Below are 288,358 nucleotides of genomic sequence, written 5' to 3'. Positions count from 1 at the left end.
GCTTTGGAAAGTTTGCCTTGTTTCTAGTCATAGTCTTATAGGTTTTGAGTCATCTCATCTCAACAAGTGTCATTCTCTTTTCCAAAACGTTTCATAGCCTCATTCCATGTCCTAAAAGCCTCACCATGTGTTTTGACATCAGTTAGATTCCAAAGGATTCATGCTAGTCTTGGTCTAGTCTTTCCATGGTTGTTTTCGTGTCTAAGATCTATAAAAGAGTCTTGTTGGTATGGTCAAATTGGGTCAACACTCAGTTCTTGCCCATCACTAGTCCCACATCACCTAAAATTCCATGTGTCAAACTTGTGTCAAGGTTTTCATAGTGAAAAACTCACTCTAGGTGTTTTCGTAGCGCAAACAGTGTAAAAAACCAGTTTTGCGCTATGAAATCACTGAACTAGGAGTTTTCGTAGCGCGCTACGAAACCCATGAAGCAGCGTGTTTCAGCAGAAAAACTGTTTTTACTAGTTAATTTCCAGAAGGTTTCCTGAGCAGCTGAGAACTCAATTTTGAAAACTGAAAGAGGCTTTTCTTCCTAACATTTTTAGCTAAAAAAACATCTTTCAGTTTCTTCAAATTCATTCTGAGGTGGGAGAAATTTATGGTTAAACTTGCGCTACGAAACTGCTGAAAGTCAAGCTTGGTCTTTTGGTTTTAGCAGTCTTTTTCAAGATCATTTTCTAGTCACATGAAAATTTATTTTGGAATTATGAAGGAGGTTTCTCTTCGTCAACTCTCCAGCTAAAATAACCTATCTCACTTTCTTCATAAGTGTTTTCAGTTGGGAGATAATAAGCTTTCTTTGAAACCCAAAATTCAGAGAACGGATTTTTCCTGTTTGACACGTGTTTTTCAAGGATAGATTTGGGACAGCTAGAGAAATATTTTAAAAAAACAAGAAAGGTTTTTGTTCTAGACATCATGGAATAAAAATCCTCCTTCAGTTTCAAAAAATGTGTCATGGATGAGGAGATAAAGGCTCTGTCCCACGTGCCATTTTCAGGGATCCTAAACCTAAAAACAGGGAAACATGTTCCTTAATTTCTAGGGTTTGTCTTCAGCAGTCAGATGACCACGTGGGAGGCTTCATCAAATTCAACTTCTTGAGGTTGCAAGTCGTCAAATAATGCTTTAAATGCTTAGATAAGGTTGTTGTAATCATGATAAGGAGTTACACTCCTAGTTGTATTAGGTCACTAGCACTCCTAGTTAACAGCTAGTTCTAATTAATGGTTTGTTTTATGGTTAGAATAGGTGTCACTGATGGAAAATTTGAATTCTCTTGATGAGGGATGATGGAATCCTAATTGTAAATGCTTTATATAGAGCAATAGGTCGAATTAGCAAAGGGTTGGAGACTTTTTGGCTCATCTGCTACTCTATGTGCACACTGTGTATATTTCTAACCTAATGCAGATTTCTACTTAGACAACTCAAGATTCATGAAGAGTTCTTGTATGTTCTTGTTATGATGGCATCTTCCAATACTTACATTGCAGTGGTGTTTAGTTATGATACTCATAACTCATCAATGATGCTCTGACTTCCTTCATAGATAAAATAACTATGTTTCACTGTTTTGTATTTTCATTTCTGCACTTGAACTCTATAATGCCTTGACTTCCATGCTAGGTAGAATGCTTTGGCTTCACTATTCAGGATTCAAAAAGAGTTTTTAATGTCATATTGTCTCGTGGCTTTCCTCTTTCACTTACTTGCAGTGGTATGAATACATGTTACTTAGAACTCATCAATCATGCTCTAACTTCCTTCATGTATTTATAAACTGTGTTTCCTTGCATTGTATATTTGTTTTGTTGATGCATAAAAACTCTCTATGCCCCGACTTCATGTTAAGCTGATCTTGATGTGGTACTGAAACATACTTTGACTCCATAGCCCAATGGTAGCCAGCCTTCATCTTTCAACCTATAAACATATACAATTACAAACCATAGAGTTAGCCATCTATTCATATCTTTAATCTAAATCATTAACCCTTTGAGAGAGCCCTCTCAGGTTGAGGAGGCTAAGCCTTAGCTAAAAGATTGGTTTGAAATAGTTACACCGAGATAGTTTGATCAGCAGCCTATCAGGGTCCTATTTTGGTGATAACATTTTGGTGCGTCTGCCGGGAGCCTGAAGTCTATTCATTCCCGAAATTAAGAGGCTGAACTTCTGAAGGTAGCAGGAGCTCAGACATCTTTTTGAGGTTGCAAAACTACCTTGGCGACTCCACACATCAAATAAGAAATTGGAAGGTGACTCCACTGCTAGAAGATCAGTAGCTTGATGAAGTTTCAAGATGAGTTCCACTGCAAGAATGAATGCCAGGTATTCTCCTATGAATCGGTCTCATATCCCTGGTTTTCCAAATCCTATGCCAAAGGTTGATTGGTTAGGGGATATTCCGATATTCAAAGATGAAAAGAAAGACAATGCTGCTCTTCATTTGGTTAGGTTTCATATGCATGTACGCAATCTTAAAGTTTAGTTTCCTGAAGATTGTCTCATGAGGATGTTTATGACCACTTTAGAAGGAAAAACATGGTCTTGGTATAAAAGTTTGGAAAATGGTTCAATATATTCGCTTGCTAATTTTCATGATGAATTCTATGAGATGTATAAAGAATGTCATCCTTCCTTATTGTTGCTCAAAGATTGCTATAAACATTCTTTAAGTCTTATTCAGTATTTGGAGGATTGTTATGATGATGATGAATTTATGGATGAAGAAATTTTAGAGGCTCTTCATAACAATACATTTCAACACCAAGAAGAAAGTATAACATCCCATGAAATGCAACATGAAGGTCAACAGGGGTTTACTTATGAAAATCATATTACATCCTCTGAGATTGATGTAGAGATGCAACAGACTTGTCAGTCTTCGGATCATTATCAAGATGAACATGATTACAAACACCAAGAAGAAATGTTGGAAGAAACTTTTTATAACCCTCAGGCAGAGGAAAAGGTTGTTCATTTTTGTAATTCCTTGCAACAACTTACACCAAAGAATGATGATAATAATGAGGAAAATTACATTGTTTGTTGGAATCATTCAGAAAAGCAGTTGGATATCTTGTCAAATAAATGTTGTGTAGGTGAGGATCAGTTGTTTGAAGATACAGAATGTTATGGGAATCATCAAACTAACCATGTGTTTTTTGACCCTATAGCTGAATACATGGAAAAGATTTATTGTTCAGGCTTCCAGTTATATTTTCATCTTGAAGAACAGTTACACCTCATGCTGCCTTGGTTATTTCAGTATCTTGCTTATTTTTGCTTCAACCACAGTCAAGAGATTCAAGTGTCAGATCAGATCGACGACTGGCTTCATTGGAAGTTTCATGTTCCTTGAGCTACAAGTGGAGATTGCAGCTGATAGGGTAGGTAGGAATGTGCAAATAAGCTCAAGGTAGGTTGATTGAGCATCTGTTTCAGTAGGTGCAGTTTGAATTCTTCTTTCAGAAATCATTAAAGGCTTGAGGAGCAGATTGGGCAGAAGTTCAGAGTTTTATTCTAGAGGATGGATAGCGGCACTGGAGCTACAAGTTCTTATTATACCACAAGGGCATACTATCCCTAGTGGAGCCACTGTTATCACCCTAAAATTTTTGTTTCTAAGCTTTGGAAAGTTTGCCTTGTTTCTAGTCATAGTCTTATAGGTTTTGAGTCATCTCATCTCAACAAGTGTCATTCTCTTTTCCAAAACATTTCATAGCCTCATTCCATGTCCTAAAAGCCTCACCATGTGTTTTGACATCAGTTAGATTCCAAAGGATTCATGCTAGTCTTGGTCTAGTCTTTCCATGGTTGTTTTCGTGTCTAAGATCTATAAAAGAGTCTTGTTGGTATGGTCAAATTGGGTCAACACTCAGTTCTTGCCCATCACTAGTCCCACATCACCTAAAATTCCATGTGTCAAACTTGTGTCAAGGTTTTCATAGTGAAAAACTCACTCTAGGTGTTTTCGTAGCGCACACAGTGTAAAAAACCAGTTTTGCGCTATGAAATCACTGAACTAGGAGTTTTCGTAGCGCGCTACGAAACCCATGAAGCAGCGTGTTTCAGCAGAAAAACTGTTTTTACTAGTTAATTTCCAGAAGGTTTCCTGAGTAGCTGAGAACTCAATTTTGAAAACTGAAAGAGGCTTTTCTTCCTAACATGCTGAACTACAAAAACCTCTTTCAGTTTCTTCAAATTCATTCTGAGGTGGGAGGAATTTATGGTTAAACTTGCGCTACGAAACTGCTGAAAGTCAAGCTTGGTCTTTTGGTTTTAGCAGTCTTTTTCAAGATCAGTTTTTGTTCACATGAAAAGGTATTTTGGAATTATGAAGGAGGTTCTCTTCATAAACTCTCCAGCTAAAATAAACTATCTCACTTTCTTCATAAGTGTTTTCAGTTGGGAGATAATAAGCTTTCTTTGAAACCCAAAATTCAGAGAACGGATTTTTCCTGTTTGACACGTGTTTGTCAAGGATAGATTTGGGACAGCTGGAGAAATATTTAAAAAAAAAAAGAAAGAAACGTTTTTGTTCTAGAAATCGTGGACTACAAAAACCTCCTTTAGTTTCAAAAAATGTGTCATGGATGAGGAGATAAAGGCTCTGTCGCACGTGCCATTTTCAGGGATCCTAAACCTAAAAACAGGGAAACATGTTCCCTAATTTCTAGGGTTTGTCTTCAGCAGTCAGATGACCACGTGGGAGGTTTCATCAAATTCGACTTCTTGAGGTTGCAAGTTGTCAAATAATGCTTTAAATTCTTAGATAAGGTTGTTGTAATCATGATAAGGAGTTACACTCCTAGTTGTATTAGGTCACTAGCACTCCTAGTTAATAGCTAGTTCTAATTAATGGTTTGTTTTATGGTTAGAATAGGTGTCACTGATGGAAAATTCGAATTCTCTTGATGAGGGATGATGGAATCCTAATTGTAAATGCCTTATATAGAGCAAGAGGTTGAATTAGCAAAGGGTTGGAGACTTTTTGGCTCAGCTGCTGCTCTATGTGCAGACTGTGTATATTTTTAACCTAATGCAGATTTCTACTTAGACAACTCAAGATTCATGAAGAGTTCTTGTTATGATGGAATCTTCCAATACTTACATTGCAGTGGTGTTTAGTTATGATACTCAGAACTCATCAATGATGCTCTGACTTCCTTCATAGATAAAATAACTATGTTTCACTGTTTTGTATTTTCATTTCTGCACTTGAACTCTATAATGCCTTGACTTCCATGCTAGGTAGAATGCTTTGGCTTCACTATTCAAGATTCAAAGAGAGTTTTTAATGTCATATTGTCTCATGGCTTTCCTCTTTCACTTACTTGCAGTGGTATGAATACATGTTACTTAGAACTCATCAATCATGCTCTAACTTCCTTCATGTATTTATAAACTGTGTTTCCTTGCATTGTATCTTTGTTTTGTTGATGCATGAAAACTCTCTATGCCCTGACTTCATGTTAAGCTGATCTTGATGTGGTACTAAAACATACTTTGACTCCATAGCCCAATGGTAGCCAGCCTTCATCTTTCAACATATAAACATATACAATTACAAACCATAGAGTTAGCCATCTATTCATATCTTTAATCTAAATCATTAACCCTTTGAGAGAGCCCTCTTAGGCTGAGGAGGCTAAGCCTTAGCTAAAAGATTGGTTTGAAATAGTTACACCTAGATAGTCTGATCAGCAGCCTATCAGGTACCTATTTTGGTGATAACATAGTGAGACACATCCTCATCTAGACTCTGGAACCTTTTCCAAGTTTGTTGTATAAGTGTGAAGTTGGTTGGGCATGGTGATCTAGGTGCATCATTCTCATCCAAATGGTGGAACACAAGCAATCATTGAACAATGTTGGGGAGCCATGAAGTACTCTATGCTATGGTGGAGGCCTATGGATCTCTGTTAGAAAATTATATATTACGAATCAATGGAACACATAAAATATTGCAGAAATATAAACATAGAAAATGCATAAAACAAGAGAGACACATATATACGTGATTCACCCAGTTTGGGCTACGTCCACAGAGAAACAGCCAGTCCTTCTTTTATTATATTATCTAGCAAATTGAAGAGATACAACCTACAACAGATCCGCTGTAACACCCTCTTCGCTCTCAATCTCCTTTCTCTTTCTCACTCAGAATACAGATCTACATAGACACAATAAAATTCCCTCATATATAGTGAGGGGTTGCCTTCTAGGGCAAAAAAACCCTAAATTAAACATAACTTCTACCGTCAGATCGCCTGCCTAATGAACAGCCGAGATTGACTAGAAATTACTAGACTTTTACAAGGCAATTTTACATCTATTTTTAGCTTCGGGGGCGCTGCCCCCGAACCTCCACTAGGGGATCGCTGGCCTCCAGACCCCCACAGCTCCCCACGTGGAGGGGTGTATAGTCTTCCTGGGGTATGCATCCGGCTGAAACCTTTGAATACAGAAGATAATCAGGCTCCACACCCAACAATCTCCCACTTGGAGACTGATTATAGCAACTCTACTGCTGCTTCATTTGCTAGACAGTAACTCCACTTTGGACCTGGCTGTTTCTCATCTTCTTCATCATACTTGAAGACCAATTGAAACTAAGTTGATTCTCAGTTTCTCCCTGGTTACAACTTTTGTTAACATATCTGCAGGATTCTGGCTAGTGTGTATCTTTTCGAACTTCAATTGTCCATCTTCCAATGCTGACTGTATGAAATGGTACTTGAGCTGTATATGTTTAGTCATGGAATGGAATGCTGAGTTATTTGCAAGAAGTATGGCACTCTGGCTGTCACTGTATAACCTTCCCAACTCCTGCTTCTTACCCAATTCATCCAGAAACCTTTGTAACCAAATCATTTATTTACTAGTCTCTGTAGCAGCAACATACTCTGCTTCTGTTGTTGAAAGTGCAACAACACTTTGGATTTTTGAAATCCAACTGACAGCTGTTCCACCTACAGTAAACACATACCCTGTTGTGCTCCTCCTGTTATCTCTATCACCTGCCATATTTGCATCAACATATCTCTGTAGAGTAATGTTTGAACCACCAAAGCATAATGCTTGATTTGTGGTACCTCTCAAATACCTGAGAATCCACTTCACTGCCATCCAATGTTCTTTACGTGGATTGTTCATGTACCTGCTTACAACTCCCACTGCATGTGCAATATCAGACCTTGTGCAGACCATTGCATACATTAAGCTTATAACTGCTAATGCATATGGAACTTTAGAAATATGAGCCATTTCTTCCTATGTCTTGGGACACGCCTCCTTACTTAATTTTAAATGGCTAGCCAAAGGTATACTAACTGGTTTTTCATTCTGCATATTAAACCTTTTCAACACCTTTTCTATGTACTCACTTTGAGACAATGTTAATTTGCGATTCTTCATGTCTCTAGTTATTCTCATACCAAGGATTTGTTTTGTAGCACCCAAATCCTTCATTGCAAATGAGTTTGCCAATTTCCTTTTGAGCACATTTATTTCTTGCATGTTAGAACCTGCGACAAGCATGTCATCTACATACAATAACAATATAATATAGCTGCTGTCATTTTGCCTTTTGAGATAAACACAATGATCAGAGTGACATCTGGTATAACCTTGTTCAGACATAAACCTGTTAAATTTTAGATACCACTGCCTTGGAGCCTATTTTAAGCCATACAAGCTTTTCTTCAACCTGCACACTAGTTTCTCCTTCCCTTTTACCTAATATCCTTGTGGTTGTTGCATATATATATCTTCCTCCAAATCCCCATGGAGAAAGGTTGTCTTTACATCTAACTGCTCAAGATGTAAATCTTCAGTAGCTACTAGACTTAGAATAGTTCTGATTGAAGTCATTGTCACAACAGGAGAAAATATCCCATCAAAGTCTATACCCTTTTTTTATGCAAACCCTTTCACCACAAGTCTAGCTTTATACCTTTTTCTACCTCCATCTTCTTCCTTCAACTTGTAAACCCATTTATTCTGCAATGTTGTTTTACCTACAGGCAACCTGACTAAGTCCCAAGTCTGGTTATGTGCTAAGGAGTCCATCTCTTCTTTCATGGTTTGCTCCCACTTCTTCTTGGTTTCTACGTGCACTACTTCTTCATAACATTCTGGTTCACCAGAATCAATCAACAATAATAATATAATGAAGGAGAGTATCGTTCAAGGGGTCTACTTATCCTGGTAGATCTTCTAACACCACTTTTAGGTGTTTGAAGTGCTTTTTGTTGTTGTGATTGTTTTTCTGGCTGTTGATCATTATGATTTTTAGGCACCATCACTTTTCCTATGATATTGTCAAGCACTGTGTATTCTCTGTTTTCTTTTTCTTGTTTCTTTTCCTGCAACTGATTCTTATTTTTTTTTTCCAAGGAAAAAATCGGTAACTTTTTATTTAAAAAATGAAAAGTTACACTAGCAGATGCATTGAAGCATTTCCGTAAGATGCCCATTGGGCTCAAGTGCTTTCGCACCCCATGCAACGTTACAAAAACTAACTTGCATTAGAAGAAGAAAAAGAGAAAGAGAGAAGAAAGGAGAAAGAGGCAGAAAAACTGGAATCTGGTAGTGAGTAAAGGACTCACCCTTCAAGTTTTTCTCCCCTTTTTCTTTTCGACCTTGCGCCACTCTCCTTGAGTGGGCTCAATCGAAGCTATGACTAACTGTGTTTCTGCTTTCTGTGAGGTTGTTTCCTTGTCTGAGTCTGAAGTGTCTGAGTGGTGATGCCTTTTGATCCCTCCCATATTCAAATCCTCGCTTGCCTTCTCTGCCTTATTTGAGTGAAACTGTGAAGCCTTGTTGTCTGATGTGGTTCCCTTCTGAGTCTCCATTTCTTGAGAAACCTCAGCATTCTCTGCGGGGGTCTCTTCTTCCTCTGCTTCTGATTCTTCGTCCTCTGAGTCTGGTGGGGGAAATTTCCATCCTTTCCTCTGCTTCCCTTTCTGCTTCTTTTTACTGTTTACTTTCTTGTCTTCTGGACATGTACTTTGCAAGTGTCCTGTCTACCTACAGAGCCTACATCTGAAAGCAGTGTTTTCATAGTCTAGTGCTTGCAACCAATTTTGTTGTTTGTAGATCAGCCTTATGTTGTCTGGCAGCCCTTTACTTAGATCTACTTCCACACAAATGCGTGCGAAAGTGTAGACCCTTTCATCAATCCTTTCCAGATATGTTTTGATATATTTCCCTATGTTGTTCCCAATGCCTTCCAGTACTCGTTCACTCCAAAAGTGAAGGGGAAGGTTGTATAGGCGGACCCAGACCGGCACTTTGGATACAGTCATTTTGTTTGGATCGAAATCTGGAAACCATGGGGTCATAAATAGCCCCGATGTTCCCCAAAACCAAGGCCCAACACTGATGATTGTATCTCTGACTTCCTTGGAAGCAAATCTTACTATAAAAAACCCCTTGGAGCATAGATGTATATCACATTCCATGGTCCAACTGGTGAAGATCCAGTGGAATAGATCCATTGGTTTTGGCCAAAAACTGTTAAAACGGCAGATTAGGGCCTGCGTTTCATAGGACTTAACGAAATCATCAAGCCCTGTAGAATCAAAGTTAAGGGCTGGGGTTTGCCCTAGCTGATCTACTATGTATGGCCTAGGTGTATATCCGCCTTGATCTGGAGAGGACCCTGAGTCTCTGTTGCCCTGTAAAATGTTTTTGTAGAAGGAACCTCCCTTGGGTTGGTGCTGAGGCGCTGTCTTTTTCCCCTTGTCTCCCCCTGAGGAGCTTGGCTGTCCCTGAGGCAGAGCTCCTCCTCTCAGCCTAAGGTTTAAAGCAATGATTGTTCCTGGACTAATCTCATAGCTTTTCAGCGTTCTACTATCCTGGAGGGACCACCTACCACTGACCAAATGTTGGATCTGAACTGGGTATCTCGTCTCTGCCCATATTTGCTGTTTCAACTACAAGATGGTGCTTCCTGCATGAACCCACACTAAACGGGTTTTCCCCTCAGGGGATTTAATAAAAATCTGAAAACGAGTTGTTGTTACCTGCTCTGGCTGTAAACAATCTTCTAGATCTGGCCTTGTATTGGGTCGTTTTTCTTTGTGAATGTCTAGATCTACAAACCCTCTGCTTGATCTACGCTTGTTGCCACCGATCTGTTGCCTGGGATCTGGCTATTCTCGAATATTGGCTAGATCAGGTAGATCCAGGCTGGATCTGATGTGCTCTCCGCATTTCTCATCGAACACAGGTTTTAGGCTACCGCACTTCAGATCTGCCGCCGCTGGAAACCTCGAAACCTCGCAGCCAAATGAAATGGGGAGATCATGCAGTCTACTGATCCACTTCAACAAGGGGGACCCGACCATGACGAAAGAGATCGAAACAGCAGCAAAATTACTAACCCCTGCCATGCATTTTGCTCGAATCTGCCTGCCGTCTGTTGACCTCTCCACTAAGAAGAGCGATGCTCCATTCATCGCCATCAGCGACGCGTTTACAGCGGCCATGGTCACAATCCCTCTCTCTTAGTCTTCACCCAACTTACCTACAACTGATTCTTATACAAGACCTTTTCATTGAATATTACATCTCTGCTCCTAATGATTTTGTGATTTTCATAATCATATAAGCGATAACCAAAATCATTAACACCATATCCAATAAAGGTACATTTCTTCGATTTTGCCTCAAGCGTTGTTCTATTTTCTTTGTTAATGTGGACAAAGGCTTCACAACCAAAAGTCTTTAAAAATGAGTAGTTTACCTTTTTACCTGTCCATGCCTCCTCCGGAATACCACCATCCAAGGAACTTGAAGGTCCTCTGTTTATTAGATAAACAACAGTATCTACAACATCTTCCCAAAATTGTAAAGGCAATCCCGCATGCAATCTCATGCACCTTGCACGCTCCATGATTGTCCTGTTCATCCTTTTTGACACACCATTTTCTTGTGGTGCTCCTGGAACTATCTTCTCTCTGTGAATTCCATTCTCTAAACAGTACCTATCAAACTCTTTGCTGCAATATTCACCTCCATTATCTGATCTGAGACACTTCAACCTTTTCCCTGTCTCATTTTCAACCAAAGCTTTCAATTTCTTCAAAGTATCAAATACATCAGATTTATTTCGAATACAATAAATCCAAGTTTTTCTGGTTGCATCATCAATAAAAGTAACATAATAACGAGAGCCACCAAGAGATGATACCTGAGTAGGTCCCCATACATTTGTATGCACAAGCTCTAATTTTTCGCTTTTCTTTTCTTTCCCAACTCTAAGGAATCTGACTCTCTTCTGTTTTCCATAAACATAATTCTCACAGAATTTTAAATCAACATGCTTCAAACTTGGCAACAAATTTCTTGAGTGAAGAATCTACATTCCCTTCTCACTCATGTGCTCGAGCCTATGATGCCATAATGCCGTATCTTCTCCTGCAAAGGTTAAAGCATTAACAAAATTAGAAATACCATTGCATAAATACAATGTACCAACCTTTTCTCCTTTCGCTATTACCAGGGATCCTTTAGTGACCTTCCAGGTTTTATCTGTGAAGGTAGTTATGCAACCTTCACCTCCCAACCGCCCTGTTGAAATCAGATTTTTCTTCAGATCTGGAACATGCCTTACCTTCTTCAATAGCCACTGATTTCCATTTTGTTGTTTTATGAAAACTGTACCCATTCCAACAATTTTACAGGGTTTATCATCACCCAATCAAACTTGTCCAAAATCTCCTTGAACATAATCATGAAAATGTTTCTTATCAGGTGTGGCATGGAATGAGGCCCTTGAATCTATCACCCAGGCATCAACAATATTTTCTAATGAAAAAATTAAAGCATCTTGCAACACATCGCCTGTTACATTCGCTTCATGATTAGTTTCTTGCTTCGCATCTCCTTCTTTTCCCTTCCGAGACTTGCAGTTTTTCTTCAGGTGTCCTTTCTTCCCGCATTTCCAGCACACTATCCCCGATCTGGACTTGGATCTACCTTTTATTGACTTACTGTGATATCCTGGGCTCTTTCCTCTTTCCATTTTTCTTCCCCTAGTCTCTGCAGTCAAAGCATTACCTGATGTCTCATTGGAGCTTTTCTGTCACATTTCCTCGCTAAGGAGTGCATCGACAACATCATCAAACTTTAAAGCACTAGATCTAGAGACAGAGTTACTAACATCCATAACTTAACCATTCCAACTTTTTGGCAATGAGCATAGAAATAATAGAACCCTAACTTCATCATCAAATTTTACCCCGACAGAACTTAACTGACTTGTAACTGTATTAAAATCATTTAAATGATCTGCAACAGATCCACCTTCTGACATCTTCATATTAAATAAACGCTTCATAAGAAATACCTTATTTGAGGCCGAGGGTTTTTCATACAGTTGGGTCAATGCTGACATTAAACCCTGTGTTGTCGTTTCCTTTGAAATATTAAACGCTACTGACGCTGCTAGGCACAGTCGTATTGTTCCAAGTGCCTTTCTGTCTAGAATATCCCATTCTGTGTCTGTCACACTCGTCGGCTTCTTTGTCTTTCCGCTCAATGGTAGGTACAGATCTCTCTGATATAGATAATCTTCCATCTGCATCTTCCACAGCTAGTAGTTTTGGCCGTTGAATTTTTTGACCCTAAACCTACCATCTTCTGCCATTGCTCCCACTCGAACCAGGAACCCTTCTCTCCTACGAGTTTATCAACCAAATAGACCTTCGGCTCTGATACCAGTTGTTAGAAAATTATATATTACGAAGCAATGGAACACATAAAATATTGCAGAAATATAAACACAGAAAACACATAAAACAATAGAGACACAGATATACGTGGTTCACTCAGTTTGGGCTACGTCCATGAAGAAACAACCAGTCCTTCTTTTATTATATTATCCAGCAAACTGAAGAGATACAAGCTATAGCACTCTGCTGTAACACCCTCTTCGCTCTCAATCTCCTCTCTCTTTCTCACTCAGAATACAGATCTACATAGACACAATATAATTCCCTCATATATAGTGAGGGGTTGCCTTATAGGGCAAAAAAAACCCTAAATTAAATATTACTTCTACCGTCAGATCATCCGCCTAATGGACGACCTAGATTGACTAGAAATTACTAGACTTTTACAAGGCAATTTTACATCTATTTTTAGCTTCGGGGGCGCTGCCTCGAAATTCCCGCCGGGGGACTGCTGGCCCGCGGAGCCCCCAGCCGGTGGGGATTAGCCCCCTAGACCCTCGCGGGGGGGGACAAGTCCCCCCCGCACCCCCTCCGCGTGGAGGGGTGTACAGTCTTCCTGGGGTATACATCTGGCTGAAACCTTCAAATACAGAAGATAATCAGGCTCCACACCCAACAATCTCAACACTGACCTTGTAAGTGCCAATGTGGCCCTATGGAGGTCTTAGACCCTTTATAGGGAGACCAAACTCTAAATGGAGACCCGCCTGCAATCGTGCATAATATCCAATGAGTCCCCTTGCCCTCCAATACAACAAATCATTAGAATAATCAAGTAAACGAGCTTACAAATCTTGGAATCAATGGGGCACTTCATGGTGGCATGCCCTTCCATAGTGGGATTTGGCATGTAAAAGTGTCTCCAAGATTAATAAAGGGGGTAACAAAGGACCCTATTAGGTGGTTTCAACCTTTGAAGGGGGTGACATATCCATGGTACATCGATCAAGTGGTAGGTGGTGAGTGATATAGTGATGGAACATAGTGGGGATTGAGGAAAGGATCCATGCCACATGTCATGGTACAAGGGTAGCTATAATGAGGGAAGCCAACACTGGGTATATGAGTGTAGGAGGGAGAAAATCATGGTACATGAGTTACCCCGGCCTTTTTTTCTCCACCCTTATTTATATGCCTTTTTCCTTTGATTAATTTTTCTTTATAACCATTCGGGGCTCCAGGGGATGAAAGCATGATGTTTATGATATAGCATTAGGTACCCCCTTTAAAGGTGGTTCATTTCATTTCCCATCAGGGGTTGGGACAATCGTGGGTCCCTTAATGTGGAGGGGGATCATCTAGGGCCCATAAGAACGAGGGTGATAACCATAAATAAGGGGTAGAGCTCATGTTTGGCTTTTCCCTAGGTGCTAAATTTGTATGTCCTAACCATTGTTTGCATTTTGTGGTACATTTCCTATTGATAGTTGCTCAATTATGATTTTTTCTTTTATTTTTTGTTGCATCAACCTCCAGGGCATTGTTTCAGGCCTGAACCAAGGCGTGGACAAGGGGAGGGGGAGGCTAACCCTATGTGAACCCGTGGATTCATCTAGACTTGGATGGGAAAAATGATGAATGAGGTTAGAATGAGTGGAAGGGAGTGATGTATATGGTTTTTGTTAGTATCAATCTTGTTAGCCTTGTTAGTATTAATCTTGTTAGCCTATCATCTGTTTCAAAAATGCTTTTACTATGTTTTTCCAGGCTTTCAAAATCAATTTTTTTTGTTACTAGGTTTACACAACAAATTTGGTCATTGTCTGGTCAGTCTAAAGATGAACTCATTGTTTGGAAATTCAATCATGTTGGTCGCCTATCACACTTCATGAAGGTGTCACAATGAAAATAGGTCAGTCATCATCATCATTCCATTAGGTCTTAAGTCATCCATTAGGTTGCTAGGATTTCCAACGTCATGAATAAAACTAGCAGTGAGTAAAACATGACACAACAACTTTTGGAGAATTGATCTTGATTTTCCACACGCTCCTCATACTCTCATGTGATCAAAGGTTCCAGAAAAAGAAGCTCTAACACTCAGGAAAGAAAAGGACATCTCAGGTTTGCAATGGTAAAGGTAACTCTATTTTCATAGAGTGAAAATCAGTTTCTAACGGAGGGCAAGTCCATTTCTTTTTGAAAAAGTGAGGAAACTTTCCGTATATAAACTCAAAAGCCCCAAAATGCCTTCATTCACATCCTATTCACTCTTTTTCATCAAGCTATCTCGTCCAAAAAAAGCAAAAAAGTTGTTTTCCTAGGAGAAATTAGCAAAAAATTGCAGGCATTGCGCGTAGAAGCACTGCACTGCACTTAGGAGACCAACACTGCGCTTAGAAGAACTACGTTGCGCTTTGGCGTTGCGCGTAGGAACACTGCACTGCGTAGGACAGAGTGACCCGAAATCCATCAAAACTCTCCCAGACTTTATTTTTTCACTTGCAAGCATGATTTTGCTGATTTCGAAGCTAAGGAACAAGTAAGTAAACCATCATCCTCCATCTTTTACTTTCCCAATTTCATCTCATGTCAATGATTCTTCAAGTGGTTTGTAACAAAATTTGCATGGGAAATGTTAGGGTGAAAATGGCCATCATTATTTTTAATTTCCAAAACATGTAAAATGACATCCTACACTTGCATACATGTTTAATGAGTCATTTTAATCATTTTACCCACCTCAAAACAAAGTTTAAACACTCAGAAAGAAAAACTCTAGCTCATTCCTAGAGGTTTTTGGGAAAGTTTCATCGTAAAACCTGTTGTTCCCACCTGCAAGAAAATCATCTTTCCACTATTCCTCCACTCATTTTCATTAGCTTTCAAAGTCCTCTCACCTTTCCCAAGACCCCTCCCATCATTTTGTCAAAAATCACCTACATATCACTTCATTGCCATTCACACCTCACATCTTATTTTCGCTTCCTATTGCTAGGGCTTTGTGTCATCATGGAGGAAAAATCTTCGCCAAAAAGAAAGAGACAACATAAAGGAGGGAGGATCCTCAGATATGAACCATTAGATTGCAACATAATCAACTCCTATCCTTTCATCAAACAATGCTTTGAAGATGTCCACTGCTTGGAATTTTGCAAAAGGGTGAGCGAGGTGGGATTTCATGAGCAACTAACAAATTGGGTACCAACACAACTGAAAGGAGAAACTGTTGTCATTGATGGTGTTGAGTTTAGTTTCTTAGTGGCCTCTATCTCAATTGCAACTAGGTTACCGGACAATGGCGAATATTGGTTCAAAGGAATGAGCCTAGATCTTGAAAACTACAAGCCTTTCTTGAAGACACCATACAAAGATACACATACTCACCTCATGCCTTTCAGATATTTATTGGAGAAATATGCCCCTTTGATGAAAACTGTCATGAGGTTCTTCACCTGTGAAGGTAGATGCTCCAGGTTGTATGCCTATCATATTTGCCTCCTGATGCATTTCTCCTCTCAAAAGCCACTCAACATGTGTAATTATCTATTTAGAAGCATTTCCAAAATGTCTGAAAAAATACAATTAAAGGACAAAGAGCACTCCCCAAGCTTGTTCCATCACAGTCTCATCAAAACCATTGTCCTTCACCAGCTGGCAGAGAGAGGTATGGCTTGGGAAGCCTTTTTCGAAGTAGCCTTGAAATGGCATGAGAAGAATGCAGCATTTCAGTCTCCTAGTGCGCCAAAAGAACAAACAGAGGCGCCAAAACAACAAACAGAGGTGGGGTCATCTAGAAAAATAGTGGAGAAGACTTAGCTATCCAAACCTAAGGTGACTAAAGTGTATAAGAAGGGGTAGAGGCTTGTGTTTTCTTCTCACACAGAGAAAGGGCCAAACCTTCTTCATCGACAAGGCAAGAATCGACAACAAAAGATAAAGACACAGTTGAGCATGATTTTGAACTAATTGATCTAGAGAATGAGGATCAAACCACCAACATGAGACAGACTATCAGGGATAAGGACTACCAAATCAAGAAGCTAGCAATCAATATGGAAAGGGAAAAGAATGTTATATCATTCCTTGAATAGGAAAATAGTCAACTCAAAGCAAAGGAGTTGATCCTAGAAAAGGAAAAATCAAAGTTAATGCATCAAGTTGGCAAAGGTAAGGAGAACATGAAATCAAGTGAGCCTAAAGCATCAGAGATGAGAGGAAAAAGGAAAAGACCAAGAAAAAGAGGCCTCAAGAAAGCTTTGCAAGAGGAGCAAGAACAAATTCTGCTGAATGAGGACCTTGACCTAAAATATAGGATTGCCTTAGAGGTTCCTCAAGGTAAGGAATATTGGCTCAATAGTGTGAACGAAAATTTGTAGAAGCTCCTTGAGAAGGCAAACAAAGACAATCAGTTGCTCAGAAACATGGCGCACCACTACCAAGCTCAAAACATGATCACCAATGTCAAGGTAAAGCAACTTGAAAACAAGCTCAAGGAATCCAAAAAAGACCAAAAGGATGAGGGAAACTTGAAGATGCTTGCTGAAGAATCCATGAAGCTATAACAAACATATTTTTACACCTTCCCTCCAATTTTGAGCAAATTCTGAGCATTTTGAGTTTTTTGAGAATTTTTGGTCTAAGTTCAGAAATTCAGCTGCGTTGTGCTTTTTCCTCAGGTCTCCATTTGAGGAAAGGTGTACATTTTTGGAAAGGTCTTGCCATCCTCTAAAAACCCATTTTTCCCATATTTTGTAGAGGTGGATTATTTTTGGAGAAAAATGCAAAAAAGTGGAAAAAAACTAGCATTCTGGACCATTTTTTAACAGGCGCTGCGCTTCTAGAGCGACCTTGGGAGAATGGATTTTTGAAGGTCTTTCCATACTCAAAATTCAGAAATTCAAACTGTTCTAGAAACTAGACGTGAAGGTCTAGTTGACCATTCTCTCATATTTTCATTTTGACCCCTAGAAGGCACCTAAATATCAGCTCAAATTCGGCATTGCGCTTCTGCACTTTTCTGTGTTTTAATTTGTAAATTTCATTGTGTAAAATTTCTGGTTTCTAGTTTGACCCAGTCAAAGTCAAGATTCTCTATGTAATGGCACTATTTACAAGGTTAGGTGATGTAGGCATGAATAAATTTACATCATAGGTAGTTTTTTTATGTTTATTAGGCCTCATAAAAGAAGCAAACTCCTAAACAAACTCTCCATGAAGTGTTTGAGTTTCACCTTCTCACTCTCACCTGTTGGTTGAGAGAATCTTGGAGTCAGTTCCTCCACTAAGGAATTCAACTCCTGAAGTTGGGAAAGTTGTCTAGGAGAGTCTATATGTATGATTTCACTTCAGGAGAAGAAGGTTGAACTTTATGTGAAGGAGGTGTTAGCCTCCTATTGCAATAGGTTTCATATTTCATGATTGACACTGGAAGTGCCAAAAATGTTCATCTTTTCCATGCTGCAAAAGTTCCATTTTTGAAAGATTTCTCAGTTAAGGGAAGGCCAAACAGCTTAATCTTGGCTTCCCTAGGTTTAAATTTCTTGTTTTTAGAGATAGAGAATAAAGATCTGACCAAACTGTTTAATCTTGGCAGATTATTAGATAGGTAGAGAATCAAGGGCGCTCAACAGCTTAATCTGAGCCCTTGGCAGAAATAAGGATAGATTTAGATAGGAGGATAGCTAAAAGAAAAGATGAAAAGCTGGGTTTGCTAGTTCAAGTGCACCCAAACCAAAAAGAAGATAAAATGCTAGGTAAGTAGGCCGGGTAGGTAGTTTTGTGGTGACTGAATGATTATTTGTGATCCTTTTCATGTTCTCAAGTGTCAAATCTATTCAGATCACAAGTATGAGGTAGTTTTCCATTTGGAGCAGCTCAAGCAAGGCATGTCTAACTTCCCTTTCTTCCTCTTCCCTCAAATCATTCACTAATTTCCCCAAAGGATATTGAGATCTGCTCAATAGTCCTAGATTTCTCCATTAAGCTCCTTTCTTCCTTTTAAAAGCCTAAGTTGCTCATACTTAGCGCTTTCTCCACAGTTTCACACTAACTTCTAACTCTATTATGTAAATCCATATGTTTTCCCCCTTCCCATATTATATATGTTATAAATCTTTTTTATATACATATCCCCTCCCCTGGTTGAAATATAACCATAAATATTCCCTTGGGAATTACTAAGTTTATTTGAAACTTAGTAAGAACCCTCATTTTCCTCCTTAAACCCTCTCCCAATGCATTTGGACTCCTTCCGATTGCATAAAATCCCTCCTTCGATGTATAAAATCCCTTCATTAACCATGTTGTTACCTTTTTCAAGGCAAAAACCCTCCTCCGATCGGAGAGGCTTTCCCCCGATCGCAATATCCCTTGTCCGATTACATATGCATTCTTCTGATCCCTTTGGGTCCCCCTCCGACGCGATATCACAGTCGAAGGTCTCAATGGTAGTGCTCAACCCCTTTGTTAATGCCCCGATATCAATCCTGCCGATGCGATTTCGCAATCGGCATATCGCAATGTTGTGCCATATGTGCCCCTTCCCCTTTTCGTCGACACGATATCGCTGACCTATCGACAGCTGTCCATCGCCCCCGCCCATCCAACGGCTCTGATCATTTCAGCGATCGCCCATTTCGGCGATTGCATATGTATAAACCCTCCGCCCCGCCGATTACCGAAATGTCGAGTTAATCTCAGCCACCCATTCGGGCCTGCAGATCAACGGCCCATGTTTAATCGCATCTTTCCCATATATAGCGCCGACTGGCCGGAGCCGAAATAATATAGAGTGCAGCATATAAGGAGTTCGGCTCCGCTTATCCATTTTCATCAAATCCGCCGATTGGGTTTTGCCGATGGGCCGGACCCGATTTCAATAAAGAAGGAGCCTATAAGCATTTCGGGTCCGCGACATTTCAGAGGTTTTGTGTTTTGGGACCGCCGATCTGCCGATCGCCAATTTAGCACCAGCCGTTGGATCTGCCCACGCTAGATCTAACGGCCAGGATTTAATCTTTGCTACAGTGTCGCTCCCGCTCCAAATTTTCGCGATTTTTGCATAGAAATGGGTCTTTTTGTGTAAAAGGAAAAGGCGGCATTTTTTCATATTTTCATATATATGCCTGTACGCGCTCCCGATAAGGGAAATCATGCATTCTTAAGCCATTTTTGATCGCTCCAAGCCCAGATTTTGCTCCGGACAACGAGCACGGCCCAAGCACAATTATCTTTTTGCAGATCTCCGCCATTTTTGCAGCATTTCTTCATTTTGGTTGATATTTTGATCGGCCAGCGCCGAAACACCTCCAAAGCCTGTAGAAAGCCACGGAAAACACAGCAGCAGTCAAATCTCACCATAAAGGGGCAGACAAGGGCGATTTTGCAATTAAAGAGTATCAGAGTAGCGACAAAGAGTATCAGTGGGGCAAAAGAGTCCCAATTCAGTGAAAGAGTATCAGTTCGGCTGAGAATTCAAAGAATATCAATGCAGCAGTAAAGCCACAGCAAAAGAGCATTAAAGAGGATCCATTTAAGTCAAAGAGTATCAGTGATGGAATTTAAAGCTATTAAGGCTCACCAGATCGAAATTAATGCATATTAAAGCCACTTAACAGCAGCAGAACCGCCTAAATGGAGCAGATAGGAGATTTAAGGCCCAAATTTTGCAGAGACAATGTATAAAGACACATAGGAGCAGTGCTGCAAGTCCCAAGGCGCAGGTATGGAAAAATTGCCAGCGCATTGCAGCAAAGGACCAATATTTATTCATTCTTGAGGCTGCTGCCCCAGCGCAGCTGTTAGATAGACATTTTTTCATTTATTTTCAACAGATGTTAGGTTAGAAGCATTTATTTCTTCAGATCTGTCTCAGATCTGCTGTTGTAGATATTTTTTAGATATTTTCTCTATAAAGACCTCCCTCTGTATTATGAAAAGGGTTGGTTGGTTGTATTTATCATTCTAGACTTGCGCTGTATATGTTGAGAGTTTCTATAATCAAAGATTGCTGGAATGTTTGCTTCTAAACTGGCTGGTTGTGCTTTCAATGGCTGAAGAGCTTGATATGGAATTCTCGTGCTTGCTCATGGTCCAATAAGTCTTTCCTCCCTCTGTTTATCAGTTTATATGTATCTGTATCATCTATATATCATAATCTAAGTTGCAGGAAGAAGGAATAGTTCAGAACTGGCTTTCATGCCCTCTGTGCTCAATTCTTGTAACTTTTCTATGTTTTCCTCTGAATTAGTGATGAATATGCATACTTAATTGATCATGTTTAAGCTATTTCTCTCATTTCTGAATGCTGTCTAGGAATTCTTCATTGCTCCTATTTAGCCTTCATCCACTTTCCCTCTTTGGCTGGATGAGAGATCCTTAATTGCCTCTCATCCCCTAACCTCCATTTCATCCTTGTTCCAGCATTTAATATTGTGCCATGTGTAGCTATCCTGCTCTGTATTCCCCTCTTCTACCAAAGAAAACACAACCTTCAGTTCACATTCAAGGACTCCATGCCCAATGGTTTTAACTTCTTACACTTTGCATTCCAACTCTGCTTGAATAAATCAACCATCCCACCAAACTCAAACAAAACTCATGCACTCATATCTAGCCTAATATCACCCCTAAACAAAGCTAAATCATAAAGAGAGAGCCCTCTCTGACTGCTGGTAGGCTAGGACCTGCAGTCCAAAGATTGGTTTGTGGTTACCTCGGCCGTATTCCCTTAGGAGTCAAAGGGAAAAACCTGAGTGATAACAGGAGGCTTGCATGTAATCATCTTTTAAGCTAATACAGAGATAGGTTGCGGCTATTTTCAAGGAACTCTAGCCCAGTGAGTTCATGGTGCTTGTACTTCATTATTTTTTTTCTCATGGTCTAAACATCTTTATCTACATTATATATCTTCTTTCTATGAATTTCTTGTGATAAAATACTCAAATTCTTGTTTTTCAAGCTCTGTTATATGGTTTTCATAGTTATGTGTTTTGTCTTCCTAAGCTAATGAAATCATGTTTATTTATGCTCATTAGTTTCTTCCACACTATATCCTCTATACTACACTGACAAATACTCAAATTACACCATGGCTTATGATATCTAGCTCCTTCTTATGTTTTCTCCTACACTCCCACAACCTAGACCTATTTGTGGCTCCAAACCCTAAGTTCAACAAATCCTAAAAACCAATTTTTCACAAACAAACAAACAAATACACATACCTAGCCTAAAATTCATTTGCTTTAAAGTCATATCACTGATAAGAAACTTAGAGAGATCCCTCTCATGCTCAGTAGGGCTAGCTATTGAGTTGAAGTGGTTTGAGGTTACCCTTCTCGATTTCCTTTTCAACCTAGGAGATTGTAAGGACTAATATTTTTGGAGCCGCTGCCGGAGAATGACTGTTAAATTATTCCTGGAAAATATCTAAGAGCTTTCAAAGAACTGGTTCTTTACCTCTGAGTTTCCAGTATTCAAAGTTCGGCTAAATTCATAAATCTCATCAGTTTAGGGTGTCTATATTTTGGCTTCCAAAAGGCATACCAACTCAAACCCTAACCCAAATCCACCCTTTATTGTTGAAGATCCAGAGAGACTGCTAAAAAAACTTAGACTACCCATCACTAAAAGTGCAGTTCGTAAAATTAAAAGAACAACTTCTCTGCCTAAAAATTTGTTCACCTTTGAGCAAATTCCTTTTGAAGAGCAGATAGAATTATCACTTACAAGGTCCAAGTCTGACTCTTGTATCTCTGATATAACATTAGAACCTTTAAAGGTTGAAACTCACTCTATCTCTTAAGAATCTTTGTCTTCTAAGACTGATCATGAACTATGGTTAAATTTTGATAAGCTTCAAAGCCTTGCTGACCAACTCCAGATCACTAATGAAAAAGATTTTGTTCAATATCAACTTGAATACCTGGCCACAGCTTCATCCTCTGTTTCACCTCCAAGAACATCTTCTACATCTCCCAAAATTTCAGTTTCATCATCTTTCCTACCTCCCCCATTCGTTCCATCTTTGCCTCCACAACCCATTTTAGTAGTTCCATCATCCTCATCAGCATCACCACCCTTACTTACACAATCCATTGTAGCACCTTCACTATCTCTAGCAGTCATGGCAAGATTTTCACCTCTTTTACTACCTGCTCAACTTGTTGCTTTGCCTCATAATTATGGTCAACGACTCCCTTTGTTTGTTGGAAGTGCAGAAATTATAGCTCAGCAGCATGTTGACAAGTTAATAGATTTCATTGATTTAGAAGAAATTGATGAGGAGAATGCCAAAATGAGGATTATAGCTCAGAGTTTCTCAGGAGATGTTAAGAAATGGTTTCAAAGTATGGCTGCTATTTCTATTAACAATTCCCAAAGATTGATTGAATTATTCTTAGCTCATTGGCAAGAGAAGAAAAATCCATTATAGATATTGGCTATAATTCAATGAAAAGGAACCCAAATGAAACAGTTCAAGAATTCACAGCAAGATTTAATACAGTGTACAATTCTATACCCGATGATATGGAGCCTTCTCCTGGTTTGGCTCTTCATCATTATCTTGATGCTTTCGATCCGGACATGGCCTACCAGCTTAGAGAAAGAGACCCCACTACTCTTGAAGAGATGCAATCAGTGTTGAAGCCAATTTGCTCATTAAGAAGTCAAAATCAAAGCCAGAGATGGCGGAGAAGAAAGTTGTCTTCAAAGAAGAGCCTGCATCATCTTCTGATGCAAAGCTTGATAATCTGATAAAAACTATGGAGAGGATGATGGATAGAATATCCATAACTAATCGACAAGTTGAACCTTCAGTGAGGAATCCTAACTTTCGCGGACAGCAACAACAACAGTTCAGAAATCGATAGAAAGAGCAGTGAAACCAAGATCCTCAAGGTCAAGTAAGAGCTCCATTCCAGCAAAATTACACTAAAGGTCAGGAAGAAGATGAAGAAGAAATTGTAGAATCAAATCACTTCTTTCAAGAAGATGAATTGCCTACTTTCCTAACAGAGGAAGATTAGTTTTCTGAAGACTCTCTCATACCAAGTGATCAACAATTTGTGTTCAAAAGCGAAGATCTATAGGCTGTTCAAACCGAAGATTACCAAAGAGGATATTAGAATGCCCTCAGTCATCTCCAAAAGCAGTATAATTTGAGGAATAAAAATGTACCTGTCACTCTAACTCCGAAAAGACAAAATCTACAAAAGGACACACCAAGCAAAGAAACAACTCCTGCAGGCCATAATAAAGACAAAGACATTGTCATACTGAATCAGGATAGAACAAATGAAGCCTCCACTAGCAATGTAAGGAAAGATAAAGAACTGCAAACTGAAAGTCAAAGGAAGGAACCTCAAGCTAAAGGCCAAACAGAAAAGAAGGACATCTCTTCAAAAGAGGTAGAAAAGCAATCTAATATTTTTAGTTTGGAGAATGAAATTTCTAAATTGAAAATTGCCATTCCCCTCATCGAATTGGTAAGGAATGATAAATATAAATTTCAGATTGGAAAGATGCTTAAGGTTGATCAGATGTCTGATATAGTTAATGTGGCTGATGATGAGCCAACAATCCTTTTTGGTCCAACCTTAGAAGGAGTTCTTGAAGATAGTGAAATTCCTCCTTTTTATCTGAGTCTTAAACTTCATGATTTTATCCTTCATAATCCTATGCTAGATTCTGGCGCCTCCCATAATCTGGTGCCTAAAGCCATCATGGATAAACTAGGATTGAGCATCACCCAACCTTACCATGATCTTTATTCCTTTTATTCTGGAAGAGTGAAATGCCTTGGCATTATTAAATACTTGGTAATGTCCTTGGACCAAATTGTTGGAAATAATACTGAGAGGGGGGGGGGGGGGGGTGAATCAGTATTATCACATTAATAAAACTTTTTCATTTCCATAATCAGATTCATATATGCTACTTCCACAACTTCTTATGATTAAGTTAATTGATCTTCAATGAGTGCATTAGAACATTATCAACCATATTATCAAATAACAGATGTAGTAATAGAGAATAGATCATCACACATAAGGCACACACATGAACACCATGATATAAGGTGGAAACCCAATGCGGGAGAAAAACCACCTGCTGCAAGTCATCTCAATCTTCTTCTTAATAAGAAAATCCTTTTACAATATTTGTACTGGTGCAATCTTATACGAGTACAGGAGTTATAACCCCCTTTGCTCTTGTACTAGCCGATCCATTTACTAGTACGCAGGCTGCTACCTGCTACAATGCTTCAAAGATCTCCCTTAGCTTTTGTACTAGCTTAGATACTAGTACATAGGCACTGGCCTACAATCTTCTCTCCTCCAGGTACCATGTTTCATCAATTTTCATACTGGATACAATGAAGCACAACACATAATCTGAAAGACCACTTTTCATCCAATTTTCATATTGGACCCAACAACAACATTGAAGCTCATAATCAAACAACCTTCTGAATCACCCAATCACCAGATCCATACATATACAATGATATTATGAGAGTTATCAACCAGATCTAGTACATAAAGATAAGTCATTAATCATGTTGTTATTGGTATAGATCTGCGGATATCTGTACTACCTCCGCACCTGTGCCTTCTGTGGCGTCGCGACCACTGCACCTGCGCCTTCTGTGGCGCCTCCGCACTGCGCCTTCTGTGGCGCCTCCGCACTGCGCCTTCTGTGGCGCCTCCGCACTGCGCCTTCTGTGGCGCCTCCGCACTGCGCCTTCTGTGGCGCCTCTGCACTGCGCCTTCTGTGGCGCCTCCGCACTGCGCCTTCTGTGGCGTCTCCGCACTGCGTCTTCTGTGGCGCCTCCACACTGCGCCTTCTGTGGCGCCTCCGCACTGCGCCTTCTGTGGCGCCTCTGTGGCGTCTCCGCACTGCGCCTTCTGTGGCGCTCGAGAGATCACCCTTCACAGATTCGCTTTCAACTTCCCTTTCATAGATCAAACTTTTAAAACAATAACCCAATATTTCAGATCTTAAGATATTCAACTGCAAGGATTGAATTAGCCAAGTGATCTCCTTTGCTTTATATAGGCTTAGGCCTTTCACAATACCACGGGCCAAAACCATAGGATCAAAAAACTGTTGGACTAATACCATGAACCAATCATGAAAGTACGTGAGATCAACACTTTTGACGAAGTACCATGGTCCAAAACCATAGGTTCAAATACCAAGGACTAACTACCATGGACCAAAGGTAAGTTCTCCAACATATACGCGCTTTTCCTCATAGGTTCAAATACCAAGGACTAACTACCATGGACCAAAGGTAAGTTCTCCAACATATACGCGCTTTTCCTTGCATGAAAGTGCGTGAACTTTTTCTCTACATGAAATAAACTTTTCTCTGCATAAAAGTGCGTGAACTTTTCTGCACTATAATTTATCATTTGAGATGAGTGGGTTGCCATTAAGTACAACATATGTATCATAAAGCCATACCAGAATCATAATGCCAACAATCTCCCCCTTTGGACTTGATGGCAACCTCAATATCTTCAGCTCATTCTTCCCCTTTGACATCAAGTGCAAAGGGTTATGCTCCCCCTAAGAGCATGTTCCCCCTGAATATGAACCAGATCTGTAAAGAAGAAACATAATCCACCAAACACCATAAATGACCATGAAAGAGATAGATTGCAGCAATAATCAGACCAGCATCCAAGATCTCCTTCTGTACGTCCTCCATAATGCCAACAATGCATTATAAGCTCCCCTTGAGTACCTGTTGAAATCTCTAAATGAGCTCCCCCTTTGTATATGTCATGGTGCACCAATCTGATCATGCTCTTTCTGAGAACAAGCTGAAATGTCTGCTTTGCTATATAGTGTTGTTCATGCTCAGGCTCCCCCTGACTGTAAGCAAGGTCTGCAAAAGGATGTTCTACATCACAAATGACCTTCCTAAAAGATTCAATACATACATCCATCACCCAACCAAGTGGGGATATATCAGAAAAATGAAAGCCAAATACATTACATCTTCATCCCAGGCATAGTGGGGAAACCAACATAGGTCGTTACATGACCTGAAGAGATGACACTATTACATCATGAGTCTTGATATGACATCACCTAAATAAGATGAACATCAGCAACAACACTTTATGATCTGCTCCATAGTATCTGTCAACAGCAACTAGACTAGCAACTTGTATTAGTGCATGAATCATCAAGGTATGTCCGCATCAACAGAATTTCACATTCTATGTGAGAAACATCATAGCCATCCAGATCTACATGAATCAAGTATCATCAATTGGGAATATCTGCATTAATCAACATATGTATGAAACAATCCTATCATCATATAGATAAGAGCTCATTATCATCATGTCTCCAACAATGCAACTTTGAATAATCATCCCTGTATCCAGCCAACAATCCTCATCCATTTGTGCCAAGAATGAAAGGAATCATAACTGTAATATATGATCTTTATGCATATGATGACAACAACATATGAGTGACTCAACATCAAGAAGATGTGAATTCAAGCTAAGTGCTTCCCATGCAAGCATCATTAGAGAATCAACCATAAATCTGATCCAAGAACCATGTGAACAACTCATAACCATAGCAAGATGAATCATTTATCCATATAAGTATCATCACCAAGGACTATTAACCATAATGCCAATAATGCATTAAGTCCATATGCTCCCTCTAAACCTGTGCCATCTGTCTGATCATGCATATCAATAGGAAGTATCAAGACATCATCAATATCAAGTTAGAACCAAAACACTTCTAACCATCATATCCACACATCATTATTATTAGCTAGAGCAAAACTGATCCTTCTCTTGAATCTGTCCCTACTGCCTTTCTTCAAACAATCATATACGCGACTGTGCAGTAACTAACTCGCGTATATATGCAACTTTCCTTTATGGAGTTTGCATATGAGATTTAGGACACTGAAGTTTTGTACTTTCAGCTCCCTCTGATTCTGGTATGTCTGTACGTTGTGCAGTGCCGCCTTTTTCTGACTGTACTTCCTTTTTCCTCCATATCTTCAAGCGTTATGATGACATTTTCTCCTTTTGATATGGTGCCCACACTTTTTTCCTGCATTCCTTAGCTATATGTCCAAGCTTGTTACATGCATAACATCTTACATGTTTCATATTCCTCCTGTAACAATCAACAGCTTTGTGACCAAAGATATTGCAAGCAAAGCAATATCCATAAAAGTACCTTGAATGTGATGATCTTTCTGCATAATGGTCTTGAACCCTTCTTCTTCTACATCTAGCTGCAACATGTCCAAGATTATGACATACATAACATTCAACATTATTCATAGGAGGAGTAAAGGATTTTCTTTGAGGAATCTCTTTTCTTGGTTGATGATGAGATTGATCTTTCATTTCTTCGTTGATCACTTTAGATTTCTCTTTAGAGTTCCTTGCCTCACCTTGTGAACTAGATTCACCTTCAACAGATTCATGGAAACCAAGACCAGTCTTTATAGCAGGAGACCTTTGACTACTAAGAATATCATCCAAGACTTTAGAACTATCTTGAAATCGTAAAAGCTTATCCTTTTCTTCTAGTTTACCTTTCAAGATATTTACCTCAACCTGAAGCTGTTCTTCCTTTTCAAGAGATTGCTTTTTCAAATCTTCTTCAGCTTTCCTTCCTTCTTCCATTTGTTCCCTTAGTGTGAGAATCTCCTTTTCTTGTTCTTCATTCAGATCCTGCTGCATTTGACGAACTCGGAAGGCACATTCTAGTTGAGATTTTAAGTTGGTGACTTCGTTTTCTTGTTTTGCAATAGCTTGGAGTAGATCTGTATTCTGCTTCTTTGATTCTTCAAGATCTCCTTTTAGTGAGAGGATTGTAGCTTCAAGATTTTCATAGTAGCTGGATCTATCTTTGAGTTTCTTGATGGTTGTGCTTCTTTCGTTGACTTCTTTTCTTAATGATGTCACTTCATGCTGCAATTTTTGACATTGGTCTTCCTTGTCCTTGAGTAGCTTTCTTACCTTGTTTCCTTCTTCTAGTTGGGCCTTTAGTTTGGTAGCTTCTTCTTTGAAATCACATTCCCTTTTGTTCAATAGATCTTGTTGATCTCTAATTTTGTCTGTCAGCCTTTTAAATTCTGCCTCTATTTGATATCTTTCTTGTTCACCCATAAGAGCAAATTCAGTAGTTTCGCTATCACTTTCATCTCTTCCAAAAGGAAAGATAGCTGGAACATCAGAGGATAATATATTCATACCTAATAATGATTCTGAATCTGAAGAGCTTCTTATACCTAATCCCCAATCGATTCTCCCACTGTCATAGTTCTTCTGAGATGACTTCTTTTTCTTAGGTGCTTTCTTCTTAAGCTTCTTTCCCATTGTTCCACGGATCTCCTTCAAGCGATCAAGCTTCTATCAAAGTACCTGCTCTGATACCAATTGTTGGAAATAACACTGAGAGGGGGGGGGTGAATCAGTATTATCACATTAATAAAACTTTTTCATTTCCATAATCAGATTCATATATGCTACTTCCACAACTTCTTCTGATTAAGTTAATTGATCTTCAATGAGTGCATTAGAACATTATCAACCATATTATCAGATAACAGATGCAGTAATAGAGAATAGATCATCACACATAAGGCACACACATGAACACCATGATATAAGGTGGAAACCCAATGCGGGAGAAAAACCACCTGCTGCAAGTCATCTCAATCTTCTTCTTAATAAGAAAATCCTTTTATAATATTTGTATTGGTGCAGTCTTATACTAGTACGGGAGCTACAACCCCCTTTGCTCTTGTACTAGCCGATCCATTTACTAGTACGCAGGCTGCTACCTGCTACAATGCTTCAAAGATCTCCCTTAGCTTTTGTACTAGCTTAGATACTAGTACATAGGCGCTGGCCTACAATCTTCTCTCCTCCAGGTACCACGTTTCATCAATTTTCAGACTGGATACACTGAAGCACAACACATAATCTGAAAGGCCACTTTTCATCCAATTTTCATACTGGACCCAACAACAACATTGAAGCTCATAATCAAACAACCTTCTGAATCACCCAATCACCAGATCCATACATATACAATGATATTATGAGAGTTATCAACCAGATCTAGTACATAAAGATAAGTCATTAATCATGCTGTTATTGGTATAGATCTGCGGATATCTGTACTACCTCCGCACCTGTGCCTTCTGTGGCGCCGCGACCACCGCACCTGCGCCTTCTGTGGCGCCTCCGCACTGCGCCTTCTGTGGCGCCTCCGCACTGCGCCTTCTGTGGCGTCTCTATGGCGTCTCCGCACTGCGTCTTCTGTGGCGCCTCCGCACTGCGCCTTCTGTTGTGCCTCCGCACTGCGCCTTCTGTGGCGTCTCCGCACTGCGCCTTCTGTGGCGCTCGAGAGATCACCCTTCACAGATTCGCTTTCAACTTCCCTTTCATAGATCAAACTTTTAAAACAATAACCCAATATTTCAGATCTTAAGATATTCAATTGCAAGGATTGAATTAGCCAAGTGATCTCCTTTGCTTTATATAGGCTTAGGCCTTTCACAATACCACGGGCCCAAACCATAGGATCAAAAAACTGTTGGACTAATACCATGAACCAATCATGAAAGTACGTGAGATCAACACTTTTGACGAAGTACCATGGTCCAAAACCATAGGTTCAAATACCAAGGACTAACTACCATGGACCAAAGGTAAGTTCTCCAACATATACGCGCTTTTCCTCATAGGTTCAAATACCAAGGACTAACTATCATGGACCAAAGGTAAGTTCTCCAACATATACGCGCTTTTCCTTGCATGAAAGTGCGTGAACTTTTTCTCTACATGAAATAAACTTTTCTCTGCATAAAAGTGCGTGAACTTTTCTGCACTATAATTTATCATCTGAGATGAGTGGGTTGCCATTAAGTACAACATATGTATCATAAAGCCATACCAGAATCATAATGCCAACACAAATCCCAACCAAAAATGTACTTATGGATGTCGTAGTTGCCGATATTCCTCTTAGGTTTGGAATGTTGCTTTCAAGGTCTTGGGGAGCAAAATTAAAGGGCACTCTGCAGCTTGACTTTTCATACGCCACTATCCCTATTTTTGGACAGCTCCAGAAACTTTATAGGGAAAAGAAGATGAATTTTTTCATCAACAGTAAGGAGAAGCCAGTCAATCATCATATACATGTTATTCATACTGATCTTGACTCTTTCATTCTGTTTAGTGATATGAATTTTGTTAATGATGAAAGTCAGTTAGTGGAAATTTCAGAAGTTCCCAATGTAATGGGCAACATACATGAAACTATTACAGCAGAAGGTAAAGAGGTTGGTGAAGAATATAGGCAGCCTGCAAATCCTATTGAGGAAATTCAAAGAATAGTGCAGAAAACAGAAAGTTTTGAGATAGCTATTCAAAATCCTAAAAATAAAAAAAATTCAGTCTTCAGAAATCCATTTTCCGGATGAATAAAATGGTCTTTGGACCATGGAGTTCGATGGTGCATTGGGAAGAGAAGGAGCAAGAATTGGTGTTTGGATACATGGTCCATTACATCAGTCAAATAAAATCCCTCGAAATGTAAGAATGAGCTCTTACAAGTTGGCTTTGAATGTTCAAACAATGAGGTGGAGTATGAAGCATTGATTGCTGGCCTCAAAATTCTGAAAAAGTTGGGAGAAAAAAAGATTTCTATTTATGGCGACTCTGAATTAGTGATCAAGCAATTCAAAGGGGAATACCAGGCCAAACACCCAATAATGAGAGCTTATCACAATCTTGTACATGATATTCTCAAAACCTTTTCAGAATATACTTTATCTCTTATTCCTAGAACTCAGAATGTCATAGCTGATTCACTCGCCACTGTAGCAAGTATGGTGAAGATCTCTATTCATCCTAATAATAAGTACTCCATCCATGTCAAACATCGCCTAGCTGTCCCAGATAATATGAGGTTTCGGCAAGTGTTTGGTGATGATAAGCAAATAGACAGTTTTCTGGAATTGGAGGGAGAATTTCACAATTCTCACATTGATGATGCATACAACTTTGATGGTCCAAACATCCATTCAGCTGACGCTGAAGTATTACAGCTCAAGGAAAACAACATTCCAAGAGGCTTGGTGCCTTTGGAAGAGTTATTTTACAGAGATGATGTTGTCAAGAAGCCCACCATGGTTCCTACAGAAAAGGGAGTTGAAGATGTAAACATTGGCATAGCTGAAAATCCTAAAATGGTCAAGTTATCAAAGTCTTTATCTCCTTAAACAAAGGGTAGACATATGTCTTTATTGAAGGAATTTGCTGATGCATTTTCTTGGGACTACTCAGATCTAAAAGTTTATGACAAAAGTATCATTCAGCACACCATTCCTATTAAGTCCGATCAGAAGCCATTTCGCTAGAAATTGAGGAGAATCAATCCCAAGTCGCTGCCATCGATTGAAAAAGAGGTAAATAGACTTTATAAGTCTGGAATAATAGTCCCCATTCAGTTTTATGAATGGATGTATAATCTAGTACCTGTGAGAAAGAAGATCAGCGAAATTCATCTATGTATTGATTTCAGAAATCTCAATAAGGTGTCCTTGAAAGATAACTATCCCCTACCTAAGATGGATCACATACTACAGAGGGTGGTCGGATGCTCTAAGATGTCACTGTTAGATGGATATTGTGGATACAATCAAATTCTGGTACATAAGGATGATCAGCTCAAGACAACCTTCACAACGCCATGGGGTACATTTTCACAACGCCATGGGGTACATTCATGTATGCCAAGATGCCTTTTGGGTTGAAGAATGCAGGAGCTACTTTTCAACGGTCTATGGACATAGCATTTGCAAACGAAAAAGATGTATTACTGGTTATCTATCTATATGATCTTACAATATTTTCAGAATATGATGAAGATCACTTGCATCACTTAAGGATTGTTTTTCAGAAATGCATAAAATTTGGCATCTCACTTAACCCAAAGAAGAGCTTGTTTTCCATGGAAGAAGGTAAGCTACTAGGACACATCATCTCTAAATATGGCATCCGCATTGATCCTGCAAGAGTGGAGGCTATTCAACAACTAGACTTCCCTAGGAACAAGAAAGAGATTCAGTCGTTCAATGGGAAAATTATTTTTTTGAGGAGATTTATTCCTAATCCAGCTGAGCACTTGAAATAAATGACAAATATGTTGAAGAAGGACAACGAGGTAAAGTGGTCTTTGGAGGTTAAGAAATCATTTCATGCGGTAAATTTTGCATTATCTACTGCTCCTATTTTGATTAGCCCATATTATACTTCAGATTTCATCATCTTTTCTTTTGCTTCTGAGCATACATTAGCAGCAGTCCTAATGCAGAAAAATGAGCAACCTACAACATTCTTCAGTCACACTATAAGAGATGCAGTATGGAGATACAATATCATTGAGAAGCAGGTATTGGCGTTGGTAAAAGCCCTCAAGGATTTCCGAGTTTATATTCTACATTCTCATACCGTTGCTTATGTCCCTACTGCAACAGTAAAAGAAATTCTTGTGCAAATAGATCCTGAAGGTAGAAGAGGAAAGTGGATTGCAACCATGATGGAGTATGACTTGGAGATAAAGCCTACAAAGCTCATCAAAGGATAAGGGTTAGCCAAATTCATGACCAAATCAAATCTACATGCACTAGTTATCAATTTGATTGCTGCACTATCAAAAGAACAAGAAGAAGACGACACTTTCCTGCAAGTGTCCGATATGTTCATATCCTCACCTTGGTATTCCGGCATTGTCTATGTCTTGCAGCACTTGAATCCCCCTACGGAAGTCCCCAAACGTAAAGTTAGATCACTAAAACTCAAAGCTTCAAAATATTGTATTATGGATGGTGTTTTATTTTGGAAAGATCCTGGAGGTGTGTTGATGAACTGTTTGGTAGAAAATGAAGCTAAAGATATAATGAAGCGTTTTCATAAAGGAGATTGTGGCAGACATGAATTTTGGAAAACTACAGAAAACAAGATCTTAAGAGCTGGCTTCTATTGGCCGACCCTCTTTTCCGATGCATACAAAACAGTCATGAGCTGCCATGAATGTCAAAATTTTCAAGGAAAGAGGAAACTTTTTCCATTACCACTACAACCAATACTGATTTCAGCTCCTTTCTAGCAATGGGGTCTTGATTTCATTGGCAAAATCCATCCTTCATCTTCAACACAACATAAATGGATATTAACAACCACCGACTACTTTACAAAGTAGATTGAAGCTATCCCAACCAGGTAAGCTACTGATTATGTCATCATTCAATTCCTGGAGTCTAACATTTTGTCTAGATTTGGCTGCCCACAAAAAATAATTATAGACAATGCTACTACTTTCAAATAAAAAAGAATGGTGGACTTTTGTGCCAAATATCATATTTTGCTAGACATTCTACTGCTTATCATCCGCAAGGGAATGGTCTTGCTGAATATTCCAATAAATATTTGGTTAACATCATCAAAAAGGTCTTGGAGGCAAACAAAAAGAATTGGCATAAAAAACTCATCAATTCCATGTGGGCGGACGGGGTCAGCACCAAAAACTCAATAGGTATGTCTCCTTTTCAGCTGGTATATGGAATTGATACAGTATTTTCTTCATCTCTTGTTGTCCTAGTAATGAAATCCTACAGGAATTGGATACTGAAACTAATGACATACAAAGGAGAATAAATTAGATGATTCATTTACAACAGACAAGAGAAGAAGTTTTTTCAGAACACATCCAAACTCTAGGAAAAGACTAAAAAGATTGATGACTGCAAAATTAAGGAAGACAATTTCAATCTAGGAGATGTGGTTCTTCGGTGGGATGCTAGAAATGAGGACAAAGGAAAACATGGTAAGTTTGAAAACTTATGGAAGGGACCCTACAAAATTTATGCTTTCAGAGGAAAGAATGCTTTCTTGTTGGAAGAAATGGATGGAAGAGATTATTCAGGAGCGGTGACCAATGGTAGGCTTCTCAAGCACTATTATGTCTAAAAATCCCTGAAAAGTCATCATCATTGTACATATCGGTGTGTATTTTACTTCTAGAATTTTAGATAGCTGCCATAAGAGTTTGAAGCCTGAAGTGAAGGCCCTAAGGCTCTTTAAGTCAGTACTGTTTTCATTCTTTTTATTCAGTTTTTCTGTCATGTTAAAAGGTCAGTCAGTCTTAAGTCAAAAGTCAATTTTTATGCATGTTGACTCCATTGCCCATGAATAATGCCACTTGGTCTACAGTGTTCTTGACACCTCCAAGGAGCTGCCATCCCCAGTTGGAGCCAATGTTAGTATCAGTCTTGTTAGCCCGTCACCTAGATAAAAAATGCTTTTACTATGTTTTTCTAGGCTTTCAAAATCAATTTTTTTCTATTACTAGGTTTACACAACAAATTTGGTCATTGTCTGGTCAGTGTAAAGATGAACTCATTGTTTGGAAATTCATTCATGCTAGTCACCTATCACACTTTATGAAGGTGTCACAATGAAAATAGGTTAGTCATCATCATCATTCCATGAGGTCTCATGTCATCCATTAGGTTGCTAGGGTTTTCAAGGTCCATCATTTTCATGAATAAAACCAGCAGTGAGTAAAACATGACAAAGCAACTTTTGGAGAATTGATCTTGATTTTTCACACACTCCTCATACTCTCATGTTATCAAAGGTTCCAGAAAAATAAGCTCCAACACTCAGGAAAGCAAAGGACATCTCAGATTTGCAATGGTAAAGGTAACTCTGTTTTCATAAAGTGAAAATCATTTTCTAAAGAGGGTGGGTCCCATTTCTTTTTGAAAAAGTGAGGAAACTTTCCCTATATAAACTCAAAAGCCCCGCAACTCCTTCATTCACATCATATTCACTCTTTGTCATCAAGCTATCTCGTCCAAAAAAGAAAAAAAGTTGTTTTCCTAGGAGAAATTAGCAAAAACTTGCAAGTGCTATGCGTAGAAGCATTGCACTGTGCTTAGGAGACTGGCGTTGTGCTTAGAAGAACTGCGCTGCACTTTGGCACTGTGCATAGGAACACTGTGCTGCGCACAGGACAGAGTGCCCTGAAATCCATCAAAACTCTCCCAAACTTCATTTTTTCACTTGCAAGCTTGATTTTACTAACTTCTAAGCTAAGGAACAAGTAAGTACACCATCATCCTCCATCTTTTACTTTCCCAATTTCATCTCATGTCAATGATTCTTCAAGTTAGGGTTTGTAGAAAACTTTGCATGGGAATGTTAGGGTGAAAATCACCATCATTATTTTTAATTTCCAAAACATGTAAAATGATATCCTACACCTGCATACATGTTTAATGAGTCATTTTAATCATTTTACCCACCTCAAAACAAAGTTTAAACACTCAAAAAGCAAAACCCTAGCTCATTCCTAGAGGTTTTTGGGCAAGTTTCTTCATAAACCTTGTCGTTCCCACCTGAAAGAAAATCATCTTTCCATTGTTTCTCCACTCATTTTCATCAGCTTTCAAAGTCCTCTCACCTTTCCCAAGACCCCTCCCATCATTTTGTCAAAAATCACCTATATATCACTTCATTGCCATTCACACCTCACATCTTGTTTTCGCTTCCTGCTGCTAGGGCTTTGTGTCATCATGGAGGCAGAATCTTCGCCAGAAAGAAAGAGACAACATAAAGGAGGGAGGATCCTCAGATATGAACCATTACACTGCAACACAATCAACTCCTATCCTTTCATCAAACAATGCTTTGAAGATGTCCACTACTTGGAATTTTGCAAAAGGGTGAGCGAGGTGGGATTTCATGAGCAACTAACAGATTGGGTAGAAACACAACTGAAAGGAGAAACTATTGTCATTGCTGGTGTTGAGTTCAGTTTCTCAGTGGCCTCTATCTCAATTGAAACTGGGTTACTGAACAATGGCGAATATTGGTTCAAAGGAATGAGCCTAGATCTTGAAAACTACAAGCCTTTCTTGAAGACGCCATACAGAGATACACATACTCACCTCATGCCTTTCAGATATTTATTGGAGAAATATGCCCCTTTGATGAAAACTGTCATGAGGTTCTTCACTTGTGAAGGTAGATTCTCCAGGTTGTATGCCTATCATATTCGCCTCCTGATGCATTTCACCTCTCAAAAGCCACTCAACATGTGTAATTATCTATTCAGGAGCATTTCAAAAATGTCTGAAAAATACAATTAAAGGACAAAGAGCACTCCCCAAGCTTGTTCCATCACAGTCTCATCAAAACCATTGTCCTTCACCAGCTGGCAGAGAGAGGTATGGCTTGGGAAGCCTTTTTGGAAGCAGCCTTGAAATGGCATGAGAAGAATGCAACATCTCAATCTCCTAGTGCACCAAAAAAAAAAACAGAGATGGGGTCATCTAGAAAAACAGTGGAGAAGACTCAACTATCCAAACTTGAGTTGACTAAAGTGTATAAGAAGGGGTTGAGGCTTGTGTTTTCTTCTCACAGAGAGAAAGGGGCCAAGCCTTCTTCATCGATAAAGCAAGAATCAACAGCAAAGATAAAGACACAGTTGAGCATGATTTTGAACTAATTGATCCAGAGACTGAGGATTAGACCACTAACATGAGATAGACTATAAGGTATTAGGACTACCAAATCAAGAATCTAGCAATCAATTTGGAAAGGGAAAAGTATGTTATATCATTCCTTGAACAAGAAAACAATCAAATCAAAGCAAAGGAGTTGATCCTAGAAAAGGAAAAAGCCAAGTTAATGCAGCAAGTTGGAAAAGGTAAGGAGATCATGAAATCAAGTGAGCCTGAAGCATCAAAGGTGAGAGGAAAAAGGAAAAGACCAAGAACAAGAGGCCTCAAGAAAGCTTTGCAAGAGGAGCAAGAACAAATTCTGCTGAATGAGGACCTTGACCTAGAAGATAGGATCGCCCTAGAGGTTCATCAAGATAAGGAATATTGGCTCAATAGAGTGAATGAACATTTGGAGAAGCTCCTTGAGAAGGCAAACAAAGACAATCAGTTTCTCAGACACATGGTGCACCACTTCCAAGCTCAAAACATGATCTCCAATGTCAAGGTAAAGCAGCTTGAAAACAAGCTCATGGAAGCAAAAAAAGACCAAAAGGATGAGGGAAACTTGAAGATGCTTGCTGAAGCATCTATGAAGCTATAACAAACATATTTTTACACCTTCCCTCCAATTTTGAGCAAATCCTGAGCATTTTGAGTTTTTTGAGAATTTTTGGTCTAAGTTCAAAAATTCAGCTGCTCCCAAGGCGTTGCGATTTTTCCTTAGGCCTCCATTTGAGGAAAGGTATACATTTTTGGAAAGGTCTTTCCATCCTCTAAAAACCAATTTTCCCATATTTTTCATACGTGGCTTAATTTTGGAGAAAAATGCATAAAAGTGGGAAAAAACTAGCATTCTCGACCATTTTTTGACAAGCGCTGCGCTTCTAGAGCGACCGTGGGAGAATGGATTTTGGAAGGTCTTCCCATGCTCCAAATTCAGAAATTCAAATTGTTATGGAAACTAGAATTGAAGGGCTAGTTGAACATTCTCTAAAATTTTAATTTTGGCCCATGGAAGGCACCTAAATATCAACTCAATGTCAGAGCTGCGCTTCTGCACTTTTATGTGTTTTAATTTGTAAATTTCACTCTATAAAATTTCTAGCTTCCAGTTTGACTCAGTCAAAGTCAAGATTCTCTATGTATTGGAACTAGTTACGAGGCTAGGTGATGTAGGCATGAATAAATGTACCTTGTAGGTAGTTTTTTTTATGTTTATTAGGCCTCATAAAAGAAGCAAACTCCTAAACAAACTCTCCATGAAGTGTTTGAGTTTCACCTTCTCACTCTCACCTGTTGGTTGAGAGAATCTTGGAGTCAGTTCCTCCACCAAGGAATTTGACTCCTAAATGTGTAAAAGTGGTCTAGGAGAGTCTATATGTATCATTTCACTTTAGGAGAAGAAGGTTGAACTTTTTGTGAAGGAGGCTTGCATGTAATCATCTTTTCAGCTAATACAGAGACATGTTGCAGCTATTTTCAAGGAACTCTAGCCCAGTGAGTTAATGGTGCTTGTACTTCATTATTTTTTTTCTCATGGTGTAAAAATCTTTATCTACATTATATCTCTTCTTTCTATGAATTCCTTGTGATAAAATACTCAAAATTCTTGTTTTTCAATCTCTGTTATCTGGTTTTCATAGTTATGTGTTTTGTCTTCCTAAGCTAATGAAGTCATGTTTATTTATGCTCATTAGTTTCTTCCACACTATATCCTCTATACTACACTGGAAAATACTCAAATTACACCATGGCTTTTGATATCTAGCTCCTTCTTATGTTTTCTCTTGCACTCCCACAACCTAGACCTATTTGTGGCTTCAAACCCTAAGTTCAGCAAATCCTAAGAACCAAATTTTCACAAACAAACAAATACAGATACCTAGCCTAAAATTCATTTGCTTTAAAGTCATATCACCGATAAGAAACTTAGAGATATCCCTCTCATGCTCAGTAGGGCTAGCTACTGAGCTGAAGTGGTTTGAGGTTACCCTTCTGGATTTCCTTTTCAGCCTATGAGATTATAAGGACTAACATTTTCAAGAAGCAGGCCCACACAACCAAAATTAGGATTTCCCATGTAGTGCCAATCTTAAAGCTAATTTTCGAGTAAAGGAGATCCCATGGGACTATGATACAAGGGTAACCACCAAATCGAATGGAGGAGACAGGAGTACGGACCTAGCCCACTCTTTCCACTGAATCCTGCCACCAATCAAAAGTGTCCATGATAAGTAAGGAAAATTACTCAACTATACGAATGAAAAGTCATACCTTTGGGATTAGGAGGCCCACCTTCAAACATACAATCATAACAGATGGGCGAGGGACCACATGGTTGGCTTAGTTGGCGGTGATAGTGGTACATCGAGCTATCTAGTTGCTGCAAGGGGTTGTTGGCTACTGGCTGAGGACTATCTAGGAGAAAAAAAATCTCCAATGCATACTACCCACAAGTAGTGGGTAACAGTTATAACATAGAAATATTATAAAAACACATTGTTTCATGTCATTGTTGTTAATTAACATAATGAAAATAAATAAATATATCTAATAATTGTTTAACAAATTCCATCTACCAGGACAAAAACCATATCGAGACTTTTACAAAGGGGTGTTCTACAGATCCTTCATTATTTTAGTACCCAGTAAGTGCAAAGTCATAACCCTTGGTCGTGGAGGAGCTAGTTCACAACACCTGGGTATTAAGCCCTCGACATATCACCATAGTAAATTTTTTTTTAAAGCATTTGTTACATAATTAGTAGGTGTCCAAATACCTAATAACAACCCCTAGTCGTGTGATGCTTAAGTTGTATCACTCGGAGCTTAATCCTCTTGACCTATCATCTACTGGGACAATGTATTGAAGCGCATGTTTGTAGATCATTTGGTATCCCAATACCCAAAAGCCTCCAATCAAAACTTTTGGTCATAGGGTGCTTAGTTTTACCACCTAACAACTAAAGGCCTTTAACACATCGTATATCAACATTTTCCAAAAGGTGTAGTTAAACAACTCTTTGGGATCCCTATATCCTGATGCTCGAGCCCCTCAATTAATATAAATGTCACTAGAAATTGATATAAACATTTTCCATCATCTAAGCATCTTGGTTTTTCAGGGATTTTTAGTGTTAATCAATTCAGGGTTTTCCCCCATATATCAATGCGAAAGGGAAATATAGTGTTTGAGGTTGCCAACACCCTAGTCACACCAACATATAGACAGAGAACCAACAAGTCTTGTCCATCACACCAAACTTTTCTACACTGAGAGTTTATGGAGAAACTAACTTATCAATCCTTTGATATCTAATATCATTGTGGACCATATTATTAACTAATAGAGAAATTATAGAAAACTAGCATAAATATTTGTCATTGTTTGGACCAAAAGGAAGTTAGTTTTGCAAAGATTTTCTTCATCAAAGCTTTCAACATTTCTCTTGATATACTGGTATTATGGTAAGTGCAAGGTCATAACTCAAGGTTATATGTGTGTACAACATTGGTGACAAGGTTTGAACAAATGTGCGCTATCATCAAAAGAGAGTGCTTTGTGTTACGAGCTCCTATTTTAAAAGTGGGTTGAAGGAAGCGCTAAAGTGCAATGTTGGTAAGTACATAGTGCAATTTCTAAAATTGGGTTGAAGGAAGCACCTATTCTAAAAGTCTAAAATGAAACAAGTACCAAGTATGAAGATGTTACATTGGTAAATCTTAGTTCTGAATGTTTGGGTTGAAGAAATGCTTTTTCAAAGCAACACATCAATAAATGAATGCACAAAGACAAAGAATTAGATGGACCATTGAAAAATAGATTATAGTGCATATTATGGAGGGGATTGGTATCTCCAGTAAGTTGGTAGTTATAAACACTTGCAATAGAGGGGATTAGTGTCTCTTATAGGCTGGTGCCTACAAGTTTGTCAAATTGAGGGGATTGGTGTTAACCCCTATATAAGCCCCATGTTAAACCAAAAAACCCCTTACTGAGCCCTAGATATTGAATGATTACATTTCTATTGTTATATTATTATCTAATCTAGAACCCCTCATGGTCTCATTATATATATATATATAATAAGAGGAAAGCGCCCAACATGAGGTGTGCATCTTTGAAACTAAATCTCTAGAACATGCTTTTATTCTGGCAAGGAAATTGAAAGTAAAAATATGGCCACTAGAAAATTGGTCACTAATAACTATAGAGAAAATCATGCTCCCTTTCCTAAACCAACAAGGTTGACTCCTCAACAAATGGATGAAAGAAGAGCAAAGGGACTATGTTTTAACTATGAAAACAAGTATAGTAAAGGGCATAAACACAGTGAGAATAAATTATTCTAGATAAACAATGAAGATGAAGAAGATCAAGAAGTGGAAACTTCACAAGATCTAGAGCTAGAAGAAACTACTCCAACAATCTCTTATCATGCATTGACTGGCATCAATACTTCACAAGCCCACAAGATAGAAGGATATATCAAAAGGCAAAGGGTAACAATATTGATTGATTCAAGTAGTACCCAAAACTTCATCAATTGTTGTTAGCTCACTAATTTTTCATCATTCCCACTGTCTTTTTCACTCATTAAACCATTACATCCAACCATTCATTGCACCATCCCACTCACTTACCACCATTCTTATCGTAATTCTTCACAAAGTACATGATGTGAATTTATATTCCTAAGTGTCTAATTAACATCGATTTTCCATTATTTTAAGTAGATTAAGTATGATTATGTATGGTTTTACTAATGAGTTTAACAATTCAAGATTCTGCAGCTCAAGTCAATTTTTGTAGCTATCTCCATGGTTAATATAGTAACATCACTCTATAAGGAAACTTGACACATGGACTTGGTTCCTAGAATCTCGAATATGGATTTGTGTTGGTCAAAGTCTACCCAGCTCGCACATGTGAACCTCCAGCAAGAAATCAAAGGAAAAACAGAGCAATTTTGACTAGTAAACCTCAAATGCATTTTCTGAGCAAATGAAAATGAATTTTTGAAAACGAAAACATGGGTGCTTTTTAGCATGAGCCCAATTAGGTTCTTTAAGAGCAGTTTCCTCACATTCGTTACCGTTTGAGAGAATTTCAAGGTTATTTGGAGCCCTACTTTACAGATTGCGTGAGCAAATGATTTAGTAATTTCATAGCCAACGCCCAGTCACCAAAAAGATTGGAGCGAGTTGTTCTTTAGCAATTTCGTGGCAAGGATATAAGTGTTATCAGATATGGAGTGATCTTTGATCCTAAAGTCCTTCAAAATATATTTGATTTTATTTTCAAACTAATTTAATGAGATCTCATGGCCAGAATTCATGCAATGAAAATTTGAGTTTCTTGTTGCTTCAAAGCTCTATAAATTGCAATATATTTGATGAGAGGAGGGATAAGATGTTAAGGATGAATATTAATTTGTAATTGTTGCCGCTGATTAAAGAAGAAAACTCTGTTTTTTTTTAATGAATGCAGTATCCGTTATGACGCAATTATGAATGTGACTCGGGATTCTAGTCTTGTGATATAAGTTTTTAAGCATCTCACACTCACCAGGAGGCCCCCCCTAGGATTTGTGAGAGATAGTATAGTTGTATTTTATTATTTTTTTTTCAATTTCTTATGCTTTACAATTAGATCATAATTTTCTTCATTCAATTGTTCAATTTATTTAGATGTCCAGTTTCATTTCAATGCTCTGTTTTTTAACTAAAATTACACTCATTTCTCTTTGTTTCATTACAGGTCAATCGTTTGATAATAAACCAAAAACACCAAAAGACTTACCTCAAATTTTCTTTTAAGCTTAAGTCTCAGATTTATGCATGTTAGGATATGATTGGATTTGGTTTAGAGTGCACACATGAGTAATCTTTTTGAGGCTTCCATAATTATTATTTAATTGTTCTTTGTTTGTTATACTCTATAATAGTTTTTTATTTTAAGGTCTTGTAGTCTTTAAATCAACTTCACTTTCACAAATTGATAGACTTAGTTTTCTTTCCAAGTTGATTAGATTCAATTTCTCTCCAAAACAAAAATAGAATAATCTTGTTTTTCAAGTTCATAGAATAATCATGTATTTCAAGTTCACTAGAATATAGATTTCCATTGTTAAAATAGATCATGAAGTCATTTCTTTAGAATAAATTTGCTTTGAATTCATTTCCAAGTCTTGAGTTTGAATTAAAAAAATGTGCAATTAGTCATATATATATTTTCATTGCATTTTTGCATTTTTCTTATTTTCCTTTTTTTTCTTTGAATTGAAAGTAGATATCCTAGCACATATAGTGCATGTATACTTCACAAGTTCGAGGAACTCCGGGTTTGACAATTATTGACAAATAATTTAATAGTCAATTATATTACCCAACATTTTGGTGTCATTGCTGGGAAGTATACATAGGTGTTAGCTTTCAATTGCATCTCATTCTTAGTTGCATCCATTTAATTGCATAATATTAATCCCATTTTAGTACATCCTATAGGTAGAATCATTAAAAAAAAGGATTTTAGTCACCTACCACCCCCATTATATCACGTGGTGCAGTAAGAGCCACATGTCTACATCATGAATTCCCATTTTTATAGGTAGAAGAAGAGGTGATAAAGGAGGTAGAAGAAATGGTTGGAGATGATGACAATGAGGAAGATCCTTTTGGATTCCCCATTCAAGAAATTGATATCAATGTTCATATGGAGAACATCCCTTCATCCGTACTTCCTAACTTCAAAGGCATGAGATCAGAAGATCTGAAAACCCTTCTTTTTGAATTTGAAATACTTTGTAGATCTTATGGATACTCGTTACACACTCAAAAATTGAATTTGTTTCTGGCAACATTGAAGGATAAAGCTCTTAAATGGTTCATGAGTTTAGGAACAAATTCTATAAGGACACGAGATGATATGAAAAGATTATTTTTGGAAAAATATAAAGATTATTGCATACATCATGACCTTAGAAATGAAGTCTTTAAGATGAACAAAAAATCTGATGAAAGCCTAGAAGATTTAGTGGAGAGATTTACTTATAATGTCAAAAGATCTAAATTGCATGATTTAGGATTAGACACATTAAAAACTCTCCTACTAAAAGCTATAAGGGATGAATGGATTGATATTCTTAACCTGATGGGAAAAGGAGATGTATCTCAATTGTCATTTCAAGAGATTTGTGAATTGTTGAAGAACATATCAAGAGGAAAAACAAAGTATGGAAGATCCCCTCAAGATCCAGTTATGGCAAGAGTAAGTAAGTCGACATCAGGATTGGTAAGTCAAACTAAACTTAACAATTTGCTAGACATTCTTGGTAATTTAAATGAAGAAATTAATATGCCAAGATTGTAAAACAAGAAAAAGGTTGAGAATGTTGCTTCATTTATATTTTGCCCTAAATGTAGAAAGAAGCATGCTTTGCATGAATTCCCTCTTGATAACATTAAAATTTATGAAATCTGTGCAGGACCGCATACTACTAAAGATTGCCCATCATTACCAGGGTTAAAGGAAGTTTACTAGGGAGCAAATCAAACACTAGAACAATCTTGTTATGTAGCTCCAAGAAGACCATGGCAACCTCATCAACCTGGTATGATGCAAGATCTTAATTCTCAATTTCATGGTTATGCACAACAATCTCAAAGTAATTGGCAAACACCCTTGCCTTGGAAACCTTGGACATCTCAATCCCAACCTCAAAACCAACCTTGGAAACCTTGGCCATCTCAATCCCAACCTCAAAACCAATCTTGGAAACAAGGTTGGCAAGGGCCTTACAGAGGAAATCCACCATATCCTCAATCTTTTCCTCACTATCCTCAATACCAATATCAATGTTATCCATACCATTCACCTCCACCACAACATCAATTTCACCCTCAGTTGACCTCAATTCAACCTTTCCCATTACCACCCACACAAGCACCCCAAAGATTGATTCCCACTCAATTACCTACACAACCATTTTGGATCCCCAATAATAAAACACCTTAATCCACTTACAATTTCGAGGTATTCCAAAATGATTGTCCAGCTGTCATTGAAGAACAACAACTAGAAGAAGAAGATTCATATAAGGTCTAAGAATCATGGATGCCCTTTGAACAAGAGCATTTGTTGGAACCTGAGATTGAAAGGTTTCTTGTATGCATATCACAAGATTTTATGAATGAGGATCACATCTTTGAAGACTTGCATGGCATGATAGTAGGAAGCCAAGGAAGACAATATTACATTTAATCTTGGTTCAATATAGTCATCGGATCCCAGTACTCAATTCTTATGTATTTTCTGACATCATCTCAATCAGGGCAGTTGGTCTCTCATATATTGGTACATATCAAAGCATATATTTCAAACCTGCATATGAGTTTATCTATCATCTTGTTATGCACATGGTTCCATTGGAAGTATTCCTATACTTGAAAAAGATTTTCTTTTTCAAGTAGAATAGGATAAAAAAAGTAAATAGAAAAATAAGTCCTATTGTGAAAACTAGTTTACTGGCGCAATTGGACATGAGTTTTGCTTGAAAACCAGGCAACTGGAGAGCAAAGTTCATAATAAGTTACGCAAATTCATGATGGTTTCAATATTTTATTATGGTTCTTCAAATCTTTTTTTGTTCTATGCTCGAGTTCGATGATGTGGGATTCCTTAGGGCCCACCCCAATGGATCTTGTACCATCGACTTTAACACCTTATATGGGACGAATATCATAGATTATTTGGAGTGTCTTGGAACTTGCAGACCTCAATGTAAAGCCTCCTCATTGAAAACAATGGGAATACAATAATGTCTCTTGATTGTCAGATCTTGTAGGTGACTCGACTTCAACACATTCATTCGTCCCTGTCAAGATGAAATCAGGTACCTTGACACTCATTTACATTATCAGTGATTTGTCTCGCAATGGTTAATGATTTTCATCAGTGGTTGGTAATCCAATGATTTCTTTCCATGCTCGAATTCGACACATTCATTCACATGGTAAGAATTGTACTGCGAATTTTGGTTTTGATGAAGACTATATGGTTTTATGGAATCAACAACTTGTAGTAGTATATTTTATTAGTTTCTTGTAGCAACATTCATATTTTTGTCATTCAACAACAACATGATGAAGCATTACTACAACTCTTCTTCATTTCATTTAATTTTCCAAGCAAATTACATTAATTTCAAATCATCATGCATTATGTTTCATGATTTCTACTTCAACATACATCACATAGTCCAAATCAGTAGATTAGACTCAAAGAAAAGAACTTTCGAAAGAGATTGACATTTTCGGAAACAATTGCGGAAAGTTGCATTTTCTACAGCTATTGATGTAGAAACCTACTTTTTTCGCTATAGCAACTTGTTCCAGGGTAGTATTAGCACAATGATTACAAGAAATTGGAGCATAAATAAAAAATTATGAGACACTAGGTTTTCTTAGAGTATGATAAATTGAGTAAGACGTGGGAAAATTTTCAAAAAAATGCAATTTTGAAGGGCATTTCAAGTGGGTTTTTAAGGCAAATGTTCAATTTTCACCATTGTGCACAAATTAGGACTGAATTTGGTATTTTTGTAGAACAACTCCTTTTCTTCATCAAAAGTGGATTATGAAGGCATGTTATGGTGAGAGAGGTAAAAATACATTGTTTCCCTTTCGAAGCACTCAATTTGGCCTTAAAATAAGTACGTGGCATATGTTTTGTGCAACATTTTTTTCCAAGGAAAAAAACGGTAACCTTTTATTTAAAAAATGAAAAGTTACACTAGCAGATGCATTGAAGCATTTCCATAAGCTGCCCATATGGGCTCGAGTGCATTCGCACCCCACGCAACGTTAGAAGGCTAACGTGCATAAAAAAGAATAAGAAAAGAGAAGAGAGGAGAGAGAAGAAAGAGGCAAAAAACTGAATTCCGGCAGTGAGTAAAAACTCACACTTCAAGTTTTTCTCCCCTTTTTCTTTTCGACCTTGCGCCACTCTCCTTGAGTGGGCTCGATCGAAGCTATGACTAACTGTGTTTCTGCTTTCTGTGGGGCTGTTTCCTTGTCTGAGTCTGAAGTATCTGAGTGGTGATGCCGTTTGATCCCTCCCATGCTTTGATCCTCGCTTGTCTTCTCTGCCTGATTTTGGTGGAGCTTTGTGATCTTGTTTTCTGATGTAGTTTCCTTCTGAGTCTCCATTTCTTGGGATACCTCTACATTCTCTGCGGGGGTGTCATCCTCTTCTGCTTCTGATTCTTCATCATTTGAGTCGGGGGGGGGGGGGGGGGGGGGAATTGCCATCCTTTCCTCTGCTTCCCTTTCTGCTTCTTTTTACTGTTTGCTTTTTTGGCTTCTGGGCATGTACTTTGCAGGTGTCCTGTCTGCCTGCAGAGCCTGCATCTGAAAGCGGTATTTTCATAGTCTAGTGCTTGCAGCCAGTTTTGTTGTTTGTAGATCAGCCTTATGTTGTCTGGCAGCCCTTTTCTTAGATCTACTTCCACACAGATGCGTGCAAAAGTGTATACCCTTTCATCAATCCTCTCCAGATCTGTTTTGATATATTTCCCTATGCTGTTCCCAATTCCTTCCAAAACTCATTCACTCCAAAAGTGAAGGGGAAGGTTGTATAGGCGGACCCAAACCGACACTTTGGATACAGTCATGTTGTTTGGATCGAAATCTGGGAACCATGGGGTCATGAACAGCCTCGATGTTCCCCAGAACCAAGGCCCATCTCTGATGATTTTTTCTCTAACTTCCGAGGATGCGAATCTAACTATAAAAAAACCCTTGGAGCATAAATGTATATCACATTCCATGGTCCAAGTGGTGAAAATCCAATGGAATAGATCCATTGGTTTTGGCCAGAAGCTGTTAAAACGGCAGATTAGGGCCTGCGTTTCATAGGACTTAACGAAAACATCAAGCCCTTTAGAGTCAAAGTTTAGGGCTGGGGTTTGCCCTAACTGGTCTACTATGTATGGCCTAGGAGTGTACCTGCCTTGATCTGGAGAGGACCCTGTATCTTTGTTACCCTGAAGAATGTTTTTATAGGAGGAACCTCCATTGGGTTGCTGCTGAGATGCTGTCTTTTTCCCCTTGTCCCCTCCTGAGGAGTTTTTGTCTCCCCCTGAGCTGCTTGTCTGACCCTGAGGAGGGGCTCCTCCTCTCAGTCTGAGATTCAAGAGAATGGTTTCTCCTGGGCTGATCCCATAGCTTCCCATGGTTCTGTTGTCTTGGAGAGACCATCTGCCATTGACTAAGTGTTGGATCTGGCTAGGGTATCCAGTCAATGCACAGATTTGCTGCTTCAGCTGCAACACAGTACTTTCTGCATGTACCCATACTAAAGAAGATTTCGTCTCTGGGGTTTTAATGAAAATCTGAAAACGAGTTTTTGTTACCTGATGTCTGCAATTTAGCTGAGTTCCTGCTCTGCCTGAAACGGTGACGTTGCTGGTTGCCTTGTGATCTGGCTGTCGGCGGTCTTCCAGATCTGAGCTTCTATTGAGGCATTCTTCCTTTTGCCTGTCGCGATCTGCCAACCCTCTGTTGGATCGATGCATATAACCACCGATCAGCTGCCTGAGCTCCTGGAGGACTTGCATCTTGCTCATATTTGAGAGATCCGGCCTGGATCTACAGGGATCGGGCCATGCAAATGTGTACATAAGCGGGTCTGCCCCATGCAACCCTTCGTCTTTGCATGCATGAAGCGACTGTAGAGGGGTGAGCCAGACTATCACTAGGCTGGCAGATCCTGTATATATCAGGCCGATTTCTGACAAAATTCCGCCCCCAACTTGAGTTCTGAGCCCAAACTCTGCTTCAGCTGTGAATGTAGGGCTGAGTGTGCTCGTTAGAACCCAGAAATCGTGTTCATTCAGGGCCTCGTCTCCGTCTAAAATCCTTTCGCTCCTTGTCGCCCTTAGCTCTGAATCCGTTATGGGTTCTAACCCTAGCAGATCCGTATTTCTCTTCAGACTCCCCAGAAATTCCAAGACCCGCCTGAGATCTGCCACACGACGGAAGCCGTTGTAGAGCTCCACCATGGATTCGTGCTCTCTCTGTTTCACTGCCGTTTTTTCGTTCCAGTTCTGCCTGGAAGATTTGGCCACGTTTTCTTCCGCTGCGGAAAAAGAAAAGGAGGGGGCCGAGATCGAAACCGTCACATATATTTCAGGGTTCTTGCAACCCTCATACAAACCGGAGATTGTAGCCACCGCGGGAGCCATGGATTAGCAGGTTTTCGGTTCGAGTCGCCCAGTCACCTCAACTTCTCCTTGTCGAATCTTCTTGTCTTCTAATGTTTTTGTGCAACATTAGATGACATGAAAATTCATTTTCAAAAGCTCAATATTCAAGAATTTATTTGCTGGTAGAATGGTTTTATTCCAACATCTACAACCCCTACTTCAGCATTTCAAGTTCTTCAAAAGATAAACTTGAGGTAAAAACTTGCATAAGGCTTTTTAGTTTATTAAAAAATTAGGAAAATATGATGAATAACCATTTTTCCATCAACCATTATTAGTTGCCATCTTTTCTATCAACCATTATTATCATTCATTTATTTGGTTGTCATTTTCTTAAATCACTCTTGAGTTACATTAATCCACTTATGTTGCCTCGTACATTTTTTCTCCACTTTGGTGTATCTTGTTGCATGTAATATTGTTTTCTTGAGATTGTTGGTGTCAAAATTAGTGAGAAACTAGTAAGCTTATTCTTGGTTGGCATTACTTTCACAAGTGATTTTGTTGGCTTATTAGTGTAAACGTAATTTGGAGAAGAATGAGTCAATGCTTACCATCATTATTGAAGCTATGTTTAAAGAGGAAGAGCTGCCATGAGGAGTTGTTTTAAATTGTAAGAAATTATTAACAAGAAAGGATTTTCATATGTTGATTAAAGAATTGCAAATTAAATAGGGAAATCTTATTGCTAAGGCATTTCCATGAACAACGATCTCATGGAAGCAGTCATCATTCACATATGAAAGTGAAATCTTGAAAGAACTAATTGTGTGACTACGACATACAAAAATACGTCATCATTGGAAATATTTACAAAACTTATGTGGAGAAAGGATGGTTGCTTATCAAGGAAATATGGTTCAATGCATTTACATAAGAAGGAAAATAATTTTTACAGAGAGCATGGCATTATGGAAATAAACAACCTTTTGGTTGTAGGTTAGAAATTTCCTTAAAATATGAAAAGGTGGAAGTTGTCATTGTATAAAAAAATAAGGGATAATGATACAAAGCACTTAATATGGTTGAATTATCCCTGCAAATTTTCTATGGTTGAATTATCCTTTCGGCAAATATGGTTCCTCCTCTTTTTTCCTTTGGGTCAAGGATTAGATTGAGGTCTTCTGCAATAATTATATTCTTAAGGGAGTATGCTTCCAGAAAATCAGTCAGAGTTTGCAAACATTTTTCCTTTTTTTGTATAGAGGACATGTTCATAGAGATTAAAGAGAACAAAGTTTATCTTACTTGAGAGGTGTTGGAGTTCAGTGTAAATCTAGTGCTGCGTCTGAAAGGAGCTCTCAAGCTGAAACTTGTTAGCCTCACATGTACCTCTGACGCTTACCACTTTTCCAGCTTTTGTTTTCCATTTTCCTTTGCTGAGTTCCAGAAGGGCTTCGCCTTCTATTTTAGTCTCTTGGAGCATGAGGATCTCGGGGAGTTTTGATTTCAGTAGGTTCTTGACTGCTTTAGCTTTTGATGGATTCCCCAGTCCTCTGCAATTCCAAGAGACTAATCACATTATTTCTTGGCAAGGGCTGGAGCAACACCTCCCTTGGGAGACTTGGTTCTAGTATTTCTACCGATAGACATCTCTATAGTGGCTTGGCTGCCTTGCATTTTTTGTTTCTCTGCTTCTTCTTCTCTGGCCTCTCTGTGAGTTTTCCTCCCCACTCTTTTCAAGGGCCTCTCAGTTGTTTCATCTTCCGCGGATCTCGATATCTCTCGGGTCTTCTTCCTTGTCATATATGCATAGGTTGGGGAGCTAGAGGCACCTTTTGGGGTTTCGCTTTGGCGAGGGATTGTTTCCTCTTGCCTTTTGTTTTCTTCCATGTTGTTAGCCTACTGTTCATCCTCTTTATCTGCTGGGTCTTGGAGTTTTTCTGGTGTGCTGAGTATTTCAAAGGGGTTGTGGGTATGTTTGCTCTTGGTGGGACTGAGCTTCCTTCTGCTTGGGCTTCGGGAGGAGAACCCCTCCCAGTGGACAAGGCTTTCCCTTTGTTCTTGTTACTCTGCTTAGTTGCTCCTGATTTATGAACCTGAGTCCATTGATCTCCTTTCTCCTTCTCAAATCCATCCTCTGATTTCTTTTTACAGTGCTTGGCAAAATACCCATAGCCATGGCAGTGCTAGAATTTAAATGGGAGTTTCTCATAGTCTAGCACTTGTATGTGTGTCCAGTAAGCCACCATGAGTTTAATAGCTTCAAGGAGGCCTTCCTCCAGGTATCCTTCTACGTAAATTCTTGCATAGGAGTACTGATCTCTTCTTTCTGCTTGATTGATGTATTTACCAAGTGTGTTGCCTATGGCTTCTAAGGATTTAGGGTTCCAGCAGTGTAGAGGTAGATGGGGCAATTGAACCCAGACTGAAACAGCCGAGGGCACATCCTGAGTCGAATCGAAGTCTGGTGTCCATTGATTCAGATACAGACCTTGAGGCCCCATGAAATACGGGCCGTTTCTGAATATGAGGTTCCTGTCTTCTATTGCTTCAAATACAAATACAAAGAAGCCTTTGCTGACGAAATGGCTTTTTATTCCTTCCTTGACCAGATATCGCCAGTTCCTTTGCACCCAGGCATCTACAGCTTTAGGCTAGGGCCATAAGCCTGTGAACTGTCCAATAAGCCCTCGTTCTGCTAGGTTTAGTGCCGCTTTGTAGGGTTCTTCAGTCGGCAGAGAAACTGTGGGGATGGATTCCATATTTTTAACAAACTTCTGCTTGTTTTCGGTCGCTGGCCGTTTATTGTAGGTCGCAAACAGATCCTGGAATGCAGCTAGCTCAAGTGGAAAGGGTGGGTCCTTTTCGCGACCCCCTCCTGGGGCCATGGATCTGAAGCTGTGCACAGTCTTGTGGTTGACTTTGGCTCCTCATGCGCTCCCTAGGCTTCCTCCTACTGACCGTGGAGGCTGCACTAGACTCCCGCTATCTAGTTCCTCGCACGCAGAAGAGTTGTAGACGAAAAAAGAAAGGGGAGTTGTCTTTGACCAAATGAAAATGAATTTTGGAAAACGAAAACATGTGTTTTTTCAGCATGAACCCAATTAGGTTCCCTGTGAGAAGTTTCCTCAAATTCATTACCATTTGAGAGATTTTCAGGGTTATTTGGAGCGTTATTTTGCAGATTGCGTGAGCAAACAGTTTCGTATTTCACAATCAACGCCCAATCACCAAAAAGATTGGAATGAGCTATTCTTTATCAAATCCATGGAAAGGATATAAGTGTTATCAAATATGGATTAATATTTGATCCTAAAATCCTTCAAAATATATTTGATTTTATTTTCAAACTGATTTATTGAGATCTCATGGCCAAAATTCATGCAATGAAATTTTGAGTTTCTTTGTGCTTCAAAGCTCTATAAATTGCAATATATTTGATGAGAGGAGGGATTGGATGTCAAGGATGAGTATTAATTTGTAATTTTTCCTACTGATTGAAGAAGAAAACTCTGTTTTTTTAATGAATGCAGTCTCTGTTATGGCGCAATTATGAATGTGACTAGCGATTCCAGTCTTGTGATCTAAGTTTTTAAGCATCTCACACTTACCAGGAGGCCCTCCCGAGGATGTGTGAGAGATAGTGTAGTTGTAATTTTTTTTTTTTTTTCAATTTCTTATTATTTGCAATTAGACCATAATTTTCTTCATTCAGTTGTTCAATTTATTTAGATGTTCAATTTGATTTCAATGCTCTGTTTTTTTTTTTTTTTTAACTAAAATTGCACTCATTTCTCCTTGTGTCATTAAACATCAAGCGCTTGATAATAAATCAAAAACACCAAAAGATTTACCTCAAATTGTCTTTTAAGCTTAAGTCTCATATTTATGCATGATAGGATATGATTGGCTCTGGTTTAGAGTGCACACATCATTAATCTTTTTGAGGCTTCCATAATTATTATTTCAATGCTCTTTGTTTGCTTTTTTTAAGGTTGGTTCATGGACACTGGGTGGCTGCTACATCTATGGGAAAAATCCAAGCAGATCATCCCAAAGGGATCTACTCATTGGCCAAACAAGCAAGGCCTAACCCGAGGGCATTGAGGAGATTTCACCCCATGAAGTCTGAATTGGAGAGGTACTTAGTAACGAGAACTCGACCAACTAAGCTAACCCTTGGCAAGGTACTTATTTCAAAGTCTTGTAGTCTTTAGATCAACTTTACTTTCACAAATTAATAGACTTAGTTTTCTTTCGAGGTTGATTAGATTAAATTTCTCTTCAAAACAAAAATAGAATAATCTTGATTTTCAAGTTCATAGAAGAATCTTGTCTTTCAGGTTCACTAGAATATAGATTTCCATTTTTAGAATAGACCTCGAAGTCCTTTCTTTAGAATAAATTTTCTTTGAATTCATTTCCAAGTCTTGAGTTTGAATTAAAAAAAAAAAAAACATGTGCAATTAGTCATAGGTAGATTTTCATTACACTTTTGCATCTTTGTTATTTTCCTTTTTTTCTTTGAATTGAAAGTAGATATCCTAACACATATAATGCATGTATACTTCACAAGTTCATGGAACTCCAAGCTTGAAAATCAATGACAAGTAATTTAACAGTCAATTAAATTACCCAACAATTACGAATTGGAAAAACTTCTTAATTTCTTTGTATATCCAACACCAGAATTTCATGTAATGATCATAGAAGGCACCATAAATTTTTTAGGGAAGTGACATAATATTAAACTGAATATGGGGGAGTATCTACTAGTTATTCCCATGATTGCAATCCAAATGGGTGGTTACAATCATTAGGAACAATGGCCCTTAATTTCCAAGATCTTTTCATGAGTTTTTTTTGGAAAGGAAATTGAGCTCAAAGGTATCCAAGGGAAACCCAATAAAGTGATAAGTTCTAATAGCATGACTAAGTTTCTAAAAAGGGGACACCATGGTGTAGTTGCACAATTGGTTCCATTAGATGTTCAAACATCTTTATCCTCTACTCCAGTGGATCTTCAAAAAGTTATCAACAACCATGCTAAGGTATTTGGAGAAATTTCTAAGGGTTTTCAACCTGTCTGAGAACATGACCATACTATTCATTTGCAACTTGGAAGTGTACCATCTAACATCAATCCTTACAAATATCTCCACACACAAAAGAGTGATATTGAGCGTATGGTTCAAGAAATGTTAGAGGTGGGCATCATTCATTCTATCCAGAGCACTTTCTCTTCACTAGTGGTGATGGTTATCGAAAAGGATGGTTCATGGCATATGTGTCTAGAATACAAACAAATCAACAAAATGACAATAAAATATAAGTTTCTTATTCATGTCATTGATGAATTATTAGATGAATTGCATGGAGCTATTTTCTTCACTAATTTGGATCTCCATTCTAGATACCATCAAATCAAAATGAGGCAAGAAGACATTCCCAAAACAACCTTTAGAATACAAGAAGGTCATTATGAGCTTTTGGTTATGCCATTTGCACTTACAAATGCACCTTTAACATTTTGGAGCTTCGTGAATTCTATTTTCAAAACCTTATAATTTTTTTTCTAGTATTTTTTGATGACATATTAATTTACAACGAATCTTGGGAAGAGCATGTGCACCATGTTCACAAGGTCTTGACATTATTGGAAGAGCAAAAATTATATGCAAATCCTTCCAAGTGTGCCTTTGGGGTTCAAGAAGTGGAATATTTGGAGTCATATTATGTCACACGATGGTGTCAAGGTGGATCCTAACATAATCAAAACTACGTGGTGTTAAATGTATAATACCAACCAAATTTATTTTCTCATGGAAATTTAATTTATCCCCATTTTATTATTTATTTACCCAAATAATAATTGAATCATCGAAAAATAAAATCATTGATATCTTTAACTTCTACAATTAAAATATGCAGTGGAAATAAACCAGAGAGATCAATCACACATTGCAAAAATTAATTAACCCACAGACAATTCTTCATCATTTCATTGTCTAGAAATTTTGGGTTTTTTGACCCACAAAGATACAAGGAGAAATACAATTTCGAACCCGCAACTTATCTCCCTCAAAATGAATTTGGCCCAGGTAAATCAACCTCAAAGAAATCTGCCTCTAGATGAAATCACTTTGAATAAATTTACCTCCAACAATCAGATTTGCGCCCTCAAGCAACTTGATCTATGCTTTGCCACTAATGCACTTTGGAAAAAACCAAACACTCTAGAAACTTGACCTCCTCAAGACAAACTCGATCTCCTTTCAACAAATTATCCCTGCAAGCTCCTCCAACTCGACCCTCCTAGATTCTCTCAAACTCACCTGCACTTCGCTGCCTCTATGCATTGGTCACTGAGCCACTCACACTACAAAGAAAATCACTCTCTCTCATGATGAATCACTCACACACTTGTGTTCATTGTTGTGTCTTCACCTCCATCGCTAGCCTCCTTTTATAATCTTCATTGAGTCTAAATCTGCAACCCCAATCTCCCTTCTAGAAACATGTTGAATCTTCCTTCTAGAAACATTTTGAAGATCAACAATTGAGATTATTTCTAAGTCAATTAAATAATTAAATTATTCATCTTTAGAAAATAACCCAATAATCCACAATAATTAATTGACTTTAATTATTGTACTTTTCCTAAGTTAACTTAGGAAAGAAGACATAAATCACCAAAAGAGGCAAATATGTCTCGACATGCTAAGACACCAAGCTGATGTAGGAGATCTTCTGATTCCACTCAAATCAATACTTCCTCTTAGAAAGGAAGGGATTCTCCACCACCCCCAGTTTATCCCAGTACTTCACAAACTTTCCCTTTACTAGAGGCTTCATGAGAACATATGCCACCTACTCCTTTGTAGAAATATATTGCAATCTCACAACACCCCTCTAGACCATGTCTCTGATTAAGTGATATTTGATCTCAATATGCTTCGATTAATCATGAAACACAAGATTCTCAAAGAGCTTAATGCAACTCTGATTATCACAGTGTATCAATGTTGGCCCCATTTGCAGATCAAATAGTCTCGCAAGGATCTTGTAAAGCCACACTACCTCACAACTCACCATACTTGCTATCATTTAATCTTCCTCTACTGAAATGAGTACCACTTACTGATGCTTCCTACTGAACCATGAGATCATGGTTGATCCCAAGTTAAAAAAACATCTAGATGTGGACTTTTTTCCCACCACACTTCCTACCCAATAAAAATTTGTGTACCTCTACAGCTCCATTCCCCGAGTTTTGACATATCTCATTCCAAAGTCTATTGTCCCACACAGGTATCTCAGCACATGGTTCGCTGCCACCCAATGAACCTGTCTCGGCTCCACCATGAAATGGCTGAGTGTATTCACAACAAAACATTTGTTTGGTCTAGTGTTGACCAAATACATCAAGGAACCTATCAAAGTCCTATAGAGTGTGGGATGCACTACTTCAACTTTAGAAGTACTCAGTTTCTTAAGGTTAGTGATCATAGGTATAGAGATGTGCTTGCGATCCTCCATCTAAATCTCCTCAAGATCTCCACTACATACTTTCCCTATCTAAGGAAAATCTTTCTTGGTTGTTTCCACACCTCCAATCCCATAAAGTACTGCATCAAGTCAATGTTCTTCATGTCAAATTCCGAAACAAGATCCTCCTTGCACATCCCTATGAGCTTATATGATCCTATAAAGAAGAGATCATCTACATATAATACCAAGATGAGCGGTTCACCCTCAACAAGTACAAAGTACAAGTTGGGATTTTCCTTACTCTTGGTGAAGTCCAATCCAAGAAGATATCCATCGATCCTAACATACCATGTGTGCAGAGCCTGATTCAACCCGCAAAGGGCCTTCTTCAACTTGAATACATGGGAATCTCTCCCATTCACCTCAAAACCCTGAGGTTGCTCAATATACACCTCGTCCTCAATCACTCTGTTGAGGAAAGAATTATTCACATCCATCCAATATATCCTCCACCCCATCTCTGAATTTATATAACTTCTCTAATAGATGCATATATGGTGACAAGTGCAAATGTCTCCTTGTAATCCATTCCCTCCTTCTGGGAGAATCCTCTCACCATGAACCATACTTTATACTTCTCGATACTGCCATATGCTGCATGTTTGATCTTGTAGATCCATTAAGAAGTGACCACATACTTCCCCTTCAGTCTCATCACTATATCCCAAACATCATTTATCATGATGGAGCTATACTCCTCTATCATGGAATCTCTCCAAACCTAGTCACCTATAGCCTCCTCAAAAGTGGATGGCCCAGACTTGAAGATGTTGCTTGATAGTTCCAAATAATTGGAATATATGGTTGGTGGTCGACTCCTCCTAAAAGTGTTCTTAGGAGTCTGTACATTCTCTTATGAAACTCTCAATGTATGCTCGACCCATGTTGGCCACCTCTTGGTAGAACTCGAAGGAATATCTAACTCATCCTATGAATCTATTGGTTGTGTCCCTGCTAGTGTTGTTGGTCCATGCTTAGCCTTAGGAGCCTCTTGTTCCTTCTCCTCTACCACTAATAATTCTCGCTCATGATATCTCCTAAGGGTCCACTTCTTATCAAAATTGACATCCCAACTCAAGATTACCTTTCTCAGTCCTAGAATGTATACTTCGTAGGCCTTCGAGACCTCATTGTAGCAAAAAAAACATGCCCCTCTTAAATAATGGCTCCAATTTATTCCTCTCTTTGATAGGCACATGGGAATAAATTGGACTACTAAATATGGGCAACTTACTCACATCCAGTTTCACTCTTATAAATAGCTCCTTATAAGTCACGTCCTCCAATACCCTATGAGGACTCTTGTCCTCATCAAATTGGACATCTGAACTTAATATCACCTTTCTCAATCCTAGAATGTAAATTCGGTAGGCCTTTGAGACCTCACTGTAGCCAAAAAACATCGTCCTCCCAGATAATGGCTCCAACTTATTCCTCTTCTTTGTAGGCACATGGACATAAATTGGACTACTAAATATGTGCAAGTGACTCACATCTAGTTTCACTCTTATAAATAGCTACTTAGAAGTCACATCCTCCAATACCTTATGAGGAATCTTATTTTGCGCATACATAGTTGTATTGCAGGTCTTCGCCTATAAAAACATAGGAAACTCCTGATCATAGATAATTTCCTTCAGTACCTCCATGATGGTCCTATATTTCCTCTCACAAACCCCATTCTATTGAGGGTTGTAAGGTACCATGAGCTCCTTCTTGATTTCTTCCTGCCTACAAAAATCCAGGAACTCATGGGAGGTGCACTTGCTCCCATTATCTAACCTCAACACCTTAATATTCCTTCTTGTCTGGTTTCCCACCAAAGCCTTGAACTCTTGAAACTGATCGAAGACCTCATCCCTAGTCTTCAGGAAGTAGATCCATGTCTTTTTGGAATAATCATCTATGAATGTCACAAAATATAAAGATCCCATAATCGACGTCACAAACATAAGACCGCATATGTCAGAATGCACCAAGTCTAGCACACCCTTAGACCTAGTCCCACTATGAGGATATGCATTCTTGGCCTACTTGCCAAGCGCACATCCTTTACACACTAACCTTCATTTCATTTTCCTCCAGTCAATGAATTTTACCAGATATCCTTTTAGGTGAAGTTGTCCCATAGTCAACTTTGATCAAGAAGCTTTTGATGAGAAAGAATTTAGTCCACAAAGTGGATCACTGCTTCAAACACTCCTTTGGAGAAAATTTGACTAGCTCTGAATCATGTACAGTTTCCCCCATGGTTGCATGCTCATCACGATCATGCTGGACCCTCGTGAGATAAGAAGTTAGAGTCTCAGATATGTCCATTTTAATGATCTTTAACTTTTCACATGACACCATTTTTATATTCTCATTTGTACATTGATAAAGACTGGTCATAGCTACCCACATTTGTTTGTTGACATGCTTCCTTGTTATGTGACAAATTATATGATCCCTCACACGATCTAGAATTATGAAACTCACTTTCATATCCTTGATTCTCTGTTCTACTTCTTGTATTGGATTTGAAGGAACCTGCACATCTCTACTTACTAAATCCCAGAGATAATTCATCTTCAAAATCCAGGTAATTCACTCCTTCTAGTGGCTGAAATTTGACACCATGTCAAACCTATCCTAATATCTCAAACTATTTAATGATGCTATCCTCATAAATAACCCATGACCACAAAACTCTATTGCAAAATGTTTAGAAATAATTCTACTTCTACAGAAAGGAAAAAATTATGCTGCAAACCTTATTGAATTTCCACAATCTTGGGTCTAGGTTAGAATATTAAAATCATTGAAGCTACCAAACCAATAATCTCAACAAGAACTACTTTGCACAACGGAAAATATAAAGCAGTAAATCACATATGCACTACACAAAATTTTTAACAAATATTGTACAATAATGTACAACCCAATCTTCATTATATTCAACCAAATCCGACTAATACAACAGTCTATGTGATACAAGATACAATGACAAAATTCGTTATGCAGACTCAATGTCGTATCTTGTCCTGTTGGTTCTTTGCTCCCATACTGCTCATTAGATGCCCCTTAGTCCTTCAAAGGACAACACATCGAGACTTCGGGATGGCTGCCACCTAACATTGCTGCAAGTCACTGTTGTAGCATGTACACGGGCTGATCCAATCTATTCTCTGGGTAGGCTTAATTTTTGAGCTCCAAAATACCAGGCTAGTAGTCACCTTATTCCATCAAGGTACTGCACTTTGGCACCAAACTTCACCAAACCTTCAGCTCCTCTTCACCACTTCAAGATAGCTCGTCTAGGGCTACTTTGGGCTATCAACATGCTGCCCTCCACCAAAACAATGATGCCCAATATTTCACTACGAAATCTACACCGATGAAGGCTCACGATCACCCAATCATGCCTCCAAATTGGCTCCCATAGGCTGCCCAACTCTTTGATCCAAATCTAACCCAAAAATGTGGATGCAACACACATTCAATGTTGCTGTAATACTGCAATATTGTTATCCCTGTTTAGGGCAAGTGCATGCTGCAAAAACCCTTCATAAACCAACCTAACAACCTCCTCTTTGATGCGGCCTAGGCAAGGTGAGATGGAATCCTTGTGGGATGTTGCTCTGGGCAAGTGGAAACCCTTAACACCCCAACGTTGGCTTGTTTTAGAGAGGTTAGGTCTGCGGCCTACCTCAGTTTGTTGTGACTCCCTAACAACCCTCCAAAACAACCTCCTCTTACCTCTGTTTGAACGTCAAACAAACCCGGAAACATCCACAACAGTCTTTACCTTCCATCTCTTCTCCTCGTCCTCCTACAACACTTCGGTCATTAGAAACAACCTTAGAAATAGTCCCTGCCCTTCGTTGTTCCTTCCTCTTTGCTGCGGCCATGTTCTATTCTTTGTCGAGCTCTCTTCCTTGAGTGTGTTGCACAAATGGATGAGTAGAATGAATCCACTCCACCTCCATATATACACATAAATAGGGCTCCACGAATTTGATGAAGAGTCATGTCTCTTGGACGAATTCTTCAAGCCTACATGATTTGCCTTGTCCAAATATTAATGACAACTTAAAAAATTCATAACTTCATTTCTAGAGCTCTAATTTGAGTGATCTTTGGAGCATTGGAATCAACACACCAAGCTCTATCACCTAAAATTTTCTCATGCTCAAAATATTCATGGTTTTAGCCCAAATCTCGATGGGTGGAAAACCCCAACTTGGGGTTCCAAGCCCACAAGTGACTTTTGTGGCGCTTTGTCTTGCAATCCCTAAACCCTAGGGCTTGGAGTACCTCCCAAGATAAACAAATCAACAAACCCTTGTGATCTGAAATATCTCTTTCAAAGTCTCTTAGATTGCTCTGATACCATGTTAAATTTCTTATACCAGCCATATTTATTTTCTCACAACAATTTAATTTATCCCCAATTTATTATTTATTTACCCAAATAATAATTGAATCACCGAAATTAAAATAATTGGTATCTTTAACTTTTATAATTAAAATATGGAGCGAAAATAAACTAGAGAGATCAATCACACATTGCAAAAATTAATTAACCCACAAACAATTCTTTATCATTTCATTATATAGAAAATATGGGGCTTTCAACCCACAAATATACAAGGAGGAATACAATCTGGAACTTGCAACTTGGCTCCCTAAGAAAGAATTTTGCCTAGGTAAAATAGCTTCAAGGAAATATTCCTCTAGATGAAATTGTTATGAAGAAATCAACCTCCAACAATCACATCTGCGCCCTCCAGCAACTCAATCTACACCCTACCACTAATGCACACTGGAAAAACTCTAGCACTCTAGTACCTCGACCTCTTCCAAACAAACTTGATCTCCTTCCCACAACTCAACATTACAATCTCCTCCTACTCGACCCTCCTAAATTCACTCAAATCCACTCACACCTCTCCTCCTCCGCACACTGGTCACTAAGCCACTCGCATTGCAGAGGAAAATTCTCTCTCTCTCTCTCTCTCTCTCGTGATGACTCGCTCACAATCTTGCACTCTTCATTGTGTCTTCACCTCCATCACTATCCTCCATTTATAATCTTCATTGAGTCCAATTATCTAACCTCAATATCCCTTCTAGAAACATCTTTAATCTTCCTTCTAGAAACATCTTGAAGATCAATAGTTGAGATTATTTCTAAGTCACTTAAATCATTAAATTAATTATTCTTAGAAAATAAATCAATAGTCGAAACTAATTAATTGACTTTAATTATTGTATTTTTCCTAAGTTAAATTTAGGAAAGAAGACATAAATCACTAGAAGAAGAAAATAACATCTTCCACGTACTAAGACACCAAGTCGATGTTGAAGACCTTCCAATGCTACTCACATCAACATGAAGGAATGACCATCCCAAATACCTTGAAGAAACTCAAAGGATTCTTAGGATTGACAAGAAATTTTCACAAATTTGTCAAGAATTATGGTTAAATAGTAGTGCCTCTAACAAGATTATTGAAGAAGGAAGCATTTTATTGGAATAAAGAAGCAACCAAAGTGTTTGAAGTACTGAAAGAGGCTATGCGTACAACTCATGTCTTGGTGACAGTTGATTTGAAAAAAAATATTTATTATGGAGTGTGATGCCTTAGGCCATGACAATGGTGTATTTTTTATGTAAGAAGGAAGACCCATTGCCTTTGAAAGTAACGAATTTAAAGGAAAGAAATCACTTAGACCCATTTCTAAGAAAGAAATGTTGGCCATACTACATGTAATTAAGAAATAGTGTCCATACCTAATGTGAATATACTTCAAAGTAAAAATAAATCATGATAGTATGAAGTACTTCTTGGAGCAAATACTATCTTCAAAAGAGAAACAAAAATGGGCCACAAATAAGTTGGGTTATGACTTTTACAAAAAAGGAAAACAAAATATTGTCGTAGATGAACTCTCAAGGAAAGAGGAAGACACAAATGCTTTACTATGTGCTATTCCCATTCCAAAATTTGACTCAGTGTGTTGTAACTTATTTTTACCCTAATTTTTATTTAATAAAAATAAAAATAAAAGAAAGAAAGAAATGAAAAAATGAGAAAAATAAATAAAAATAGAAAAAGAAAAAAAAAGGAGAAAAGGGATAATATATATCTATATATATCTATATATATATATATATATATATATATATATATATATATATATATATATATATATATATATATATATATATATATAATAAAAAATAAAATAGAATAAATAAATAAATCCTAAAATATGCGAGCAAGTCTAAATGTCGCACTATTGTGTTTGAAATTATTATTTTAATCCTTAAATAATTTTCCGAAGGATTATTTTGTTTTACATTATTATTATTTTAATCCTTATGTTATGAAGGATATTTTATTTTTCAAATAAAACTTGATTTGATGTTTTTCCGTTATGCGATAGAGTTCAAATGAGAATCAATGGATGAGATCATCCTTGCACGGATCAATGGTAGAGGATGAGTTCCAGACCCTCCACATTTTTAGAGTTTAACGGGGGGGGGGGGGAGGTGCAAAAAGCAGATTTATGAAAATTCCCTCTCATTATGTCGCACTTCCATAATCATCTCTGGCCCCTCTCCAATATGACAAACTACCTACCCCCTCCAAAAATCACTTTCCCATTTCCCCCTTCACTCCTGCATCCACTCTCACTTCACCACTTGTCACTCTCCTATCCACTCCCACCAAATAACTGTTTAAACATTAAATTGCCCCCACCAAACGTTCATATAACCGTTTATCAATTAATCATCCACGCCAAACATCTAAATTCATTAATTAGACGCGCCCAAAAATGGTTACACCCTGTTTATCCATTCAAATACCCTCTTTTAAAAAAAAAAGACTACCCTGCATCCTCTTCTTTCGTCATTCCTTCTTTCAGCAATACAGGTGCATTTCTAAAGTCCATAATCGCCCAACCATCATTCATACGCTAATGATCATCTTTTGTCTGGTAATTTGCCACCCTTTCCTGTAATTTCATGTTCACGATGTCTTCTCAAAAAGGCAAGTTGAAATTATTTATAGAAAGCCCTACATTGCCTTCTATAATTAACTTAGATGAGCTCCCTCTTGTCGACAAGAAATATAAAAACTTAGAAAACCAGTGCGAGTTCGATCTTTATGAACTCCACAACTGGGAAAATCATAAATTCTTATATGTCAATGATGAATTGAGTTTTGAGAGTCTTTCTTACCCCAATTTGTGTTTCCCCAACTCATACCTTCCCAAAATTTGTCACTTGGTGCCATCTCAGGTACCTTCCCAGTCAGAGGGCAGAAATTGCCCAAAATAATGAAGTTCTATTTTCCATTACACCTGAATCCATCTGCCAAGCAGTCCAAATTAATCTCTCAGCTCCTATGCACCCTTTTTCTATTGGTTCTCTCATGGAGATATATCAAAAACTCACATTTCCTGAATGAGCCTGTATATTTGAATCATTCCTATCCTAAAATTCTGAGTTGCCTAGGACTAATCGCCTTATTCCACCTCAATTTTCCCAGAAATTTCAAGGCAATTCATATCCATGGTCACCTGTCTGTTAGGTTATCCTACCAATGAGTAGGTAGGTAAAGTAATATTAGGATTTTTATCAGTGTTCTGTGGGTAATAAACCCTCATTGATTTTCAACTACAGTCATTTCTTGGCAGACAATATTCATGATTAGTTCTTAAAGTTTATTACTGAAGATGATTTTAAACACCAATCGGTTCTTATGTATTTACTTATATTTCATCAAGCATATAGATTGAAGTTCCCATTATAGAAGTTAGATGCACAAGGAAAGCCTCAATCACTCATTCACTGGACTTCCTTAGTAAGGAAGAACACAGAAAAGTATTCCTTCAGAGATTTTGTAAACCAATTCTTGCATATGTCCTTGTGTCTTCTCAACAGTGATGTTATACCAAGGATTTCACTTGAAATCATAAGAATTATGCACCTTACCGAACAAGCCAAAGTTGGAGACTGGTACCTCTACCAGAATTATATAGAGATCAAAATATATGGATGCAAACTCCCTCCTTACAGGTTACTAGTATTTGTGCTAATAATATTTTTTTCCTTATAATACATCAGGCATATGATGAACATAGGCGATTTGCACTTTGTATCCAGGAAGCAGAACATAATTCAAGTTGAAGGTATAGATTACCCCTTTCATTGTCAATACCAAAGCAGCAACAAAGGAGGCAGACAATTTGTTAAAGAAGATGAAATTCAAATTAATTTTTACCTGGCCTTATGATCCCTTAGGAATTATTTCAAAGTTGAGAGTGGAGCAGAAAACAACACCATATGTACATACAACTAGACCATAGATAGAACAATATGCTAATCAATTAGAATGGTGGGAAAATACATTACAAGAAGCTGAGGAACACATTGTTAGTCAAACATATTCACAAACTCTGGTTCCTCAAGAAAAAGAAACCAAAAGACCAAGAGAAAGTCTGTCTCCTATAGACTCAGATGCTAAAACTACAGGTTTCACCGTTTTCAAAAGAAGGAAGAAGACAAACACTAATTAGGATTCCTTAGAAGACAAGAGTTCACAGGACCAAGGTACAATGGTGCTGTAATGTTTTCCCACTTCATTTCTACATATTGAAGAGATCATAGATTCTTCTATGTCATCTGTTTTTCAAGATACAACACATCAAAATATTTTTGCTAGATACAGAGAAATAAAAAGAAAGAATGAAGCATTAAAGGCCACTACATATTCAAAATTTTGGAAGCAGTCTTCCACTACACAACATAGACTTTTGTCTGCACTTGATACTGAAAAGGGACAATTTCAATTAGCTTTCTTGGAACTTAAAGTTCCAATCCATAAAAGTGCAGAAGACCACAAAACATCCATTTTTTATTTTGACACCAAACAAATTCATGCCGTTAATCCACATTGACAAGTTCAAATATGAAAACTTCTAAAATGCAAGCTTCGTTGAACAATATTCACACACATTTGAAAATGGAGAGGATGTCATCTTTGGCCAAAGATACCAGAATTAAATCTCTTGAAGATTTGGTGATTAAACTAGGATATGAGCTTAGTGATATTAAAGTAGTAGAGGAGATGATAAAGAATAAGAATGCTGACATTCAAGCATTAAGGAAGCCTCTTAAACTTCCTATTACTGAACATCCACAAGCCAACGAAACAAGTCAGCTTGAAAAGGAAAAAGAAAATATGTTTAAATTGATAGTTGAACAAAATCTTCAAATTTTGAAGATGGAAGCTGACATGGAAACACTCTTGAAGGTAAAAGAGAAACAACTCAATATTTTAGTTGCCATTCCTATAACGACAACTTCTACAGCAGGTATTTCAGTAGAAAGTACATCTACAACAACAATCATCCTAGTAGAGGCATAGTGTACTGACTCAGCAAAACAACTGTCAAAGGCCATGGGAGGCTTATCCTTGAAGGATTAAGAAATTGAAAAACTCATAATGCAACTCCAAAAGATTAAAGAACATAAAATCAGATCTGACAATGCATATTTGGTTGAGATTCAAAAGAATTACAAATTAACTCAACAACTAGAAGTTTATGAGAATGAATATTTAATTGCACAAACTATTGCTCAGGCCAATGAAAATATTTGGATAGATATTGGTGCATCAGTGACTGAGTTATGGCCTTCTATTGAAATCAATTTTGAGCAGGAAGATTTATTGTAGAGATCAAAGGCAGTTGTAGTAGAAATAAAAGAAGATGTGGACCATAAGCTAGGAGATGCAACAAGCATAATCAAAGTCCTAAACTCCAAGAAAAAAATGAACTTGAAGAATTTGGCATTGAAGACAAAAGTGAAGTTGTCATGGAGGTGAGAAAAGTTTTGACTAATAGGAATTTGATGCTACAACTTGAGAATAAGTGCCACAATTTGGAGATTCATATTAACAAATTTCATAGGAAATTCAATGCTTTGCATCAGAAAAGTCTTCCAACAGTGTAGGATAGAGGTGGAAAATTGATTCCACTTGAATATTATCAACACAGGTTACATGAAATTGCAGTGGAAAAAACCAAGTTTTCCAAAATCAGAGGAGTTATAAATGGAAAAGCTTTCATTGAAGACTTAAGTTATGATTTATTAATTCAACATGAAATTACACATCTTTTTCTAACTAAGCCCACTTTTGAAAAATTTACTAAAGTTGATGAGTCATATATAAAATTGTTAAAGTTTTCTATCCATGATGAAAAGAGATAGGATAAACTATGTGAACTCATCGAATAGGAACATAAGACTGAATTTCAAGAGTAGACAACTAAATTTCAGGAGCAGACAACAAAAGTTTAGGGGCAGTGAACAAAAAAGCAGATTTCTAGGTACAATCATCAACAACAACCCTCGAAATTTGTGTAGAGTGTCCAAACTAGTCCAAATTTACTATTTCTCAGTTCTATTTTTGTAATATTCCAAATATTTTGGATTATATTATATTTTGTATTAAATTTTGATTTTAGTTTAGATATGTTTGAAGTCAAATTCTATAAATATTTTGTAATTCAAAGAAGAAAGGGTTGAACCCTTGTGATGAACCAGTAGACATGCTTGTAACTTTTTAAGGTATTTCTGAAGTTAATAGAAGGATTTTGGATTCATTATGAGTAGCTTCTATATATGTGAGTTCTTCTGGTTATTCAATTATGTTTTCATTTTATTTTCTCTGCACATGTTCAAGGTAACATAGAAGTCTGGGTAAGAATAGATTGAGTGTCAATCTCTTTGAAATCCCTTGCAAAGTTATCATCATTAAAAGAGATTAATTAACTGAAACTATCTGTCTTAGTTAATTCCTCTAAAAAATTTAATTGTTGCCTTCTGTCATCTCTTGCACATGTACTGTTTGGCTATAGAAAACTTCTATACACATTTGCTATATATATATATATATATATATATATATATATATATATATATATATAACAAATTAGATGTTCACTTTGAATATTTAAGGAATTATATATCATCTTAAATTCTCATTTCCAAAACATTCTAAAGATTAATTCTGTTAAGCATGAAGAATCATTTTTTTTAGAAATACTTAATATTTTCATATGTTTAAAAGTTTAAGCATTGGTCATCCACTTAAAATAAAAAACATTACTTTAGATGCTTTTGTATAGTCCCTTAGCCTACGACTGTCTACAAAGGACAACATCAGATTGGCATCGTTGTCGGGGAACAAAAATTGAAATGCATTTCCCTGGGACAACGATTATACTTGCCTCTTAACGGTGAATAAGAGGTCAATAGGCTAAAATTCTTCACCTAGAGACTCTATATATTAAATTTGTCTTCAAGCAGACATACCGGATTACAGTTAGATCCAAATAATTTTTCTCCTTTATCAAATCCAGAGAGATTAGTTAGAATTGCATCAATTAGATGTAGGTTAGAAGCCTCTCTTGCTACCTTTTCCTCTATTCTATCTGAAAAACCCTCACAATATGACCCTTCACATTCAACTCCAACACCTGTTGAATTATCAGATCTTCCTTCGAAAGTTTTAGAACTCCTTTCTAAAGGAGTAGATCTTCAGACTACACTTTTAGTCTATCAGCTTGATGCTTTTGAACTTCCTTATTCTCATTTTGAACCTTTTGATAGTGAAGAAGATCCCAAACCTTTTCTTTCTGAGTTTAAACCACTTGATTTCAAATCTTCTTTTCTACATACTTATCTATCCACTACTAAATCTGAAGAGAAAATTAGTATTTATACTAATACTCTAGATTTTTAGGATCGTGAAGGGTTCTTCCTGAACTTTAGAAGTTACTTTTTAATCCTCAATTCTTCCAGAAACCCAAACCTTCATCACCTCCTTCTTATAGAAAAGTTGTTTCTCCTAAAAAGACAATTTCATCACAATATTTTTTTTTTGCTGAAGCAAGAGTCGTAACTTCTATTCAATTGAAACAGAGAATCAAATTACATATATTACAACAAACCCAAAGGACCTGAGGGACCTAAAGTTAACTATCCGCTCAGGGCTTAGGGCACCGAGCCAAAGGCTTAACATCCGAGCCACGGGCCCACAAACCTAACTCCGAGTCCTTCAAACTACCAAAAAATTCCTGGATTGTCCGATCCGTCTTCGAAGATCTAACGGATGAGGTGCATATCAGATAAAAAAAATGCATATTCCTTGATTCTGAAATTGGACCCGATGAGGAAATAGAAACCAAACTATACGGATTTCAGGTTCGAATGGGGGAATAAACTTCACGCATGTAATCCACCCGAAATCCACTGATTCCAACCTAGAAGCTAAACATGCACGGAAGATATCATTGAATCCAGACCCAAAATCAATTACTACCATAATTTAGGTTCAGTTTAGGTCCGATATGCAAGGTAACCACCTTGCAAGTTGCCTTGCGAAATCCATAGGATTGCCGCGAATCTGCTTAACTAAAAGTACTTTAAATCAACACCTGACAGAGCTAAATATTCGGTAGATAATTCAATTGTCATTAAGAGTGCAGGGTGCAAATTGACATATGCCTGATGACAAGTTCTAGTTGCTCGTTCTCTCCCGTAGCCCCGATGACTGTGCATTGCTTCACCATAAAAGATCGAACTTCCCCTAATACCTTTAGTCAACATGTCGTCAATTTCCCCTGGTTTGATAGAGCTCCCTGTCCTCATTCACCTGTTTGAGACATTCATCCCTCAATCTACCTTGGGGTATCTCTATCCAATCATAAAATTTATTGCTCTTGGTCCAACACACACCCTCATTAGCTAGTAAGTCTGCTACTTTGTTGGCAGTACGTCGCACATGAGTAAAACTTATGGTCCTCATGTTCTGCAGGTGAGAATGAATCCGTTGATATACTTGTAGAAGCCGCCAGTGTTTCAAGACTTTCTCTGGAGCAGAACCATAACAAATTCTCTTAACCGAATTAATAATGAATTTGAAATCGGCTTCAATTATGATATTCTGAAGATTTGAGTTCTTCAAGATTTCTAGACTTTGCTCAAGGGCCATAAGCTCTGCCATATTGTTAGTGGCTTTACCCAAATGGCTATGAAAGAGGATTTTTATGTACCCATTTTCATCTCTTACTACTCCTCCATACCCCATCATACCCGAGTTTCCTTTAGAGGCCCCATCTATATTGCATTTTAAGAATCCCATCTATGTGACTTACATTCCTATTTTTGCTCTGTGGCTTAAGCCCCTAAAGACCCAACTGCAGAAGAATCTGTAAATCCTTATCTTTAGGTTGTTCTTCAGGGGGGTTTTAATGAGGGTTCCTATTGTCTCCTTGAGCTGTCTTAATATTTGAGCCATGATGTTCTAGGGAGAACCTTTCTTGTTCTTGAATATTCTGTTGTTGCATTCTTTCCAGACATCCCATATTAGAAAGCCTGGAACTAATGCCCAAGCTTTGTTGATTGTTTCATTGTCAGAGAAATTTCTCCTCCACTTCTTTAGAGTGCCGGTAATGCTGCCCAAGTCCCTATCTGTTTGTCTGAATATTGAAGCAACTCCATTCCACAAGGTGGAAGTGAAAGGGCAAAGGTTGAGTAGGTGATCCATGGTTTCTTCTTGTGATTCACATAGTTGGCATCTGGATGGACCATATGCCCCTCTTTTTCCTAAGATTCTCTCAGGTCAAAATCTTTTTATGCTGCACTAACCATGTGAACAATTTGATCTTCATCCAACTTTGGTTTTGCCATAGGTCCTTCCATACACCATCAGGGTTTGGGAAGTCTAGTCCTAGGGCTATACACTTGGCCTCTTTGAGGTTAAATTTACCTTCATTTTTATTGCCCCATCTCAGCTGGTCTGAATCAGCTGAAGTCAAAATATTTCTTTGTTCCAGGATGTCCAATAAAGCTTTTGCTTGTGCCTTCAACGGGGAGTTCTCACTATAAACCAGAGTCTTCCATGATCTCCATTTTTCATCCCTTCTTTCCAGATCCCAGAAGTCTTTTACCCTGTGTAACCCCTTGTTGTCAGTATCATTCTTGAGACTGGCGAATTCTTCTTTTAACAGTTTAGGTTCCTGTTGCCAGTTATCTTCCCAGAACCAAGCAAGGTTTCCATCTCTGATTTCCCAGAAGCTATGTTTCTGCACAATGGCTCTATTTTCCCAAGCTTTGTTCCATATGTGGGAGCCTTCGATGAGCCCAGACATTCTAATGTGGTCCTTGTCTTGCCAATTGATTGCATATTTCTGTTTCCAAATTTGGGCCCAAGGGGAAGCTGAATCTTTTAGCCATCTCCACCATAGCTTAGCCCCCAAAACTTTGTTTAGCATTTCAGGATCGTCCAGCCCCAAACCACCATGGGTCTTGGGTTTACAGATCTTTTCCCAGGCCACCAAGGCCCATTTTTTTTTCCTCCCCTTTTCCCCAAAGAAAGTCTCTTTGGATATTTCTACATTGCTGCATGATTCCTTTAGGAGCTGGAAGGGCTGAGAACATAAAAATGGGAATAGTTTGAAGGACAACTTTTGTGAGCACTAGCCTTCCTGCTAAGTTCAAAGACCTAGTAGTCCATTTCCTAATTTTGTCCTGTAGCTTATTAATCACCGGTTCCCAAACTAACTTGCTCAGAGGTTTGTCTGTTAGTGGTACTCCCAAATATTTGGATGGTAACAACTCTCTTTGAAAGCCTAAAATTCTAGATATATTTCTCTAAATAGCAATGTCAGTATTAAAAAAGAAAATCTTTGATTTGGTAAGGCTTACCTCGGTGCCTGCATCCATTGCAAAGACTTTCAGGATTTGTTTGTAGGCTAGAGCTTCCTTCACCGTAGGTATACCCTGCAGCATGTTATCATCCACAAATTGTTGATGGGTTAAAGCCTCTCCATTCATGGTGAGTTTGAGACCCTGGATTTTGCCTTCTGCTTTGGTTGAATTAATAGCTTTACGAAGCCCTTCCATCATGAGAATAAAGAGGAAGCGTGAGAGTGGATCCCCTTGTCTGAGACCTCTTGAAGGGTTAAAGGTTTTGGATGGCGAGCCATTAACCAGTATCGAAAAACTCTAGGTAGTTACAAGGGCCATAACCCATCGTACCCAATTATGGTCGAAGCCATAAGCTATAAGAACTCTTCTTATATAAGTCCAAATTAGCTTATCATAAGCCTTTTCTAGGTCAAGTTGCATGATCATACTTGCCTGCCTCTTGCTTTTAAGTGAGTGAACCACCTTGTGAGCTTGAAGGATGTTGTTGAGAATTTTTTTGCCTTCCACATACCTAGTTTGTTCCACAGAAACAAGAGTCGGAGGAAGGGGCTTAAGCCTGTTGGCTATTATTTTGGAAATGATTTTGTACACCACATTGCATAATGCTATTGGTTTGAATCTATCTGGAGTCATTGCATTATCTTGTTTGGGGATCAAGGATATGAAAGAGGTATTGAGGGCCTTCAATACGGTTTTGTTTTTCCTTGAATCCTCCACCACCTGAAGAATATCCTGCTTAACAATTCCCCAACATGCTTTGAAGAAGTCCACATTGAAACCGTCTGGAACTGGTTCCTTCCCATTTTGTATCTCTTTGATAACTTCACTGACCTCTTCTTCATTCACGGGCCTATTTAGATTGTAATTATCTTCCCTTGTCACAAGCTTCAGAATGTGCTTTGTTATGTCCTTGATGAACTGTGATCTATCTAAGAGAGGCTCCTCGGCAATGCCTTGGAAATGTTGAACTAGCTCTGCTTCTATTTCTTTGTGGGTATTGAGTTGCTTACCTTGAGCATCTTTGATGACTGAGATCCTATTATGAGACCTGTGATCCATGGTGGATTTGTGAAAAAACCTTGTGTTCCTTTCTCCTTCTTTTAACCATTGTACCCTTGATTTCTGTTTCCAGAAAATCTCCTCTTGCGCGCATAATTCTTCCCATTCTTTTTGAAGGTGTTCTGCTTGTTTCTTTCTCCCCTCGTTGAAGCCATCTGTAATGAGGATCTGGTTGATCTCATGTAGCTTCCGTTCAACAACTTTTTTGGTTTCAAAAATGTTGCCAAATTCATTCTTATTCCAATCTTTAAGCTTGTGTTTGATATGTTTCAATCTTTTATGTAGGAGGAACATTTTAGTGCCCTGAACATGCATATCCTCTGTCCACCATTTTTCAATATTGCTGATAAAGTCCGGATGGGTGAGCCAAATGTTTTCAAACCTGAAAGGTCTGTTTCTTGGAGTTCCTATAAAGGATGCTTCAAGTTGAACAGGCTAATGATCCTAGCTCCCAAAAGGAAGTATCCTTACTGACAGGTCAAGGCCTGTAAGGATAAGGTCCCTCGAGATTATAAATCTGTCGAGTTTTGAAGCCACCTGGGACTCATCTCCCCTTTTATTACTCTAGGTAAAGATTCCATTACTTGTTTCTGTGTCTACTGGCCTCATATTGTTTATAAAAATTTGAAATTCTATGGAGTCTCTGCCTAGTGCTCTAGTTCCACCTTTTTTTCCTGAAAGGGATTTGATCATATTGAAGTCCCCTCCCAAAATCCAGGGAATTCCCAACTCTCTGTTCCTTAGATCATCAAGTGAGGTAAGAAGCCTAAGTTTGTCCTCAGGCTTCTGTGGACCATAAACGTTCATGATCAAATAAACTTCCTCGTCCCCAAATGTTGAATAACCATTGAGAGGTAGTTTCTTGATGCTTCAGCATCAAGGATTCCTATTTTTAGAGGGTTCCAGAGTGTAAGAATTCCTCATGCTGTTTTATCTGCTTTAACTTCTAGATATTCATATTTTATCAGCCATTTGCTGTGTATTTCTCTTATTTTTCCAATTGAACATTTTGTTTCCTTGATGAAAATCAAGTCTGGTTTTTACTCTTTCATTCTGTTGCTGAGATTTCTTTGTTTCTTTTTATTTCCTAAACCCCTGATATTCCATGTTGTGAGTTTCATTGAGAAAGATTTGTAAATGAGTAACTAGCTAGGTCTTTCATCTTACCTGAGTCAATCATTAGTTTTCCACACTCTAGTAGCAGCTCATTCTGTTTTTTCCTGCCTCTTTTCCTGCCTGGGTTCCTAGGAGCTAATCCCGGTGCTGTCTTCATTATTTTCACTCCTTCATTGTTCTAACTCTCGTGGCTTCTTTTGACTCCCGAACATTTCGTCTAGGTTCTCCATAGGAATAGTTGTTGCACCTTGTTGAATTCCTCTTGTGGTAGCGAGTCCATTCCTTTGGTGGTTCCTTGCTCCAGAAACTTTTCCAGATCTAGATGCTCCCTTTCAAGAATATCTTGCAGTTCATGGTCCTCTGTTCCCACCTCGCTAGGGGTCATCTCTTGATCCTTATCTAGTTCCATAGTGTTTAGGAGATCCTCCTTTTGTTGGTTTTTTTTCCTATGTGTCCTCTATGCTTTCTTCCTTTTCCTTCTCTACAGGGTTGTCCTCTAAAGTCTGGGTTGTTTTATCTTGCTCCTCTTCTTCTTCTAATACCTTGTACCTATTTTGATTCAGCTGCTTTTCCTCATTGGGTTTTTTTTGGTACCTTCTCATTCCTTTACCTTTGTTTCCCACTTTGTTAAAGCTTTCAGTTTCTTTCCTTGAGGTAGCTTTAGTTCTGTTTTCCATTCTGTTTAAGGGGCAATCTTTGAATAGATGCCCATGTTCATGGAATTTTCGACATTTGAAGGGGACATGCTCATAGTCCATCGCTTGCACCCATTCTTCATCCAAACCTTCCAGAATTACTTCATCCGGTAGAGCTTTAGAGAGGTCCATCTCTACACATATACGGGCAATGGAGGTATACTTCCCCCGCATAGTGGCCTATGATATTTTAACAAAATGCCCTAGTTTATTTCCTATAGCTCTTAATGATTCTGACTGCCAATAATCCAGTGGTAAGGAGTATAGTCTAACCCACACTGGGACCGTTGTGAATGATTCATGCTCTGTGACAAAATTCATTACCCAAGGTTACATATAGAGGCCATCAGCTGCATAGAAGTATGGCCCTCCTTCAAACACCCTGTCTTTATCCTCGATGTTTGTAAAAACTACAGTGAAGAAACCCTTGGATCCAAGGTGCGGATCTATATCCCCCTTAGGTTTCCAATGATTCTTCATCCATGCCTATAAAGCCTTCTCCGTAGGCCATAACCCCATGAATTTACAAATTATTGCATAGTTCGCCATGCATTCCCGGTGTGGTTGTATCGTTGGATCACTTAACACCACTCGGGGTATGATGGTTGCCTTAGGCTTACATGGTCCAGTCCTCTTTCTGGTATCAGCATGTGTTCTCGGTGTGGTTGTATCGTTGGACCACTTAACACCACTCAGGGTATGATGGTTGCCTTAGGCTTACATGGTCCAGTCCTCTTTCTGGTATCAGCATTCTGATTCTCTCCTTCTATTTTCTTTCCTTTTCTAGCTCCTTCTTGCGTATTTTCCTGCCCCTGAGTGCCTCTTTTTTCTTGTTTCCTTTCTCTTGAAATCCCGTCTTTAGCCTCCAGAGGTTTCTTGAATCTATTAGATACTGCCTAACTATAGGAGGGAGTGGAACTCCCCCCCTCTTGCCTCTCCATGGTGCCCAACACTGCTCTTCTGCTTGAAACCCTAGCTCTTCTCTCCAAGATCTACTCCACTCATATTTCTTGCCATTTCGTCACAATATCAAATGGCTGGCATTCAACCAATTGTGGCAACACGTTATGCAGCCTTAGTTCTTCCACCTGCAACCTAGCTTAATGATTTTCTTGATGGGTATCTAAAACATTTACCTAGATTTAATGGAGAGACAGGGCCATATGTTGAAGATCATTTAGCTGCATTCCTAGACTTTGCTGATAACATGAATATTGAACATGAAGATGTCTACACAAGACTCTTTATTCAATCACTTGAAGGAAATGTTAGGATACGGTTCATACATCTCCAAGCTAATTCTAATAGTTCTTAGGCTGAACTAGTTAATATTTTCAAAAATCAATTGAGAGTAAAAAAGGATGTTGTTTATTACTTAACTAAATTTGAAGACTTGAAAAGAAAACCTAATGAACCTGTAGCTGATTTCATTAAAATATTTAATTAACTCTATAACAAAATGCCTCTAGATTGCAAAACTCCAGTTACTGGTGGTAAGGCTAGGTTTTCCAAATAATTTGAAGGTGAATTTGTTGTGATGCTTAGGGAGAGAAAATCAGAAACTTTAGCATACATGCAAACCAATGCAATCAGAGTTGAAGCTAATAGATCAACATCTGCTAAACTGAAAACTAAAGCAGAAAAAGATGAAAAGAGGATGAAAGCTAGAGAAGAAGGTCACTTGTGAAAATCTAAAGATGAAGATCATAAAATTGATGAAGTTACCTCTTTACTTAGAAATATTTCCAATAGAATCTCAAGAATAGAAACTCAACCTAGAGCAACGCAACAAGTTGCAAACAAACCACAAGTTCAATACAAAAGACCTTTTCAACCTCAAATTTTAGAATAGAAACTCAACCTAGAGCAACGCAACAAGTTGCAAACAAACCACAAGTTCAATACAAAAGACCTTTTCAACCTCAAATTTTGCAAAAACCAAACAATGATCAGCAAATTCAACCTCTCTTAATGATTGATGATCAAGATCCTAGAGAAACTGTTCCTGTCAATACAAATGATATCAATTAATTTGAAGATCCATAATCATAGAATGCTATTGTCCCAATTACTCAAGATCAATCTTTAATTCAAAATCAAGAAAATTCTCAAATTTCCAAGTATCAAGCTTTGTTTGAATTTCTAATTGCTGAATTAAATAGAAGGTATTATCTTAGACCTAGACTAGGACCTGGTCGACCAGTAAAAAAGGTTTCCTTTGAAGAGTCTCAAGTAAAATCAGTTGAAACACAAACACCATTAATTCAACCACAAAATCAGTTACAAGAACATAATATTGCTGAAAATTTTATTCCAATTGTGTTTAATGGTGAAAAATAGTAAGAGAGAGTTCAAATTCCAATCCCATTATCTGAACTCCTCAAAAATCGAGGTTATAAACATCAAGTCTCTAAAAGGATTCAATCTTCAAGTATTGATGCAAAGGGGGATGCCATTAGTTTACAAGATGAAAAACCTCAAGTTCTTTTTGGTCCTAGTTAAGATATGATTGATGAAACTGTACCTCCCTTCTGTCACCTTGAAAATTCATGATTATGTTTTATATAATTGCATGTTAGATTTTGGTGCTTACCATAATCTAATGCCTAAAGTGGTCATGGATCAACTTCAACTACAAATCACTAAACCATATCATGACCTATATACTTTTGACTCCAAGAAAGTTCCTTGCCTCATATTAATTAACTATTTAGTTGTAACACTTGCTCAGATCCCTGTCAAGAGTGTAATCTTGGACATTGTTATTACAAATATTCCCCCAAAATTTGGAATGTTATTATCTAGATCTTGTTGTGCCAAGTTAGGGGGAAGTCTGCAAATGGATATGTCTTATGCTACAACCCCAATCTATGGAGGTGAGCATTTAAGATTATACAGTGAAGTAAGATTCATTAGTACAGTCTGTAAAGAAAATAAAGCAATTACTCATCCTATTTATGCAATTAACCAAGATTTTGGATGCTTTACTTTAGCTGCTAATGATCTTCCTAATCCTCAAATCGACATTCAAGAAACTATTAACACCCCTCAAATTTTAAGCACTGGGATTTAGAGGATGTATTTTGATGGGATATTTTCCAAATATGGGGTTGGGCCCAGAATTGTACTCATCTCTCCTGATAAGAAAAACATAACCCAACACTTTAAATTAGATTTTGAGGTCACAAACAATGTGGCAGAATATGAAGCCCTAATTTTAGGTTTGGAGTTAGCTAAGAGTCTGAAAGTTGAAAACTTGACGGTTTATGGTGATTTTGAGTTGATTGTAAAACAAATTATAAACCTTTGTCAAACTAAGCATCCTAGGTTTAGAGCTTATAAGAATGAAGTTTGGGATTGTGTAAATTATTTTCAAACATTTAATATCACATCAATCCCAAAAGAAGAAAATATTCACGTTGATGCTTTAGCAGTTTCTGCGAGTTCTTTTAAAATAGCTGATCCTTTACAATTACATTATCAGATTGAAGTAAAATACAGAACTTCCATTCCTGACAATCTCAAACACTGACAAATTTTTGAATATGATGAACAATTAAAATACTTTTTACAAACAATATATGAATTTTCTGCTTTACATGTGGAAGAAGAATATATTAATGAGATGAAATCAAATGAGGATGATCAAAATTCTCATTTAGAACAGAAAATTGTTGAACATGATATTATTCAATTATCAAATAATTACATTCCAAAGGGATTAGTTCCCCTTGAAAAACTTTTTGATCATAATGATGTGTCAAAAACTTCATTATTAAATTCACATAAAGAAGATGTTCAAGACTGTAATATTGGTACTTCTAAAGAAATCAGAAATGTTAAAATTTCATCATCACTGCTTCAAGAAATTAAAGACAAATATATCAATCTTTTGAAACATTATACAAATGTATTTGCATGGTCATATGAAGAATTGAAAACCTATGACACAGCCATTATTGAACATAAAATTCACCTCAAACCATAAGCTACACCATTTCAGCAGAAACTAAGAAGAATAAATCTACTTTTGCTTCCTATCGTAGAGAAAGAAATTAAAAAACTATTGGATGCAAAAAGAATAGTTCCCTTAAGATATTCTGAATGGATAGCCAACCTAGTACATGTTAGTAAGAAAAATAGTGAAATAAGACTATGTGTTGACTTTAGGAATCTGAACAAATTGTCTTTAAAGGATAATTATCCATTACCAAAAATGGATCAATTACTTCAGAGAGTTTCAAGTTCAAATAGGATTTCAATGTTAGATGGATTTTCTGGATATAACGAGATCCTGGTTAGTCTAGAAGACAAAGAAAAGTCAACATTTACAACTCCTTGAGGTACATTTTTGTATGTCAGGATGCCATTTGGTTTAATTAACGTTGGATCAACGTTTCAAAGAGAAATGGATCTAATATTTGTTGGTAAGATAAATAAGTTTATTGTTATTTATCTTGATGATTTAACTGTATTTTCTGATTCTAATGAGAAACACTTGAAGCACTTGAGAAAAGTTTTTGAAAGATACATGAATATGGGATTTCTCTTAATCCCAAAAAATCACTTTTTGCAATGAAAGAAGGAAAGTTGTTGGGACATATAATTTCAGCAGAAGGAGTTGTAATCAATTCAAAAAGAGTCTCAGCAATTCAGGTAATCAGTTTACCTAGAAACAAGAAGGAAATTAAATCATTTTTAGGAAAAATAATTTTCTTAAGAAGATTTATACCTAATTATGTTGAGATTTTGAAATATATTACTGATATGCTTAAAAATGATCATGAATTCAAATGGATAGTACATGTTAGATATTTTTTTTCACATATCAAGAAAGACATTTTAGAAGCCTCAATACTAGCTAGTCCAAAGTATTCAAAACTTTTTAGTATCTTCTCCTTTGCTTCCGACACTACCATAGCTATTGTTTTATTACAAAAGAATGACGATGGGTATGAGAAACCAATTACCTTTTTCAGTAAAGTGATGAGAGATGTTGAACTGAGATATGACATCATAGAGAAGCAAGCATATGCCCTTGTACAAGATTTAAAAGCATTTAGGACCTATGTTTTACATTCTCCTGTTATTGCTTATGTCCCCAATAATGCAGTGAAAACAATTCTAACACAACCCGATACAAATGGAAAGAGGGAAGGATGGATTTCTAAGATACTTGAATTTGATCTAAATATCAGACCTACCAAACTGGTGAAAGGATAGGGTTTAGCTAAATTTTTGGCTGAATCAAATTGTAATATTCTTGGTATCAACACCATTTTGTAGATTTCAACAGAGAAGAATCCACAAGAACCTTCTTAGATTTCAAATGAGGAGAACCCACAATAACCTTCTCAATTTTCAGGTGAGAAGAATCTACAAGAACCTCCTTCCAATTTAGATTCTACTCCTCTTCCTTTACATATTGATGGAATTTTTTTACTTTCAGATTGGTATAGTGACATAGTGAGTTTTCATTGAGATTTAAAGTACCCACCAAAATTTACAAGGAATCAATCCAAATCTCTTGGACTCAAAGCCATGAAATATTGCACCATAAATGCCAATTTGTATTGGAAGTGTTAACACCCAGGTTGTTCCCTTTGACTCCTGAGGGAATACGGCAGGGGTAACCACTAACCAAGCTTTGGATCACAGGTTCTAGCCGACCTGTAATCAGAGAGGGCTCTCTCTTTGACTGTTTAACTTTGTTCTTAAGGATCTTAGGCTAGATATGAGGTGAGGGTTTGGTTTGAAAATTTTGGTTGAATGATGTCTTTCAGTACCTAAGGTGATATCTTCAGACAGTTTTAGACCATTGGGCAATGGAGTCTGTGGTTGCAGGTTGTTTGAATTTGTTGAGTGTGATTATTGAAGCAACAGGGCCATTTAAATATTTCATGAAACAAACTTGAAATTGTAATGATGAAGTATGTTTAACCAGTGGAAGGCAATTAAGAAATTTCCACTAAATTGGTGATGTGAGAAAGAGATGTATTGACCAGGAGCAGGTTTGAATTCCTGAACGATAATCACTGTGAAAGGTATAGTTTGGAAGTGCAGCAATTAAGAATTACACTCTTATAACTATAACTGAGGAAAACATACATAATAGCTTAGATTGAGTTCAGGGTATTCTATGAATAAATCCTGAAGCTATTCTTTTTCTTTGCCATTAAACTTGTGAAACAGAACATGAATGGATTATGAAGAAAATAACAAACATAACGAACAGGTTAAAGAAACTTATTGTTCCATGAAATACGCAGGAATCCTGTAGCATTCAGCAATCACACCAAAACGCATCAGACAACACAGAACTTTGGAAATTCCATCAGCTTTGTTGTATTAAAACTCTGAACATTTACAGCATAGTATCTCCTGAAGAGAAAATCAACAACCCCTGCAAGCTTCTGCGAGGGGGAATATATACAATCGGTTATACAAAAATATCTGAACCGCTGAGTCACTTGATAAATAAATGCGCTCACCAACTTTACAAAATAGCAGATAAGGAAGTTATTACTACTCTAAATACAAAATGAATACTCTTTAATTCTGTCAGAAGTCTTTTTGACCTTTGGAGGCCACTGAGTCGGTTGAGCGTTCTGCATTAATGCTAAATGATGTGTCTTTATGGCTTTGTCATGCTGTAGCTTTCTCGGCCCTGTCATCTGTAGCTGTCAGTATTGCTTTAGTGGCCGAATTGGTTTGCTGAGCTGGCTCAGTCCATTCTTCTCCAGACATACTGAATGCATCAAATTTTTCTGAACATGATGACTTATATTTTTTGATGAAAAAACTTGATGAAAGCCTCTTGTTTACAGTAACAACTGTATCATTTTGGTCCACCATTCCTGTGTAGGCAGTTGATGTCTCAAAATTGCATCTAAGGTTTCATCTGCCTCTGTATATTTGTAGAAGTTTGGAGGCACTTCAAACAAATGTTTGATCTCATTCATAATAAAGAATAAGTTCTCTACTCTGTCATAGAGACTTTGCCCAGATGCTGGCCCTGTTTCCTCTGAGGTACTTGATCCTGCAGTGATCTGATTGGTAGCAAAAGTATTCACCCTTTTGGCATAATTTTCATGTGAAAGTAGCCTCCCTGCGCTGTTCAGCAAGCCAGGAAGGCCTCTGCTCTGTAATGCTGCAAACTTATCCATGAATTTGTTTACTTCTGTTTGCATGTCCTGGCTTCTTCTATCCAATGTTTGTACCAGGCTTCTCAATGTGAGGACCCTCTTTATCAGCAGGATGGTTTCAGTTCTATTGGGGATCCCCATTGCTGCCAGCTGAGGACCTGTGCGGTTATTGAGAACGTTGATCATTCTATTGGCTATCTCAGGCATATTGCCTAGAGATGCTCTTGCTCTTTGGACTTCCCTGTGTGCTTTGCCTATGAGCTCCATTTGCTCATGAATAGTCTCTATATACTGCCACTGATCTGTTATTGATTGGCCAATGTTGGCCCATAAAACTGTCTTGACCTCAGCCACCACTTTGTCAAGGGTGAGCTCTTTCTCCAACTCCTTTATCTTCTCCTTGAGAGCCTTTATTTCTCTTCCTTTTTCAGCTACATTTTGCTTAGACTTGTCATATTTTTCATTCAGTTTAGCTAGATTCTCCTTGGCTTCGTTTAGCTCTGCCATCTGGGCTTCCAGGGCTTGAATCTAATTCATCAGCTTCTGCATGTCAAGGCTTGGAGCCTGCTCTGATGTTGGTGCTGGTGCTGATGTTGATGGAGCTGTCTCAACTGTTTGCACTGTACGGGGAGTGACAATTTGAGGGGGTTCCTCAAGGTTGATTACTTGTGGAGGGGGCTGAACTGTTTGGCCTCCTTCTTTCTGCTGTAGGGCTGCCTGCAATGCAGCCTCTGTTTCTACCAATTTTCCCTCTGTCTGGACAAGTTGTTTATGCAGTGTTACCAGCAATGTTGATACATCCTGGTCCTTTCTTTGCTGGGCAACCCCCTCTGTTTGAGGGTGAAGAGTTGCTGGGATCTTTATCATCTTCCTTAGAGCTGCAATGTCTGAATCTCTTATCTTTAGCAGCTCCTTTATGGCTTTAGGGTCCTTTGGGTCATGCCCAAGCTCTATGATTATATCCTCCAAACACCTTATCCTGTTGTCTTTAGCCTGAGAGGATGCATTCTCCAACTCAAGTTGGGCGGTTGTATTGTTCAGGCTGTTTTCCAACCTATGTGCCAAGAAGGTCTTATCTGCAAGTGTAGAATACACCATCTCACCCGTTTGCTTGTGAAGTTCTATTTGATCCATAGGGTGGATGTCTTTTGCAAGGACCTCAAGGTTGGTCCTTATATAGTCTGCAGCTGACTGTGGCTGCAGCATGGTTGGCATGAAATGACTCATGGTCATTTTCCCCTCATTTATGTCATAAGCTGACATAAGCCTCTGCTGATTTGTAGGGGCCATTTTCAACAATTGATTATAGATCTGGAGCCTGAGTGGCTCATTTCTCTTTTTTATGTCAATGAATTGTTGCTTGATGCCTGTTTCGGCTCTCCTTTGCTGACTTGAGGAGCTGATCTCTCCTCCGATTATTCTTTCTTGTTCCTGCTGGAAGGAACTGGCAGATGCCTCCATGCTTGGTGGGCCCATGCCCAAGGATTGTCCGATGGGCATCTCTTCTTCAGAAAAGGGATTCATCCTTTGCCTTTTCTCCCCTTGAGTTGTGGATGTGGTGAGGGGAGTCTCCTGCTCTCTATCCCTCTTTCGGTTTCTGTCTTCATTCTGAGGAGTTTGGAGCACCGAGGCCTCCACTATCGTTTCCTGCCTAGGAGGCACAGTTTCTTGAGTCTGTTGCCCAGTGGACGTTGGGGCCTCAACTGTTTGTACTTGCTGCACTGGCTGCTCTTCTTTTTGCTGTTCTTTTGTAGGAGGTGGCGGTTCCTGCTCCATCTGCTTTTCCTTGCCCTTGCTTGACACCTGATGAACAGTTCTAGCTGCTTGCTGCTGGGCTGTAGAAGATGAGGCACCTGCTCCAAGTTGCCTTTGATAGAAGGAGGAAACCTGCCCACAAGTTTCCAAGTCAGCCTATTTCTCAATGTTCTTTGCCTCTCTTTGTAGCATTTTCTCTCTAGTGATTGCCTCTTCTAGAGTGCCCTCTTTCCAACTTAGTAAATTGGCATATTTTTCAATGTGAGGCAATCTGATGTGAGCATAGCCACCCAGTTTATGTTTTACCCTCCTGAGAGAAATGAAATGATTAGGGTCATAAGGTACCCAGCGGAAACTAGTTTCTAATTGGAGGCTCTCTAGGATCATATCTGCTTCCTTCCATCCCTCCTCCCTTTTGTTGTAAAGAAATGGGCCTAGCTGGTTCCTGACCTTTAGTTGCACCTTCTTGTTTTTACTGTGGAAATGGACCAGGTCTGCATTTCCAAATTGCCTGAAATACTCCAAGGCAAAGAGTCTCATAGGGACATATCTTAGCAGCCTATAAGGGTCCAACTCACAGCCATATATTCTGATTACTGTATGGTGTTGGTAAAAGTACCAATCACCAATGCTGTAGGGCTTTGAGAGATGGAGTATTCTTTGCATCTCATCGGTCAACCTGGGAGGAGGGACACCAAATAACAAGGTCATAGTTGGATGAATAAAAAGGTCTATGAATTCACAGTATGTGTATGGTGAACAGGAGGTGTGATGAAAAAATGAGGTCCAAAATACTACAGACCTTGGGTTTCCCTGGGCATCAAGTTTCTTGAGAGGAATAGGGAAACTGTCAGGTTGATAAAATAAGAACAAATGATAGATGTATGAGGTGTATTTGAACACCTTCTCCCTCTCCAGATTCATCAATTGCTCATGAATCTTATTGGCAATGTACGTAGCATAATCATAATGCACAGCAGGAGGCTTTCCAGGGGAAAATATGGACAACATGGCCATAATAGTGTCATCAACATCCTCAATTCCCCTGTACCCAAGGACATAACTGATCAAGTCCACAAGCATTTTGCCCAAGTCATTGAGATATGGATTTCCAATAGGAGGTGTTCTCACACCTTCAGAGCTTGGCTGAATAAATAACTGATTAATCTTGATGACCTGGGCACTGGACAGCTTGCCCCCCTTCTTTAATAAGTCCATCATAGAGAGAGGAGTTAGTGGCTTTGCAGTGTGAAAGTGTAGCATCTCATTTATGGCTTCAGGGGTGATATGGAACAAGACTGAACCTCTGGAACTGATAACAACTCTTTGACATGGATCATAGTTTTCACAGCATCTATGGATCAAGTCTGGAAGGACATTGACTTGATGAAGGTTAAAGATGGGCAAATTTGAGTCCCAAATCCCTAAAATATCAGCTCCATTGAGGTGTTGAACCTTTAACTCATTTAGCATATGAATGTTAAATTTGGCATTCATTGAGAATGTCTCTGTCATCTGATAATCTGTATCACCCAGGGCCTTCCACTCTAACTCTCTGTGTGGGGCATTCAGAGGTGGGATGTTTAATGCTACTGGAGTTTCCATGGTTAATTAGGATTCTGAATTTGTATTAGGACTTGTTCTACCGGACAGAGCAACACAAAAGGGTATTCTGTAAGAGTGAGACAATTTGCAAGGAAAGAACTGGGTAAATTGTGGTGAGAACATTTGAAATGCTCCGAACAGAGTTTGAATGAGCAAATGCTGGGACTAGTAACGCTGTTTTCCCGGTGAATTAGTGCAGCTCAGGTTTCAAGTCCACGAATGCGCGGACTGACTGTAATTTTAATGAAAACTTGGCTAAATGTGGACTGTGTAGGTGAATTTCGACCCTATAACTGAAAATGGATGCCGGTCAGTGGAGAATTGCTGGTAATTACAATGATTTTGACTCTTTTTATGCTTGCTTGGTAAATTATACTCAACACCAGGCACGGATGGGAAACTCGGATAAATACCTGGTGAATTACTAGCAATGGTTATAATGCAGGTGGATTGGAAGCGCCCACGACCTTTAAGTTGAATTCCACAGGTTGATGGCGAAAAGATCGTATTTTGCATGCAAACCAGAGCAATAGTTCTTTGGCCAAAGTGACAAAAACCGCGTTTTTTGGCGAAAATATGGACTTTTTGGGTTATTGGCACTTTTTTGGATGACGTCGGCATGACGTCATCAGGTGGGGTTGGGTACGGAAGGGTGACGTGGCGGCCTGTGAGTGGTCCAGGGGACTGGTGAGGCGGCGAACAGGTCGGAGCAGTGGCGGGCCGGACGCTGACACGGTGCTGAGTGGTTATGACATGGGCGTGACGTAGCGATGACGAGGACGCGACGGGATAAGCGGTAAACAATAAGCGGTAAGCGGTTTGCTCGGACCGCTCTGGATACGGTCGCGGTATTGTCAGAGGGTGGCCCGATAAGATTTGGGGGCGACGCGTGGCGGAGGCCTGACGTCACCCTCTGACAGTTTCTCGGGAGGTAACGTTCGGTCGTCGGGGCCGACCCGATATGGATGAGGGCCGTCGGATGGGAAAGCCCAGATCCGACGGTCGACGGGTCGAAAAGGTGGTGGGACAATACGGCAGCGGGCGGGGAATATTTTAATATATTTTTTGAAACGCGCGCCCGGGCGGTACTTTGAAGACCAAAGGAATATGCGTTTTTTCAATGTATTTCGGTGTAAAGCGCGCTATACATCCAAACTTTGGATAAAAGGAAAAATGGGTTTATTTGGTGCTTTTGGTGTTTGAAATGCGCATTACAGCAAACTTAGGATAAGGGGTAAAGGTGGGTTTTTTACAAGGCTTTTTTGCAAATAGAGTGGGTAAATGATTTCAAAGGTTTGTAAAGGGAAAAAGGGGTGTAGCTTAGGTTATCAAACTGACCAGAGGTCAATTTAATCCCTGACTTTATACAACCACATGCAAGCAGACTTTATTCCTGCATGATTTTCCAATATTCAAGCATATGGCTATAATGCCAAGGGGGAGGGAATATGTACATATTTGGGATTTGTCTATAGGATTATCCTAATAATAGGGAAAAGGGAGTATAGGGAGTTAAATAAATAGGGAATTAGGAGTTAATATGAGTGGAAGAGGTGGATGAAGGGGGAAAGACACTAAGTTTTTATATGGAATCAACTTAGTTCAGGAAGTAGATCAAAATGAAAAGAATTTTACACAAGAAATGTGGCTTTTAAAGAAACAAGAATCAACAAAAGAGTTTGACTTCTTTCATGAACATAGGTAGTATTGGGATGTTAGCAATGAATGTGATGGGGGATAATCTGGAAGTTAGTCATGCTTCATTGAGTTGCTGCAAAAACTGCTGAATAAGAGACCTGCACTGGCACCCTGTTTTTCCTTTGGTTGGGCCAGTGACATAAAGGAGATCATGCTTCTGCAACCCCATCTACCTACCCACTCTATTGCCTAGCATTTTTTGTTACTCCAAGGAGGGTGCACTTAGACTTGCAAACCCTTATGTGCCTTTTCTTTTCCTTTGGCTTTTTCTTTTGATTTTCTATCTACAACTAACCTTATTACTTCCAAGGCCCCAGATTAAGCAGTTGGGAACCTTAATTCTCTACCTAACTACTAGCCTGCCAAGATTAAACAGTTTGGACAAGCTTCTTTCTCTATTCTAATGACAAGAAATTAAAACATGGCATGATCCAGATTAGGTTGTTGGACCATCCATCCAAAATTCAGTCAACATCAAGCTATGTACACATATTGCATTGTCTTGGAAATATGGGATCTTTGCATCACCAAAGCAGAGCATATTTGGAACTTTCTTTGCCAATCATGAAATATGAAACCTATTGGTATAGGTATCTAACAGTGGCTCCACATGGGGATGTTTTTTCCATTTGAAAGACCAAGAACAGTAGGTCAGAATGCCTTGGCCCCTGATTTCTTTTTACCAAAACTTGGAGTTTTCCTCCTTTAAATCTCAAAATTGTGCCCTTTCCATCTTGGTAGATCTCTGAACTTATTTGTCTTCTGCTGATAACTTACAAAACTTGGGAAGCTGCCTTTTCTACATGTTAAGAAAAAGTAATATATACACCCTATAATGTACAAGGGAAAGTCAGACTATATACATGGGAAGTAGTCAAAATAGTGCTTCAACATCCTGCCATTCACAGGACCTTCATCCAAGTCAGTTTCATCCAGATTTTTTAGGAAGTAAGTGTTGTTTCCTTGTACTGCTTGAATTACAAAAGACCCCCTCCAAAGGGAGTCAAATTTGCCATGCTTTCCCTTGTCTTCTCTTCTTGAATCCCATTTAAGCACTTTGTCACCAATAGAGAAGTCTTCAGCTTTGGTTCTTCTATCAAAAGCTTTCTTTAACTTTTCTTGTAGAACTTGAACTCTGCTATAAACTTGGTCTCTAGTTTGCTGTAAGCATATAATTTGATTTACTCTTCTTTGCATGTCATTTGGTTCAGCTTGACTTTCTTGAAGGAGTTTCATGACAGGGGTCCCCAAGGATGAAGGGAATTTGGCTTCCATTCCATAAACCAATTCATATGGGCTGACCCCTATGGATCTCTTGGTTGTTAGCCTGTCTGCCCATAAGGCGTTTACAAGTTTCTTATGCCAATTTTTCTTATTCTCTTCCAATACTTTCTTGATGATGTTGATAAGACTTTTGTTAGAAGATTCAGCTAAACCATTTCCTTGAGGGTAGTATGCTGTAGAATGACCCAAAGTGATATGGAATTTGTGACAAAAGTTCACCATCTTCTTGGATCTGAAAGCAGCAGCATTGTCTGTTATAACCTTGTCAGGACAACCAAATCTAGAAAGGATATTGGTCTCAAGGAACTGAATGATAGTTGAATCATTTGCCTGCCTACATGGAACAACTTCAATCCATTTAGTAAAGTAATCTGTGGCTGTTAGAATCCATCTATGTTGGCCTGAGGATGAAGGATGAATTTCCCCAATGAAGTCCAGGCCCCATTGCTGAAAGGGCTTCTCTGTTGCAATAGGCCTCAAAGGAAGGGGCAGTAATTTTCTCTTTCCCTCAAATACTTGACACTTGTGACATGAAGTGGTAAATTTTTTAACATCAGAGAACAGAGTAGGCCAATAGTAACCTACTCTTAGTATCTTGTCCACAGTGGACTTCCAGTACAAATGTCCACCACAATCACCTGCATGAAATTCTTTCATAACTTTATCAGTTTCATCCATATTCAAACAGTTCAACAGTATACCTTCATGATTTTTCCATAGTAAATTACCATCTATAACACAGAATTTTGAAGCTTTCATTTTTAGAAATCTAGATTTGGTTCTGGACAATCCTGGGGGAGCACACAGGTTTTGCAATATATAACAGATATCAGAATACCACTGGGATTGTTCAAAGGCTGCATTGATCTTTGGAGTCGCCAACTCCAGTTCACTGTCCAGTTGGTTAATGTCCAAGGCTTGAAAATTTGTTTCAGACATTAATTTAGCCAAACCTTGCCCTTTTATCAGTTTTGTAGGTCTTATCTCAATATCAAATTCTAAAATGTTGGCAATCCATTTTCCTCTTCTGCCTTCTAAGTTTTCTTGAGTGAGTATGTCTTTCACAATGGGACTTGGTACATAAGCTATAACATGGGAGTACAGGATGTAGATCCTGAAGTCTTTGATGGCTTTGACCAAAGCATAAGCTTGTTTTTCCATGATCTGATATTTCAGAGGTGCATCTCTAAGAGCTCTACTAAAGAAAGCAATAGGTTTCTCATTTCCTTGGTCATCTTTCTGCAATAAGACAGAAGCAATGGTATGCTAGGAGGCAAAAGAGAAAATGATAAACTCTTTGTCAAATTGAGGATTTGTTAAGACTGGAGTTTGGGTAAGGGCCAATTTGATGCCTTCAAAAGCTTGATTTGCTTCTACTGTCCACTTTACTTTTGAATCCTTTTTTAGCATGTTGTTTAGTAATCTGATTAATTCTGCTAAGTTTGGGATAAACCTCCTTAAAAAGTTGATCTTTCCCAAGAAGGCTTGTAATTCTTTGATGTTTCTTGGATTGGACATTTGCAAGATGCCCTGTATTCTGTCTGGGTCAATTCTAATGCCATCCTTAGAAATGATGTGACCTAACAACTTACCTTCTTCCAAACCAAATAGAGACTTCTTAGGATTTAAGGAAATCCCATATTTTCTACATGTTATGAATATCTGTCTCAAGTGTTTCAGATGTTCTTGGTCAGATTTTGAGAAAGGTGTGAGGTCATCTAAGTAAATGACAAGAAAGTCATGGATCTCTTTAGCAAAAGCAATGTCCATTGCTCTTTGAAATGTAGCTCCTGCATTTTTCAATCCAAAAGGCATTTTAACATATTTGAAAGTTCCCCATGGGGTTGTGAATGCTGTTTTATCTTGATCATCAGGGTGGACTAGGATCTGTTTGAAGCCTGAGAATCCATCAAGTAATGATATTCTTGAAGCCCCCACCACTCTTTGGAGAATGTGATCCATTTTAGGTAAGGGATAATTGTCTTTGAGGGATACTTGGTTTAAATTCCTTAGATCAACGCAAAGCCTAATCTCACCGGTTTTCTTTCTTGTGGGCACCAAATTTGAAATCCAGTCTGAGAACCTGATTGGGGCTATGATACCAGCTTTAAACATTTTTTGTACCTCTTTTTCAATTGAAGGGAGAAGCATAGGATTGATCCTTCTCAATTTTTGCTTGAATGGCTTTTGATTAGGCTTGAGAGGGATGGTGTGTTGGATAACAGAGGTGTCATAGGATTTCAAATCCTCATAACTCCATGCAAACACATCTTGGAACTCTTTAAAGAGGTCAATGTATTTAGGCTTCTGGTCAGGAGGTAAAGATGCAGACAATTTTATTATTTTGGGTTTTTCAGGAGTCCCAATGTTGCATTCTTCAATGGCAGCATTGAGGGGCTGCATTTTCGGTTTTCTAGGGACATCATTTGAATAAAAAATGTCCTCCAATGGAGTTAGGCCTGTTGGTAGAAAGTTATCCTTTAGCTCTATGATTTCAGCCTCTGTACCAGCTATTTCATCCAAATGCAGTTGTTCAAGTTCTTGTATTTGTTGCTTGTCAAAGCTTGTTGAACAAAGCATTTGACTTGCTGTTTTGGGTGATATAGCTATTTGGTCCTATTCACTCGATGGTTGCATGTCTTTCACAGAATCCACATCAATGTTCAAACCTGAAAATTCATGCTGCAAGGTTAAGAAATTATTTATCTGTGTGTCATCCTCAAATACTTGCCAGTCTTTAACATTGTTTGGGACAGAAGGTCTGTGTTTTATCTCGGCTGTAAAACAATGGTTAGGTTCAAAAGGCAATTTGCATGTACTAGCAAATGTGGCTAAACTGTGTGCATGAAGATTGTGGACTCTAGCTATCTTGGTTATCTGAAATTCAGTGAAAGTTTTAAGCATTTCAATAGCAGCAGACCTATATGACCTTAGTCTTTTGTCATTGGTGATAAAATTGCCTTTCACTTGTTGGATAATAAGGTCTGAATCTCCCATGATTGAAAGTTTTGTGGCCTCTAATGATTTTACCAGTTTGAGGCCTAGCAAAAGAGCCTCATATTCTGCCATATTGTTGGTACATCTGAAATTAAGCCTATAGGCCCGACCTTGTGCATGATTGCTTTCTTTGTTATGAATCCACACTCCAGTTCCTGCCCCTAATTTGTTGACTGATCCATCAAACTCAAGAAACCATAAGATCTCCTGTTTTAAGGGATTTTCAACATCCTTTCTGTAACTTGGGATTATCAGTTGGAGTTCTTGTCTTTCATCTGGTTTATCTTTTAGGACTGACTCATCAATTGGTTTCTCAATCTTGATTTCTTGGGGACTCGGTTGCTTACTCTTATGCATATTCTGTTCAAGTGTGACCGATTTATTATCACTCTCAGGACTTGTATCATCATTGAACAGAATAAAGGAATCCATATCTGAATGGACTGCATAAATGGGGAAATTTTGAGGCTTTTCTTCACTACTCACCATGTATTTCATAAGTGACTCTCTATATAGCCTCTTGGGTTGGCCAAAGACTGAGATGGTGGCATATGACATGTCTAATTGCAGGGAACCTTGGAGTTTAGCCCCCCACGATCTTGATAACAGCATTCCATATTTGGGTGGGATATCAGCAACTACAACATCCATTAAGATTGTTTTGTTTGGATACTGGACAAGGGATACACATAGATCTTTTATCAAACCTAAACACTTAACTTGGTTGGAGTCAAATGAAAATAGGTCCTTATATGGTCTTGTAATGTCTAGGTTAAGTCTCTCCATTACTGATTTAGGCATAAGGTTATGAGAGGCGCCTGAATCAAACATTGCATTGTGTAATATTTTATCATGAACATGCAAGCTGACATAAAAAGGTAAGATCCCTGTAACTACTGTTTTTCCATCAACCTCTGGACCGAAAAGTAGTTTTGGGGTATCATCCAACACATTGACATCATCTTTATTATGGGTAAGTTGAAGGGACTTTTTGATTTGTTGTTTGTAAATGTCATGCTTGGCTAGCTCTGAAAGAGGAATGGCTATCTTCAATTTGCCAATTTCAGCTTCTAAGTCAAAGGGTTTTTCAGATTGGACCTTGGTATTGTGGTTGACAACCCTTTCTTTGTTGTTCAAATTTTCTTCTTGGTTTTCACTCTGATCTTGAGGCTTGTCCTTTTTACTCATCTTTTGGGAAGTAATGCTTGGATTAGGCTGCAAGGGTGATGTAGCCATTGATTGTTGATTTGGGGAAGATACTTCAGTTATTTCTTCAACTGTTACTTCCTTTGTAATTGAATCAGTTTTTTCAATTGGCTCTGTGACAATGGTTTTCTTAGGCAGTGGAGTGTCCTTTGTTTTCTTAGGCTGTGTCACATTTATAGTTCTGCTCCTTAGCTTGTATTGCTTATGAACTTCATAAACAGCTGTGTCATAGCCTTGTTTAAAGTCAAATGACTCGCCTGACTTGGTTTGGAACTGCTTAATGTCATCATCCTTATGATATTCTTGACTCAGAAAAACTTGTTGATCATCATTCAGGCCCATTAGGTTAATGTGGGTGTCATCTATTTGTTCATTAGAAGTGGATGCTTCTGTATAATTTTCTTGGAACGGAGGTCTAATCTCTGGTTCAGAATTTGCTTTACCAACATTAGGATTTTGGTTTCTTCTGAAATTGGGATTCCTAATAGGATTATTCTGTGGTGCTTCCCATGATGACTTCCTCTCAACTGATTCTACTCTGTCACCTAATCTCTGCATACCAGTGATTATTGCATCCAGTTTTTGATCCCAGCCTGAAGGCTCTTCTTTAAAGGTAGTCTTTCTCTCAGTTCTTGTCCTATTTCTCTTGGCTATCAGGTTAGCTTCTACACTTACTGCTATATCTTGCATTTCAGCTAAAGTTCGGGGAGCCCTTTCCCTTAATTGATATGCCATATCTGAATCAAACCCATCAGGAAAGGTATATAGGGCCAGATCCGGTGGGGGTCTAAGATTTTGGGGAATAGCATTGTAGACATTATTAAATTGAGCACAGTAGTCCAGGACAGTTTCTTGTGGACCTCTTTTAATTGTATTTTATTCGGATAAAATATGAAGTGGATCCTTTTTCTTCTCCCATCTGTTGATAAATGTTTGATAGAGGGCTTCAGGGTCAGCTATTGAGTTTGCTGTAAGTGACCTAAACCATGTTCTTACATCCCCTGTTAGGCTTTGCACAAAAATTTTCATTCTAACCCCATCATCATCTATTTCGTAGTTTTCAAAGTAGTCCTGCATTTTCTTAGTATGTTGAAGGGCTGGATAAGAGCCAGTACCATCAAAGTATGAGATCTTGCTTTGGTAGTCTTGAGGCATAGGAGCTGAATTGGCCGGTAACTGCAGTGGGGCATATCTATTAGCCATGTTTGGTGGGACAATAGGGATAACAGGGATGAATGGGACAAGTGGAGGAAATGGGATGAAAGGGGTGTGTGTAGTTGATGGAGTGGTTGAAAGGATACCTTGTGAAGTGGATGAAGAACTAGGAGATTGTGGGCCAGTTGTATGAGGATGTAGAGAAGCCTTAGCAGGGGTTGGAATGTCAGTTTGGAGACCTGCTTCTGAACTTGAGTCTGATAAAGTCCCTTCTGATTTGTGTCTCTTGAGGATTCTTGCAATCCAGTTTGGATTTTGAAACTCAGGTGCTAGATCAGGATCTGGGTTTGATCTTGTGTAACGAGTTTTCTTCTTAGGAACCAGTTTATATAATTTTCTTTGAGAGAATTTCTAAGGAGGTAGTGATATTTTGACAAGGACTGGTCAGTTATAGCACAATTATATGAAAATTAATACTGAATAAAGATTGACTGAGGCAGCTTTTATATACTCCTGCAAATACAAAGAAGAGGCAGTTTCTAAGGCTGTCTGGCTGTCACTCAGGCTTTATCTACAGCATTAAGAATCAGATAGGAGGTTGCAAAGTTCATCCAGGTCCCCAGTGGAGTCGCCATTTATGTTAACACCCAGGTTGTTCCCTTTGACTCCTTAGGGAATACGGTTGGGGTAACCACTAACCAAGCTTTGGATCATAGGTTCTAGCCGACCTGTAATCAGAGAGGGCTCTCTCTTTGACTGTTTAACTTTGTTCTTAAGGATCTTAGGCTAGATATGAGGTGAGGGTTTGGTTTGAAAATTTTGGTTGAATGATGTCTTTCAGTACCTAAGGTGATATCTTCAGACAGTTTTAGACCATTGGGCAATGGAGTCTGTGGTTGCAGGTTGTTTGAATTTGTTGAGTGTGATTATTGAAGCAACGGGTCCATTTAAATATTTCATGAAACAAACTTGAAATTGTAATGATGAAGTATGTTTAACCAGTGGAAGGCAATTAAGAAATTTCCACTAAATTGGTGATGTGAGAAAGAGATGTATTGACCAGGAGCAGGTTTGAATTCCTGAACGATAATCACTGTGAAAGGTATAGCTTGGAAGTGCAGCAATTAAGAATTACACTCTTATAACTATAACTGAGGAAAACATACATAATAGCTTAGATTGAGTTCAGGGTATTCTATGAATAAATCCTGAAGCTATTCTTTTTCTTTGCCATTAAACTTGTGAAATAGAACATGAATGGATTATGAAGAAAATAACAAACATAACGAACAGGTTAAAGAAACTTATTGTTCCATGAAATATGCAGGAATCCTGTAGCATTCAGCAAGCACACCAAAACGCATCAGACAACACAGAACTTTGGAAATTCCATCAGCTTTGTTGTATTAAAACTCTGAACATTTACAACATAGTATCTCCTGAAGAGAAAATCAACAACCCCTGCAAGCTTCTGCGAGGGGGAATATATACAATCGGTTATACAAAAATATCTGAACCGCTGAGTCACTTGATAAATAAATGCGCTCACTAACTTTACAAAATAGCAGATAAGGAAGTTATTACTGCTCTAAATACAAAATGAATACTCTTTAATTCTGTCAGAAGTCTTTTTGACCTTTGGAGGCCACTGAGTCAGTTGAGCGTTCTGCATTAATGCTGAATGATGTGTCTTTATGGCTTTGTCATGCTGTAGCTTTCTCGGCCCTGTCATCTGTAGCTGTCAGTATTGCTTTAGTGGCCGAATTGGTTTGCTGAGCTGGCTCAGTCCATTCTTCTCCAGACATACTGAATGCATCAAATTTTTCTGAACATGATGACTTATATTTTTTGATGAAAAAACTCGATGAAAGCCTCTTGTTTACAGTAACAACTGTATCATTTTGGAACACCATTCCTGAGTAGGCAGTTGATGTCTCAAAATTGCATCTAAGGTTTCATCTGCCTCTGTATATTTGTAGAAGTTTGGAGGCACTTCAAACAAATGTTTGATCTCATTCATAATAAAGAATAAGTTCTCTACTCTATCATAGAGACTTTGCCCAGATGCTGGCCCTGTTTCCTCTGAGGTACTTGATCATGCAGTGATCTGATTGGTAGCAAAAGTATTCACCCTTTTGGCATAATTTTCATGTGAAAGTAGCCTCCCTGCGCTGTTCAGCAAGCCAGGAAGGCCTCTGCTCTGTAATGCTGCAAACTTATCCATGAATTTGTTTAATTCTGTTTGCATGTCCTGGCTTCTTCTATCCAATGTTTGTACCAGGCTTCTCAATGTGAGGACCCTCTTTATCAGCAGGATGGTTTCAGTTCTATTGGGGATCCCCATTGCTGCCAGCTGAGGACCTGTGCGGTTATTGAGAACGTTGATCATTCTATTGGCTATCTCAGGCATATTGCCTAGAGATGCTCTTGCTCTTTGGACTTCCCTGTGTGCTTTGCCTATGAGCTCCATTTGCTCATGAATAGTCTCTATATACTGCCACTGATCTGTTATTGATTGGCCAATGTTGGCCCATAAAACTGTCTTGACCTCAGCCACCACTTTGTCAAGGGTGAGCTCTTTCTCCAGCTCCTTTATCTTCTCCTTGAGAGCCTTTATTTCTCTTCCTTTTTCAGCTACATTTTGCTTAGACTTGTCATATTTTTCATTCAGTTTAGCTAGATTCTCCTTGGCTTCGTTTAGCTCTGCCATCTGGGCTTCCAGGTCTTGAATCTCATTCATCAGCTTCTGCATGTCAAGGCTTGGAGCCTGCTCTGATGTTGGTGCTGGTGCTGATGTTGATGGAGCTGTCTCAACTGTTTGCACTGTAGGGGGAGTGACAATTTGAGGGGGTTCCTCAAGGTTGATTACTTATGGAGGGGGCTGAACTATTTGACCTCCTCCTTTCTGCTGTAGGGCTGCCTGCAATGCAGCCTCTGTTTCTACCAATTTTCCCTCTGTCTGGACAAGTTGTTTATGCAGTGTTACCAGCAATGTTGATACATCCTGGTCCTTTCTTTGCTGGGCAACCCCCTCTATTTGAGGGTGAAGAGTTGCTGGGATCTTTATCATCTTCCTTAGAGCTGCAATGTCTGAATCTTTTATCTTTAGCAGCTCCTTTATGGCTTTAGGGTCCTTTGGGTCATGCCCAAGCTCTATGATTATATTCTCCAAAGACCTTATCCTGTTGTCTTTAGCCTGAGAGGATGCCTTCTCCAACTCAAGTTGGGCGGTTGTATTGTTCAGGCTGTTTTCCAACCTATGTGCCAAGAAGGTCTTATCTGCAAGTGTAGAATACACCATCTCACCCGTTTGCTTGTGAAGTTCTATTTGATCCATAGGGTGGATGTCTTTTGCAAGGACCTAAAGGTTGGTCCTTATATAGTCTGCAGCTGACTGTGGCTGCAGCATGGTTGGCATGAAATGACTCATGGTCATTTTCCCCTCATTTATGTCATACGCTGACATAAGCCTCTGCTGATTTGTAGGGGCCATTTTCAGCAATTGATTATAGATCTGGAGCCTGAGTGGATCATTTCTCTTTTTAATGTCAATGAATTGTTGCTTGATGCCTGTTTCGGCTCTCCTTTGCTGACTTGAGGAGCTGATCTCTCCTCCGATTATTCTTTCTTGTTCCTGCTGGAAGGAACTGGCAGATGCCTCCATGCTTGGTGGGCCCATGCCCAAGGATTGTCCGATGGGCGTCTCTTCTTCAGAAAAGGGATTCATCCTTTGCCTTTTCTCCCCTTGAGTTGTGGATGTGGTGAGGGGAGTCTCCTGCTCTCTATCCCTCTTTCGGTTTCTGTCTTCATTCTGAGGAGTTTGGAGCACCGAGGCCTCCACTGTCGTTTCCTGCCTAGGAGGCACAGTTTCTTGAGTCTGTTGCCCAGTGGACATTGGGGCCTCAACTGTTTGTTCTTGCTGCACTGGCTGCTCTTCTTTTTGCTGTTCTTTTGTAGGAGGTGGCTGTTCCTGCTCCATCTGCTTTTCCTTGCCCTTGCTTGACACCTGATGAACAATTCTAGCTGCTTGCTACTGGGCTGTAGAAGATGAGGCAGCTGCTCCAAGTTGCCTTTGATAGAAGGAGGAAACCTGCCCACAAGTTTCCAAGTCAACCTCTTTCTCAATGTTCTTTGCCTCTCTTTGTAGCATTTTCTCTCTAGTGATTGCCTCTTCTAGAGTGCCCTCTTTCCAACTTAGTAAATTGGCATATTTTTCAATGTGAGGCAATCTGATGTGAGCATAGCCACCCAGTTTATGTTTTACCCTCTTGAGAGAAATGGAATGATTAGGGTCATAAGGTACCCAGCGGAAACTGGTTTCTAATTGGAGGCTCTCTAGGATCATATCTGCTTCCTTCCATCCCTCCTCCCTTTTGTTGTAAAGAAATGGGCCTAGCTGGTTCCTGACCTTTAGTTGCACCTTCTTGTTTTTACTGTGGAAATGGACCAGGTCTGCATTTCCAAATTGCCTAAAATACTCCAAGGCAAAGAGTCTCATAGGGACATATCTTGGCAGCCTATAAGGGTCCAACTCACAGCCATATATTCTGATTACTGTATGGTGTTGGTAAAAGTACCAATCACCAATGCTGTAGGCCTTTGAGAGATGGAGTATTCTTTGCATCTCATTGGTCAACCTGGGAGGAGGGACACCAAATAACAAGGTCATAGCTGGATGGATAAAAAGGTCTATGAATTCACAGTATGTGTATGGTGAACAGGAGGTGTGATGAAAAACTGAGGTCCAAAATACTACAGACCTTGGGTTTCCCTGGGCATCAAGTTTCTTGAGAGGAATAGGGAAACTGTCAGGTTGATAAAATAAGAACAAATGATAGATGAATGAGGTGTATCTGAACACCTTCTCCCTCTCCAGATTCATTAGTTTCTCATGAATCTTATTGGCAATGTACGTAGCATAATCATAATGCACAGCAGGAGGCTTTCCAGGGGAAAATATGGACAGCATGGCCATAATAGTGTCATCAACATCCTCAATTCCCCTGTACCCAAGGACATAACTGATCAAGTCCACAAGCATTTTGCCCAAGTCATTGAGATATGGATTTCCAATAGGAGGTGTTCTCACAGCTTCAGAGCTTGGCTGAATAAATAACTGATTAATCTTGATGACCTGGGCACTGGACAACTTGCCCCCCTTCTTTAATAAGTCCATCATAGAGAGAGGAGTTAGTGGCTTTGCAGTGTGAAAGTGTAGCATCTCATTTATTGCTTCAGGGGTGATATGGAACAAGACTGAACCTCTGGAACTGAGAACAGCTCTTTGACATGGATCATAGTTTTCACAACATCTATGGATCAAGTCTGGAAGGACATTGACTTGATGAAGGTTAAAGATGGGCAAATTTGAGTCCCAAATCCCTAAAATATCAGCTCCACTGAGGTGTTGAGCCTTTAACTCATTTAGCATATGAATGTTAAATTTGGCATTCATTGAGAATGTCTCTGTCATCTGATAATCTGTATCACCCAGGGCCTTCCACTCTAACTCTCTGTGTGGGGCATTCAGAGGTGGGATGTTTAATGCTACTGGAGTTTCCATGGTTAATTAGGATTCTGAATTTGTACTAGGACTTGTTCTACCAGACAGAGCAACACAAAAGGGTATTCTGTAAGAGTGAGGCAATTTGCAAGGAAATAACTGGGTAAATTGTGGTGAGAACAGTTTGAAATGCTCCGAACAGAGTTTGAATGAGCAAATGCTGGGACTAGTAACGCTGTTTTCCCGGTGAATTAGTGCAACTCAGGTTTCAAGTCCACGAATGCGCGGACTGACTGTAATTTTAATGAAAACTTGGCTAAATGTGGACTATGTAGGTGAATTTCGACCCTATAACTGAAAATGGATGCCGGTCAGTGGAGAATTGCTGGTAATTACAGTGATTTTGACTCTTTTTATGCTTCCTTGGTAAATTATACTCAACACCAGGCACAGATGGGAAACTCGGATAAATACCTGGTGAATTACTGGCAATGGTTATAATGCAGGTGGATTGGAAGTGCCCACGGCCTTTAAGTTGAATTCCGCAGGTTGATGGCGAAAAGATCGTATTTTGCATGCAAACCGGAGCAATAGTTCTTTAGCCAAAGTGACAAAAACCGCGTTTTTTGGCGAAAATATGGACTTTTTGGGTTATTGGCGCTTTTTTGGATGACGTCGGCATGACGTCATCAGGTGGGGTTGGGTACGGAAGGGTGACGTGGCGGCCTGTGTGTGGTCCACGGGGACTGGTGAGGCGGCGGACAGGTCGGAGCAGTGGCGGGCCGAACGCTGACACGGTGCTGAGTGGTTATGACGTGGGCGTGACGTAGTGATGACGAGGACGCGACGGGATAAGCGGTAAACAGTAAGCGGTTTGCTTGGACCGCTCTGGATACGGTCGCGGTATTGTCAGAGGGTGGCCCGATAAGATTTGGGGGCGACGCGTGGCGGAGGCCTGACGTCACCCTCTGACAGTTTCTCAGGAGGTAACGTTCAGTCGTCGGGGCCGACCCGATATGGATGAGGGCCGTCGGATGGGAAAGCCCAGATCCGACGGTCGACGGGTCGAAAAGGTGGCAGGACAATACGGCAGCGGGCGGGGAATATTTTAATATATTTTTTGAAACGCGTGCCCGGGCGGTACTTTGAAGACCAAAGGAATATGTGTTTTTTCAATGTATTTCGGTGTAAAGCACGCTATACATCCAAACTTTGGATAAAAGGAAAAATGGGTTTATTTGGTGCTTTTGGTGTTTGAAATGCGCATTACAGCAAACTTAGGATAAGGGGTAAAGGTGGGTTTTTTACAAGGCTTTTTTTTTATTGCAAATAGAGTGGGTAAATGATTTGAAAGGTTTGTAAAGGGAAAAAGGGGTGTAGCTTAGGTTATCAAACTGATCAGAGGTCAATTTAATCCCTGACTTTATACAACCACATGCAAGAAGACTTTATTTCTGCATGATTTTCCAATATTCAAGCATATGGCTATAATGCCAAGGGGGAGGGAATATGTACATATTTGGGATTTGTCTATAGGATTATCCTAATAATAGGGAAAAGGGAGTATAGGGAGTTAAATAAATAGGGAATTAGGAGTTAATATGAGTGGAAGAGGTGGATGAAGGGGGAAAGACACTAAGTTTTTATATGGAATCAACTTAGTTCAGGAAGTAGATCAAAATGAAAAGAATTTTACACAAGAAATGTGGCTTTTAAAGAAACAAGAATCAAAAAAAGAGTTTGACTTCTTTCATGAACATAGGTAGTATTGGGATGTTAGCAATGAATGTGATGGGGGATAATCTGGAAGTTAGTCATGCTTCATTGAGTTGCTGCAAAAACTGCTGAATAAGAGACCTGCACTGGCACCCTGTTTTTCCTTTGGTTGGGCCAGTGACATAAAGGAGATCATGCTTCTGCAACCCCATCTACCTACCCACTCTATTGCCTAGCATTTTTTGTTACTCCAAGGAGGGTGCACTTAGACTTGCAAACCCTTATGTGCCTTTTCTTTTCCTTTGGCTTTTTCTTTTGATTTTCTATCTACAACTAACCTTATTACTTCCAAGGCCCCAGATTAAGCAGTTGGGAACCTTAATTCTCTACCTAACTACTAGCCTGCCAAGATTAAACAGTTTGGACAGGCTTCTTTCTCTATTCTAATGACAAGAAATTAAAACATGGCATGATTCAGATTAGGCTGTTGGACCATCCATCCAAAATTCAGTCAACATCAAGCTATGTACACATATTGCATTGTCTTGGAAATATGGGATCTTTGCATCACCAAAGCAGAGCATATTTGGAACTTTCTTTGCCAATCATGAAATATGAAACCTATTGGTATAGGTATCTAACAGGAAGGATCATTTGAATATCCTTTTATTATGTCTGACTGAAAGTGAAACTGAAGGAGTCAACAACGTAAACTTTGAAACAAGAACTGATATTCTTACCCATTTCGTAGAGATAGCAAAAAATTGACCCGATTTTGAAAAGGGGCGATGCAGAACATACATATTTTTTTAGAGCATAGTTTTTGGCACTTTAAATAATCGATACGATTACCCGTTTCGTTGGGGTAGTAAAAACGTGACCCGATATGATTACTCATTTCGTAGGGGTAGTAATAGAGTCATTCTACACCATATTACCCACAAGGTAATGGGTTAACAAAATCATGAAATAAGAGTATGGTTAAGGTCATTAAAAAAGTATTGGCAGATCACAAAAGAAGTTGGGATAGTCATCTCAAATATGCAGTTTGGGAAAATAGAGTATCACCCAAAATATCTTCTGGCAAGTCCCATTTCCAACTTGTATATGGAATTGAATCAATTTTCCCTACACAGCTAGAATTTCCAGTTATGAAATTTTTGTAGGAATCATATGAGGAGGTTGATGGTTTTTCAAGGAGAATCAATCAAATTACTAAGCTAAACCAAGACAAAGATTAAGTTCAACACAAAATTCGTCAATACCAAAACAAAATGAAAAGTCTATTTGATAGGAAAGCTAGAGAAAGAGATTTTAGACAAGGTGATCTAGTTCTAAGATGGGATGCTAGAAGAGAGGAAAGAGGCAAGCATGGAAAATTTGATAATTTTTGGTTGGGACCTTTCAACATTACAGAAGTAAAGGGTAACAACACTTTTATTTTTCACAACCTGGAAGCACAATATTCTTCATTTCCAGTCAATGGGAAATACCTCAAACACTATATCCAGTATTAAATGCTTTTCAACCATGTTCATTGCAAATTTCCGATTTTCTTTAAAATTCTAGTGTCAAAATGTGATTTTCACAGCAAAGACTCCATAGCCAAAGGAGAAGGCACATGGATTTGCAATTTCTTTGCATCCCACAGGGGGAAGCAGTCCCTAGATGGAGTTGATGTTGTAACTTATTTTTACCCTAGTTTTCATTTTATGTTCAAAAATAAAAATAAAAAATATATAGAAAAAAAGAAAGAAAGAAATGAAAAAATGAGAAAAATAAATAAAATTAAAAAATTAAAAAAGGAGAAAAGGGATATATATATATATATATATATATATATATATATATATATATATATATATATATATATATATATATATATATATATATATATATATATATATATATATATATATATATCTCTCTCTCTCTCTCTATATATATATATATAGATATATATGAAATAAATAAATAAATCCCAAAATATGCGAGCAAGTCTAAATGCCGCACTATTGTGTTTCAAATTATTATTTTAATCCTTAAATAATTTTCCAAAGGATTATTTTGTTTTACATTATTATTATTTTGATCCTTGTGTTATGAAGGATATTTTATTTTGCAAAGAAAACTTGATTTGATGTTTTGTTATGCGATAAAGTTAAAATGAGAATCGATGGATGAGATCATCCCCGCCCGAATCAATGACGGAGGATGAGTTCGGGAACCCCCCCCCCCCCCGGCACTTTCGGAGTTTAATGGGGGGGGGTGGGAGGGGGGTGTTCAAAAAGTAGCTTTATGAAACCGCCCACTCATTACGTGGCACTTCCATAATCATTTCGAGACCCCCCTCTCCAGTACCACAAACTACCTACCCCCCCACCCTCTGAAAACTGCTTTCCCATTTCCGCCTTCACTCCCGCGTCCGCTTGCACTTTGCCACTTGTCACACTCCTATCCACTCCCACCAAATAATCATTTAAACATTAAATCACTCCCACTAAATGTTCATATAACTGTTTATCAATTAATTATTCACTCCAAACACTAAATTCATTAATTAGATGGACCCAAAAAATGGTTACGCCCTGTTTATCCATTCGAATCCCCTCTTTTAAAAATCAAGCACTACTCTGCATCCTATTCTTTCGTCATTCCTCCTTTCAATAATGCAAGTGTATTTTTGAATTCCATAATCGCGCAACCATCATTCATACGCCAGTGATCATCATTTGTCTAGTAATTTGCCACTCTTACTTGTAATTTCTTGTTCACGATTTCTTTAAAAAAAGGAAAGTCAAAATTAGTTATAGAAAGCCCTACATTGCCCTTTGTAATTAACTTAGATGAGCTCCCTCTGCTCAACAAGCAATATAAAATCTCAGAAACCCAATGCGAGTTTGATCTTTATGAACTTCACAACTGGGCAAACCAGAAATTCTTAGACGTTAGTGATGAATTGAGTATTTGGGTGTCTTTCTTACCCCAATCTTTCTTTCCCAAAACTCATACCTTCCCATAATTTGTCACCCGGTGCCATCTCAGGTATCTTCCCAGTCAGAGAGTAGTATTTGTCCAAAATAATGAAGTTTTATTACCATTACGTCTGAATCCATCTGCCATGCACTCCCAATTAATCTCTCAGCTCCTCTGCACCCTTTTTCTACTGATTCCCTCATGGAGATCTATAAAAAACTCACATTTACTAAACGAGGCCGTATCTTTTACTCATTTCTACCTGATAATTCTGAGTTGTCTACGACTAATCCACCTTATTCCACCTCAATTTTCCTAGCAATGTCAAGGCAAGTCATATCCATGGTCACCTTTCTATTAGGTTATCCCACTGATCAATGGGAAGATGAATTAATATTAGTATTTTTATCAGTGTTCTCTGTGTGTAATAAGCCCTCATTGATTTTCAACTACAGTCAGTTCTTGGCAGACAATATTTGTGATCAATTCCTAAATTTTTCTACTGAAGGTGCTTTTAAACACCAATCAATTCGTGTGTATTTCCTTCTATTTCATCAAGAAGATAGATTTAAGTTCCCATTGCACAAGTTAGATGCACAAGGAAAGCCTTAGCCAGTCATTCACTGAACTTCCTTGGTAGGGAAGAACACATAAGAGTATTCCTTCAGCGATTTTGTAGACCAATTCTTGCATATGTCCTTATGTCTTTTCAGCAGTGATGCTATACTAAGGATTTCACCTGAAATTAGAAGAATTTTTCACCTTACTGAACAAGCCATAGTTGGATATTGGTACCTCTACTAGAATTATATAGAGATCAAAATATATGGATGTGAAATCCCTCCTTATAGGTTAGAGTATTTGTGCGAGTAAGAATTTTTTCCTTAGAATACATCAGGCAAATGATGAATATGGACGATTTTCACTTTGTATCCACGAAGAAGAAAACACAATTCAAGTTGAAGGCATAGATTGGCCCTTTCATTGTCAATACTAGAGCAACAACAAAGGAGGCAGATAATTTGTTAAAGCAAATTAAATTCAAATTAAGTTTTACATGGTCTTATGACCCGTTAGGAAATATTTCAAAGTTGAGAGTGGAGCAGAAAACAACACCATATGTACATACAACCAGACCATAGATAGAATAATATGCTAATCAAGTAGAATGGTTGGAAAATACGTTACAGGAAGCTGAGGAACAAATTGTTAGTTATACATCTTCTCAAACTCTGGTTCCTCAAGAAAAAGAAACCAAAAGACCAAGAGAAAGTATATCCCCTACAAACTCAGATGCTCAAGCTACAAGTTTCACAATTTTCAAAAGAAGGAAGAAGACAAACACTAATCAAGATTCCTTAGAAGACAAGATTTCACAGAATTATGGTACAATGGTGTTGTTAGGTTTTCCCATCACTTCATTTCTGTAGATTTAAGAGATCACATATTCTCTTGTGCCATCTGTTTCTCAAGATACAACACATCAAAATATTTTTGCTAGATACCGAGAAATCAAAAGAAAGACTGAAGCATTAAAGGACACTACATATTTAGAATTTTGGAAGCAGTCTTCCACTACAAAACATAGAATTTTGTCTGCACTTGATACTGAAAAAGGACAATTTCAATTAGCTTTATTGGAACCTAAATTTCCATCCCCTAAAAGTGCAGAAGATTACAAAACATCCATTTTTTCTTTTGAAACCAAACAACTTCATTCCATCTATCAAATTGACCTTCATAAGAAGGCTAGTGAAATGATATATTCCACAATGAAAAATTCAACTATGGCAGCTTCTAAACTACAAGCTTCCTTGAACAATATTCACACATAGTTGAAAATGGAGAGGATGTCATCTTTGGCCAAATATACCAGAATTAAATCTCTTGAAGATTTGGTGATCAAACTAGGATATGATCCTAGTGATATTAAATTAGCAGAGGAGATGATAAAGAATAAGAATGTTGACATTCAAGCATTAAGGAAGTAGCTTAAACTTCCTACTACTGAACATCCACAAGCCAAGGAAATAAGTCAACTTGAAAAGGAAAAAGAAAATATGTTTAAATTGATAGTTGAACAAAATCTTCAAATTCATAAGATGGAAGCTGATATGGAAACACTATTGAAGGAAAAAGAGCAACAACTCAGTATTTTAGTTTCCATTCCTATAGCAACAACTTCTACAATAGGGACATCTACAACAACAACAACCATTGAAATAGAGACACAACCTATTGACTCAGTAGAACAATTGTCAAATGCCATGGGGACTTATCCTTGAAGGATCAATAAATTGAAATACTCATAATGAAGCTCCAAAAGAATCAAGAACAAAAAATCAAATCTGACAGTGCATATTTTGCTGAGATTCAAAATAATTACAAATTAACTCAACAATTAGAAGTTTATGAGAATGAATCTTTGATTGCACAAACTATTTCTTAGGCCAAAGAAAATATTTAGATAGATATTAATGCATTAGTGACTGAGTTATGCCCTTCTATTGAAATCATTATTGAGCAGGAAGATTTACTACAAAGATCAAAGGCAGTTGTAGCAGAAATAAAAGAATACCTAGACCATAAGCCGAGAGATTCCACAAGGATAATCAAAGTCCTAAAATCCAAGACAAAAGATGAACATGAAGAATTCGACATTGAAGACAGAACTGAAGTTGTCTTGGAAGTGAGGAAAGTTTTGACTAAGAGGAATTTGATGCTACAACTTGAGAACAATTGCCACAATTTGGAGATTCAAATTAACAAATTTCATAGGAAATTCAATGCTTTGCATCAGAAAGGACATCTAGCAGTGCAGGATATGGGTGGAAAATTGATTCCACTTGAAGATTATCAACACAACTTACATGAAATTGCAATGGATAAAACCAAGTTTCCTAAAATCAGAGGAGTTATAACTGGAAAATCTTTCATTGAAGGCTTAAGTTATTATTTATTAATTCAACATGAAAGTAAGCATATGTTTCTAACTAATCCCCCTTTTGAAAAATTTATTGAAGTTGACGAGTCATATAGAAAATTGTTAAAGTTTTCTACCCCTTATGAAAAGAGATGGGATAAACTGTGTGGACTCATTGAATAGGAACATAATGTTGAATTTTAGGAATAGACAACTAAATTTCAGGAGTAGACAACAAAAGTTTAGGGGCAGTGAACAAAAAAGAAAATTTCTAGCTACAGTCATCAACAACAACCTGTTGACGATGCTGGACCTGCCAACATGTCAGGGGATCTCCCTGGTAAGAAGTCCCATTTAGACCTCAGACCGTTTGGTGTAGGAGTCCCAACAGTGGGTCGTACAGTAGTGCCTTGATCGCAATTTCGCACAGAAGCAAGTAAGATGTCTCTGTTGGTAGCAAGGGTGTGACAGCTGCAACAAGCCAAGGAAGGTGCATGAGAGGTTCAAACACACGGGGGTTGAGATGAGTGCGCCCCTTGGAAACTTGTGATAGCATGGAGTGAAGAAGGGAACACACGAGAAAAGATGCATCACAAAATGGAAGGCAAGTTAGCTAGCAATCCAAAGTGATAGTTAAACCAACAACACGTTCCATAAAGATTCATACATACATACACAGAAACGTCCATACATGCATGCATAAGCAAACAAATACATATATCATTTAGAGTGAAGCAGATAACATAGAATACAATACAACATATGCATGAAACACACTGGCTCTGTTATATTAATAAGTGTAAGTTCCAGTAATACAATACATCCATGTCTAAGCACTAGTTCCGATAGCGGAATGTTACAACCACAACCACCTGCTCCTCCAAAGAGATATACTAGCTTTCTGTAGTGGAGAAGCTAAGGCTCATTACATACTGTCCAAGCTCTCTCCAAGATAGTCTTATTGGAAGCTTGGATGACCAAAAGCCTTTACAATGAGTTATGAGGTTCTATTTATAGCAAAGGGTGGGGTGACCCTTGACATTCCCCTTTGTGACAGTTCATCTACCCTCATGACTCTTCATCTACTCTATGACTGTTACATCCAACTATTAACACTTGAAATTCCACTTGACAAGACATTACATTACAATTCACATGTTCCCATGTGAGACAAAATGGATTGAGCAAGCCATGTAAGACATCATTGACACTCGATCCGTTGTGGTGAGACCAACACTTTGACATGATTGCGATGGTGAAGGTGGTGAGTTGATGCCAAGCTTAATCTTCCATGATGGTGTGCATGCGCTCCATGGTGACATCTTGCTGAAGCGAACTCTTGCCTCCGTTGCATATGGGTGAATTGCTATGGATCCTCCATCCAACTCGTATGCTAGCATGCGCATGGTCTTCTTGGGTGCAGACGAACCTGCAACACAATGATGCATAGTGTCTGTGCTGATCTTCCAGTGTGTGCTAGTGGTCATGCACATCAACTATCAACTACATGTTCAAATCCAGTTGGACTTGCTTCTTGTCTTTGCCTCAGTGAGTGTGTTGAATGGGTGGGATTGGATGCATGCGTATAATGACATGCATGTTGTTGAATTCTCTTGCATGTGATCAATAACATTGCTCACCATGTCTACTCCGTGCTAGCCACTGGGATGGATCTTTAACTTGTATGGGCGTAGTTTCATCCGTGAGTGCATGTCGCACCTGCTGCTGTACCTGTTCCTGCTGCAACTCATATTCTCGTTTATGCAACTCATGTTCTTCCTTGAGTTGCTGCTTCAGCACATGCAACTCCTTTTTTGTTCTGTTCTCTACCTTCATGTGATCTTCATGTCGCGCTGTCACCTCCTAGCATGAGTCTCCAAAGTTGCTTTCATCACAAGTGGATATGCTTGAGATTTCAACTTTGTTCCGCTGCCGTGTTGTCAACAACCCTCCTCTTGCATTCGTTGCATTTGGTATGCTATCTTCACCTGCTGTTCATGATGCTGCTCACTGTGATGCTGCTGCTGTCATATATTGATGTCCTTGTCTATGAACAACTTGATGTCTTCATGGGTAGGCAAGTTCATAGACACTTGATTGACTACATACCCAAGCGTGCTCTGAATGGTGTCTTCAACTCTGCTCTCTTGGAAACCATTGTACTTGTGTTGTTGAGAGGTAGATGAACACCTATACCGGGAGACATGACAACACTCATGGCAAGAAATCTGTCAGTTGAAAACCAAAATGAACTTTAGAACTTACTTGCAACATACCTATGTGATTGATCATGAAGGTTGCGCAATTTCCGTCGAGAGGTCGGGAGACTGATTGCCATAACTACGCTAGGCCTAGTCTGGGCTGTCAAGAGGCTGACTGATTGCTAGAATTGTGCAATACACAATCCAGCCTGGCTGCTGACTATTGGAATTGCACAATACATAATCTCAGCTGGCAATGGTTGCAGTCTCAGTGATTGCATTGCACAATTTTCTGGGCTAGCAGTCAATGTCCCTCAGAATTATGTAATGCAAGACTGGAAGACAGTCACTAGGCATAAATGTGCATTTCCTGAGAGGAAGCCAAAGCCTTCCCTCCCATGATTGCGTAATGCTGTCTTGGTGAGGCAGAGTCCGGGCCAAGGCTGCCTAGACCCACTGACTGGCAACTGAAAGTGAATGTGAATGTGAATGCATGATGATATTGAGTGTAAGCATAAGTGAATGATCATGCATGCAAACAATGAATGGAAGATTCAGAAAACGAAACATCATGCATGTGGGTGAGGCGAGTCACCGAATCGATGACCATTCGTGAAAAACAGTTTCATGCATGTGACAACAGTGAGATGTTAACAAAAACTGAAATGGTGCTAGTACAAGCTAGTATGCATCAAAATGACAGTAAGCGATCATTGAAATCAAGTAGACATCATTCATATGAAGTGAAACACAAAAAGTGCTGGAAATGAAGCACAAGACATGAAAAGAGGGCTTACCCCAAAACAACTGAGTTAAATGGGCCGACGACTCCTAGATGCAACGTGGGATGTCAAAGCTGCAAGGTTGATGTTAGGAATGAGCTCTGCGATGTCTGGTTCATGAGTTTTGATAAAATCAAAGATGTGACGCGCATGCCACAAATATATGAAGAGCGACACTGGGTGGGAGGTTTTTGAAATGATCCTTCAATGCAACCTCCAACTGCTAGAAGTAGATCCCTGAATTAAAGGATGCCTTTGCATGCTGCCTTGGGAGAAGAAACCCATGCATGAAAATTGGTTTTGCTCGGTCCCTAAGGGAACCGGTCAACTCTACTGCACATGCAAGAGGCTGCTCGACTGCTGGGAGAAAATGCACATTTTTGGAAGGGAGTTGGGTTGGATGCCCAAGAGATTTGCGCAATTTCTGGGCAGAGCAGCTGACTGCTTCCCAGGATTGCGCAATTCCTGGGTTGAGCAGCCCTATTGGGAGGAATTGCACAATTTTTTGGATGAAGCATGACTGGCAGAATTGCACAATTCTAGAGCCTAGTAGGCTGCCAGATAGAATTGCGCAATTTCTTGAGGGAGTTGCTCAGCCTGCAGTTGGACCAAGTCTCGAGGAACAACCTTTGATGGACAAGCTGTCACTCTGCAAGAAAATCACTGAAGCTTGTGTTCTTGATGAAGTAAGACATGCTGCCGTGAAAGGTTGGTAGGGAGGCTCCAAAACGAAGCTAAGGAAAAGTTTTGGAGGGTGATTGTAGCTGTTACAACACTTGGAGACACATTGGTAGAACTCTAGCTCTCTGAATGGACCTTGTTCGTGAAAAGAAATTCAAACACCTCCGAAAGTATTGTTTAGTCCTTAGTTTGTCTTGGTTTCCACACTTGCTTGATTGTAAGATGTAGCATCTGCCAAGATCTTGGTCAATTGACACACATTCCAAGACAAGTCAACACAGTTGTTTCAATTGGGGTTGAGGGGTATATTGGTGCACAAGCGGTATAGTCATTAGAATCTTAGTTTCATCTCTGATGTTGCTCCGCTGCCAGCAGGTCTGGACAGTACCCCGACAGAGTCACACATAAACACAAGCATCGCTCCACTTCTAGCGAGCATGGACAGTACCCCGGTGGAGTTACTTGCATCACCTCTATGTGCAGGAAGCCTTTCTCTTCTTTTGTCTTATTCATTTTTTCTATTTTTTTTTCATTTTTCATTTTTCATGTTCATAACTGTGCATATCACTTATTCATTTTAGAGGCGGAAGAGGGATCTCAGCTTATTGAGATTAGAAGAGGTTGTTCCTTTAGAGAAGTAGTTTATGTATACCTCTGATGTGCCTATTAAGGTTTCTCTCCTCACCTTACTCTACATTACTGAGCTGACAAGGGTTAACCCAAAACAACCGACTAGAGTAGGTGACACTATTTAGCATGCAAGCATTGTGTTTTCACCAAGGTTCACTTCAAACAGTACATATTTTCCATCGACATATCATGGACTAAAAGTAACAGGTTCTTACATAAGAGAGTGGACGACAGATGACCAAATGTTGATAGTTGTGCAAGTCCTCTTGTACTTTACCCGGCTTGTTTCAAGAGTCACACGCTGTCCATGCGAAACTAACCTACGGACAAAAACAAGAAAACCAACCAAAAATAAAAACAAGAAGCAAAAGCAAATGCGAAAGCAAAGCGAGTAAGAAAACAAACAAGCAAGCAAACAAACACACAAAGAAAGAAGCAAACATGCAGGCAAGAAAACAACTCAAAAGCAAACACTAATCCTACTCCTAAGCTAACAGTGCATGGGCCTGATCACGTGAAGTGATACTTCCAATGCAGCCACCGATGCATTGGTTGACCCATGTTGGTGAAGGCATGGTCCGCGAGCAACACGATTGTGTGGACCAACAACTGTGAAAAATACAACAATGAAGATAGACACACTCTAAGCTTACAGGCGTCCACGGAACAAAAATGAGTGAAAGTGCATGATATGCAGTCTGTGGACTTACCATGATGTTGTGTGACACTACGTGCATATGTTAAGTATACAAACACTCCTGATTGTGATATGAAAGCATACATGAGGAAGGTAGACCACCTACATTGCCCAAGTGTGCTTGCTGAGTAAGATTCCTCCAATTCATGAGCAATGGGATCATGTAGTTCGAGTGGAGGAAGTGAAATCTAAGTGTTAAATTGATCTTCAATGCATACATATGAGTGATTTGGAGCCTTGCATGTTTTAACAATTTCCTGATCATAAGTGAAACCAACCTCAAGACAATGAGGGCCTGACATAACCATCAGCTCGGGCTAAAGTGCCTCGACAATGTAGGGGGTTTCATCTTCGTTCATAGATGGATCATCATAGATGAGTGTCTTAGATAGATTAACAAATAGTGAATCAACATCGTGATTGGATGATGGGGTGAAGAGATCATGACAACTAAGATAAGAAAATGCAGGATGTTGGTCGACATCCTCATGATTCGATGAATCGCACAAAGGGGTAGATGAGAAGTAAGAATATTCATCCTCTGCGTTTTTGGAAAATATAGATGAAAAATCAAGTGGATGTTCAAATAATGATCATTCATCTCTGTTGTTAGATGATGGACTTACATCCAGTGTGTCCTGGAAATGATCAACAATGGGTGCTTCCGTGGACAGAGATACACATGAAAAATCAGGGATGTTAGGAAAAAATGGGGGAGGTACGGACAGACAGGGATGGTCCTCTGCTACCGGTGGATGTTTAAGTTCCCAGTCATACTCTTCATGAATGTCAATGCATGTTGGTTGTGCAACACCAACTCCGTTGATAGATTGATCCTTTTCCAAAACAGGTGTAGAGTCTGGAACAGAAGAACACAAGACAGTGTCATCCAGAGGATTATCTCAGTTTGAAGACGGATGCTAAGGTACAAAATACATGCAACAAGGTATGGGACTCACAACCAATTCTGCAGAAAAATTGGAAGGAGCGATGTCGGGAGGATGTGATGGTTGAATAGATGTGTGTGCATGCTCTCCCACATCACTCTACGATGGTGGAGATTTTTGATGAGGGGACAGTGGATAGTCACTTGTGACAACGACCGTGTTCATCTGTGATTGCGAAACTCCATCACCGAAGTATGCTGAGCAAGGTTTAAGCTTGAACTTCTTCTTGGGATTGACAGATTGGACAAGGAAATATTTGAATCTATCCATGAGATACTGAAATTTCATCTGACTTTTCGGGGCTTCAAACATGAATAGACAGAAGCACTCCGAAAACTCCATGGGTGATTCGTGTGGGGCCTTCCATTGTTTTAACATTTTTTTTATCAAGCACTTCAGGATCAAAATGGTGGAAAACAGATTCAATTAGATCACTGAACTGCTTGAATGAGTGCACAAAGTTATGAGGTAGTGCACCACACCATTGTGATGGGTGGTCGTGAAGTGTGTGTGTGAGGAATGAATAGACCTATATTTCATTAAAATATTCCAGGCCCTGCATGAACACATGGAAGTCATCTAAGTTCTCAGGCCATGCCACTTCACCTTCACCATCATACGTGAGTTGTGACAAGTGATCCCATAACTCCCTCTCAACGTGAAAGATATGTCCGTTGGATAAGCATTTCGGAGGGCGAACTATAAAAAACTCCATGATAGATGTGTGAATATTCAAAATAGATGATGAGGGTTGAACTTGTCATCTGGACCTCCTTCTAGCACCAAAATGTTGGTGGTGGTGGACCCGCCAACATGTCAGGGGATATCCCTAGTAAGAATTCCCAATTAGAACTCAGAACATTTGGTGGAGGAGTCCCAACAGTGGGTTGTACGGTAGTGCCTTGATCGCGATTTCGCATAGAGGCAAGTAATATGTCTTTGTTGGTAGCAAGGGTGTGACAGCTGCAACAAGACAAGGAAGGTGCATGAGAGGTTCAAAGACACAGGGGTTGAGATGAGTGCGCCCCTTGGAAACATGTGATAACACACAGTTAAGAAGGGAACACACGATTAAATATGCATCACAACATGGAAGGTCAGCTAGATAGCAATCCAAAGTGATGGTTAAACCAACAACACGTTCTAAAAAGATTCATACATACATACATACACAGAAAAGTCCATACATGCATGTGTAAGAAAACAAATGCATATATCATTTAGAGTAAACCAGATAGCATATAATACAATACAACATATGATGAAATGTGCTGGCTCTGTTATATTCATAAGTGTAAGTTCCAGTCATACAATACATCCATGTCTAACCACTAGTTCTGATAGCAGAACGTTACAGCCACAACCGCCTGCTCCTCCAAAAAGATATACTAGCTTTGTGTAGTGGAGAAGCCAAGGCTCATTACAATACTGTCCAAGCTCTCTCCAAGATAGTCTTATCAGAAGCTTGGCTGACCAAAAGCCTTTACAATGATTTATGAGGTTCTATTTAAAGCAAAGGGTGGGGTGACCCCTGACATTCCCCTTTGTGACAATTCATCTACCCTCATGACTCTTCTTCTACTCTATGACTGTTACATCCAAATATCAACACTTGAACTTCCACTTGACAAGGCATTACATTACAATGCACATGTGCCCATGCGATACAAAATGGCTTGAGCAAGCCATGCAAGAGATCACTAGCACTTGATCCGTTGTGATGAGACCAACTCTTTGACATGCTTGTGATGGTGAAGGTGGTGAGTTGATGTAAAGCTTGGTTGTCCGTGATGGTGTGCATGCACTCCATAGTGACATCTTGCTGAAGTGAACTCTTGCCTCCGTTGCATATGGGTGCATTGGTATGGCTCCTCCATCCAACTCGTCTTCTAGCATGTACATTGTCTTCTTAGGTGCGGGCGAACTAGAAACACACTGACGCATAGTGTCCGTGCTGATCTTCTAGTGTGTGCTGGTGGTCATACACATCAAATGTCAACTACATGTTCAGATCCAGTTGGACTTGCTTCTTGTCTTTGCCTTGGTGAGTGTGTTGAATGGGTGGGATCACATGTGTGCACAAAATGACTTGCATGCTGCTGAATTCCCTTGCATGTGATCAACAACACTTCTCACCATGTCTACTCTGTGCCAGTTGCTGGGATGGATCTTTAACTTGTATGGGCACAGTTTCATCCGTGAGTGCATGTTGTGCCTGCTGTTGTACCTGTTCCTGCTACAACTCATTCTCTCATTTATGCAACTCTTGTTGTTCCTTGAGTTTTTGCTTCAACACATGAAACTCCTTCTTTGTTCTGTTCTCTCCCTTCGCGTGATCTTCATGTCGCACTGTCACCTCCTAGCTTGAGTCTCCAAACTTGCTTTCATAGCAAGTGGATTTGCTTGAGATTGCAACTTTGTTCCACCTCTATTTTGTTGACAACCTTCCTCTTGTGTTCATTGCGTCTGGTATGCTGCCTTCAACTGTTGTTGATGGTGCTGCTCACTGTGATGCTGCTTCCATCTTATCTCGATGTTCTTGTCTACGAACAACTTGATGTCTTTGTGGGTAGGCAAGTTCATAGAAACTTAATTGAATTCATCCCCAAGTGTGCTTTGAACGATGTCTTCAACTTTTCTCTCCTGGAAACCATTGTACCTGTGCTACTGAGAGGCAGATGAACTTGCGATACCTGGAGACATGGAAATGCTCACGGCAAGCAATCTGTCAGTGAAAAACCAAAATGAACTTGAGAATTGACTTGCAACATACCTGTGTCACTGATCATGAAGGTTGTGCAATTTCCATCGAGAGGTCGAGAGACTGACTGCCATCACTGGCAAGGCCTAGTCCAGGCTGTTAGGAGGCTAATTGACTATTGGAACTGTGCAATGCATAGTCCATCCTGGCTGTTGACTGCTGGAATTGCGCAATGCACAATCGCAACTAGCAATGGTTGCATGCTCAGTGACTGCGTTGCGCAATTTTCTGGGCCAGCAATCACTATCCCTCAGAATTGCACAATGCAAGACTAGAGGACAGTCACTGGGCATAAATGCACATTTCCTGAGAATGAAGACAAAGCCTTCCCTCTCAGGATTGTGTAATGCTGTCTTGGTGAGGTAGAGTCTGGGCCAAGGCTGGCCAAACCCATCGAAGGGAAACTCAAAGCGAATGTGAATTTGAATGCATGGCGATACTGAGTATAAGCATAAGTGAATGATCGTGCATGCAAATAGTGAATGAAAGATTAAGAAAATCGAACAACATGCATGTGGGTGAGGCGAGTCACCGAATTGACGATTGTTCGTGAAAAATAGTTTCATGCATGTGACAACAGTGAGATGTTAACGAAAATTGAAATGGTGCTAGTACAAGCTAGTACGTATCAAAACAACAACAAGTGCTCACTGAAATCAAGCAGAAAACATTCATACGAAGCGGAACAAAAAAAGCACCAAAAATGCAACACAAAACATGAAAAGTGGGCTTACCCCAAAAAAATTGAGGTGAATGTGCCAACGACTCCTAGATGCAACGTGGGATGTCAGAGCTACAAGGTTAATGTGAGGAATGAGCCCTGCAGCATCTGTTTCACGAGTTTTGATAAAATCGAAGATGTGACGCACATGCCACAAATCTAGGAAGAGCGATACTGGGTGGGAGGTTTCCGAAATGATTCTTGCATGCAACCTCCAACTGCTAAAAGTAGATCCTTGAATCAAGGGATGCCTTTTAATGCTGCCTTGGGAGAATCAACCCATACATGCAAATCGGTTTTGCTCGGTCCCGGAGGGAACCAATCAACTCTAGTGCACATGCAAGAGGCTGCTCAACTGCTCGGAGAAAATGTGCATTTCTGGAAGGGAGCTGAGATGGATGCCCAGGAGATTTGTGAAATTTTTTGGTAGAGTAGCTGATTGCTTCCCAGGATTGTGCAATTCCTGGGCTGAGCAACCCTACTGGGAGGAATTGCACAATTTTCTGGATGAAAGCCTGACTGATAAAATTGCGCAATTCTGGAGCCTAGCAGGCTACTAAACAAAATTGTGCAATTTCTGGAGGGAAGGTTGGTTTCCCTCCAGAATTGCGCAATTTCTTAAGGGAGTTGCTCAGCCTGCAGCTGGACCAAGTCCAGAAGAACAACCTATGAGGGGAATGCAACAAGCTTTGATGGACAGGCTGTCATTCTGCAAGAAAATCACTAAAGCTTGTGTACTTGATGAAGCAAGACATGCTGTTGTGAAAGGTTGGTAGGGAGGCTCCAAAACGAAGCTAAGGCAAAATTTTGGAGGGTGGTTGTAGCCGCTACAACACAACCCTCGAAATCTATGCAGAGTGTCCAAATCAATCAAGATCTACTATTTTTCAGTGCTATTTTTGTAATATCCCAAATATTTTGGATGATATTATATTTTGTAATGAATTTTGATTTTAGTTTATATATGTTTAAAGTCGAACCCTATAAATATTTTGTAATTAAAAGAGAAAGGGTTGAACCCTTGCGATGAACTAATGGACATGCTTGTAACTTTTTAAGTTATTTTTGAAGTTAATAGAAGGATTATGGATTCATTCTGAGTAGCTTGTGTATCTCTGTGAGTTATTCTGGTTATTCAATTATATTGTCATTTTATTTTCTCTACACATGTTCAAGGTAACAAATAAATTTGGGTAAGAATAGATTTAGTGTCAATCTCTCTGAAATCCCCTGCAAAGTTATCATCATTAAAATAAATTAATTGAATGAAACTGTCTGTCTTAGTTAATTCCTCTCAGTTTTTTAATTTCTGTCATCTCTTGCACATGTACTGTTTGGCTATAGAAAACTTCTATACACATCTGCTATATATATATATAAAAATTAGATGTTCAGTCTGAATATTTAAGGAATTATATATCATCTTAAATTCTCCTTTCCAAAACATTTTAAAGCTTAATTCTATTAAGAATGAAGAATCAACCCTTCTGTTTTTTTAGAAATACTTCAAATTTTCATCTGTTTAAAATTTTAAGCATTGGTCATCCACTTAAAATAAAAAACATTACTTTAGATTCTCTGGCATAGTACCTTAGCCTAGGACTGTCTAGAAAGGACAACAAGGTGGAAGAACCAAGGATAGAATGGAAATAAGATGAGAAGATATGCAAGACTATTCAAAAACTATAGGAGGACCCTGATGTAGTAGAAAAATTTACTTGGAAAAATTATTTTCTATGGCAACAAGATCACCTATACTCATGTAAGAATTATCAACTTAAACATAAGATCCTAATGGAATTACACACTTTTCCTATGGGAAGGCATTCAAGGTTCTTGAAGACATACCATAGTATCAAGAAATACTTCTTCTTTGGGAATGTCTTAAAGCATATGTGAAAAAATTTGTGGCGGAATGTGTGGTGTTCCAAAAAAACAAAGGAAAGACTATCAAGACCCTAGGGCTCCTTCATCCATTAGCCATACCAAGCTAGTGCTGGGAAAAAGTTTCAAAGGATTTTTATTATAGGTTTACCCAAATTAGAAGGAAAGAGTGTTATTATGGTAGTGATAGATCTAATGAAAAATTATGCCCACTTTTTCTCTCTTTCTCATCCTTTTAAGGAAAGTACTGTGGAAAAAAACTTCATGGAAATAGTGCAAAAGCTACATGGAATACCAAAGATTATTGTAAGTGATAGACATCCAATTTTCACTAGATTATTTTATCATTTGGGTACTCAATTGGCTCACAACACATCTTACCATCCTCAATTTGATGAGCAAAATGAGTTGTGAATAAATGTTTAGAAGGATATCTACATTGCTTTACATTTGTTAAACAAAAAAGAAAGGGTGAAATGGTTTCCCTTGGAAAAGAGGTAGTACAACACATCATTCCATAATTCATTAAAAATGTCACAATTTATGGAACTTTATGGATATCATCCTCCATCCATCACATCACAGTTGAAAGATACTATAAAGGCTAAATTAGTAGATGACCATATCCAACACCAAAAAGAGGTTCTAAAACTATGAAGGGCAACCTAGTTATGGCACAAGATAGGATGAAACAACAAGCAAAGTGACATCACAGTGAAAGTGAATTTTAAATGGGGGATTGTGTATTTGTGAGACTACAACCATACAAATCGATGTCCCTCAACCAACAAAAGAAGGACAATAAATTACCTTTGAGGTATTATGACCCATATAAGGTGTTACAAAGGATTGGAAGTATGGTCTGCAAATTGGAGTTGCCTCCATTTTCATGTATACATCCAGTCTTCCATGTTTCTTGCATAAAGAAGGTCATCGATGATAAGATACCAATCCAAAATATTCTACCAAGTATTAATGAAGAAGGGAATATAATACTAGAACTGGAAACAATTTTGGAAACAAGGGCTAAGCAATTGAAAAATCGAGCAATTATTGAGTACCTCATCGAATGGAAGAACCTACCAATGGAAGAAGCAACATGGGAAGATGAGTTTTTCATGTATAAACACCCACAGATAGTCAAGTGTCGAGGACAACACTTATTTGAAGGGGAGGGGCATGTTAAGCCCTATATAAAGCCCCGTGTTAACCCAAAAACCCCTTATTAGGCCCTAGATATTAAGTGATTAAATTTCTATTCTTATATCGTTATGTAGGCTAGAACCCCTCATGGTGCCATTCTATTATAATTGTATCATTTTTATCTTGTATATATACTAAGGAGACCTTAGGATCATCAACTATTGTCTTGTTCATTGTATTTATTGTATAAGGAGGTTTCCCTCTCTAAGTGGACTATAATTTTGGTTTCTTATCACATTTAAGGAGAAAGGATGATAACAATTGAAGTCTCTTGTAGGTTGGTGCCTACAAAGAGCTATTATATAGAAAAGTTTTGTTTTTTTTCTCCTAGAAGGGTTTCCACTTATATCTTGTGTTTCATGAACCACTTATGAGATTATTTTCTTATGGTTCTTGAATGTTTAGATGAGTAAAAATTATATTATACTGATTCAATCGCCTCCCTCTAGTATAAGTGTAAATTCAACAATTGGTATCAAAGGGGGTTGCTTTGAAAGAAACCTAACCATTGGAAGGAAGATATTAGAGGGACCATGGCCAGTTAGGATGGTTCTCTCACAAATAACGCTCCACTATTTGATGGAACAAATTATGCTTTTTGGGGGGTAATGACGAGGACTTATCTAATGTCTCTTGGATTTTAAATTTGGATACCTGTAGTGGATGGTTGTAGAGCTCCAACAAATCCTCCATTTTATCAAATGGTTAGAAGGCTCGTGTAAAATCCATAAATTCCATCTAGTGTGGCCTATCAAAATTAGAGATTATCAAGGTAATGCATTATGAGTCTGCAAAAGAAATTTGGGACAAGATTCAAAACAACCATGAAGAATATGAAAAGTTAAAAAAGGTAAACCTTTAAACTCATAGAAGACAATTTGAGAGTTAGATGATGAATGAAGAAGAAAATATTACAACCTTCTTCCTCTATGTAGATGAGGTTGTCAATACTATTAGAGGACTTCTTGAAAATATTGAGGAAGAAATGATTGTACATAAGGTGCTAAGATCTCTCCCCTTGAGATTCAATGCAAAGGCCTCAACTATTGAAAGAATAAAAGATCTAAAAAGTATGAATATGGATGAACTACATGGGATCATCACTACATATGAAATGAGGAAAGAAAAAGAGTACTTAGGATTAAAGGAAGCAACCTCCAAAGCATTAAAGAAGACAAAAAGACAAAAATTCTCTGATTATTCCAACTATGAGTCAAATGTAGAAGAAACTCAATTTGTGAGAAAGTTAAATAGAGGATCTAGTAAGTACAAAGTAAGCTACCATTCAAATGTTCTAATTATCGTAGAATAGGTCATTTTGTTTCTAAGTGTTGATATGGAAAATTAGAAGATAGTGATGATCGAGAAGAATATAAAAATAGAGGCAAATATCATACACACAAAAAGAAAATGTACTCCAAGAAGAATTTTTTTTACTCCAAAGAAGATAGTTGCTCTTTAGAAGAGAGTGATGGATATGCATCCGATGTTGAGAAAGAATAATTCCTATTCATAGTCATGGATGCTCAAAATGTTGATAAATAAAATGAAGACAACCAAAAAAAGAAAACATATTCGGAGGAAGAAGATATTGATGGGGAAGTAATCTTGAAGCATAATTTTTTAGTGCTTAGGAATAAATAGATAGATTTAGAGAAAAAATTTAAAAAAAAAATTGAACTTTTGTAGAAATATGAAAAGAAAGATCATGACTCTAATGAGCCAACAATCATCCTCCTATAGATAGAACTAGAAGAGAAAAATAATAGAAAAAATTTTAATAAGCTACCTGAAATGAAAGGAAGGAAATTGTGAGAAGCTAGAAGCAAAAGTCATTTTTTTGAGGAATAAAATAGAAGAGGTAAATGTTTAGATGAATCAAAGTTTAAAATTTGGAAAAAGTATTCAAATCTTAGATGACATTCTCAACAACAAAAGGTCTCCTTTCATCAAAACAAGTCTTGGCTATAAAGAGAATCGTGAGACTTCTAGGGGAGAATCAACCATAAAAACATCAAAGAAGGAATCCAAAGAAGAACATAAAATCTTTTCTAATGTATTCAAAGGCTCTATCAATAATGAAAGAAGCACCAAGAAAGAAAATGAAGACAAGAAAACAATTGAATTTTCTCACAAGATCAACAAGAATGATTTCAAAAGAGTTGTTCCACCAAGAAGATCTTTCTCATCTCAATATCAAAATATTCTCCTCGGATATTTCTTTTTATGTAATTATTTTAGTCATAAAGAAATTAAGTGTAGATCTTATGTAAGAAATGATTATATGAGAAAAATATATAAAGAATATTATAAGACGTCCAAAAATGATTATGGAAACAACAAACCTAGGAGTTTTTGTAACCTCATTCCCAACCCTTGAGCCTACCTCAAGCAATGAAAATTATTACTCACTTACTTTAACCAGACCCCCAAGATGTGTTATGAAGATGGGGTTACAAAATGCCTCACTCTTCAAAGTTTGCGGAATTAGATCTTAACCTCACCATCATACTTAGATCAAAAGTTAAACTCGTTCCAAGTTCAGACTAACGCGATCATGTCATTATGTTGTCTATGTGGCACCCACATGGCCTCCCGTGGTAAATCATCATAGTGGGACCCCCCATGCCATGTCCATTCTAGGATGGCATGACCACTTGTTCGTGTTACCACTATGACATATACTAACTAATCTAGGACTAGGTGGTGGTCAGTGACAAGGTTAAGTTTTGGAACAATGGTTGGATTAGCCCCACTCAACTAACACACTCACATCGAGTTCGCAACAGACCAAATCACAAGTGGCAGGAAATGGGAAGCGACAGGGTTCTGCAACAAAACCATGACTAAATCATCCTAACCTTTATTAATGTGTAATCTAGATTCTCTCAACTACTGAAATTAACCAAGATCTTTTACTTTTGTGATGTTAGCAGAATTTCATGTGAAAGAGTATGAAAAACCACATGCGCATAATTTAAAGAAGAGGAAACATAAATACAACCATCAAATCAAAGAACACACACAGTTTGATAATGAAGTTCACCTAGTGTGGGTTACGTCTCCAAGGCCGATGTCAAGATTCAGGAGGCTGCTTCATTAATTTTCTCAAGATGATGATGAATACATGATGTATTCTTTGTCAATACAAGGAATAACTCCCTTAACTAGAGTGGCATGTCTCTCCATGAGAAGTTTTCCTATAAGAACTCTCACTCATAAAATCTCTCCTTCAGCACGACAAAGTAACAAACTCTCACATGAAGTGGCATCCAAGGATCCTCCAACAAAGTAACAAACAAGGATCTCAACAAAAAATCATCATCTCAGCAAAAAAAGAAGAAGACATGGTATCAGTGCATCTCATATCTCCACTTCTGAGGATGGCCTGAAAATGCACACCTTTGATAAAGAAATGGACTACACGGTTGAATTCGTGGCGAAAATTTGTGAAATCTGACTGTAAACTTGACCCCTTTCTAACACTGTCAAATTTCGGCTCCCCAAGAATCTCAAAGATTCTCTTCTACAGGCTAAATGAAATTTGACTGTTCAGATGAAGAAATCGATATCACCATCATGTTCCTTGCGAAAAAATGAGAAAAATGAGCATAAAATCGACATATTTCTGACACCTTCAAAAATATGCCCCCAGGGAATCTTAAAGATTCCTTATAGAGAATATTCTTTAAAATATTCCCTAACATATGCTCTAACAATATTCCTATAATCTTCTTGAGATTCATGTCTTCATTGTTCTACTTGTGCCCTCATCTCTCATGTATTCTCCATGGTTCCATTTGAATGGCAATTTATAACAAAGTGTGAGGGTGAATGTTAAGTCCCTATAATACTAGTGTAGCCCCCTTATTGTTATTGTTGTGCCCATGTAGCCCCCATATTATTATTTTTGTTCCCCATAGAAGCCAACTATTTCTATTGTTGTGCCCTTACATTGTTATTATTATGTAGGCTCTGATTATATTGTGACCCCTTAGACTCCTATGTATATACAAAGGAGACCTTGTCATTTGTATCATCCAAGAATTGTTCATTTATGTAATTTAAATGAGGTTCCCCCCTAGAATAGGATAATTTTTAAGTCGTTGATCTATCTTTTCTTCTATTTTGTGAGTTGGTTGCATAACATTTGGTATCAGAGTTTTGGATTCTAAGGTTTCACTTCTTCAAACAGGACATCTTGGAATTTCCGCTATAAATTTTTTTCTACGAGGCTTCAGAAGCTGAAATTGAAACCACATGGAGCCAAAATATTGTTGAACTTTTATTATGACTTTCAGATCTTGCTTCACTAAATTTTCAGAGATATGATATAAGGAAATGAGGGTTTTTGCAGGCTCCAGAATTCAATCTCAAACATGTGACCTAAGGAAAATCGTCATAACTTTCTCTTTAAGCATCAGATTTAAATTTCATAAGAATTGACTGAAATTGAATGGAATGTAGTTTTTTGTATATCATTTTCAAGGCTGAAGGTCAAAACAGTGACACGTGGCACTTCGTGCAAGTTCACTCTACTGAACTAATCAATAATTAGGTCATCGTGGGAGATTGGGCATAACTCTTTCTTGAATAATCCAACCTTCGTATGACTTGTGGGGTTGGAAAGAAGACTCAAAGGGATACAACAAGATAAAATTTCAGACCTTGTGGATATGAAATTACATAGATACAAAAAATTCAATATTGACATCCTAAAAAGCAAGAAAAATGTGTGTATTCTTTTAAATTTTGCATAACTTTTGTTTGAAAAATAAGTTTGAAGTGATTCAAAGGACCTATTGAAGCATAGATATTAGTATTTGGTTCTAAAATTCCTCCCAAATAAAAAAATTATACACCCATTAAGCCCTCAGAAAGCTCTACTATGATGCATGAAGAGGAAGAATTGCGTCATGATATATCAAAATTACGAGACCAAGGGCAACAAATTCCACTCTCACAAAGAGCAACCAAAGATGAACTAAAAGGGGACATGGATGGTTTAAAATCATAAATAAAAGTTGACATGGATGGTTTAATAGGTGACATGGATGGATTAAAAGGCGACATGAATGGTTTAAAAGTAGACATGGAAGGTTTGAAGGAAGGTTTGACAAATTTGCTACAAGAAATGCTTCCTAATGGTGAAAAGGTATTCCATGAAACTCATGATGAGAACAAAAGGAATGTTAATCATGATTTTAGAGACTCTAATGTTGGGTTTAAGACCCACCACATTCCAAATATTGATATGATAAAGTTTGATGGCAAGGATCCGGTAACATGGATACTACAGATGGAGCAATATTTTGATCTCCATGACGTGTAGCACACACAAAAAGTACACATTGCATCTTTATATTTAGAACCCAGTCAGTTTGTATGGTATCGATGGATTTGTTATTGTAAACCACTTGTCACTTGGTCAATTTTTACCAAGGAAATGATAACACATTATGAGGATTCAAAGAGAAACACCTTCTTTAGCCAATTGATAAATCTCAAACAAAAGGGTTCAATGGCGGAGAAAATTGAGGACTTCCAAAAATAGAGTATTAGGGTAACTGATATTCCAGAGGAGCATAAGATTGAGGTCTTCATAGGGACTTTAAAGGATAACATCTAACATGAGGTTCACCTTTGGGAACCTGATTCATTGGAGAAGGCATTCAAGGTGGCAAGAAAAGTTGAAAGCAAAATTATGGCAACAAGGAAGTCTATCACTCACAACTATAAATATGGAAGCATTGCTACTCCTAGCCTTCCACAACCTATAAGGTTGATGCCACAACAATTGGAGGGAAAAAGAGCAAAATGGATTTGTTATATTTGTGATAGCAAATACACTAAAGGTCATAAGTGCGCTGAGAAGAAATTATTTTACATAGATTGTAAAGAGGAGTACAAAATGGAACAAGAAACATCAAAAGATGAGGATATACACTAGGAACCAACCCTAGTGAAAGAAGAAATGTATCCAACCATATCTTGTGATGCATTGGCAAGAATTACCACTCCTCAAACTCTCAAGATAGAAGGATATATCAAGAAGAAAAAGGTAATAATGATGATTGATTTGGGTAGTACCCATAATTTTATTCATTGTAAGATAACCAAGGAATTGAATTACTTCCTATATCCAACACCTCAGTGTGAAGTGATGGTTGCAAATGGAGGAACTATAAAATGCTATGGGAAGTGCCATAATATCAAGATAACCATGGGGGAATATGTATTGAATAGTCCAATGATTTCCATTCCAATGGGTGGTGATGATATTGTACATAAGTCCAATGGTTACAATCTTTGGGGACGATAGCTTTTAATTTTCATGAACTTTTCTTGAATTCTTTTTGGGAAGGAAAGGAAGTTGAATTAAGGGGTATCACTGGGAAACCATGAAAGATAATCAACTCTAATTGCATGAAAAATCTTCTGAAGAAAGAACAATGAGGTGTAATTGCACAATTATTATCACTAGAGGTTAAAACATTGAAATAATCTATTTCTCAAGATCTCCAAAAATTCTTGGAAAATCATTCCAAGGTGTTTGATACTCCCAAAGATCTCCCACATATCCGTGATCATGATCATGCTATTCATTTGATTCGAGGAAGTGTTCCTCCAAACATCAGGCCTTATAGATATTCTTATTCCCAAAAGAATGAAATTGAATGTATGGTTGCAAAAATGCTAGAGGTTGGTATAATTGAACCTACTCAAAGTTCTTTCTTTGCTCCAGTAGTATTGGTGCACAAGAAGGATGGATCATGGCACATGTGTTCAGATTATAGGGATCTCAACAAGCTCATTATTAAATATAAATTTCCCATTCCTATCATTGATGAATTATTGGATGAATTACATGGAGCAATTTACTTCACCAAGATGGATCTTGATTCTGAATATCATCAAATTAGAATGAAGACTGAAGACATTATCAAAACATCATCAGAACTCATGAGGGTCATTATGAATTTTTGGTCATGACTTTTGGCCTTACTAATGCAGCTTCCACATTTCAAGGTTTGATGAATTCCATTTTCAAACCCTTCCTTATAAAATTTGTGTTAGTAGTTTTTGATGATATACTAATCTACAAAGAGCCTTGGAAGGATCATGTTCAACGTGTTGATAGGGTGCTCAAATTGTTGGAGGAGAAACAATTATATGCAAAAACCTCTAAATGTTTCTTTGGAGTACACGAGGTGGAACATTTGGGTCATATTATATCTCATGAGGGTGTTAAGGTAGAACCTAATAAAATTAAATCTATTAAGAAATGGAAAATACCCACAACCATAAAGCATATTTGAGGATTTCTTGGGTTGATAGGGTATTATCACAAGTTTGTTAAGAATTATGGGAGAAAAATGGCACCTGTAACATCATTACTAAAGAAAGACACATTTTCTTGGATTCCAGAATCAACTAAGGCCTTTGAACATATTAAAGAGGCAATGTGCCAAGCACCGATCTTAGCTACACCAGACTTCACAAAAACCTTTATTGTAGAATGTGATGCTTAAGGAAATGGAATTGGTGTTGTTTTAATGCAAGAAGGAAGACCCATTTATTTTGAAAGTAATCAAATCAAAGGAAGGTATTTACACAAAACTATTTATGAGAAGGAAATGTTGGAAATACTACATGCACTAAGCAATGAAGACCTTACCTAATGGGAAGACACTTCCAGGTAAAAACATATCATGATAGTATTAAATACTTTTTGGAAAAAAGAATATCTTCGGAAGAGAAAAAACAATGGGTCACAAAGATGTTGGGTTATGACTTTGAAATCACCTACAAAAAAGGGAAGAAAAATGTTGTTCCAGATGCACTCTCAAAAAAGGATGAGGATGTGGAAGCATTGCTTTGTGCTATTTCTATTATCCAACATGAGTGGATAACCGAAGCAAGGGATGAATGAAAGAATGATGAAGAGGTGTGGACACTCATTCAAAAGTTGTAGCAAAATCCAAGTACTTATGATACATTTAACTAGAAAAATGATTCATTATGGTACAATGATCGCTTATATCTTTGTAATAATTCCCAACTAAAACAAAATTTTATTTTGGAACTACACACCTCTCCCTTAGGAGGGCACTCAAGATTTTTAAAAACTTACCACAACGTCAAGAAGGGATTTTTTGGGATGTTCTTAAATTTGATATTCAAAAGTTTGTGGTAGAATGCTTGGTTTGCTAACAAAATAAAATTGAGACAATTAAGACCTCGAATTTGTTAAAACCTTTAGCCATTCCAAGTTAGCATTTATGGAAAAAATTAAAAAGCTTCATGGAAACCCAAAGATTATAATAAGTGACAAAGATCCCATTTTCACTGGAAATTTTTGGACGAAATTATTTTATTGTCTTGGTACTCAATTAGCTCATAGTTCATCTTATCATCCTCAATCTAGTGGGAAAACTAAGATAATGAACAAATGTTTGGAAGGATACCTTTGTTGCTTTGTATCTGATATACACACATAATGAGTCAAGTGGTTACCTTTAGCTAAATGGTGGTATAACAGTTCCTTCCATACTGTAGCAAAAATGACCCCATTTATGGAACTTTATGGATATCATCCACCATCCAATAGATCATCTTTAAGAGAAAATTCTAAGGTTTAAGCAGTGGAAGATCACATCAAGCATTAAGAACAAGTTCTCCAACTCTTAAAGGATAACCTCACTCTGGTGTAGAATAGAATGAAACAACAGGCATATCAACATTGCAATGAAAGAAGTTTTGATGTAGGTGACTAGGTATTTTTACGACTACAACCATTCAAAAAAATGTCCCTCAATCAAGCTAAGATGGGTAATAAATTATCACCCAAGTACTACAGTACTTACAAGATGTTGCAAAATATTGGTACTGTAACAACCCTGGTGAAAATTTCATGTAATAAAAGTTAATAAAGGAAAAATAATAACCATGGATGATGGGACACTTATTCCAAGCTGAATGTTGGGAAATTTTTTAGTGATGGGGATCACTTGTGATTGGTTATGGCTAAGGAAATTGGAAAAGGCAATGGCTAAGGCTTTGGAAAGGAAAAATGGAATTTGTGGCACATTTATTTATGAAAATAATGGAAATTAGGAGAAAAAGGAGGTGAAAGGTAACATGTTGCATGTGAGGAGGAAAATGAAGGAAAATAATGGAAAATAAAGAAAATAAAGGCCTCATTCATAAAAAGGTTTTTGAGGATCAGTTGGAAAGATTTTCCTAACCTTTTGTTAGTTCAGTTTTAGAGCTCTCTCATTATTCTCTCTCTCTCTCTCTCACAATCTTGGAGACTGAGAGTTTTCTTGGAGCACTCTTGGTGGTTGTGGCATACTTAGAATGTTGGAGCAAGAAGGTAAAAGAAGATCAGGAAAGCGCAAGAGGGAATCGAGATCAAAAACTACTTTAGATTTTCTTGCAGGTACCGAGTTGCATGTGTGTTTCCTTCTCCAGTTTTGGCATGCATAGCATATGTATGTGGATTCTTGGTCATGATCTGTCATTGGCATGGAGGATTTCCTGGATTGACAGTGGATTGCCTAGCCTTGCAATTTAATGGATAGCCATGGTGATTGTGGGTTTACTTTCATTGTTTGTTTTTGGTTGGTTCTCATGTTTCCTTAGCTTGGGTTGATTTATTAGTTCCTGGAAGCCCTGGTTGGATAAACGCTCTGGAAACCTTGTAACAACTTGGGTTGAGTTACTAGTCCTGGAAGCCTAGGGTGGACAAATGCTCTGGAAGCCCTTGGTGGGTTGATTTACTAGTCCTGGAAGCCCTGGTTGGATAAATTCTTTAGAAGCCTTGTATAATTTGTGGGTTGAGTTACTAGTCCTGGAAGCCTTGGTTTGAAAAAACGCTTTGGAAGCCTCGGAAGGCTATGATGGAGACCAATCTGATGATACTATGAGGTGGAATCACTATTTGATGGGTTGAGGTGGATGGCCTCTGGAAGCCCTAGATGAGTTTTGATTATGTGTTCTATGAGATCCCACATTCATGCTTGGAATATGGAATGAGGGTGAATGGCTGAAGAGAGATTTGGCTTAACCATTCTATGGCCAGGTGGAACATGGAAGTCCCATCCTAGGTTTTGATTTCGCATCATTAATGAAAGGTTATTTCTCCTTGTATTTCTATAAGTATTTGGATGGATTATATGTGGTCTATATGGTTGTAATTTCATTAGTATTTCTACTGCTATTATGCTGGTTATGTATGTGTTTTATGACAATAGCTATGTATGGACTTGCTTCTCTAGACCTTGCGACCTGCCCGACTGAGATATAAATACCCTGTCCTTTTTACCCGTTGATATCTTCTTGCTCAGATAGATAATAGATTTACCTACTATTGAATGATAAATGTATCTATGACCTAATGTATGGAATGGAAGTTGATGTGTTGAGGCATCAATGGTTCTTAGCGATTCTCAGCTAAGTATGAGACCCCTATGCTCAAAACAATTATTTACACTTGTAGATTACATATTCATTATATGTTTGATGAAATTCTTGTCATGGCTAGTAGGGGTCTCGTCAAGGTCTTAAATAATTATTTGCTTTAGTACTGTCATTTCCATGTTATTCTATTGTTCTGTAGAGATGGTTCAATTATGGGTAGTGACTTGGGCTCTCGGCTTAAAAAAGTGGATCAAATCCTGAGGACGCTGGCATAGTACTGACTAAATCAGTCTCTGGACACTGGAAGGCAAGCATGCGAGAGCAACTCTGGGTTTCTGGACACTGTCATCATATCATGAGAGTGACTGAGGCTTAAGTTGTCCAAAAGCTCAGTGGGACCTAAGGGAAAGATGTCTAAAGTTTCAGATTGGTTCCTGAGGGTCCTGAAGCTGATGTTGAATGTATGTATGGTGTGTTTCCATCAGTTCCACTTCCTTAACATGACTTAGGAGGTTGAATCATATCATAGTGGCCTCTCGTCGCATGTTTACCCTAGCTGGCCAGTTGCTTGGGTAGATGTTGGAGGAGGGTGTTGCAGAGTGGTATTAGAGCATGGTTCACCCCTCTGACTGGATGGGCTATGCGTTGATCATGCATGCATGTCAGTTGCATGTGTGTCTCTCACACTTGCATTCCATGTGTTGGTTGCATTTGCATGATGTTGTTCATGGTGGTAGTGATGTCGTCATGTGAAATTTGATGTTGTTGTTATGGAATGCAGCGTCGTGAGTGTATGACTAGTTACATGTCGAATTATGTCACTTACATGTATTGTTATAGTATGTTTGGTTACAATATTGCATGTTTGGTTACATTATTGTATGCTTGGTTGCATGTATCATTCTTTCAGGTTTGATTTCAAGTATCGTTCATTCATGCTTGATCATATGTGCTTATGCATATGTGTAGTTGGTTACGTAGTGCTTCAGCAAGTTCATGTTTGCATGTGGTCAAGTGTACAGTGATGTAGTGGTTTTTGTTAGGCATGAGGTTGTGGTGTGTGTTGTTGTTAAGGTCATGCATTGATGACTAGACCCTAGCTAGAATGATGGTTGCATGGTTATATGCTTAGATGTTATGTTCTTATATGCTGTCATGATTATGTTATACATGTATCACACTGATTTGTTGATCTTGTAGACAGGGTATTTTCTCCAAGCTATACTAAGGTACATTGGTTTATTGTGATTTGGTTTAACTGACATGATATAGCCTGTAGGAAGAAATATCAAATGGCTAGCAAGATGGTTGACTACAAAGACTCTCCGTATGAATCCAAAGAATAGTATGGTGTTGGGAACTCTTTAAATTTGGAAATTACACTGAGAAGCTTAAAGGACGAAATAAGGAGTTGTAAGGCGGATAATGACAAAATCATACAAGCACATGAAAAGCTAGCAGAGGTAATTGTAGTGATACTTCAGAGCTATCTAATTTACAGCGACAGGGACCATGTCAAATAAATTATGAACAGGAGGATAGAACTAACAGGGCATATGATAGTTAGTCGTATGGTGGTAACGTGTCAGATAAATATGACACCATCAGAGATGGTAGTTTGTTGGACACTTCAGATAGGAGAGGGGATAGACACAAGTATGATTCTAGTTATGTTTCACATATGCACTATGATTGTCATCAGTATCTTCCTTACAGGACGAGTGATAAGGGGTATTTTCCAGATGAGTTTAAGAAAGCAAAGCCACCTAATTCTGATGGAGAGGTAAAGAAATCACATGATGCAGAGGCATGGTTGCTTGGCATGCAGAAATTCTTCAGGTCACATGAATATTCAAAGGACATGAAACCTAGAGGGGCTACATTCAATCTCAAAGGAAAAGCAGACATTAGGTGGAAAACGTGAAGAATGACAGAGGTATAAATGAGGAAGATTTGATTGGAGTGAGTTTGAATGGCTATTCATGAAGAAGTATTTGTCGGAAAGATACTTTGATGGTAGGGAAAAAGAATTCTATGAGCTAAAGATGGGATCTATGATAGACAATGAGTACACTAGTAGGTTCTTGGAACTACTGAGGTATGTGCCTTACCTCAAGGAGGATAAGGCTAAGATTCAAAGATTCATTAGTAGATTACCAGGTGCATTTTAAAGATAGGATTTAGTTCAACGAGCCTAGATCATTGGTGGAGGCCATCTGGAAAGTGAAGCATTGCCATGAACAATCAAAGTGCAAAACTGAGATGAGACCAGATTGGGAAGGTAAGGAAAAGAACAAAGGAAAATGGGACAGAAAGTGAGTAAGACCACATGATATAGATAACAAGGAGAATGTTGCACCATCTAAGAAGTTTAATGCATCAGATAGAGGACGAGGATTCCAATTAGGAGAATAAAACAAGGAGATAGGTTGGAAGCCTATAGAGTGTTGGACTTGTGGCAAAGATCATCACGGGAGAGATTGTCCACAGAATCAGGATGGTAGACCTCAGATATATAGTACACAAGAGGCACAGACTATTGGGGGTGTTGGTTAGAGTATTCCACGTATTTATGCTGCATTGGATAACAAACAAGCAGATCATCAGTCATCTATCATAGAGATGGACGTTAAGCTTTGTGATCAAGTTATTTCTATTTTGATTGACCCTAGATCTAATTATAGCTATGTTAGTTTTGAATTGGTGGATAAGTATGGTTTGAGTAAGGAATTACATGCATAATATTGGTTAGTGCAGTTGGCTATAGGTATGAAGATGTGAGTTCATCATTGGGTAAGATCTTGTGCATTTGATTTTAATGGATTGCCTACCACAACACATTTGAATGTATTACCATTGGGTTCATATAATATGTTGTCGGGCATGGATTGGTTGTATCTTCATGGAACCAAGGTAGACTATTATGACAAATTCATTGAGTGTGTTGATGACAATGAGGAACCAAGAGTCTTACAGGGCAAGAAGAAACCTACATCAGTTAGGATGGTGACATCTATGCAAGCAAAGCGCAGTCATAGAAAAGGGTGTAAGTTATTTGTAGTACACATTTCTAGTGATAAAGGTGAGGAAGTTGAGGATGCAGATGTTTTGAATAGGTACCCAATTTTACTACAGTTTAAGGATGTATTTTCTGAGGACATTACAAAGTTTCCACTTCACAGGGAGGTATACATTTCTATTGAGTTAGTGCCAGGGGCAGCTCCAACATCAAAAGAACCATAGAAGATGAGCACACTTGAGTTGGTTGAGTTAAAGTTGTAGCTGAAGGAAATGTTGGACAAGGGGCACATTAGGCCGAATTTATCACCTTGGGGTGCACTGATATTGTTTGTGAAGAAGAAAGATGGTACACTCAGATTATGCATTGACTACAGACAGCTGAAAAAAGTAACCATCAAGAACATATATCTATTGCCGAGGATTGATGACTTGTTCGATCAGCTGAAGGGAGCAACAATGTTCTTGAAAATTGATTTGAGATCAGGATATCATCAAGTACACATCAAAGAAGAGGACATTTACAAGGAAACTTTCTGGACCAGGTATGGGAATTATGAGTATGTTGTAGTTCCATTTGGCTTGACTAATGATCCAACTAATTTTATGTGCTTGATGAATAGTCTGTTCAATCCGTATTTAGATAAGTTTGTTATTGTGTTCATTGATGATATACTAGCATATTTTAAAAATGAGGAAGAGCATGTCGAACATTTAGCGAGACTATTGAGGTTGTTGAGAGAGCATCAGTTGTATGATAAGCTCAACAAGTGCAGTTTCTTTCATACCAAGGTCATTAATTGGGGCATGTTGTGTCTAAGGAGGGCATTGCAGTAGATCCAGAAAAGATAAGAGCTATCATGGAGTGGGTAGCTCCTAAGAATGTGGATGAGGTGATATCTTTCATGGGTTTGGCAGGCTACTATAGGAGGTTCATCAGGAACTTATCATAGATTTCTTATCATATTACGTCATTGCAGAGAAAAGGTAAGAAGTTCGAATGGAGAAAGGAGTGAGAGGTTAGTTTTGAGTAGCTTAAGTAGTTGTTGACACATGCACCAGTGCTAAAAATTGCATATCCAAAAAAAGAGTTTGTAGTATACACAAACACTTACAAGAGAGGACTTGTGGAGTCCTTATGCGGGATGGATAGGTGGTATGCTATGAGTCTCGAAATTTGAATGAGCACGAGAAAAAATATCCCATGCATGATCTTGAGTTGGCAGCGATTATACATGCATTGAAGTTGTGGACACACTATCTTCTGGGCATGAGGTTCACATTGATGAGTGATCATAATGGTTTGTGATATCTATTAGACCAACCAAATCTGAATGTTAGGCAGGCTCGGTGGTTGGCTACAATCAGTGAGGTTAATTTTGAGATCAGGTATATCAAAGGTAAAGAGAACATGGTGGTAGATGCTCTTAGCAGATAGATATAGGTAAATCACTTAGCAACTATGAGTTCCTATGGGACAAATCTACAAGATAGGACCTTGTAGGCAGGTCAATATGTCAGATATATGGAGATTTTGCACAGATTGCGGCAGAGCACACACATATGTACAGGTACAATTGATGGTACATGTACAGGTGATGGTACATGTATAGGTATAGGTGTAGGTGCACAGGCTGTGGACTATTGCCTTACAACACATGGATTGGTCAAGTTCCGAGACTGGATATATGTGCCAGATAACACCAAGCTCAAGAAGGTGACTTTGAGAGAATTTCATGCGAAATCTTATTCAGGTCACCCAGGTTATTAGAAGACATTTACTGGAGTGAAGAAATTTTACTATTGGCTGAATTTGTGTTGAAATGTGGCAACAAGAATATTCCAATTTAATTTGTCCTTGAATTAAATTGTGAATTAAAATAGAATTTAGTTTTAACAACTACTTAGAAATAATTAATTAATTTATTTTAAATTAATTAGTTGGAGAAATTCAAGGTAGAAGTCTTTCTGAAGTCATGCAAGAGTTATCCCTTAAATTAAGGAGATAAGATTGAGTTATATTTGAGTTGTAATTAGTTAACTCAGTTTACTGAGTTAAGTCCGGTTAAATTAGTTACAAACTGTTTGAGGAACTAATAGTGAGTTAAAAGTCAGTTGATGCATTAATGCACTCAACTAGTGCTACTCCAATTAACTGAAGATTCCCTCATCAGAAACTCATGCATGTCTATTCTGATAAAGACCCAGTTGATATTAATGTTCAAGGACAGTGTACTATCAGTTGCATGTGTTTTCTCACGAAGAAAACTCGTGCATGCAGTCAAGGATTTATCCTTGAGGATTGCTCAGTTTTTGTGGCAGGGTTTTCCACTTGGTAACTTGAAAATCATCCACAAGGAACAACGCAAGGAAATAGGAGCTTGGAGGCCAGAGAGGAAGGCGGGAGAGAAGCCAAGATTTCCTATGAACATCTGTGAGGATTGTACTGAGAGATGGCTAGCTGTGAGAGCTAAGGATTTGTATAATTCCTATGTATTTCCACCATGTATGATAATACAATAGTGTGGGGTTTTTATTTGAGGATTTCCCCAAAAGTATTTTCATGTGTATTGTGCCATTGATTCTTCTTCTTCTGGTTATATTGTTCAGCTCGATCTTTAAGCTTCCGCAAATTGATAGTAGAAGTAGGTTATAGTATTCTGCTTTGATTTATATTGCATTATCGGGTTAACCTACATCAGATATTCTACATGGTATCGGAGTTGTGAACAATATACTGAGAAGAGAATTTGAAGTTTGAAGTTTGGGGTTGATGAGCCCCAAAAATGGATAATTATATGGGCTCATTCAACCTCCTAATTCGACTTAATCCACCATTCTCATTAGTTTATTGCATGTTTTTTATTATATTTATGCTATATAGAGTGAATTTGGTTAGTCATTATGCCAACAAGTCTAATGGGTGCTTTGAGCAGATTTTTAGTCAATTTTGAGACAAAATCAAAGGTTTTAATGAGCACTTGGCAACCAAATTCGTTGAAGAACAAGGGAGAGGATTTGTAGGAAGGTGTCCCCTTCATTTATGGGCCCTTACCTCGAATTATCCACCATCAGCTCGGAGTTCAAGGGCCACCAAATCGATTATCACAAGGGCAGCCGAGCAAGTGCTGTTAACTACAAGTTTTGGCAGCCGAGTTCCTAAAGTTTAGGAGGGTTATTGGGGTCCTAATTTTGTATAAATAAGAAGGCTTAGGGCCTCATTTCAGTTAGTCACTTTGTAGGCAGAAGTTAGCTAGTTTGTAGTTCGATTTTAGTCATTTTTTTAGGCAGTAGATTAGCTTTGCATTTCAGCACATTTTCAAGCTTTTCCTTGTGGACAGTTTTTGGAATGTAACATTTCTTTTGATCAATAAAGATGAATCCATATTTTGCACCAGCTCTAATCTCTCTTAGGAGGTTGTAGCTCTTGGGGTTGGGCCCATCTCAAGTGCCCAGTACCTCCTTTGTTTACTTTTATGTGTTTTTGTTGCATTCTTAAAATAAAATCTGCTATTTAGATTTAAAACTTGTTTTGTTATTTAGGTTGCTTTTGATGATAAAAAAAGGATTTTCATGTTCAGATTCAGTTGATAGGCTAATAACATGGAAGATCTTCAGAAAAAGGGCCATCAAGCACCTCTGATTTCACCCCTCCCTCAGTGGGATCAGGAGCTGGGATCAAGGTGACCTTGCTGCCCAAAAACACTGTCTTTGCTTCGCCATGCAATCATTAGTGTTTGATTTTTATTTGCAGAAGTTGGTTACATGTTCAGATTCTTGATTGCTTCGTTGCATAGTTATTTCACATGGTTTCATTGCAAATAGACTTCTGTTCCATTTCTTTGCTGTTATCTAGGTCAGATTAGGTCAAAGTAATTAGCTTCTTGATTTTCCATGTCTTCATTTCTCTAATTCGAAAGATAACGTGCAGAGTGCCTGTAATACCTCTCAATCCACCTGTACTCCATCAATCCCATCTGCTCCATCCTCCAACTTGGATTCTTGCCTCACATTTTCCATTTGCTCACTTTGCCCTAATTCCCATATTTTTGTGCACCATTGCTTCTCTTATCTTTGAACCAACCCAATCGCCTTAGTCACTCTTCAGCCTCATTCACCAAGTCCTAGACATCCTCACACCCCTATCTCACCTCCATACCCAATCCTTCATCTTTCTTCCTCCATCCATCCTCCAAAATCCCTTTTCGGAACATCCTGTAGAAAATTACAGAACATCCTGTAGAAATTCCAGAACATCTTGTAGAACCCCTGCAGACTTCCTGTAGAAGCTCACGAATGAGGTTTCTTGCTAGCCAAACTCTGTGAAACTCTTTGGAAGGGTGTTAGGGACCCCTTAGGCCCTCTCTGAACCTTCCCGACCTCCTCCAAGCATTTCCTCTTGCCAATCCACCTCTACACAGTCAAAAACAGTTAAATCGCATGCATGATAATTCTGATAACTTATTCAAAAATACAAAAAGGTGTTTTTTTTTCAGATGTCACTGTAGAAGTAGCTTAGACACATGCATTTTACCTTTCTAGAAGTCAATGGCATCTCTTTCAGTAGCTTGCATCCTCTTTCTTGCATCAGTAGGGCTAGCTGGTAAAATTAGGGTTTGCTAGGGTTTACGTTTCCTTTCAGCTTTTCAGTTTCTTTCTGCAAGTAGATTAGCCTCCTTTGAGTTAGCTTTCATCCATCAATTAAAAAGCTTCTTCTAAGAGCTCATAGAAGTTGGCTTAAGCTCCTAGCGAACTTGTGCCAACTGATCAAGCGACAGCCGCGGCAAGAGCTAGTACTTGTGCATACAGCACCGTTGCTTCCAAGTTTGTTACGAACTACCGGGTTGATAAAATTAAATAAGGGAGTTCCAGGAGTTGCAACATTATTGCTGCAATACTGGGGTCCACCAGGGGTTGCAGGTGCAAATCGAATTCATATCATACTTCAAGGTTGGCCAATGGCATTCTATGGCTTGAGACTTGAGTATGCCTTGGAAGGTAGCTCGAATTACATAGCATGGAAAGATAGAATGGAGGTTGTATTAGAAGACAATGGCTTGAAGGAATTCATTGATTAAGAAATCCAAAAGCCAGCTTCAACTATTGCACAAGAGTTGGCTGAGTGGAAGAAGTGTGTGGTGAAGGCGAGATGGATAATCCTTGAGGGAGTTCGAGACCATATTGTCTCAAGTCCCCATGGGAAGGATACTCCATTTTCAATGTGGAAGACATTGAAGGACCTCTACCTGAACAGTAGCGACCAGAGGAAATTGGCGCTCAAGGATAAGCTTCGAAGAATCAAGATGGAGAAGGGTGATACTATTTCCACATATATGAACAAGCTCACCACCTGTAGAGATGAGCTTGGAAGTGTGGGAATAACTACTGCCGATGATGATATGGTGAGCCTCACTCTCCTTGGCCTTCCAAAGAGTTGTAATAGCTACCAGGGCTCTGTGAATGGAAGGGAGAAACTGCTGGATTGGGAATGACTGTGGTCAGATCTTATGTAGGAGGAGATTAGGAGGAGCACATGAGATGGTTCTTCATCCAAGAATGATGATGAAGAAAATCTAGCCTTAGCAAGTAAGGCAAGGAAATGGAAGGTGAAGGCTTCCCATTTCAAATCGAATTCTTCTCATGGAGGGAAGAAGAGTGACATGTCTAAAGTAAGATGCATTAATTGTCACAAGATGGGACATTATGCGACTAATTTCCCATCGAAGAAGTCCAAGAAGGGATCCTTGGAAGGATCAGAAGGTGAGGTATTAGCCTCTCAGTTCGAAATGGACTTTACCCTCATCGCATGCATGGTGTCATCGATGATGGGTTGTGTTTGGTATCTTGACAGTGGAGCCTCATTCCACATGACCAGTGATAAAAATTTATTCAGTGCCTTGGAGGAGAAAGACCTCAAGATGCGCATAGAGATGGGTGACGACGGAAGGTATAGTTTTTCAAGAGTGGGCACGGTTGATTTTTAGAGGGAGCATGAAGCTCCTCTCACCTTGACAGATGTGATGTATGTGCCTAGACTGAAGAATAACTTGGTATTAGTTGCGGTGTTGGAGGACAAAGGCTATGATGTTATATTCAGTAAAGGAAAGGCGTTCCTAAGACACATAGACACAGGTCAGACCAAGAGGATATGGATTTGAGTGAAGAATCTCTGTAAACTAGAGGTAGATGATTGTGCAGCATTGAGTTCGAAAGTAGAATTAGTGCAAAGCCAAGACATTGGCGAGTTGTGGCATAGGCAGTTGGGCCATTTGCATCATGGGGCTTTGAAGATAATGCAACAGATATCTACAGGACTTCCCAAAGGTAAACTTGAGAAAGTTGACACATGCAAAGATTGTACCTTGGGAAAGTACACCAAGCCTTCCTTTCATGATCGAGACAACCAAGCAAAGGCTATCTTAGAGTGAGTTCATACTAATTTGTGTGGACCATTCTCGACGAAATCCACAACAAAGCAAAGGTATTATGTGATTTTCATTGATGACTATTCTTGTAAATGATGGATTTATTTCATGCAAAAGAAGGACCAAACTTTCACAAAGTTTTGTGAGTTCAAAGATTTGGTCGAGAAAGAGTCAGGGAAGAAGATCAAGGCCTTGAGAAGTGACAATGGTGGAGAATATGTCTCTCAAGAGTTTAAGAACTTCTATGCAGTGGAAGGAATTAAACGAGAGTTGAAAGAACCTCATAACCCACAGTAGAATGGGGTGGCCGAGAGGAAGAACATAACTATTGTAGGGGCAGCATGGGCAATGCTACATGACCAAGGCCTACCACTTCACTTGTGGGCTGAGACATGCAACACAATGGTCTATTTGTAGAATAGAAGCCCACATCACATACTTGGGATGAAGACACCGGAGGAAGCTTTCTTCGGTAAGAGACCAGATGTGGGTCACTTCAAGATCTTTGGCTCATCGATATATTTCCATGTGACAAAGGATGCACGGAAGAAGCTTGAGTTGACAACATAGTTGGGGATATTTGTGGGGTACACTGATACACCTCACAACTATTGGGTGTACTTTCCTACTAGTCAGAGGATAGTGGTTCGCAGAGATCTCAAGTTTGATGAGCAGAAGGCCATGCAAGTTTCCCTTGACAGGGAGCTCCAACTACAGGCTATGGAGGAATTGTTGGTTCATAAGAAGGGGTCTCAAATTGATGTGGAGCAGCTGCATGTAGAGGTTCCAGGAGTGGAGACATCCACTCAAGCAGAGTCTTCCAGAGATGGATGGAAGTGCACAAGAGAAGTTGACAGATTGTTGGAGGATGCGAGAGAGAATGTGGGAGCACCATCTTCTCAACGCAGACAGAGGAGGTCACCTGAGAGGTACACTGGATACATGGCCCTTGCTGGGGAATGTGTTGAGACCGAGCCATCTTCCTTTGAGGAAGTAGTGCAGCAGCCGATTTGGGTTGATGCTATGGTGGAGGAGCATGAATCCATAGTTCGTAATAGTGTTTGGGATGTGGTTCTAAGACCGAAGAACAAGTCGGTTGTGAATTCCCGTTGGCTTTACAAGGTAAAGCAAGCTGCTGATGGTAGTGTGGAGAAGCATAAGGCAAGATTTGTTGCCCATGGCTTTCCAAAGGTCTAGGGGATTGACTATGATGAGACTTTTTCTCCTATCACAAGGTACTCATCTATCAGATCTATGTTGGCACTATCAGCACAGATGGGTTGGAAGATCCATCAGATGGATGTGAAGACTACATTCCTCAATGGGCAAACTGAGGAAGAGGTGTACATAGAGCAGCTAGAAGGTTTTGAGACCTTCTATCATGAGTCATATGTGTGCCAACTCAAGAGAGCATTGTATGGGTTGAAGCAAGCACCTCGTGCTTGGTACACCAGGATAGACATCTACTTCACCGGGTTCGGCAAAAGAGTGAAGCGGATGTGAACCTGTACCACATCGTGGTGAAAGGTAAGTTGTTGATCATCGTACTTTATGTTGATGATCTCATATTAACTAGTGATGATCAATTGATCGTGTCTTGCAAGGAAGACCTTGCAAGAGAATTCGAGATGAAAGACATGGGTCTCATGCATTACTTCCTTGGCATGGAAGTATGGTAGAAGGATGGGGAGTTGTTTATGTTCAGGGCAAGTATGCCAACGAGATACTCAGGAGATTCCACATGGAGAAGTGCAAGCCCATGCAGACTCCTCTAGCAGGTAACTGGAGGAAGGAGGTTGCTACTTCAAGAGAAGTGGTAGAAGCTACTGTGTACAGGTAGCTTATGGGTTCACTGATGTACTTAGTGAACACATGACTAGATTTGTGCTATGCGGTGAACCAGTTGAGTCAAGCGATGGTTCAACCTACTAAGATGTTTTGGAAGGTGACAAAGCATGTATTGAGATACCTCAGAGGCACATCTCAGTATGGATTATGGTACAAATGGATAGAGGGAGTGAGGCTATAGGGATTCACTGATGCAGATTGGGCAGGGAGTCCATCATATTGGAAGAGCACATTAGGAGGGAATTTAAACCTTGGGTCAGCGGCAGTTTCTTGGTACAATAGGAAACAGAGGTCGGTTGCACTCAACTTGGCAGAGGCAGAATACATGGCTACAAGTCAGGCAGCATGTCAGGCCATCTGGATGTGGAAAATCCTAGTTGGTTTGTTTGATGAGAGGATGGATCCAACTATGATCTATTGTGATAATCAAAGTTGTATCAAACTCTCCAAGAATCCAGTATTTCATGATAAGTCCAAGCACATCGAAATATGGTATCCTCATCTTAGAGAATGTGTAGCGAGGAGGATCATGTTGCTGCAGTATATTTTGAAAGAGGAGCAAGATGCTGAGATTTTGACAAAGGCATTGCCAAAGTGTAAATTCGAGTTCCATAGAGACAAGATTGGGGTGGCAGATAATCCCTTTCTTGTTGAGAGGGAGTGTTGAAATATGGCAACAAGAATATTCCAATTTAATTTGTCCTTGAATTAAATTGTGAATTAAAATCGAATTTATCTTAACAACTATTTGGAAATAATTAATTAATTAATTTAAATTAATTAGTTGGAGAAATTCAAGTTAGAAGTCTTTCTGAAGTCATGCAAGAGTTATCCCTTAAATTAAGGAGATAAGATTGAGTTATATTTGAGTTGTAATTAGTTAACTCAATTTACTGAGTTAAGTCCAGTTAAATTAGTTCCAAACTGTTTGAGGAACTAATAGTGAGTTAATAATCAGTTGACGCATTAATGCACTGAACTAGTGCTACTCCAGTTAACTGAAGATTCCCTCATCAGAAACTCATGCATGTCTATTATGAGAAAGACCCAGTTGAGATTAATGTTCAAGGACAATTTACTATCAGTTGCATGTGTTTTCTCATGGAGAAAAATCATGCATGCAGTCAAGGATTTATCCTTGAGGATTGCGCAGTTTTGGTGGTAAGGTTTTTGACTTGGTAATAGGAAAATCATCCACAAGGAACATCGCAAGGATATAGGAGCTTGGAGGGCAAAGAGGAAGGCTGGAGAGAAGCCAAGATTTCCTGTGAGCATCTGTGAGGATTGTAATGAGAGATGGCTAGCTGTGAGAGCTAAGGCTTTGTATAATTCCTATGTATTTCCACCATGTATGATAATACAATAGTGTAGGGTTTTTATCTGAGGATTTCCCCAAAAGTATTTTCATGTGTATTGTGCCATTGATTCTTCTTCTTTTGGTTATATTTTTCAGCTCGATCTTTAAGCTTCCGCAAATTGATAGTAGAAGTAGGTTATAGTATTCTGCTTTGATTATATTGCATTATCGGGTTAACCTACATCATATATTCTACAATTTGAGGAGGGATGTAGCAGAGTTTGTGGCTAGGTGTTTTGATTATCGGCACGTGAAATTAGAGTGTAAACATCCAGGTGGACTGCTACAATCGATTGCGATTCCAGAGTGAAAATGGGAATTCATTTCCATGGACTTCATCACAGGGTTGCCGAAGATAGTGAGACAACATGATTCCATCATGGTTATTGTGGACAAGTTGACAAAGGTTGTACATTTCATTCTAGTGAAGTCTACATTCTCAACTAGCGATGTAGCACAGGTGTTCATCATAGATGTGGTCAGACTGCATGGTGTTCTAAAGAAGACTGTGTCAGACAGGGATGCGAAGCTCACTTCCAAGTTTTAGAAGGAGTTATTTTAAGGTTTGGGCACAGATTTGACCTTCAGTACAACTTATCATTCGCAGACAGATGGACAGACAGAGAGGGTCAACAGGATATTGGAAGACATGTTGAGGATGTAAGTGATGCATCGACAACCAAAGTGGGAAGATTACCTTCCATTGGTAGAGTTTGCATACAACAATGAGTATCAAGAATATTTGAGGATGAGTCCTTTTGAGGCATTGTATGGGAGGAGTTGCAATACTCCTATCAATTGGAGTGATCCAGTTAACAAGGTGTTGATTGGACCATACATGTTGGCATACATGGAACAAGAAATACAAGTTATAAATAAGAATCTAAAGGCAACACAAGATAGGCAGAAAAGCTATGCAGATTGGAATAGGTTGTTTTAGGAGTTATAGGTTGGGGAACAGGTGTACTTGTGCATCAATCAAAGAAGAGATCCTTATGGATTGGATCATGTGCCAAGCTAGCACCACGGTTTTGTGGACCCTTTAGTATTATTGAGAGATTGGGCCAATAGCCTATCAAATTGCATTTCCTTTGATAGTGAAAGTCCATGATGTTTTCCATGTGTCGTTGCTTAAGAAGTATGTTAAAGCTGTTGATCATGTGATTGACTGATCTGTATTGTAAGTGGAACCAGATGGAGAATTCCAACTGGAGCCTCAATGTATATTGCAAAAAAAGGTGCTCATGCTCCAGAACCAAGCAATCGAGCAAGTTAAGGTGCAGTGGAAGCACTTTGGGCCCGATGAAGATACATGGGAGATGGCGGATAAGATGTAGGCTATGTATCCTTCCTTGTTTTCCGGTTGAGGCAAAGCAGTTTTGGCTTGGTGTTTTGGTGTGATTGTGGTCTATGCCTTGGTATATGTTTTGATATATGTTTTGATGATGTTGTTTTATGTACATATGTATATGGATGTAAATATCGCCATGAGCTATGTTATAAAGCTCCAATAAACAGTATGGGTGTCATGTCATTATGATGTTATGTTGTTATGTTTTCATGTTGGTCTATTCTCGACAGGTTGATTATTGTAAATACTGCATCGAGCTAAGTTATAAAGCTCCATCAGTAGTATGTTTTGCTTCCAGTAGTTTTGTGGTTATAGGTGTTGTTGAACACCAAGGATGGTGTTGTTGAACACCAAGGGAGGGGGAGGGTTCTGTAACTACCCTGGTGAAAATTTCATGTAATAAAAGTTAATAAAGGAAAAATAATAACCACGGATGATGGGGCAATTATTCCAAGTTGAATGTTTGGAAAAATCCTAGGGATGGGGATCACTTATGATCGGTTATGGCTAAGGAAATTAGCAAAGGCTTTGGAAAGGAAAAATGACATTTTTGGCACATTTGTTTATGAAAATAATGGAAATTAGTAGAAAAAGGAGGTGAAAGGTCACAGATTGCATGTGAGGAGAAAACTGAAGAAAATAGAGGCCTCATTCATAAAAAGTCTTTTGAGGATCAATTTCCAAGCTTTTGCTAACCTTTTGTCAGTTTAGTTTTGGAGCTCTCTCATTATTCTCTCTCTCTCTCTCTCATACTCTTGGAGACTTAGAGTTTTCTTGGAGCAATCTTGGTGCATGTGGCATACATGGATTGTTGGAGCAAGAAGGCGAAGGAAGAGCAGGAAAGTGCAAGAGGGCATTGGGATCGACAACCACATCAGATTTTCTTGCAGGTACCGAGTTGCATGTATGTTTCCTTCACTAGTTTTGGCATGCATGGCATAGGCATGTGGGTTCTTGGTCATGATCTGTCATTGGCATGGAGGATTTCTTGGATTGACAGTGGATTGCCTAGCATTTCATTTCCTGGATAGCCATGGTGATTGTGGGTTTACTTTCATTGTTTGTTTTTTGTTGGTTCTCATGTTTCCTTAGCTTGGGTTGAGTTATTAGTTCCTGGAAGCCCTGGTTGGACAAACGCTCTAGAAGCCCTGTAACAACTTGGGTTGAGTTATTAGTCCTGGAAGCCTTGGTTGGACAAATGCTCTGGAAGCCCTTGGTGGGTTGAGTTACTAGTCCTGGAAGCCTTGGCTGGAAAAAACACTTTGGAAGCTTTTGGAAGGCTAGGATGGAGACCAATCCGATGATGGATTTGTGATGTCCAACCGTGAGGTGGAATCATTATTTGATGGGTTGAGGTGGATGGCCTCTGGAAGCCCTAGATGAGTTTTGATTGATGTGTTCTATGAGATCCAACATTCATGCTAGGAATATGGCACGAGGGTGAATGGTTGAAGAGAGAATTGGTTCAGCCATTTTATGGTCTGGTTGAACGTGGAAGTCCCATCTCGGGTTTGGATTTTGCATCATTAATGAAAGGTTATTTCTCCTTGTATTTATATAAGTATCTTGATGGATTATATGTGGTCCATATGGATATACTTTCATTAGTATTTTTGCTGCTATTATGCTAGTTAAGTATGTGTTTTTATGACAAGAACCATGTACGACTTTAATCATGTTTTTACTTGTAATTGAATGATCAATGTATCTATGAACTAATGGATGGAATGGAAGTTGATGTGTTGAGGTACCAATGGTTCTTAGTGGCTCTCAACTAATTATGAGACCCCAATGATCATAATTGTTCTTTACACCTGTAGATTACATATTCATGATATGTTTGACGAAATTCTTGCCATGGCTAGTAGGGGTTTAGTCAAGGTCTTAAACAAGTATTTGCTTTAGTACTCTCATTTCCATGTTATTTTACTGTTCTGAAGAGATGGTTCAATTTTGGGAAGTGACCTAGGCTCTCGGCTTGAAAAAGTGGATCAAATCCTGGGGACGTTGGCATAATACTAACTAAATGAGTCTCTGGACACTGGCAGACAAGCTTGTGAGAGCAACTTTGGGATTCTAGATGCTATCATGCCTATAGTATGACAACGACTGAGGCTTAAGTTGTCTAAAAGCTCAGTGGGACCTAAGGGCAAGCTGTCTAAAATGTTGGATTGGTTCCTGAGGGTCCTGAAGCTAATGTTGAATGTTTGTATGGTGTGTTTCCATCAGTTCCACTTCCTTAACATGACTTAGGTGGTTGAATCATATCATAGTGGCCTCTCATCACATGTTTACCTTGACTGACCAGTTGCTTGGGTAGATGTTAGAGGAGGGTGTTATAGGTACTATGACATACAAATTGGAGTTGCCTGCATCTTCCCGAGTACACCCATTTTTCCATGTTTCATGCTTAAAGAAGGTTCTCAGTGACAAGCTTCCATTTCAAACAGTGTTTCCAGAACTTGACAAAGAAGGAAAAGTCATATTTTTTTCTTGAAGCAGTCACAGAAACAATAACCCGACAGCTACAAAGTCGATCAATTTCAAACTATCTCATTAAATGGAAGAACTTAGCCATTTAAGATTCCACACGGGATGATGAGAATTTTATATAGAAGCATCCAGAACTACTCAAGCGTTGAGGACAACACTTTTTTGAAGGATAGGGGCATGTTAGGTCCCTATAATACTAGTGTAGCCCCTTTATTGTTATTGTTGTGCTCATGTAGCCCCTATATTGTTATTGGTGTGCCCCATAGAAGCCCACTATTGCTATTGTTGTGCCCTTACATTGTTATTATTATGTAGCCTCTAATTATATTGTGACCCCTTAGTATCCTATATATACAAAGGAGGCCTTGTCATTTTGTATCATCCAAGAATCGTTCATTTATGTAATGTAAAGGAGGTTTACCGCTCGAAGAGGATAATTTTTAAGTCATTGATATATTTTCTTCTATTTTGTTAGTTGGTTGCATAACAATGAATAAGACAAAATATGTGGTTGGACCAATTGTTGGCATATTCATATTAAGTTACATGTTTTTGGGGAGGTTTTGGGTTCAAAACACATGGACTCCTAATTTTTCTTTAATATGGTTTTAAAGCCCAATTTTGGTTTTAATATAGTTTTCAAACCATACAATATATCGAAATCATATGTCCATATTGTAATGATTCCCAAAACCATGAGAATAAGACAAAAATGGAGGTTGCGCCATGCCAAGGCCACTTGGGCCTAATTTGAGATTCCATGTGGCACAATGTGATTGGGCCATGGGGCAGGCTGTCATTGGTCCACATCATATGCCACCTACTTGCCATGTGTCGACTTGTGGTGTTGTCACATCACCTACTTGTGGGCCGACCTGGTTTGCTGAATGGAATGCGAAATTAGCTCTGTGGGTCCCATTATGCATGCTGACTTCACTTCCACATGTCATATTTATGGCCTGTCATGTGGCAAAATGTTGACTTTGACTTTGAATTTTTTCCATTTTGACTAAAACTTTGACTGAGCATAACTTTCGCATATGAACTCAGATTGAGGTGTCGTTCACGCCATTGGAAATATTGCAATGATCTCTTTGATTTGATACTAGTTTCATTGTAATACAATGAATTTTATTTCGAGACTTTCCTAAGCCCTCTTTGGCTTATGAGCATTTCTAGAACCACCTGGATCATTCCTCTCCACTGAGGAGATTTTGGTCCTCCATAAGCATGAACACAATCTACAATCTATTGTAATTGCTTATCTGCACCACAATTCCCCTGGCATGCCACACTTCCTTATCCTTTACCTTTGTACTTCAGAGCCATAATTGATGAACTAACACTTATGTCCTCTGCAAACCTGTAGTACATATTTGCAAAATACACGTTCTTTTACATGACCTATCTGTTAGGACCGCATATTGTCCCTTTTTGACCATATATTTTGCTATGATACCATCCCTTTCAACTTATATTTAAAAGCCTTTGTTAGTATTTTAACCCAATTATCTCAAAGGTATGTAATGATTCTTCTCATCACTATACGTTTAATTATTTAGCATATAATCACGACATCTTCATAGTTAATCTTTGAATTATTAAGTGCTAAACAGTTAAAGAATGATGTGTAGTCTGCGATGTTGAAACAACCTGGAAGACTATTTTTGCAGTTGCTGAAACAGTAGAAACGACACGCGAATCGTGATGCTGAAACAGTTGAGATTTGCATTCTAAATTTGACAACAGCAAAGGAACTAGAACTGATCACTGAGGAAGCTGTTACACTGGATGTAACGCTTATATCTAAAGATAGCATTACTGTAACAACATTTTGTTGACAGGGAATTGATTTCCCTATTTTTGTATAATGGGTTAAAACAATGTAAATCTTTTGTAATAGATGTCTCCTCTTTATAAAGAGGAGACATCTACATTAGAAGGGGATGAACAGACTGTGGAAAAAGGCTTAGCTGAAGGAACATGACTGGAATTCTTTTTGTAATATGACATATTGATGGATGAATAAAGTTTTGTTCTAAACATATTTTTCTAGTTCTTGTTTCCTGGGGAATATTGTGAGAAGGGAAGGGCCCACCTTCATCAAAAGATTCACCCATTACATTTCTGTGGTGTGTTAAGTGTGTCTTTTATTCATGCCTTGTTAACAAGTACTGTTTGCTGAACATTGTTTATAATACCTTTGCTGAAACTCTGTTTCTTTCTCAATTGAATGTTGTATGAGTGTTTCACTTGTGATTAAGTTACAGAGTGAATTGGCAAGCTAGTTAATCAGAGGCAGGTGCTGGATATTCCCGCTCTAGGGATAGGGTTCTGACTCTCTGTCACAGCACAACCATTGTTTTCTTTTTCAGATTGTTTCTTTCCATTTCCTTGCGTAAAATTAAGCATTTTCCTGATAGCTATCTACAACAGAGTGTAATTGCTGTAATGCAGAGTGGAGCTTTAGTTTGTTAATTTAAGGCGTGATTTGTTTGTACTACAATTTCTGTTGCTTTTAAAATTGAGTGCATATAGTACGCAGTTGCCTTTGAAATAACAAGACTTCCCTGGGTTGACAATTAATGTCGCACTTTGTTGTTTAATTCAATAAGCAATTAAAGTGACCAACATTTTGGCGCCGTTGCCGGGGAAGGCAATTATAGATTTTAAAAGTACTGATGATTTTTCTGTAGATATGCAGAATGCATGAGAGGACACAAGAAAACTAATCCTATAGGTGGCAAGGGCAAAGGAAGAGGAGGAAGAAAAAATTTCATCGATGATATTATTTCAAAAGCTGAGACATCCCAGAGGTTAAGCTCTCGAAGGCCACAGACCCAGCACTCTTTCCAAACGGACCATCAAATGGAGGAAGTAGTGGGACCTGAAAGGATTATAGAAACAACAGAACACACTGAGGAACTAGTGGAGGAAGTCGAAGGACCAATAGAAAATATTGAAGAACCAATAGAAGATATTAAAGTTGAGGAACTAGTTCAGGACATTGAGAGTCCAACAGAAAAAACTGAAGACCGGGCAAGCGCATCAGGAAAACAACCAATGGAGGACAACAATGAAGGACTCTTCAATGGAGGTCGTAGAGGAGAAGGAAGGGGAGAGAATTCTCTCTCCACCATGGAATTCCCTATTGGGGAACCCCCCAGAGGAACAACTCCTATGAAGAATATCCCACTTTCAACATTACCCAATTTCCATGGTTTATCCTTTGAAGACCCTGATGAGTTTCTTTTCGAATTTGATATATTGTGTAGAAGCTATGATTATGTTAATAATGCTTAGAAATTGAAGTTGTTTCCGGCAACATTAAAAGGAAATGCACTAAGATGGTTTATGAGTTTGGGAGGTCATGTGATCACAACACGGGATCAGATGAAGGAGAAATTTCTGGCCAAATACCAAGACTATTGCCGGAAGAGAGAAAAAAGGGAGGAATTATTCAAGATGGTTCAGAAGGAGGATGAAAATCTGGAGGACTTTGTGGAAAGACTCCAGTATAATCTGCAGAGATCTGAGCACCCTGATGTAAGTAAAGATATTCTCAAAACAATATTATTGAAAGGGGTAAGGGATGATTGTTTAGATATGTTAAATATGCTTGGTAAAGGAGATATATCTAAAGAATCGTATGACGAAATTGTTAACCTCTGCAAGAGGTGTTCAAGAGGAGCTGCAAATAAATCAAAGAGCAGGGATAGTACTTATTCAAGGGTCCAGAAATCAGCTAGTGGAGGAGAAACAAGGGCTGAAATAGGTAATCTACTTGAGGAATTCAAGACTGAAATGTTAAGTTCTTTTGCTTCACAGATTGATACCTTGTAGGTTAAAAAGAAGCAGGCAGAGGCAGAAGCTGCTTTGGCCATCTTCTGCTCTAAATGTAGGGAAAAGCATCCATTGAGGGAATGCCCACTGGACAAGGTGCCAATCTGTATCATTTGTGAAAAGGACCACGAAACTCAACAATGCCCCTCTCTACCAGGGATAAAGGCAGCGTTACAACCAACGGAGGAAGAAGCTGAAGCAATTTATCTGTTGACACAAAGGAGGCAATGGCAACCACGAGGGCAAGGTACGAATTCTAGTATGCCATTCAATCGTTGGAATAATTATCCTTCTTTTAATCAAGCAAATTACCCGCCCTTTAACCAAATGCAATACCCACCCTTTAATCAAATGAATTTCCCACCCATGTAGCAAACAAACCCTCCCTTTGTAGACCCTGCAATGTGGACTCCCTGGCTTCTACAACAATCCTATTTTAACCAATGGAACCCAAACTGGAGAGCTCAACAGACTCCATTCACAAACAAATTCTCTGAGTTCCAACAACAACTTTCTTTTCTGTCAGGTACCCCGCCGAATAATCAGACCATGAAGCCTCAGCTGCCTGTGCAACCAAACCCTAACCCTAATAACAATAAAGCTGTGCAAGTTATCGACATTCAGAACCTGCCTACATCTCCTGTGCAATGTAACGATATTCATTTACGATCTGGGAGAGTAGTCGAGCCAATTATAGATGATATTACCTCTTCTGACTCTGTTAAAGAAGAAACATAACAGAGTAAATCATCCAATAAGGATGCTGAAACAGTCAACCCACCCTCTAATAAAACTGTTGAAACAGTCAAGCCATCTTCTAATGGAACTGCTGAAACAGCAAAACCACTGTTCCCTGAGCGCTTGGCTCTCACTAAGACGCCTGAGCCGCCTGCTTTTAACCTTTTAGGGGAATTGCAGAATTTGTATGTTAAAATTCCACTTTTACAAGCACTCAGAGATGTACCAATCTATGCCAGAACCGTTAGAGACATTTGCATCAAGAAACCTAGTAGGAAGGCTAAAGATCCCCTTACAGTTCATGTGATGGGAGATCTAGCTGCTTTAATGTCAGGAAAAGTTCCTCCTGTAAAATATGGTGATCTTGGTCACCCTACGGTCACAGTGCAGGTCGGAAAAACTATTGTTTCGCGAGTTCTGGTAGACCTAGGTGCTGCTATAAACATTATGACCCTTGAAACTGCACAACTGTTACAATTGAAAAATGTAATTAGAGAAACACCAACTATCCTAGAATTAGCTGATCATTCCACAATCAAACCAGAGGGGGTTATTGAAGACCTGATCATTTCAGTTGAATCCTGGAATTACCCAGCTGACTTTGTGGTGTTACAGACTAAAGCAAAGTTGGGGGGGCATCCTCTGATTTTGGGGAGACCCTGGCTGGCTACAGCAGATGCTTTTATCAGCTGTAGATCAGGTTCAATGACAATTTCTAATGGTTGTGAAACTAAGCAGCTTACGCTGTACCCTCATGCTACACCTATGATTAATAATGATGATTCTATATGGTTAGACTATGAGGATAATGATACTCAACCCATCTTGACCATTGGACAAGCCTTAACTCTTAAAGATACCACAGAAGATGAAGTAATTAGTAATTTTATTTCTGAACCTTCCTCAGTTACTTCTGAAGCACATAATCAGTTAACTGCAATTCTGGATCCTGAAACACAACAAAAGCTTAAATCTGAAGATTTACCTCAAACATCAACTGCTATCTCCTCTAAAAGCATAACAGTAGAAATCGAACCTGGCAAAACATTAAACATAAACCCCAATTTATCTGATGCTGAAACACAACAGCTAATGGAGTTGCTCCGTGAGAACAAGGAAGCATTCGCATGGGACTATACAGACATGAAGGGGATCTCTCCTGAATTATGTACTCATCGTATCTATATTAAGGAGGGAGCCCGACCAGTCTATCAACCCCAGCGATGAATGAATCCCAACTTGAGGGAAATTGTTAAGGAAGAACTTTAAAAGTTGCTTGATGCAGGGTTTATATATCCCATATTTGACAGCGAATGGGTTTCTCCATTGGTGATAGTACCTAAGAAAAATGGGAAATGGAGAGTGTGTGTGGATTATAGATCTTTAAATAAAGCTACCCAAAAATATCATTTCCCCTTGCCATTTATTGATCAGGTGTTGGACAGTTTGTCAGGAAAGAAATTCTTTTTCTTTTTAGATGGTTTTAGTGGATATAACCAAATCAGAATTGCACCTCAAGATCAAGACAAGACCACTTTTACTAGTCCTTGGGGAACTTTTGCTTATAGAGTTCTCCCATTTGGACTATGTAATGCTCTAGCAACGTTTCAAAGAGCAGTAATAGGAATTTTTTCTGATATGCTTAATGATTCTTTAGAGATATTTATGGATGATTTCACTCCCTATGGTGTGACTTTTGAAGTTGCGCTACAAAACCTTGAGAAAGTACTTAAACGATGCATACAAGCTAATCTTTCCTTGAGTATCGAAAAATGTCATATGATGATGAACGAAGGAATTGTACTAGGGCACTTCATTTCATTCCTTGGGATTCAGGTGGATCCATCCAAACTACAGGTAATTCAGACCCTTCCTATTCCTAAAACACAAACTGATGTAAGAATTTTTTTAGGACATGCTGGATATTACAGGAGATTTATAAAAAATTTCTCTAAAAGAGCTTCTCCTCTATTTGTGTTACTTATGAAAATGCTCAATTTAAGTGGATTGATGCCTGTCAAAAAGCATTTGATGAACTTAAGCATCAGTTGTCTACAAATCCTATTATGAGGGGACCTGATTGGGAACTCCCCTTTCACATATCCTCTGATGCTTAAGATACTGCAATTGGAGCTGTCTTGGGCCAAGAAGAGAACAATCTTCCTTATGCTATCTACTTCAATAGTAAGAATATGACCCCTGCTGAACTTAATTACACAGTTACCGAGAAAGAATTTTTAGCAGTATGCTATTAATAAATTTCGACATTATATTACTGGTTATCCTACTTTTGTTCATACTAACCACTCAGCTGTCAAGTATTTAATGAATAAATATGTTACAAATGCTCGAGTTACCAGGTGGCTATTGTTACTACAAGAATTGGATATTACAATTGTGGATCGACCAGGTAAAGAAAATGTAGTTGCTGATTTCCTTTCTCGGATAAAAACTGATGATAATACTCCAGTAGATGATTCCTTTCCTGATGAATATTTGTTTGCAGTATCTGCTCACTCACCATGGTATGCAGACATTGCCAATTATCTGGTTGCAGGGAAGTTACCATCACACCTATCACATAGGGAGAAAAGAAGGATCATTCAACAAAGTGCTAGGTACAGCTGGATAAGTGGGTGTCTTTTTCATACAGGACTTGATCAGGAGATCCGAAGATGCATTAGAGAAGATGAGGTTTATGACATATTGAAGGCTTGTCATGATGGCCCTTGTGGTGGGCATTTTGCTGATAAGAGAACAACACATAAAATTCTCAGGATGGGTTATTATTGGCCCTCACTTTTCAAGGACGCAAAGAAATATGTCAGGGCCTGCGACAGCTGTCAGAGAATGGGCCAACCCAATCATAGAGATGAAATGCAACTAAACCCTCAGGTAATACTTGAACCCTTTGAAAGATGGGCTCTAGATTTTGTAGGGCCCATCAACCCTCCATCCAACCAAAGAGTTTATATATTGGTTTGTACAGTTTATATGACGAAATGGGTGGAAGCTAAGGCACTAATCAAAACTAATGAAGAATCTGTTTTAACCTTTTTATTTGAAGAAATCTTCATTATATTTGGGGTGCCTAGAGAATTAGTCACAAATGGAGGACCTCCTTTCAATTCACATGGTTTCAAAGATATGCTTCAAAAATATCATATTAATCATAAAATGACTACACCTTACCACCCCCAAGCTAATGGTCAGGTGGAAAGTACAAATAAAGTCATAGAAGCTATTTTAACAAAAACTGTGAAGGAGAATAGGAAAGATTGGTCTCAAAGACTGCCTGAGGCATTATGGGCTTACAAAACTACTTGGAGGAACACTACATGTTTTTCACCCTATGAATTGGTTTACGGTAAAAGTGCTGTTTTTCCTGTGGAATTTGAAATTAAAACTTTAAGAACTGCTTTAGCTGTTAACCTTGATTTGACTGATGCACAGACAACTAGGTTGCAGCAGCTGCAGGAATTGGATGAAAAAAGGTTGGATGCCATCCATCAAACAACTATGATTCAACAGCAAAGAACCAGGTGGCATGACAAAACTATTAAACATAAGCAGTTCCAAAAAGGTAATTGGGCTTTACTATATGATTCCAGGTTTGAAAATTTTCAAGGAAAACTACGAACAAGGTGGCTGGGACCTTACGAAATAGATACTGTTTTTCCCAATGGAACAATAAGGCTCCTAAAAATTGATGGTTCTAGAACTCCATTGCTAGTAAATGGGTATCGGCTTCGTCCGTACCAGCAACCAATTTCTAAGGAGGATTTTAAGGCCACTTGCATGGTAGATTCACATTACATCTTTTTGGGGCAGCCTCTTGCCCCTCATTGCACTTAATCTCTGCATTATTTTTGTATTAGTATTAGATTAGATTACTTAACTAATAATCCCTGTCAAGGGCTGCCATATTACAATTTATTTTGTAGGTTTTAATTCAGAGGCTGGTTGAAGGAATAATTGCATTAAAAGCAGGATCAGGTTTCAGTTTGGGAAACATGGCCATTCCATTTCAATTCATTATCCATCAGCAACATTTTCCTATCCTCTTTAACAATAGCATCTCTTTTTCCCGTTGCTGAAACACCAGTTTCGGCCGTTGCTGAAACACCAGTTTCTGCTGTTGCTGAAACACTAGTTTCTGCCGTTGCTGAAACACCAATCTTTCCCCATTTTCCCTGTTGCTGAAACACCAATTTTTCCCCATTCTCTCCATTGCTGATACACTGATTTCTCCATTGCCGAAACATCGACTTTTCCATTTTTCCGAAAAAGCGTCAATTTTCCCATTTTTCCCGTAATTGAGGCATCAACTTCTCTAAAAAATGATCAATACATAACATTTTCCATTTTCAAAGAACCAACCATTCATCCTGATAATTGAGTTCCTTCACCATTACCTCCTGTGAATAGAGAAAGCCTTTTATATAAATACCCTCATATCTTATAACCCTTTTCAATAACCATTGGTGATCCACTAAACGATGAAAATATACTTTCAGCACAACAATCGAAGGTAAAACGTGAGGTATGCATGTTTATGTGTAAATATTAAACTATAGTTAATGAGAAGATTCTGATATGATTGCCGAAATCGCCGTACACTCAAAACTTATCATTTTAGCCGCAGTTGGGGGGAATATCAAAGTTTTTGCAATAATTACTCGATATGCCAATCACCATCGTTTTTTTAACACAATCGAGTCTCATCACCCCGTCTCTATTTTATTATGTCATAACCCCATTCACAATATCTTACTCTATCTCGGCTGTGGTAACTCGGCTCTGTATTGTGCATGTTACCGAACCGGTAACTATGGGAGGTAACGTTGTCCAAAATGAACCTGGTTCAATGGCTCTATTGGAACTTTACCCAGAAGCATATCAAATTTTTCTGCAAGCGGGCTGGGTGGATTACTTCTAGAGGCTCCAGGAATTTGATTCTCAACAAGTCCTGGAATTCGCACTTAATTTAAAGGAAGATTATTCTACGGTTCGGGGAGTGCGAATTCTGGTAACAGAGGAGGATATAGCGTAGGTTTCAGGATTACCGGCCAATGGCATCCACTGGTTCAGCCGTAAACACATAATTCTGAATGCACAACAATATTTTCTTCTACCTGGGGAGCAGGTCGAACCTAAAGGTAGAGGTGTTGCACTACGTTCATTACCACCTCCATGGCCAAAGGTTGCAGAGTTTGTCAAGCACTATCTTACCTGCGAAGGACGTTACCAGGTAGTGTACCAGCATGACTTTGTGTTGTTGAATCATTTAAGACATGGTCATTTATTAAATATGCCATACTATCTGCTTGGGTGTCTAAAGAATATGTCACATTATTCCAAGGATGCAAAGTACCCACTCCTCTCCATTACTCACCATCACCTGGTTCAGCTCTTAATCCTGAGGGGCTTTGCCCTGCAGAACCCTCCTCCCCTTAACAACCCACCCCAGGAAGCTGCTGAAGTTACTCAACCAGCAGCCGAAAACCCTCAAGAAACTACTGAAATTTCTCAAGTGGCAGCCGAGACTCCCCAAGTGAATGCTGAAAATCCTCAGCCATCCGTGACAGCCAGTCCAATTGACCCCACTAGTGCATCAACCCCGTCCCATAATTTACCTGAATCATCCATTCCCACGGTCCATATCCCCAGTGGTGATTCAGACGATGACATTCCCCTGGCTAGGCTGAGAAGGAAAAGGAAAAGGCAAGAAACGATTGTTCCTTCATCAAAAAGACGAACAAGGGCCTCAATGAAACAAGCTATTACCTCTGATGTTCCTCCTACCCTAGAGAAGGCCATCCATAAAAGAAAAACCATTGTTTTTCCTGCCTCCTTACCTCAAAGACGAAGGAGGACGTCTTCTGCAGCAGCAATAGAGACCCCCACCCCAAATTTCCCACCCATTATCCTAAAACCCCATACCCCACCAAACCCCGAATCCCTACCTTCCTCACCCTCGGGTACCGAAATTCAAAGCGTCCAGGATTTTGTGACATCATTCCTTTAAGAAGATGCAGCTGCTCCACAAGAACCAGCTCAAACGTAGACACCCAAGACGATGTACAACATGTAGCTGTTACACAAGAACCAGCTACTGACTCAACAGGTGTTACACAAGAACCACCTGCTGAGGAGCTAAAAATAGACGACCTAGAAGTAGTTGCCCCACAAGAACCAGCTACTGACTCAACACCTGCCGAGGAACAAAAGATAGATGACCTAGAAGTAGCTGCCCCACAAGAACTAGCTACTCACTCAACAGGTGCTGAGGAGCAAAAGTTAGATGACCAAGAGGTAGCTGTCCCACAAGAACCAGCTACTAGTCTAGCAGGTGTTACACAAGAACCACCTGCTGACAATCATGATCTGGAAACACATCAAAACATAGCAGCTACTAATTCAGTAGGTGTTACACAAGAACCACCTGCTGAAAAACAGGAAACGGATAATCAACATACAGCTGAATCAGCTACTGTCTCAGCAAGTGTCACACAAGAACCACCTGCTGATGACCACGATCAGGAAAAAGAGCAAGACCTAGCTGCTACTGACTCAACAGTTGATACACAAGAGCCACCTACCGACAAGCAAAGTGTAGATACCCAGGATACTGCTGCTACAGAAGAACTAGCCACTCAGTTGCTTGATATGTAGAATTTGCATGTTCAGGAGGATATAGCTGATGGCCCAGCAATTGTCACACAAGAACCACCTACTGGAGAAATAAATAATGAAGCTGCCACAAAACAACCATCCTCCCATCCACTTGAACCAGCTACAAAGATTGCAATTGCTACAGAAGGCCCTGTCACGCTAGCTTCCCTTCAATAAGAGAATGAGTTTCTGAAAGCCGAGATTGAGGCTTATAAGCAGGAGTTAATAATAACAAGAGAAGCTTATGAAAAAGAACTTAATCTGTATACTTTAGCTCAGGTAGCATCTACAGCCAAGAAAAGTGCAGATAAGGATTAGTATGAGGAATACATGTGCAGCCAATGTGGTGACCTCTGTTCTCGAGCTGGTTATAAGGTAGTCGAAGTACCATTATCTGGACCTACTCCTGTAGTTACTCCTGTTGTAGTTAAAAAGGAACGCCCTGCTGTTACACAAGAACCAGTAGGGCCTTCAAAGATTTCTGAAGAAGAAGAGAAACCGCAAGTACCCCGGCCTACCCCAGTTGTTAAAGCTGAGAATCCTGCACCAAAGTCTGCAGAGACGGTATTTACCTAGACTGAGCCTATTTGTGCAGAGACTGTCTTTACTCAAACTTTAAGAATTCAAGAAATCAGCGATATATGGAAGAAAGAGTATGCCTTGTCGCAAGAAAGGGCATTTTAGGCACAAAAATCAGTATGGTAGAATCATGCATATAGAAATTGGGAAATCCTGGAATAGTTCCATGCACAACAGAAGGAAAATAAAAAGTTAAAAACTAGACTGTCTCTTATCATTGAATTATTTCAAAGACTTCTGGCTACTAGGAAACCATCCTTTAATTATTCCATGTTCCTAGCAGAACGCCTAGCATTCCTTCAGATAAAAGCAGTCAGAGATGGACGACCTCATGAAGTGTCTACACCCCAGCAGTTTATTGAAACTTTTGCAGCAGCGTCAGTCAGTGAACAGAATCTCTTATGTGAACTTTATCTCCATAATGAGGCCATGCCGGAAGATAGAAAGTTTAATTTGATTCCTGTGGCTGGTGACATTCAGATTAGAGCCTTGGTCTCTTTTATGGCCAATCAGCTCACGTGGCAAAACACTTTTCTTTCAGCAAAACATAACGAAGAAAATTGCCTTCTATGGATCCGAGCTGAACCACATAATGCTGCTATTTTCATTGCTGAACATCATAGGGTTATAAAAGAACCAGGAATGACTGAGCATATCAGGGAATTACAGGCAGCAGTGTTAGAAGAATGTCAACAATATATCAAGAAGAAAGGACCTCTTGCCATGCAGGCAAACAATTTGTTCTGGGAACATTGCCCTAAGGAGAGAAGGGAATACCATCCTCTTAACCCTCTCAATCTTCATGCAGCAATTTCACGAGTGCCTAATTATGTTAAATGTGTTCAGCGGTGTGGTAACAAATGGTTGGGTTATCATTTTCACTTCCCCCTTCTCTGGTTGCCAGTACAACAATATAAGGCCTACTTCAAGGTGTCCAAAAAGGAGGAGCTTGCAGCATGGCAGAGATTACAGAGTGTCCAGGGTTTCAGAGATTCGACTGATAGCACCTTTTATACTTACTGTATAAGTAATTTGCACTGTACATCCCAGTATTCCGATTCAGACTCAGAGTAGATGTTGCATGGGGACATGCAACTGCTTCAGTTGGGGGGGATGTTAGGACCTCATATTGTCCCTTTTTGACCATATATTTTGCTATGATACCATCCCTTTCAACTTATATTTAAAAGCCTTTGTTAGTATTTTAACCCAATTATCTCAAAGGTATGTAATGATTCTTCTCATCACTATACGTTTAATTATTTAGCATATAATCACGACATCTTCATAGTTAATCTTTGAATTATTAAGTGCTAAACAATTAAAGAATGATGTGCAGTCTGCGATGCTGAAACAACCTAGAAGACTATTTTTGCAGTTGCTGAAACAAAAGAAATGGCACGCGAATCGTGATGCTGAAACAGTTGAGATTTGCGTTCTAAATTTGACAACAACAAAGGAACTAGAACTGATCACCGAGGAAGCTGTTATACTGGATGTAACACTTATATATAAAGATAGCATTATTGTAACAACATTTTGTTGACAGGGAATTGATTTCCCTATTTTTGTATAATGGGTTAAAAAAATGTAAATCTTTTGTAATAGATGTCTCCTCTTGATAAAGAGGAGACATCTACATTAGAAGGGGATGAACAGACTGTGGAAAAAGGCTTAGTTGAAGGAACAGGACTGGAATTCTTTTTGTAATATGACATATTGATGGATGAATAAAGTTTTGTTCTAAACATCTTTTTCTAGTTCTTGTTTCCTAGGGAATATTGTGAGAAGGGCAAGGCCCACCTTCATCACAAAATTCACCAATTACATTTCTGCAGTGCGTTAAGTGTGTCTTTTATTCATGCCTTGTTAACAAGTACTGTTTGCTGAACATTGTTTATAATACCTTTGCTGAAACTTTCTTTCTCAATTGAATGTTGTATGAGTGTTTCACTTGTGATTAAGTTACAGAGTGAATTAGCAAGCTAGTTAATCAGAGGCAGGTGCTGGAGATTCCCGCTCTGGGGATAGGGTCCTGACTCTCTGTTACAGCACATCCATTGTTTTCTTTTGCAGATTGTTTCTTTCCATTTCCTTGCGTAAAATTAAGCATTTTCCTGATAGCTATCTGCAACAGAGTGTAATTGCTGTAATGCAGAGTGGAGCTTCAGTTTGTTAATTTAAGGCGTGATTTGTTTGTACTACAAATTTTGTTGCTTTTAAATTTGAGTGCATATAGTACGCAGTTGCCTTTGAAATAACAAGAATTCCCTGGGTTGACAATTAATGTTGCACTTTGTTGTTTAATTCAATAAGCAATTAAAGTGACCAACACTATCATGACCTAGGCAAACCCCATACTTGCAAATAGTTTATAACACACACTCTTTGGTCAAGTTTACATCATAATCATAAGAGAGGCCAATACCCAAGCTATCAACAAAAGGGCCAAAGCATCATCATGTTGCATTAATAAGCAGTGGAAAAACTTCATCACTTTTACAATCATTTTACAACATGTGATTTACAAAATTCAGCCATGATAAGCTACTATATCTAATAAAACCATATCTCACTCAACAAAGTGAATGGTTCATCTCCCTGTGGCTGATTCGCTTGTGGAACAACTTCATTAGTTGGTTCCTTCCTAGGTGCTTTTTGGTCATGGAGCATCTGACATGTGGCTCTTTGATGTCCATCCTTGTTGAAATGACTGCAATGATTCTTTCTCCTCCAAAATTTATGGACCATCTTGGAATGCTTGTTCCTGATGTGCCTCTAATGAGTAGAACTTCTCGTGGAAACCTCACTATCATTAGAATGTGGTGAGGTGATCCCATCATCGATTGTTGGTTGGTCACTGGTTGTCTTGGAGCATTATCCAATCTCTTTTATGACATAACCAAGTCCCATATAACAAGGAAATTCCTCCACTTTTATGGAATCCACAATGCCCTGGCCATTAAAACCAAGGCCCTTTCCTCGATACCCCATTTTCTTCAACAATTTTGATCCAATTCCTGTAGTATTTTTCTCAAAAGCAGCGAAATTGTCATCATAAAAAGAACATGAAAATGAAGAATCACCTTTTACCTTATGCTTGTTATGCTATAACTTTTCCAAGGCCTCCTCCTTGGATTGTAATTGATGTCATAACCTTTGTTTATCCTCTACTTCTTGTAAGGGTCTCCTTAGTTCAACATTCTCTGCTTGGATTCTTTGGTTGATCTCTTCAAGTTCTTGGAGCCATGCAGTATTTGGTGCCCTTTTCATATTTGGAACAACATCTACTGAAATATTTGTTTCATCACCTCAATCAGAACCCAAATCAATTTGTCCATCAGCTGCTATCCTGAGAGTTACAATCTGCATCTCATCACTTGAGTCAGATCCCAGGTAAATTGGTCCAACACCTACAAATCCTATAGTTGTGATCTTCTCCTTTTCCTCTGATTTAGATTCTTGGTATTGTTTCACATTAACAACTATCTTTTGCTTCTCTTTTTTCCCATTCCTCTTTGGCCTCAATTATGGATGCAGTGTCCAACAATGTTCCTCATCATGCCCTTCTTTCTCACGATGAGTACAAGAGGGATTTTCTTCCTTTCTCTCAGTTGTTACTGCCCTCTTTGGATGATCATCTTGTTCATGCTCCCCCATGCTTTTAAGATGTACAACCTTCACACTAGCTTCGTCAAGAGTTTTAGGTTCAAATAATAATAATGAATGACACAAATAACCATGCAATGAGCTAATATATTTCATCAACGTTTTGGGAGAGTCTAATGGAACATTCAATGCTAATGCTTGTTTCCTAAAATCCTCTGTAAAATTTTGAACATTTTGACCTTTACTTTGTTTCAGATGTTTCTATTCCATCATGGCCTTCTACCTGTAACCCAATGGGGAAAATTGTCCTCTTAAACTAGAAAAAAACTTAGACCAAGATGAAATAAGTTTACGATTGCCCTTACCACCTTTCTACAACTTTATTTCCCACCATACTAGAGTAGCGCCACTCAATCAAAGGGATGCTAACTGAATCTCAGCCTCATCTTCTTTGAATCATTGTATGCGACAATATACTTCAACCTGTCTTATCTGGTTATCTAGATTTTCTACATTAGATTCTCCACTAAACACAGACAAATCAAAATTGAAATATAACTTGAAAAAAAGTTTTTTATGAGATTTTCTACTTTCAGAATGATGAGAAGATGAGGAATAAGTGCAAAATTCACTAGCAGATGGAGAGGGAGGTTCAAGAGGCTCTTCTCCTCCTCCTTCATGATTTACTGAGGCATGATCATCTGGTCCTTCTTTCTTCTCTAGTTTCACCATTGTCTTCTCATACTCTGCAAACAATTTGTCCACTTTTTCTACCATGGTGTAGAAGGCCTTGCGATAATTTCGTTCTTCCTCCAACCGAGCATCTTCATCTGCCATTTTCCTTCTTCATGTTGTACGCCATGCTTATGGATCAAAGGGCTTAAGTTTTACACCTCTTTAGATATTTTCCCTAGTTATCATACACTTTCAATTCACATCAACAAGAGGACCGCTTTGATACCAAACTTGATCTAGATTCTCTCAGCTACCGAAATTAACCAAAATCTTTTACTTCTATGATGTTATCAAAATTGCATGTGAAATATTATTAAAAACCACATGTAAATACTTTAAAGAAGAGGAAACATAAAGGAAATGATCAAATAAAAGAACACACACAAGTTGATAATGAGGTTCACCCAATGTCGATTACGCCTCTAAGCCCGATTTAATTGTTGCAATATGATGATGAATACATGATGTGTTCTTTGTCAATACAAGGAAGAATTCCTTTAACTAGAGTGGCATGTCTCTCCACGAGACATTTTCCTATAAGAAATCTCACTCATAAAAGCTCTACTTTAGCATGACAAAATATCATACTCTCACATGAAGTGGCATACAAGGATCCTACAACAAAGTGGCAAACAAGGATCTCAACAACAAATCATCATCTAAGGAAAAATCAAAAGAAGACATGGCATTAGTGAATCTTATACCTCCACTTCTGGGGATGCCCTAAAAATTCACGCCTTTGATGAAGAAACAGACTGCACGGTTGAATTCCTAGCAAAAAATCGTGAAATCTAATTGTAAACTTGACCCCTTTCTGACTCCGTCAAATTTGAGTCCCTGAGAATCTCAAAGATTCCTCAAAGATCCTCTTCGGCGAGCTGACTGAAATTCGGCTACTCAGACGAAGAAACTGAACTCACCATCACGTTCCTTGTGAAAAATTGAGAAAAATGAGTATAAACTCGACATATTTATGACACCTTCAAAATTATGCCCCTAGGGAATCTTAAAGATTCCTCAAATATTTTTCAAAGAGAATATTCTTTGAAATATTCCCTAACTTATGCTCTAACAATATTCCTAGAATCTTATTGAGATTCATGTCTTCATTGGCCTGCCCATGCATTCATCTCTCATGTATTCTCCATGGTTCTCTTTGAACCATTTGAATGGTATTTTATAACAAAGTGTGAGGGTGAATAAGACAAAGTGTGTGGTTGACATAGTCATATTAAGTTACATGTCGATGGGGAGGGTTTGGGTTCAAAACCCATGGACTCCTAATTTTTCTTTAATATGGTTTTAAAGCCCAATTTTGGTTTTAATATAGTTTTCAAACCATATAATATATGGAAATCATATGTCCATATTGTAACGAATCCCAAAACCATGAGAATAAGAAAAAAATGGAGGTTTCACTATGCCAAGGCCACTTGGGCCTAATTTGAGGTGCGATGTGGCACCATGTGATTGGGCCATGTGGCAGGCTCTCATTGGTCCACATCATATGCCACCTACTTGCCATGTGTTGACTTGTGGTGTTGCCACGTCACCTGCTCATGGGTCCACCTAATTTTCTCACTGGATTGCCAAATTAGTTATGTGGGTCCCACTACGCCTGCTGACTTCACTGCCACATGTCATATGTACGACCTTCCATGTGGTAGAATGTTGAATTTGACTTTAGCTTTTTCCCAGTTTGACTAAGCATAACTTTCGCATACAAACTCAAATTTAGGTGTCGTTCGTGTCGTTGGAAAGATTGTGACAAGCTCTTCGATTTGACCCCAATTTCATTGCAATACAAGGACTTTTATTTTTGAGCCATTCCTAAGACCTCTTTGACTTCTAAGTGTTTCTAGAGCCACTTGGATCAGTGTGACAACTCTCATTATAAACGAACAATAGTTTACAGTGGGGAGCGGTGGGCAATAATAAGGTTCCATGGTGTGAACCATGGCCAGGTTGGCCAACCCCTTCGATGCACTTATCAAATGGTACTATAGGCACAATAGTCCACCACAATAGGTGGTGAAAAATGAGGCAAAGTTTAAGTACTCCAGGTTCTGCTTTGGTCCTTCATTGTCGGTCCCACTTACACACATACAAGTTTAAGTTTTTCCGCCTAACGTCCCGACAATGTATATGTATATACCAACAAGGTAAAATAGATGGGTTTATGAAGAAGAATGATGATTGCCCTGCTCTAACTACTTGAGGCTTATGACGCAAGGTCTTAAGGCCCTGAACCCTCTATTTTAGCATGATAACCAATACAGGGAATATGTTGAGTTGTATATTCATTCACGAGCTTTAGATATCAACTTTGTGTTCATAAATACACAGACCCTCGTATTCATCATGAATATAGTAATGGACAACATAGTCCAAGCATGCATTAGATTCAAGAACATACAAGATATCATTCCAATAATGGATACAACAATGAGTTGCATAACTCAAACATTCGTTTACATTCATTAAGACACTAGATCTTGCACCATTCACAACAAAACAAGGAACATCAGAAATCATGAGTTAGTATGCATGTGTAATTTACACTATATGTGTGTTGAAAATTGGTTGGTGTTATACAACCAACTCACAAAATAGAAGAAAAGATAGATCAATGACTTAAAAAATATCCTCTTCAAGGGGAAACCTCCTTTACATTACATAAATGAACAATTCTTGGATGATACAAATGACAAGACCTCCTTGGTATATATAGGTGTCTAAGGGGTCACAATATAATTAGATCCTACACAACAATAACAATAGTGGGCTTCTATGGGGCACAACAATAACAATATGGGGGATACATGGGCACAACAATAATAATAGGGGGTTGCACTGACAGTACCAATAAGGGGGATACACTAGTATTATAGGGACCTAACACGCCCCTCTCCTTCAAACAAGTGTTGTCCTCAAGGCTTGAGTAGTCCTGGATGCTTCTGTATAAACTTCTCATCCTCCCATGTGGAATCTTTAGTGGGTAAGTTCTTCCACTTAATGAGATACTAAAATTAATCGATTACGTAGCTGTCAAGTTGTGGAAATAGTGTTTGAACCGAGAGATTGTCATTGATAACCTTCTTTAAGCATGAAACATGGAAAACTGGGTGTACTTGGGAAGATGCAGGCAACTCCAATTTATATGCCAGAGTACCAATATTTTGCAACACCTTGTAAGGATCATAGTACTTGGGTGATAATTTATTATGATTCTTAGCTTGCTTGAGGGACATTTGTTTGTATGGCTGTAGCCATAAAAATACCTAGTCGCCTATATCACAGCTTCCTTCACTAAGATGCTGATTTTCCTATTGTTTCAATCAATTTTTCTCCAGAGTGAGGTTATCCTTTAAGAGTTGGGGAACTTGTTGTTGATGCTCAATGTGATCTTCCACTGCTTGAACCTTAGAATTTTCTCTTAAAGATGATGTGATGGATGGTGGATGATATCCATAAAGTGCCATAAATGAGGTCATTTTGCTGTAGTATGGAAGGAAGTGTTATACCACCATTCATATAGAAGTAACCACTTGAACCATTGTGTTTGTTTATCATATACAAAGAACCGAAGACATCCTTCCAAACATTTATTCACTATCTCAGTTTTCCCGTGAGATTGAGGATGATAAGATGAGCTATGAGCTAATTGAGTACCAGGACAAGAAAATAATTTGGTCCAAAAATTTCCAGTGAAAATGGTATCTCTGTCACTTAAATAATCTTTGGGTGTCCACGTAGTTATGAATTGTTTCCATAAATCTATGTCACTTGCTTTAAAAGGATGAGATAATGCACAAAAGTGCGCATACTTGGAAAGTCTATCAACTACCACCATGACGACTCTCTTTCCTTCAGACTTGGGAAATCCTGTGATAAAATCCATTTAGACCTCCTCCCAATGCTGACTTGGAATGGATAAAGGTTGTAACAAACCCAGGGCCTTAATTATCTCAACTTTATTTTGTTGGAAAACAAAACATTCTACCACAAACTTCTCAATATCATATTTAAGGTCATCCCAACAAAATTCCTTCTTGACCATGAGGTAAGTTTTTAAACTCCCGAGTGCCCTCCTAAGAGGGAGGTGTACATTTCCAAAATAATATTTTGTTTGAGTTGGGAATTATTTCAAAGATATAAGCGATCTTTTAATAATTCATTTTTACAGCTAAATGAATTTGATGTACTGGGATATTGCTGCAACTTTTGAATGAGTGTCCACACCTCTTCATCATTCTTCCATTCATCCCTTGCTTCGGTTATCCAATTAGATTGGATAATAGAAATGGCACAAAGCAATGCTTCCACAACTTCATCCTTTATTGAGAGTGCATATGCAACAACATTTTGCTTCCCTTTTTTGTAGATGATTTCAAAGTCATAACCCAACATTTTGGTGACCCATTTTTGTTTCTCTTCTGAAGATAATCTTTGTTCCAAAATGTATTTAAGATTATCATGAACTATTTTTGCCTTGAAGTGTCTACCCATTAGGTAAGTTCGTCATTGATTTAGTGCATGTAGTATTGCTAACATTTCCTTCTTATAAATAGGTTTGTGTAAATACTTTTCTTTGATTGGATAAATTTCAAAAGCAATGGGTCTTCCTTCTTGCATTAAAACAACACCAATTCCATTTCTTGTGGCATCACATTCCACAATAAAGTTTTTTTGTGAAGTATGGAGTAGCTAAGACTGATGCTTAGCAGATTGCCTCTTTAAGAAGTTCAAAGGTCGTAGTTTCTTATGGAGTACAAGAAAACGCATATTTATTCAATAATGTTGTTAGAGGTGTTGCTATTCTTCCATAATTCTTAACAAACTTGCAATAATACCCTGTCAACCAGAGAAATCCTAGAAGATGCTTTATGGTTGTGGGTATTTTCCTTTCCTTAATGGATTTAATTTTGTTAAGGTGTAACAACCCTAGGTTAAAAATCCATGTAATAATGTTAATAAATGCAAAATAGACCAAGGTCACGAGACATGTATTCCAAGCTAAATGTTGGGCAAAAAAATCCTAGTAGGTGTTCATTTAGTTTATTATGGTTAAGGGGGAATTAACAAAGGAAATTAAAAAGGATTTGAAAAATCAAGAGGCATTAATTGGCATTTTAGTTTATGATTTTAAGGAAATTAGGAGAAAAGGAAAGTGAAAGGTCACAAGTTTCATGTGAGGAGGAAAATGAAGGAAAATAATGGAAATTGAAGAAAATAGAGGCCTCATTAATAAAAAGGCTTCTGAGGATCACGTCACAACCTTTTGTCAGATCAATTTTGGAGCTCTCTCTCTATTATCTCTACTCTCTCATACAATCATACACAGAGCATTTCTTGGAGCATTCTAGGATTGGAGAAAAAAAAGCAAAGGAAGGACAAGGAAGACAAAGGAAAGAAAAAATCAAGCAAGGAAGAGTTGGATAAAGCGGCTACAACAATGTTACTTGCAAGTATTGAGTTACATGTATGATTTCCTTGCTAGTTTTGGCATGCATGGTATATGCATGTGTGTATTTGGTTCTCTTGCTATCATTGGCATAGGTTCTACCAGGTGTGACAATGGTTTCAACCTTGTCTTTCCATTTCCAGATAGCCATGGTGTGATGGGGTTCTTTTACTTGGTTGAGTTGGATTGTCAGATGGTTTCGAAACTGAGTGGGGTGGTCTCAGGAAAATTCCCAAGGGCCTAGGAATCCCTTGATTGGTAATGGCAAGATACACGGTAAAGCCCGATGGTGAAGACAGGAAAAGTCCTCATGATTTAGGTGGAGAGATCTAGATGCATCTATGCTTGTTTAGGTCCTAGTGATCCCTTGACTGGTATAGGGTGGGATTGTGGTAAAGCTTGTAGTGTATGTTTATTGGTTGGGCCTAGGAATCCCTTGACTGGTAATGGTGGGATACATAGTAAAGCCCGAGGAATCCCTGGTTGTTTTTTTTGTGAGTCCCACATTCACGCTTGGAATATGGCACGAGGGTGATTGACTGAAAGAAAGATTTTGTTCAACCCAATCTATGGTCGGGTGTTACGTGGAAGTCCCTGACTTGGTTAGATTTTGCATATGTTAATAAAAGATCTTTTTCCTCTTGTGTTCTATGTGTAAATGTACTTTTTATTATGTGGCTATGATGGTTTTTCTATTATTGTTGTTTATTTGGTTATATGTTGGTTATAAGCATGGTTTTATGACATACTTGAGTTATGGCTCTCATAAGGTTTTGATTAGTAAATGAAATGTTAATGAATGCAGGACCTAATATATGATAATTCAACTATTGTGAGAGGTCATCAAAACTTCTTACGAATCTCAGATAAGTATGAGGTCCCTATATTTAGATGTGTTCTTATGACTTGTACATTACATGATCATGATGAGTTTGACGAAATGCCTGTCATGGTTATGATGGATCTGGCTAGGTCCTTGTTCAAGTTTTGCATTAGATGCCTTATCTTCTTGGTAATTATCACTTCTTAGTGTTTCATCAAATTATGGGCAGAGGCCTGGGTCCTAGCCCCGAAAAGGTGGCTTAAATCCCGTGGTTTTTGGCACAAAACTGACTCAAAAAGACTACAATCACTGGGAAGTAGGCTTGTGGGAGCGATTGGAGGATTTCAACCACATGTAGGCCTTGTCATGGAAGTGAATGGGGGTTTAGTTCAGTGAAAGGCTAAGTTAACTGGAGGGTTGGGCACCTGGGGTGGTTGGTTAGTTCCTGGGGGTCCTATAGCACCCGAGGGAGGTTTGTAAAGTTTTTTTGGTTCGTTGGTTCCACTTCCTTAAGGTGATCTAGGGGTTGAATCATATCATAGTAACTCTTTGTCACATATTTACCCCAACAGACTGGTAAGCTTGGGTAAGTGTGGGAGGAGGGTGTTATAGAGTAATATCAGAGTAGGTTGCACTCTCTTTAGGTAATATCAAATACCACAGAGTGGTATCAGAGCCATGTTTAACACTTGGTATGGATGGGTGGAATGTGACTATTATGCATGCATTGTGATGGTCATTTTGTGCTCTTTTTGTCATCATGATGTTGTTAGTATATTATGATGTTGATGTGTTGGTTGAGATAGAGCAGGAGAAGTAGATTATAAAGGCAAGGTTGCAACACTGGACCTTAGGATAAAAGCAGATCGTCATACACGTGTGTATGTTTGGCATACGTGTATGTTGGTTAATGGTTATTATATGCATTATGGTTATGTACATTCTTGTCCTTCTATTGCTATTGTGTTCACGTGCATGATAGATGCTAGTTAATCAGTGTGGTCATATGCATATGCGTTAGTTAGTCATGCATGATAGTAACTTGTTGTTATATACATTGCGGTCATATGCATGATGATTATGGTCACTTCATTTAAGATATTGATGCATATGTATCATGTTAATATGGATTGTCATGTGCAAATGGTTATGGTTATGGTATTCAGGTATGAGTCGATATACTTGTGATATTGTGTCATACTAATCTGGACTGATTGTGCAGATGTGATAGCCTCTCCTGAGATACATAGAGGTATGACCTTGATTATGTAGTTTATTTGGTTTAACTAACATGGTATGTTTACAAGTTGTTTGAATGTTGGATTAATTGCATGATATGAGTATGTGTGTCTATAAGATTACATGAAGGAATGATCTTGTTTTAAGATGGTTGTACTAATACAATATGTGTTGAGACAACTGATATGTACTTAAGTGTATGTAGATTCTAGTTGTAGTCTTATGATTGTAGGTTTTAACCCCGTACAGAAATTACCTACATACGAATTCTAAAACACAAAAAATAAACAATGCGAGAGCATAACACATAAAACACATATACACAGAGATTTTCCCCTGGATCCTAAAACCGGGACTACCAGCTTGATTTTCAATATGTTCTTTTCAATGTAATAATACATATTTATACATGCCGAAGCATCCAATACCATGGACCGAAAACCATCGCGTCCAATACCATGGACTGAAAACCATCACGTCTAAAAACATGTGCGAAAATCATGCACAAAACCATAGGTGGGTCATCCCAACCTAACATAGGGTCCAAAACCAAAATTTTCCAAGGCACTACCTCGGACCCCATAAAGTAGGGTTACGGGTACACCTCAAACCCCCTGTGACCCCCCCCCCCGCTACAAAATCGGCGCAACGAAGGGGGTGCTCCCCCCACCACCCCCTCCCAACCCCCCCCGGTTAACTACATGTGCTAGTCATGGAAAGAATATAACACAACCCAACATTCTCCCGCTTGTTGTTTTCTTTCCATAGGGGGCCATAAGATAGCTTAGTCATTTTTCCAGCCCCGAAACACCCATTGTTTCTCTACAACAACAGAAATTCTCAGAGCTCACAGATTTTGTCAATGCATCTGCAGTATTCTTCAAAGTGTCCACCTTTACCTGCAACATCTTTTTGTCTTCTATCATATCCTTCACAAAGTGATACTAAACATCAATGTGCTTTGTCTTTGAATGATATGCAGGGTTCTTTGCCAAGAAAATTGCACTTTGGCTATCACAGTCTATCCTTATAGCTTCCTGTACTAACCCCATACTTGAACACAATCTCTGCAACCAAACTGCTTCCTTGCTTGCATGAGTGGCTGGCATGTATTCTGTCTCTGTAGTTGATAGTGCCACTATAGATTATTTCTTACTCATCCAACTAACTGCACCTCCAAATAGGTTAAACACATACCCACTTGTAGATCTTCTCTGATCCAGATCTCCAGCCCAGTTTGCATCAACAAAGCCATGAGTATCCAACACTCTGTCCAATCCTGGTCTTCCTTGGTAGCACAAACCATAATCACTAGTGCCACGCAAATACCTGAAAACCCTCTTCACTGCTATCCAGTGCTCCTTCCCTAGTTTTGACGTAAACCTGCTCAATACTCCCATTGCATGTGCAATGTCTGGTCTAGTACAGACCATTGCATACATCAGGCTACCGACTGCGCTTGCATATGGAACACAGGACATGTCCTCTTCCTCTTCTTGTGCCTTGGGACACTGTTCAGCAGATAACCTCACACCTACAAGAATAGGAACCTTCACGGGTTTACTATCCTGCATATTAAACCTCTGCAATATTGTCTCGACATACTTCCTCTGGTTTAACCAGAGCTTCCTCTTTGTACGATCTCTTTTAATTTCCATGCCCAAAATATAGTTTGCAGCACCAAGATCTTTCATGTTGAATTTGGAGGACAATTGGGTCTTCAAATCCTGGATAATTTCTTTGTCATTTCCAACCAGCAACATATCATCCACATACAAGACCAGATAAATAACATAGTCACCAATTAATTTAAAATACACACAGTGATTTGATTTGCTTCTGGTGAAGCCAAGCCCCTGTATAAATGTATCAAATTTCTGATACCACATCCTTGGTGACTGTTTTAACCCATACAGAGACTTCTTTAACTTGCATACCAGTTCTTTCTTACCCTTCACCACAAAGCCTTCAGGTTGCTTCATGTAGATCTCCTCTTCCAGATCCCCGTGAAGAAATGTTGTCTTCACATCCATCTGTTCTACCTCAAAATCAAAAGCAGCAACAACAGATAAAAGTAATCTAATAGAAGTTACCTTGGCAACAGGAGAAAAAATATCACCAAATCAATTCCCAACATGTGGGAATAACCTTTTGCTACCAACCGAGCTTTGTATTTCTCCAATTTTCCTTCTGCATTTGTCTTCTTTTTGAACACCCATTTGCTGCCAATGGGTTTCCTTCCAACCGGCAACTCCACCAGTTCCCAAGCCTCATTTTTGTGCAAAGATGCCATTTCATCAACCATGGCCTCTTTCTAGAGTTTTCCATCCTCTGAATCCACTGCTTGCTTCACAGTTCTGGGATCATCATCAGTAAAAGACAAAGAAAAATTTGAACAAAAAGCAGATGGGCTATACCTTTTTTGCTGCATTCTTTCTCGAACTGATCTTCTCACAGCCGGAGTTTGTGGCTCTTCATCTTCTGATTCCTCCTCTACTGTAGAGTCTGATTCTTCCTCCTTTAGCTCAAACTCTATCTTCTCAGGTTCCTTTGGTTGGACTTCATGTTTAATAAAATCTTTCACCTCTCTAAACACCACATTTCGACTGTACACAACCTTCCTTGTTACTGGGTACCAAAGCTTATAACCCTTTAAACATCCTTATACCCAATAAAGATGCACTTTTCAGATTTACTATCCAACTTGGTTCTTTTCTCCTTTGGAACATGTACATATGCATCACATCCAAATACCATTAGATGTGAAAGAGAGGGTTTCTTACTAGTCCATACCTCTTGTGGAGTCTTATCCTCCAATGTTGATGAAGGTGACCTATTGACCAGGTAACATGCAGTATCCACCACCTCTGCCCAGAATTCCTGTCCTAACCCGGCACCACTGAGCATGCTTCTTGCCCTTTCCATCAACATCTTGTTCATTCTTTTTGCAACTCCATTTTGTTGAGGTGTATATGGATTAGTCTTCTGCCGTGATATACCACACTTCTTACAGAATTCTTCAAATTCCTTGCTGCAAAACTCTCCACCATTATCTATCCTCAGCACCTTTATCTTCTTCTCTGTCTGGTTTTCCACTAGAGCCTTAAATTCTTTAAACCTGTCAAAGACTTCAAATTTATTCTTAAGGAAATACATCCATGTATTCCTTGAGAAGTCATCTATAAATGATACATAGTACATAGACTTACCCAGTGATGGAACCTTCACAGGTCCAAACACATCACTGTGCACAAGCTCTAATATCTGTTTTGCCCTCTTACCTCCAGAGGGGAAACTCACCCGATTCTACTTCCCATATACACAATTTTGACAGAAATCAAAATCCAGAGAGCTATTACTCATACCTTCTACCATACCTTTACCATGAAGTATTCGAAAGCCCTTCTCTCCAATATGTCCAAGCCTTTGATGCCATAGCATGGTCTTCTCTCCAGAGACCACTAGATTTTTTGCTCCACTTTCAGGAACCATAGAACTATTGCACCCATCAATAACAGTGCTACCTTGCAGCTTGTACAGAGTTCCAATCTGAACTCCCCCCATAAATACCAGTGCTCGCTAAACCATTTTGCAGGTATCTTTCTCGAACACTATTTTTACACCTGCATCATCTAGCTTGCTTACAGAAATCAGATTTCTGGCTAATGCAGGAATATGTAGAACACCTAGAAGCATTCTAACCCTTCCAACTTTCAACTTCAACTTTACTTTTCCTCGACCAACGATTCTAGCCTTCCTGTCATCCCCCAAGAAGACATCACCACCATCATATTTCTCATACTCGCAGAACCACTCTCTATGGGGAGTGAAGTGAAAGGATGCACCTGAGTTAATCAACCATACCTCATGATCTACATGTGTACTTGAAGAAGCCAAGTACACATCCTCACCTTCATTTGAGGTGGTTTTCACCTCTGCAGAAGGAGCCTCATCAGATCCCTTTCCTTTGTCAGGAGCTTTAGACTTATAGTCCCTTTTAAAGTGGCCTTCCTTTCCGCATTTCCAGCACACCACCTTTACATGCTTTCTTGGAGATTATATCTCCCTCTAGATTTAGATCTCCCACTCGATGACTTATTATTGTTTCTGTTCTGGGACCGTCCTCGTACAGACAAGGATCACCATTCTGGCTCTCCATATTTTTCCGTCTCATCTCCTCCGTCAGCAAGGCTGAGACTATTTCATCAAACTACAAGGTAGTTGCATTGCTACCTATTGCAATAACCAGACTATCCCACGAATCTGGTAGAGAACACAACAAATTGATGCACTTATCTTCATATGAAATTTTAATATCAACAGATGCTAACTGACTTACCACAGTATTAAATGCATTCAGATGCTCTGTCATAGAGTCTCCATATTTCATCCTCAAGTTATACAAATTTTTCCGCAGGAACAGTTTATTCACCAGAGACTTAGATTGGTACAAAGTCCCTAACTTGTCCCACAAAGCCTTCGCTGTAGCTTCCCCTAATACATTTAACAATACTGAATCTGAGACACACAATCGTATTGTACTCTTTGCCTTCCGATCCAACTTCTTCCATTCTTCATCGGACACTCCCGTTGGTTTAGTATCCAGATCTATTGCGATCCACTGATCTTTATCCACCAACAGATCCTCCATCTTGAGTTTCCACAACTCAAAACTCTGATCATTAAATTTCTCGATCTCTATCTTTCCACTGCTCGCCATCTTCTTTCACCACCAGAATCGATCTCGCAACTCGCCCACTGAACAGGGTCTACCACAAGCCCGAGCGAAACCCCTCAGCAACAAAGGCATCCCCTTGAAGCCAAAACAACTCTGATACCAAATGTAGGTTTTAACCCTGTATAGAAATTACCTGCATACGAATTCTAAAACATAGAAAATAAACAATGCGAGCGCATAACACATAAAACACATATACACAGAGATTTTCCCTTGGCTCCCAAAACCAGGACTACTAGCTTGATTTTTCATTATGTTCCTTTCAATGTAATAATACATATTTATACATGCCGAAGCATCCAATACCATGGACCAAAAACCATCGCATCCAATACCATGGATCGAAAACCATTGCGTCCAAAAAACATGTGCTAAAATCATGCACAAAACCATAGGTGGGTCCGCCCAACCTAACATAGGGTCCAAAACCAAAATTTTACGGGATGCTGCCCCGGACCCCATAAAGTGGGGTTACGGGTACATCTTTAGCCCCCTGTGACCCCCCCCGCTACACAATCGGCGCAACGAAGGGGGTGCTCCCACCCCACCTCTAACCCCCCCGGTTAACTACGTGGGCTAGTCGTGGAAAGAATATAACACAACCCAACAATGATTTATGATCGTGAGTTGATTATGACATGGTTGTTAGTCTTAGTATAGGCTAGTTTTGAATTCATGGACACAATGCCTTGATATTTAGAACATGTTACTGACACGTGTGAGCAGTTGCAGGGAAACGTGCTTGATATTAACATGATAAGGTAATCATTGATTTGTTTATATAACTAATAGTTGGGTGATGTGACAGGACATGATAAGACTCAATTGTAGCAAGGTAAAAGGTAAAAGAAAGGAATTGGGTGAGAATTCCTTTGGCTATGTTTAGAAACTACAATTCCAAATGAATGAGTGCTTGCATGAATACATGAAGTCTTCTTAAATTTGTTTTTTCTAACATTATGTAGATATCTGATATATACATTGACATGTATTTGACAGGCATAACAATTGGCTTCTATTTATGGCTAGATCCGTCAAGGAATTGGATTCCTTTAGAGATGATATATGTGCAGGTGTTCAGTGTAGCTTTCTTGATACAAAAAGGTAAGATAACTTGTATATCGTTATATTTATTTATACATTGACAATTATGTGTTTATGGCGGTACGATGCAGGGGATCGCATGGCAAAAGAGACTGCCATGAAATCTTGAAGAAGGCTCCAGTTGAGCTTTCCATTAGAAGTATTGGGAACCCATGGGGTTGGGTCATGGTGTTTGTTGCTAGTTTTTTGCTTTTGGTCTTTTGTGATTTTCTTTCTCTTGACTTGAAATTTTGTTTGTGTCTGGTGTATGGCAATGCCACTTTTTGCACTATCTTATTGTTATTGGTTTTCCATGGTTTTCTTCTTGTTTGTTTCTGGTTCTTTCCTTTTATGTTTTGAGGGCCTTGGGAATTAGTTTGGGAAGAGGAAATTTCATGGAGCTTGGGAAGAGCTAAAAGAAACCCAACAAGTAATATAAGACCTGGATGAAGCTCGGTGCATGAGTAAAGGGCATATGAAGGCAAGAGTATGACAACTGGTTGAGTTGGTTGGGTCCATTGGGATAAATAGACAGTGGCGGGACAATCATGAGGAAGGTAAACAAGAAAGGTAAGTAATTGGATTTAAGGTGTCAGATGCATTCACTATGTTGGGAACTGTTGTTCTCAATGTTATGCATGTTGTGCATATATAAAGGGAGTTCTCTAACCTTGACCTTATAAATATATGTGACAGGGTTGCCAGAGATCATTCTTGTGGAGGAATGATTGCTTACATAGGTGAATGACATGAAGCGGTTCTTGGTTTCATGAGTAATCAAGTGGGAAGAGTAGTCGTGACAGATATATGAGGTTAGTATCATGTCGATGTGAATTGATATTATGTGATTATACTATGTCTATGTTTATGTTATGGCAGGAAACACTGAGGGATAAATCAACAAAATGAAATTAGTGTGATCTACAACATGTTGGGACAAGCATGGATAGTGGAAAGACACTTAAGGAAAGGTTTCCTGGTAGAGATAGTGTGGTCTCTGGATGTGCAATACTACTATTGTGTATATGTTTTACATGTTGTACCTACAGTGTTGCGTGCATGTTGCATATATGGTGTTGTGTACATATAGTGTTGTGTGCGTGTAGTATATGCAGTGTTATGTACATATGGTGTTGTGTATGTGGTGTATATGTGGTGCTATGTACATATGGTGTTGTGTACGCCTTTTATATGCAGTGCTATGCACATATGGTGTTGTGTATATGTTGTATATGTGATGTTGTGTACATATTGGATATGCAATGTTGTGTACATATTGTATATGCGGTGTTGTGTACATATGGTGTCGTGGGCAAGTTGGATATGCGGTGTTGTGTACATATGGTGTCGCGAGCATGTTGGATATGTGGTGTTGTGTACATATGGTGCTATGTACATGCTTCATATGTGGTGTTGTGTACATATAGTGCTATGTACATGTGGTGTTGTGTGCATGATTGTACACGTGGTGTTGTGTGCATGTTGTGTTGTGTACATGTTGTACATGGGGTGCTATGTGCAGGTGGTGTTGTGTACATGTCATGCATGTGGTCCTATGTACATGTGGTGTTTTGTACATGTGGTGTTGTGCACACATTGTGCAGGTGGTGCCGTGTACATGTGGTTCTGTGTACGTGGTGTTGTGTACACGTGGTGCTATGTACAAGTGGTATTGTGTACATGTTGCACATATAGTACCGGTGTACATGTGGTATTATGTGCATGTCGTACATGTTGTGTTGCGTACATGCGGTACTATGTATATGCATTGTGTAGTCATGGTACCATGGCATGTGTATTCATTGTGTTGTACTTTGTGTATGTACATGTATTGTGTTGTAAACTCGGTGTAGGTGTATGTGTTGTGTTGTATGTTGGGTGTAGGTGTATGTGTTGTATGTCGGGTATAGGTGCATGTATTGCATGGTGTTGTATTTTATGTGTGTAGTGTACACTATGTGTATGTGTACATGATTGAAGAGAAGTGAAGGTACTGGATGCCTTTCGGGTTTGGAAACCTGTCTGGTGTGTGTATGGAAAGTACGAGAACAAAGGAAGAAGCAAAGAACTGATTGAAGGATAAGTATTAATATTTTATTTCCGTATTAATTATGCATGTGATCTGTGACTCTAATTTATGATTTTGATTTATGATGGTTGTTTTTTGAGCTAACCATATGTGATATTTTTATACACGATGATTTGATCAAACAACTAGTTTGACTTATTGTGATAGGAAGTGAACAAAATTACAAGTGTACCTTATTTATGGGCCACCAATGAGGTATGATTTGAATTTATTTCAATTTTTTTTGAATCTAATTAAGGTTATGTGCTTAGTACAGGAAAGCATGATTGGAAATGATTGGTTTGGGTGATTGGAAACTGATTGCAAGAATTAACAACAACAACAAAAGGAATTGAAATAGGGAGTAGTATGTTGGTAAAGCACTTCAAGAGCAGGGCCATTGTGGGACACAAGTACCCAATAGTGTCCATTGATTTCCATGAGCATGCTATGACCATATGATGGTTTTAAGGCAGGGATATGCCTTGGCTTTTGGACCTTCCGATGCGAGGAAACCTTGCCAAGGGAGAGGTCGCCCGAGGGACTGTGTAACAGAGAAAGGGATGCCCTTGAATGTTGGAAGGTGTGTGACTGCACGGAAGGGGGTGACCAGGTTTACTGAGGGACTGTGAAGCAGAGAAGAGAAGGTCGGGGAGTCTGCCCTGGAACAATGAGCCGGTAACTATTAATTGAGAGGATGAGTAGCACATGATTATAGTGTTGGACAATGGATGTGGAATTTCATTTTGACAGTGGATTATGGACTTCCTAGGAAGAAGGTGAATCCTAGTACTACTTTTGAGAGTGGAGGTGTGAGCCTATGGATTCCCTTGTTGCTGATGTAGGCATCATATCCTTTTATTTATTGATGTGTATAGTATTGTAAATACTGTATCGAGCTGGATTTATAAAGCTCCATAGACAATATGGTTATTTGTTGGTTGAAGAAAATGTGCATGAGTATATATGTGGTTGTTATTGTAAATATCATAATGAGTTGTGTTATAAAGCTATAGTGAAAGGTATGATTGTCATGTTTTCAGAAGGCTATTCATTATAAATATTGCAATGAGCTAAGTTATAAATCTCCATGGGCAATATGTTTGGTTTTCAATGACCTTACTAGTTATAGGTGTCATTGAACACCGAGGGCAGTGTTCCCCTAAGCGGGGGGGGGGGGGGGTTTGTAACAATGGCAGGTTAAAAATCCATGTAATAAAGTTAATAAAGGAAAAATAAGACCAATGTCATGGGAGACATGTTCAAAGCTGAATGTTGGGAAAAAACATCCTAGCGGGTGTTCATTTGGTTTATTATGGCAAAGGGGAAATCAACATAGGCAATGGCAAAGGCTTTGAATAAGCAAGAGGAATTAATTGGAATTTTATTTTATGAAAATAAAGGAAATTAGAAGAAAAGGAAGGTGAAAGGTCACAGGTTGCATGCGAGGAGGAAAATGAAGGAAAATAATGGAAATTGAAGAAAATAAAGGCCTCATTACTAAAAAGGTTTATGAGGATCAATTCAAAACATTTTGTCAGTTCAGTTTTGGAGCTCTCTCTCTATTATCTCTACTCTCTCATACTCTCATACACTTAAAGCATTTCTTGGAGCACTCTAACTTTGGAGAAAGAAAAGAAAAGAGAGGACAAGGAAGGAAAATGAAAGCAAAGATCAAGCAAAGAATAGTTGGATCAAGTGACTACAAGGGGATTACTTGAAAGTATCGAATTGGATTTATAATTTCCTTGCTAATTTTGGCATGCATGGTATATGCATGTGTGTATTTGGTTCTCTTATTATCATTGGCATGGGTTTTTCTAGGTGTGATAGAGGTTTTCAACCTTGCCTTTCCATTTTCGGATATCCAGGGTGTGATGGGGTTCTTTTACTTGGTTGATTTGGATTTTCGGATGGATTCAAAACTAAGTGGGGTGATCTCAAGAAAATTCCCAAGGGCCTAGAATCCCTTGACCAGTAATGGTAGAATACATGGTAAAGCCTAAGAGTGGAGACAGGAAAATTCCTCACTGTTTAGATGGAGAGATCCGGAGGCATCCATGCTTGTTTAGGGCCTAGTGATCCCTTGACTGGTATATGGCGATATTGCAGTAAATCCTGTAGTGTATGTTTATTGGTTCATCCTAGGAATCCCTTGACCGATAATGGCGAGATACATGGTAAATCCTAGTTGTATAGATGAGGGTTTTGAGCCTTGGAATCCCTTGATCAGTAATGGAAGAATACACGGTACAACCTGAGGAATCCTTGCTTGTTTTTGTTGTGAGTTCCAAATTCATGCTTGGAATATGGCACAAGGGTGATTGGTTGAAATAAAGATTTGGTTTAGCCTAATTTATCATCGGGTGGTACACGGAAGTCCCTGATTTGGTTGGATTTTTCATATGTTAATAAGAGCTCATTTTTCTCTTGTGTTCTATATGTAAATGTACTTGTTATTACATGGATATGATGGTTTTTCTATTATTATTGTTTATCTGGTTATATGCTGGTTACACGCATGGTTTTATGATAGACTTGAGTTATGGATCTCATCATGTTTTGGTTAGTAAAGTGAATTTTAATGAATGTATGACGTAATAGATGATAATGTAGCTATTGTGAGAGGGAGTTATACATTCTTGACAAATCGCAGGTAAAAATGAGGCCCCTATGTTTAGATGTGTTTTTATGACATGTACATTACATGTTCAATGTTCATGATGTGTTTGACTAAATGCCTGTCATGGTTGGGATGGGTCTGACTAGGTCCTTGTTCAAGTTTTGCATTAGAGGCCTTATCTTCTTGCTAATTATTACTTCTGAGTGTTTCATCAATTTCTAGGCAGAGTCTTGGGTCCTAGCCCCGGAAAGTGGCTTAAATACCACGATTTTTGGCACAAAATTGGCTAAAAAAGATTGCAGTCATTGGGAAGCAGGCTTGTGGGAGAAACTGGAGGATTTTAGTCACATGGATGCCTTGCAATGGGACTGACTATGGGTTTCATTCAGTGAAACTATAAGTTAACTCAAGGGTTGGGCACCTGGGGTGGTTGGTTAGCTCCCGGGGGTCCTGTAGCACCTAAGGGAGGTTTGTAAAGTTTTTTTGGTTTGTTGGTTCCACTTCCTTAAGGTGATCTAGGGATTTGAATCAAATCATAGTAACTCTTGATCACATATTTACCTCGACAAACTGGTAAGCTTGGGTAAGTGTGGGAGGAGGGTGTTACATAGGGTCTACCTTAAGACCCTCATGAGATACAATATGACCCAATTATCCACCTTCTGTAATCCAAATAAACATTTGGAGGTTTTTTCATATAATTGTTTCTCCTCCAATTGTTTGAGAACCATGTCAACATGTTGAACGTGATCCTTCCAAGACTTGTTGCATATTAGTATATCATCATAAAACACTAACAATTTTTTTCTAAGGAATGGTTTGAAAATGGAATTCACCAAACCTTGAAATGTGTAAGGTGCATTAATAAGGCCAAAAGGCATGACCAAAAATTCATAATAACCCTCATGAGTTATGAATGTTGTTTTCATAATGTTTTCAGTACTCATTCTAATTTGATGATATCCTAAACGAAGATCCAACTTGGTGAAGTAAATTCCTCCATCTGATTCATCCAACAATTCATCAATGTCAGGAATGGGAAATTTATCTTTAATATTGAGCTTGTTGAGCATAGGGATATTTCTAAGGCCCGATGTTTGGAGGAACACTTCCTGGAATCAAATTAATATCATGATCATGATCACGAATAGGTGGGAGGCCTTTGAGAGTCTCAAAAAGCTTGGAATGATTTTCCAAGACTTTTTGGAGATTTGGAGAAATAAATGATTTCGATGTTTGAACCTCTAGTGAGCATAATTGTGCAATTATGACCTGTTGTTCTTTCTTCATAAGCTTTTTCATGCCATTAGAGTTGACTATCTTTCCTGGTTTCCCTACGATACCCCTTAATTCAAATTCATTTCCTTCCAAAAAAAAATTCAACAAAAGTTCTTGAAAATTAAAATCTATCGTCCCTAAAGATTGTAACCATTGGACTCATAGTACAACATCAACACCACCCATTGGAATGGAAAGCATTGGAATATTCAATACATATTCCCCTATGGTTAGATTGATATTATGGCACTTTCTAGAGCAATTTATAATTCCTCCATTGGCAACCATCACTTGACACTCTGGTGCTGGATATAAAAAGCAACTCAATTCATTTGCTATCTTACAATGAATAAAATTATGGGTACTACCCGAATCAATTAACACTATATATTTTTCTTCTTGATATATCCTTTTGTCTTAAGATTTTGAGTGGTAATTCCTGCCAATGCATTACAAGGTATGATCAGATTCATTTCTTCTTTCTCTGATGTTGGTTCCTAGTGTAGATCCTCCTCTTTTGATGTTTCTTATTCCTTTTCTTCCTCCTCTTCACAATCTATGTAAAATAATTTCTTCTAAGCACACTTATGACCTTTACTGTATTTATTATCACAATTGTAACAAAGCAATTTTTATATTTTTTCCTCCAATTTTTGTGGTGTCAACCTTGTAGGTTGTGGAAGGTTAGGAGCAACAACACTTCCATATTTATAGTTGTGAGTGGTATACTTCCTTATTGCCAAAATTTTGCTTTCGGCTTTTCTTGCCACCTTTAATGCCTTCTCCAATGAATCAGGTTCCCAATGTCAAACCTCATGTTGGATGTTATCATTTGAAGTCCCTATGAAGACATCAATCCTATGCTCCTCTAGAATATTAGTTACCCTGATATTTAATCTTTGGAAGTCCTCAATGTGCTCCACCATTAAACCCTTTTGATTGAGATTTATTAATTGGATAAAGAAGGTGTTGCTCTTTGTATCCTCATAATGTGTTATCATTTCCTCTGTAAAAATTAACCAAGTGAGAAGTGGTTTACGAGAAAAAATCCATCAATACCTTACAAACTGATTGAGTTCTAAATATAAAGATGCAATGCATACCTTTTGTGTGTGTTTCACATCATGGAGATCAAAATATTGGCCCATCTGTAGTATCCATGTTACTGGATCCTTGCCATCAAAATTCCTCATATTGATATTTGGAATGCGGTGGGTATTAAACCCAACATTGTATTCTCTAAAATCATAATTCATATTCCTTTTGTCCTCATGATTTTCATGGATTACCTTGTCACCAATGGGAAGCCTTTCTTGCAGCAACTTTGTCAACCCTTCCATCTTGGCATTCATCATTTCTTCCATGTCTACTTTTAAACCTTCCTTCAAACCTTTTATTTCTCCTTTTAAACTATACATATCCCCTTTTAATCCATCCATGTCCCCTTTTAGTTCATATTTGGTTTCTCTTTGTGAGAGAGAAATTTGTTGCACTTGGTCCCGTAATTTTGATATATCATGTTGTGGTTCTTCCTCTTCACGCGTCATAGTAGATATTTTAGAGGGCTTAATGGGTGTAGAAGTCTTTTGTTTGGGAGGAATTTTAGAACCAAATACTGATATCTATGCTTTAATATGCCCTTGGAATCACTTAAACTATTTTTCAAACAAAATTTATGCAATTTAAAAAGAAATACACACCTTTTTCTTGATTTTAGGAGCTCGATATTGAAACTATTGTAACTTTGTAATTTTGGCTCTCCAAGATCTGAACGTTTTTCCTATGATATCCCCCTAAGTCTTATTTCCAATTCCATAAGTTAGCCCAATATTTGATTCCTCAAGATAAATCTATACCCAATCTCCCACAATGTCCTGGTTATGGACTGATTTAGTAGACCGAAATTGTATGGATTTCCATGTGTCACTATTTCAAACTTCAACCCTGAAAATGATACAAGAAAAACTATAGGTTGTTTTCTTTAAGGTAATTTTTAAGAAATGCAAATCCATTGTTCGTAGCGAAAATTATGATGATTTTACCTAGGCCACCGGTTTGAGACTGAATCATGGAGCATGCAAAAAACCCTAACTTTTTTGGACCATATATCAGAAAATATAGCGAAGCAAAATTTGAATTTTCTACACGAAGTTCCCCAAGATTTTGGTTCTATGTGGTCGGAATTTTAACTTATGAAGCTTTGTATAAAATAAGTTATAGTGAAAATTTGTAAATGATATGTTTGAAACAACAAAACCCTAGAATCCAAAGCTTTGATACCAAATGTTATGCAACCAGCTCACAAAACAGAAGAAAATATAGATCAACGACTTAAAATTTATTCTCTTTGAGGGGGAAACCTCCTTTACATTACATAAATGAACAATTCTTGGATGATACAAATGATAAGACCTCCTTGGTATATAAAGGAGTCTAAGGGGTTGCCATATAATCAGAATCTACATAACAATAATAATGTAATGGCACAACAATAAAAATAGTGGGCTTCTATGGGACACAACAATAACAATATAGGGGATACACAGGCACGAAAATAACAATAACAATAGGGGGCTACACTAATAATAACAAAAAGGGGGATACACTAGTATTATAGGGACCTAACAACTGGAAACTGAAAGGAGGGACTTCAACTCTCCACCCAACCATAGGGTAGCCACACTGCAACATTTCCTGTCGCTTACCACCCTTGAGTTGAATCCACGTGTTGGGTGCAGTATTTAAGGATATTTTAGGCACATTTTTCCCTATTTTTGGCCATTTCCCTTCACTAAATCCATCAATCCCTTGACACAATGTCACTCTTCCTGGTCAAGAAGCAATATTTTTCTCTGACATATTATTATGCCATTTTATGTTAAGTATCGAAAGAAATAATCTCTTTTTGGAATGAATAACCAAGGCAATTGTGGAAGATATATTTTGGATGTTTTTCTTTCAGATCTTGTTGTAATTACTAAAGACCATGGGTCAACTGCTGCTGCTACTTCTTGTTACACCCTGGGTTTGTTGTTACACTGCGAAGCTGCTGATACTTCTTGTTACACCCTGGGTTTGTTGTTACACTGCGAAGCTGCTGCTACACTGTAAACTGTTAAAGACTGTGGCCGTTATTTAGAGATAATTGTTGAAGACTATGAGATGTAACTCTAGGCGGAAGTTTGAAAAGATCTGAGTAGTTATAATTATAAAAAGGATCATAACCATAATATGTCTTTAATTGAAAACTGTTTGTAACAACTTCTATTTTATTTTATTTCTCTTAAATTGATTAGGATGAGAATCGTAAAATTCTCATGATTGATTCATTCCCTAATTTTGGGGCTCTGTAAGACTTTATAAAAGGGCCCAATCCTATGAGAAGGGAACAATAACAACTGGAACAATACCGACATTTTGATCTTGTATCTTTCAACTATTTTAATACAACAAGTATTTGGTGATGATTTTGCAATCCCTGTGTTGAATTCTTAAGTAGTTTCATTCCATCCCTGCACCCTTATAGGGAGGAAGGGTCCTCATCTTTAGCATGGATCTCAAAATTAGTAGGATATTTATTTTCTTATATGTTGATGTGAATTTTTTATTGTCATTGGATATATTGTGGAATAGACACACTTATCTTTTCAAATTTATGGTATGTTGTTACACTGGATTTATGATATGTTGTTTTATATTATTGTTGCACTCTATTTAATAATGCATGGCACTCCTATTTATTTTCTGAAGAATATGAAGTGTGAATTTTTCCTCTGTTGAATAAGTTTCATTCCTGCAGTGTGTTCCTTAATTTTTGTAGTGTGATCTTTAATTTCTGCAAGTGTGAGTTTAATTTTTGCAAGAATGTTTTAAGAATTTTGCAAGTGTGCTCAATGAAATTTTTGTGTTACTTGGCTATTCATGTATCGACACAGATAGTGTAGACACCCTTGAAATAAAAAATGCCTACCCTGGTTGATAATTAATGGTTGTGGTTTAGCTGTTGTAAGAGTGATAAAACAACACAAACATTTTGGTGTCGTTGTCGGGGAGGGCAGTTGACGATACAGTTAACCAATATTTTTTCTTGAAATTTATTTTGATACAATGTTTCTAATTGGACAGGTGATGGGTGGTAAGATGAGAGGTAAGAACCTGCGCATCGCTCTAACACACCTGAGCGGGCTAACCACTGTGGTAATTAGAACACTTAGGATGTGCAAATTTTTGAATTTAACTTTTATAGTGGCTTCAGTTTTACAGACACTGGGTGGTAAGACGAGAGGTAAGAACCCGCGCATCGCTCTAACATACCTGAGTGGACTAACCATTATAGTAATTGAGACACTTAGGGTGTAAAATAATTACATATAAAGTCCATGTGTAGAATGTATGAGTGAAGAAGAAGAAAAACATAGGAACTCTAATAAATCTACAAGAAAAAGGGGTCCTAAAAAGAACAAGAAAACTACAGATCAACAAAGAAAAAATTTCATCCAAGAATTGATTTCAAAGGAAGAAAGGGAGGAATCAACACCACATAGGGATGTGAGAAAAACAGGTACACAGAAAGTTGCTACTTCTACATGTAGATCAAGAGTATCTGGTTCCTCTATTTTAGGAGCCCACCTTCCTCAAACTAGTCTACAAACCCCCAAATTTGTAGATTCAACTTAGGAACAACAGGGAGAGACTGGTGGCCATGATTTTGGATTAGAAGGAAAAGGGGAAACCAGTGGGAGGCACCAAGCACCAGAATCGGAAGAACATTCTTTTACTTATCAATACCTAGACTTAGGTAGTGAAGGAAAACAACCAGCCCTAGAAAAACCCGAACAATCATTATAGGAATCCTTATCCACATAACATTCACCCGAACAATCTTTGGGAGGGTACTCACCAAAACAATAATCAGGAGAATTTACAATGGGTGACAATAAAAACAATAACAATGATAGAACAAAAGCCACTATTACGACTTTTAAATTTCCAATAAGTGATATAAGGGGCGAAGCTCCCATGAAAAATATCCCTCTATCAACCCTTCCATATTTTCAAGGATTGACTATAGAAGATCCTGATACTTTTTTGATTGAATTTGATGTTCTATGTAGGAGCTATGACTACAATTTAGATGCTCAAAAGTTGAAATTGTTTCATGCCACTCTGAAAGGAGCAACATTCAGATGGTTTATGGGACTAGGTTTTTCCATCTGGACAAGGGGAGATATGAAGACTACGTTTCTGGAAAAATACCATGAGTACTGCCAAACCAGAGATCTAAGAGAGGAGATATTCGGAATGAAATAGAAGGAAGAAGATAAATTAGAGGACTACGTGGCACGATTTCATTATAATTTAGAAATATCCAAACATAGCGATTTAGATCCAGAAATTTTGAAAATAATATTCATTCGAGGAATGAGAGATGACTGCCTTGATATGTTGAATCTGTGAGGAAAAGGGGATATATCTCAGGAGACATATGATGAGATAATAAAACGTTGCTTAAGGTGTTCACGAGGATCGTCATGAGGGATACGTATGGCACGTGATGTCACTGTCAAAATAAAGAAATCTGCAAACGAAGGTGTGACTAGAGCTAAGATTGGGAATTTATTTGAAAATAAAAAAATTGATCTTCTCAATACATTATCTGCCCAATTGACGGGAACAAAAATAAATAAAACACAAGATGAAGCTGACAAAACCTTGGTTGTGTTCTGACCGAAATGAAAAGAGAAACATTCCCTAAAGGAATGTCGAGTCAACAACATCAATTTGTGCAATATTTGTGACCTGGAGCATTCTACAGGTTACTGTGCAGAGCTTCCAAGACTGAAAGCAACACTTAAAGAATCAAGCAAAGAGTTTCAGTCTTCTTATTTCATTGGGTCCAGGAAACCTTGGAAGCCACAACTGCCAATTATCTCTCCAGATTTTTCTTTTAATCCATGGAATAACATATATAATGCTCAACAATTTCCATGGCAGTATCCCACCCCTCCTCCAGCTCAATTTCCTTCACCATGGAATCAATGGTCTCCTTCTCCACCTTTTCAGTATCCTCAATATCAGTCGTACCCTTGGCCCCAGAATTGGAGGGAGAATTCTTTAGGTCTAGTCCCTTCTGTGTTACCAGTGCAACAACAATTGCAACTCCCACCTCTCTCATCATCTGTTGCTACTCCTCCTATATGCCCCCAATTACCTGTATAGTCTAACCCTAACCTAAATAATAAGACAACTCAGAATATAGAAACCCCCACTTCCTTCCAGACTTACTACATTACACTTGTTGAATGTAATGAAATCCACCTTTGATCAGGGAAAGTAGTAAGCTCGAAAACATCCCCTATTATTGCTGAGGAAGAATGTGAATCACCTAGGGGTGATCCTGTGGAATCTGATGACGTCGTTACGCCTGTAACAACTGATTTGAATAATGATGATACACCTATCAACTGTCATGGAGACTAAGGATCCTCCCTATCCTCAGAGATTAGCCAAAACAAGGATAATTTCACAGCCTGAATCTGATTTCCTCGAGGAGTTGAAGAATCTACACATAAGGATTCCCTTGTTGCAAGCCATTAAGGATGTTCGCATCTATGCAAAAAATAGTAAGAAACCTATGTGTTAGAAAACATGGAAGGAAGTGTAAAGACCTTGTAACCATTCACGTGACGAGAAAATTGTCAGAACTAATGATTGAACAACCTCCTCTCACTAGAAACAGTGATGCAAAAATTCCCACAGTCACTATTTATGTCGACGAGAAGCCCATCCCTAACACATTAATTAATTTAGGAGCAACAATCAATGTAATGACAAAAGAATTTTTTATCACCTTAGTATTGCATGGATTGAGACAAAAACCTACAATCCTCGAATTGGCAGATAGGTCACAATTTAAACCTAAAGGGGTGGTAGGGGATGTAGTTATGACAGTAGAATCCTAGAGGTATCCAAAAAATTCTCTCATTTTGGAAATGAAATAAAATATGCGAGGGCATCCCCTGATATTGGGAAGGCCTTGGTTGGCCACTACAGATGCATTCATAGGTTGTAGGTCGGGATTCATGACAATTTCAGATGGACAAACTGTAAAGAACCTTAGCCTCTATCCTCGTGCAAGACCAAGCATGAATTTGAAAAATCCTTTATGGGATGAGTTCGAGCCTGAATCAAATCATACCCAACCACTTCTCAATCTTGGTAAAGCCTAATACTTTAAAAAGGAAATAGAGGATGACATTATCAATTATTTTATTAGTAATTCCCTTGCAGTTTCTTTTATTGATGATGTAGGGGTAGAAGATACTATGGAGGATTTACTTCTGTAACATATGAAAACTACCCCTAATCTCAAAAGTAGGCCATTGGAAATAGAGCCAGGAAAAATTTTAAATATCAATCCTAATTTGACTCCTGAACAGAACCAGAAGTTGTTACAGCTGTTACTAAAACACAAAAAGGCATTTGCCTGGGATTACACAGATATGAAAGGAATTCACCCTAACCTGTGTACCCACCACATATACCTGAAAGGAGATTGCAATCCAGTTAGGCAACCTCAACGATGTATGAACCCAACACTTAAAGAAGTAGTAAAGGAAGAATTGCAAAAACTTTTAAATGCTAATTTCATTTATCCCATCTTTGACAGCCAATGGGTATCTCCACTTGTTATTGTTACTAAAAAGAATGGAAAATGGAGAATCTGTGTGCACTATAGAAAGCTTAACAAAGCCACTCAAAAGGACCATTTCCCTTTGCCATTTATAGATAAGGTCCTTGACACCTTGTCTAGATTTTTTTTTCTCATTTCTAGATGGGTTCAATGGTTATAATTAGATATATATTGCCCCAGAGGATCAAGACAAAACCACCTTTACTTGCCCTTGGGGGACTTTTGCGTACATAGTTCTCCCTTTTGGACTCTGTAATGTGCCAGCACCTTCCAAATGGCAGTATTGGGAATATTTGTGGATTTTCTAAATGATTGTTTAGAAGTGTTCATGGATGATTTTACACCTTCTGGTGATGATTTTGAACCGACATTAGCTAATCTGGAAAAAGTGCTAGAATAGTGTAAGCAAACCAATATTTCTTTAAGTGCTAAAAAATGTCACATGGTGATGAATGAAGGAATTGTGCTTGGCCATTATATCTCTGCTGAAGGTATAAGAGTGGATCCTGCTAAAATAGAAGTAATTCTGAAAATTCGAACTCCCAAAACATAGAAAGAGGTACGTAGTTTTTTGGGACATGCAGGGTACTACAAGAGATTTATAGAAAAAATTTCAAAAATTGCATCTCTGCTATTTTCTCTCCTCACTAAGGATGCAAAATTTGTTTGGACAGAGAAATGTGAACATGCCTTTACATAATTAAAACAATGTGTATCAACAACTCCTGTCTTGTGAGGGCCGAACTGGAATTTTCCATTTCATATAGCAACTGATGCATCTGATATTAGTGTGGGAGATGTGTTAGGTCAAATAGAAGACAACAAGCCATATGCTATCTACTACATCAAAAAAAATCTGACTCCGGCTGAATTAAATTACATAGTTACAGAAAAACAATTTCTTGTAGTAGTGCATGCCATTAATAAACTTAGGAACTATATTACAGGTTATCAAATATTTGTGCATACTGATCACTTTCCCAATCAATCTTTAAATAATAAACATGTTACTAATGGTAGGGTTACACGATGGTTGTTGCTGTTGCAAGAGTTTGATATAACAATTCTAGATAAACCTGGAAAAGACAATGTAGTGGATGGTTTTCTTTCTATGCTAGATGTTAATAGTCATTGCATGTCTGTTGAGGATTATTTTGCAAATGAATATATTTTTACTATTTCAATTCACTCACCATGGTATGTAGACATAGATAACTACATTGATGTAGGAATATTTCCACAACATCTGTCCTCAAAAGAAAATAAGAAAATTGTTCAGCAAAGTGCAAGATACTCTTGGGTGGAAGGATACCTCTACTACGTAGAGCCAAATCGTCAGATCAGGTGTTGTGTAAGAGAGGATGAGATTTTTGATATCCTCAGAGCCTATCATGAAGAACCTTATGGAGGACACTTTGCAGATAAGAGGAAAGGGCATATAATGCTTTCAATTTGATACTATTGGCCTACTATATTTCAGGATGCAAAGAAATTTGTAAAGGGATGTGACAATTGTCAAAGAATGTGTCAACCACTTCGGTAAGATGAAATGCCATTACAACCTCAAATAGTTTTAGAGCCATTTGAGAAGTGGGACTTAGAATTTGTAGGACCAATTAACCCTTCATCTTAGCAAGAATCCTACATCCTAGTCTGTACAGATTATGTCATAAAGTGGGTTGAAGCGAAGGCACTAATAAGGGCAACTGATCATGTTGTTTCAGACTTTTTGTTTGAAGACATTTTTGTTCTCTTTTGAGTACCTCGAGAAATAGTGATAGATGGATGTTGGGAACGGGTCCCCTAGGGTCAATCTTGGGATTAAAAGCCCAAGTTTTGGGGCAGAGAGCCTGAATTTTGTATAAAGAAATGTAAAGTCTCCGCATTTTGTGATCACGGAGTGCGAAGATATCAAGAGTTAAAAAGGGTTTCTGCCCTTAGTTTAGATAAGTTGTGTTGGATTGATGAGATCCGCCCTTGGTTCGCGGACCATGAGATTGTATAAAAAGGAGGTCTTAGAGGAGTCTAAGATAGTTCAGTTCAGTTGATAGATAGATATAGTCATTGATGCGTCTATAAAGAGTGAAGAGTGAGAGTCTTAGCGTAGGAAAGAGGCTCTGCAGTTGAGTGCGTAGAGGCCTAGGGTAGAATTCCGCAACTGAGTGCGCAGGCCCCTACAGTTGTCTGTGCAGGGCAGTTAGAGTCTATACTGGAGAATATAAACCATCAATAAAGAGAAGTATTCTGAAATTACTATGCATTTTACTTCTGTCAATTGCATGCGATTATGTTATGTTAAGCAGTTGGTTTATGTTTTATTGCTAATTTTATGAGCGAATATATATGTTTTCCTCTGTTATATGAATGCAAGTAGAGATATTTGTTTATGTGAAGACAATCTTAATTGCATGATAGAATTGGCGAACACTTAAGATAATTCGAGAAACTATACAACAAAGTAGTTACAGAGGCGTGTAAGTGTCAAGGTTGCTTGTTAGGGTTATGCGAAGGATGATCACAGATCTTCACGAAGGTTATGAAAGACTAATAAAGAAGTGCATCGATAAGCCCTAAAGGCTTATTGATCTGCATGAAGTCAGAGTTAAATTGTAAAACCGACATCACAACCATCTCAGGGTGCGAAAACTTGGTTCCTGCATCCCCCCATACTACTTTGGGTGAGACTTCAGTCTGCGCTCCACGGGCAGATGTCGAAAGGGCCAATAGTGTAGGGATTTTCTTTGCTGACTAATGTTGAACCTAGGTTAGGGTCCATCAAGCCAACAAATGGTTCTGTTGCCAGGACCAAGATCTGCATAACGAGATGTGCGATGTCGCATCATTGGAATCCAACTAAGAAGGATATTGAAGACTAGTTGGATAGAAAGATCCACAAATTTGTGGCACAAGAAAATAAGAATCCGCGATTGACGAAAGAATAGTGGTTGGACAAATATCTTTACACTGTGATACACAAAATCTTCTTTTGTTCCTAAATTGTTGAATTATACGAGTGGATGGCGAAGTTGGCAGACAACCAAGGGAGGTGGATGCTTGATGGTCCGATTGTCTGGACCTTGGAGTTAGTACAGAAATTGGAAGCCTCTGAAGATAAGATTGCACACACTGTCAATCATTGGATTGACTATATCATAGGAGGGTTTGTGACAGAGTTCACGGTCGATACTTTAGTCAGTTACAGTGAAGCAGAGTGCCTCTTCTTCAAGGGGTAACGAGGTAAGTATTTGAAATGATTAAATACTTAGATTAAGATGCTCTTGTGTGAAAAACGGGTCGTGCAATTACCTTGATGTTTGGAGCTATGGGAAGTGGAAGGTCTTTCAGGGACGGTTGAAGAAAAGGTCCTAAATACAGCCCGCTAATTGAAGCCCCTCTAAGTGACAATGAAGGAGTAGCATAGGCTTCTCCGTTGAGCGCTATTCAATTGATAAGACAAGGGTTCCCACGAATACCCATACTACCTCCATCCTCATCTCATCCATCCATACCTCTACGGGGAGTTCCTCGCTAACTGCAGAGAGGTGCAAGATCATAACAAAACATTCCACTATTCCTAGCTACTGTTGTCCATAGTGCTGGTCGCGTGGGAGTTACTAGAGGATAACCAGTTTCCTCCGGTCGTGCCCGACCTACCAGAAGCAGTGAATTTCGCTTCGCTATGGGCTACGAAGGACCCTCAAAGGGTCAAGGACAACAAGGTCTTTTGGATATTGATGGAGATGAGTATCCATACAGCCATCAATCGCAAACCGTGGCTGTCACCAAACATTTTTGAGAAGCTGCAAGAGTATGTGGATTTAAAGGCTGACTTCCATTGTGTCTCGATTTGTGCGTGAAAGGATCCTGAGAAGAAATGGTATGACTTGCCATACCTGGCCACAGACGACACAATTATAGTGGTCCTCGACCGCTAGCCGGCAAATTGATGCACTACCTCGAACTTGACAACTGGGTCTAGCAAGACTGCAATGCAGTGGGAAAAGGAAGAGGACAAGTTGAAGATGGAATAGTTGGACGCAAAGAGAAAAAAAGGAGGCTGAGGACAAGGCCAAGGCAGAGCATGCCACCACGAAGCAGACGGGAGGACATGCGGAAGAAGAGGAGCGCGACTCTAATAGGAGTTAGAAGTCGCCTTCCTTGGAGATAGAGGAGGAGGACTAGCGGTCGAAACACAGAGGAGCGGACATTTCGCATTAAGCACAATAGAGATCCAGAGAAGGTAGGGCCACAAAAGAAGTCTAAGGCTAGCAAGACTTCTCTCGATTCGATCACCTTAACAGAAGGTGATTTAAATGATATCGGTGATACGGTAAGGGATGCCATTGTGAAATTGATACAGTAGTTCGAATTACAACAAAAACAGGCCTTGGGTGCCATTCAGACGGGTCTGCGCGAGCTGCACATCTAGGCATCACAGGTCTAAACCAGCATGGGATGAAGCAACACAACGTTAACTAGTTTGGTGCCTAGCACATCAGAAGTAGTAGGGATGGTGCACACACTGGATCCCCGCACAATAATGCTACCAGAGGGAGTGCTAATCACAGAGACTGAAGCTGATAGACTTGCTGTCAATGCCCTCAAAGGAGTTGGGCTCAATTTGGCCGCGCTTCCCAGTGAGACGCTTCACAATTTGTAGGATGATGTGATCGCGGAACTTCAGGCTCGCAAACAACGCGCGTTACAGGTAATCAGTGAGCAGAAAGTCAACAACGCTCAGAGGACTATACAAAGAGATTATGCTGTTAACCTCGTCAAAGCCATCACAAAAAAAATGAGTGCATGACCAAGGTAGTGGCTAAGGCATGTAGGTTTGTCCCAGAGATGGACATTCCCGATGATGAGCCAGTAGATGTGTGGATTCGAAAGCTCGCTGCCAGAGTGCGCGACGCCACAACTGAGTTGGCGAAGGTTCAGTTTGGCCTCAACCTCAAGATTGCAGAACTGCAATTGAAGGCCTAGCCTTCAACCCTGCCAGAAGTTAGAGAGCAACGCGAGACATCTATGAAAGAGGTCGTGGCAGTAGTGAACAACACAGTGAAGGAGTGCACCAAGCTCTTTGAGCAAGCACTCAAAGTGGTTACCAATTTGCAGGAGGATCCCACCTTGAAAAGGTTGGAAACGGAGGCTCGGGAGCTGCATTAGAGATATGATGAAGTCAAAATGATGGTGTGCACATTGCCCTTACGTAGTGGCTAGCAAAACTGCAGGATGCAAAGGTACTAAAGGAGCAGGTGGATGCAGCGCAACACAAATAGAGCGTCCTCAAGGCCAGAATAGGGCCTTGGCTTGATGAAGCCTATGCGCTCACCATCACCAATGAAGGAAAGCTAGTTGGTCTGCATGCGACTCAGCAGAAGATACATTCAAAGAGTACAGGACCAGCGACAGGGCAGCTAGTTGAGGAGATGAAGCAGGTGGCGACATAGTGCACGACCGAAGTTGCAGTAGTCCAAGTGGAGCTAGGAGGTTTGTAGAAATTTTGAATAATATGACACTTATTCACAGATATTATCCCGATTATACACTATTGCGGAATACATGCATAATACATAACCTCCTCTACGTTGATCATCAATTTAGCAGCATTAAAAACAATGAAACATCAATCGCATGCACACATTAACACAGTATGTAACCCGGGGAAAGCATACAGCTGAAAACCCCACACTATATGTATATTATATTGATTGAGAACATGTAACAATACATAGTACAATACTCCTCACAAGTACTCAGTACTATCTCCACGTATTACACACAAAACTATCTCAGATTTGAATCAATCATAGGTTCAAATCTCCTCCACTGCTTTGCCTACCTCCACTGCGCAATCCTGCATGAGAATAATTATGAATGGCTGAAGCAAACTCGTATTTCCCTTGCTGAACCATGCAATCCTCATTGGAATTACTCAATCCATTGATTGTGCAAGATCTCAAGCACAACTATAGTCACAACTGATAGCAATCTCAACCTCTAACACCTATCTCCACTGAAGTGTCCATGCATTGAGTTAACTAATGTATTCTTTAGTTGCTTTATGAGTTAATAATTAGTGAATTAATTAATAATTAATTCACATCACTCATCACTAGTGTATTCTGCAGTTATACTAAATACAACTAGTTCAACTAAGTCAAACTGAACACAACTCCATCAACTCCTCAATCAACTCCACCAAACTCAACCACTTCAGTTCTAACTGAAGTCCATCATGCAATAGCTCAACTGACCCATAAGAAAAGCGTATTTCCTTCTGACAACTACATGTGCCACATCCGTAGCTCGAACTGAAGTGCTCCAAGAGGATAAGATAATGTTTATAGTCCAAATATTATTAAGAGCTAATAATATTCGATTGTTCTATTTTTAGCCTGGCAGTCTAAAAATAGACTCCGCCCATATGTCTAAAAATATAAGTCCATCTATTTTTACCAACATGACCAATCATCCACAAATAGCATCCTGCAACTCATAGACCATGATCCATATGTCTAAAAATAGACTTTGCGCCAAAAATAGCCTGCGGGCCCACTTAGTGAAGGCGACTCCTTTCCACTAAGCTCCATCATCTTGTTGCATTTTCAACACTCCCTCTCAACAAGATATGGATTATCTGCAACCCCTATCCTGCAACTCTGGAATGTTCTGCATGCAACACATTTTCCCGGTCCACTTGCTCCAACAACACTTGGAACAAAAACACTCCCAACTGACCACTCTATTGGGCTAGGAACATACTCTGATGCTGAAGCTCTACCTGTTGCTAACAAGTGCTCCCTCTCTGACATCTGCGCTACTGCAACATCTCCATGCATCTCACACCATTGCACACTTCTCTGTGCCACCTAACACTGTGCAAAACACTTGTGCCTCTCGCATTGCTGTAGCCTGCTAGCTATGCGTTGTCCTGGGATTCCCTACACTGTCGCTCTCTCTGTCGCTCCATCCGCATCTGTCTCTACCCAATCAATCAGTTCCTTCTACTCCACATTAGGGCTTCCGTAGCAAGGTCTCATCCAAGAGGTTGGGTACCTCAAGGATCCTGCCCCTCCTCCTTGGGACGATCAATCCACATCACCCCACCTCCTACCTGGAGGTATGGCTGCATGTGATCCCTCTGCCCAAATGGCTCGAAGTTTCCCCCTACTGGAGGTCTCTGCATGACTAGATATCTCTACTCGATCTCCTCTCAGCTTCCCTTGTTGTGGCTGCTCCACAACCTCCTGAAGCTGTTGTACCAATCGTGGCTTCTCCACAATCGTCTGAGACTTCTTCTGGCTCTGCATGTTGAGAGGTAATATACGCTCCCTCTCAACCACCAAGTCTCCATCAGTTGCCTCACTACTCAAGGCTTTGCATGCATCTTGAACCTCAAGAGCATATAGGTTCTTGACCCGTGAACCAATCTGCTTCACCTGTCTAGTGATGATGTGTCTAAGGAAAACCTTTCCCTTACTGAAGACTACATCATAGCCTCTGTCTTCCAGCATCGCGATCGACACCAAGTTTCTCTTCAGTCCTGGTACATACTTGACATTGGTTAAGGTAAGGCGAGCTCCATGCTCCCTCTGAAAAATAACCGTGCCTACACCTGAGACACTATACTTCTCATCAATACCCATCCCTATGAGTATCTGGAGATCTTTCTCCTCCAAAGTACTAAACAAAATCTTGTCACCGGTCATGTGGAAAGAAGCTCCACTGTCAAGAAACCAACCACTTCCCACCATAGATGAAACCTTGCATGCGAAGAGTGTGAAATCCAACTCAAACTGTGAAGCAAGTGCCTCACCTTCAGATCCTTCCCCGGATCCCTTCTTGGATTTCTTCTTTGGGCAATTAGTAGCATAATGGCCCAACTCATGACAACGAAAGCATCACACTTTCGATTTGTCAACCTTCTTCCCATCATTGGAAGAACTGGATTCAGAAAGAGAACCCTTCTCCTTCCCCTTCTTTGCTTTGGTAGCCAAAGCGCAATTTTCTTCATCAGATGCCTTTGATGAAAATCCCTCCCTAGTATTCCGCCTGATCTCCTCTTGCACAAGATTTGACCAAAGTCTCTCCCATCCTGGAAATTTCTCCCGACCATTGACAGAGTCCTGATAGGAATGCCAACTCTTCGAAAGACCAAGGAGAGCCAAGCTCACCAAGTCCTCATCATCGACAGTCACCTCCACACTTCCCCGCTCATCCCTAAACTGAGTGAATTTCATGAGATACTTGGGCATACTGTCTCCTTTCTCACACTTAATGTTTATGAGTTTATCCTTGAGTGCCAGCTTCCTCTGATCGCTCTTGCTTTGGAATAGATCTGTCAACGCTTTCCACATCAAGTATGGAGAAGCCTTTCCATGCAGGCTGGACACAATGTGATCCTTCATGCCCTCCACCAGAATCCTTCGACACTTTGTTGTCTTCTTTTGCCAAGCCTCAACTTGCGCAGTATCAGTAGGCTTTTGGACCTCAGCCTCTATGAACTCCTTCAGCCCATTGTTAGATCATCCTGTCCTTCCATACAATATAATTCGAGCTGCCCTCAAGAGCATACTCCAATCGCAATCCGTTGAAAGACATTTCAACTTTGACACCAAGAAAACACTGCTGCAAATTCGAATTCCACCAGCTCAAAACTCAACCGCCTCTGATCTAAAATTCATGAGAACAAAGTATTTCTCGTACAGAGATTGACTGTATGGGCTTTTACCGGATATCTCACCTTCCAAAGGAAGGATGAATCCAGAGGCTACCTAGCCCGATTATAGACTCTGCTTGAAGAAATAAAATGTAAACACTTTCTGAATAATAGATCTAATGATCAACTTGGCTCTGATACCATGTAGAAATTCTGAATAATATGACACTTATTCACAGAGATTATCCTGATTATACACTATTGTGGAATACATGCATAATACATAACCTCCTCTACGTTGATCATCAATTTAGCAGCATTAAAAACAATGAAACATCAATCACATGCACACATTAACATAATATGTAACCCAAGGAAAGCATACAACTGAAAACCCCACACTATCTGTATATTATATTGATTGAGAACATGTAACAATGCATAGTACAATACTCCTCACAAGTACTCAGTACTATCTCCACCTGTTACACACAAAACTAGCTCAGATCTGAATCAATCAGAGGTTCAAATCTCCTCCACTGCTTTGCCTGCCTCCACTGCACAATCCTGCATGAGAATAATGATGAATGGCTGAAGCAAACTCGTATTTCCTTGGCTAAACCACGCAATCCTCATTGGAATTACTCTATCCATTGATTTTGCAAGATCTCATGCACAACTATAGTCACAACTGATAGCAATATCAACGTCTAACACCTGTCTCCACTAAACTGTCCATGCACTGAGTTAACTGATGTATTCTTTAGTTGCTTTATGAGTTAATAATTAGTGAATTAATTAATAATTAATTCACATCACTCATCACTAGTGTATTCTTCCGTTAGACTAAATACAACTAGTTCAACTAAGTCAAACTGAACACAACTCCATCAACTCCTCAATCAACTCCACCAAACTCAACCACTTGAGTTCTAACTGAAGTCCATCATGCAATAGCTCAACTGACCCATAAGAAAAGCGTATTTCCTTTTGACAGCTGCATGTGCCACATCCGTAGCTCGAACTGAAGTGAGTCACCATGTTTGTGTTGGGGACCTGTTGGGTACGGGTCCCATGGGGTCAATTTTGGGGTTAAAAGCCCGAGTTTTGGGGAAGAAATCCCGAATTTTGAATAAAGAAATGTAAAGTCTCCGCATTTTGTGATCGCAGAGAAGATATCAAGAGTCAAAAAGGGTTTCCGTCCTTATTTTAGATAGGTTGTGTCGGCTTGATGAGATCTGCCCCTGGTCCGCGGACCATGGGATTGTGTAAAAAGGAGGTCTTAGAGGAGTCTAAGATAGTTCAGTTCAGTTGATAGATAGATAGAGTCATTGATGATTTTGTAAAGAGCGAAGAGCGAGAGTCTTAGCATAGGAAAGAGGCTCTACAACTGAGTGCGCAGAGGCCTATGGTAGAAGTCCGCAGCTGAGTGCACAAACCCTTGCAGCTGTGTGCGCAGGGAAGTTAGAGTTTTTACTAGAAAATATGAACCATCAATAAAGAGAAGTATTTTGAAATTACTGTGCATTTTACTTCTGTCAATTGCATGTGATTATGTTATGTTAAGCACTGGGTTTAATTTTTATTGCTAATTTGATGTGTGAATATATATGTTTTCCTCTATTATATTAATGCAAGTAGAGATATTTGTTTACACGAAGGCAATCTTAATTGCATGATAGAATTGATGAACACTTAAGATAATTCGGGAAACTATACAACAAAGTAGTTACAGAGGCATGTAAGTGCCAAGGTTTCTTGTTAGGGTTACGCGAAGGACGATCACAGATCTTCACAGAGGTTCTGAAAGACCAATAAAGAAGTTCATCGATAAGCCTTAAAGGCTTATCGATCTGCGCAAAAGTAGAGTTAAAGTGTAAAACTGACATCACAACCATCTCAGGGTGCAGAAACTTGGTTCCTGCATCCCCCATACTGCTTCAGGTGAGACTTCAGTCTGCACTTTAGGGATTTTCTTGGCTAATTAACGCTGAACCTGGGTCAGGGCCCATCAAGCCAACAATGGAGGACCATAGTTCACATCTCATTTGATACAAAAGTTAGTTGAGAAATTAATGATCTGTCACAAGATTAATTCACCATATCATCCACAAACAAATGGTCAAGTGGAAAGCACCAATAAAGTTATTGAAGGAATTCTCACCAAGATTGTCATCAGTCATTGGAGGAACTAGGATGATAAAATTCCAGAGGCACTATGGGCATACAAAACTACATGGAGAAATACTACTGGATTTTCACCATAAGAATTAGTGTATGGTAAAAATCCATTATTCCCCATAGAGTTTGAAATAAAAACACTTAGAACAACATTACAAGTGAACCTAGATCTGGCTACAACACAAGAACATCAGTTGAACTGGTTAAATGAATTAGATGAAAAGAGATTGGCTACCATCCAACAACAGAGGGCTAATTGGCATGATAAGTTTATCAAAAATAAGGTGTTTCAGAAAAGCGATTAGACTCTATTATATGACTCACAATTCAAAGATTTCAAAGGGAAGCTCTGCACCAGATGGTTAGGTCCCTATGAGCCGGTTGATATAGTTTTTGACAATGGGATTGTGAAATTAGTCACCATAGACAATGCCAAGACATCATTACTAGCCAATGGGCATCATCTTTGGTTATATCATAAACCAACCTCAAGGGATTCATTTGTCAACATTGTCTTAGGTTCCAATCTTCAAGTCACAGGGACAGGAGAAAATTCTCCTTTGCTGTCAAATTGTTAATTTCAATAAGTGTAGCAGTTGAAAACCAACTCTTGTTGGCGGTTGATACAACATTTAAATATATAAATATATATAATAATAATAATAATAATAATAATAATAAATAAAATCTGCCTGTGAAAACCTCTTGTGGGGCACAAGTAGATAACTATATTAGCTGAAAACCACTTTGTGGCAGCTAGTACACATTTTTCTTTTTAATAAGTTATGTAACAAAACGTTGTTACACATATATATTATGTTGTTACAAGTGTAGTTTTATTTATTTTATTGTATCATTTTTAGTAATCCCTTTGAGGGCGTAACACTCTCCAAGGCATATATTATAATAATAAAAGTTCAACTGTAAACATTTAGTTATCACAAAGAAATCCATTTGTTGTTACATTTATAACAACCGATCTGGTGGGAGACGATTACAACAGGGAACCAATTACAACTGTTCGCCTCAATAATCCTCATCACTAATGGTCATTGTCGGTATCAATTACATCACCCTTCGGTAAGTCGTTCAAGAAGGAATATTGATTGATTTTTTCTTTACTTAGCAGTTATGGAAACTAATATGTCATTGCATTCTAACAACTAAGGACGACCTTTGGATTTAAGTCCGGGGGTGAATCATTTTGTGATTCAGAATATAACTTGATTTGAAGTGGCAAATATTGTAATCATTATCACCTTTTTATGAGCAATCATTTCATCAAGTGTGAACTGTACCTAAGCCAGACTTCCATACCCTTGGATTAATAACGAAATGATAACCCACATTGCACGATTTTTTGAATTGACAACCTTGCCTACTGCCTTGATATCCACCCCAACGAGGCTCCGCATCCTCATTGCATAGATTTCTCAGGAATTATGATAATGGGTAAACAGAAGCACAATAAGTTGTAACAGTGCAGGATGGGTGGAGCATCGGTAAGACACAAGCCAAATTACATAGAGGCTTTAGAGAATTGCCTAGAAACTTGTCAAATCTTCAGAGAAGCAGGGTGGCTCGGTTTTTTTTGAGCAACTAAGAGGGTCATATGAAAGCATTGCTCTAGAATTTGCCTGGAATTTGGACAGAAACCAAACAGAGGTTAGAGGTTTAAAGTTGGAGGTTACAGAGGAAGTAGTCGCCCGAGTAACAACACTTCAAACTAAAGGAAAGAGATGGTTCAATCAGAAAATCAATGACCCATCCCTCAAGACTGAATTTTTGCAAGGAGAGGAGCAATTGGCTAAGAAGGGAAGGGGAATTAACCACATTTCCCTTCCACAACCATGGAATGATGTTGCTTTGTTTATCATTAAATATATTAGATGTGAGGGGCGTGCAATGATAGTTTTTAATTACCATTTTCCGTTGTTGAATCATCTTCGGCATAGGTAGCTGATCAATCTTCCTTACTTCCTTTTGGATAATTTTAAGCATATGGTGGTCGTGGTAAAGGTTGCCTCACACCCGAAAAGTTTTATCACTAATCATGGACTTATAAATATGATCATATTAGAGGCCCTGGAGTGGAAAGGGCAAAGCTGGGAGGATTTCATTAAAGAAAAAACAAGAACTTCACGTCAGAAACAAGTTGAAACCTCCACAGATGTTCCAGGAAAAAATGATGTAGTTGAGGAGTGGGGGAAATCCTCCGGAGTTGGAAGCAAGAAGAGATCGATGGAAAGACCTATCGATGGCAGAACACCAAAGGGAAGGGTCAAGGTTGGCACTTGACCAGAATCCTCGCCACCATTTGAAAAGGAATTAAGCAAGCATGAAGGCACAAAGGAATAGAAGAAAGAAGAACAAGCCAAGTAGCAAGATACTCCTTCGCCATGTAAGAATGAAAACCAAGCCCTACTGCTCAAAATTAGAGAATTAGAAGCAAAAAATAAAGAATTGAAGAAACAATTAAGGACAGGGATAGGGAAACAAGGGTTTGAGATCTTGACACATTAGCGGATGTTGTTGATAAAATGGGAGTAGAAACCACACAGGGGCCTGTATGTGCAACATGTACTAAAGGGATGGCAACAACAAGGTATAAAATATGTGATGCAAACACCATCTCGAAGGAAACTTAGACAGAACCATGGTGGGTTATTACACAAGAACCACCAGTCGAAACATAGCGCCCTATGGAATTTGACCTGGAATCTGAAACATAAGAACCTGTCGATGACATTGTTGTTACACAAGAATGAATAGTCAAGGCATAATTTTTTCAAGAAGAAAAAGTAAGAGTGGATCCACAAGAACCTATTGATGAATCTTATGTTACAAAAGAACCAACAGCCAAGGCAAAACAACTCCAATTTCAAGATTTTGTTACCAATTTCGTTGCACTAGACCTTGAGGCAAATTGGCATTTAGAAAATCTTTTATTGATTTATGAATTGTAGAATTGGCAACAATTGGCACTCTCCCTCAAAAAGGGAGTAATTTATTTAGAGGAGCATCAAAATATTATTCACACTCTTAAGGATCAATGGGTTGAGGAGTTGCTGACAGAAGAACTCATAAAATGGGAGACAAAGGAAGTTGAGAAGAAGAAGGAAGAAAAAAGTCAATAATTGCGATAAGAAATTGAGGAATTGACTAAAGATAGAAGAGAAATGTACGAGTTAGACCTGAACCTTTTAGGTTGCATGGTGCCATCTCCATCTTATCCGGTTTTCTTGTGGGAAAAGTTTTACATTTTCAAATTGAAATTTATCTGTGAGAATAGACCCTATAAGGATGTTTCTACTAGAACTCTTTTAAATGTATTCTGTTCCTGTGATTTTGATGAACAAAGTTTGCTATGTGAACTCTTTTTGCACAATATATTTGCTAAGCATGCTAATCTACAAATGACTATGAACTTTTTTTCTTATGTTGGAGACTTACAACTGCAAGCCTTCATATATTTTATGAGGAACCAAGTTGATTGGAATCTCACCAAGACATCATCTGATAGGAATGAAGAGACAACAACGCTGAAAATAAGATCAAAGCCTAGCATGGCTACTTCCCCGAGGTGAGAATTCAGAAAATTTATGAGTACTCCTAACATGGTGAAACAATCATCCCAGTACAAGAGAAGATTCATCGGATTTTGTCTTAATATTTTTGCACAATTGAAAAGCAAAGCATTGATGGGAATATTGAAACACGCGAAAGCAAGCAATGAAACTTTACATATAAGGGATCCCTTTGGATTTTGTAATTTTGTGATAATTGTTACTGAGTTCCCGAGTATGCACGAATTGTTAAATCAATGGAAGGTTTTTGGATAAGACTTAAGTTCGAATTCCCTTTGATTTGGCTTTCGATTGAGAGTTACCAACCTCACTACCAGCTAAACAGGTATGACGATATTTCCTGGACCACTTAGCTTATGGCTAGTCAAGGATACATGCAAGAGGATGAAGATACTGCAAGTGTTTATGATCTTACAGAACTACAACAACAACACACCAGTATCATAATAAAGGACGACCCTGAACATTTAAAGGAATCTGCATGAGGGCATGCAGTGGCTTTAGTTGGGGGGAGACGTTGGGTGTAGTATTTAAGGATATTTTAGGCACTGTTTTCATTATTTTTTGCCATTTGCCTTCACTAAATCAATCAATCCCTTGACACAATGTCACTCTCCGTGGTCAAGAAGCAATCTTTTTCTCTGACATATTATTATGGCATTTTCTGTTAAGTATCGAAAGAAACAATGTATTTTTGGATCGACTAACCAGGGAAATTGTGGAAGAGATCTTTTGGATGTTTTTCTTTCAGGTGTTGTTGTAATTAATAAAGTGGGTGAACAACTACTGATACTTGTTGTTACACCCTGGGTTTGATGTTACACCACATGTTGTTGTTACACTGCTACACTGCTGTTAACGACTGTGGCCACTATTTTAGAGATAATTGTTGAAGATCATGAGATGTAACTCTATGCAAAAGGTTGCAAAGATTTGAGCAGTTATAATTATAAAAAGTGGCATAACCATAATACATATTTAATTGAAAATTGTTTGTAACAACTTCTATTTTAATTTATTTCTGTTAAATCGATCATCACGAGAATCGTAAGATTCTCATGACTGATTTGTTCCCTAATTTTGGGGCCCTGTAATAATTTATAAAAGGGCTCAATCCTATGAGAAGGGGACGACAAAATATGGAACAATAGCAACATTTTGATCTTTTATCTTTCATATATTTTAATACAACAAGTACTTGGTGATGATTTTGCAATCCCTATGTTGAATTCTTAAGTAGTTTCGTTCCATCCTTGCACCCTTCTAGGGAGGAAGGGCCCTCCTCTTTAGCAGGGATCACAATATTAGTAGGATATTTATTTTCTTAGATGTTGATGTGAATTTCTAATTGTTGTTGCATGTATTGTGGAATAGACACACTTATATTTTCATATTTATGGTATGTTGTTACACTGGATTTATGGTTTGACGTTTAATATTATTGTTGCACTCTAGTTAACAATGCATGTCGCGTCTATTTATTTTATGAAGCTTATGAAGTGTGAATTTTTCCTTTGCTGAATGAGTTTCATTCTTGCAGTGTGTATCTTAATTTCTGTACTGTGTTCTTTAATTTCTGCAAGTGTGAGTTTCATTTCTGCAAGAATGTTTCAAGAATTCTGCAAGTGTGTTCAACGAAATTTTTGTGTTCCCTGGTTGTTCATGTATCGGCACAGACAGTACAAACACCCTTGAAATAAAAAAATACCTACCCTGGTTGATAATTAATGGTTGTGGTTTAGGTGTTTTAAGAGTGATAAAACAACACAAACACCAAAGTTTGAGGGAATTCTTCCCCTAGGGAAAATTCAAACCAATGGTTTAAATGGGCACTCAGAGATGGAGTTCATTGTCCAGGTAGTTTATCAATTATCCTTTGATAGTAAGCACCACAATTGCTCACTTACTCTATCGATTCCATTCATAGGGCTTCACACAGGGTCCAGATGGAGTATACTTAGTCCAAGAGATTGAAACCACTATCTAGGTGGTTTATTAGCTTTCTTTTCATAGAAAGCACCATAAAGGATCTATAATCCACTATCTAGGTGGTTAACAACTCTCTATCAAGCACCATAGTGACTTAGATTACCTTTTCTAGGTGGTTTATCAACTATACAACAAGCACCATAATGATCCAATCATTAACTAATCCTCCCATTAACCACATACGCATAGACCCACAATCTAGTGGTCTCAAACACAAAACATGGGGATTAACTCCCAAATTTATAAAGCACAAGTTTTAGTGATTTGCTCCATGATTTTCACTCTGGTCTTGAACACTTCCCATAATAGTAACCAACCGATAAAGAAGATGTAGAAGGAAAAACCGATCACTCAAACAAGATATGCACTTCTCTGTTGTGCATAATAATATTTTCCCCTGCCTCCCCCTTTTTTCCAGAAGAAGCACAATTTCTCTCTCAGCTACTTTTTCAACATCTACTCTTGATTCCCACTCTACTTTGTTCTCCCACTATTTGTGCTACCATATTTGGCACTTCCTTTTCTTTCTAGAAGAGTCATCATCTTCCCCTGTCATTCCTGGATCTTCAAGGAGAGATGGGAATCACCCTGCACCCATTGTTGCTACCATCTAATGTCATAAATCTATGTTAGGTGGTGGTAGCTTAACTAGGTCAAAACCAACTCCAATCATAACTTCCAAAGTTTTTTTATGGCTTCTCAAACAAGCAAGCTCCCTCTTCCCTCATAAACACGGATCTGTACCATCCTCTCCTGAGTCAGTTAATTAATATTTATATTTAATTTTTAATTTACAATGCAATTGCTCAAGCCAATCATGACTCTTACATTGGTAGTACATGACTGCATATACGAAATGCAAGGTAGTGAAAAAGGGTTGTTACAGTTTCAATGAGAATGTAGTTATAAATTACAATTCATTTTCTCTTGTTGGATCATGTTGAATGTTATAAATGCAATAAATATGGAAATAGTGCATATGTATATAAAATTAGTACAACAAGAGTTCGGTAACAAAACAAGCAAGAATAATATACAAAGTATGGAAGAGGAATCAAGAAAAACAAGAAGAATAAGGATTTGTGTAATATTTTCAAAACAAAGAGAGCCAATGGTATGTTGATAGTGGATGGTTGAGACACATGATAGGAGATCAAAGTAAATTTATTACTCTAATAGAAGAAAAAGGAGTCAACGTTATTCTTAGAAACAATGCATCAACAAGGATAGTTGGAAATGGCACAACCAATCTTCATAGTGGAAGGATAAAAATCAAAATGTCTTGTATGTTGATGATATAAAAACAATCTTCTAAGTTTTAATAAAACATGTTATCAAGGATATGATGCCACATTTTTTTCTAAAGGATGTTAGATAAGAAAAGCAGGATAAAGAAGATTAGTGAAACTAACAGCTATAACCTCAAGCAATGTATATATCCTAGATGAAGTCAAAGAAAAATGTTATATGGGGAAACTAGATGAAAGTTGGTTATGGAATAAAGGATGGGTCACATTAGTTTTGGCAATCTAGTGAAACTCAACAAATCACAAATAGTAAAAGGCATGCCAAAGATCTCAAAACCAAATGACACTATTTGCAAGTCATGTTAGCATGGGAAGCAGACTAGAATTAACTTCAAGAAAAAAGAGTACTCGTCGACAAAACAACTGGAACGTGTTCATACATGCCTTGTAGGCTAGTAAGAACACACAAATCAAGAGGTGAGAAATATTTTATGCTTCTAAATGAGGGCTATACAATAATGACATGGGTTACTTTCCTTAAAGAAAAATATGAAACATTTGAGAAGTTTAAAACCTTCAAAGCTATTATTGAAAATGAGACAGATCCAAAGATCACATGCTTGAGGTTAGACATGAGAGGTGAGTCTACTTTTGATGAGTTCAATGATTTTGTGAAAAATATGGGATTAGAAGACATTTTTTTAGTAGAAAAGACTTGACAACAAAATGATGTTGTTGAAAGAAGGAACAAAATTGTGCAAGAGATGGCAAAAACATGCTCAATGAAGCAAATATCCTAGACATTTTTTTTTGGAGAAGCAATTAATACAATAGTTTACATCGTGAATAAAGCTCAAACTAGAGTGAAGAATAGAAAGACTCCTCATAAATTATGAGAAGGAAAACTAGCTACAACCAAATACCTCAAAGTTTTTAGAATCAAATGCTATATCAAGATAAATGAAGAAAATTTAGGGAAGTTTGATTCTAAAATAGATGAAGCAATATTCCTTGGTTATTCGTCCAGAAACAACGGATATAATTGTTAGAAAAAATATTGCACAATGTAGTAGAAAGCATTGATGTTAGAGTAGATGAAGAATTACCTAAAAAGGAAAATCCATAAGCAAATGAAGATTCACAGCAGACATTTAACATGCAACATGAAAAGGAAAAAGAAGACTAAGAAGTGGAAGAATAGAAAGAACGACAAGAAGATGAGGTGGAGATAGAACATCATCATCCAAAGACTCCATCTAGATATGTTCAAAATAATCATCAAGAAAATCAAATTTTTGGTAATAAATATTCAGGTGTTCAAACCAAAAGGAGATTAACAAGTGCTCCAAAGCATGCAAACTTTGCTTTCCTATCCAAAATAGAACCCACGGTTTTTTCACAAGCCAGTGAAGATGAACATTGGGCCATTGCTATGAAGAAGAGATGAATCAAATTGAGAAAAAAGAAACATGGAAACTTGTGCTTAGACCAAAAAATAAGAATTTTATTGGCACCAAATGGGTCTTAATGAACAAGTTGAATGAGGATGGACTAGTAAGAAATAAAGCCAGATTGGTTTGTAAATAATATGCACAAGTTGAGGGTATTGACTTTAAAGAAACTTTTTTCCAGTGTCTAGACTAGAAGCAATTAGAATGTTATTGGCATTCATGAGCTTATAAATTTAAAATTTTATCAAATGGATGTCAAGCCCATTTTCTAAATGGAGTCTTAAAAGAAGGGGTATATGCTTAACAACTAGAATAATTTTAGCTGTCAAAAAATGAATATTATGTGTGCATATTGAAAAAAATCACTTTATGGCTACAACAATAAGGATTCAAGAGAGGAAAAATAGATAACAACCTTAACATCAAAATAAATAATGAAAAAAATGTTAAATATTGTTTTCTATGTAGATGACATCATTTTTTGAAGTGATGTTGACACAATGAGCCAAAGGTTTGTAGCAAAAATGCAAAAAGAGTTTGAAATGTGCATGTTGGGAGAATTGTCATTCTTCCTAGGATTATAGGTTGTTCAATCAAGTAAAGGCACATTTATCTCCCAACCCAAATATGTTAAGGAAATGTTAAAGAAACTTGGAATGAAAATTTGTGCACCTGTTAGCACGCCCATGGTTGCATGGTGCAAGTTGAGAAAAAATGATGAATCTCCTTATGCAAATCAAATTGTGTATAGGTCAATGATTAACAATTTACTATATTTGATAACATCAAGACCGAGTATCATGCAAGTTGTAAGATTGGTTGCAAGGCATATTTTAATTTCCATCAAAGGAGACACATTTACAAGTAGTAAAGAGTATATTCATATATTTGAAGGGGATTGTGGACTTTGGCTTATTATTATTAATAAGAAATGATTTCACCTTAACAACATATATAAATGCAGATTAGGTAGGAAGTGTTGATTACAAGAAAAGCACAAGTGGAGGAACATTATTTTAGGGAATTCTTTTGGTATCATGGTGTGGTAGGAAACAAACCTCAATCTGTCTATCCACACATGAAGCTAAATATTAGTAGTATCATGTTGCACTAAGGTTCTCTGGATGAATCAAACTCTAAAAAATATCAAGATAGATTGTGATCAACCAATATCAATTTTCTCTTATACCACAAATACAATCATGTTATGCATTCAAAGACAAAACATATTCCTATCAAATATCACCACTTAAGAGAGCAGGTAATTGATCAGGATGTCAAATTGGAATACATTTCTACTAAACAATAAATTGCAAATATCTTCACCAAACCCCTTCCTAAGAAAGAAGTTGGGAGTAACATCTCTCTCATTTCGTTAGTAAAAGAAAGCTACGCTCAGGGGGAGAAATATCTTTTTCTTGATTATGAAAAGGAAGGGAGGGTTGCAGATAAGGAGAACCTTCAATTAAGGGGGAGCATCACTTTACCATTGATGTCAAAGGGGGCGAAATTTCAGATAGGGGGAGCTCCACAACACTTTGCCAAATTTTTCTGAAGGTTGACATCATTGAAAAAGGGGGAGGTTGTTGTATTGTTGTCATTGATGTCAAAGTTAAGGGGAGACACATTGTGTTCCCTCTCCATCGATATAAAAGGATATGTATAAAGTTGGTATAACAAGTTTAGGGGAGTGCATTCTCAGGTCAGCCTGGCAAAGTTTGCATCAAAATTTTATAAATGAAGGGACAGGAGAACCATTCTATATACATTTATGGATTTGATATAAAGCATGTAGATATTTGAGACTCAAGGAGAAGTAGAAAATAAATATAAGGATTGAGGAATGAAAGCAAGGAATAAAGTGTAATGAGGAATTTCAAGGTGCGATTGAAGGCTCGAGGAACAGAAAGAGGAAATCTATTTTTAAGTTCAAAATATCTCAAATTTGGTTATAACATAAAAATCTTACCCAAAAAACTATTTTGTGCCATTATTGTTAACTAACGGAATGAGAAAATTATCTTTTGACAAATTCTATATATTGAGACAAAAACCATATTGGGACCTTTACAAAGGGGTGTTCTAAAAATTCTCTTATATCCATATACTCGGTAAGCATTAGGTCATAGCCCTTAGTTGCAAAGGAGCTAGTTCATTGAAATTAAGGCTCAAGCCCTCGTCATAATACCATATTTTACTTTTTGTTAAAGTGCCTATTATGCAATTTTCTATTATGATGATACCTATTAAGCACCCAATTACAACTCCTAGTCATGTGGTGCTTAATTTCTAGCACATGTAGCTTAAGGCCCTTGACATATCACCTAATGGGACAATTTGTTAAACCAAATGTTTGCAAATAATTTGGTATCCAATACACAAAATCCCTTGGTTGCCTCTTGGTCACAACGTGCTTAGGTGTAACACCTAAGAGCTAAAGGTCTTTGGCATATCACATAACGATGTTTTACAAAATGTGTAGTTTAATAGCTCTTTGGTACCTAATATCCCAATGCTCGGGCCCATCAACTGATAGAAAGGTCACCAACAATTGATAGAAACACTTGTCATCATATAGGCCCCATAAGTCTTGGTTTTGTAGGGATTTTTAGTGTTAAGTTATTCAAGTTATTTTCCAATATTCTGGTGGAAAAGGGAAATTTTGTGTTTAAGACTGCTAGCTCCCCTGGTCATGACAATAGATAGATAGATTTCCAAAAAGTGTTATCATCCATTGGAATTTTCCACACTAGTAGTTTATGAAGCAAATGAATTATCAATCCTCTAGTATCTGATATCCCAATGGACCATGCTCTTAACTAATAGAGAAATTGCGAACAACTGGTGGAAATATTTCCTATTGTTTAGACCAAAATGAAGTCAATTTTGCAATATTTTCTTTGTTAAAGCTTTCAGCAGTTCTCCTGATATCTAGATATTATGGTAAGCAAAAGGGCATAAGTCAAGGTTATATGTGTGCACAACATTGGTGTTGAGGTTTTGATAATTGTGCACTGTTGTCAATAGACAGTGCTTTGTGTTTTGAGTGCCTATTTTAAAAGTGGGTTAAAGGAAGCACCTAGGTGTAATGTTGGTAAGCATGTAGTGAAATTTCTAAGAGTGGGTTGAAGGAAGTGCCTAATATGAATGTATGAGTTGAAGGAAATTACCATTATGAAAGTGTTACACTAGTAAAGCATAGTTATAAATGTTTGGGTTGGAGGAAGCACTTGTTCTGATAGTCCAAGTTGAAAGAAGCGCCAATTGTGAAAATGTTATAATGGTAACACAAAATTCTAAATGTGTGCGTTGAAGGAAGTGCTTGGTTCAAAGCAACACAACAAAATGTGAATGCACAGAGACAAAGAAGTAAAGTGGAAAATTTCATAATAGATCACATAGTAGATTACAAAAGGGATTGGTGTCTCCAATAGGTTGGTGGCTACAAACACTTGTAGCAAAGGTGATTAGTGCCTCATGTGCATCGATGCCTACAAATTTGTGAAGCTGAAGAGATTGGTGTTTCTTGTAGGTTGGTGCCTAGAAATTGTTGTATTAATGGGTTGGTGCCCTACAAATTGTTGGTATAGTAGGTTGGTGCCTACAAATAACTATTATATAAATAAGTTTTAAGATTTTTCTCCCATAAGGGTTTCCACTTATATTATATGTTTAATGAAATTCTTATAAGATTATTTTTTATGGTTCTTGAATGTTTAAATAAGTTAAAATTATCTTACACTAATTCGCCCCACTTCCCTCTCAGTATAAGTGTGAATTCAACACAATGACTATTACCCAAGGATAAAGTTGTTATCAAAACTAATGTCAAATTATACAACATTGAGACTGATAATGTGGAAGATAATGGTGCCCTTCCTCATCAAAATATATTTATCATTCAAATTTCCTTAGTACATGGATGAAAGGTTTCAATTGATTATTGATTCATAACGTCATTTATTCTTCACTTGGGCATTAGAGAAAAATGGGTTAACCTATTTTTAGAATGTCTTGCTAGTAGAGATCCACCTTTTAAGACAAACATTATGCATTAACTACTATGAAGTTCATTTCCATGAGATTGAATTATGTGTTCCCTAGTTTAGACATAGTCAATGTCATGAAATGTGAACAAGAAACTTCTTTGGGATTATGGCAAGACAATGTATTCATAAAATGGAGAACTTGATATCTAAGACACAATTGTATTTTAATCAAATCACTTATAACAAGGAGTTTACCTTTAGCATGGATAGAAATAAATGAGCCTTGTCATATATTAATATGAGAGAATCAAAGTGGGTGGCATTTCCACAATAGTGATCATAAATATAAAATTATGTTCTAGAGCTCGAACTCCGACCATAATCACTCTCTTCTATTGAGTTTTACGATTTCTCATTTCCTTCTTTTGATATACAATCACTCTTGTCTCTTACAACATGTTCATGCCTTTGTCTGCAGAATGGAATGATCCAAATTTAAACACGATCACAATAAAGTATAGAAATAAACACAAATACAGAGATACAACAGAAATAATACTTCATTTCATTAATGGAGAATACTGAAATATGCTTACAAACAAAAATGGAAATAAACTAGCTCAGGCAATGGTAGCTTATCTCTGAGAAGAGATGTGGTAGCTACATGCCTCTCAACTCCTTACAATGAGGCTCAAGGGCCTTTTTATTATTGAACAATAAGAGAAAACCCTAACCCGAGGAGATGTAACACCAAGAGTTTATGGGCCCCGTTGGGGTGAGTTGGATAGCCAACTTCCCTGGGTCACGACTTGGTCATATTATCTATGTTTGATGTGTATGATAACCCGTTGGAAAGATATCTCCGAGGACTACGATGAAAAAGACAATTTTAGACACAAAATTTTTGTGGTAGATTTCCAAAAAAGCGTCGTTTAGGGCCTCAAAATGGCTCTGGAAGTTTAGAACCCGAAAAATTGCTAAAAATAGTAAACTATGCTATAATTAAGGAAACTGAAAAACTGAAAGAAGAAATGGTGGGGGTCCAAGTGGAATTGGTGGGTGGCCACCAATATCCACCTAGATCGTTCCTCCCCCCTTAGGAAGCAATGGTCCCCATTGTGTTGAGTTCCTCCATGAGATGAGGAAACTTCTACTGAACTTGGTCCCTAGTAAGCCACTTGCCCTGGTTAAGGAGTTGGCCTGCTTTGACACCTCGATACAGTTGGATCTTTTGCTGGTGAGTGCGCTTGACCTGCGTGTCCATGATCCGATCAGTTGCAGCTTGTTCCATTTAATCTGGATTTAACTCTGTTGGTGTGAGTTGTTCTACAATGCCAGATGTGTCTAGTAATGGTGGAAAGTATGGCCGAAGGTGGTCCACATTGAACATTGGGTGCAGGCCAAGGAATGGGGGAATGCTGAGCTCAAATGCATTGTCCCCCACAACCTTCGTAATGGTGTAAGGAACATATCGAACTGGTCTGAGTTTCCGATAGACTCCTGTAAGGTGTTCCTTTTGCAAATGCAACCAGAATTTGTCGCCCACCTGAAACTTGTGTGGCACCCGATGTTGATCATGTCACTGCTTGTACTTGGCATTTGATTTCTATAGAATGTCGTGGAGCTAATGGCGGATATGTTGGATGTGCTCAATGAAGCTATTTGCCTTATCTGTTTTGGATTGTACATGAGCTGAATCTGCCTGAGAAGTTGAAAATGGCATGGCCACATCAATGAGACATAGTGGCTAAAATCCCAAGCCCACCTGAAAAGATCTGTGGCTAGTCGAGGTGTGGAGAGCCCATTTATAGCTGTGTTGAACATAGGGGAGGCTCTCATCCCATGTGCGTGGATGATTTGAGTTGTACATGCGCAAAATATGTATGATCATCTTGTTGACAACCTCTGTCTAGCCATTAGTTTGGGGATGGAAGGCTGTGGACTTAGTGAGTTTGGTGTCCAGCATCGACCAATGACTGGACCAAAATGTACAAAGGAACCTACTATCCCGATCTGAGATGATAGAATGTGGGATCCCAAAGTGTACCCACACTCGTTCACAGAAGATTTTAGTAGTGGCTTCTACTGTGATATTCTTCTTGCAGGTTGCCATAATGGCCATCTTCAAGAACCTGTCGACGACCACAAAAACACAGTCGCTTCCATGCTTAGTAGAAGTAAGGCCCAACATGTAATCCATGGAGATGGATTCTCAAGGTCGACTAGGGGTAGGTAGCGGGGTATATAGGCCTTGCTTCTTGATGGTCAGTTTGGCAATGGCACAGGTAGTGTAGGTTCTGGTGTACTTCCCAAAATCCTGTCGAAGATTCAGCCAGTAGAAATACTTCTGCAGTACTGCCACCGTTTTCTCCACCCCTAAATGCCTAATAGCCCGATTGTAGTGTGCTTCCCAAATCATCTTGGCACACTTGCTTGAAGGAACACAAAGGTGACCTAGGTGGCATAACAAGGCATCCTAGAGGTGAAAATATGGAACATGCTAACCCTCTAAGAGTTTTTGGTATGTGTGGCCGAATTCTGGGTCGCTTTCGTAGAGAAGTGGCCAACGAGAAGTCTCGTGCCCACAAGAGTTGAGCACGGTGGTTAATGTTGGGCCTCCAAAATGTCTTCAAAATGACATCCACTTTCACCTTTATCACCACCATTTCACTCACATGTCACATCTCCATAACCATATAACCTTTCATTAGCCACCATTTTCATAAATATATGGATTAGGATCCTTATTTACCAAAGTTATTTATTTTATGTGTTTAAAGTGAATTTATGATTAAAATCTATGAAATTAACATAGTTTCATGTATCTATATATGTGGCTTGAGTTTCATTACATGTGTAGGTCATTTGGAAGCTTCCAAGGAAGCCTTATGTGGCCTCCAATGCTCAAATTCGAATTCCCTTCAACGGAGATTTGGATATGTGTCTTATTTGGATTGTAACTCTATGAGGTGTCTCATCATATCCTATTTGGATTAGAACTATATGAGACACCTAGGGGATATGTGTCTCATTATGAGCTATTTGGTTGTAACTATATGAGATTTTAGTGGAACTTCATATAATAGGGTAGCTGCTTATGTTTTTGTATAAATAGGAGAGCCTTTTCCTTTGAAAGGCATGTGTAAAGTTGGGGAAATGATCATGTTTTGAATATAGAATTTGGATTTGGCACCATGCTCATGAGTGATGTTCACTTTGATTTGGTTATGCTTGTATTTGGAGCCTCTCAACTTTCCATCCCTCACGATTTTGGATTGGCCATCTATAATGTGTGAGATTTATTGTTTTTCATAGCTTAAGATTTATTGTTTTTCATAGATTAAGATTTATTTATTTCATATCTTTTCCTATGTGAGAGGTTAAGAGTGATTGTTTTTATTTGCTTTCATATCTAGAGGTTAAGAATTATTGTTTTTGCTTTCATTTCATATCATGTGGTTTTGATTATTCATTTCATAGGATCCTGATTTGATAATGCACACATGATCCCTTAGAGTAGATTTCATTTCATGAAATTTCATTTTTGAAAGAGTGGTGTGCTTTTCAATTCCCGCAAGTGTGGTAGATTAAGACTTCAATTCTTGCAAGTGTGGTAGATTAAGATTTCAATTCTTACAAGTGTGATAGATTAAGATTTCAATTCCAAACACTGTAATATAATTTCCTTTGAATTGATTGTTGAATTAGAATAGGTGAATTTGGTTTATCGTTATTTTGTTTAGTAGTTAGATTGATCTAAATTGGAAGTTAATTTCTAGCATATACAATGCACACACGCTTTGCAAGTTTTACGAAACCCCTAGGTTGACAATTAAATGATAGGCAATCACTTTGCCCCAACAGTTAACGCCATGATTGGTGGTCGACTGAGGAAATCTGCAACATTATTGGTTTTTCCCTTCTTATACTTGATATTCAAATGGAATTGTTGCAGGTATGTTGACCACTTCTGATGGCGATCATTCTGTAACTTCCCTTAGGTCTGTATGAACTGCAGGGGCAAGTGGTCTGTGTGTATGACTGTTTTCTTCCCTACAATGTAATGCTTCCATTGTCGACAAGCCTGCGCAATAGAATACATCTCTTGGTCATAAGTGGGATACTTCCAGACTGTGTCTGAAAGTGTCTCACTAATGTTGAGTAAGGACTGCCCCATTAGCATAGTCAGAGGCATCTGTCTCGATCTCAAATGGTTGTTGCAAGTCTGGTAATGCAAGCACTAGTGCCAAGCAGAGGCGATGTTTCAACTCTCTGAATGCCTTCTGTTGAGCTTCAGACCAAAAGAATTTTTCTTTCTCTCCTCCCTTGTTGACTTGACTCAAGGGCCAAGTGATATGAGAAAATCCCAACACGAACCTGTGGTAGAAGTTGCCGAGACCCATTAAAGCTGCGGAGCTCTGTTAGAGAGGTTGGAGATGGCCAATCCCAAATGACTTGGATCTTGGCTGGATCCACATGCACCCCCCATTCATCAATAATGTATCCCAGATACTGAACCCGGGTCATGCCAATAGTGCATTTCTCCAAATTGGCACATAACTTGTGTTGCCGCAATGTTTGGAGAACCTGCCGGATGTGGTGGGGGTGCTCTTCCCAACTCTGGCTGAAGATCAGGATGTCATCCAAGTATACCACTAGAAATGAGTTGGTGAATGGCCGCAAGATGTCATCCATTAGCATCATGAAGGTTGTAGGAGCATTCGTCAACCCAAAAGGCATAACCAACCATTTGAAAAGGCCCTCCTTGGCTTTGAAGGAAATCTTCCACACATCAGAGGGTTCGATTGGTACCTGGGGATATCCTAACTTAAAATCGATCTTGCTGAAATATTTTGCCCCCTTTAGTTGGTCCGGAAGATCATCAATTTGTGGGATCGAGTACCTATTTCGGACAGTGATCTTGTTCAACGCCTGATAGTCAATACATAGTCTCCAAGTCCCGTCCTTCTTCTATACCAACATGATCAGGCTCCCACAGGGTGATGAACTTGGTCGGATGTGACCTTTATGAAGTAGCTCCTGAATCTTCCTCTTGATTTCATCGTTCTCCATAATAGAGCACTGATAGATTGGTCCATTGGGAAGAGGCGCACCTGGAGTCAGTTCGATGGAGTGCTTGACCTGACAGTGTAGAGGAACCCCTGTGGGGGAGGTGAATATGTCCTCGTACTCCTCCACGACCTTGTCCATCTATGGTTGTCATGCGGAGGGGTCCTGTCTGGAGGTCATGGCCACTCTCTTCTTCTTTCCTTGAGGGTGTATCATTAGGAAAACAAATTTCCCTATTTTGTAAATGAGCTTACTGCATTGATTTGCAATAACAAAAGAGATGGCAGTAGGTGGTGCTACCTCCGGTATCCTGTACAACTTATTTCCCAAAGTAGCAATAACAAAACGAGGCCTTGATTCATACACAACATGTCACTTCCACAAGTATGGTTGGCCTAATAATACATCACAAACATCAAGGGGAGCAATGTCACACAATACCTCATCCGTGAAGGTCTTGATGTTGTATGGAAGGTGACACTGTTGGCTCATGTGAAGATCTCGTTCTTGGTGAAGCCACTCGATGGTGTACGGTTGTGGATGTGCTGTGGTCGACAGGCCCAGCTACTTCACGACCTCTGCAAAAATGAGGTTCTTTTGGATCCCGCTGTCAACAATGAACTGTAGCGGGGAGCCCTTTACCTACATCTGGGAGTGGAAGAGGTGCTCCTCCTCCTCTGGATCTTCGAGTTCCTCCTTTTGGATCTTTGTTGTGGCAATGGTGGCGTTGGGCTCGATGTCAATAATTTGCTTCCCTTTATCATTCCTCTTATCAGGTTCTAACTTAGAGTTGGAACATGCATCTGATTCTGAAACCTTTAGCTCAACCACCAGTGAATTCTTGGCCTGAAACTCACTTGTGTTGTGAGTGGAGCTCTTATGGAACTCACACCACTTTCCTGTATCCGTTTTTGGCTTTACGACACTACTCTTTGCTTACGGCTTTGGCGGGTTGTCCTGGGCCACCCCGCCTTGGCTTTGTCCTTTGTTCTGCGATTTGGGGGCACCTTTCTTTTGCTTCAGATTCGTAGATCCAAAGTCTCGCTTATTCTATTTAAAATTTTGCTCGATCTTGAAGGAATATAGGTATGTTGTGCCGAGTGAGGAGATGTTCAAGAATTCTATTTCATCCTGGATGTACCTGTGCAGGCAGCCACGGTATTTGAGTACCAAATGATACTCTAAATCCTTGATACCCAACTTTGTGCGAAGGGTATGAAAAATATTGGTAAACTCCGGAATGTCTTGGTCCATTTTATGTATTGATCCTCATAGCTTCCGACAAGGTAGTATTGCTCCTTGATGGCAGCCCGGAATGAATTCCAAGTGGGTGCGGTTGAAAACAGTGAGGCCGTACTTTCATCCTTGCACTCATAGTAGGTTTCCCACTAGTCCTTGACGTGGGGGGCGACTTTGAGAAGAGCAAAAGTAATCTTTTCCCAATTGGAAAAATCATGAACAAAAAAATACCCTTCTAGCAGATTTAACCATTTATCTACAACGTCTACATCTATCTGACCCTCAAATATGGGAATGTCAAAGTTAACTTGTACCTTAAAGGGTGTGGTGCTTCCAGAGTAGCTGCTAGAAGTAGATGTGTCGCCCTTGGGTAGCCGTTGAAGGATCTGGGCAAAGTTGTCCATCATCGTGTTCCTTTGTCACTCGAGGGCGTTTTTGAGCAAGATTTTGATAGGATCTCCTGCTCCCTCTTCTTTCTTTTCATCTGCCATGGGAGGTCATTGGGATTTGGGAGACTAGTCTTGCAAAGGTTCAACCAGTTCAAGCCCTAACTCCTTATATCCCGACCTCGTTGGGGACATGCAATGAAAAACAGAGAAAGAGCAGACCACTCTGATACCACTGATTTGGATTTAAATAGGAACACAATAAAGTATAGAAATAAAAACAGATATAGAGATACAATAGAAATAATACTTCATTTCATTAATGGAGAATACTGAAATATGCTTACAAACAGAAATGGAAATAAACTAGCTCGAGCGATGGTAGCTTATCTCTGAGAAGAGATTTGGTAGCTACATGCCTCTCAACTCCTTACAGTGAGGCTCAAGGTCCTTTTTATTATTGAACAATAAGAGAAAACCCTAACCCAAGGAGATGTAACACCAAGAGTTTATGGGCCCTGTTGGGGTGAGTTGGACAACCAACTTCCAGGGGTCACGACTTGGTCATATTATCTCCGTTTGACGTGCATGATAACCTGTTGGAAAGATCTCTCCGAGGACTATGACGAAAAAAAGAATTATAGATACAAAATCGATGGCGGTAGATTTCCAAAAAAACATCGTTTAGGGCCTCAAAACGACTTCGGAAGTTTAGGACTCGAAAAACTGCTAAAATTAGTAAACTGTGCTACAATTAAAGAAACTAAAAAACTAAAAGAAGCAATGACGGGGGTCCAAGTGGAATTGGCGGGTGGCCACCAATATCCACCTAGATCATTCTTTCCCCCTTAGGAAGAAATGGTCCCCATTGTGTTGAGTTCCTCCATAAGATGAGGAAACTTCTGCTGAACTTGGTCCCTGGTGAAGGAGTTGGCCTGCTTTGACAACTCAATACAGTTGGATCTTCTGCTTTCGAGTGTGCTTGACTTGCGTGTCCATGATCCGATCAGTTGCAGCTTGTTCCATGCAATCTAGATTTAACTCTGTTGGTGTGAGTTGTTCTGCAATGTCAGATGTGTCTAGTAATGGTGGAAAGTATGACCGAAGGCGGTCCACATTGAACACTGGGTGCAGGCCAAGGAATGGGGGAATGTTGAGATCAAATGCATTGTCCCCCACAACCTTCGTAATGGTGTAAGGACCATATCGAAGTGGTCTAATTTTCCGATAGGCTCCTGTAAGGAATTCCTTTTGTAAATGCAACCAGACTTTGTCGCCCACCTGAAACTTGTGTGGCACCAGATGTTGATCATGTTGTTGCTTGTACTTGGCATTTGATTTCTTCATAATGTCATCGACCTGATGGCAGATATCTTGTATGTGCTCAATGAAGCTGTTTACCTTATCTGTTTTGGACTGGACATGAGCTAAATCTCCGTGAGAAGTTGCAAATGGCATGGCCACATCAATGGGACATAGTGGCTGAAATCCCAAGCCCACCTAAAAATGGTTGTGGCCAGTTGAGCTGTGGAGAGCCTAGTTATAGCTGTATTGAACATAGTGGAGGCTCTCATCCCATGTGCATGGATGCTTTGAGTTGTACATGTGCAAAATATGTATGATCATCCTATTGACAACCTCTATCTAGCCATCAATTTGGGGATGGAAGGATGTGGACTTAGTGAGTTTGGTGTCTAGCATTGACCAACGACTGAACCAAAATGTACTGAGGAACCTCCTGTCCTGATCTGAGATGATAGACTGTGGGATCCCAAAGTGTACCCACACTCGTTCAAAGAAGAGTTTAGTAGTGGCTTCTGCTGTGATATTCTTCTTGCAAGCCACCATAATGGCCATCTTCGAGAACCTATCGACGACCACAAAAACACAGTCATTTCCATGCTTAGTAGAAGGAAGGCCCAACATGTCATCCATGGAGATGGATTCCCAAGGTCGACTAGGGATAGGCAACATGGTATATAGGCCTTGCTTCTTGATGGTCGGTTTGGAAATGGTGCAGGCAGTGCAAGATCTGATATACTTCCCGATATCTTCTCGAAGATTCAGCCAATAAAAATACTTCTGCAGTACTGCCACCATTTTCTCCACCCCGAAGTGCCCAACAACCCGACTGTAGTGTGCTTCCAAAATCATCTTAGCACGCTTGCTTGAAGGAACACAAATGTGACCCAGGTGGCATAACAGGGCATCCTGGAGGTGTAAATCTGGAACATGCTGACCCTCCAAGAGTTTCTGGTATGTGTGGCCGAATTCTGGGTCACTTTTGTAGAGAAGTGGCCAACCAAAAGTCTCGTGCCCACAAGAGTTGAGCACGGTGGTTAACGCCATGATTGGTGGTCGACTGAGGCAATCTATACCATTATTGGTGCTGCCCTTCTTATACTTGATATTCAAATGGAATTGTTGCAAGTATGTTGACCACTTTTGATGGCGATCATTCTGCAACTTCCCTTGGGTCTGTACGAATTGCAGGGGCCGGTGGTCTGTGTGGATGACCATTTCCTTCCCCAAAATGTAATGCTTCCATTGTCAGCAGGCCTACACAATGGAATACATCTCTTTATCGTAAGTGGGATACTTCCAGGCTGTGTCTGAAAGTGTCTCACTGTGATATGCCACTGGATGCCCGTGTTGAGTAAGGACTGCCCCAATAGCATAGTCAAAGGCATCTATCTCGATCTCAAATGGTTGTTGCAAGTCTGGTAATGCAAGCACTGGTGCCGAGCAGAGGCAATGTTTCAACTCTCTAAATGCCTTCTGTTGAGGTTCAAACCAAAGAATTTTGCTTTCGCTCCTCCCTTGGTGACTTGAATCAAGGGCCAAGTGATATGAGAAAATCCCAACACGAACCTGCGGTAGAAGTTGGCGACACCCAGAAAACCGCGGAGCTCTGTTAGAGTGGTTGGAGATGGCCAATCCCAAATGACTTGGATCTTGGCTGGATCCACATGAACCCCCCCGTTCATCAATAATGTATCCCAGATGCTAAACCTGGGTCATGCCAAAAGTGCATTTCTCCAAATTGGCACATAACTTGTGTTGCCGCAATGTTTGGAGAACCTGTCGGATGTGGTGGAGGTGCTCTTTTCAACTCTGGTTGAAGATCAGGATGTCATCCATGTATACCACTAGAAATGAGTTGGTGAATGGCCGCAATATGTCATCCATTAGCATCATGAAGGTTGTAGGAGCATTCGTCAACCCGAAAGGCATAACCAACCATTCGAAAAGGCCCTCCTTAGCTTTGAAGGCAGACTTCCACAAATCAGAGAGTTTGATTAGTACTTGGGGATATCCTGACTTCAAATCGATCTTGATGAAATATTTTCCCCCCTTCAGTTGGTCCAGAAGGTCATCAATCTGTGGGATCGAGTACCTATTCTGGACAGTGATCTTGTTCAACGCCTGATAATCAATATAGAGTCTCCAAGTCCCATCCTTCTTCTGTACCAACACGATCGGGCTCCCACAGGGTGATGAACTCGGTCGGATGTGACCTTTCTATAACAGCTCCTAAATTTGCCGCGTGCTTTCATCGTTCTCCAGAATAGAGCGCTGATAGATTGGTCCATTGGGAAGGGGCACACCTGGAGTCAGGTCGATGGAGTTCTTGACCTGACAGTGCAGAGGAACCCTTGTGGGGGAGGTGAAGATGTCATCGTACTCCTCCACGACCTTGTCCATCTCTGGTTGTCATGCGGAGGGGCCCTATCTGGAGGTCGTGGCCACTCTCTTCTTCTTTCCTTGAGGGTGTATCATTAGGAAAACAAATTTCCCTATTTTGTAAATGAGCTTACTGCATTGATTTGCAATAACAAAAGAGATGGCAGTAGGTGGTGCTACCTCCGGTATCCTGTACAACTTATTTCCCAAAGTAGCAATAACAAAACGAGGCCTTGATTCATACACAACATGTCACTTCCACAAGTATGGTAGGCCTAATAATACATCACAAACATCAAGGGGAGCAATGTCACACAATACCTCATCCATGAAGGGCTTGATGTTGTATGGAAGGCGACACTGCTGGCTCATGCGAAGATCTCATCCTTGGTGAAGCCACCCGATGGTGTACAGTTGTGGATGTGCTATGGTTGGTAAGCCCAAATGCTTCACGACCTATGCCAAAATGAGGTTCTTTTGGCTCCCACCGTCGACAATGAATTGTAGTGAGGAACCCTTTACCCACATCTAGGAGTGGAAGAGGCACTCCTTCTCCTCTGGATCTTCGAGCTCCTCCTTTTGGATCTTTGTGGTGGCAACGGTGGCGTTGGGCTCCACATCGATAATTTGCTTCCCTTTGTCATTCCCTTTGTCAAGTTTTGACTCAAAGTCAAAACATGCATCTGATTCTAAAGCCTTTAGCTTGGCCACTAGTGACTTCTTGGCCTGAAACTCACTTGTGTTGTGAGTGGAGCTCTTATGGAACTCCCACCAATTTCCCGTGTCCTTTTTCAGCTTCATGGTGCTGTTCTTTACTTGTGGCTTTGGCGGGTTGTCCTGGGCCACCCCGCCTTGGCTTTGTCCTTTGTTCTGTGGTTTGGGGGCACCTTTCCCCTGCTTCAAATTCGCATATCCAAAGTCTTGCTTCTTTTGTTTAAAATTTTGCTCGATCTTGATGACATATCAGTATGTTGTGCCGAGCGAGGAGATGTTCAGGAATTCTATTTCATCCTGGATATACCTGTGTAGGGAGCCACAGTATTTGAGTACCAAATTCTGCTCTGAATCCTTGATACCCAACTTTGTGCAAAGGGTGTGAAAAATATTGGTGAACTCCATAACGTCTTGGTCCCTTCCCTGCCGCAGCGTGGTCCACTTTATGTATTGATCCTCATAGCCTCCGACAGGGTAGTACTGCTCCTTGATGGCAGCCTGGAATGAATTCCAAGTGGGTGCAGCTGAAAACAATGAGGCCATACTTTCATCCTTCTGCTCGCAGTAGGTTTCCCACCAGTCCTTGACGCAGGGGCTGGCTTTGAGAAGAGCGAAAGTAATCTTTTCTCGGTTGGAAAAATCATGAACAAAAAAATACCCTTCTAGTAGATTTAACCATTTATCTACAATGTTTGCATCTATATGACCCTCAAATATGGGAATGTCAAAGTTAAATTGTACCTTAAAGGGTGTGGCACTTCTAGAGTAGCTGCTGGAAGTAGATGTGTCGCCCCCAGGTAGCCGCTGAAGGATTTGGGCAAAGTTGTCCATCATCGCGTTACTTTTTCGCTTGAGGGCCTCTTCGAGCAAGATTTTGATAGGATCTCCTACCCCCTCATCTTTCTTTTCATCTGCCATGGGAGGCCGTCAAGATTTGCGATACTAGTCTTGCAAAGGTTCGTCTAGTTCAAGCCCTAATTCCTTATATCCGACCTCATTGGGGGCATGCAAGGAAAAATAGAGAAAGAGCAGACCGCTCTAATACCACTGATCCATATTTAAACAAGAATGCAATAAACTATAGAAATAAACACAAATACAGAGATACAACAGAAATAACACTTCATTTCATTAATGGAGAATACTGAAATATGCTTACAAATAGAAATGGAAATAAACTAGCTCAGGCTATGGTAGCTTGTCTCTGAGAAGAGATGTGGTGGCTACACGCCTCTCAACTCCTTACAATGAGGTTGAAGGGCCTTTTTATTGTTGAAAAATAAGAGAAAACCCTAAACAACCAAAAACCTAACTCGAGGAGATGTCACAACAAGATTTTATGGGCCCCATTGGGGTGAGTTGGACAACCAACTTCTCGGGGTCGCCACTTGGTCATATTATCTCTTTTTGATGTGCATGATAACCCATTGGAAAGATATCTTCGAGGACTACGACAATAAGGACATTTTAAGAAATAAAATCGCTAGCAGTAGATTTCCAAAAAAACATCATTTAGGGCCTCAAAACAGATACGGAAGTTTAGGACTCGAAAAACTACTAAAAATAGTAAACTGTGCTACAATTAAGGAAATTGAAAAACTGAAAGAAGCAACGGTGGGGGTCCAAGTGGAATTGGTGGGTGGCCACCAATATCCACCTGGATCATGGAAGAATAGTAATTGTATAGTGGGAATTGACATGGAGAGGTGGTGGTAATGGACATATGAATAATCTAGAATTTAAAGTTACAAGTTATACTGAGAGTGATAGATTGTAAGCAATGCCTACTTCAATTAGTAGTTATACACATATGAATGATCACAATTTTTAAGTTGTAAGTTGTGCCTAGGGTGATAGACTGTAAGAAATTCATTCTCTAAATTAATTTCATTATAAGTAGTCCCCCTCCAAATTAATTGCTTTGTAAGTGTTTCCTCCTCAATTAATTGCACCGAGAGGCACTCTCCAACCCAGTATGTTAGAGATGTTGTAATGTAATGTTTAACATTTGTATTAAGTCAAATTAAATAAAAATATAAAATATAAAATTAAATAAAAAGATTAATGTAATGTAAACATTTTAACTCGATCAAAATAAAATAAAAAGTAAAAGATAAATAATAATACTAATAAAAAAATAAAAATAGCCCATGGTATTCATGTGGAATATAACCTACTTAAAGGGGGATATTAATCTAGTATAGATCCATCTTAGCTCTGGATCTACCAAGCACCAAGAGGAACCAAATCTCTTGATATGCAAACCTCTTTTAGAGTGAAAAGAGATTTGATCCCTCTCATCACTTCGTAGATCCAAAGCTAAGATGGATCTATGTTAGTTACTCTTTAAGCGATGCCTACTTCGAATTATTTAATTTGTAAGTGCTGCTTACTCTAAACTATTTTTTTTTTTTGTAAGGAGCCCCCACTAAAATGTAAAAGAAAATAATACTTACAACTTTTTCAACCAATTGGATATTTTTCTTTTCTTTTTTCAAATTACATTAAAATTTTGATAAATATAGAAAAATATACCCTTCCACCAAGGGATAATTAGAGCATAGTCTAACTTCTAGATATTTTTGACCTTTTTGACAGTATTCTATAGTCATTTTGTTCTGAAATTCAGTGGGGATTTCTTGGATTGACACGTTTGAGCTCTATGATCTACAAATTTCAAGTGCCCCAAGGGTTTTCAAGGACATTGAATTCATTTATGCATTCAAAAACATATTTTAAACAACAAAAATACACAAATTTGCGAACAATTGTATCGTCAAATTTCAACAAAAATGGTAAAAATTTTGATGGTCAAAAAACACCAATAATTAGTCCCAAATATGTTTTCAAACCAATCACAAATTGAAGTTTTGAAAAAAAAAAAAAAAAAAATATATATATATATATATATATATATATATATATATATATATATATATATATATATATATATATAGATATATTTGAAAATAATCAAGTAATTAAATATGTTTGCGCGAAGAGGTGCTCTTTAGCTCAGTATGGAAGAGATGTTGTAATGCATTTTTATTTTTCTTTTTCTTTTGACTACTACGTCCATATAATATTTGTATTAGACAAATCCACTTGAAGGGATCACTTCCTTCCAACTCAACCATGGAGCCTAACACCGACAGTGTCAAGAGAATTGAACTTGTGACCTCTCAATAAACAAGTCGCTTTAATGACGGGGACTCAACTAATTGACCTAACACTTAGAGTTGGCATGCCTTGTTATGTAAACATTTTGACTCTATCAAATTACATTAAAAAAATAATAATTATAATAATAATTTTTATTATTAATAATTAAATCAACCGAGATCCATCTTAACTCCATATTTATCAAGTGCCGAGAGGGAACAAATCTCTCAAGGGGAAATATCTATTTTTAGTGAAAAACTAAGGAAAGGTTTGCACCTTGAGATATTTGATCCCTCTTGGTGCTTAATAGATCCGGAGTTAAGATGGATTTAGGGTATTTATAAAACATTTAACAAATAAATGAAATTTATGTAGGAGTGATGAAACTAATTGAAAGCCAAAATAACTTGAGCTTAAATTTTAATGGGGCATTACTTTGTGGCTTATCTTTTATTTTTTTCAAAAATATTTTGTGTACTTTAAATTAATTTGAAATCCTAAATACATTATATAATTAAAAAAACTAAAAACAATTTAATAAAAATAAAAATCAAATTATTTAATCAATATTTTAAAAACAAAATCAACCACTATGATATTAAACTCTATTCATTTGAAGTTAATTTGATATGCATCATTAATGCAACAAGAGCCACAATAGTGTCAGAAGAACCTGCCGAGAAAGAACAAGGAAAAGGACTATGGGTTTTTAATCAAAAGTTGCATGACACAATTTGTGGAGCTATGTAAGAAAACTTTCCACACCCACATTGAGGAAAAAAGAAAGATCTCATGAATTTCACTTTTTTGCGATATCTTCTTTCTACTGCAAGAAGGAAATAGGTCATGCAGACAATTTGTCTGCCAAAAAATTGATCCAACAATACAACTTGTATCCCCCAACAAAAGCTAACAAACTAGCATCATCTTCAACAAACACAAAGTATAAAAAGATATTTAATGCAACATGCCAAGGAGAATCCTAGGAGATATTTGAGTTATGTGAGAGAAAGAAACAAAAGTATTATGCAACAACCAATAATCAATTCAACTCGTGAATAATGTTAGCTTTCGTGTAAGTGAAAGGCCAAATTCAATTATAAGTTTATAAAAATTGTAAATTAGTTAGGACATATCTTCAATGAACCCTAAGGAAGGAAAAATTTCAAAAGTTCAAAGAATTGTTAGGCATGAAGGAGCTGACTGATTTTCCATTACAGGAGAGTGTTAAAAATGTAATGAAAATTTTTAGTGTTGAATGCAATTTTGCAAAAGTGTAGATTGAAATAACATAAGTGTAAAATTTGCATAAATGCAACACCATCTCTAGTGTAGTTCAATCCAAATGCACTAAAACTTATGGTGTAGAAAATATTGGTGCATATATTTTCTAGTATAAAGTTAATCAAGCACAAGCACTGAATTAGCACAAAAGTGACATTGAACAAATTGATAATGTGGAAGCAATTGTTGGGCATAATCCAACCGCGCTAAAAATTATGGTGCAAATATTTTCTAGTACAAATTTAATCTAGCACGAGCACTGAATTAGCACAAAGTGACATGGAACAAATTGATAATGTGGAAGCAACTATTGAGCAAAAAATTGTAAGCCATTGGTTTTAAAACTTGCAAACGGAGTTGCAATCTTCTTCTATGGGTTCGTTGGCAATCTTCTTCTGTGGGTCAAAAAGTAACACAAAAAACTTTGACAACCATTCATGGTGAATCATTTGAACTTTCTTAAGTTAATACGAATTCGATTTTTTCTATTTAGTAAAGAGTTTAAAGGATACCAATTTTAGACACATTCAATAATCGTAACTTCTTTTAGTTGTCATAATTTTCCTCGAAGAAATTATTTTTGGCTATGGAACAAACAAACCATTCATAGGAAGAAAATATTTACCCAATCATCATTAGACTAGAAAACAATTTACGCTTAGGGAAATGAGAAAAATAAAAGGCTTCCATGTTGTTGGTTCCCATTAAACCTATATCAGATACAGTCTCACAATTCTTGCTAATGGAAGTTGTTCCTCATGAAAGATTTGTAGCCTTGGTTGGGCCTTGGTTGAGATAGCTAGACTCTGATAATCCATTTTCATTTGTATTCTATTACAATATTATCTTGTGGGTTTGTTGACCTTGTCTTGTTGGGATTATAGAGTGATGAAGTCAGGTGTTCCACCATATTATTTATCCACTTGTGCATGCAACTAAATAAACAAATAGAAAAAACAAAGAAAAATGATTGCATGCAATGCTAGTTTGTTGGGAGAATCGTGAATGGAAACCTCGTGGGCATGGGCACTCACTACCATCCATCTTCAAAGGACCTATAAAATCATACAAACATTGTTCAATAGACATCTTGCATGTTTCGAGTATAATTTTTAAATTCCAAACCTCATTGGCTTCAAAAAATAGTGAACCACTTCAGTGATTCCTTAGTTTAGATTGGATTTGAATGACATTGATTTAGCAGGTCTAACTTCTAATTTCGAGTTCACAGGTCTAACTTCTAAGTTTGAGTTCATAATCTTGTTGCAGTTTTGAGAAGTACTTCAATGATGCCCTGTTGCAAGACTAGGTCTAATAGAAAAAATCACCACCATGTACTAATATTTCCACTACATACCTCCTCCACGTAAGCCTTACCAAGAGTATGCAAGACTTATGTAGTCTATTTTAGATAAATCACTTGTATTCCCATTAAAAATTTTCACTTGAGTAGTCTTTAATAAAGTGGATACCTCCAAAAGCATTCAATGTCAGACTAGTAGTATTCCAATTTTTAACAGTAAAACCTTTATTAAACTTTTAGAAGGCATTGAATATGTCTTTTATGCAAGGATGACCGCTTAGAGAAGGCAATGGAAACACATTTCATATGTAAGCTAAAAAGCCAATGTACCCTCATTGAAATGTCATCATATTCAAAGAAGCAATTGATTTAGAGATAAGAATTCCATATTTGGAATGAAAAATGCATGCAAATCGATTTTGTACTTGTAGATCTCCGTTGTAGTACCTATCTTCGAAGCACTTCCAACAATCATGAAGTTATGAATTGGACCCCAAATAACTTCCATTTCGATCTTAGCATTATAGAATTCAATTCTATGTTAAATATCAAGGCATTTTAGTATGCAACACATTTTCAAGTTTGTAACCAATACGAGACTTTATCCCAATTTCTATCCTATGTAGCTAAATGGTTCAAAGGCATTTCCCATAAAGATGCAACCAATAACCCTGTGCATAATAGAATCAACAAAATAGCATGCCCATACCTATAATAATTTAGAAAAATCATGTTTAAACATATCTTTGTCATCCTAAGTGGAATTTTCTAAAAGCAAGTAGGTTAAAAAAAAATCTTCACTTACTAGATAAAGACAATAGAAGATATACATGATAGTTAGGCCTTGATTTCAACTAGTAATTTAGTCAATTGAAAAAATTCCTTGATCCGAAATTATGCAGGAACACAACAGAATACATCTATAAACATAAACACAGAGACACAACAGAAATAAATCTTCATTTCATTAATATCAAAGAGTTGAATGATGCTTACAAGCAGAATGGAAATAAACTATCTCAAGTGATGGTAGCTTATCTCTGAGAAGAGATGTGGCAAATACATGCCTCTGAACTCTGTTACAATGATGATCAATGGCATTTTTATTATTGAACAACGAAGGAAAACCATAAACAACCAAAACCCTAACCCCAGGAGATGAAATGCCAAGAGTTTGTGGGCCCCGTTGGGGTTAGTTAGGCAACCAACTTCCCGAGGTCGTAACTTGGTCATATGATCTTCATTTGGCACCTATGATACCTCGTTGGAAATATTTATCCAAGTACTACATGATTTGCGATAAGCCCTTGCCAATGGCTATGGGCCTATTGTAGACATAAAAAAAACACTACCTAGGGGGGTCAAAGCAACTCTTAAATATCAAAACCCGAAAAACTGCTAAAAATAGTAAATGATGCTCTAACCAAGGAAACTGATGAAACCAACTGGAGGTATAGGAGGAATAGGTAGGTTGTCACCAATATCCACCTGGATCATACCTACACCCTTAGGAAGCAATGGCTTCCATTGCGTGCAGAGCCTCCCTGAGGTGAGAAATTTTTTGTTAAACCTAGTCCTTGGTGAACCACTTGCCCTGGTGAAGGAGTTGGTATACTTTGACAACTCGATATAGATGGATCATCTGCTAGCAAGTGTTATTGATCTTTTTTTCTATGATCTTGTTAGTTGTGGTCTGTTAAATGCAACTCAGGTTGAGCTATGTTGGTGTCAGTTGCTCAGCCACGTCGGATGTGTCCAATAATGGCCGAAAGTATGCTTGCATTCAGTCCACATTAAATATTGGGTCCAAGCCAAGGAATGGTGGAATTATAAGCTCGAAGATATTATCCCCTACAACCTTGGTGATGGTGTACAACCCATATTGCATCCGACGAAGCTTGCAGTGGGGCCAAACGAGGCGCTCATTCTGCAAATGTAACCAAATTTTGTCACCCACCTGGAACTTGTGTGGCACCCGATGCGGATCACGACATTGATAATACTTAGCATTCACTCTATATAATATGTCATAGACCTACTGGGGGATGTGCTGAATGCACTGAATGAAGTTTTTAGCCCTGTCAGCTTCAGATTGGACATGAGTCGAATCTTCCTGAGTAGCTGCAAATGGTATGACAACATCAATGGGACATAGTGGTTGGAATCATAATCCCACCTGAAAGGGGATTTTTCCAGTTGAGCTATGGAGATCATTGTAGTTGTGTTAGACATAGGGGAGGATTTCATCCCATGTGTATGTATGCTTTGACTTGTACATGCACAAAATGTGCAAGATCATCCTGCTGATGACCTCTGTTTGGCCATCAGTTTGGGGGTGGAAGGTTGTGGAATTAGTGAGCTTTGTTTCCAACATCGACCAAAGGCTTGACTAAAATGTACTCAGGAACATACTTTCTCAATATAGGATAATGGATTGTAGGATCTCAAAGTGTACCCACACTCGTTCAAAGAAGAGATTAGCAGTGGCTTATGCTCTGATACTCTTCTTGCAGGCCGTCAAAATGGTCATCTTAGAGAATCTGTCGATGACCAAGAAAATGCAGGAATTTCCATGCTTAGGAGAAGGAAGGCCTGACATGTAATCCATGGAGATGGATTCCCAAGGTCTACTAGGAGTAGGGAGAGGGGTATATAAGCTTTGCTTCTTGTTCGTCGGTTTGGAAATGGCATAGGAAATGCAAGATCTATGTACTTCCCAACATCCTATCGAAGATTCGGCCAATGAAAATACTTCTACAACACTGCCACTGTCTTTTCTACTCTGAAATTTCCAATGACCCGACTGTAGTGCACCTCCCAAATCATTTTGGCACACTCACTTGAAGGAACACAAAGGTGTCCCAAGTGGCATAAGAGTGTGCTCTGGAGGTGAAAATATGGAACTTCCTTGTCATCTGGGAGCATCTGGTATGTGTTGTCAAATTCTAGATTGCTCTTGTAAAGATGTGATTGCCCCGAAGTCTCGTGTCCACAAGATTCGAGCGCACTGGTCAACGCCATAACCAGTAGTCAGATGAGACAATATGAAAAATTATTAGTGTTGGCCTTCTTGTACTTGATGTTCAAATGGAATTGTTGCAGACATGTGGACAATTTCTAATGGCGATCGTTCTACAACTTCCCTTGTGTTTGTATGAACTACAGGGGTGAGTGGTCTATGTGGATTACGTTTATTTCCCCATAATGTAATGATTCCATTGTCAGTAGGCTTGCATAATGGAATACATTTCTTTGTCATAGGTGGGATACTTTCGGACTGTGTCTAAAAGTGTCTCACTATGGTATGCTACTGGATACCCCTGCTGAGTAAGAACTGACCTGATAGCATAGTCATAGCCATCTATCTCAATTTAAAATAATTGTTGCAGGTTTAGTAATGTGAGCATTGGTGCAGAGTAGAGGCGATGCTTCAACTCGACAAATACCTGATGTTGGGATTCAGACCAAAAGAAATTTTCTTTCACTCTACCCTTGGTGACTTGACTCAAAGGCCAAGTGACATGAGAGAAACCTAACATGAATCTGCTGTAGAAATTGGAAAGGCCCAGAAAGTTGCATAGCTTTGCTAGAGTGGTTGGGGATGTACAATCACAAATAACTTGTATCATGGTTGGGTCCACATGCACACCCCGTTCATCAATGATGTACCCCAGATATTGAACCTGGATCATACCAAAAGTGCATTTCTCCAAATTGGCACACAAATTGAGTTTTCGTAGGGTTTGGAGGACCTGCCAAATATGGTGTGGGTGCTCTTCCCAAATCTTGTTGAAGATCATGATGTCCTACAAATACACTACCACAAATGAGTTGGTGAAGGTCTGAAGATGTCATCCATTAGCCTCATGAAAGTTTTTGGGGAATTCATCAACCCGAAAGGCATGAACAACCATTTCAAAAGGCCCTCCTTGGATTTGAAGTCAGTCTTCGACACATCGGAGGGTTTGATTAGCTCCTGGTGATAATAAAACTTCAAATCAATCTTGCTGAAATATTTGGCCCCCTTAAGCTAGTCCAGAAGGTCATCAATATGTGGGATTGGATACCTATTATGGAAAATAATCTTATTCAGTGCTCAATAGTCAATACAAAGTCTCTAGGTGTCGTATTTCTTCTGTACCAACACAATAGGTCTCCCACAGGGTGATGAACTTGGCTTGATGTGTCCTTTCCGCAACAACATCGTTCTCCAGAATAGAGCATCGGTAGATTTGTTTGTTGGGTAGTGGCGCGCCCGAGGTCAGATCGATGGAGTGCTTGACCTAATAGTGCAGGGAAACCTATGTGGGTGAGGTAAAGATGTCCTATACTTCTCCACGACCTTGTCCATATGTTGCTTCCATGCGAAGGAACCATGTTTGGAGGTTTTGGATATGGCCACAATCTTCTTCTTGACCTAAGGATGAATCATAAGGAAGACAAATTTAGAGGTCTTGGAACTGCATTTATGTTAGGTCCCTATAATACTAGTGATTCCACCATTACTATTGTCATTGTATCCCTTATTTTTATTATTGTGCCCCTATTGTCCCCATATTGTTAATAGTGTGCCCCATAGAAACCCACTATTGTTATTGTTGTGCCCTTATGTTACCATTGTTATGTCGGCTTGATTATATTGTGACCTCTTAGACTCCTATATATAGAAAGGAGGTTTAGTTATTTGTATCATCCAAGAATTGTTCATTGTGTAATGTAAAGGAGTTTTCCCCCTCGAAGAGGCTGAATTCTAAGGCGTTGATCTATCTTTTCTATCTTTTTGTGAGCCGGTTTCCTAACATTTGGTATCAGAGCTTTGGATTCTAGGGTTTCGCTGCTCCAAGTAAGCATCATGGAATTTTCACTATAATGTTTTTTCTGCAACATTTCAAAAGCTAAAAAAAAAACCATTTGAACAGAAATCATTTTGAACTTCGGGTCCAAATTTAAGAGTTTGTCCCACTATATTTTCAGAGATATGATCTAAGGAAGTTAGGATTTTTGCAAACTCCCGAATTACATTCCAAACAGGTGACCTAGGGAAACTTATCATAACTTTTGTTCTGAGCAATAGATTGAAATTCGTAAGAAGTTTTAGAAAGAGGACAACCTGAAGTTTTTTGTATATCTGTTTCAGGTACTAAGGTCGAAACAATGACACGTGGCACTTCGTACAAGTTCGCTCTACTAAACTAGTCTATAATCAGGTCACCATGAGATATTTGGCATAACGCTTCCTTGGAGAATCCAATATTGATCAGACTTGCGGGGTTAGAAAGATGACTCAAAGTGCTACTGTAGGACACAATTTCAGATATTCGAGATTTGGAGTTACAAAGATACAACAAATTCAATATGGAGCTCTTACAAAGTGAAAAAAAGTTGTGTAGTTTTTTTTAAATTTTGCATAAGATTGGTTTGAAAAATTAGTTTGAAGGAATTCAAAGGGAATAGTGAAGAATTATTGGCATTAATTGATTCGTTAAAGAAAGAAAATGGAAATATCTAGTAAGGAACCTGAAAGCTCTAGCGTGACTTGCGAAGAAGAGGAAGAAATGCAACATGATATATCAGAATTACAAGAACAAGTACAACAAATTTCACTCTCACAAAAGGTAATTTAAGCCAATATGAATGGCGTGGAAGCTAATATGAATGGCATGCAAGTTAAGATGGATGGCATGGACACTAAGATGAATGGAATGGACACTAATATGGAAGAATTGAAGATAAATTTGAATAAGTTGCTACAAGAAATGGTTACTAATGGTGAAAGGGTAATAAAGGAAACTCATGATGAGAACAAAAGAAATGTTAATCATGATTTCATAGACTCTAATGCTGGATTGAAGACCCACCATCTTCCAAAAATCGATATGAGGAAGTTTGATGGCAAGGATCCTGGAACGTGGATACTACAGATGGAGCAATTTTTCGATCTCCATAATGTACAAAACACACAAAAGGTATGTATTGCAACTTTATATTTGGAACCAAATCAGTTTGTATGGTATCGATGGCTTTGCTCTAGTAAACAAATTGTCACTTGGGCAATTTTTACGAAAGAAATGATAGCACATTATGAGGATACAAAAAGCAACACCTTTTTTAGCCAATTGATAAATCTCAAACAAAAGGGTTCAATGACGAAGCACATTGAGGACTTCGAAAAATTGAACATAAGGGTAAAAGATATTCCAAAGGAGCATATGATTGATGTGTTCATAGGGACTTTAAAGGATAATATCCAACATGAGGTTCGCCTTTGGCAACCTGATTCATTAGAGAAGGCATTCAGGTTAGCAAAAAAGTGGAAAGAAAAATTATGGCAACCAGGAGGCCTACCACTCACAACTATAAAGATGGAAGTGTTGTTGCCCCTAGCCTTTCACAACCTACAAGGTTGACACCACAAAAATTGGAAGAAAAAAGAGCAAAAGGGCTTTGTTATAGTTGTGATAACAAATACACTAAAGGTCATAAGTGTGTTGAGAAGAAATTATTCTACATAGATTGTGAAGAGGAGGAAGAAAAGGAACAAGAAATGTCAAAAGAAGAGGATATACTCGAGGAAAAAATGCTAGATAAAGAAGAAATGAATCCGACCATATATTATAATGCATTGGCTGGAATTACCACTCCTCAAACTATCAAGATAGAAGGACATATCAAGAAGAAAAAGGTAATAGTGTTGATTGATTCTGGAAGTACTGATAATTTTATTAATTATAAGATAGCCAAGGAATTTAATTGCTTCCTATATCCAGCACCAGAGTGTCAAGTGATGGTTGCAAGTGGAGGAAACATAAATTGCTTTGGAAAGTGCCATAATATCAAGTTATCCATGGGAGAATATGTATTGAATAGCCCAATTCTTTCCATTCCAATGGGTGGTGTTGATGTTGTACTAGGAGTCCAATGGCTACAATCCTTGGGTACAATAGCTTTTAATTTTCAAGAACTTTTCATGGAATTTTGTGCGGAAGGAAAGGAAGTTGAATTAAGGGGTATTGCAGGGAAACTGGGAAAGATAATCAGCTCTAATGGTATGACAAAGCTTCTAAAGAAGGAACAACAAGGTGTATTTGCACAATTATGTTCGCTAGAGGTTCCCACATCGAAATCATCTATTTCTCCATATCTCCAAAAAGCCTTGGACAATCATTCCAAGGTATTTGAGACTGCCAAAGGCCTCCCACCTATTCATGATCATGATCATGCTATTCATTTGATTCTAGGAAGTGTTCCTCCAAACATCAGGCCATACAGATATCCCTATGCCCAAAAGAGTGAAATAGAATGTATGGTTGAAGAAATGCTAGAGGCTGGTATAATTCAACCTAGTCAAAGTTATTTCTCTACTCCAATAGTATTGGTGCGCAAGAAGGATGGATCATGCCGCATGTGTCCAAACTATAGGGAGATCAACAAGCTCACTATTAAAGATAAATTTCCCATTCTTGTCATTGATGAATTATTGGATGAATTGCATGGATCAATTTACTTCACCAAATTGAATCTTTGTTCAGGATATCATCAAATCAGAATGAAGACTGGAGACATTCTGAAAACAACATTTAGAAATCATGAGGGTCATTATGAATTTTCGGTCATGCCTTTTGGCCTTACCAATGCACCTTCTACATTTCAAGATTTGATGAATTCCATTTTCAAACCCTTCCTTAGAAAATTTGTGTTAGTATTTTTTGATGATATACTAATCTACAACAAGTCTTGGAAGGATCATATTGAACATGTTGAGAGGGTGCTCAAACTATTGAAGGAGAAACAATTATATGCAAAATGCGCCAAATGTTTCTTTGGAGTACAAGAGGTGGAATATCTAGGTCATATTGTATCTCATGAAGGTGTTAAGGTAGACCCTAGAAAAATTAAAGCCATTAAGGAATGGAAAATCCCCACATCCATAAAGGATCTGCGAGGATTTCTCAGGTTGACAGGGTATTATTGCAAGTTTGTTAAGAATTATGGGACAATAGAAGCACCTCTAACGACATTATTGAAGAAATATGCATTTTCATGGACTCCAGAAGCAACAAAGGCCTTTGAACATCTTAAAGAGGCAATATGCCAAGCACCGGTCTTAGCTATGCCAGAATTCACAAAAACCTTTATTGTGGAATGTGATGCTTCAAGAAATGGAATTGATGTTGTTTTAATGTAAGATGAAAGACCTATTTCTTTTGAAAGTCGTCCAATCAAAGGAAAATATTTAAACAAAGCTATTTATGAAAAGGAAATGTTGGCAATACTACATGCACTTAAGAAATGGCAACCCTACCTAATGGGAAGACACTTCAAGGTAAAAACGAATCATGATAGTCTTAAATACTTTTTAGAACAAATATTATCCTCTGAAGAGCAACAAAAATGGCTCACAAAGATGTTGGGTTATGACTTTGAAATCATCTACAAAAAAGGGAAGAAAAATGTTGTGGCAGATGCACTCTTAAGAAAGGATGAGGATGTGGAAGCATTGTTGTGCGCCATTTCTATTATCCAACCAGATTGGATAAACGAAGCAAGGGATGAATGGAACAATGACGAAGAAGTGTGGGCATTCATTTACAACAAGATCACAGTACATCTGATACATTTAGATGGAAAAATGATTCGTTATGGTACAAAGATCGCTTATACCTATGTAAGAATTCCCAAATAAAACAAAAGATTCTTATGGAATTGCCACTTCTCCCTTAGGAGGGCACTTAGGATTTTTAAAAACTTACCACAGGGTTAAGAAGGAATTTTTTTGGGATGGCCTTAAATCGGATATTCAAAAGTTTGTGGCAGAATGTTTTGTTTGCCAACGAAATAAAGTTGAAACAATTAAGACCCCAAGTCTATTACAACCTTTATCCTTTCCAAGCCAATGCTGGGAGGAGGTTTCAATGGATTTTATCACAAGTTTACCCAAGTCCGAAGGAAAGAGTGTCATCATGGTGGTAGTTGACAAACTTACCAAATATGCACATTTTTGTGCATTATCACATCCATTTAAAGCCAATACAGTTTCTACTGCATTTATGGAAACAATTCAAAAGCTACATGGAAACCCAAAGATTATTGTAAGCAATAGAGATCCCATTTTCCCTGGAAATTTTTGGACAGAATTATTTTCTTGTCTCGGTACTCAGTTAGCTCATAGCTCATCTTATCATCCTCAATCTGATGGGAAAACTGAGATAGTAAACGAATGTTTATAAGGATATCTTCGTTGCTTTGTATTTGATAAATAGACACAATGGGTCAAATGGTTGCCTATGGCTGAATGGTGGTATAATACTTCCTTCCATACTGTAGCAAAAATGGCCCCATTTATGACACTTTATGGATATCATCCATCATCCATCACATCATATTTAAGAGAAAATTCTAAGGTTCAAGCAGTGGAACATCACATCGGGCATCAACAACAAGTTCTCCAACTCTTAAAGGATAACCTCATGTTGGCACATAATAGAATGAAACAACAGGGGGATCAACATCGCAACGAAAGAAGTTTTGATGTAGGTGACTGGGTATTCCTACGGCTACATCCATATAAACAAATGTCCCTCAAGCAAGCTAGGAAGGATAATAAATTATCACCAAAGTATTATGGTTCGTACAAGGTGTTGCAACAGATTGGTACTATGGCATACAAATTGGAGCTTCCTGCAGCTTCCCGAGTGCACCTAGTTTTCCATGTTTCATGTTTAAAGAAGGTTATAGGTGACAAGCTCCCAGTTCAAAAAATATTTACAGAACTTGACAAGGAAGGAAAAATCATATTGGAACTAGAAGCAATCACATAAACAAGAAATCGACAACTACGAAATCGATCAATTTCAAGAATATCTCATCAAGTGGAAGAACTTATCCACTGAAGATTCCACATGGGAGGATGAGAATTTTATACAGAAGCATCCAGAACTACTCAAGCGTTGAGGACAATGCTTTTCAGAAGGAGAGGGGCATGTTAGGTCCCTATAATACTAGTGATTCCCCCATTACTATTGTCATTGTATCATTATTGTGCCCCTATTGTCCCCATATTGTTATTAGTGTGCCCCATAGAAACCCACTATTGTTATTGTTGTGCCTTTATGTTATTACTGTTAGGTCAACTTGATTATTTTGTGACCTCTTAGACTCCTATATATAGAAGGGAGGTTTAGTCATTTGTATCATCCAAGAATTGTTCATTTGTGTAATGTAAAGGAGTTTGTCCCCTCGAACAGGTTGAATTCTAAGGCATTGATCTATCTTTTCTATCTTTTTGTGAGCTGGTTTCCTAACATTTTCTTCGTAGAGATCAAAGAGATGGTAGTAGGCGGTGCTACCTCTGGTATCCTATATAACTTATTTTCCAAAGAAATAATAACAATGCGAGGCCTAGACTCAAACACAACATGACGCTTCAACAAGTATGGTTAGCCTAATAATACATCACAAGATTCAAAAGGAGAAACATCACACAATACCTCATCTATGAAGGGATTGATGTTGTAGAGAACGTGACACTACTGGCTGACGTGAAGATCTCGTTCTTGGTGAAGCCACCCAATGGTGTACAGCTAGGGGTGTGTTTTAGTTGCTAGGACTAACTGTTTCATGACCTATGCTGAAATGAGGTTCTTTTGTCTTCCATTTTCGACAATGAACCTCAACAGAAAACCCTTCACTCACATCTGTGAGTGGAAGATTCGCTCCCCCTCTTCTGGATCTTTGGGCTCAATATTCTGGATCTTGGTGGTGGAAATAGTGGCATTGGGCTCCGCATCAATAATCTGCTTCTCTTTGTCATTCCCCTTGTCAAGTTCTAACTCAGAGTTGGAACATGCATCTGATTCAGAAGCCTTCATCTTCACCACCAATGACTGCTTGGCTCGACACTCACTTGTGTTTTTAGTGGGGCTCTTATAGAACTCACACCATTTCCCTATGTCCTTCTTTGTCTTCATGGTGTTGTTCTTTGCTTGCGGCTTCGGTGGGTTTTTTGGGTATCCCCGCCTTGGATTTGTCCTTTGTTTTGTAGTTTGGGGACACCTTTCCCTTGCTTTGGATTCACAGAGCCAAAGTCTCGCTTCTTCTGTTTAAATTTTAGCTTGATCTTGACAATGTATCGATAGGAAGCGCCAAGCGAGGAGATGTGAAGGAAATCCATCTAATCCTGGTAGTACTTTTCTAGACAGTCATGGTACTTGAGTACCAAATGCTGATCAAAATCCTTGATACCCAACTTCGTGCGAAGGGTATGAAAACATATTTTTGAACTCCAACACGTCTTGGTCCCTTCCCTGCCGCAGCGTGGTCCACTTTATGTATTTATCTTCATAGCTTATGATAGGGTAATATTGTTCCTTGATGGCGTCTCAGAAATAATTCCAAGTGGGTGCAGTTGAAACTAGTCAGGGTTCCCTCTCGTCCTTCTGTTCACAGTAGGTTTCCCACTAGTTCTTGACATGTGGGTCATCTTTGAGGAGTGAAAAAGTAATATTTTCCCGATTGGAAAAGTCATGAACCAAAAAATATTCTTCCAATAGGTTTAACCATCTATCTATGATGTATGCATCTATGTAGCCTTCAAATATGGGAATGTCAAATTTGACTTGTACCTTAAAGGGAGTGGTGCCTCCAGAGTGGCTATTGGATGAAGATGCGTCGTCTGTGGGTAGCCTTCGAAGGATTTGGGCAAAGTTATCCATCATCGCGTTCCTTTGTCGCTTGAGGGATTCCTTGAGCAATAGTTTGAAAGGATCCATGCTCCCTCATATTTATTTTCTTTTGTAATGGGTGGTCGTCAGGGTTTGTGATGTTGATCTTGCACCTAACTCCTTATACCCTGACCTCATCAGGGACATGCAAAGAAAAATAGAGAAAGAGTAGACTGCTCTGATACCACTGATCTGAACTTATGCAGGAACACAACATAATATAGATATAAATATAAAAACAAAGATGCAACAAAAATAAATCTTCATTTCATTAATATCACAGAAATGAAAGATGCTTACAAACATAATGGAAATAAATTAGCTGGGCGATGGTATCTTATCTCTAAGAAGAGATGTGGTGGCTACATGCCTCTGAACTGTGTTACAATGAGGCTCAAGGGCCTTTTTATTATTGAACAACAAAGGAAAACCTTAAACAACCAAAACCCTAACCCTAGGAGATGAAACACCAAGAGTTTGTGGGCCTCGTTGGGGTTAGTTGGGTAGCCAACTTCCCAGGGTCGTAACTTGGTCATATGATCTCCATTTGGTGTGTATGATACCTCGTTGGAAAGATCTAGCCCTATACTACATTATCTACAATTGGCCCTTTCTTGTTGCCATGGGCCTCCTATGGACCTCAAAAATACACTATTTAGGGGGTCAAAACAACTCCAAAAGTTAAAGATCCGAAAAATTGCTAAAAATAGTAAATGCTACTATAACCAAGGAAAATGATGAAACCGCCTGGAGGTCTAGGTGGAATAGGTGGGTGGCCACCAATATCTACTTGGATCATTCTTGGTCAAGATTTTATAACTAGGAGGTTTTTTTAGATAATAGGTTATAATAATCATGTGCAAAATAAAGATGATTCAACATAATGTGGCTTAGTTTTGAATTAAATATCAAGGTGGTAAGAGCATAAACCTTACTCATCTACATGAGTAATGTTGATTTTTCTTGTGAAAATTATACAAGCACTTATTTATGAAACATGGTAATTACTTCCAATGATGTAGATGATTATTTTTCACTTTCAGTTTATCATTAAGCAATTACCCATTAAAAAATTTAACCTTAGAGACAACAACACAATAAACATCACAATGCACAAAGAGACAACAATATTTTACCCTTGGAAAACCCAACCAACCTTTTCCTTAGAGAATCAATGCAACAAGAGATATATCAAAGTCAAACAGACCAACAAGATGAAAACCTCAAGATGCCTTACGCTGCCAAGTCAAACTTCTTTAAATCACTTCAAGGGGCCTCTCCAAAAACTCTCTCTAGGTCTGCATTAGGGCTGAATTTCGGCCTCTTCTTTATCTAAAAAAATCAGACCTGTGACTTGAATTTACCACAAAACTTTCAGACCTTCAATATCACACGTGTGAGGGAAACACAAGAACACAAGTGCAAGGATACTTCTTCTTCAACTCAACCTTCTTCTTTTTCATCCTCCTTTGTTGTACTAGATAAAAAATACACTTGATTGATGAGAGATGTGAATTGCCTCGGAGTGGCGGTCAAATGATCTCTATATATACATGCTAGAAGGGGTCGAATAGGTATCTATTGGGCAGGGATGACTTCATTACTTGGAGGCCGACTTGGGCATATTATGGCATCTAAAATGCAAATTTTAATTTTAATTTTCCCGCTCTTCAGAAGGTCATGAAGAACATGCCTTATAAAATTTTCTTTTGAATATTAAATCAATAAATATTTTCTTTTTCTTGCAATCATGGAGAACATGCTTCAAGTAATTTTTTTTTTACAAATATAATTTACATTTCATCATTACAAGTGCAAATGAAACAATATGAAGACCAATCATAGCTACAAAATTCAACAAGCGAAGCTGCATATTTAGAAAAGATGTCCCACGTAAAAGAAACCAATTATTAACACGACCAAAATTTCAATTATAAAAAAGTCCGTGGAGAAAAAATAAAGGATGATATCTACATCCTCAATGGTCCAATGTAGCAAAAATAAATATTCACAAAAAATAAATTAGGTACCAATCCTTCCAAAAAATACTATAGTTGTATATGTACAAATTTGAGAAAGAATTTATGAGATGTTCAATGCTCCAAAAAGTCTCGCAACAAGGACAATGAAAAATAAATGTGTGTGAATTGTAAGAGATATTTCAAAATGATCCATAGAATATAGAAACCAATTAGGGATTCACCAATCAATCTGGATGCAATTGTGCTATCAGCATTCCTTTAACATTCTGCTCCTCTCGATGAGGTACTTTCCTTCTTTGTATTTCTCTTGTTCTTCGTATGCCTTTTCCTGAGAGTGAGCATTGTTAAGAGAAATCCCTATTCAAAATTCTTGAAGGTGCTCAGTGTATGGGGCATTGATGTTTCCCTCGAGGTAGAGATCTACTCCACTAAACTAAATATGGACCTCACTATTATAAACATATATGGTCCCTGCCATGTACGCGATCCTTTCTAGAACAATATGAAGAACAAATCCTGCATGAATAAGGTAAACCTAATTGTGGGAAGTGATCTGAATTTTTTAAATGGGGATTATGAAGTTTGGGGTCCGTAGGCCCTTCTAGACTCAATGGCATTTTATTTGTCAAGAAACTGAAAAATTCACACCTCCTATATGTTAATCTATTAAATCTTAAACCCACCTAGAAAAATAGGAGAAATGACAATGCAATGGTTGCTAAATGATTAGACAAATTTTTGCCAGTAGAAAAACTGATTGGAAGAATTCCTTTGATTAGGCTGTGGGTTGGAATTGGAGGCATTTTTTACCACCATTCGGTATTTCTGAACAAAAGGGTGTTAATCAAAAGTTACCCAACCCTTTCAAGGTCAACCCATGATGGGTGAATGATGAAAGTTATGCTTAGTTGGTCAAAGACTCATGGGGCCCTTTCAATCCTAAAGTGGTGCCATAGATTGCCAAATACTTCATTGAAAATCTCAAAAGGGTGAAGTAGGCTTCCATTTCTTGGGTTTCTAAGGAAAAGATCCATGATGATGAAGATCTAAAATCAGTGGAAGAGGAATTGGAGTGACTATAATTGTTGGAGGGTGCCTGGGTATGATTCTAAGGAAGCAAAAAAGAGATTTACTCTTGGAGGCAAAGAAGAAAATTCTAATAGATGAAAAAGAAGAACAATGGCATTTGAAGAGCAGAGGAATCTAGCTCAAAAGTGGGGATGCGAATATTAATTTTTTCCAAAACTACACCAAAGGCCACAAAAGCTACAATAATATATGGGAAATCACTAGGCCACACGGGGGTAAGGGTTCTACTTTCAAAGAACTGGCCTTTACTGGAAGAGATCATTTCAAAATATTTTCAAAGCTCCATAAGAAGTCACTATTGAAAAATTTATCCACTTGGCCTAGATCTTCCCTCGTTTTGTGGAGGATGAGGATAATCAAAAAATAATGGAGCCTATTACAGTTGGGGAATTGGAAGCGGTATTGAAAGGAATGAAAAAGGATAAAATCTCGGGCCGTGATGGGTTGAAAATGAATTTTTTTCAAGATGGTTGGGGATGACTTACACATGTTGGTGGAGGACTCCAGGTAATTGGGTAAAATATATGATCAAATAAATGCAAATTTCATTGCTCTTATCTGAATTTGGATGATCCACATATTTTTTATGGCTACCAACCCATATCGTGTTGTAACTATGTTTATAAAATTATTGCTATGATCATAGCTAACCGAATCAAGCTTATTTTGTCAAGGAATGTCTCATAGGAACAATTTGGATTCCTTGAGGGACACCATATTCATGAGGCTATTGGTGTTGTACAAGAGGGGTTGCATAGTCTAAAGACCAGAAGATTGAAAGGTTTAATAGAAAAAAATGATTTTTCCAAAGTTTATGAAAGAGTGAGCTAGATTTACATTCGTCTTTTGCTAACACACTTAGGTTTTGATATTCCTTTCATCAATTTGTTAATGAGTTATATATCCTCTGTCTCCTTCATTGTATTGATCAATGGTGTTGCACCTATGTTTTTTCATGCTCAAAGGGGGTTGAGACAAGGGTGCCATCTATACCCTCTCCTATTTTTGCTGACAGTTGAAGGTCAGTTATTTGATGCTAGCTACAAAATCCAAGGGTTACCTCAGAGGGATTGAGGTGGAAAAAAACATTTTTATTACTGATTTATTATTTGTGGATGATATTATACTATTAAGCAATGGTTCAAGACAAGACTTGGGCTCCATCAAAGAGGCCCTGTATTATTCAAGAAAGCTACAGGTATGATCATAAATGCCCAAAAATCCACCCTTTTGTATTATGGATTGTCTTGGGGTGAACTTATAAGTGCTCATAATTGCTTCCTCTTTATTATCAAAACACTACATGATAGTTAACAATATTTGGGCTTCCAATTAAGACCAAACTCATACAGAAAGGCTGACTGGCTATGACTATTAGCTAAAATGGAGAAAATACTAAAACAATGGAGCTTCAAATGGTTATCATGTGTGGGAAGATTGGTTTAGATTAAATGTGTTCTTGAAGCCATTCCAATATACTTTATGGCATTGACTTAGATTCCTAGTAAGGGTATTTTGGATTTTATCAAGAAGTTGACAATTGTATGGGACTTTTATGGGTAAGGTCAAAGGAGGACATGGCACTACCCTTGGCCAGTTGAGATAAAATTTACCTTCCCAAGGAATGGGGAGGTTGGGGTTTAAAGGATCTCTCCTTATTTCCAAAATCTTTTGTAGAAATTGTAGAATTTTTCCTACAAATCAGCTAGGTTTGATACCATGTAGAACTTTTTCTACAAATCAGCTAGCTCTAATACCATGTAGAAATTTCCCACCTATAGATCAACCTGGTAATGCAATGTACTAAAGAAAAATACTTGATCTACTTCTACAAACAATTTAGCAGAATTTTAATCAACCATGAATAACATCAAGCATGAACACATATAACTGATAATAAGGAATCAGTCACACATAACATAGAAGAATTTACCCAGGGAAAGCACCTACCTAAAACCCCATCTCTGTATTATCATACAAGTGGAAATATAGTTCAGATTACACAAAGCCTTAGCTCAAAAGCTATTCAGCTCTCAGTACAATCCCTCTGCTGCTCATAGACAGTCAAAGGCTTCTCACAAACCTTCTCCTTTTCCCTCCAAGCCTCCTATTTCCTTGTGCAGTTTCCTTGAGGTCCAGTGCTACCACCTGTGTGAGTTGGCCTCTTCACACACTCACTAACCTCTGATCTAACTACACAAACTTGAAGGAGATAAATCCTCATCATGGATGAGATTCCTTTATAGGAAAAATATTCATCCAACTGATAGTACACTGTCCCTCATCTGATCTCAACTGGGTCTCTGATAGAACTGACATGCATCATTTATCCATGAGTGCATACACAGTTATTTGAAAATAATAGTTGTCACATGCATGCAAGCATTAACAAACTGTATCTCATTAATTTAAAAACTTATTAAATTAATCTAATTGAACTTGACTAATTTAAACTAAGTCAACTGATCCTCTCAATATAGAACTCATCCTTAATTCCTCAATCAGTGGAGCAAATCAAGGACACATTCCCCAATTAGTGGAGAAATAACTGCATGTTCTCACAAAGACTTCAAGTTTGCTTTTCCTTAAATAATTAACTCATGGAAAATTAATTAATTAATATTCCAAACTACTAGTAAGACCAAATTCGAATTTACTTCCTACAGATAGACCAGGGACTGCTATAAATAGGAAGGGGCCCAGAAATGCTATTTTTAGAAGATGTTATTTTTAGCAGTTTCACCTCTCACCCAAGGTGGCCAAAATGCTCATTGGCCAAACTGCTATTTTTAGAAGTGTTATTTTTAGCACTTCTATTTTTAGCACTTCCTAAATTTAGCATTTCTTGTTGCACACTTTTCAAAACTCCCTCTCAACAAGAAAGGCTTCCTCTCGAACCCGATCCTGTAACTCTGGAATGTTCTACATGCAACACATCTACCAAGTGCGGTTGCTCCAACAACACTCGGAACAAAAAAAATCCCAACTGACCTCTCTGTTGGGCTAGAAACATACTCTAATGTTGAAGCTCTACCTGCTACTGACAAGTGCTCCCTCTCTGACCTCTGTGCTACTACAACATCTCCATGCATCTCGCACCATTGCACCCTTCTCTGTGCTACCTTGAATTGTGCAACACACTTGTGCCTCTTGCATTGCTGCAGCCTGCATGCTCTGCGCTGTCTTGGGATTCCCTGCAATGTAGCTCTCTCTGCCACTCCATCCGCATCTGTCTCTACCCAATCAGTTAGTCCTGCTACTCCTCATCAAGGCTCCCATAGCAAGGTCTCATCCAAGAGGTTGGGTACCTCAAGGATCCTGCCCCTCCTCCATGGGATGATCACTCCACATCGCCCCGCCTCATACCTGGAGGTATGGATGCATGTGATCCCTCTACCCACCTAGCTCGAAGTTTCCCCATACTAGAGGTCTCTGCATGAGTAGATGTCTCTACTCGATCTCCTCTCAGCTTCTCTTGTTCTGGCTGCTCCACAACCTCCTGAAGTTGTTGCACCAATCATGGCTCCTCCACAATTGTCTAAGACTTCTTCTGGCACTGCATGTTGAGAGGTAATATACTCTCCCTCTCAACCACCAAGTCTCTAACTTTTGCCTTGCTCCTCAAGGCTTTGCATGCATCTTGTACCTCAAGTGCATACAAGTTCTTGTCTAGCACACCAATCTATTTCCACTTTACCGCCGTCACGAAATTTTCTAGAAAAAGAGCTGATTTTAAATCAGTGATATCTCCCTCATCTGAACTCTGATCCAGCTGTTTTTTTTTTGGGTATTTTTCCGTAAGGAATCCAAATCTGCTATTAAGGAAGGCTACGTATGAAGATGGTCATTATGATAGTTCAAACGCTTGTCCAAGTGGTAAATGAAATACTGAAAGGTGGCCTCTCACTGGTAGGGACCGGTAGAAGGATCCACCGGGGTTAAGAATATTTCTAAAAATTTTGTACAGAAATGTTCAGATCTTCTTTGCAAACTCTCGGCCCAAAACTCAAAACTTTGAAATCTCCTCTCAGTATATTGTTCTCTCCTTGATCACCTGTGCTCTGATACCATGTAGAATTTTGTATAATTTTTCTACAAATCAGCTAGCTTTGATACCATGTAGAAGTTTTTCTACAAATAAGCTAGCTCCGATACCAGGTAGAATTTTGTAGAATTTTTCCTACAAATCAGATAGCTTTGATACCATGTAGAAATTTTTCTACAAATCAGCTAGCTCTGATACCATGTAGAAATTTCCCACCTGTAGATCAACCTGGTAATGCAATGTACTATAGAAAAACACTTGATCTACTTCTACAAACAATCTAGCAGAAGCTTAATCAACCATAAGCAACATCAAGCATGAACACATATAACTAATAAGAAGGAATCAATCACACATAACACAGAAGAATTTACCCGGGGAAAGCACCTGCCTAAAACCCATCTCTGTATTATCATACAAGTGGAAATATAGTCTGGATTACACAAAGCCTTAGCTCGAAAGCTATCCAGCTCTTAGTACAATCCCTCTGCTGCTCATAGACAGCCAAAGGCTTCTCACAAACCTTCTCCTTTTCCCTCCAAGCCTCCTATTTCCTTGTGCAGTTTCCTTGAGGTCCAGTGCTGCCACCTGTGTGAATTGGCCTCTTCACACACTCACTAACCTTTGATCTAACTACACAAACTTGAAGGAGATAAATCCTCATCATGGATGAGCTTCCTTTATAGGAAAAATATTCATCCAACTGATAGTACATTGTCCCTCGTCTGATCTCAACTGGGTCTCTGACAGAATTGACATGCATCAGTTATCCATGAGTGAATACAAAATTATCTGAAAATAACAGTTGTCACATGCATGCAAGCATTAACAAACTGTATCTCATTAATTTAACAACTTGTTAAATTAATCTAACTGATCTTGACTAAGTTAAACTAAGTCAATTGATCCTCTCAATATAAAACTCATCCTTAATTCCCCAATCAGTGGAGCAAATCAAGGACACATTCCCCAATTAGTGGAGAAATAATTGCATGTTCTCACAAAGACTTCAAGTTTTCTTTTCCTTAACTAATTAACTCATGGAAAATTAATTAATTAATATTCCAAACTGCTGGTAAGACTAAATTTGAATTTACTTCCTATAGATAGACCAGGGACTGCTATAAATAGGAAGGGGCCCAGAAATGCTATTTTTAGAAGATGTTATTTTTAGCAGTTTCACCTCTCACCCAAGGTGGCCAAAATGATCATTGGCCAAACTGCTATTTTTAGAAGTTCTATTTTTAGCAGTTCTATTTTTAGCACTTCCTAAATTTAGCATTTCTTGTTGCACACTTTTCAACATCTTTGGTTGCAAAGGTCTGATGGAGGCTTCTGTCCACCAACAACCTATGGACCTTGGTTGTTAGCAGGAAATATATTTTCCCCTTACCCATTGAGGAGTGGTTTTGAAACCCAAACAAGTATACTACAAATCCCTTAATTATTTGGAAAGCAATCATTTCCTCTTTCTCTATTGTGGAAAGTAGCCTCGCTTGGAACCTTGGTAATGAGGAAAAGATGAGAATTGTGATAGATCCTTGGATCATATGCCCTAAAACTTATAGGATCCTCGAGGAATTGGTGGTTTTCTTGAATGAGAAGGGGATTATATTTCTCTCACATAATGTAGACCCAGGTCAGTCCAATATATTGGCCCAAGGTTGACTAGATGCTACACAATTAAATTTTCAAGGGGACAATGTGGAGACCTAGACTAACTACATCAAATCTCTAAACAAATCACATATTCATATTAGGGACAGGGATGGCACACTCAACTGGGTTCATGCTCCTTCTGGAAGGTATTCTCCAAAATTTGGTTATGTTTTCTAGATTTCCAATAGATTCATAGATGAACCTGAATGGTGGTATTAAAATATTTATAAGTTGAACTTCCTAGCTAAAACTAGGCTCTTCATTTGGTGCCTCATTCGAGAGAAAATTCCTACTTGGGATAACCTCCAAAAAAGACATAGGAAGGTTTGGGCTAGTGTTTCTTATGAAAAAATGTGAAGGGGATGATAAATCACCTTTTCTTGCAGTGCCCATTCACTCTCGGTGTATGGGACAAGGTGAGACATATTGTGGGATGCAATGTGTCTTAGAAGGGGGACAATTTTCCAAATGCATGGAAATCATATTGGGACTCTGCTCAAGATGAAATCATATGAACATGCCCTCTACTAATTTGTTGGGGAATTTGGCTAGCTAGGAATAGAGTAATATTCAACGATGGGGAAACCTCTATTGATATCATCTCTACCCAAATTGGGGTAATTGTTTCCCTTCTTCCCTCAAAGGAAGTCCTTCACGTGTCCCATAATATCATTGTTGAAGAAATTAACTGTGGGATCCCATAGTCCTAATTTTACGGGGCTTGCAATGAAGATGAGATCTACGGTGGAGGTTTCATTATTCATAAAAATGATCAACATTATTTGAAATCAATGATTGGTTTAGGGAGGGTTTCTAACAACTATGCATAATGTTTTCCATTAAAACTCTTTCTATGCTGGGCTTTGGAACAAGATTGCACTTATCTTCATATTTTTGGTGATTCTCTAAACGTTATTAACTAGTTTAATGCTACACAAAGATGTCACACTCACACATTATTACCCATTCTAGAGGAGGTTATTCAATTAAAACAAGCCTTTAACACCATCTCTTGCTGCCATATATACTAAGGAATGAAACATTGTTGTAGACCTTTTGTTTAAAGAAGGCACTCAAAAGGATTTGGGTACTTGGGAGATCACAAAACATATAGATGGTGTTTTACACATTTTCCCATTCCAATCTTTTTTGGATATGTAATCTTTTTTATTGAGAGGATAATTTTTATGTGATTTGGATAATCATGTGATGAGCCTCATCATTAGGTAATTATATGGGCCTTAATTCACCTCCTAGCTTAGTCAAACCAACTATTCTCACAACTTATTGCATACTTTTGATTATATTTTGTTTATGAGATGAGTTAGACTTGGATATTTTGCTTTGTGGTCTAATGTGCATTTAATGTAGGATTAAAGGATAAAAGAAAGGAATTTTGGAAAATACCTTGGTCAAAACTCGAATGGGACAAGGGAGAGGAATTATAGGAGGTAAATCCCCTCATTTACTACCCCTCCATTCGAATATTCCTCCATCATGTTGGAGTGCAAACAACCAAATCATGAGGACTAGAAGGCAACTGAGCAAGTGAAAGACAAAGCACCAATTTATCTCGAGTTTGGGAGCCGAGCCGCCCTAATTTTAAGGAATTTTTTCAAGACTTTAGATGTATAAGTAGAGAGGCCTAGGACCTCAGTAGGATTCATATTTTTTATTGTAGAAATATACTCTATTTTCGAGCTACAAGGCTTGTGACAGTTTTTGATGTAATCCATTGTTTTGACAATAAGAATGAGTTTTGCTTTGAGCCAGAACTGAGTTAACTCAGAGGGCTAAAGCTCTTGGGTTAGGACCCCACCCTAGTAGCCAAGACTCCTCTTTATTGTACATGTATGCTAGCATAGACTCATAGTTTCATTGTTCATTTGCTTAGTAACTGCATTTCCATTACAACAATGTAGATTAGATTGGTTGTATGTTAGTTTTCTTCCATTTGTGCCTTCTTTCAGTTAGCAGGTTAGCAAGGAGAAAAATGATCACCATAAGGTTGTCAGCAGGTGCCTCAGCCTCACTTCCTCCCTCTGGGACCATGACTTGAGGAAGAGACCCTTCAGCAGCCCCAAAAACACATATTTCTAGTTCTTGCATGAGCTTTGGAGTTTGTTGTCTTGATTCAACATTTGGTTCATTTCATTGTCATCTTTTTCCATTACTCCATTTCTGCAATAATATCTCACTCATGCTTTCATTCCCTTCAACACTCTCTTCATGCATAATATAGGCAATTGATTCATGCTTTTCTAGTTTATGAAAATATAGCTTGTTGCATAGTTCTTGGAAAACACACATGTTTTAAGCACATCAAGTACTTTAGGAGGATACCTAGACTTCATCACCAACAGCCACCTTCCACATCATCCACCCTAACCATCTCTTGTTCCACCATCACCCTCACTAGTTTTTTGTCATTTTTTCATTGAAATTCCCCTAGATACATTGAGTGAATCTAGCCATCTCTGATCTTGGATATTGACTCCTGAGTGTTCCTAGACCTTATAACACCCCATCCCACTCATCACACACCTTTTCTAAGATTCCCAACACCTCCAACACTTCACAATTAGCTCTCGGCCGTATCCCGTAGGTTTCCTGTAATTCCTATAGGATCATCTTGCAGATTTTCCTGAAACAACCTGTTTTGAGGCCGAATTGATGGGGAACTTTTAGGAATTCACAAAAATCCTCCTAGGACCCTTCCACATCATCCAACCACCCCATAAGTCTTTTAGCCATCCTCAATCACCTTCCATCCACCTGTCACATCCACAAAAACAATTAATTTGCATACTTGATTTTGCCAAAAAAACCAAAAAAAGTGAAAATAGATTTAGTTTAGTTTTCTTGCTTACACATTAGTATGGTTCAATTCTCTTTACTTCTATAGCTTAGGTAGCAGCATTAGGTTAGTGTTCATTTAGCAATTCTTCTTAGCATAGCTGTTTAAATGGTTAATTAGGATATGGTGTGATTTAGCATTACATGTTGTTTTCTTCATAACTGCAGTAGAGTAGCCCTCTTATAATAGATTTGCTCATCTTCCATCAAAGAATCAAGCTTCTTCTGACTCTATAGAAGTTTGGCTTGGAACCCTTGGGGCCTCTCGCCAGATGAACAATGACAACAGGCAGGACCTTCACTTTTACTTGTTCATATAGCATTGTCACCTCCAAGTTTGTATGAACCCCAGGTTGATAAGTAAAGTTGGTAGCCTAGGAGTTGCAGCATCCTTGTTGCAATACTAGCGCTCATCATCATGGAAAACTTCAAATTTTTTGCTATAATCTCTCTCGACTTCTTCACATATACATTTTATAATGTGTATATTTTAACAACTTTATTCTCACTTTATATATGGGGTGAAGACAATATGAAAAATACATGTATTTCTTTCTTATGTATGTACATACATAAAAGGATACCAAGGCTTTTTTATATGGCCAGATTTTTATTTTTGGTCTCTTTATGAGACACATATGAATGCACGTGGATGCATATACTCTATGTAACTTTTTTATAATAAAAGTTACGATTTTATTTAAAAAAAGAAGAGCAAACCCTATGAGTTAATGATCCAATAAGCACCAAATATCCCTATCCAAAGAGCTTATGCCAGAAAAATCTAATTTCAACAAAATGAAAAATTAAACAATACAACTTGTACACATGTACTACATTACATCAATTATCATTGACAGAGGCACATGAACTAGTGAAACTCACATATCTCCAACATAGTATTTGATTGCAAGATTAATGACAACATTTTCAATAAAGGTCATTGATAGTATGCAATCCAGTTAAGAGAAAGCGATCTTCCTTGGGCTCGAGGAAAACATTAACCCTACGATGAAGCCCAACAGTTTTCCATGCTCAATTCAAGCACCAATAATAGAACAAAATCTCCTTGCAACATCCATAAAGATTCCATCTAAATCAGGAAACACCATATTCAAGTCACCCCATAAAAGAAAGTACAAAAGACTATGTAGGAAGTTTCATTCATGGGTCCATTAAGGTTCAATATTGTTGAAAAATTCAAGTGCAATAGAGACTAGCACTAATTTATGAACATGATAATTACTTTTGATGATTTAAATGTCTTCTTTTAGCATTTACAACTTCTTCATCATGTAATTATACTTCACAAATTCAACCATACAAGAATAATAATAGTAGATATCATAATGCACAAAATCAATGCAATGTTTACCCTGTGAAAACCCACTTGGGGTAAAAACGCAATAATTCTTTCCTTAGAGAATCAATTCAAAAAGAGATATCAAAACCAATATTATGGACAAACTAACCAGCAAAGATGTCCACAAATAATACAATTCAAGCCCTCCTCACACTGTATGCAATAAAGGTCTGAAAAATTTGACCTATCTTCCACAAGATTTCAGACTTGGCCACATAGATTTCACAGAAAAACTTGAATCCTTTCCACAAAGTGTTAACTGAAAAATTCTTGGCCCTTTCCACAGAATGTATACCACAAATACTCAACCCTTTACACGTAATGTCTATCCCAGAATACTTGTCTCTTCCCACAAAATTCTTGTCCTGGTCCACATCAAATGACTACAGAAGTCTCAACCCTTTTCCTTAGAGAATAACCATAGAGAAATCAACTTCTTCACAAATATCAGGATTGTCTTTAATTTGATTCTTGATCTTTCTTCACTCGCCTCCTTGATCTCCTTCGTATGGCTAGAATATATTATTACTTGATGCTCAGATTGAATGATTGTGGAGAAGAATATGAGTGCCTCATATATATAGTGATTAATAGGCTGAATGGGTGCCATGAAGAGTTGGGCTGACTTGAAGACTTGAGGGACAACTTGGACATATTGTGGTGTCAAAATAAAATTCAAAATTCAAAATTTTCTTTTGATAAAGTCATGAATAATATATTTTTATTTTATGCATGAAGAACACACTTCACATAAACATGTATATCAATAAAAATATATTAATATGAATACCAACCATAGCTATAAATTTCAATAATACCTCTTAGCTAGGGAGGTATTCATAATGACTATCAAGATGGTTTCAAGTTGACAAATTCTCTAAGGAAAGATCAAGATTAAGATAAGCATCACCATCAATATCATAATCACCTTCATCAACCATACACAATCACGGTTCACCATCAAACAACTATAGACATAGTCTAGGTGAAACACCAAAGGCCTCATCAATGACAAACAAGCTCACTCTAGAAAGAGAGAGGAGCATGATGCTGGGTGGATCCTACTCATCTAAGTGGCCTCTAGGACTATTCTCCAACCAAGGTTAAACATAGGGAGAATTTCCTCTTCCAGAACATTCTTCAAACTAAGGTTAAAGTGACACAGGGAGAATGTCTTCTACTGGACCATTCTCCAATTAAGGTCAAAGTTACACAAGAATAATGTCAGTATGACAAACCATTGTTTAAACAAGTTCATAAAGACACAAGAATAATGTCAATCCATGTTGTTATCTAATTTGTTGAATCATTCTCCAACCAAGTTCATAATGACACAGGGATAATATTGAACCATTATCCAACCAAGGTCATGAAGAAACAGGGAGAATGGCCATTCATGATGGCGTGTCATCAACTATCCCTCGTAATGAGAGGGGCATACTCCACAAGTCCAATATTGTCCCCGAAGTACACAAACTTCACTCTGGATAGAGGCTTTGTAAGAATATCAACTATTTGTGCATCAGTGGAGATATGTTGGAGCTTCATTGCAACCTTCTGCACCATGTCTCGAATGAAGTGGTACTTGATCCAAATGTGCTTCAACCCATCATCATGGTCATCCCCTGCACTTAATCAAGATATTCCTGGAAGTAGCTTCAGAAGCCATATTACTTCTCACCTTGCTAAACTAGCGCAATATACTCGCTCACTGAGAGCAATACATTTATCCTTCTAGATCATCCAATGAAATCATAACAGATCCCAACTGAAGTGATATCCTCATAAAATCTTTATGCCTTTAGCACTCTTAACCCAATCTGAATATGAAACTATTCTTCACTATTTGAGACAAATCTCAAATCATGATTGAATTTTCCATAACCAATTATACCATGTTGGTACTCCAACACATGTTGAGCAACATATCTTGGCTTAATCATAAGATGATAAACTCCGTTCACTCGATCAAAGATGCTTTCTGGTCACTCTGATTGGGTGATCCATCTAAAATTGAGACATATCCCACTATGGTAACTAAGGATGCTCCCTCTTCCATTGTTTTCTTTCAGTATATTAGCTATCAATAACAGCCCGTGATCTCAAACTTAGAAGTCAGCTTCCTCTGAAGTTAAAAACAAGTTTCCTAAGGAAGTCTTGATTGTTGCCTCTAAAATAATTATTTTGGTCAATTTTATTCCTTCTGACACATGAGTTCTTTTACTTTTATGAGAAAACAAATCATATAGAATCATCCTTGAGTCACTAATCCAAGTGTTTCAAATCTGAGGAGCCTGTACAAATCCTTCTTTTTGTTTGCAAGTATATGAATCCTTCATGTACCTCACAAGCTTCAGGTAGCTCATCTATACACTTCTTATTTCATTGAGGAAGATGATCTTTACATCCAACATAAATTATAGAAATAAATTTTAACAAAAGTGTACCTGACTTCATAATCTTCCCCATCTTACTGAAATAATCCTTTACTTTGTGCTTTTTGTCATATATTTATACTTGACTTGGAAGTCACCACTACCTTATTTTTGACCTAGATCAAGGGCATACTTTAATCTTTGTTGATATTTTTGGTCCCTTTGAGCTCGTATTTCATCTAATAAAATATCTCTCAACATAAACCATGATTCTGCTAAAGTCCTCTTGTCACATGCTTTGCTTCGTTCTTCCATTTCTTCCATCTCCTACCAACCTTCAACATTTACCTAAAATCCTCACTAGGAGGCCATTGAAGAATAATTATAAACACACAAAGATACAAAGACAAGAGACTAACTAATAGTAAAAAAAATAATCAAAGAAGAAACATATAAAAATACTTATCTTTTGAGAAAAGAATCAGCTCCCTCTTGATCAAATCCTTCTTACAACTAGGTCCTTATGGTTTCATTCCTTCCTTTCACGTGCTAGGGTTACTTCTTTCATTAGAAACGTTGATCTAGTTCTAGTTTTATGGTTTTATCAAGAATTCTACATTTCCAAGATTTACAAAAAATTTCTAAGAAGGGTTTGTTGGTGTCTGAGTGTGAATAAACTATTCAACCCTTTTCCACATTAATTCGTCAATCCAGGTGTGTACAATTTTCAAAGTAACGCACAAAGTATATGCATGGGCAAGGTTACAATATTACATCAACCAACGATTTGCAACTAAGAAATCAAAACATCGTTGTAACAACAGTTGGAAATAAATTGCAGAACTTAAAAGACATTCACAACAATCATTAGAGATCTGTAACAACAATAAATAATAAACACACAACAAATGAAATAACACACATAAAAGAAATACGCAACACCTGATCAGAAGAGTGGACCCAACACTCTGACCAGGGCCGTGTTAATTCATAGCTAAAGGAAGAACAACAAAACTACTTGTATTTTATTAATTTGTAAAAGAGTTGTTACAATACATATCTCTGCACAGCTAACCCTTCACACGGGAATAAAATCCCTTTTATACAAATACATGGGTAATAACATATTCCCTAAAACCTAGCAATTAATACCCAAAATATACAATAGTTCGGAATAGCAACTAATTGTCGAGAGAGCGAGAACATAAAAGATCCAAAATAACCTTGAAAATAACTACGAGTTGGTTATGTTGTCACAACATTACTGAACATCTGTTGTGAATCACGAGACTAATGCCACATGCTGTGAGGGCGATACCTGTTCACCAACATCTGCGAAAATAACAAGTTTTAGTAGTTCGCATAGGAAAAACCCCTGTGACTTTACTTCATCAATTAAATATTCCAAGAGACAAAGAAATAAGGGTTACCTCATGGGTTTATCACAATAAATGCATATAAATTGGTGCAAAAAGGATGAAAGGATGGGTGAAAAGGTAAGGGAAAGATAAGCAGATTTGGTGCCCAACATCTCCCCCCAAATAGCCTTCTACATGCCCTCATGTAGCTCGCCGCTTCTGCAGGTTTGGGTTAGAACAACTGCGATCCTCATGGAGCTGGGCGAGATCATATTCTCCTACCAGATATGTTTCTGGGACCTTGTACCCTTCTGAGAGGAGAAATTCCTTCCACCAATCATCTGGTACATTATATGCTGGTGTATAATGCTTTGCTGGCAGCCAAATGACGGGAACCCTGAACTGGAGTCCCATCCACCGGACCCTACATGTTTTATCGCATGCGACATACCTTGGCACCCGACTTAGTGCCCGTGCAAAATTTGGTGCTCTAAAAGGTTCCCTATTCCGGACAGATGTAGGTGACATCATCCACCTTTTCTGACAACTATCAAGGGCCTCATCTTGAAACGTGACTATTTGTTTGACACAAAGATCAATGCACCACTTCTATGTCCTCAGCATCCGTTCTCTATTTCCCTCGATCTCTAAAAAGGTGGTGTGATTATTGTACATAGTTACAGACCATTCGTTCTCTCCTCTCATCATAAGAGGCTTCATGTTTTGATTTGACTCAAACGTATTAGAAGCCTTTTTCCAGTTTATCTGGTTGAGAGTATAGGAGGTGAGAGCCCTTAATTGAATGCCCCCCACATATGGGACTAGGTTAAATTATTTGTCATCATGCAGGAAGTATCCATGTAAATAGAGGTCACACATCAAACACTGGGTTACTAAGTCATGGATTCTCAATATATGGAGGAACTATACAGAGTCCTCAATCTCATGACTGACCTCCTTCTTAATGCTTTCGAAATAGAAGAAAAGAAATTGCTCATGCAAGAATACGGCATAACTAGAAGCAGGAGGGTGACATGCCATTACCTGTTGTGCCAGGCTGAACATTTGTTCTTTGTCAGCCTTCAATTCCAACACTTTCCCTTCCAACCATTCTACTTTGAGCTGCTACTTCGCATACCTTAGCCGTAATATGTCCACTCGCTCTACATATTTGAAGATAGCCTTGGACGACTGCTCTTGGACTCTTTTCACCTCATTCTGATAACGGGCCACGATGGATTTCCAAGTTTGAATCTCGGCTGTTAAAGAGAATTCACGGCCATCGAACAAGTGCTCGATAGGATCCATTTGAGTAGCAGCAGAGGTCATCAACACATCATCTACCTATGTTTCTTCCTCGACCACTGTAGCCTTGGGCTTCTTAGCTCGCCGTTTATACTTCCTTACCTGATTCTTAAGTCGATGCACCTATCTTCGTAGCATTCGAACCTCTGTTTTCAAATGCATCGTATCTTTGAAATGTAGCTGGTACTTCTTTTTAAGGTGCCACCTCCTTTGCTCGCACAGTTCTATCCACTCCTGCTTAACAACCACTTCGTCTGGCCCTGTAGCTAGTTCATCAGGTGGGGGATTTCTTAGAGGAGTATCTACTGGTCTTTTTGTTGGGTTCTCCTTTCTTGGTTCCTCTCTCTCGATCACTTCTTTCTTGACAACCAACTCAACCGGCTTTGCAGCTGGTTCATCAGGTAGTGGATTAATCATAAGAGTATCCATGGGTTCATCTATCGAGACCTCCTTGCTTGGTCCCCCTTCCTCAGGAGCAAGTGCTTCCTTTTTAACAATTAACTCGACCAGCTCAGGAGCTGGTTCGGCAAGTGGTGGATCAATCAGAGGAGTATCCAACAACATTTCGACCGAGATTCCCCTACCTACTTCCCCTGTTTCAGAAGCATTCTCTTCTTCCTCCCTCTATCCTTCGGAACGGTCTTGTTGAGAGTCAGCAGCCAACATACTAACAGCAGTTGGACCTTTAACTGACCTATCAAACTTTAGAATGGGAGGGACAACAACCTCCTTTTCTGAGCGTCGGGGAGAATGAGACACTCTCACTCCTCTCGGAATTGAGGCACAAAAAGGAGATTGATTTTTTTTTCTTCCTAGCCTATACCAATTCCATTTGTAACGTCGAGCTCCTTCCCCTTATCTGCAACAATTCTGCTCTAGATCGAGGCTTCCTCCTATGTTGCCTCCTGTCCCACGGTTGACACTGGTTCTTGTGGAGCAGTTTCAACCTCAAGATTTATGCCTTCCACATTTTCTAGGACCGGATGGGTTGGTGGTGGTTATTATGTGGGACCACCACCTGTATCCAACACTTCCTGAGCAGATGGTTCTGGCACTGTTCCCTCTAGCATGCCATTAATAAAGGTGGACTCTTGTATCACCGTGTCAACCCCATCTATCGTATCCATAATTCCTTCCTTCGTCGGCTCCAAAATTTCTCCTATTTTGAGCCTCTCTTGCTTTGGTGTGTCTTATTCCATTGGCTCCATAGTTGAGGCTGGTTCTTATGGAACAACCTCGGCTGCGGTACTCACAATGCCTTCTAGTTCGAGTCCTTCCTCCCCCAGTCTATCTTCTTCCATTGGATCCACATTCGAGGCTGGTTCTTGTGGAACAACCTCGAATTTGGTACTGACAGTTTCTTCCATCTCAGGCCTTCCTGACTCTAATTCCTCTTCCTCCATCGGCTCCACAGTCGAGGTTGGTTCTTGTGTACTAGCCTCGACTGTTTCTTCCACTTCAAGCTCCCTGTCTGGCTCTGATTCTCCTTCTTCCATCTCCATCTCTTCAAGCTCTTCTTGGTATACATATTCATCCTTTGTTGGTTCCTCCTCCCTTGCTTCTGATTCCCCTTCTCTAGCAACTATAATAACTGTTATCTCTTCTTCTGTCGATTCCTATAATGTTGCCCACGGGATTTGAAACTGGGCTAGTGCATGCATAACCAATAGTAAAACTAGCTTGTGGTTAGTAATGGCTACTGCAACTTGTCGCGAACACCGAGCAAACTGTGCCATCAATTGGAGGCTCTTCAACAAAAATAAAAGCATGTTCAATGAGAAGACCTCTGACTGTGGAAATCGAAGGCAAGCTAATACCCTGAAATGATACTTAAATACAGTGGTGTATCGCCCTTCGCAAGTTATGTATTTCATTACAAAACCTGCTACCTGACCCCATGGATGCGATAATGAGTTCCGGTCATACCCCTAGCCCTTTTGGACGACGCTCTCGCCAGCCTGCAGAAATTCTTCAGGTAACTCCGGGAGGGAAGTTCTCCGTGAAAGCTAGCTCTGTACTTGCTGGGGAAATCCACTAACTTCTGCGATAGCTTCCTTTGTGACAAGGATTTTTATCCCTCTAACCCGAGATCTCTCTTCACCCAAATTGAGTGTGAATTCTACTGCAATCCCTTCATTGAATCCCTGCAACCTGTTAAAATTAACAACCCAACCTGCATTGATGAAAATCTGCCACACTTCTCTATTGTTGTGGACCAAGGTGGTGTCCTCCAGCTTGTGACGCACAACCAACCCACCCATTGTTGTGGAAAAATTAACAACACTTGGACGCAGTCGGCTGTTGGGGAGAGAGTAGCAACAACCACATTAAGAGCAATGGTGAAAACATGGTGGAGTGTGGGGTAAAATGCAGTGAAAGTGGCCGCTAAATTTTTGAAAAACACGAAGAATAATGGCAAATCATGGTAATACGGTGAAATGATTATAGTGATTAATTCAGGTGTATTAGAAAAGACCTGGTTGGTTATTGGGCATATGTAATTCAAATTCCAATGTGTCGAGGCAATTATTACGAAATCACAGAATTTTTGGGTTACCGTTCGCACCAGATTTAGTAATGATGTGTCATTATTATGGTTTTAAATACGTCATTGTTTGTTTATGACGAGATCCCCCCCAACTTAAATGTGGTTGTCTACAGCACGTATGTGTCTCATTAATGGAATATTTTAATTGAATCCACAAGAGTCAACGGAGACGTACCTAGCGACCTACTTAGTGATGGAGTACAATAGAGTGACCAACGGAGTAATAGCAGAAGCGGAGTAACAACAGTGACGAAGTAACAGCAGTGGCAGAGTAACAACATTTGACACTATAATTTTTTTTAGGAGTAACAGCAGTGGCGGAGTAACAACACCAACGGAATAACAACATCGGTGGAGTAACAACACCGACAGAGTAACAACATTTGAGACTTAAAATTTTTTCAAGAGTAATAGTAGTGGCAGAGTAACAACACCAACGGAGTAACAACATCGGTGGAGTAACAACACCGATGGAGTAACAACAGTGGTAGAATAACAACATCCAAGACTTCGAAAAATTTTCAGGAGTAACAACAATGGCAGAGTAACAACCAACAAAGTAACAACATCGGTGGAGTAACATTGTCGATGGAGTAACAATAGTGGCGAAGTAACAACATCCGACACTTCAAAAAAACTTCAGGAGTAACAACACCAACATAGTAACAACATTGGCGGAGTAACAACACCGACAGAGTAACAACAATGGTGGAGTAACAACATCAACTATTACTTGGAAAAATTTTGTCAGCTCCTCCTTATCGAATTTTGATCGTTATTCATACAAAAGACAAACAAGTAAGTAGTAACAACATATTATATTTATTCATCATTTTTTTTTAACACCAGGCAGAGGGAGCATTCTCTGCACCAACAACCATCAAACCAGATTTTTCAGAGAGATGTTTGATGAAGGCATCCTTAGAAGTTAGACGGTGGTATAATTTCAGACAATGTCCATTCACTAAGAAATAAGTACAAATATCATATATTGTAACCAATCTGACTGTTCCATTGTCAAACACAACGTCCACTTCATAGGGTCCCATCCAGCGAGTGCGAAGCTTTCCTTTAAAATCTTTGAAACAAGAGTCGTAGAGAAGTGCCCAATCTCCTGTCTGAAACACCTTGTTCTTGATAAATTTTTTGTGCCATTTCATTCTTTGCTATTGAATAGCAATAGTTTTCTAGACATCCACTGAATGGATTTCATCTAGCTCGTTGAGTTGTTCTAGCCGATGTTTCTGGGCCTATTATAAATCTAATCCCACTTCCAAAGTTGTTATGAGCGTGTTGATCTCAAATTCTACAAGAAACAAGGGGGATTTCCCATATACTAACTCAAATGGTGAAAACCAAGAGAGCTTCTGGAAGTTTCTGAGACCAATCCGAAAGATGGCGTGCTACAATTTTTGTCAGGATATTTTCCAATACCTTGTTTGTACTTTCTACCTGCCCATTCGGCTGGGGGTGGTAAGGAGATGTCACCCTATGTTTAACCCCATATTTCTACATAATCCTTGCTATCATGTGGGATGTGAACTATGCCCCTCCATCTGAAACAATCTCCCTTGGAGTACCATATCGAGCAAAAATCTCTTCAAAAAGAAAATCTGCAACCACCTGTTCTGTTGCTTTCACAACAACTCTGGCTTCCACCCACTTAGTCACATAATTAGTGCAGACCAGAATGTGAACCTTTTGATGAGAATGTGGGTTAAAAGGTCCAATGAAATCAATTGCTCACTTCTTAAAAGGTTTGAGGACTAGTTGGGGTTGCAATGGTATCTCATCCGTTTTTCTAGGCTATCCCATACCTTGACAACTGTCACACGTTCGAACATAATCTCAAGCATCCCGAAAGATAGAAGGCCAATAATATCCCATTTGCAACACCTTGTGCCTATTCTTTTATCTACAAATTGTCCTCCACAAGGGCCATCATGGGCAGCCTTCAATATCTCATAAATGTCATCATCAGATACACAGCGTCAAATTTTCTAATCAACTCCTATGTGAAAATGGTACCACACCATCCATGAATATCAGGTACTATGATGAATAATTTTTTGTTGTTCCTTGTATGATAAATGACGAGGTACTTTCCCTGTAGCAAGATAGTTAGCAATATTTGCATGCCACGAAGTGTTAGCGGAAATTTCAAAAAGATTCTCATCTGGAAAACTATCTTCTATGGGTGTACCTTCAGCATTATTATCTAGTCTAGATAGAAAATCAGCAACCACATTGACCTTTCCTGGTTTATCTACTATGGTGATGTCAAATTCTTGAAGTAATAATAACCATATTGTAATGTGACCAGGAGTAATGGGTTTATTCATTAGATACCTGATTGTTGTGTGATCAGTGTGTACAAAGGTGGGATACCCAGTAATATAATGTCAGAACTTGTTGATTGTGTAGATGACAACAAGGAATTTTTTTCAGTCACTGTGTAGTTTAACTCGACAGGAGCCAAGTTCTTACTAACATAGTAAACTGCATATGGCACCTTGTCCACTTGTGGTCCCAAAACTACCCCAATTGTTGTCTGAGAGGCATCAGCATGAATATGAAACGGTAATGTCCAGTCCGACCCTCGAAGGATCGGAACTCGACAGACAAGTTCCTTGATTATCACAAAGGATGCATCACAATCATCTGTCCACACAAAATCTGCATCTTTTGTCAGCAATTGAAAAAGTGGATGTGCTATCTTAGCAAAATTTTCTATAAAGCGCCTATAATAACCAACACAATCGATAAAGCTACATACCTGTGTGGGTGTTTTGGGTATTGGGAAGTGCAATATTACCTTTATCTTAGCTGGATCCATTCGAATTGCAACAACTGAACTAGATGTCCCAAGACTATTCCTTCCTCCATCATCATGTGGCATTTTACTATACTCAAAGAGACATGTGCCCGTTTACATCTCTCAAGAAATTTTTCTAGATTTTCCAGCCCTTCTTTGAATGAGTCCCCATATGGAGTAAAATCGTCCATATAAATCTCAACACTGTCATCTACCAGATTAGAGAAAATCCCTAAAATTTCCCTTTGGAATGTTGCAAGTGCATTACAGAGACCAAATGGAAGGACCCGATATGCAAAATTTCCCCAAGGGCATGTGAAAGTGGTTTTATCCTAATCCTCGGGAGCTATCTGGATCTAGTTGTACCCACTAAATCCGTCCAGGAAGGAGAAGAACTTCTTCCCAACCAAAGTATCCAAGACTTGATCAATGAACGGTAATGGAAAATGGTCTTTCTATGTTTCCTTATTTAATTCTCTATAATCCACACATATCTGCCATTTACCATTTTTCTTGGGGACAATCACCAACAGGGAAACCCATTGGCTGTCCAAAATGGGGTAAATAAATCCTACATCCAACAACTTTTGAAGTTCTTCCTTAACAATGTTTTTCAAAGCGGGGTTCATTCTCCTCTGGGGCTGTCTCATAGGATGACAATCCTCTTTGATGTATATATGATGGGTACATAGATTGGCAGGAATCCCTTTCATGTCCGTATAGTCCCAGGCGAAGGCTTCTTTGTGCTTTCGGAGAACATCTAAGAGTTGTTTTTTCTGGGATTCCGACAGATCTAGTTTAATATTTAGGGTCTTCCCTGGCTTTATCTCTACCGAAATGTTGTCATGGGACACAGTTGTAGGTAGTTCCTCAAATCCATCCATTGTTTCAATATTTTCCCACGTTTCACAGCTCAAGACAGATTCTAGAATTCGTTGATTCTAATCTAAAACAAAACAAGGATCACTAATGAAAGTGGTAATTGTATCATCTTCTGTTTCTATTTTCAGCTGAAGAGCCTTTCGAATAGTAAGGACTAGTCTTAATTCCTCGTCTACAGGTTCAGACTCTTCCCTTGGTAGAGGTTTCTTGCGGCCAGCTAGCTTCACTGATGGGCTAGGTTCTGTAGGAGGGTATAACACAATGTTTTTGGTAACCTACCCATTTGAGATAACCATATGCCTAGAACGACACCCAATGTAAGCATCGGCGGTTGCCAACCATGGTCTTCCCAGAATCAAGGGATGGCCACCAGCTGGGGATTGCGTTTACAACACTAGGAAATCCACAGGATAATGCCATGAATCAACTGAGATTGTGATATCCTCCAAATTCCCTACTGGCTTGACTGTAGATCGATCTGCCATCTATAACACAATAGGTGTATATTTCATATTTTGAGGACCCAATCCATGCATAGCTTCAGTAATAATGAAATTTATGGCAACACCCAAATCCACCAACGCATTTGGAATTTCTACTCCATTAATTTGCACAGTTAACATTGGGTTCCCGAGATCCCCATATTTCACAGGCATAGCTTTTCCCATCATAAAAAATGATAGCTTTCCCACCACATGAATGGTGAGTGGGTCCCTTGATTTCTTTCTAGGCATTTTAGCACAATATTCCCTTAGAGTTTTTGTATATATAGGTACGTCCCTCAAAGCTTGTAACACGGGGATCTTAACAAACATATTTTATAACTCCCCTAACAAGTCAAAATTAGCTTGAGGGATTTGTTTACTCAAGGCCAATCTTTTCGGATAAGGCGGGTCAGCTCAGTGTTCTTAAGTAATTAGCGATTGAGGAGATGTCTGATTTTTACTAACTTGGTTTGATTCCTCTTCAACTATTTCTGGTTTTTTAGCCTCACTGCCAACTTGTTCAATAATAATAAGTGGGGGTTGAGCATCTACTACCCACCCGGATCTCAAATTCATCTCATAATGTTCTACGGTGGAGATGTTGTATGAAGGCAGGTTGAGGGTGTCAGCTTGCTAAGCCTATTTATTGTTAGGATTCAGGTTGGGTTGGATAGGAAGTTGACGACGAACGGGCTGATTACTAGGAGGCATATTAGAGGGCAACTAAAGTTGTTGTTGTGTCATTGACTGGGGAAACTTCCCACGAGGACAGAGTCGACGTTAGTTCGAATCCCATGAAGAATTCAAACTAGTTTAAGGAGCCCACTGTTGTCAGGGTGGAAGCTGATATTGGGGCCACATAGGTGGATAAGGCATGGACTGAGGAACCATATTAAAATTATTGAAATACTGAGATGGATCCAGAAACATACCTTTATTTACAGTTGGTGGTCGAGGTTGTCATGGCTTTTTGGATCCCATAAAGTACAACTAGCCCATTTCTTTGCCTGTCCCTTGAAAAACCGCTTTCAATCTTGGCGAGGAGGGGCATGAACTTGTTGCATGACTTAGCTCGCAGATTGCACATTCCTCTACTGAGTTCAATGGACATTCTCTCTGTGGATGCTTCTTTTTGTACTTCGGGAAAAATATAGCCATATTCCTTTCCAATTCCATCGGTTTCTATTAATGTGTCCATTTATGCGGACAGGGTACTCAGGATATCAGTCCTTAAGTTATCCAACAGATTTCCAATTTCTTCTTTCGTGACGCCTCCACCAAATACTTTTGTTGACCAAATTCCCTGTTTATTCCTTGGAACTCCACTCGATCACTAAATGCACAGCTCACAGATGGTATCAAAGTCCTCTTTTGATATGTTTCCCTTCCCTACTATGTTTAACAACTCTAGAGAGTCTTCTCGAAAGGCCTGGAGAAGGATAATTTTCAAAACGTCCTTATCCAGGGTAGAATGACCTGATCTCTATAATGTGTAATTAAAATGTTCCACAGAATCCTCCATGTTCTCGTCTTCTTTCTGCATGAACTTAAAAAGTTCTTCCTTAATATCCAGAGATTTACAGTAATCCTAAAACTTCTCCAGGAAAGAGTTTTTCATCTCATCCCATGTGGTGATAGTCTTTCCCCCTAGACCCATAAACCATCACAAGGTTTTCCCTTTTAGTGTAGCAGGGAATATTTTCAATTTCTAAGCATCAGTTATATAGTCATATCCCCGACATACAATATCAAATTCAAACAAGAACGTGTCGGGATATTCAAAAGTTAGCTCATGAAAGCTAGGTAAAGCTGTCAAAGGAATGGGCTTCGTTGGTGTGCCAGTCCCAAGATCCCCAATTAGGAAGTCAATAGTGGAGGTTGTGGGTTCCATGAATATCATCTAATAATCGTTGGGGATTTCAACGGGTTCTACAAGGAATGATGGAGGGGTTCTTATCACAGGAGTTCGAGTTGCTTTAACAACACTCCCTTTATCTCGTGGTGATATGAATACCCCTACAACTTCTTCCTCCCTGTCACAATGGATTGATTTTTCAAAGCCCTTTTCTGCAACTTCTTCTTCCCTACTGGAATGCACTGGTCCCTCAGATTTTCCATTTGCAACTTCTTCTTCCTCTGTTACCAACAGCGAGACTCCTTCGTCAGGTATACTGCTGCATACCTCTTCTGCTACTGGAAGGGCTTGTTTTGGAAAACCAACAAGGGGTATTGTGGATAGCATTGATTGTTCTACAGATTGTCCCTCAGATTTTGTTCGAGTAACTTCCCTCACAGCAGCACGAGAAGATGCCTCCGATTCAGCTTTTGTGATGTTTTGCTAGATAAGTATTCCTTCCCAAATCCTGTCCTCCTTTCTTTGGGGCTCTTCCTTTTCCCCTTTTATTCAAATCTCTATTTATGCAAGTTGGTGAGAGAAAATTATCTGAATTAAGTCACTATGCTCAGGACCTGGAGCAGGGTGTCAAAAGACCATTCCCTCCCCAGGATGAGAGATCAATTTTTAGTAAATAACAAAGGAAAATAGCTAAAAATAAATCTAGGGTTTAGGACCTGGAGCAGGGTGTCAAAAGACCATTCCCTCCCCAGGACGAGAAAAAAAACATGAAAAGAACATGCATATAAGGAAATCTAAATCTCAAGACCTCGAGCAAGGCGTCAAGGGACCATTCCCTCCCTAGGACGAGAGATTGGGTTTTAACAACTTAGAAAAATTCAGAACAATTAACCAAAGCAAACAGCTCGGCCCAAAAACAATGAAAGCAACAAAAATCAAAATACTAATCTCATGACTTAGGGAAGGGTATCACTTCCCTCCCTAAGGCGAGAGATTGATCCTCTGGTCAATATAGATCATGTCTTACACCTTGTTAGCTTTCCTCGGCAATGGCGCCAAAATGTTGGTGCCTGAGTGTGAATAAACTATTCAATCCTTTTCCACATTAATTCATAAATCCGGTTGCGTACAGTTTTCAAAGTAACACACAAATTATATGCAGGGGCAAGGTTACAATCTTACATCAACCAAGGATTCACAATTAAGAAATCAAAACATCATTGTAACAACAGTTGGAAATAAATTGCATAACTTAAAAGACATTCATAGAAATCCGTAGAGATCTATAACAACAATAAAGAATAAACACACAACGAATAAAATAACATACATAAAAGAAATATGCAGCACCTTATCAGAAGAGCGGGCCCATCTCTCTGATCAGGGCTGCGTTAATTCACAGCTAAAGTAAGAACAAAAAAATTACTTGCATTTTATTAATTTGTAAAAGAGTTGTTACAATACATATATCTACATGGCTAACCCTTCGCACATGAATAAAATCCCTTTTATACAAATACATGGGTAATAACATATTCCCCAAAACCTAGCAACTAATGCCCAAAATATACAACAGTTCAGAACAACAACTAATTGTTGCAAATGCGAGAACAGAGAAGATCCAAAATAAGCTTGAAAACAACTGTGAGTTGGTTATGTTGTCATGGCGTTGCCAAACAACTGTTGTGAATCGCGACACTGCTGCTACATGCTATGAAGGCGATACCTGTTCACTGGAATCTACGGAAATAACAAGTTTTAGTATTTCACATAGGAAAAACCCCCGTGACTTTACTTCATCAATTAAATATTCCAAGAGACAAAGAAATAAGGGTTACCTCATGGGTTTATCACAATAAATGCATATCAATTGGTGCAAAAAGGATGAAAGGATGGGTGAAAAGGTAAGGAAAAGATAAGAAGATTTTGTGCCCAACAGGGTTCATACCTTAAGAGTTATGACTTGTCCTTTTATGTGAAAGACCCCTTCATCTCCCTCTTGCTCCTAGCCTACTTGCAACATATCCAGTAAAATAGATCTTTATCATTAGCTGTTAAAGCTTTTGTAGTATCATTTCTTGGATTTCTTCTGATGAGGATGCTCATCATCACCATAGTGGAGGGCATATTTAGATGCTCACCAAATATGTATGGCTATAAGAACCCTTCTATTGAAAGCATACACATCCCCATTCACTCTTTCTTTACCTATTATATTTTAGCACTGGAGTTGTGTGGTAAAGTGCGGTTGGGGAAAGGAAATCGGGGATCTAACTGGTTCATAGTTATAATAAAGGTTTCGAGGAGATCAGTAATTTAATGGGTTACAAAACAACAACAATTAAATTTGAGAGACAACACCACAAAACTTAGAAACACTGATACATTACTCAATGGAGAACAAAATCACAGAATTTTATTACATTGCAAGCCTTGCCTTGCTTGCATTCTCAGGCTGAGGAAAATTACAAATTTATAATTCATGGGAAGTACTATAGAATTGTATACATGTGTTTTTCATGAGTTTCATGGTGAGATTACAAGTCAATGGATAGTGTGCAGTCGGTGCGGCGGTGATAGTCAAGATGTCAGCGTAGGCGATGATGACATCTTTTGTAACAGACCTGGTCAAAAATCCATATAATAAAGTTAATAAAGGAAAATAATAACCAAGGCCATGGTACATGTATTACAAGCTAAATGTTGGGAAAAAAAATAGTGATGGGGACCACTTGTGATTAATTAATGGCTATGGAAATTGGAAAAGGCATTTGAAAAGGCAAGATGCATTAATTAACATTTTAATTATGAAAATAATGGAAAATAGGAGAAAAGGGAGGTGAAAGGTAAGAGGTTGTTTGTGAGGAGGAAAATGAATGAAAAATAATAGAAAGAAAATAGAGGCCTCATTAATAAAAAAGGCTTATGAGGATCAATTTGTAGCTTTTTTTAGTTCAATTTTGGAGCTCTCATTTTCTACTCTCTCTCTCTCTCTCATACTCTTGGACACTTAGAGTTTCTTGGAAAACTCTTAGAGGAGTGTGGCATACTTGGGATTTGCAGCAAGAAGGAAAAGTAAGATAAGGAAAGCACAAGAGGAAATTGAGATCAGTAGTTACAACGGGTTTTTCTTGCAAGTATCGAGTTGCATGTATGATTTCCTTGCTAGTTTTGACATGCATGGCACATGCATGTGGTTTCTTGGTTATGATATGTCATTGGCATGGAGGACTGCTAGGATTGATAGTGGTTTTTCCTAGTCTTGCCATTTCCTGGATAGCCATGGTGTTGTGGGTTTCTTTCCTCGTGTTTTCTAGTTGATTCTCATGTTCCTTATGGATGTGGGTTGAGTTACTAGTTCCTGGAGCCTTGGTTGGAAAAACGCTCTGGAATCCCTATAAAATATTGGGTTGAGTTACCAGTTTTGGAAGCCTTGGTTGGAAAAACACTCTGGATACCTTGGTGGGTTGGGTTACTAGTCCTGGAAGCCTTGGTTGGACAAACGCTCTGGAGCTCGGCAACTGTGGTGGGTTGAGTTACTAGTCCTGGAAGCCTTGGTTGGAATAAACGCTCTGGAGCCCTGGAAAACTTGGGTAGAGACCGATCTAGTGATGGTTAGTGATTTCTGACCATGAGGTGAAATCACTGGTTGAGGGTTGAATTGGTTTGGCCTCTGGAAGCCCTTGTTTGGTATTGTTTGATTTTATTCATGGGATCCCACATTCATGCTTGGAATATGGCGCAAGGGTGATTGACTGAAAGAGAGGATTGGTTCAGCCTAATATATGGTTGGGTGGTACGTGGTAGTACCTAACTTGGTTGGATTTGCATATGTTAATAAGAGCTCCTTTTCCTTTAGTATTTTATGAGTAAATGTGCTTGCCATTACGTGGATTTAATGGTTGTTTCCTCATTGATATATCTCTGGTTATTTGTTGGTTATAAGCATGTTTTATATATTTATGGTGTATGTATTTCATTATGTTTTGGTTAGTATATGCAATGTTAATGAATGAATGACATAATAGATAAAAATGAAACTATTTTGAGGAGATATCAGTCCTCTTTGAAGACTCTCAAATAAGTATGAGATCTCTATGTTAAGATATGTTGTTATGACCTGCAGATTTTATGTTTATGATATGTTTAACGAAATGCTTGTCATTGCTAGTAGGGGTCAGATCAAGTTCTTATTCAAGTGTTTGAATTAGTATCCTTGTTTCAATATTATTTATCATTTCTGGAAGTTTCATGAAGTTTTGGGTAGTGGCTTGAGTCCAGGCCTTGAAAACGTGGTACAAAATCTGGGGTCACTAGCACTGAAGTGCCTAAAAAATGCCACAATCGCATGGATTCCTTGTTGTGGGAGTGACTGGAGGGTCCCAGTCTCATGCATTCCTTTTCATTGGAGCGAGTGAGGCTCTAGGTCAATGAAAAAGCAAGTTCCCTCAAGGGTTGGACACCTAAAGGGGTTGGTTGGATCCTGAAGGTTTTTTAGCTTCTGAGGAAGGTCAGATTGGGCTTTTCATTTAGATTCCACTTCCTTAGCTATACATTGGGAGTTGAATCATATGATAGTAACTCTTTGTCACATGTTTACCCAGGTAGACAAGTTAACTTAGGTAAATGTGGGAGGAGGGTGTTACATCTTTATTGGCTTCACATCTAAATTCTACCACTTAAATCCAAATTAAGCATCATGAATCAAGTCACACCAAGTCCTACGATGCCTCTACATAACTCATGTTTATATCTCAGTAGAATCTTAGTGAGCATATCAGCAAGGTTTTTATCTGTAGGGATATCTTCCAAGGATAATTGTCCTTTCTCCAACACATGCCAAATCCAATGGTACCTTAAGTCAACGTGCATGGTTTTTTAGTGAAATGTTGGATTTTTCACCAAGTGAATGACACTCTCACTATCACAATATAACACATACTTGTCCTGATTTATTACTATCTCTCCTAGGATTCGTTGCGTCCACAACATCTATTTACAAGCTTCTGTTGCAAATATGTACTCCGCCTCTATTGTAGGAAGAGCTACTATTCTTTGTAGCCTTGACACCCAAGATAATGTTCGTCCTGCAAATGTATACAAATAACCTATAGTGGAATTTCTGGTGTGCATATATCCAACCATATCTGCATCTCCAAATCCTTCAAGCACAGTTTCATTATGACTAAAACATAAATAATAATAACAATTACCCTTGAGATACCTCAAAATCCATTTTATTACTTTCCAATTTTGTTTTGCTGGATTGGAAAGGAACCTACTTACTACTCCCACTAAATATGCAATGTCTGGTTGTGTGCATACCATGGCATACATCAAACTGCCAACTCATGAAGCATAAGGAATCTTTCTCATTTCTTCCTTCTCCTTTTCATCACCAAGAAATAAATCAATATTCAACTTGAAGTGAGTTGCAAGGGGTGTAGCTACTAGTTTGGCATCCTTCATATTAAACCTATCAAGCAGCTTCTTGATATATTTTTCTTGTGACAATTACAAGATTTTATTTTTCCTGTCATGCATTATCCTCATGCCCAATATTTGTTGTGTTGGACCCAAATCCTTCATTGCAATATTTGTTGCCCAAATATTTCTTCAACCTATTGATCATATTATTATCATTCCCAACAATCAACATGTCATCCATATATAACAGTAATATTATATACTTTCCTTGATGATTCCTCTTGATATAGAAACAATGGTCAACTTCCAACATGCGAAAACCATGTCCCAACATGAATGAATCAAATTTATTATACCATTGTTGAGGTTCTCATTTCAACCCATATAGGCTCTTCTTCAACCTGCAAACTAGGTCCTCCTTGCCTCTTTCTATGAAGCCTTATGGATGATCCATATAAATTTCTTCCTCCAATTCACCATGAAGGAAAACAATTTTTAGATCTAACTATTCACATTGTAAGTCTCAAGCAGCAACAAGACCAAGAATGACTCTTATGGATGAAATTTTGACAATTGGTGATAAAATCTCAGTGAAGTCAATACCTTCTTTTGGGCAAATCCTTTCACCACCAGCCTTGCTTTATACCTCATTTTTTTCACCTTCATGCTTAATCTTGTTTAACCATTTGTTTTGTAAGGCCTTTCTACCTTTTAGGAGCTTTACCAATTTGAAAGTTTTATTTTTCAACAAAGAGTTCATTTCTTCCTCCATTTCCTTCTTCCATTGTGCTCAACTTTACAAGCCTCTTGAAAACAATTAGGATCACCTTCATTAGTTAATAGGATATAGTTTGAAGGAGGATACGTTTGTGAAGTCTTATAAGACTTGGAAGATCTACGAACCAATTGTGGTGGTGAGTTATCAGGTTGAATTTCCTATAAAGGTTCCTATAATATTCCTTCATCTTGGTGTTCATTATTTTCCACTTGTTGTCCTTCCTTCTCTTGATTTTGTTGTCCATTTTCTTACATTGGTAGGAGGTATTCATGCTACTCTTCAAACCTATTAATAACTTTCTTGACCTCCAACTCACCTACAAACCTCTTAAGCATTTTTTACTCATTAAATATAACATCCATGCTTCTAATAACTTTATGTTTGACTCAATCCCATAGACAATATCCAAATTCTTCATCTGCATATCCCATACAAATTCACTTCATAGATTTATCATCTAGCTTAACTTTATTTTCTTTAGGAATATGCACAAATGCTTCACATCCATATATTTTTAAATGAGAATAATTCAACTTCTTACTAGTCCAAACTTCTTCAGGAATGCCACTATCCAAGGTTGTAGTAGGAGATCAATTTATAAGATAACAAATTGTCCTTACTGCTTCTACCCAAAAATTCTTTTCCAAACCAGAATTTGACAACATACTACTCACTTTCTCCATAATGGCGTGATTCATCCTTTCTACAACACCATTATGTTGAGAAGTGTTAGATGCAGTCTTCTCATGCTTTATTATGAAATTATTATAGTATTCCTTGAATGCATTTAAGCATTATTCTCCACTATTATCTATTCTCAAGCACTTGCACAAATTGTTAGTTTCTCTTTCAACAACAACATGTAATTTTTGAAATATTTCTAACACTTCACTTTTACTTTTCACAGGTTAGGCCAAAACCTTCCTCGATGAATTATCCATAAATGTTACAAAATATGATTCTCCTCCTAATGACTTAATGTTAACAGTCCTAAACACATCTGAGTGTATCAATACTAACAAATTTTTCTTTATGTCATGGCCACCTCTAAGTAATAAAACCCTTCTTTGTCTACCAAATATACAATGCTCACAAATATCAAGATTATAAGATTTGAAACCTGGCAATAAATTTTTACCAACAATGATTTTAAGCCCTTCTCGCTCATGTGACCCAAGCGCTTATGCCACAGGTCTGTTGAATTTCCTTCATTTGTGACAGCAGCCAAATCTGATTTTCCTATCATTGCTTGCAAGGTATATAATGTTCATGTATTGGGTCCTTTGGCCACGACCAATTCTCCTTCGTTAATTTTCCAACCTCCTTTTCCAATGCACATTTCTAGTACATGCCTGACTTGCTTCAACAATATATCTTGTTCATCCTTCATCTTGATCTAGACATATCCCACTCAAACAATACTGCAAAAATGATTGTTCCCCAAATGCACTCTACCATAATCACCAGGATTATATGCAACAAAAATATCTTTGTATGAGGTTACATGGTGAGATGCCCCGAGTCAAGGATCCAATCAAAGTTACTGCTAAATGTATATAAATATCCATCCTCTACTATAACAATAAATAACACATCACCATCTATGACTACAACTTTAATCTAACTTTCATTTGTGCTGGATGACTTTAGATTTGTACTAGATGGGTTTTTATCCTTTTGTCCTTTCTTCCAGACTCGACATTCTTTCTTCATGTTCTCTGGTTTACCACTATGAAAGAAAATGATTTTTCCCCTCCTTGATTTCGATCGACCTCTCAATCTTGAACACCCTTGGTGGCCTCGATCAATTCTCCTACCATAATAAGCTAGGGCTAGAGCTTCTCCTCCCGAGTTTTCTGCAATTGACTTGCATCACAACACCTCATTCATTAAACTACTTCTGACATCATCAAACTTCAAGGTATATGTAGGAGCTGAAGTGTTCATAGATACAATTAAATTTTCCCAACTCCCTGGCATAGAACACATTAACAAGATAGCTCCAATTTCATCATCTAGAATTATTTTAACAAGACAAACTGACTAGTAATAATATTAAATTGATTCAAGTGCTCAGCAACTGAATCACCCTCCTTCATCTTGAGATTATAAAGCTTCTTCATCAAGAAACTTTGTTTGATGTCGTGTTCTTCTCATATAGATCATGGAGCTTCTTTCATAATCCTTCTGCCGTATTTTCTCCGGACAAATTGAAATACACATTATTTGCTAGATATTGTTGGATTGCTGCAATCGCCTTTATATCTAGCTTATTCCATTCTTCATATGTCATAGATGAGGGTTTCTTTGCTATATCCTCAATCAAAAAATACTGATCTTTTAAACTCAGTATATCTTCCATTTGTGATTTCCATAAGGAAAAATGAGCCCCGCTCAACTTCTCCATGTCAGTTAATGCTCATGTCTCCATTCTCAATCAAATTCACACCCCCGAGAAAACCAAGAAACCACTTATGACATAAGACTTTAGTTATCACACTTTACCAAATTTTAAATTGAAAGGCCAAAATCGATCTTCTTTAAAAAATTCATCTACCAAAAGATGACCTTTCCCGTTCTTTCTTTTTCAAAGTGTCCAAACTTAAATAATTGACCATAATTATAAAACATATATAATTATATGTGTTTCACAATAATTATAAAACATGTATAATACATAATTACCAAACATATAAGGAGTTTGTTTCACTTCTAAAAAACAAAACCTAAAGTAAAGTATGAAAGGAATTAAGCCCCATTGTGGCATGCCAAAATAAGTATAGCTTTAACACCTCACATTGCAACAAATAAATTGATGACTGCTCGGTTTTTATGGAGAGGCTTCAGAGGATATGTTACAGTCTATTAACAAGATGAAAGACTCACTGCATCCACGAGACTCATTGTGTCCATGATTTCCACATTCCTAGATCATGTTGGGACTCTGTAATTGCAGGTGCTACAATCTCCTGTAGTCAAATCCTGGGTTGCCTCCAACTTAATATCAATGCTCAACTTTGATACCAATTGATAGGTTACAAAGCAACAACAATTGAGTTTGAGAGAGAACGCCACAAAATTAGAAACATAAATACCTTGCTCAATGGAGAACAAAAATCACAAACTTTTATTAAATTGCAGGCCTTGCCTTGCTTGCATGCTCAAGCTAAGGAAAATTACAAATTTATAATTGATGTGAAGAGCTCTAGAATTATTTCATGAGTTACACAGTGAGATTACAAGTCAATGGATCGTGGGCAGTCAACGACAGTTAGCATGGGCGGTGATAGTCAGGATGTTGGTATAGGCAGTAAAAACGTCTTTATTGGCTTCACATATAACATAATTAAGTGTCATGGGCTTCCCTCATCATATCCTTAATCCTAAAGAAGGGATAAAGGTTGTCGAGCTCCTAACACTCATTGAAAGCACCCTGACTTACCATACTATAAAACAAGGAAGCTAGAAGGCTATGTTTCTATTGGCTCTCCATGAAGGGACATTAGGTTTCTGTGATTGACCAACAACACTAGCACTAGTGTTGGCACCAACCATGTTGACTATAGGAGTGGAATTAACTATAGTCAGTGTTACAAGAACATATGTTGCACATTGTGTACCATCATGCATAAGTGCATATTTACCTACCAGTTGGGTTGAGATTATAGCTAGGTCTATATGACCATTGCTATCAATGGGTTAGCTATTTACACATACATAATTGATCGTAGGTGATCAATATGTGACTCCTTAGGGAAATTAGATACGTATATCTCAACTTAAATAAATAACTAGTTGCAAGAGATATCTAGCTCAACTATGACTCAGGGAAGTATGTATTTTTTGGTTGAGAATGACCAACAAATACTATTATCCAAATTCCATCTGAAACGTCAACCAAACCCAAGCTCAATACCCATTGACTACAATGAGTTTTAGTTTGGATAGTTAATACATTATGTGAGTTTCACCTCCCTTTTCTAGTGAGCTACCTGAATATTGTATACACCCTTTTTTGTGGACCTTATCTCTAGTTTCGTTTTCTAGAAGGAGAAGATTAGTGGGGTTTTTTAGGAGCAGACTAGTGAGATGGGAGCTTATGAGAAATGGTCATGGTCAATGCTATATCTAAAGTCTCACACTCATCAGTAAGAAAGAAAAGTAAGACCACAAGACTTATTATACTTGTAGCATGAACGCATTGGATTGTTCCTTTAACTAGGTATTACTTTGCTTTTGACCAAAAATATTTGCAGCTTCTTCATAATTTAACATTATAAATTGATCTTTATTAATTTTCATTAATATTAAAAATTATTTATTTACAATATAATTATTTCAAGTCTTATTATGGAATCATTACATTAACTACACCTGCCATTACCACCAAAAACCTAACACGACGTGGCAGCGTTGAGGTTTGATCCTGGGTCTCCCTTAGATTAGGCCAGGCAGTTACCGATTCACCATGTTGTCAAAAAAAAAAATGTAACTACCTCACAGATGTTGTTGGCATCAAAGTTGGAGGTTGTCAGCGCTAAAGCTAGAGGTGGAAAGGTAATGTATGTCATGTCTTATCATGTAAGCACTACATTGAGTACACCTGTCACTACCACCAAAAACATAACACAATATGTATAGCAATGTAACTGCCTCACTATGCCAACTCACATACGTTGGATGTTGTCGGCACCAAATCTGGAGGCGGAATGGTAATGTAATTTGTGACTTATTAACGGTCTGCATACGTTGTAATGAAAATAACAACTGCTTCTTCCTTTTTAGGTTTATGTAGTGAAATGATTCTTGTAATCTACCTCCATTCGTAATTCAGATCATCATTCCCATAAAATTTCTATAAATTCAATAACTAGCATTTGCACCTAATGTTGCAAAGGAAACGTCGTAAGGCATACAGTGTGGAGGAATATTGAAATGTGAATGGGCATTTTTGAAAGCAAGGGTCGATGATAATGAGTTTCAATTGAGGAAGCCATGGCTAAAACCCTATCCAGGGGTTAAAGTGGCTATAAAATGGAATAAAAATAGTCATAAATAGCCATTGAAGTTGTTTAAACACCTTTGTATCTGGATAAAGATTGCCTAGTTGAAGGTGAAGGTAAACAAATGAATCCAGGTGAACAGGTCGATGATAATGAGTTTCAATTGAGGAAGCCATGCCTAAAACCCTATTCGGGGGTTAAAGTGGCTATAAAATGGAATAAAAATAGTCATAAATAGCCATTGAAGTTGTTTAAACACCTTTGTATCTGGATAAAGATTGCCTAGTTGAAGGTGAAGGTAAACAAATGAATCCAGGTGAACAACCACTGGGTATCCATATCGATTTGGATAGGGTTATTTAAGAAATCATTATTTAAACGAAAAATTTAATTAATATCAAGATATATTTAAAACATGTATTATATTCATTAAAATAGATTGATTTTTTTTAAAAATATGTTAAAATCCATTGATAATGAATTGGTTGTAAAGACATAAACTATCAAAATGGTATTTCATCTTGAAACATCCTTTTTCAAGTTTCAGTTGGAAAATACAAGTAGTAAATTGTAACGGAAGAGGTTAGAGAAGAAATATAATATTCTGAAGAACATTGTGGTTGTCATTCCATATTTGAAGTTGCATCAAAATTTGTTGGAGGCATCGAAGACCTGAAGACGCAGTAATGAACCTGCAAAATGTATATTTTGTTAGGATTTGTAATATGTAAATTAAGTGTGGAAATTTATTTGTAATATTTTGCTTGTGAGTTGTGTTAAAAAGAAATTGGAATGAATGGAAATGAATATTCGTTACAGTATTCAGCCCAGTGTCTATCGTGTGCTCAGTGATTTTATCATCTATAGTTCTGGGAGACACACTGCGTCTGGGAAGGTGGGTGGTTTGTTATATTCTCAAATATTCAATTTGGTGGTTTGTTATATACTCCAATATTCAATTTGTGTTAGAGTGGTTCAGGTAAACTTAAACTTGATTAGATAAAGTTATTAGTTGTTTTTGGGCTAATGAGAATCTATGGTTTTGTCCATGGTATTCATATGGAATATAGTATATTCTTAAGTCTTCAATTTCTATTAGAGTGGTTCAAGTAAATTTGATTAGGTAAAGTTATCAGCTATTTTGGGGTTCATGAGAACCCATAATTTTGTCTATGGTATTCATGTGGAATATAGCCTGTTTAAAAACAGAAAGACTCCATAAGTGAAAGAAATTAACATCGAGGCTTTTGGCTTTTAAATAGGTTATATTCCATAGGAATATCATGGGCCAAACCATAGGTTGGAGATAGAAAACTACTTATAGGTTGGAGAGAGTTGTAACTAATTTTAAGGCTCCTTTCTATCTCTGTAGGTAATGTTTGGTGAAGTCCATTCAGTTGCTCTTCCCAGTAAAGTTTGTCCTGTTCACAAACAAGCGCCCCAAAAAATTTCAATGATAAAGGCAAACCATGGCATGCCTTTAAAAACCCATCTACAAGATTTTCAAATCCTGGTAGTGGATATGGCTGGAAAAAGGCATGCAAGCAAAACAGCTCTTGGGAGTGTGCTATATTGAGGCCTGGTAACTGATAAATTGACGACTCTACAATTCATGCACTTCTAAGGATATGCTTGCCCCTAGACGTAACCAAAATCAAGCTCTTGGGGTGAAGGACATGCTTAATTGGCAAGAAAGGATCTAGTTGATCCACATGACCTACATCATTTAATATTATGAGTGCCTCACAAGCTGAGAGATTCTTTTTAAGTATCTCCACGCCTTCTTCCCACCTTTCAATTTTGATATCTCTATCCTTCAAGTCCTTAATGAGTTTGCTTTGTAAATTATTTAGAGACATTCTATTTGCATTTTCCCTCACATCAAATAGAAAGCAGGATCTATCAGAATCTGACCTCTTACGATTGAAAATTTCTTTGGCCAGCATCGTCTTTCCAATTCCACCGATGCCCACAATCCCCACAACCTTGACCTCCACATGCTCGTCATGATGCAGTCGCAGTGTCCCTTCAAAATCTTGTAACTTTTCTGCCAAACCAGTTGGATATTTTGCCACATCCAATAGCATTGCAACATTTTTCAACACGGCTTGCATGACCTTCTCCAACAGCTCCTCTTCGTGCTCCTCCAAGAGTCTCTCTTCACCCTCGTCCTTGAATATTAATTAAGACAGTAAAGTAAGTAATGACAAAAGCATACTTGAGATGTGATATATGCTTCAATGCAACAGATTTAGAACTAATATGGATCGAGACGGTGGATATCCTTACCCATCACCCTCCTGCAGTTCAAAGCCACTTATATTCGCGACATGATGAAGGGCGTTTCGCCAAGTCTGGATAGTCTGCAAGTCGTACTGCTGCTTCTCTTCGTGGATACGTAGGGCTTTAGCGTACGGTCCATCTTTATCTTTGCCCATCCACCTGACCTCCGAGGGATTCACTTTATAGAAGACCGAAAGAATAATAGCTTTGGACTCCACCATGAGGACCAGCTCGTCCAGGCACCACCTGAATTCGGCATAGGTCGCAAATGAAATGGCTATATGGACAGAGGCTACTCGAACAACAACTTCTATCTGAGATGTAATATTGTGTCCAGCCTGCAGTTCGGGCTTGTCGAGGAAGACTTGCAATCCATTGGAAATGAGGTGACGGTATTTGTAACCATTAGACCAGTGCGCAAACCGTTTCAGCAACTAATTTTTTGTAACCATTCTAATCTAATGGCTGTAATCTTTGCAATCGTCTTACATATAATCCTATGGCATATAAAGATGACAGGTAGGCAGAGAGGGGAGTTGATTTCAAAGGGAAACTCCTTACGGCGTAATTAATTAATCATCAATGGTAAAGGTGACATACAAGGTGGGAGTAGTCTACTTAGGCGAAGGAATGGCCCGGTTTCCGTCGCCGCCCGGAAAAACCTCTGGCTTCTGGCGCTGGCAATTCCTTCGCCCTCCGCGAGCTCCGCCACCCTCCGCATTAATGTCCACGACTGACAGGGGCGGGCTCCGCCACCCTCCGCATTAATGTCCACGACTGACAGATATCTGACAGACATTCCGATTTCCATCGCGTCTTGCCGCCGAGGAGTTAATTCACCATGGAATTTGAATTCCTCCGCCTGGGATTAACTTCAACTTCTCGGGTTAAGGTTCTTCAGAGATTCAAATGGAGAAACCATGTTGCAGGTCCTCTGTCTTGTGTCTTCTTACTGTGTTTTTGATGCTATGTTCCGGGTTCGAATCCCGCTGCGCTCAGGAGATAGCAGCTCCTGCTCCAATGCTTGAATCAGAAAAAGAAGCCATGTTTTCAGTATTGGGTTCTCTGGTAGGAAGTGACTCGAATGTGAGTGGGATTTATCCAGATCCTTGTGGTACCACACCTATTCAGGGATCTTCATGCGATCAATTCGGCGATTTCTGGTTCGTTACAGTATTAAACCTTGGCGCCATTTATGATAACTCGTTGAAATGCAGTGAGACCGCCAGCATTCATCCTGCACTTTTCAGCCTCGGGCACTTGAAAACTCTCTCATTCTACATGTGCTTCAATTGGGCTCCACAGATAATGCCTTCTCGAGGGTGGAAAAATCTGAGCAACTCTATCCAGAGCCTCACATTTCGCAGCAATGAGGCCGTGGTTGGAGTGCTCCCGTCTGAGCTATGTGAGCTGGGAAACTTAGAAAATCTGGTTGTGAAAGAAAATAACATGAAGGGTCCATTGCCAGAGGAGCTGGGGAGATTGTATAAACTGAAAAAGCTCCTTGTCAGTCGGAATCAGTTCTGTGGCCAAATTCAAACTTCGATTGGCAACTTGGAGAATCTGCTAATCCTGGACCTGAGTTTCAATAAGTTGAATGGTACTTTGCCTTCTGAAATTGGGGGCTTAAAATCTCTCATGAAGATGGATTTCAGCGATAATTTTATCAGAGGGAAGATTCCGCCGGAGTTGGGCGATTTGAAAAATGTGACGTTGTTGGATCTTCGCAACAATGGGCTTCATGGAAATCTTCCACAGACATTGACGGACATGAGTAATTTGCAGGAACTTTATCTAGGAACCAATTCTATTGGGGCCAATATTTCTCTAGCATGGGATAAGCTGCCAAAGCTAATTAGTTTCGATCTCTCGACCTCAAGATACGAGGGAAGAATACCAGAGTCTCTAGGTTCATCCAAGCAATTGCGATATATTTCTCTCAATGCCAATCGTTTCACCGGGGAAATCCCATCGAATTTTGCGGAGATTCCTTCCTTGAATACATTATATCTCAATGGAAATAATTTATTAGGCACAGTGGTTTTTCCTGAGATCTTTTGCAGGAGATTGGGAAGGCGCCTGGCCCTGTGGAATAATGGCCCGGGGCTTTGCTATGAAGGCTCTGGTATAATAATTCCTCATGGTGTCAGTTCCTGCAGCTCCGAATCATCAAAGGCAGCAAGCCACCCATCTTCTCCAACTAGTTTTGTAAGCCCAGGCATAAAGAGATATGATGTTGAATATGTTTCTGTACTGTTGTTATTACTGTATGTAGGCACTCTAATGGCTCAATAGCCATAGATAAAAAACAGACAGCCCTTATTTTGAAGGACGGATATATAATTTTATGTGTATACTACATCAGGATACCTGTGTTCCTTTTTGTTATCGTTCGTTATATTAAGAAATATGAAAAAAAGTTCGGGGATACAAAATCTGTGTCATCTTTTTGTGTTTCTCTAAGTAATATTTGACCCAATCAGTCATTTGGTGATGATTTGACTCAATTACTGCGAGTACATGTTACCTGTCTGACTTTATTTTGCATATTTTTTCAGGAAAAGACTTGCTAATATATGAATTGACCATGGCTTTAAATTCCAAACTGGCCATGGCATTTTGGTGGAAAAGTGAGGACAGTGTTTGATATAAATGTGAAGAATTAGCCATATTTTAAGAGATTGTCAGTCTGTAACAGTAAACCCTAATCCTACTGTAAAACAGGAATTGACCATTGCTTTAAATTCCAAATTGGCTATGTCATTGAAACAGAGTTGGGGGAGAATCAGGCAACTTGGAATTCTGAGAAACAGAGTTGAGGGATGTCAAGTTCCCTATGGCCATAATTCATCCGGGCAAAGTGCATTTTCTCTGAGTGTACAGAACTGCAAAATCTGAGGTGAACAACAGTAATTGAAACATTGTATTCCTCGGATAAAAGGTTTATAAGTTTATCTAAAGGACTTTAAAGAAGTCAGAATTGCTTCAGTGTAATTTCTATTGTTCTAAACTTTAACTATCCTTCGTATACAACTTCTAATTTGTATTCCTCTTCAAGGAATTCAATACTATCCACGGGCACATGGCATTTTAAGCTTTATCCTTTGTCTTTAGGTATAGCCCCTTTTATAATTTATCCTTTGTCTTCCGGCTTATGTACAAACTTTTCCAAATGTTAATGGTAAAGGAGTTGGAATTTCTTCAGTGTATTTTCTATTGTTTTAAATGGTAAAGGAGTTGGAATTTCTTCAGTATATTTTCTAGTGTTCTAGGTCGATGGTGGCATGGTTTAAAGGCATCTTTCTGGTTCATCAATGTAAATGTTTTTAACGCACAAAAAGTGTTTGGAAGCATCATTGCAGAAGTTTTTGTAGATTAAAAGTATAGAACCATAGATCACTACAGCTCTAGCATTGTCACTTCCCAGAATTTTATACAGGACCCCAAGTCATAGTAATCATTATAATAATTAATTGGTTCAAAGTCATAGTAATCATTATAATAATTAACTATAAATGAAGTGTGAACAATTCCAAACGAATAATACCATGTATTTAGAAATAAAATTACACAGTATTCTAACTACATACCATGTACTCAACAACTGAGTGTAATTATGGATAGTATATTATGAAGCTGGCGATTCATTTTGCATTTTATACAATCTCTTATCATGTTGATCTGGAATCGTTATAGAACTATTCTACTTATCATAGACTTGATAGATGGGAGACCATAGAAACTCAACAACGCTGGTAGAAAAGTGTGTTCATAGCAACACAAGGGCAAGGTACATTCGAAAGTAGTAGACCTCGAATATTGCTGACCGTGCAAAGCACAGTACAAGCACAACAAATTATTTTATAAGTAGCACTCAATCCATTGAAGAGAGAAGTCACCATGATTGTAATTTTTTTTTTTGAGAATGGTGCCTTGTTGCCTTCACTCACAGAGAATGTATGCAGTATGGGGTGATGTGGACACACAACTTGACTGCCAGAGCAACGACATTAGAGTTTCACATTTAATTGAATACCTAGCAGGGCCATCGAATCCATGATATTCAGTACAATCATTGCTCAGTATAAGCAAAATTGTTATTGGTTAAATCCATAAACTCCAAGTAATGACAACGCGAATAATAAACATGGCACCGAGCCCAACTGTACAAGTATTGCTCAAAGAATATATAGAACACAGAATATGAGAAATCTGAAACCTTTAAAGAGTCTCAAGCTCTAGAGCCAACTCCATTGCAGCTTTCATTGCGTTTAGGAAAATATTAAAATCTCTGTTTGTTTAAGGTGTGTCTCGTATGTACTCAGTTGTGGTGCTTGAATTACTCCATTCTCATATCCTTTGAGGTCAACACTCTTGGTGTGGTGCTTGAATTACGCCATGCCCATATCCTTTGAGGTCAACACTCTTGGTGTGTAATCACCATGACCCACTTTTCAACAAACTGAAGATTACACATTGCATTAAGAAACCATGGTAGTTCCTCTCTGACTGTCTGTAGATGGACATTCCAAATCAGATCTGAATGTGGATGACACGTTGTGTAGTGCTGGCAAGTCTCACTTACTCCACAGTAGCCATTGTCAGATATACACCGAGGTCCCTGATCATCAGGGGGTGGTATGCCTCACTGGGAAAAAATTTCAGCAGCACTCTGATGCTTCTGGGTGTGCTGATAACCAAAAAGATTGGTATCCAGCCAAGATGCAGCTGGAATTACAATGTCCCTGAACTTTGGTGTGAAAGCAGCCCTTGATATTTCATTCAGTAAAGAGTTTGATTCAGGTTGACTAGTACAACACAATGAATTTTTGTTGTTGATTCTAAATTTTGATTGTAGATGTCTACAACAATGTAAAGTGGAGTTCCAACAAGGTAATCAGATATAAATTTTTGTTGTTTGATTCTAAATTTTGATTGTAGATGTCTACAACAATGTGAAGTGGTGGTCCAACAAGGTACTTGGATATAAAATTTTGTTGTTTGATCCTAAATTTTGATTGTAGATGTCTACAACAATGTGAAGTGGAGGTCCAACAAGGTAATTTTTGTTTTCGATTCTAAATCTTGATTGTAGATGTCTACAACAATGTAAAATGGAGGTCCAACAAGCTACTTAGATATGTTACAATTCCCATAAAATTTCTATAAATTCAATAATTACCCAAGGCACTCAATGCAACATTTCAGCTTCTGTGTAGTCTTTAGACTCCTATGAGGTTTTTTTGTGCCCTGTGGGTACTCTCGTGGAGATAAATGTTGTGAATCGAATGCCTATTTGGTCAACTTTGAACGTGAAATCATGAGATATAAAGATGATGGGTGCTGAGAAGAGAAAGTTCCTCGTTTCACTATTTGTGATTACTTTTTTCAAGAAGGTTCCTTTAATTATACCTGAAAATGTTGTGTTGAGATGAGAAAATTTATTGCTTCATTTTCTGTAAATATTTTTTCCAAAAAGTTCTTTAATAACTTCTCCATTTATTGATGTGTTTTTTTTGTTTGTTTAATTCACTATTTGTTTCATTTAAATTTCCCATCATATTTTATGCAGCAAGACATTTCTTTCACCAAAACATTAAGCTAAGCTTTAGTTACAAACCATCTTTATCACTTACTCTAAGAAAAAATTAAGAAACAAATCCAGCTTTGAACTACTTTATGCCCATAAATCCGGTGATTAGTTCTATCTTCTGGTCCACGTATATCAAGGTTTGTTTGTATGTATTTTTTTTTAATTACTACATAGTTATTAGTGCATACCGAATGTTAATATTAATAATCAATGTTTAATTTTTGTATTTAGATTGATGCATGCATTAATCATAAATTTAAATTTAGTTTACGAATCGTGAGTCACATAACGTTGTCAAATATAATTTGGAGGTCAAGAACTTTGTCACCCACTCCACATTGTTTTCCCAGTATCAAAGTATGTATTATTTGCATTGGGCTAAACCCATTAATTATTAAGTGGAAATTGATTCAAATCATAATTTTTTATTTAATAGGTATTAAAAATAGTTAGACCCTTCACAAATAAAATAGATTCATTTAATTATTATATAATTATTTTAAAAATAAAAAACCACTTATTTATATTACCTAGGTATTTATTGTTTATTACAAAATTTGATTTAAGCACATGAAAATGAAATTAACTTTAACAAATAAATTAAATTATATAATTAAATTGCTTGATATCATAAGAAAATAGCAAAAAATAATTAATAATAAATTAAAATGGTTATCAATTAAACAACAAATATCTAAGTAAATAAAGACACTGATAGCAAAAATAACGATTCTATAATGGCGAATAAACACTTAAAAAGAATCAAAAACTTTAACAATGTTAAATATGAACTTTAATGCAGAATAAACTTTAATGCCCAAGAAAAATACCTCCAGCCATTGATGCTGCTCACAAATTTTCATTGTTTCTCCCTCACGTTTTGGCACTGGGTACAACTTCAACCTTTGCTCATTAAAACCTTGATCTGCTTCTCGGCTCTCAATATACGATGTACAATTTATAGCTGTTGGAGATCACTTCCGGATTTACACCAAATAATTTATGCACCCGCACCAACACTTATATCATGCATGTCATCTGCGGCTCCATTTCACAACGTTGTTCTGGGTAAGATCGGCCCCTTCCTGCGGATTGATACGCTATAATCTCCATGCACAGGTGGCACCCTTCAACTACTTGTATTTGCGATTACAAACTCTGCAACACTACACACCCGCTAACAACTTGAACTTTCGTGCACATAGCCTCAACTTTAAGAAATAGAAGTGGTTCCGGAAATAGAAGGAGCACTCCAAAGATCACACCACAACAGAAAAAGAATAGAGAGGCGAGAACACAATGCGAGAGGGGAGGTTAAGCAAAGGATTTATAAAGACAGAAGATCGTTCCCAAATCCTGTTTGGCTCTCCACACTCAGATTTGACGGTGTAAGGCTGAAGGAGACTAAGTTGTGAGCTTGGGGACCAAACAGAAGTATTTATAGCCAAGCTTCCATCAAGCTTCTGTTGGCTATGTGTCAAGTGTTCCACAAATCATGGTAGAGAACTGCAGAGGGAGTAATGGAACACTCTAGAAGTTCCCAACAAAAAACTAATTAACTGCAGTTGATTTCCGTAATTTAAGGAAATGAATGTAGTTGGTTTCCAGAAATTAACGACCATTGGGAGAGGGAGTTTAACATTCTCCCACTTGGTCCATACTTCTAATCTTAATGTCTCATCTTAAAACCCATTGATAATCTATATTAAGTAATAGATACATGAATCATGGCGATA

The sequence above is a fragment of the Pinus tabuliformis genome, chromosome 4_2, assembly GCF_031772625.1.
Source record: "Pinus tabuliformis cultivar Carrire ecotype Pingquan chromosome 4_2, CPIR1, whole genome shotgun sequence".
Classification (NCBI taxonomy): domain Eukaryota; kingdom Viridiplantae; phylum Streptophyta; class Pinopsida; order Pinales; family Pinaceae; genus Pinus; species Pinus tabuliformis.
This window is presented reverse-complemented; position numbering follows the sequence as displayed.